General features: G+C 41.0%; 26 protein-coding genes across 51 annotated transcripts; 16 read left to right on the top strand and 10 right to left on the bottom strand.

The window, feature by feature from the left end:
- Positions 1–1,621: 1,621 nt before the first annotated feature.
- rsad1 (radical S-adenosyl methionine domain containing 1) lies at positions 1,622–6,364 on the bottom strand. The gene is made up of 9 exons (XM_079367279.1): positions 5,912–6,364; positions 5,523–5,656; positions 5,244–5,448; positions 4,799–5,164; positions 3,146–3,209; positions 2,919–3,066; positions 2,519–2,573; positions 2,206–2,309; positions 1,622–1,971 (listed from the first exon to the last, which is right to left on the bottom strand). The coding sequence occupies exons 1-9, from the start codon at positions 6,041–6,043 to the stop codon at positions 1,824–1,826; spliced, it is 1,356 nt and encodes a 451-aa protein (XP_079223405.1). The 5' UTR covers positions 6,044–6,364; the 3' UTR covers positions 1,622–1,823.
- A 1,324-nt stretch (positions 6,365–7,688) lies between these two features.
- On the top strand, positions 7,689–9,706 carry LOC306837813 (GTPase IMAP family member 4). Its single transcript, XM_079365626.1, has 2 exons — positions 7,689–7,829; positions 8,554–9,706. Exons 1-2 carry the CDS (start codon positions 7,811–7,813, stop codon positions 9,561–9,563), a joined length of 1,029 nt encoding a protein of 342 aa, XP_079221752.1. The 5' UTR covers positions 7,689–7,810; the 3' UTR covers positions 9,564–9,706.
- A 2,020-nt stretch (positions 9,707–11,726) lies between these two features.
- Positions 11,727–15,922, top strand: btr02 (bloodthirsty-related gene family, member 2). The gene is made up of 7 exons (XM_079366383.1): positions 11,727–12,061; positions 12,159–12,236; positions 12,313–12,561; positions 12,647–12,794; positions 12,935–12,961; positions 13,671–14,945; positions 15,721–15,922. Exons 1-6 carry the CDS (start codon positions 11,792–11,794, stop codon positions 14,213–14,215), a joined length of 1,317 nt encoding a protein of 438 aa, XP_079222509.1. The 5' UTR covers positions 11,727–11,791; the 3' UTR covers positions 14,216–14,945; positions 15,721–15,922.
- On the top strand, positions 15,918–16,565 carry cldnk (claudin k; the record flags this gene model as incomplete). Its single annotated transcript, XM_079365446.1, has 1 exon — positions 15,918–16,565. One exon carries the CDS (start codon positions 15,918–15,920, stop codon positions 16,563–16,565), a length of 648 nt encoding a protein of 215 aa, XP_079221572.1.
- A 2,284-nt stretch (positions 16,566–18,849) lies between these two features.
- hgs (hepatocyte growth factor-regulated tyrosine kinase substrate) lies at positions 18,850–28,497 on the top strand. 8 transcript variants are annotated; one of them, XM_079366227.1, is made up of 20 exons: positions 18,850–19,053; positions 20,484–20,568; positions 20,701–20,776; positions 20,933–21,025; positions 22,047–22,170; positions 22,332–22,384; positions 22,605–22,673; positions 22,825–22,949; positions 24,032–24,149; positions 24,323–24,421; positions 24,544–24,639; positions 24,725–24,763; positions 24,869–25,033; positions 25,575–25,785; positions 25,864–26,036; positions 26,126–26,266; positions 26,412–26,589; positions 26,734–26,870; positions 26,952–27,134; positions 27,254–28,497. In XM_079366227.1, exons 1-20 carry the CDS (start codon positions 19,017–19,019, stop codon positions 27,350–27,352), a joined length of 2,301 nt encoding a protein of 766 aa, XP_079222353.1. In that variant the 5' UTR covers positions 18,850–19,016; the 3' UTR covers positions 27,353–28,497. The 8 variants fall into 8 exon arrangements, with proteins under 8 accessions (XP_079222353.1, XP_079222359.1, XP_079222355.1 ...); XM_079366233.1 differs by having other exon boundaries at positions 18,851–19,053; positions 24,059–24,143; XM_079366229.1 differs by having other exon boundaries at positions 18,851–19,053; positions 24,032–24,143; positions 25,572–25,785.
- Positions 28,498–28,602: 105 nt separating this feature from the next.
- LOC306838198 (methyltransferase-like 26 B) lies at positions 28,603–34,551 on the bottom strand. 3 transcript variants are annotated; one of them, XM_079366235.1, is made up of 8 exons: positions 34,200–34,551; positions 30,170–30,314; positions 29,892–30,073; positions 29,522–29,684; positions 29,339–29,398; positions 29,182–29,249; positions 28,982–29,060; positions 28,603–28,907 (listed from the first exon to the last, which is right to left on the bottom strand). In XM_079366235.1, exons 2-8 carry the CDS (start codon positions 30,206–30,208, stop codon positions 28,860–28,862), a joined length of 639 nt encoding a protein of 212 aa, XP_079222361.1. In that variant the 5' UTR covers positions 30,209–30,314; positions 34,200–34,551; the 3' UTR covers positions 28,603–28,859. The 3 variants fall into 3 exon arrangements, with proteins under 3 accessions (XP_079222361.1, XP_079222360.1, XP_079222362.1); XM_079366234.1 differs by lacking the exon at positions 34,200–34,551 and adding an exon at positions 33,289–33,379; XM_079366236.1 differs by lacking the exons at positions 30,170–30,314; positions 34,200–34,551 and having other exon boundaries at positions 29,892–30,126.
- Positions 31,113–33,931, top strand: mrpl12 (mitochondrial ribosomal protein L12). The gene is made up of 5 exons (XM_079366238.1): positions 31,113–31,344; positions 32,011–32,209; positions 32,319–32,387; positions 32,499–32,636; positions 33,328–33,931. Exons 1-5 carry the CDS (start codon positions 31,286–31,288, stop codon positions 33,442–33,444), a joined length of 582 nt encoding a protein of 193 aa, XP_079222364.1. The 5' UTR covers positions 31,113–31,285; the 3' UTR covers positions 33,445–33,931.
- Positions 34,552–36,002: 1,451 nt separating the features above from the next.
- Positions 36,003–41,501, top strand: slc25a10a (solute carrier family 25 member 10a). Its single transcript, XM_079366939.1, has 11 exons — positions 36,003–36,540; positions 37,810–37,929; positions 38,026–38,140; positions 38,232–38,280; positions 38,788–38,829; positions 38,956–38,999; positions 39,373–39,443; positions 39,518–39,610; positions 39,720–39,797; positions 39,944–40,000; positions 40,154–41,501. Exons 1-11 carry the CDS (start codon positions 36,451–36,453, stop codon positions 40,253–40,255), a joined length of 861 nt encoding a protein of 286 aa, XP_079223065.1. The 5' UTR covers positions 36,003–36,450; the 3' UTR covers positions 40,256–41,501.
- A 24,511-nt stretch (positions 41,502–66,012) lies between these two features.
- On the bottom strand, positions 66,013–106,287 carry gcgra (glucagon receptor a). Of its 2 annotated transcripts, XM_079365685.1 has the most exons (15): positions 105,958–106,287; positions 84,907–84,986; positions 76,998–77,139; positions 76,424–76,520; positions 75,086–75,193; positions 74,883–74,977; positions 74,627–74,721; positions 73,817–74,009; positions 72,600–72,759; positions 72,354–72,414; positions 71,662–71,731; positions 70,277–70,365; positions 70,032–70,176; positions 68,953–68,994; positions 66,013–68,866 (listed from the first exon to the last, which is right to left on the bottom strand). In XM_079365685.1, exons 3-15 carry the CDS (start codon positions 77,049–77,051, stop codon positions 68,510–68,512), a joined length of 1,566 nt encoding a protein of 521 aa, XP_079221811.1. In that variant the 5' UTR covers positions 77,052–77,139; positions 84,907–84,986; positions 105,958–106,287; the 3' UTR covers positions 66,013–68,509. The 2 variants fall into 2 exon arrangements, with proteins under 2 accessions (XP_079221811.1, XP_079221810.1); XM_079365684.1 differs by lacking the exon at positions 84,907–84,986.
- An 11,044-nt stretch (positions 106,288–117,331) lies between these two features.
- On the top strand, positions 117,332–118,300 carry LOC306837702 (G-protein coupled receptor 183-like; the record flags this gene model as incomplete). The annotated part of the gene is made up of 1 exon (XM_079365445.1): positions 117,332–118,300. The coding sequence occupies one exon, from the start codon at positions 117,332–117,334 to the stop codon at positions 118,298–118,300; it is 969 nt and encodes a 322-aa protein (XP_079221571.1).
- Positions 118,301–118,533: 233 nt separating this feature from the next.
- LOC306838478 (zinc-binding protein A33) lies at positions 118,534–121,990 on the bottom strand. Its single transcript, XM_079366681.1, has 6 exons — positions 121,406–121,990; positions 121,062–121,157; positions 120,733–120,963; positions 120,629–120,651; positions 120,429–120,547; positions 118,534–120,311 (listed from the first exon to the last, which is right to left on the bottom strand). The coding sequence occupies exons 1-6, from the start codon at positions 121,796–121,798 to the stop codon at positions 119,767–119,769; spliced, it is 1,407 nt and encodes a 468-aa protein (XP_079222807.1). The 5' UTR covers positions 121,799–121,990; the 3' UTR covers positions 118,534–119,766.
- A 2,278-nt stretch (positions 121,991–124,268) lies between these two features.
- tubb4bl (tubulin, beta 4B class IVb-like) lies at positions 124,269–127,124 on the top strand. Of its 2 annotated transcripts, XM_079367174.1 has the most exons (4): positions 124,273–124,497; positions 125,375–125,483; positions 125,580–125,690; positions 125,778–127,124. In XM_079367174.1, the coding sequence occupies exons 1-4, from the start codon at positions 124,441–124,443 to the stop codon at positions 126,833–126,835; spliced, it is 1,335 nt and encodes a 444-aa protein (XP_079223300.1). In that variant the 5' UTR covers positions 124,273–124,440; the 3' UTR covers positions 126,836–127,124. The 2 variants fall into 2 exon arrangements, with proteins under 2 accessions (XP_079223299.1, XP_079223300.1); XM_079367173.1 differs by having other exon boundaries at positions 124,269–124,497; positions 125,375–125,690.
- A 2,191-nt stretch (positions 127,125–129,315) lies between these two features.
- crb3a (crumbs homolog 3a) lies at positions 129,316–133,774 on the bottom strand. Of its 3 annotated transcripts, none has more exons than XM_079366634.1 (5): positions 133,491–133,774; positions 133,192–133,321; positions 132,694–132,901; positions 130,428–130,474; positions 129,316–130,338 (listed from the first exon to the last, which is right to left on the bottom strand). In XM_079366634.1, exons 3-5 carry the CDS (start codon positions 132,866–132,868, stop codon positions 130,129–130,131), a joined length of 432 nt encoding a protein of 143 aa, XP_079222760.1. In that variant the 5' UTR covers positions 132,869–132,901; positions 133,192–133,321; positions 133,491–133,774; the 3' UTR covers positions 129,316–130,128. The 3 variants fall into 3 exon arrangements, with proteins under 3 accessions (XP_079222760.1, XP_079222761.1, XP_079222759.1); XM_079366635.1 differs by having other exon boundaries at positions 133,192–133,211; XM_079366633.1 differs by having other exon boundaries at positions 133,192–133,592; positions 133,659–133,774.
- A 1,047-nt stretch (positions 133,775–134,821) lies between these two features.
- On the top strand, positions 134,822–139,632 carry asf1ba (anti-silencing function 1Ba histone chaperone). Its single transcript, XM_079366632.1, has 4 exons — positions 134,822–135,237; positions 135,944–136,059; positions 137,720–137,896; positions 138,818–139,632. The coding sequence occupies exons 1-4, from the start codon at positions 135,129–135,131 to the stop codon at positions 139,007–139,009; spliced, it is 594 nt and encodes a 197-aa protein (XP_079222758.1). The 5' UTR covers positions 134,822–135,128; the 3' UTR covers positions 139,010–139,632.
- Positions 139,633–140,236: 604 nt separating this feature from the next.
- Positions 140,237–158,705, top strand: prkacaa (protein kinase, cAMP-dependent, catalytic, alpha-a). 3 transcript variants are annotated; one of them, XM_079366629.1, is made up of 10 exons: positions 140,237–141,070; positions 150,932–150,993; positions 151,299–151,427; positions 151,911–152,009; positions 152,099–152,181; positions 152,266–152,392; positions 152,480–152,575; positions 152,648–152,770; positions 154,079–154,243; positions 155,529–158,705. In XM_079366629.1, the coding sequence occupies exons 1-10, from the start codon at positions 141,025–141,027 to the stop codon at positions 155,652–155,654; spliced, it is 1,056 nt and encodes a 351-aa protein (XP_079222755.1). In that variant the 5' UTR covers positions 140,237–141,024; the 3' UTR covers positions 155,655–158,705. The 3 variants fall into 3 exon arrangements, with proteins under 3 accessions (XP_079222755.1, XP_079222756.1, XP_079222757.1); XM_079366630.1 differs by lacking the exon at positions 140,237–141,070 and adding an exon at positions 142,529–143,199; XM_079366631.1 differs by lacking the exon at positions 140,237–141,070 and adding an exon at positions 147,056–147,239.
- Positions 158,706–159,525: 820 nt separating this feature from the next.
- On the top strand, positions 159,526–167,870 carry samd1a (sterile alpha motif domain containing 1a). 2 transcript variants are annotated; one of them, XM_079365934.1, is made up of 7 exons: positions 159,526–160,289; positions 162,731–163,085; positions 163,396–163,535; positions 163,641–163,701; positions 165,781–165,865; positions 166,214–166,328; positions 166,531–167,870. In XM_079365934.1, exons 1-7 carry the CDS (start codon positions 159,927–159,929, stop codon positions 166,675–166,677), a joined length of 1,266 nt encoding a protein of 421 aa, XP_079222060.1. In that variant the 5' UTR covers positions 159,526–159,926; the 3' UTR covers positions 166,678–167,870. The 2 variants fall into 2 exon arrangements, with proteins under 2 accessions (XP_079222060.1, XP_079222059.1); XM_079365933.1 differs by having other exon boundaries at positions 163,393–163,535.
- Positions 167,871–168,708: 838 nt separating this feature from the next.
- On the bottom strand, positions 168,709–175,054 carry tecra (trans-2,3-enoyl-CoA reductase a). 2 transcript variants are annotated; one of them, XM_079365936.1, is made up of 12 exons: positions 174,725–175,054; positions 174,232–174,594; positions 173,588–173,639; positions 173,452–173,496; positions 173,238–173,341; positions 171,402–171,517; positions 171,075–171,180; positions 170,907–170,979; positions 170,769–170,812; positions 170,618–170,675; positions 170,403–170,491; positions 168,709–169,208 (listed from the first exon to the last, which is right to left on the bottom strand). In XM_079365936.1, exons 2-12 carry the CDS (start codon positions 174,397–174,399, stop codon positions 169,035–169,037), a joined length of 1,029 nt encoding a protein of 342 aa, XP_079222062.1. In that variant the 5' UTR covers positions 174,400–174,594; positions 174,725–175,054; the 3' UTR covers positions 168,709–169,034. The 2 variants fall into 2 exon arrangements, with proteins under 2 accessions (XP_079222062.1, XP_079222061.1); XM_079365935.1 differs by having other exon boundaries at positions 174,232–174,577.
- A 903-nt stretch (positions 175,055–175,957) lies between these two features.
- dnajb1a (DnaJ heat shock protein family (Hsp40) member B1a) lies at positions 175,958–179,896 on the top strand. The gene is made up of 3 exons (XM_079365830.1): positions 175,958–176,668; positions 177,414–178,003; positions 178,106–179,896. The coding sequence occupies exons 1-3, from the start codon at positions 176,458–176,460 to the stop codon at positions 178,334–178,336; spliced, it is 1,032 nt and encodes a 343-aa protein (XP_079221956.1). The 5' UTR covers positions 175,958–176,457; the 3' UTR covers positions 178,337–179,896.
- A 2,255-nt stretch (positions 179,897–182,151) lies between these two features.
- gipc1 (GIPC PDZ domain containing family, member 1) lies at positions 182,152–186,002 on the top strand. The gene is made up of 6 exons (XM_079365683.1): positions 182,152–182,710; positions 182,826–183,011; positions 183,161–183,341; positions 184,033–184,145; positions 184,227–184,308; positions 184,416–186,002. Exons 1-6 carry the CDS (start codon positions 182,411–182,413, stop codon positions 184,565–184,567), a joined length of 1,014 nt encoding a protein of 337 aa, XP_079221809.1. The 5' UTR covers positions 182,152–182,410; the 3' UTR covers positions 184,568–186,002.
- A 703-nt stretch (positions 186,003–186,705) lies between these two features.
- LOC306837773 (E3 ubiquitin-protein ligase TRIM35-like) lies at positions 186,706–190,097 on the top strand. The gene is made up of 6 exons (XM_079365567.1): positions 186,706–187,397; positions 187,615–187,710; positions 188,803–189,033; positions 189,113–189,135; positions 189,226–189,344; positions 189,494–190,097. Exons 1-6 carry the CDS (start codon positions 186,867–186,869, stop codon positions 190,051–190,053), a joined length of 1,560 nt encoding a protein of 519 aa, XP_079221693.1. The 5' UTR covers positions 186,706–186,866; the 3' UTR covers positions 190,054–190,097.
- A 67-nt stretch (positions 190,098–190,164) lies between these two features.
- On the bottom strand, positions 190,165–192,246 carry LOC306837782 (C-signal-like). The gene is made up of 6 exons (XM_079365583.1): positions 191,935–192,246; positions 191,755–191,809; positions 191,430–191,617; positions 191,165–191,326; positions 190,944–191,054; positions 190,165–190,344 (listed from the first exon to the last, which is right to left on the bottom strand). The coding sequence occupies exons 1-6, from the start codon at positions 192,076–192,078 to the stop codon at positions 190,231–190,233; spliced, it is 774 nt and encodes a 257-aa protein (XP_079221709.1). The 5' UTR covers positions 192,079–192,246; the 3' UTR covers positions 190,165–190,230.
- Positions 192,247–194,135: 1,889 nt separating this feature from the next.
- On the bottom strand, positions 194,136–233,101 carry kcnt2b (potassium sodium-activated channel subfamily T member 2b). Of its 3 annotated transcripts, XM_079365553.1 has the most exons (31): positions 231,721–233,101; positions 231,418–231,609; positions 220,323–220,402; positions 219,484–219,586; positions 219,138–219,200; positions 218,272–218,320; positions 217,745–217,804; positions 216,961–217,035; positions 216,707–216,790; positions 215,846–215,940; positions 215,197–215,377; positions 211,100–211,264; positions 209,907–210,043; positions 209,088–209,151; positions 207,337–207,445; positions 203,735–203,843; positions 203,546–203,602; positions 202,427–202,579; positions 202,094–202,347; positions 201,240–201,564; positions 201,035–201,140; positions 200,771–200,943; positions 200,224–200,295; positions 199,932–200,066; positions 199,720–199,831; positions 198,863–198,964; positions 198,080–198,163; positions 197,872–198,000; positions 196,432–196,777; positions 194,390–194,474; positions 194,136–194,284 (listed from the first exon to the last, which is right to left on the bottom strand). In XM_079365553.1, exons 2-31 carry the CDS (start codon positions 231,504–231,506, stop codon positions 194,167–194,169), a joined length of 3,714 nt encoding a protein of 1,237 aa, XP_079221679.1. In that variant the 5' UTR covers positions 231,507–231,609; positions 231,721–233,101; the 3' UTR covers positions 194,136–194,166. The 3 variants fall into 3 exon arrangements, with proteins under 3 accessions (XP_079221679.1, XP_079221680.1, XP_079221681.1); XM_079365554.1 differs by having other exon boundaries at positions 198,863–198,961; positions 231,418–233,101; XM_079365555.1 differs by lacking the exon at positions 217,745–217,804 and having other exon boundaries at positions 231,418–233,101.
- Positions 233,102–233,206: 105 nt separating this feature from the next.
- qtrt1 (queuine tRNA-ribosyltransferase 1) lies at positions 233,207–237,537 on the bottom strand. Of its 2 annotated transcripts, none has more exons than XM_079365578.1 (9): positions 237,163–237,537; positions 237,011–237,079; positions 236,751–236,889; positions 236,452–236,646; positions 235,673–235,811; positions 235,507–235,582; positions 235,306–235,415; positions 234,987–235,071; positions 233,207–233,841 (listed from the first exon to the last, which is right to left on the bottom strand). In XM_079365578.1, the coding sequence occupies exons 1-9, from the start codon at positions 237,439–237,441 to the stop codon at positions 233,689–233,691; spliced, it is 1,245 nt and encodes a 414-aa protein (XP_079221704.1). In that variant the 5' UTR covers positions 237,442–237,537; the 3' UTR covers positions 233,207–233,688. The 2 variants fall into 2 exon arrangements, with proteins under 2 accessions (XP_079221704.1, XP_079221705.1); XM_079365579.1 differs by having other exon boundaries at positions 233,705–233,841; positions 234,987–235,037.
- A 92-nt stretch (positions 237,538–237,629) lies between these two features.
- On the top strand, positions 237,630–265,859 carry dnm2a (dynamin 2a). Of its 6 annotated transcripts, none has more exons than XM_079365561.1 (21): positions 237,630–238,121; positions 244,315–244,388; positions 244,483–244,632; positions 245,510–245,713; positions 246,026–246,124; positions 246,199–246,359; positions 246,457–246,599; positions 247,597–247,732; positions 247,865–247,938; positions 249,412–249,550; positions 250,723–250,809; positions 252,069–252,139; positions 254,130–254,181; positions 255,241–255,252; positions 257,343–257,453; positions 259,230–259,339; positions 259,460–259,571; positions 259,753–259,917; positions 260,505–260,728; positions 260,911–261,174; positions 261,498–263,952. In XM_079365561.1, the coding sequence occupies exons 1-21, from the start codon at positions 237,961–237,963 to the stop codon at positions 261,568–261,570; spliced, it is 2,622 nt and encodes an 873-aa protein (XP_079221687.1). In that variant the 5' UTR covers positions 237,630–237,960; the 3' UTR covers positions 261,571–263,952. The 6 variants fall into 6 exon arrangements, with proteins under 6 accessions (XP_079221687.1, XP_079221688.1, XP_079221686.1 ...); XM_079365559.1 differs by lacking the exons at positions 249,412–249,550; positions 261,498–263,952 and adding exons at positions 248,525–248,663; positions 265,109–265,859 and having other exon boundaries at positions 237,632–238,121; positions 247,865–247,932; XM_079365557.1 differs by lacking the exon at positions 249,412–249,550 and adding an exon at positions 248,525–248,663 and having other exon boundaries at positions 237,633–238,121; positions 247,865–247,932.
- Positions 265,860–266,054: 195 nt separating this feature from the next.
- tmed1a (transmembrane p24 trafficking protein 1a) lies at positions 266,055–268,957 on the bottom strand (the record flags this gene model as incomplete). Its single annotated transcript, XM_079365585.1, has 4 exons — positions 266,055–266,491; positions 266,631–266,817; positions 267,020–267,117; positions 268,751–268,957. The coding sequence occupies 4 exons, from the start codon at positions 268,955–268,957 to the stop codon at positions 266,273–266,275; spliced, it is 711 nt and encodes a 236-aa protein (XP_079221711.1). The 3' UTR covers positions 266,055–266,272.
- A 134-nt stretch (positions 268,958–269,091) lies between these two features.
- On the top strand, positions 269,092–273,702 carry tnfsf14 (TNF superfamily member 14). Its single transcript, XM_079365586.1, has 5 exons — positions 269,092–269,159; positions 269,931–270,142; positions 272,088–272,121; positions 272,217–272,264; positions 272,468–273,702. The coding sequence occupies exons 2-5, from the start codon at positions 269,951–269,953 to the stop codon at positions 272,887–272,889; spliced, it is 696 nt and encodes a 231-aa protein (XP_079221712.1). The 5' UTR covers positions 269,092–269,159; positions 269,931–269,950; the 3' UTR covers positions 272,890–273,702.
- The last annotated feature ends 4,717 nt before the right edge of the window (positions 273,703–278,419 follow it).

The following is a 278,419-nucleotide window of genomic DNA, read 5'->3' as shown; positions in this document are numbered from 1 at the left end:
TGGTTTGTGATGAGAAATGTTTGATGGGGGGAAAAAGACCCAGTTGTTCTGACAATTGAAAGCAACAGAAAAAATCATTTTCAAATATTAAGTGCTTTAAAGTAAAACATGGCCTTCGACTTTCTCTGCTAAACGTCATTCTTGAATCCTGCATTGATGTTTGCCTCTTGACGTCAATATAAATGCATACAGCGGAAAATAAAATCAGACAAAAGCAGCTGAAGCTGGCAGTGCTGCAGAGAACTCATTAAAAGGTTTGATTATTTCTACAGGAGAAAGTAAGCTTTTCTCTCCAGCCTTAGGCCTTTCAGCAAGTCGTGATCACTGCATTAAACAACAAAGAATGGATCAAACCAGCCTCATTGAAAAAGAATATCCCATATTTTCAGCTATAAGGGCAATGCAGGCCTTAATTCTAAGTGACTTCTGTATCAATCACTTTTGAGATGATTGTATGAACATAACATTTTGAAATGCATGAAATAAACTTAACAAAACAAACATTTGTAGCCAACCTAACAGCAATGTGTGAGAGGGGAATGAACATAACAATTAGCACTTCACACTTCTAGTGTCCATGACGACAGGGATTTGGGTCATTTAAGCACTCTGTACAAATACAAATACAATTTTAACAAAAATGGAAATCTACATCCTGTGCTTTGAAAGCCAAAGTATACTAAACTGACAAGTGACACCATCAGAGTTATGTATAAAATGTATAACTTGTTCTGTAGTTTTTGGAGAATAGTTTTGCAAAACTACATTTTAGGATCCATTCAAACGTTCACGGTGCAGAGGTTGACTGTTGCTGGATATCTATGACTCGTATATTCAAAATTACAAAGTTCTAAGACAGCTATTTGGTTTTAGTTCAGTTTGGTAGTGACTTTCCTTTAAAAGATGTGAAACATTACATCCTGATTACACACTAGAGCATAGTTCTTTTCTTTAACTTTGAGTTATTCTTCGCTTTACTTTCATGCGTTTTGAATAGCATGCTATTTGATAAACCCCAGAGCTGTGTCATTTATCGGTCAATACTGCCTCATCACTTCATAATTGCTCCAAGAAGAATTCAAAGAAAACACCAAAAATATTGCAAACATCTGTAACCATGCAAAACCAAATATCTACCTCCAATTGAGAACCAATTAGTTTGTCAAGGTGCAAATGAATGGAAGGTTCCAGTCAAACATTTTCTTTGATGGGAGAAATAAAGAGTCCAGGGTGAGTCAGCCAGCAGCTCATTATTCATTTCAATAGTACTCTATCTACAGTGTGCTTAATGGTGTGAAAAGACGGTGCAGTTATTGAGTGATGTGATTTTCATGAAGTGTGAAACTCTATGAAACGCTTTACTCGTGAGGATAAGGCTAAAGGGCATCTGTTAGTCAGTGTGATGGACGCTGGGACTGCGAAAATATGGAGTGATGTGAACATTCATCTTCTCAGCACGTGATTTTACGAACACAGCAAGAACTCACGTGTGTCCCAAACACACGCACACACACGACAAGGAACTAGCATCAGGTCAGACCATTTAGTGCTTTTTTAAAAACTTAAATCAGAAATGAATGTTAGGGTACAAAACGGAGTGAGTATGATGTGTTTCACCCGGTTTGATTATGTATTATTTTATTATCATTAGCTAAGTAAGACTGCATGGGGAAAATATTACATTATAAATCTTGTTTTTCAAGTAAGGCTGAAGTCGTGTCAAAAAGATGAAGTCCATAATATCCATTTGTTGTGAAAGCTATGAACATGTCAAGTCGGTCTGAAACATAAGTGAGCAGTCTCTGAAGTTCTGTTCTTCGCTGTCATCTTGAGTTGGAGGTCTTCTCTGTTTGTTCATCAGCATGGTGTTCCCTTCGAAACCTCGAACTGATTCCTCGTTCCAGCTCTACCAGTAAAGCCGGCAGCATGCTGTCCAGTAAAGCCAGTCCATCCCAGGAGCAGCGCAGACCTCTGACAAGGAAGAAAGAAGACAACGAATGAGATAAATACTACTTTTAGTTGTACTTCAAGGAAATGTTTAAGCATACGCCTGGTTCCTGAATGTGAATTTTCAGCCTTTTTCATGTCAGAAATGACTAAAAGATTAAGTTTTACAGAAACTGTCTCGCATATGAGCTATTTAATACAACACATGAGAATTGCCTAAAACAACAACACTTTAACAAAGCAATACTCAAAAGTCACCTCTCATCAAGAACAAGTTTCCCACTCTGTAGAAATTCCTGGACTTCAACAGATGTACCGAAGACTTCATACAGTCCCAGTTCATGGCTGAACAGCTCCCAGTGCTGTTAATAAAGGATCACAAACAACAGAAGGGAATGGATATGCATATGTAAACGTGCAGATGTGTAGATATCTATTAGCTGTCTGGTTTGTGTGTGTTATGTGAATATGCACAGAATATATTGTATATATCTGCATCATGGATGTGTGTGAACAACAATAAAAGAATTGTGAATTTAAAAGTGTTTCATGAAAAATGTGCGAGCTTCACCTTGTGATCGATGCCCTCAGTCATTCTCATTCCCATCACCAACACCTCCTCCAAACTACAGGAATGAAAAAAAAAACAATCATTATCAGTCGCACCAGAGCTTCAGTCTGACCAACATTTGATCATAAGAAGGACATGACTTGAGTGAGTATGTTAAGATTCTGATAATAGCCTTTAACGAGGACAGAAGGCGTGACAGAACAAGCACATGTACAGCGACCACGAACACAACGTTTCTCTCACTGTGTTTTGTTACTCTGCAGATTGGCTGACGCACAATTGCTAGATTTCACATGGACACCAGATTGTCTGGAAACAGCAGCTGCCCCCTCGTGTGTATTTGTCGCAAATTCACCCGTTACAAAGCACACCACTGCGGCCGATATGTGCAAGAGCTCACAGTTCAAGATGGCTGAGTCGAATCCGCCTACGTGTCCCATGTCCCCTCTGCTGGACTTCACGCATCCACACGTCAGGCTCCAGAGTCTGGGTCCTGGCCTCGCGAGTGACACCTCCCTCCCCAGGAACAACAAACCGCCCATGGGCTCCTGCCACAAACACATCAATGAACCACATTTCCCACAAGTACACTTTTAATGACTCGCATTTATCATCATATCAGATCACCTGGGCCAACACCGACGTACTGTCTTCCCTTCCAGTAGCTCATGTTGTGATGACTCACTGCGTTCTATGGAAGACAATGTTAAAGCATTATGGTGGTGTCGTGATCGCGCCACTTGGACGTGCTCCTAGGGGCCATATGGTGCAAAACAGAGCAGACATCCGCCATTTTTCTGTCTTCTTGTCAAAGAAAAGTTACCAAGAAAACAAAGCAGAGAAGCTGAGTGTTAGTCAGAAGTATCACTCGGAGTTATAAATAGCAACAAGCACTTCTGTTCTGTAACCAATCTTTGCAATATCAAAGCATTCTCTTGGAAGGCTGCACTCCAGCAGAAGTGCTTCAAACTAAGATATAATGAGATTTATTGAGATGAAGGGTGTCTGGAATGAGCAGCGTCGTAGATCTAAATTTGGACAGTGAGCTGTCTCTATGAAGTGCTGGTAACTCAGGAAGCACATGATCAAGTCATATCGAATGAATCACATGTTTAAATTCTTTCACAATAAAAGTCAAGTGATGACTAGAAGTAACCCAGAACTTTAAATCAGTTTTGTTGTATCACATGGATTATCATAGTATGATCTTTTCATTGGATTTAATCATCCTATATTTAGTGTTATGTTGTTGAAACATGTATATGTCAATGATATGCACAGAGGCTAAAGCCAGGATGAGAGGTGACGAGAGGTGTGCAACACGTCAGTTTCATGCTCCTTTAAGTGCATCGTCCCAATAAGACGAAGTAAATCACAAACCAACACTGCAATGTTTCGCATGGTGAGCCATAATAACATGTAAAAGAACAGAGATCTTCAACAACAACAGCAAGCAATAAGATTCAGCACCATATTGAGGATATGTTGTATTACGGTAACAATCTCAACACAGAAAACAAAAGAATGATTGAAGCTTGTGTCGAAGTAAACGAAATTGGTCTTGTTCTCAAGATCACTCGATCAGAATCAAAAGCATTTTTCCTCGACTTGTCTCGGTCTCAGACTGGGCGCACGACAGATTTCAAATCAAGAATGGTCACGACCACCACTGATAGGCTATTTTTCCACGTTATTACTATGATTAGAAGGAAAACGCCCCTTAATTCGTTCCCAGTGTCACGGTTTAAGGAAGTGACTCTCCCTGCACACTGGAGGATAATCTTTTTCACTGGTTTTTTATGATCCTTCAGCTTGACTCGGTCTCGACTCCTAAATGTCTTGGGTTTTGACTCAGTCTCGTTCTAGCACTACGTGTTTTATGAACCACATGCAAAATGAATGAGCTTCTCATCAGCGTCATTTTTACCGATAAATAAGTGTTAGCATGCTCCCAGAACAAATAACACAGAAAGAAACAAACAGTATAAGTCAATTAGATAAAATGATAGCAGTGTTTGCCAGGAGTAACAGGATTGAACTGAGTCCATGTGATTATTTGAACAGGTGGGTGTATCAACATTATGACCAAAGTACTGCTTCTGAATTATCTTCCTTCTATTTGATTGTGTTCTATATTAAGCTGTTTCCTGACTGTGTTTTTTTTCCAGCGTTGTAGTGCTTCCTGGCCTCGTGTTGGCCTCAAAGGAATGACTGTACTGTATCCAGCTGAGCAGCACAATCAGTGAGGTGTGTGTTATGTTCCTGCTGAGGAGGACCTACATGTCTTGCGAAGTTTGACACCTCGTACTGCAGGAAACCATGCTGATGGAGAGTACTTCTGGCACACTGGTACATCTCTGCTGTCACGTCATCAGCCGGTAAGGTCATGTCTCCTCGTTGTACCTGTTTGAACAGCTGGGTGCCTCTTTCCAAAGTCAGCTGGTACAGAGACACGTGGTCATCGCACACTTTCAGCAGCTCAGACAACTCCATTTCCCAGGATTCAACTGTCTGTTTGGGCCGTCCGAACATGACATCTACAGACACCCTCCCTGGGCACATCCTCCTGGCCTCTTCAATGGTTTGCAAAGCGTGATGTGAACTGTGGTCCCTTCCCAGAATTTTTAAATCCTCATCCTGCAAAGACTGAAGGATTGACCATGTTAAGACGTTATGGCTGATATTCCAGTCTAAGCAATGCATTTTCTACAGATTATATACTCACCTGGACACCAATGGAGAAACGGTTCACTCCTGCATGGCAAAAGTCCTCTAACTTTGACATTCCCACAGGAGTAGGGTTGACCTCAAGAGTGACCTCAGCCTTGTCTGAGAGCTTTGCTTGCTTGGAAACAGTGTTGAGGATTGCAGAGATGGTTGAAGGGTGAGCCAGGCTTGGAGTCCCTCCACCAAAAAATACTGACGTAATACTGCACGAAGAAATCAAAAGTTAAGGGGTGGGCGGAAACGAAGGTGATTGTATGTGGTTAACATATCACCTCACCATGACGCCTGACAGAGCTGCAGCAGTGTTGCAGTCTCTCTCTGAAGGCATTCAGTCATTATAGTGTCCTTATTCTCTCTGGGTATGTACTTGTTAAAGTTGCAGTAGGAACATCTCTTGAGACAATAAGGCCACTGTGAAAGAAAGAAAGAAAGAAAGAAAGAAAGAAAGAAAGAAAGAAAGAAAGAAAGAAAGAAAGAAAGAAAGAAAGAAAGAAAGAAACTCGTTAACTGAGTGCATGGATATACTTTTACATCTTTATTGACAATTTTAACTTATACAAAATATTAGTACAAACTCTTAAAAAGATGATCAAACAACAGTAAAATATACAGAACAAGTCATTTTACTTTCAAATCTGTCCATTAAAGTGAACGAGGCCCACTCACGTGCACGTAAAGTGACGTCTGCTCGGTGAGATCTGCACGGCCTGTCCGGTCACATTGAGTTATTTCTCCGGCTGAAGTGTCAGAGAAGCAGCGCACACCGGGAGAGAGGGCACGAAATGTGCGTCTGATCATTCTTGTAGCAGCTGTATGCTGTTACTGTATGTGTTACTGTATTGTCCACTCGTAACTCACTCCATCATCATCCATGGCGCGTAGTTTCCATGACAACAATATAAGGTCATAACATTTCTCAATCGAGAATAAATTATACAAGTAGAGGATATAAAATGAAATCATTAACTGAACTTTGTGGGTAAACTGTTGAGCATTTCAACTAAAACAGTGGGTAGACCGATTCAATATAAGCTCAAAGTAGATGTTCCCATACGACGTCTGTACTGTTTACAGTTTTAAAATGACTTCCTGGTAGCCGTGACGTCACGTTAACCAGGAATTGCGTAAACTTTTTTTTTTCAAAAACTTTATTGCGTAAACGTGATTTCCTTTTGTGTGCTCCGTAGTGTGACCACACCGAGGCGCTGTTTTACTAAGAATTTGTACAGTACAGTTGCCTAATCAGAATTGTCCATTGTGACCGTGTGCATAAATGTATTACTGTATAGTTAATTTCAGCTTCTTCTTCTTCTTCTTTTTTTTTTACTGTAGACACATCTTTAAAAGGTAGTCTTTAAAATTGTGAGTGAATAAATTAGTTCATGTGAACTTTACGCTTTTCCCTTTGTGACATTGCATTAATCTATAATTCTGTATTATCATTACAAAGAACAGGGAATACACAAGTTTGAGGTCTTGGTGTAAATGTGGTCTTAGTAGTGAAGTGGCAAACCTAAAATGGTTTCATAAAGTGTTCACACATCACACAGGCCTAAAAAAAGCTGTGTGGGAAGGAGGTACTTTTGAATCATAAAACATGTGGTTTAGTTACTGTGGGCAGTGTAAGACTCATTCTCTTAAACAGAGACTTCTATATTAATAATAAACCTATAGTCAAGGCTATCATGCATTTGTTTTTAAGCGCACCAACCAACTTGATTATTTATGTGAAGTAGTGTTAATGTTTTAAAGGGAATTGGTATGCAGTGTTCATGATGTTCTGTTTGCCTAAAGTTGAGTTGAATATGTTCTGATCTTTGTAAACACTGTTGTCTTTGTTGTTGAAGTGACCATGAATACACCAGTCTTTATTTGGAATATTTCTTTGTGCTGTACAAACACAGGATCAAACTCATTTAATGAGCTATTGATTTCCCTGGTCGCAGGAAAAAAACTGATGGGCTGATGGGTAATCTTAGGTCACCTTTACATACCAACTGTTTGTTAATAATAAGAAAAAACCCCCACAAATAAAACATGGATGTTTTAACACTCTTATTTAAATTATGTAGCTAATAAACAAAGCTCAAATAATGCTTGTCATAATGACTTGTGATCAGCTATAAATGCTGCAGTTCTTTTGTAACCACGATTGTTATACAAATGTTGTTTATCTGTGTATATAATCAAGAAAAGAAACTCTGTGGCTGACAGTTGGAAACATTATGTTTCTATTCTATTATCCTGTCATCATTCACAGTAATAGTAGTAGTTATTAAGTTATATTATTAAATAGTGTCCCATAATTGTGAATGTGCTCTTGAATTAGCGTCAAACCCTCAGGACATTTTCCACTTAATATTAAATCTGTTACCTAATTACCAAATCAACAGAGAGAGAGGCAGAGAGAGAGAGAGAGAGAGAGAGAGAGAGAGAGAGAGAGAGAGGGGTGTTTTTATTACATAATTACAGAGGTTGCACTGCTGCATTCGGTCCTCTGAAGCTTAAAAACTTCTTCATAGTCTTTCTAAATAAAAGACTGAATCTGTGCAGTAAATCTGGCAAATGGATAAGAGGAAGAAAGGTAAGCTCACGCTTTTATTTTATTATGACATGGATTTAACTTTCCTGCCGTACTTTAACTCAAGCTAAAAAGATCAGTTGTCTCATTTCAGTCAACAGACCATGTAGCAGCATTTAAAATTAAAAGAGATCCTACATTAGTTTGTTGAGTTTTGGGTAGCCATACACATATCTGAAAGAAAATTGTCAACAAATAATTGATCGATGTTCAATTTGGGACACACTTAAACAAGGTCATTTGTTAACTGATCCTCTGACTATTTATCCAATGTCATCACTTAGTCAAATCTTAACACATTCCCATCAGCCTCCGCTTCACTGTCTATGTTCATTTGCACGTGTTGTTGTATACCAACATAGGTAAAAATGATATTAAACATGGTAAGCGTTTAACCTGTGTATCATCAGAATATTAATGTCATTGTGAACATGTTAGCGTTTAGCTCAAAGCAGAGCCTCACATAGCCAAACAGCTTAGACAACGGAAAAGATAACAAGTATGAGTGTACAATGTACACATTGTACTTAAACAATGTAGGGATGTGTTCCCTTTTGGCATCTGCAGTTATTCACATTTCATTTCATGACCTATAACATATACATTTGATGCACTTAAAAGGTATAGACAATTTCTCTGCAGAAGATTCACAAAACATGTCTCATAATAACAACAAATCTTTGTGCAGTTCTGTCTTATTCAAACTGAACTCTTTGGTTTTTCACAGGGTCTTCCACAGAATTAAGGCTTATGATTGTTGGTAGCAGTGGGCCTTCACAGTTCCTACTAACCAATGCAATTCTTGGAAGGGAAGAATTTCCGAAGGATACCACTAGCATTTCTGACAGCAGGAAGAATATTGGCGAGCTGGCTGGCCGGCGAGTGGCTGTGGTTAACGCACCAAACATCTATGACAAGGATATATCTCGACCTAAGAGGAAGAGGGAGCTGAGAAGGTCGAAATGCCTGTGTATCCCTGGTCCACATGCATTTCTTGTTGCCTTTGACATAGAGAATATCTCCCTGAATGACATTGAAGCTCCCAAACTGCTGAGGAAGCGCTTTGGAAGACACTGTCTGAGGCACTGCATGGTCCTCCTCGCCTATGATGGAAATCTGGAGGGTGCTGCCCTGGAGAAAAGGGTACAGAAGACTGACTGGTACCTGAGAGAGCTGGTAGAGAAGTATAACGGGCGCTTTCAGGTTTTCAGCAAGAACTGGAGGGATCGTAGCCGTGACAGGGAGCTCCTGCAGAAGATTGAGCGGATGGTGGCCTCTTTGGGAGGGGGCTTCTTCTCCAGCAGAACCTTCCAGAAGGCAGAGGACTTTGTGAATAAGGAGGAGAAGAGGCTCAGGAAGAAGAGGTCAGCGGAGATAGAAAAGGCATGGACTGAGCTGGGGAAGAATATTGACGAGGACAAGGATGTCTTCACCAGCAATGTTGGCGCAGATATCAGAGCCAAGGCAGAGATGAACAATGGTTGGCTCAGAACTTCCCTGGCAAGAGGACTGGGGATGGGATTTGTAGTCGGGGCTATCATGGGTGCTCTGTTTGGGTGCATCGAGGGGCCAGGTGGGATGGTTTTTTATGGGATCATAGGTGGTGCGGTGGGCGGATCAGCAGGAGGGACGGCCCATGTAGCTATTAAACATATGGAGGACAGGGCGGCCCTTCCTGCCAGACTCAACTTTAACTCAATCTTTATCAATCGCTTCTTTGCTGCTCCTCGACCTTGACTTATGACCTTTAATTAGGTATATATAAAAAAACCTAAACACCATGTGGTCTTTTAACAGTAGCTTATATAGCTTGTGCAAATTTAGATAATAACCCTTTCAGTTGAACAAATGTGTTCTTATCTGAGCAGCTTAAGGAAAGCACCAATGATCAACAACAGCAAGTGTGATGCCTGCATTAAACCTATTTGTATATTCATTAAACATTACTGTGGTTTATGACAGCATGTGTGAGAGTTTCTTGTTACATAAGCACTAATCATTTTATACCACCCCAGTGCTTTCTGGTATCTCGCTTTTGGTTTGTTTGAGTAGAGCTCAGATAACATTTAGGGTGGAGTCTCAGCTGAGAGTGCTATTGTCAAAAGCACTGCCCCCTTTTTAAGACAACACACACACACACACATCAACGCACCTGTTGGGTTTCCACCATTTGTAGAGTCTATGTATTTATTATCTGAAGCTCTGAGAAGAAGCAGCACAGACTGTTAGACAAGATCAACTGTGAAATAGGCCGTCTTTTGTCAACTGGGAGAGGTAAGAAGAACACACCTGACTTATTTGATCTTTCTCCTTTCTGACTACACAGACAGAAATCTGGCCTGTTAATCATTAATGAACATGGTGCATAATCCAAGTGTTTCTTACATGAATGTCAGAGTACTAAGAGGACTAAACTCAAAATAACATGAAAAAACAAACCAATGATTTAGCTCCTGTTGCCTGATGATAGAGCTAAGTATTTGGTTGCTACCTGTTTGACTGCATACTTGACATTGCATCTTTCACTTAGCTGCTGCTGCTGTGTTTGCTAATGGGGCCTGATCACAAAGACATGTAAACCTCAAATATCTGCAACAAAGACCTAAGAAGTAAGAACACACATTGTGAAAGACTTCAATCAAAGGGTAACACTTTTCTGTGGTGATCTATCATCACCTGAACAACTGTTCTATAGAGAGAGAAAAAAAAAAAAGAATCACAGATCCGGTCCTTTGTGTGTTATTGCATAATACAAGAGGAATGTCTTTCTGCTCAAGCACATGCCGTCCCTGAAAGTCAAGGTGCTGCATAACTCAGCTCAAAGTATTTGCTTCTCAGAAAGCAAGTTCAAGTACTTTTCATTCATAAAGGATAATGGATACATTTATTGAAAAACAACAGCAATAGTATTGTTTTGTTACAAGAGGTTTCGAAAAGGAGTCGAAAAGGTGTCCTTACTCGATATTATCGACCTTTTCAGGTCAGGTGCTGATGGCAGCTTGATTATTGGAGTTTAAATTAAAGGGAACCTTTGCACATCCATTTTATAAAACAGGTGTTTAGGAGAGCAATGTGTCCAACAAAAACCTGAAGGTAAATTTCTGCACACTGTCTAACTTACAAACAGGGACAGTGTTTGTCTGATCGAAACATTGCCAATAAATGTTAGTTTGCAAGTTAGACAGTGTGAAGGAGTTTACATTTAAGCTCCACAGTAAGGACAATTCTCCTCTCTTTTTTTTCTTTCCTGCTCTATAAATCATCCTGACTTCTCAGAAATAGTTCCTTTGACTCTTTAGAGACATCCGACCCCAGAAGCCTTTATAGACTTCAAAAGTCTCTTTGACTACAAATGCTAAAACTATTTTCTTTAAAAAAAAAACACTCTGTCTGGATTTAGATTATTATAAATTGATGTTGCCCAAATTCCTTAAGACAGGCATGAATAAAGCGTCTGACCCGACCCACATTCTTCTCTCTGAGTTTCAGCTCCTACTCTATGGGAGAAGATTTAGGGTCCCACAGACCTGACTGAACCCCTATTAACAGTCGTTTGTGCAAATGCCCATTAATATTCTGAATAGCATTTAATGTAGGCTGTATGTATTATGTCAATATGTCACTGCTGCAGGAAGGTTTATGTATGTGGAATTGTTGTGTGTTGTGTATAATCCCTATGTGAGTACTTTTTAAAAATCTTATTGGATTGCAGGACAGAGTCCAAAACACATTCACCTTTGGGGACAATAAAGTATATCTTATCTTCATCTATTCAGTTACTATATGAAACCATGTATAAGATGTTGAGACATGAAACAATCCTCTGTTTTTTAGGCACTTGAGTCGTGATTCGGTTTCTGTGTATCTCATTAACAATTCAAACTTTCGCTGGCATGCGAGCTTTAGAGGTCTTTGAATTAAAAAGAAACATTTACACACTTTGCTGACATCATGTTTTACAGAACATGGCCTCTACGATTGGCCTCCTCCCTGAGAAGCACTTCTTGTGCCCTCTGTGTAAAGACATCTTCAGCAACCCTGTAACCACCCCCTGTGGACACAGCTTCTGTCTGTCCTGTCTCAGCAATTACTGGTCGCGACACCAGTCCCGATACTGCCCCCTCTGTAAAAGAGTGTTTGCTGACAGGCCTGACCTCAGTGTTAACCGCATTCTGGCAGACGTCTCAGACAACTACAAGAAGACTCGACCAGAGGAGCCACCTGAAGAGGAAATGGTACTTTAATGCATAACATGTCACTTATTTTACATGAGATGTGATCTGATGATTGACTAATCTTGCATGTTTGTGTGCACTTACGTCACTGATGCAGGTTTTAGACATTGGGCAAATGATTCAAGAAAGGCTGCAGAAGATAGAGCGGTTAACATATTCCCTTCAGCTCCAAAAGGTGCGTTGTAAACCTTTGTTTTTTTTATTCACATATGTAAAATCTTTAATGTTGATGCAGTTTAATGTCCAATCAGAACTCTTACCTCAGAGAGGTGCGAGAGAGCCAGAAGGTCTTCTCTGCTCTCGTAAATGCGATGGAGAAGAGTCACAAAGCCCTCGTTACAGCCATAGAGGAGAAGCAGACGGAGGAGGAGAAGAGAGTAGAGACACTGGTGGAGGAGCTGAAACAGGAGATCCAGGAGCTGAGGAAGCAGACCCCTGAAACTGACCCTCAGATTACTGAAAACAGTAACCAAAGTGAAGATATAAAGGAAGTTACTGTGGTGAGCATATTTTCCTTCTGCAGATCCAATTATGATAATAAGAGAGCCCTGATGTTAATCAGATTTCTTTGTTTGCATGCTGTAGAGCATCGTTTCCAACCTTAGCCCCTCTGAAATGAAGGACTGGTCCAAGATTACCATAGAAACTGACCCTTGTGTTGGGGTCACAAGACGAGCTTTGTCAGACGTGATGTTATTGATAAAGCTGGAGGTGAACAGGCTCTCCAAATCTGGTGAGAAATAAGATTTACTTTATATGTATAAATATTTAAATATATATAATAAATATATACACATTTATTTAAATGCTACTTTCATCTTATAAAACGAAAATAATGTCATTAATTTAAATGTCTGTTTTGTTCTTTGACAGAACTCAAGAGGATAGAGAAATACACAGGTACGTCTTTGTCTTGTTTTTTTTACGCTGATCGAATTCAGAATTCTCACAGTAGAAAATTCCATCATTCATTTTTTTCATCACTACCGTTCAATCTATCAATATACACTTTTTTTTTATTAAGAGCAACATGGCGTAATGTTACACTTACACTGTTTTTTTTGTCATTGAAAAAAATAATAAACAAGTGGTTGACATTGTGAAACGTTTGTTATGTGGTTTGGTTTTAGGCAGCAAATCACCAGGTTGGATTTTGAAATAAGTTGTGGTTTCAGATACAAAATATTGTAGTTCAAGGCCAAATAAAATAGCAAACATGATGTAGGGTTACATTCATAGTGACATATCTAACACTGAACTAACTCTAGACCTGTTACTCCGACTCAGGTTTCTACAGACATTCAATGTTGTGTTTGTGTAATTATGGGTAATTAGATCTCACCAATAGACGATAAATTATCAAACTCATTAGGTCATACAAAGAGCAAAACTCCCACTAAATATATCAACACAGAGTGTTTTACTGTTTGAAGATGTGTCTGATACTGTTGAGGAGGCTCTTGCATTTCTTCAAACTGAATTATAAGTTTTAACCCCCTTGCTACTTGACATTGACGTTACAAGTCATGTTACTTGCCGTGTTACAGTTGTACAGGTATCCCAGCTGTTTGATCCATTTTTTAAAACCTTTCTCCTCCCTCTTTCTCAGTGGATGTCAATCTGAGTGCAAAGACAGCCCACCCCTCCCTCTCTGTCTCAGATGGCAGAAAACAGGTGAGACAAACGGACAAGCTTCAGGAGGTTTCAGATCACCCAAAGCGGTTTGACCGTGTTGCAAACGTGCTGGCAAAAGAAAGCTTCAGCAGTGGGAAGAGCTACTGGGAGGTGGAGGTCGGGGAGAAGACTGAGTGGAGCCTGGGTGTGGTCAGACAGTCAATCAACAGGAAAGGCAAGTTTACTGTCTGCCCTGCAAATGGTTTCTGGACTTTAAGCCTGAAGCCTGGTGGCCAGTACATCGCCAACACATCTCCTGTCACCACGGTGGCTCTGGAGCAGAGACCCAAGACTGTGGCCGTGTTTCTGGACTACAGCGTGGGCCGTGTGTCCTTCTTCTGTGTAGAATCTGGAGTCCATATTCACACCTTTACTGATACATTCACTGACAGGCTTCATCCTTTCTTCAGTCCTGGTCGCCTGCATGGCACCAAAAACGCTGCGCCCCTTACAATCTGTTCAAGTTTCTGCAGCATCTAAACACCATACAAAATATGTGATTTATATCTGTAAAGAATTATTGAAGTTGTTGTCTTTTAGTTATCTCATCAGTTAAAAATATAGCATGTAAAATATCGTTGTATAGTTACAAATCCAAACAGAAAACACAATGACCCTCATTTTCCCTGTCAGAACAGTGAACAAGGGGTTGCATAAGGACTGACTCCCTACTTGAAAACTTCAATAAAAGCCATAAACAGATTGAAAAGGCAAGACGAGGGTAGAAGAAAAGGGAAAGCTCTCATAAATGAACAAGTGAGTCAAAGTCGAAAAAGAGAAGAAAATGGCTGCCTGGGTTGGATGGATATGAGGGTGCTGCAAGGGCTGGGACAGAGGTTGACGAGGAGCAGCGAGAGAGGGCACAGCAAGACAGCAGGGCATTGTGCTCGTACACCAGGCACTGGGAGACACATTCAAACACATTCACTCATTCACACACTGACGCCGCCGTGCACACAAGCGCATGCTTCTGCCCACTGCCGCTCAGACTTGCGCTGGCATCTCAGAGGGCAGCCCCATCTTCAGTCCAGTCCTGGGTGTCGAAGCTGATCCACACTCTCTCGGCTTCAGTTCACCTGACCTCTGAGATACAGCTTCCCCTCCTGAGGACTGCAGTCAATTCTCAGGGCCGTCACCCACAGCCACCAGGTATCCCATTAGATCTACAGAAGTAGAGGAGCTGTGGACCAAGAGGAGTACGTCATTTGTGGTAAATATACCTTACTCTTTTTATCACTCCAAAAATAACTAACTGATGAATTCAATCACAATTGTACCACAATTTGAATATCCCTATTGCTTTGTTTGCAATAACTTACTTTGAAAGACGGCCGAATCGTTATTGGCACTAATTGTGAGGCACAGATTTTTTCAGAAGGATCTGGAAACAAATAATTTATGATAGCAAATTCACGTAATATACTTTGTTGCAGTGCAAACATGCCTGTCGGAATCACGACTCTAGATTCTTCATTTGATACTGATCTGACTTACATGTTAAATACGAAATGCTTCCTTTATATCTGATCTAGTCTCAGTCACGAAAGACCCCCCTGGATGTGTTTGATCCGGATAACTGTTATAAAATGTGGATTCTGAGAGCCAGGATACATAGATGACATATAGGTCCTCCTGGCCCACTCTACAAGTCTTCATGAAAGATGCTTGTGTTCAGTCTCCTCATGTTTTTCTGAGATAATCCACTCACCCAGCAAGGCGTAGCAAGACACCCACAGCTGTGTCAAAGACGGCTATTCTCTGCGGTTCTGACTGGAATCCACTAAACATGGGCCTCTTATCCTGTCTCAAAACAGTTACGATAAACAAATGCTTTAGTAGTCGTTCATGCTTTATTCATGTGTATAATATGTTGCGAGTAGTAATGACTTATAATTATTTTTGTATCTGTGTTTTGTATAGCATGATGTGTGCTGAATAAAACACATAACTTAATTTGCTCTCCGTTTGTTGTTTCTATATTTCAGGATACCTTCCCTTGTCTTATCAAGTTGAGCTAAACGACTGTCCAAAGACTGAAGATCCAGCAGTGGAACACAATATTTCCAGAACTTTGGACTGTCACATTTCTTCGTGGGACAAGAAGTGGGCCCCCTGCAGTCGAGAAAGACTGAAATAAAACCAAGGCAAATTCTGACATCTGATTCAAACAACACTTTTCACCATGGCAACGACAGGTATGCAGTTGCTGGGCCTAATCATGTCCATTTTGGGCTGGGTGAGCGGGCTGATAGTCTGTCTTATCCCCCTGTGGCGAGTCACTGCCTTCATCGGTAACAACATAGTGACGGCTCAGATCATTTGGGAAGGCCTGTGGATGAATTGCATCGTGCAGAGCACAGGTCAGATCCAGTGTAAGGTGTATGACAGCTTGCTGGCTCTACCCAGCGACATGCAGGCTGCCCGAGGCCTCACGGTGCTCTCCATCCTGATGTGTGGCCTTGCTCTGTCTCTGGGGGTCGTAGGAGTCAAATGCACCAAGTGCATCGGTGTAAACAGCCTAAAGGCCCGTGTTGCTCGAATCTCTGGCGCCATTTTTGCCATAGCAGGGTTCCTCTACCTTGTGCCCATCTGCTGGACGGCCCACTCCATCATCAGGGATTTCTACGATCCACACGTGGCAGCCCCACACAAGCGTGAGCTCGGCCCTGCTCTTTACATCGGCTGGGGGGCATCGGCCCTGCTCCTTATAGGGGGATCTCTGCTCTATGCTGGGTCGAGTCCCCCAGGGATGCCTGGCTCTCCAACCTTCAGCAGTGGAGAAAGTAGTCCTCGCAGAGCCCCTGCCTCACAGGTCAAAGGTTACGTTTAAGTTCCCAAAATGTCTGAATGCCTTTAAGTCCCCAAAATACAGCCCTGATATATCTTGTCTGATTTTGCTTCCTGTAATTATTTTATATTTAATGTTATTCCAATATGTTTTTTTTTCTCTGAAAAGCTGCAGGAGGCTGTTTGGTGAAAACTGAACTCATTTCATTATTTCATACCCGATATCCTTCCGTAACCTTTTTCTCTTTGTCTGTCACTGTAAGCTACAATAAAATGTCCTCAAAATGTCCTCTTTTGAGAGAAACCTTGTGTGTTTACATTTTTATTATAACAGAGAATTTAAAAAAAAAAACAATAGACTGTGGACCCCATAGGCCTCGTAGATTTTCAAAGATCTTTGTTTTCTCATTTATGTAAATACTACTGGAGGGTTCAGCTGAGCAGAGAAGAACAATGGAACAATGGGGATGTGTGTACATTTGGTTGTGGTGCCATATTGTTGAGAATTGTGTGCGTGTATATGCATGTGTGTGTGTGTGTGTGTGTGTGTGTGTGTGTGTGTGTGTGTGTGTGAGTCTATGTGTGTCCTCCATTTCTTTTCTGTCATGTCTTTATCCCAATCTTGGTTATTCAAGACCGATAACAAAGAAAAATACGTAAATGTTCTTTCACAACATAACAATTCTGACGTTCCTTCAACTGACTAAAATCAGCAAACTGTTTGCACAAGTAATCTCTCAGCGACTGTTTGTCAGGATCAGAATGAAATCTCTTCACCCATTACCTTATCTTGCATATTATTCCTAATGAATTGTTATTAACAACCAAAGTGGGCGCATTTGTGATGCATCGTGTGTGCGTATGCCTCTCTGACAGTGTCTCTGTGAATATGCGTGTAATGTGGGTTGTTACAATCCACAGTAGGAAAAGCATCATCTTTGTTCATGACACATTTTTTTCAGATCCTTCAGAGTCTGTGCTCTCTTAATCTAAATCAAATGATCATCCACAGAGAAATGAAATCAATTTTAGTGGATTAAAGAAAATAAAAGCCCATTAGTTTGGTTCTGAATTCATTTTGTTCAAGCTAAACGCCTCTAACTAGATTTCCATAACAGAAATGATACCCTATTTTTTCTTCCATCTGCTGTAAACTGACTTCAACTGTATAGCCACAGTTGTAAAATGATATAGGGCTCTGCCAGTTTTTCTCCCATTCTGTCCGTGACAGCAAAGGACAGAGAAACACAATGCCACTATATAGAGCATAACAGCACCAAAGCAACAATGGCTAGCAGTGTTCCAAGTGCCAGGTAGTGACTCATACATGACCTAAGTAGGCCTATATCAATGTTGGTGGTGTAATGCTATGAATACAGTAAGATAGCCTGTGCTGTAGGATTGTATTGGAGAAAAAATAAAGGAGACAACTGCACTATTAACATTTTGAATAATGAGGTCCGTGTCTAAAAATAGGTGTATATGTACCACACAGTTTAACAGTGATACATATTAGAAGTGCACTAATGAATAATTCAGAAGGCATTCATGATAAGGTGCCACCCACAGGGCCCAACAAAACAACACTCAGGATTTAATGACACTTCAATGATGTCTTAAACATCGTCACTCTGCTGTCAGCTCACCTATAGGATCCTTTTTAAAGTCCCAGATATAGAGTCTGTACAAAGGGGTCTCTTTATAAATACAAGATACAGTGTGTCTTGGATTCATCAGTTTGTGAAGTTCCTAGAAATAGGGAGGAGATATACTGTATATCATTTTGTTTGTGAGGGATTAAGATTCTATCGTGGAAATGAACAGTATTTTGGGGTTAAAATGAAATTATGGTTCATATAATATTTTAGGTAAGGACAGTTTTATGATTAGGTCATGTATGCATGTTTTACATAATTTACCTACCTACCAAAAATAAATTAATATAGCCTATTTAAAATTCTGGGAAGCCTGTGATGAAGAAGTAGTCAAATCTGTACTGTAGTGTTGCCAGAGTTTAACAGTACAAATGCATACTTGCTGATGCAGCAATAGAGGATAACCTGCAGTCAGAAAAGACAAGGATTTACAGGAACATAAATTGCATCTTACATGCCAAAGCTGGTCAAAGACAATTACATTTCGAAGTAGGCCTTGTTGCACAATATAAAACAGTAAGGTTGGCTTAACTGACCAGGTGAGACACGCATTGCAACTGATGTAGCAAAAACATTACATCTAAATCTATTGATATAATAACATTTCCAGTATACTCCGTTCAGTCTATGTTGCTTGTATGACTACGTCTCGGACGCTAGAGGGGGTAAATACCCGTATTATTGTTGCTTTTAGGGCGGAAGTGGGAAGTAGGAAGAGCCGTACAGCTGTGCTCCGTGGCTATCGGAGAAGCTAACAGGCTAACCTTAGCGGTGAAAATATCAGTGCCCGTGGACTAAAGAAGACAACTCGAGAGCCACTTTGAGACTTTCGATCCATAATGGGTAAAGGTGGAGGTACATTTGAAAGGCTTCTGGGTAAGTCATCGGCACATTTGTTCCATTGACACTTTATTGGTTAAATAGGAGTCAAAGTGCGTTGTTTTTCAGCGTATTGTTTTGGGGCTGTGGCTTTCAGGCCAGCTAGCTGTATGTGTTGCTGCTTTTGTTTCGAGGCCTATATTTTTAAATTAAATACGACAAATTGTTTAAGGAGCTAATACTAAATTGTTTGATCGGTATTATTACTCTATGTTATTGAAGAAATGTCACCGAGTTGTTGTTGGTGTCTCTTGGTGCAATCAGCTAAACTAGGCAGCCTTTAGCTTGATAACAGCTCCACACATTAGATCATTTATGAACATTAACTAGTAATACATGATAACAATAAAAATGTCACCGTTAATACTGAGTTATGCCTGGATCTAAACACATTATTTATGAGGTACTAACGACTTTGGGTGTTGTCATAAGTTGTTTTCTTTTGGTCATCAACATGTTGATCAGCTGGCTGAGACAGGTTTAAAGCGACCAGCTGTTCGTGACTTTCTATAGATGGACTGACTTTGATATTATATCTTTTTAATAATTAAGTAAAGTAGTGGTAAGGCCATTAGCTTAGTTGGTTTTACCCAATGGAAGATAAATTCATCTGTCATAGCTTTCGATGTAGCTGCTTGTAGGTGTTTTCATGAGTCATGCTCAAATTGAAATGTGTAGTTAAGCAGCCAAACAAACACCTCCCATCACGTCATGTTTTACTCATTAATTTAAATATAAAGAGGCCTCTCTGCATCTGACCAGGTTCAGCAGTGCAGGCTGTTTTAGGAAAGCACAGTCCTGGTTTAGTTACCATCACTAGAAGTTGAACCAGGGTTCAACTCACATTATTTGCATGAAATGCTTTTTGCATTCACAAAACTGCACACAGCAGGGTAACAAAGTTTGGTTTATTTGGATATAATTCCATTATAACTTTTTATTAGGATTGTGTTATTTTCATATATCTAGTTATTACTGTGTAACTATTCTCAAAGAGAAATATTAATAACTGTCTGACATCAGGCCAACACAATCTTAAGAAACGTGATCCTGTGTGAATGTCATTAGTTTTTGTTTAGTTATTATTGATTTTGGTGTAACTGTGGTACACTTCAACAAGGCCAAGAGTTGCATTAAGAAAAAAAGATGGATTAAACACGCTCTGAAAAAGTTTTTGAAAAAGACATGCATTTTACCGAAGTTCAGATTGAATACAAGACTGTTTGACCATCTTTAGTTTGACCTGCTGAGCTGTCAACTGGGCGTAGATATGCTTTCATCATAGTTTTGTTAAAGCATGTAATATGTCTCAGACTGTAATAAGGCCAGGAGGAGGCCTGTTTGTAAGAGATAATGTTTGACAGATATTAGACAATCCTTACACAACACTGCATGTTTGACGCTTTAACCATCTATTCTCATTGCAGATAAAGCCACCAGTCAGCTGCTGCTGGAGACTGACTGGGAATCCATTCTGCAGATCTGTGATCTCATTCGACAGGGAGACGCACAGTGAGTGACTCTCCTCTCTAGTACTCGCACCCCGTCCTGTTCAAGTTGGAGATAGTTCATCACATCTGCTTTTCCCATGACAAAGAGTTGTTGCCTCGACTTTCTGTTGAGAAACGTGTATTGTCCTTGCAGGGCGAAATATGCTATCGGGGCCATAAAGAAGAAGCTTAATGACAAAAACCCGCATGTGGCTCTTTATGCACTTGAGGTAAGACGAGCGTACAGTCACAGTTCTCCGCTTGTGCACTTGAACATGTTGAAGTTGAACTAAATGAGCTTGCTTTACTGTCTTTTTGTTGTGTTGTTGCGGTCTTGTGCTGGTGAAGTTTGCCATAATGAATAACATGTGGCCCCCACTCTTCAGGTGCTGGAGTCAGTGGTGAAGAACTGTGGCCAGACGGTCCACGATGAAGTGGCGTGTAAACAAACGATGGAGGAACTAAAGGATCTTCTGAAGGTTACTTTCGTTCTGTTCGTACTCGAGCCTCGTACTGCTGATCTGTTCGACTCCAAACATTTTTGTTCTGCGTTGCACACGAAGGATTTTCTCTGAATCCTGTTTGTCTGAATGACACTCAAAACATTCCTTTGAGCTTAAAATAAAACGATTCAACATCATTATGATAGTACACCACATCCCCTCTCGTCGCCCTAAATACCTGTTCTTGAACTCTGAACGGTATGTAACTTGTGGAACACATTACGGCACAGCTGTCTGACAGAAAGCCCTGAAGGAGAGTAGCTCCTGTTACAGGTCTAATCTTGGTACCCTGAACACAGAATTCAAGAGACAAAAGGAACGGGACGGAGGAAGTGGTCCTTAGAGAAATCAACAGCTTTTGCTGCTATTCCTGACTGGTTACATATTCAGATGCCTTTTTGTAATTGGCTGCAGTTCCAAACACAAGGATGATCAATTAAAGCTGTAAAAAAAAAAAAAGAAGACATTTAAGATGCTGTGATGATCAATTATTTAGCTCCTTTGGTTCCTAAGAAGACTGAAAGGAGAAACATTTTGGATACAGTTATTAGACTTTGTTCAGACCTAATAATTATTTGGATTATGTTTTGAAAGGGTCGAAGGCTGATCACCTTCCCTCCCTCCTTTACTTCATGTAATAATGCTCACTGCTGCCAGGAAGCTGTCTGCATTACACCACCAGCTAGCAACATTTGATTGGATCCTTGTTGTATCACGTGACATGAGCTCCTGCAGCCGTCAGCCCATGCCGTCTTCAACTTCCTGATGATGTCATAACCTTGTGACAGGATTTTTTTTTTTTTTTTTTCCCTCTCCCCCAGAACAACACAAGGGACTTCCCACTTCAGTTCATGTTTTCAAACACAAATCCTGCTGTATTCATTTAGTGTTAGGTGCACAACTAATGTGCCCAGTAAGAAGGAGATTATAAGAACCTGAAAGTGGCCTGTGGTGTGGAGAGCAGTGTTATTTGACTCTGTGGTTCTTTTACCACCAGAAACAGACGGAACCAAACGTCAGAAACAAGATTCTGTACCTGATCCAGGCCTGGGCTCATGCCTTCAGAAACGAACCCAAGTACAAGGTGGTCCAGGACACTTACCAGATCATGAAAGTGGAAGGTAAGTGGACAAAGGTGCCGACTGTATATGACCTTAGTTATCCTTTAAGGCAGGCTGAGGACCTGTACATTATTATCACACACAACGCTGTCTAAGCTGTGAAATATATGAGAGAAATGTCAGGTTTATGTGTTGAACTGATCCAAGCTCTTTTCTTATAGGTCATGTATTCCCTGAGTTCAAGGAGAGTGATGCGATGTTTGCAGCTGAGAGGGTGAGATAGTTTGTTTTCTTCTTTGAATGAGCTTTATCGAGTCAGATACCATACCATACCTGATGATGTGCCGCAGTGTCATTTGGTGCTGGTAACACCTCTAAACTACTGAGACCAAAAAAAAAAAGAAAAAAAGAAACTGCACTCCAAGATCCTTGCGACTTTTCCTGTGTCACCACTGTATCTGTAGTAATAGGTCTTTTGTGCCTCCCGCTTTAAGGCTCCAGACTGGGTCGATGCAGAGGAGTGCCACCGGTGCAGAGTCCAGTTTGGGGTTATGACAAGAAAGGTAGGCCGTGCCTCCTTGAAACTAGGGCACTTGGAGATTTGACGTCTTCCTTGATTCAGTTACAGAAGTGTTTGTTTGTGGATGTGTGTTCAGAGCGCAAGAAGCTGACGTCGACGTGTTGGCATTGATTTATTTTATTTTTCTCTTCCAGCACCACTGTCGAGCCTGTGGACAGATTTTCTGTGGAAAGTGTTCTTCGAAGTACTCCACTATTCCCAAGTTTGGCATAGAGAAGGAAGTGCGTGTGTGTGAGCCCTGCTTTGAGCTGCTTAACAAGTGAGTCCTGGGACCTGAACTACTGGGAGTTTCTGTTCATTTCAGTTTGAAATACTGAGGCGTGGATGAACTGCTGAATGTCAGTGGGCGGCTATTGTAGAGGACTCTCTTCTGAAAGTCAAGATGTTAACTTTGTGGTTGAGCCTTGATGTGCTTTTGTTTTGGATTGTTTTCGTCCTGCGTGTTCAGTCCCACCCTCTGTTACCTCGCCGTGAGCACGCCTTTAAAAAGTCCTCATTGCTTTGGCTAACATTGTTGCATGCTTGTGACATCGCTTGGCGTGAAAACAGTTATCGTGGCGGCTTGAGAGTGTTAAATGTGAGTTGATATCCGTGACTCGTTCCTATCAAAATTCCAGATTGTAGATTTATTATAGAAAAAAGGGAAAAACAAAAGGTCCAGAGAAAATGATGATTAGGGATAACGATGATGATTATGGTGAGAATGACAAGATGACGGTCAACAGAAAATATTTCCAACCTCACTCATCCCCTTTGTCTAGCCTCCTGCCACCCCAAATGCACAGGTAAAAATAATGTAAACCACACCTCTGCTCATTACTGGAAATAATATTAAACCCACATAAGGAGCAACACATAACGACTAAAGTAAAAACACACATTATGGTACCTACAACAGTCATTTCTGATCCTGCTTTTTTCATCCGTGTTTGTCGGTTAGTTATCACAATAACAAAGAAATGAAGTTTCTTTTGAAAATATTACAGCTATAGAGCCATTTATGGTCTTTTTCCGTTTTGATTTAGTTGGTGCATTAGACTGAACTCTCTAAAGTATCTCACACACGAGATGACTGTGAAGATATGAAAATGTATAATTTTTAGCTTTTTAAAAAAAACAATCTAACTCTGAACTATGCTGCATAATTTCAGTGTTTGACATTTAAAACATTTCAAAGAGAACAAGAATTCATATTATTGTGCTAACGACCTCAAAGGGTTTTGCAGCATTGGCAGCCTCTTCTTGTGTTGTTCTGTATTTGGAGAAATCTTGGTGTTTCAAACAGCATTCTCTCCTGATTTACAAGGTTGTTTTCCCTCCCTGATCCCTTTTCCTCACCAGCCACCCCTCCCTTTCTCCTCCACTCAGGAAAGCTGAAGGAAAAGCCCCCGCCGCAGGCCCCGCTGAGCTCCCTCCTGAGTACCTGACCAGCCCGCTGTCCCAACAGTCCCAGGTGACTGTAAGCAACTATAATTTAACAAACTAAATGGTTTAGTGAAGGGTCAACCTCTCCATGTTTAAAACCTCCCCAGAAGATAAGACTGACTATGTCATCCAAACATTGATGGGTTTTGATTGTTCTCCCCTTATTCCTGCTTTCTGGATGTTTCCGTTTGTCTGCTCTCGCTTTAGATGCCGCCGAAGAGAGATGAGGCGGCGCTGCAGGAGGAGGAGGAGCTGCAGCTGGCCATCGCCCTCTCCCAAAGTGAGGCGGAGGAGAAAGAGCGGATGGTAGGTCGCCCTGCTCATATTCAGAATAGTTTTTCACAGCCTGATTTTTTTTTTTTTTTTTTTTGTTTTGTTTTGTTTTTGTTTTGAGAATCCGATAACATGACTCGTATTTATACCCACAGAGGCACAAAAACTCGTACGCCATGTATCCCAAAGCTGATCCCACCCCAGTGACTTCCTCCGCACCACCAGTCAGCACCCTTTACACTCCCCCTGTGGTAAGGCGTCCTGTCTCATTTAAAGGTCAGCTTGTTACTGCCCACACTATTAAACGTTATGTATAAGTTTTTTTTTTTTTTCCAGAACTCTTCTGCCCCGTCAGCTGAAGATGTAGACCCTGAGGTACAGTTGGGATCCTTCTCTTCTTTCAGTCCTTGCTTATTATAAAATAAAATAAAGCGTCTTACATCCTGCTGTCGCTAATGGCCGTTTGTCACACTGTTCCAGCTGGCACGGTACCTGAACAGAACGTACTGGGAGAAGAAACAGGAAGAGGCTCGCAAGAGTCCGACCCCCTCTGCCCCTGCCCCCGTGCCACTGGCTGAGTCCCTTCCACCGATCAGCCAGCCCGTAGAGAGCCATGTGCCCGCCCAGCCCGTCAACATAGTGGAGGTATGTCGAAAAAGTGTGCTAGTGTATTTTACAGTGGTCCAGTTTATCATCTGCAGAGGTCTCCTACTCCCCGAAACAAACAAACTGGTTCAAATGAGTCTCTCTTAGCCGTTCTTCTGAGGACGCTCTGTGAGCGAAGCTGCTGTGACTTTGTTAAATATGTTAAGTCTGTCTTTTAGGGTTTTTTTCTTCGTGAGCATTCATCCATCACAGCGTTATTAGAAAATGATCGACTAAGGTCTTCTGTTATAGTTCTTTAATCTTTGAAGCTCTCCTGCCAGCTTAGCTGTCGCTTAAATGCTACATTGGGTTAAATGATGTTTTAACAAAATATGTTAATATCTCAGAATGAAGTTATAACAAATTTTTCTAAATGTGTCTTAAAGGTCTCATAGAGGCTTATATAGCAGTAAAAAAGGTTGTGTTGGATTAAAATCAGTAAATTCTACGTCAGGTAAGTCCTGTTTTAGTTTTGTATGTCAGGGTGAAATCAGACCTCGACTAACTTTCGGCCCCCTTTTTTGTTTCCCTCTTTCAGCAGCAGTACCAGAACGGGGAGTCGGAGGAGAACCATGAGCAGTTTCTGAAGGCTCTGCAGAATGCTGTCACCACCTTCCTGAACCGCATGAAGAGCAACCACATGCGTGGGCGCAGCATCACCAATGACAGCGCCGTGCTCTCACTCTTTCAGTCCATTAACAACATGCATCCACAGCTGTTGGACATCCTCAACCAGCTCGATGAGAAGCGGCGTGAGTGTTGGCCCTTAAAGAGTTTGTGCTTACCCATGTGTAAATGTCACCCTGACTTGTGTTTTATGTTTGTGGCAGTGTACTACGAGGGGCTGCAGGACAAGCTCGCCCAGGTGCGCGATGCTCGGGCCGCTCTTAACGCCCTTCGGGACGAGCACAGAGAGAAGCTGCGTCGTGCCGCGGAGGAAGCAGAGCGACAGAGGCACATCCAGCTGGCTCAGAAACTGGGGATCATGAGGCAGAAGAAGCAGGTAACAGAAAGATGCTCCGTGCTTATAACCCAGATGTGTATACACATTGCGTTTTACCGTGCTGACAGGTGTTTGTCTTTGAACTGTAGGAGTACTTGGAAATGCAAAGACAGCTGGCCATCCAGCGCCTCCAGGAGCAGGAGAAGGAGAGGCAGATGCGTCTCGAGCAGCAGAAGCACACAATCCAGATGAGAGCTCAACTTCCTGCTTTCTCCCTACCTTATGCTCAGGTATGCTAGCTGTGCGCAAGACTGGTTCTAGAAGCATATCGCCATGTCTAAAAGTGAATAATAAACTAGTGATTCAGTGTATCCCACTCCTCATTACTCTTTAGGAATATATAATTGTGTATATGTTTATGTGCTGTTCACACAGATGCAGTCTTTGCCCCCAAATGTAGCTGGAGGGGTGGTGTACCAGCCTGGTGCTCCACCCAGCTACCCAGGCACCTTTAGTCCAGCTGGGTCTGTGGAAGGGTCACCTATGCACAACATCTATATGAACCAGCAGGGTCAGACTGCACCACCACAGTACCAGGCCATGCCTCCCACAGGTCAGGAGCTCGAAAAACAGCTTTAAAAAAAAACAAAAAAAAAACCTTGGATGTGTTTTGAGTCACAGAAGTTACAATGTTCACAATTTACAAAAAAAATGCAATACTCAAGTGTATGTGACTGATGGTCTTTTCATCCTCCAGATCCCAATATGGTCAATGCGTACATGTACCAGGCTGCAGGCACTAATGGGCAGCCTGCTCCTCCTCCTGGTCAGGCCCCGCCTAATACCAGTCCCCCTTACTCCAATTATCAGCCCACACCCACACAAGGCTACCAGGTTCGAGCTGACTCCCATTTCTTACCACAATTTTCTTAAGGATGCTGATAAACATACCAACTGTTTCCACTTTTTGTGCAGAATGTGGTCTCTCAGGCCCAGAGTATGCCCCCCATGACCCAGGCTGCCCCCACGAACGGAATGGGCTACATGGGCTACCAGCCGTACAGCATGCAGAACATGATCTCAGCATTGCCGGGTCAGGATCCCAATATGCCTCCCCAGCAGCCATATATGCCAGGCCAGCAGCCCATGTACCAACAGGTCAGTCATTAACAACGATTTACACAGCACTCCCCTCCCCCCCAAAAAAAACAAAAACAAAATGAGCTTTAAACTTAAAATCTTCCTGTTTAACTTTCCTTTTTTTTTTTTTTGCTCAGATGGCTCCCCCTGGTGGTCAACAGCCGCAGCAGCAACAGCAGCAAGCGCCTCAGGCTGTGCCGGGCAGTGCAGAGGCACAGCTCATCTCCTTCGACTGAGAGCGCACACACTGCAGGCTCTGACACTACACCCTTTCTCCTCCTTTGGTCTTTCCCCTCACCCTCTGGACTTTGAGGATGCCCTCTGAAAACAAACACACACACACACACACACACCTGCACCTTCCACATGACTGTGATGTTGTGACAATGTAAATATTGTGATGATGTTGCAGAACTGTCTCTCCTTGCACCCCCCCCCCTCGCTGAAGTACGTGTAAGCAGGGGATGAAAGTGCAAGAGAGGGAGAGGGCACCAAAAGCCAGACCCCCTCCCCCCTCCTCTCCTTCCAGCTCATATGTATGTAGTATTTCCTTATTAAATGAGTAACCCAAGATCAGAATTAGTCAGTGGTAATACAGTTATAAAAGAATAAGAAAATATGATAATAATTGAGAAAAAGACAACGCATAACCATCCTTGGGCTCATATTTTTGTAAAGCAGAAGTTGCATGTTCAATTTTAATTATTATCTGGAGTGGAAGTAGAGAGACATCTGTGTGTGATGTGTGAGGATGCAGGCTGTGACGAAAGAGGGATGTTTAGGTAGAGAGAGAGAGAGAGAGAGAGAGAGAGCACAGCCGAAGGCCTGAGTCACGTACATCTTCAACGTTCACAGCTCGCCATTCCAGGTGTAGTTCTTCTGTTCCATCTCTTCTCATGCACACACGCTTTCTCATCCTTTATGGTTTTTTCTAATTCGTTGGTTGTGCACTGCTCAGATTATCTTAGAGTAGACACTTGGACGGCAAAACACAGTGCAGAGATTGCACACTGTGGGAGGAGAGTTAGGAAGTTAGCTGGACATTTGTTTTTTTCCTCACTAAGTAGTTGAATAAACCTTAAATATGTACCAGAACATAGTAAAATCATTGGAACATAACCTGTTATTAACTACAAGTGTTTTCCAGGCTCTCCTTCCCGTGTGCATTTGGTTGTAACTGTCGAAGATGAGAATATCCTTGTGTTAAGTACACATGGTTTTTATTGGAGCGAACAAGACACGCAGCATGTTTCACGCAAACATTCAGTGACTTCTGTAACTCTTCATCATCCATGTGTGAACTTGTTTCTTTTATCACCGATATGTCTGACTTCAAGTTGATTTTAAAATTATATTTAATAAATATCTGGTTCTTATTGTCCACTTGCTTCATTTACTCTTTTTTTTTATTGAATCGACAACGATTTCTTGAACAGTTTTCATTGATTTTTAAATACAGGACTCAACAAAAGAAGGGTGAATGCAATTTGACACACATGCTACACAAACACAGGCTGAAATACACACACATGATCCTACAGACATGCACTAATGGAGAGATGGCTGTCCATGCCCAGGAAGTGAACTGACACCTCTCCAGCTACCAGACCAGTGTCTATATTTGGTGAGCACCGGACTGGAACTGGCGACCCTCTGGGTTAATAAAGGCCAATACGTCACGTTTATAAATGAAAATGAAAGGTTTTTTGACACATCTTCAAAACTATAATATGTATGGCTTCTTTAAAGTTTTCTAAATATGAGGCATTTGAAATAATCTTCCATTTCAACCTGTGAAAGAAGAAAAGACGTGTAAGTCCTCTATTGTTGTAATTAAGATGTCAATGCTACACTGTGTGACTCACAATTCTCTCCATACGCATCCCGTTCCCGTAGGCCATCTGTCTCAGCACATCGATGTCTGGAAGACCCCACTCTGGATTCCTGCATCAGACATTTCATACCCCTCTTTACTGACACTGTAACAGCAGAGCCTCAACTGAAATCTATTACAGTCATGATGTTCTCTCTGTATGATACATTAGAAAGGCAAAACTCGTCTCACATCTTTCGAAGCTCTTCATCCAGCTGTTCATTACAACTTGGTGTGATTGTTCCATTAATAGCATACGCCTGGGGCATGTTTAAGAGAAGAAGAAGTCTATGTTTAAATCCTTTTTTTTTTTTTTAACTCTGAAATAAACAAAGCTGCCAGTACGTACCCCGTATGTTATCAAAAGACCATTCTGCCTCAGGATCTGTCCTGCTCCGGTGAAAACACCCTGGTGGAGTTATGTTTTAGAGAAAGTGTATGAAACAAAAACCAACACATTTACACCTTTTGGAATAAACAGTGAAACTATTGCAGTATCGATACATTTTTTTCATAGATAAGCAGGCCCAACCTGGGCTGTTTTGAAGGAGCTGTACTGCATTAAGTTAATGGCAACCACTACGTCACAGGAGCTGCGAGGAAGGCCGGCCCATTTCTCCCAAGGTTCACTGGCATCCAGGTGAACGGGCTGCAGCACAGTCTTCACATGGGTTGCAGTAATGTATGCTTTAATGCTGTAAGAAAACATTTAGTTGGTTCATTAAGCATTTTTCAATATCATTCACTCACTGCTATTTCATATCCACCACACACATACGGTATATACACCTTACTTTCACCATTGTAGAACCCACTCATTTTGATTTTTAATAAGTTGTTATGACTGATATATTATTCCGATTAACTATTCTATTTATTTATTATTATTTTTTAAGACAAACCTGTCTCGACACTCTTCTTTGATGTCTGATGGTTGCCAGGTAACAAAAGGCATCTTCTGGGCAAAGCGTATGACGTGCTGTCCTGTTCCAGAGCCCAGCTCCAAGGCAAACAGCTGCCTGTGGGACTGATCCTCCAGCACATCTTCAAGCACTGAACACAAACCCTCCCAGTTCCTCTCTGCCTGAGGAGACAGCAGCATGGTCTGGAGGAAAGAAAAAAGAGTACAATGACTTACAATCTTGTCATGTTGTGTGGCCAGTCTGTGCAGTAATCTCACCTTCACTTGTGATGGTTGGACAGCAACAAGTAGGTGCATAACATATTGGAAGTGGTGGATGACTACAACAGCAGATGGTTGCGCAGATTACTTGGTTAAGAGGATTCCCTCTGTGCTCCTCCCCAGTGTTCAGCTCTGGTTCCATCTAGGCAGGTGAACAAACAAGAATAGAAAACAAAGTGAATGGAACCAAACTCTGTTAATGTAACACACTGGTGCCTGGATGATATATAGCAGCTATTCATTCATTAGGTTATTTAATATTTTTACTAATGTGCTATTTAAGTAGAAAAAATTCTAATTTAATCACCCTGACTTGAACAACTATTGAACAACACACAATTAAAAACCCTGTAAATAATAACATCGTTTTTTGCATAACACAAAATATTGACAGTAAAAAGATGCATAATAATGACGGTATAACGAGTCAATACAAATAAATGTGATAAAATATACAATGTTTGAAAATTCATAAAAAGTATAAAATTTTTCTGAAAATGGTTACTAAAACTATACAACTGTTTATTCTTTTTTTTGGTGATGTAATAGTCTGATACAATCAACAACAGTTACAACATAATTTTGTTGCGATATCGTAGGCTTACTTGTGAATTTATTGCCCTCTTGTGGCCAAAGTGGAGAGCTGCAAATACATGATTTATTTATTTTTGCAAACACAAGCTGGGTTTTCAGTGTCGAAAGGGAATGGGGGGAAATCGCAGACTGTAAAATCCACCAAAAGATAATAATTGTAAAACGGGCAGACAATTTAGTTCATTACATCAGTTCCATGTAATGAAATTAATGAAAGATACAATTAATAACTGTTAAGCTCTTTGATAACTGCATCTGTTTGCCCTGCTGTTTTTAATTTATATTGATAAAAAATAAACTTGTAGAACGTTTTTTGTTGCGCGCATTTCGTCGTCATATGTATTTTGTCCCACATTGGCTCCCGTAGCTCTACAAACAGTTCACGCGTTGCCTTGTGGGTAGGTCAGAAGCCGAGAGGACGCCATGTGCTTTTGATACGGGAGAGCTGAAAGGGGACTTGGCTGTCATAAACTGAGACTATATTTTAGGGGGACACCTGGATAAAACGCTCCAGCAAGCATGTACTGCAGCAGCCTCTGCCTCCGGACCGCGCTGCGGGCGGCAGCGACCACGCGCCGGTACGTAACGACGGCACGAGCTGCATCACATAACACCGGGCAGCGCTAACATAACGGGATATCGAGGGGGGTTTGAGTGCCCGCTTCGTCAAGGACAGACAGGAGACCGGGCACTGTTTAAGGGGGATGTTGTCTCTATATCCTTATTTAAATAAAAAAGGTTGCACATATCTGACAGGAGCTTCATTCATGTTTATTAGCTGAGCTAACGTTAGCCACCTCCTATACTTTATCTTGCAGTAATTCAGCCTTAACTGTCTTTAATTTAATCTCATGACTGTTTGAGCCCTGCGATATACACATTTCAGTCTCAGGTTGAGATTGGACTACAGTTGTAGGAGATGTTTGCCTTTCCCTGTACAGAGCAGTTATGCAGTTATGTTCATGTCAGCCAAGGTCGAATTAGTAGTTCTGAATATTCAGGTTGTTGCAGCTTCAGGATCCGGAAGCTCAATCGCCATATAAGAACTCTGTGTTAAATTAAGGGGAACATTATGAATTATAGTCTGATAGAATTCAAACGAAACCTCAATAAGTTAGACACAGTGAAGGTCTTAGTGACAGCTGTAGTGTCTACAACATTAATCCCACACGTTGTTCCCAGCCTGGTGTTTGGGTAGTCCTTACTATATGTGTCTGTATTTATTTGGTTCATCTATTTTCTAGGCAACATCTTCAGCGGCAGACACCAGCCCTGTGTGCTTTACGACACCTGAAGAGCAGTCCAGCCACACACTCAGAAGCCATCGCCACCCCTCAGCTGGACGGAGCGCCCAAACAGTATTCTCCTAAAATCCAACAGCTCGTCAGTGACATCTCTGGCCTCACTTTGTTAGAGGTGTCGGATCTCAATGAGCTCCTCAAGGTTCGTGCCAAACTGCTGGAAAGCTGAATTTGAACCACAGTATGCCATGTTAGAAAGAGACTTGTGATCAATCAGCTTATCCTGTTTCTTTTTTTGTTTTTTTCTGCAGAAAACTCTAAACATTCAGGATGTTGGGATGATGCCAATGGCGGCAGCAGGTGCACCTGCAGCGGCACAGGTGATCTTAGCACAGGGGGCACAACAACACTGCTTTAACACCGGGTCTATATGTTTATCACTGCAAGTTTTGCTAATCATCTATTCTCTTTCTGTGTGTTTGTGAAACCAGGCCACGGAAGAGGAGGATGTACCCGTCAAGAAAGAGAAGACTCACTTCATCGTAAAACTGACAGAGTTGAAAGCTGCTGAAAAAGTTAAACTTATCAAGGAAGTGAAGAACTGCATCCAAGGCCTAAACCTGGTTCAGGTAAGTCTCGGCCGTGCTGAGTGTTTGGTCACGATTTACACTGAGGACTAGAGTTCACTAATGAACAGCCATTGTGGGTAATCATACAAGAAATTAAGAAAAGAATGAAGACGGGAGGAAAGATGTGGGATTATAAAATAGATTTAACAATACTGACTATTCAAAGATCTGCTTAGAAATATGAATGTAGCTTTAAAGAGATGGAAATATTAAGTGTTAGACCGCTGTCCTTCAGGGGCTTCTTTGGTGTTTTTCCAACCGGAAATGTCCAGGTCCAAACATTTCTTAATTTTTCCCATATGCAACATCCCTCTTAGATATATAAACTACTGGGCAGTCTCCCTCGCTCTCTGCTCTTTGAGTGTGTGTTGTGATTTGTGTCCGAATGCTGTGCAGGTGATCAGAGAAAGAGATGTCCATTGTTTTGTTTCTCCTTAGATTCAAAGATGGAGGTGCGATGTCACCTGTGACATCTGAACCTGTAATCATATTAGTAGCTGATTGCTACCAATGTTTTTTTAATGTAAACGTGTAGACAAGAGCAGTACTTTATTTAAGAACTGACATACTGTGTCTGGAGGCTGGTAAAGATGACTATGTAGTTCTGTTTCCTTATAAACTTGTGTTTGGACCATTTCTGTACCAGTCCTACCTCACTCAATGAATATGTCTCTGTCCTTCATAAAACCAGGCCAAGAAACTAGTGGAGTCCCTTCCCCAGGAAATCCGAGCCAATGTGTCCAAAGAAGAGGCGGAGAAACTCAAAGCAGCTCTGGAGGCAGCAGGCGGCACCGTGGTGTTGGAGTAGCTCTGAGCCCCGCAGGTTCTCCACTGTTTTGCTGCTCCTGCACTTCATTCTTCATTCTATTATTTTCTCTCTTTTTTTTTACATGGCAAAGCAGAGGATCATGGGAAACAAAGAAATGCCTTCTGACATTCATACTGTCTTCTAACAGTGTCAGGCGGGGCGGCACAACTCAGACTGAACTTTCCAGGCATGCAGCCTGCACAACAGTGGCCGCCCCAGTGTTTGCTCGCCCGTTTGTCAGCTCACGGTTCTGTCTGATTTTGGTGAAGCAAAGGAGCTACAGAAACACTGGCCTGGGTGCTACATACGTCTGTTGGTCATTCTGTATGTGTATGTTAAACTTTTCAAAGAGTGGAAGATTATGCTTCAGGGTGTCATTCCCTGTGTTATAAAACACCAGATACTGTAGTTCAGGGGATGGCAGGGCTGAGTCCTTGTGTTGCTCATAGACTTGTTAATAATGTGATTAAAAATGAAACATCCATAACTTTGCCTGCTTTTGTGTGTTTTTGTGATTATAACTTGTTTTGAAGAAGAGTACTATTAAAACAATGATAAATAGTCTTCAGCTTGTGGATCGCTTTTCTAGTCTTCTCATTGCTCAAAGCGCTTTACACTGCAGGTCACACTTCAGCCAATAACGCATAGATGGAAGAGGTTGCTATGTAAAATGCCCATCAAAAGTAGCTAATCCTGTTCACACACATCACTATGCTGCTGAAGAAGCAGCAGAGATTTGGGATTAAATGTCTTACCTAAGGATGCATTGGAGATGTGGCTGCAGGAGCTGGAGATCGAACCCCCTGTTAGAGGCGACCAACTGAGCCGCAGATGCCACAAAACTATTGAAACCAACAGTAGACTGCATCCTGTTATTCTGCTGCTGACCACTAGAGGTCCTAAGACCTGTTATCGCCAGCGCTTTTTGAAACATCAGGTTTCTATACCTACTTGTGTCCTAATAATGCAGAAATAATTTGGGCATGAGCTAAAAAGTTGAAGGTGTCCCAGAAGATAAAGTATATTCCATTTGTAGACCAACGCTTTATGCTTTAAACCAACTCTTTCTCAAGCTTGACTGTAGTACTCTGTAAAAAATGACTGACAAGTTGCTAGGCAACATAATACAGAAAGATACTGAGAGTCCTGATGTTCCAAATTTTAACCGATAGCTGATTTCTAGTGATTGCTTCGATAAATCTTATTTTTTAATGAAGAAAGAAATTTCCATTCACTATCCAGAGGAAACTGTAACACCAATAGTAAAAGAAAACTAATACTCAGATTAATTTGGACAATAAAAGCAAGAGAAAACTCAACATGAAAATGTAAAACAAATAAGTAAATTCAAATTTCATTTACCTCAAAAAATATATATAATTTTTCTTTTGCCAAAAATGCGTTTGTTTTTGCTTTAGAACAACATGTAAATTAGGCTCTCTTCGCCTTAAGTGAAGAGGTAATAATTTACACTGAACAAACACTAGAGGGAGTCTTAAGCCCTACGAAAGCCCCCTACTGAAGCCCTAAGTGAAAAGGTAAAAACACATTTATTCTGTTAAAGAATATGAGATGTCATGACAGTGTCCAGGTCCCTGAAACGTATGCAGCTAAATGAAATTCAACAATCAGTCAATGTATAATGTCCAGCTGTGCTTTTAGAGCTGTGACAGATCCAGATGTCTGGTCTGAGAAAAAAGGTCTCCTGTCTATTGAAACTTTTCAAGAAATCAGGGAAGAGAAAGAACAGAGACAGGTGAGGATGAAGTACAGGAGGAAGTGTAACACTTTTTTGACTATAAAGAGTATAACTGTTTCATTATCTCACAGTTTCCCCCCCAATGGAAAAACTTAGTGGAGTCCTAAATGTGTTAAAAAAGAGAACCTTGCTGTGTTAGCAATGATGGGTACCATCTGATTTGTAGTGTTGAGACAGTGACTTGTATCGCTGCGGGAAGGCAGCACTTAAATCAAATCCAATCACTCAAGTTTCATGGGGATAAAAATAACAGACAGACACATCGAAATGAAAGTAAAACTAGATTCAGCTTAGAAACAGCCTCAGCAGGTGAAAAGAGACTACATTATGGATTGTGTGGCCGGATAAAGTAATTGCAATAAAAATTAATTTTAAAATTAATCATTATAACCAATTTCTGTACTATGTTGTCTGCCTATGACGCAGGACAGATCCCTCATTTAGGACTACCCCTTTGCCGTGTCTGCATGTGTTGGATCCTGCAGCAGAGAGGGTTAGCTCTCCTGTCTTACTCTTGCTCTCTGCTGACTTGGAGTGGGTGTCCAGTTACTGTTTCTGTCATTTGTCATTGCCCTCCCACCCCTTCCAAAACTCTCTCTGAGTCAGCAAACACAGAGCAGTGCCAGGCTGCCCATTCATACGGCTGCTGCACCGCTCATTAAAAACCATGTCATGCTGTAGAACCAAAAAGACGACTAGTAATGAGAACCGCACAGAAAACATAAACTCTTATTAAACATAACTCTTATTAAAACAGCTGCTGAATGTTCCATTCTGTAGCTGTTCACCCTTTGAATACATAAGAAGGCAGTGTCTATTCTTGACAAGTATGTGTTTGAACTTCATGATCTTTGAGGTGTGCAGGTGGAATCTTTGGATGCATACAGCATTCATAAAACTACAGCAGTAGTCAAGCTGACTTAGCCTACTATTTTTACATCGGTCACGTACGCTTCTGCTCTCAAACCAGCTGTACTCCTGTTCTTGGCACAGAACGATGGAGTTGCTACGAAGGCTCTGCAACTAGTTTAGCCACATGTTAATCCAAAATGTCCAGCTTTACATTACAACATTCACATTAAAGACAGTGTACTTTTTTAGGCTATAGTGCATTTTGAAATGAACAGCTTCAAACCATGGCAAGAAGTGAAACAGGGAGATGGATGAAGACAGCACTAAGTTGTTCGAGCAACCCTTGACAAACAGACACCTTGGCTTTTTCTTTTGGACTTTGTTTCACTGACAACATGCAGGAGAACCGCATTTCTCGCTGGTATTTTGGTGGAATCTCCTCAAGTGCGGCCGCCTGTTTAACACACCCTCTGGATCTGATTAAGGTAAATGATGAAGACAATTTGGTTTTAATTCAAGACTACTGAAGCACGTTTTTCTTTTTCTAAAAAAAAAATCTGTCTGGAGTGTTTTTTATGCATGTGTTGTTGAAAATGTTAATGACATTTTATTCTTTCATTGCCTTTCCTTTTCTTGTTGACACTCACTTTGGTAATAGCTTGCTCTTGTGTAACCTTGATTATAGAAGTCAATAGGCTTGTTTTGATTCTTTAAAGTGCATGTAATGATGATAGAAACATCTTCATGTTGGTTTTGTATTTCCTACAGCTATTATCCAGCTACTGAATTGATATTCTTCAATTTCACACTCTAATGTTTTTGGTAATATTTAGAACAGTCTGTTTCCATTACCGGTTGACTTTAAAGGGCTATGTGAATTATTATAAATTGTATTGTTTTGATATTTTATGAGATTGTGCGTTTATGAATAAGTAAAACCTTCATCATTTTACTCTTTTGACTGTAACAGTCTGTGAGCTTGAGGTGTTAAATACTCTCAAGTGACCTTCTTCCCTTCACCTCCTAGCATTCACCAACACTCCAAGTCCAACAATAACAAAAGTTAGATCTAATACAGCTGTGCGGCTTAAAAGGAATGTGCAGTATCTGAGGAAATCTAGGGTTATTTAGAATTGACCTTTCATTTCAGTCATTATGGGATAAGGCAGCTTTTGATGTGGTTTTGTTAGCTAACATTAGCTTGCTAACCTAGCATAATGAAACTCCCCAACAAAATGTCAATGCAGTGGCCTACTCATTGTTTTGGCACCTCTTTTAAAGGTCTCATATTATCCTCCTTTAAACAAGTTTGAATAAGTATTAAATCTCCCTGTCTGTGGAGTTTCTTGATAGAAATCCAATCTGATCCTGTTTTTAATGTGTTTTAATTTGTTTTGTTTTTCCCCCCTTTGTGATGTCAAAAGGGAATGTTTCCAAACAGCCAGTTTGAGCATACACTTTCTGAAAGTGGAGCAGGCAAAATACAGAGAGGATGGACTTTTCTTATAATTTGGGGGTTTGTAGACGTGCTAAATAACCATGTTAAAGTGTATTTCACGTTACCTTGAAGTGTTTTTAATGTGTTTTCTTAATCTTTGAAGAGATTGTGTTATTGGCAAAACCTGCTGGAGAAGGAAGAGAAAATGCTTTAGATGTTTAACTTGTCTACCTTTGCACATGTTCAGGTGGTTGCTGCTATCATCTAAAGTGTGAGTGACCTCCCTTCCTTACTGCCTTCATGTGGTCTTTTGTAGGTGCACTTACAGACGCAGCAGGAGGTGAGGCTGAGGATGATTGGAATGACTGTGAACGTGGTGAGGAGGGAAGGTATTCTGGGTCTTTACAGTGGCCTCAGCGCGTCACTCTGCCGGCAGGTGGATATTTTCAAACACATCACATGTTGAATGAACTGACTGTTCATCTCCCTGCTGATCTGCCCAACATTGACTGTTTTTTTCTTATTCTTGCAGATGACATATTCTTTGGTAAGATTTGGCATTTATGAGACTGTCAGAGACCAGATAAACAGAGAGAAGAAAGCTCTCATGCCTTTCTACCAGAAAATCCTGCTGGGTGCCTTTGGGGGTAAATGCATCATTACAAATCTTAACAGTTTTGAAATATAAGACTATTGTAAATGATATTAGCTTAGCTTTTTAAACACTTTCTTCACCAGGGTTTGTAGGAGGTTTTATTGGGACACCAGCTGACCTGGTAAACGTCAGGTGAGTTGAGTAAAAACATCAATCAACATGGTTTTTACTTTCACCCAACTCATTTGTAGCCTACATCAAATGATTAAATATACCCTTCTAAGACATTAATACCTTGCTTTGAAAATCTAGTTTTTTTAGAATATTTTTTTATGGTGAATTAGTAACGCATACAAGGAATTTGACTTGGTGTATTGGTGCAAAACAATAGACAAAGCAAAAGAGCAAAACCAGTGAGAAGCTATGAAACAGCAGTGTAATATAAAAATATATGATAGTATATAAACACAACATGTGCAAAAGGTACAATTAAGATATTTACAGTTATGCAGACATGAGCCTGATTTACAGTATAAATCATTGACATTACACATTTCCAAACAGTGTGCAGCGAAATCATAACGCCATTGCACCATTCAAGTTTAAAAGAAAAGTTCTTCCTGTACTCCATAGCATATGAAGGCCACTCGTCATGACAGTTGATTGGCTCTGATCTATTTGAATCTTTCCTCCATACAGAATGCAGAATGATGTCAAGTTACCTGTACAGCTCAGAAGGAAGTAAGTTCATATTGAACATGGACATAAACCCAGAACTAATCTTTTACATTTCATCAAAATTGACTATTTTTATCCTTGTTGCACACAAATCAACACATAGTGAGATGTTTCTTTTTCTCCTACCAGTTATGTGCATGCACTTGATGGACTCCTGCGTGTTTTCAAGGAAGGTAAGACCCTTAAACTTTACATTACTGTGCAAGTTTTTTTATTGCATACTTTATGTTGCCCGATACAGGAAAAGTGTCATGGACGACTTGAAAAAGGCCTTGAAGTTGCATAGACGGCTCAATATGTCACATGTACAAAAGAAAACCAGTTACAAAAAACATTCAACATTACAGCAGATGCTGGGACTTCATCCGCCGTCACATGTTGTACTTTTTACATTTTGTTCTGCCTCCTGAGTCCCCCGCTGTGAGCTCAATATCAAAGGTTTAATGTAAATAAATATATGCTCAGATAGCACCCCATGACAGCCCTACTTTATATGCAAACCTTTTCTCCCTCATGTTCCTTTGCTCTCCTTTGTCATTGTTTAAGAGGGACTGAGAAAATTGTTCTCTGGTGCAACTTTGGCCTCTTCTAGAGGTGCTCTGGTCTCTGTTGGACAGGTAATGACATCTGCGTTTTACAACTATTCAATCAGTATGCTGCTGCACTATTTAATGTATTTCTCTCCCTGCAGCTGTCCTGTTATGACCAGTCAAAGCAGTTGTTTCTGGCTACTGGTTACCTGACTGACAACATCCTAACTCACTTCCTGGCCAGTGTGTTTGCAGTGAGTCACTCACCTGTGACTTTTTATTTGATATTACCAGATTGTTCAATATAAGATATGTATATAATATAAGTTTGTTCTTGTTGGGTTTTTTTTACCTTTCTGTAAGGGTGGATGTGCCACCATCCTGTGCCAGCCACTAGATGTTGTTAAAACCAGAGTGATGAACTCCAAACAGAAACATGAGGTAATCTGTGTACAGCACACGCTGTCTGTGAGCTCTTATTGGTTGAGGTTACTTGGGGAAATTTCCCTGACATGAATGTTTTATTCATTTACTGTGCAGAATTACACAGCTTGATGAGTAGTTGTTTTTGTATCTTATCGTTGCAGGGCGTGTTGTACTGTCTGACAGAGACAGCAAAGCTTGGCCCCAAGGCATTTTACAAGGTAGAGGACATTCACTGTAATAATAACAAAAAAGGTTCAAACTTTGACTCTGCTCCCTCTGGTTATTAACTGTTTATATATTTATTGTGCAAAAGCTTTTCTATTTATAACTTATTTGGACCTGCTGAAATAATAATGTGATGTTTTTACCAGGGACTTGTTCCTGCGGGGATCCGTCTCATCCCTCACACAGTCTTCACCTACTTATTCCTGGAACAACTGAGGCAGCGTTTCGGTGTCGTGGTTATTGCCTGACAGCGTTGTGATGAAAGATGCTGCTTGGTGTTGGACATCATCTCTTTTCTGATTTACTCTCTCAAAGTCAGCTGAGATGAGGTCACACACCAATGTTAATCTGAAGAATGTTCTTTACATGTACATTGCAAAGCACAGATATGTCACTGCACTGAACCGAAATGTGACGTGTTTTCTGCTCCTTCAACAGCATTACACTCACAGACTGTAATTAACCTGAATAATTAGGTTTTGTTAATGTAGTTGTCAAATCTCTTGTTGGTCCCATTACCCAAGATGAACTGTAAAACTAAACATAAATTAACTTTTCTAATGTTTTTTTAAATAAATCTTCTTTAAATAAAGCTTCTTTCTACATTTTGGAAAATATATCTGGATTTGTATGTGTCATTTATAATCATAATTATAATAAAAAAGTACTATAAAATAGATTAGATTCATGGTTAAAGGATCAGTGCATAGGATTTGGTGCCACCCAGAGTTAAGTTTGCAGAATGCAGTTCCTGTCCTTCATGTGTGTAGGAGAACCAATACAGTGGAAACTAAGACCGAGGCCACAAGTACTGTAGGTGAGTATTTCTTGAAAATTGAGGTCTTCCGTGAATGTCACGCATACGTAAACTGTGTTTTAGATCACTAAAAACTCACCTTTTGGAAAACTCCTTCCACTGTCAAGATTTGTAGAAACTTTGTTTAATGTGTAGACATTGAAAACTACGTTGTGGTATTCATAGAAAAGGACATGCTTCCGGTGTAGACTTTACTTATAGTAATATGTATTTCTGTCTAATCAATAGAGTTACATAAATCCTACACAAGTGGTCTTCAATATATTGACACTGAACCTGTCTCACTCAGTGTTAATATGTACGGTGTATTGTAATGATACAATGCAGGTGTTTATGTTGGAGAGTCTTGTGGGGGAAAATTGCAGAAACAACTAAAAACACTACGGAAAAATGCTGACAAGAAAGAAAAGTTTTGATTATTAAAAATGGTCTTCATTATTTTTGTTATTCTTTTATTAAGATCTAGTCTCGGCTGTGTATATTCAGCTGCCTGCCATGTCTTCTCTTTCTCTTGAACAGAACTGAAAAGTTCAGCATGTACTAAACTTCACAATGGCTCCCAATTAGGATCACTTAAATAAATTGAACTATGACTATGCTTTTATAAGAACCATCAGTGGCACATTTTTAACTGAATTTCTGAGAAAATAAAAGATGTGAGTCTCTGCTCAGACGCAGCATGTGGTTTTGTAACTGGCCATTATTATTTCATTTTGTTCCAGGAATTTGTGTTTAAAGTAAAACAGGCACACACAATCCATCAAGTAGCATAGCGCAGGAAGAGGCAACAATCAGAAGATCAGAGGACCACAGGTCCCTCTTTGACTATTAGCACGTCTTCCAGATCCTGCTTCAGATCTCCTCTCATGGAGGAGTAACCAGGACCATTTCCTCTCTCTCTCTCTCTCTCTCTCTCTCTCTCCCTCTCTCTCTCTCTGTCTCTCTATCTCTGCCAGCTCATAGTCCTTGGAGACATAGAACATAGCACAATGATTCACAGCCATTCAGCCACAAATAAAAGCTACACAGACTTCAATTCTCTGACCTAGGCGGCCATCACAGTGATCATTATGGCTCGATCCTCTTTTAGCTGCACTGGGACTTGCATCTCACAAATGACCCATTTAAACAACTATGTTTGTTTTAGACCCTAAAAATGAGCGATAAATAATCACAGTAATATTTTGAAATAGTTCAAAAACAATTTTGATTTTGTGTTATAGGAATCTTTCAGACATTTGAATCTTTTTTATAGCAGGATGGTAGACCTTTCAAAAACACAGTTCCAACTAAACAGAAACAAATATACAAGAAATCCCTCTGTCCATGTTTAGCCCTTTTACCGTACAGGGGGACTTTAAAGTACATATTAAGAAATTATTAAATGTCATTTTATAAACAGGACCACCTCTCTCACAAATTCAATCACCTGTGTCTCATCAGATCTTTAATCTGCAACTCCCTAAAAATATAATACCTATATGAGCCTGCCTTACACCTCCAGTTTGTCTCAGTTTTGAAGACCCTGAAAATGTTCCTCTGGGTTGTTTCAATGCCTGTTTTTCATTGGATGCTTACAGTGCTCACTCTTTGGTTTGGAACAGAAGCAGAGTCGTAGGAATGAGCGATGGCTTCACATTATGGAAAAGTCTGTGGGATGGAGAGGGGAAGCCAGGCTTTCCTCTCGAGGTCTGACTGTGATTCCGAGCTTGCGTGCCTCCTCGTTCTCTCTCTGCTCTGGTCTCTGGCCCTTTTGCAGCTGACCAGAACAGAGATTTTTGGCAGTAATAGGAGTTGAAGCAAAGTGGGTGAATGTTACAAAGACATTTAGGACTGAGGTTTCGTGAATGGTGGACCAGAGCATCAGCTTCACTTGAGTATTTTGTTCAAAGCCAAGGAAGCAAAATGTTCCATCCAACTGCTCATCTGTTTTATACAAACCGGATCACAGCTTGTGTCCTATTGTATTCACAAATTTAAATACCATTTGGAAAACTGGGAATTGGTCCAAATCACAAAAACAAGAAGTTGATTTGTGTGGCCCATTGTTGTCTGAATTTATCTTTGTTCTCTTTACCGATCAAAATGCATTTTAATTGAGCCAAGCTAATGAGCTATTTCAATCTCACAGCAAAATTATGCTGATAACAATGAGGGTTTTTTGGCAGCATAAACAAAGTTTTCATCTTACGGACAACATTTACAATGCAACCACTTAAATAAACAAGTGTATTTGTCTGATTCCTCTTGAAGAATATCTTATTGAACTTAAAGTGAGCCATGTTTACTTTGCAGGTCAGGCAAAAAAGTAGCTTTGCATTGCTTATAAAAAGTAGAAACAACTGTTAATTCTTGTACATGTTATATTTACTTTATCTTGATTTTTTTACAGTTTGGACTGCTATTTGAAAGCATATAAAATATTTTTGTTATTTCGAAAGAACACTAGCTGCTAGGCCATCCAGCCTCTTTAGAAAGTTCAAAGACAACTTCTAAATCCAAAATAAGAAAATCTGCAATAACGGAGGTATTCTTTGCATACAAATGGTTAAAGTCTGTTACCCTGTCAGAGAAAGTTAATTGTTTTCTTTTGAGTTCCTATTGTTCTGTACTGCAGAAAGTGAAGTCACAAAACAAAAATCATTATTGACCTGTGGATTTGTCACAATGCTTTATAACACAAGCGGATGTGGTTAAGCTGTTAGAGGACAAGAGGAATCATATTGCTTACAAACCTGATAAAGTCTAGACACTGAGTCAGTGACACTGAACCCTGTTACCTTCTGTTGTCTTGTTAAAGAGACATCACTTCTACAACAACAGAGAGGGAAAAGAGCATCAAAACCTAAGCAGGTCCTTATGATGTAATCCACTTGTTTCATCCCAAAGTTTACGAGAGATCATTTTGAAGTTAGTGTTAAACAACAAAAGTCCCTCATGCAGATCTGCAGCATCTCTGACGGTAGCCTAGAGATTACATCATGCTTTTTAGATTCCTTCCCTATTACATAAAGATTCACATTAGAGCTCAAACAAATCACATTAATATCTTGAACAGCAGAAAGCATGACCCAGAATCAGGACACTCTGCATGGCTGGATTGCATTGTTACACATGTTCTTACACATTCATTACTTGCAGAGTTCTGAGGCTGGCGTCAAGCTTGTATTGCTGCAACATCAACCTGACAGCTGCTTAAAGAGGAAACGTTGTGCTTTTAACCCATCACTTTTAATCCCAGCTAATTAATCAGCCTTTATTAGAAAGAATGGTGTAAAAAAAACAACACACAATTTGGTGTTCAACTGAGGCTATATGATTCACTGATGGAGCGTGATCTCATTATTCTAATTGTTGAATTTGAAGGCTGCCAACTTGCTTCCAATGACTGCTTACTTAAAAGAGAGTCATGGAACATTTTGTGCTTTGGCAGAGCCATCTTCTTTTGTGGTCAAAGTGTGGTCGGAGCAGTTTACTCCTCCAGCAGGAGATGTTGTTTACCGCACCACGCAAAACACATCAGTGTTGTGATCCAGAAAACTTTTGTGTAAAATATTTTTTAGCTAAGAGGTTACCATGGGCTGGATGGAATTGTTCTCCTCTTCCCCCTCCTGAATACTCATGTCTGTCTCTTTAGCATTTCATTATAGGTCCATTTATTGTTGAAAGTACAGCAAAGAGTGTCATTCTTTCATCACTCAATAACAATGTACGAGTGCATTTCATTATTCAGTTTATATCATTGAGTGTGAGGATTCAACAAAAGCATAGCTCACGTTTTTTGAAGTGGGGTTAAATGAGGACCTTATTTAAGGTCACAGTGGTCAGAAATGGCCCTGTATTTCAATAGCTGAGAACACATCAGTGACAATAAAAAACAAACTGTATGAAACATGAACATCACCTTTTGGTTCTTGAAAAAACAAAACAATTTAAATCCCCATTGACACTGGTGGCCAAATGGGAAATGCTATCTTAAACAAAAATTCAATCAATCTAGCCACAGACAAAAAGTTAGCGCTAAAACAAACAACTACAAACACATCTGCTTACGTCATCTTGGTTACGTCCATAAATATCCAAAAGTATGGCTAACGCTTAGCCTTCACATAATCCAGACAAATGTAATAAAAAAGTGCAACCCTATAGTTTTTTAAGCAATAAAGAAAGGAGCAAATAATCAAAATGGTTTATGTACCAGGCTATAAACTGTGAAAATTACTATTTTCATATGAAACTTCATGAAGACTCGTTGGCTTTTTTAGCCAACCTTAAGTGGACATGGGAGGAACTGCAGTTGTTGGCACTTCCACATTGGCTTCAGGAATTGCTGTTTTTTCTGACACAAAAACTCACATTAGCTTTGCACTTCTGTGGAAAGTGTTTGAGCCAAAGCAGGGAAAAAAGTCCCACCTGAAAAAAAGGTTGAAATTGACACTGTTTTTTAATAGTTTCACTTTAACGTCAGGTAACCCTTTCTTAGTGAAATTGGCAAAAAGTACAGACTACTGAAATACATCACTGATAAACAGAAAAAAACAGAGATAAAATAAAGTGCTATAAATCTAAATGGCTTTCATTACAGTCTTTCTGTCTCTCTTAAAGAGAACCTGTGTGAGACATGTCAGTGAAATATAAACAAACACAGCAGTGTTCCTCTTCACTTAGACTGTGTGTTGATACAAGCCCGACATTTATTCTAGATACACATCTAAAATCGAGTCACATGTAAAAGTCACCTTTGACTGACTCAGTTAATAGTTTTGCGTGAATGTGCCTGGGGATAGTTATTTTTCCATTAAACCATAAGAACAGTCAAATATTGCTTTGTGACCACATTATAAAACAATCGCTTTCATTTCCTTATCTTTGATGTTTTACCCCTGTGGCCAAATAGACTTGATTTGAAATAAACTGTTGATTTAACCATCTATGCATATTTCAGATGATGGAAATAACACTTGACGTTGTAGCTTTTTCTTTACTAACCAGAGGCGTATCCTCTATCAAACAGCGGAAGAACACAGTTAGTGATTTTTATTGTTTTGCTCCCATCATGGCCTCTGATATGGAAGCAAACCTGAAGACGGCGGATGCAGGTCATTAGCAGAAGTCTGTGGACTGAACATTTACAGCTAACACTGTGACAGGTCAATAGGTCTCAGCACTTTGACATACTGAGCGGTAAAGGTAATGTAAAGTGAAGGCTTATTTCAGAGCAGTTCTGCATCCGTTATAGTTTGACTTGTTTAAATTCAGAAGGTATTCAGTGGAAAATAACAAAGTCTAAAGGGTAACACTTTAAGGTTTTATTTTTTAACTTGAGTATTTTATGTGATTTTGGTATCATAGGCAGAATAAAATGTCTATAACCTGTAATGCCAGGGATCAAATGCTCGATAATTTTAAATGTTATGGTACATTTAAATGTTGAAACTCAGTTGCAAATAATGATTATACTGTATATTTGTATACGGTAATTACATTTCCCCCCTTCGTGGCCATCCAGGGGGCTGTAGCCCACAGGTTGGGAATCACTGTCATAAACATGACTAAAGTAAAGATGCCTCATTAAGTCCAAATTATCCAATTATTTTGTCCCAAGCATCTGAGTGCCTCTTACGTTTATCTTCTTTTCCACTCTGCCTACCCTAAATATGTTTATTTCATTTTAACTACCACCTTAGTGTATGTTTGGCGCATGATGTTTTTGAACTGCTTAACTCAGTGTTTGTTTTACAATTCAGCACCAGGGTCTAGTGTTTGAATCTGGTAGTTTAACTAATGAGGCACACTTTGTGTTGCACCCAGATGTTGCCAAAAAAGGTGAAGGAATGTGGTGTACTCTATATGCTCCTGTTTCCTAACTGTGGGCTCTTGATGACAGTCGTTCAGACAGAAGAAGAGCTGGAACAGAGGAGATGATTGCCTTTGTAGCTGAACATCAGCCATTCTCGTCTCTGGGGTTATTTGCATTTTATGAACAGTCATTCTCGGAGGACACTCTCAGGGGAGAGAACAGGAACAGGAAAATGATCCAGAGAAATGACTCTTGAGAGATAGGACAGGGACTGAATGGGAACATTTCCTGTGCTTATCAGGTACAGCTAGTGGAAGTGATTATTGCTGACTCACAGGCTCTTGGCTAAAAAGGAGGATATTTTAGATGGAGTAAACTACAGTATTATGACCTCACCATGGCTCTGTCCACATGCAGAGTCTAACACAATTTCAGAGCCGAGATGAAATAAAAATAATTTAAAAAATTCATTTTCCTCAACAATGGACAAAAAAGGTACTTAAAATCAGTAATTGATTAACTGAGATTTATTCTCTCAAAACACATTAAAAAAAAGTAGGCAACACTTAAGCTTACTCGGCTGTCCAATCGATAAAGGCCAAAAACAAAAGGAAAAGAACAGAGTAAAAATGTAAAGGAAGACTGAACAAAAGCCTGTTTGTTGCACGCTTACATTTATGAGGGTGAATTGTATCCCCAACATGACTGCTGCATATTGTGACGTTTACACAGTGCTATCCTATTTGGTATCCTTGAGATTAAAACAACATAACTGCAGTAGTATTTATTTGGCACATGGGTATAGAGTTTGATCCCAGGCTCCCCCTGTCTGTATGTTAAAGTAATGTTGCATGAGATAGCCAACATTAGCTTCCTAAGGCAGAAACTATAGTGAGCGAATGCGTTTGGACATTCAGCTGCTTTGCATTGCGTTAAATAAGTGTGCAAAGGGATGAACGCTAACTTGTGCTGACTAAAGTATGCCAACAGCTCGATATGGATGGCTGTACATTATTGTACAGTCATTCATGATGCCCAGAGAAGGAATTCTTCTGACTTTAGTGATTCCTGTATTATTTCATGTGGTTGAAAACAGTCATTGTTTTGTAGAAAATATGTTGATGAGTATGAGGTTTTTTTTGTTTTTCAATTGATCTGTGTTTTTTTTCCTCTTTATTTCAGGCCAATTTATTTGGAATGTAACCATTTTTATATTTGCCTCCACCTAATTAATTGTTTGTGATTTGAATGCTTATCGATTAAAAATCTATCACTAGATGAAAATACAGTTTTTAATGACCACCTGCAAAATGAAAGTTGCAACTATCAGAAAATATGGGGCTTTTTAGCTAAAGTTAGCATAATGACAGGATGGTGAAAAGGATAGTTATTGTAACTGTGAAATAGGTTAGCTGCCACGAACAGAGGGAGAAACACAGGGAGGAGGACCCAAGTGCAGAAAACCAAACCAAATTTATTAAACAAAAGACAAAACAAAAACTTACTTAGTTAAAAAATCCAAAACGTCCAAAAGAGCATCAAGAAGAAACAAGATAATCCACAGGAGCAGGGAGACAAACCACATACCACACCAACAGACTACAAAAAAAACAATGAACCACAGAGAGTAACAAAGACAGAGAGTAAATAGACATGAGGTAATTAGACACAGGTGAGACTAATGACACAGGTGAGGACAATCAGGGCAATCACACAGGCGGGAAACACAAGGAACAAAGAACACAAGACCAGAACACTTGAGGACAAGTAAAAAGTAAAACCCAACACTGACAACACCACCTAAATCAGATATTACAAAATAAAACAGGAAACACTAAAGACTAGACTTAAAACACAACACAGGAAAAAAAAACTTACAGGCAACATAGGAGGACACAGGGAAATGCACTAATGACTAAAGTAAACACAAGACTATGAAACAGCACAGAACGGAAACAATCAACACAGGAGGGAAACCAGAGAGGCAGAGAACAGAAGGCTACACAGTAAACATGAAAACACTGAAGATCAAACACAACTAAAATCTCAGGAAACACTAAAGACTGAACTAAGAAACATTAAAGTAAAACAGGCAACAATAATAAAGACAACATAGAAGGATACGAGGAAGCACAGTAACACGGAAAAACACTAGGGAATAAATAAAACCGAACTGAAATATAACCTAAACGAAACCAAACCATGACATTAGCATGTTCAGATTGTAATTAGAATGTCATTTTGTGTATGTTTTATTTTCTGCAACAAAAAAGGTGCTTGGTTGAAGCCTTAAAAGCCATGGCAGTGGCTTGTAGACCTAGCTTTACAGACATGCTTACCTCCAATATCTGACACACAGAACTTTGAACTTTTCTGATTAAATCCAAGATAATATCATGGTATTCCAAACTGTGCAATAACAAACTGAGGAAAAGTCTTCCAGCTAAGCCAACTTTCCAGTTTTCATTATATGTTACCAAATGCTATTTAGTGTGCACGTCAATGTGTGTATCGACGTACACATGTACTCATTAGGCACTTTGATGAAAGCTTCTTTCCAATCATACTGCTTGACTTTCAGGGACTCTAAAAAAGCACATCAACTCCCTCCTAATCATCCAGCTGCCCTCCCTGTGCTGCCGTTTTCATCAGTGTCTCCTGTGTGTCAGTGTTGTTTTTTAATGGGCACTAGGCAGAAGAACTTAACTGTCGACCTTAACCAGATCAGAAGATTAATTACACCTTTGCAGCACTTTTCTCACCTCCACAATTCTCCAGAAACAGTTTGCATGCATGGCATGGAATGAAAACAAAGTGAACACATGCATAATCAAATGGCTTCTAGCTGACAGGGCAATCACCTCGTCAGGGGTAATGCTGGTGCCATGACACGGTCGGCAGAATTAAAGCTGGAGACAGGAGGGAAAAGCAGCCCAGAGAAAACATTGCCGGATCATCCTTTTCACCTCATAAAGTGAGAGAGCTTTAAAGCGTTTGGGTAAACATTGCAGAATGCACTGGATGACCTTTACATAATGAAATGCAGATGAGGAAGCTTGAAATATTTTTCAGATTTTCCACGAAAAACCAAAAAGGTAAATTAACATGCTCTTCGGAATTTGGCAGTTTAGTTTTTGTAGCATGTGGAAATACTGATTAAGAGAGCTTTGTAATTATGTCCTGTGTACATTGACTTTAATTGTTTTCAAGTGGTCCATGTGTAAACATGATGAGTGGTCTGAGAGCCAGGGGAGACTCTACAAACTGGCAAATATTCAAACTGATGGAAAGAAAAAGCTTTAGCCTAGTAAAAAAAAAATAGTAAGAAACATAATATTTTATTCATTTAAAGTTGTATTTAGATTTTTTAAAATATATTTCTGCATGAATAGATTGACTTTCAGTCTCCCTACAATTAAAGGAGCAATGTGTAACTCTTCCACTTACAGCATCTAAAATGGATATTCTAAATTCAAAACATTGCTTAAAAAGCTGTCTCCCCTGGCCCTCTCCTCCCTAGAGTAGATTAACATGTAGGCTGTCATGTCGAGGGACAAAAAAGCTTCAGTGTTTAGCCAGCTCTGCATCTGTCTTCAAACCTTTCTGTCTTCTAACCTCTCTTAATTTTTTAAAAAGCATCTAAAATATTTATCCTTGTTTTACCAAGTTTCTGCTTGTGAGCTTTAAAAAAAAGCTGAGGCTTTTTAGGTCAAATAGAATCAGTTTGGCGGCTGGCCCCTCTAATATATCTTTTTCACTAGTTTTTGATAACTGCATTTGAGGACTCAACACCATAAATGTGTATATCTATATCTTTCTCTATTGATCGAACATAGATCTATATTGGCCAATACGTATATCTAAACCCAAAAATCCCATATCTGGGATCTCTCTCTACTTAAAACTGTCGACCTTCATAACAAATAAAGACCATTCAGGACCTGTATCGAAACTTAGAGGAGGACATTGGCACTGTCGTCAGAGAGGCCTGCACCTGAATACTTAATGTCAGATGAGATAATAAGGTCATTTTATGATTTGATTTCATAGATATATTTGGCTCCTTTAAGTTTGATAAATATTTATATAAAAGCATTTGAAAGGATATTTAAAATGTAAGAAGCATGAGCAACAAATGCAGACAGTTCACTTAATGCTCTGACTAAACTGTATTTATCATTAAGAATCTTTTGGAGCACATTTCAATAACTAAACATGAAAGGAGTCCTGTTTCTTCTCCTCTGCCCTTCTTTTTTTTTTCCAACGTTTTTTGATTCGGTCACAAGTGACCACAGTGAACCAGGGCTGCCCTGTGGCCCCAGGCATCTTTGTCCCTGCAAATGATGTTACACAGCTCTAAATGAGGAAGTGCTCTTTATACGACTGACTCTAATATAAACTGACTCATAGCTGAGCACGCAGGATCAGGCCTTTAGGTCACAATGTTACACCTGAATATGAGACACATCCGGTGTGTGGCTTGAACATTGTGGTTTTGCATGTTATGTGTGTATTTGTCTGTTTATGCATTTATGATGTGTTTTTTGTAAAGTCGTCTCCAAGAAACTTACTGAAAACAGGTTTGTTTTAGTTGGGATTTTTTTTTCATAAATTGGAAAGTTTTGAAGCCAAATCAATTCTGCAGTTTACATATACTAGTTTTCCTATAACATCTCTTTATATTACTTCCTCATATCAACATACATGAAATGTTATTATAGTCTATCAGATTAGTATTTTTGCAATTCGAGTTATGTGGAGGAACTCACTGGGCTTTTGTTATGAAATGAATTTCTGCTCTTTAATACAAAAGAAAGGTCAGCATTCTCAGGCTTGAAACTTGAAGCTCTCTTCTGTTGTAGAATTTCCTGAAGGAGGAGGCTGTCATGTGTCCTTTTACTCATTGACTCTCACAGAACTCTGGATGTGAGATTGGGCTTCGTGTTTGATGTCTTGTGTTTGATGTCTTGTGTATTGTCTTACTGTATCTCAACCCTCAATCTGTCATAAAGTTCTGAACGATTGATGAATCAGCACCATACACTGTCTTTCCTTTATCGTAATCTGACAGATATAAAGCCGAAATTGATCTTCTAACCATGATGGTTAGAAGATCAATTTCGGCTTTATATCTGAACAACCTCAAACCTCAAAGAAGAATAAATCTAAATCACAGTTTGTCCAATTTTAAAAGAGAATCTATGTAGCTGAAATCATGATGGCACCCAGGTAGACGTATGCTAGGTTTTTGTATCTACAAAACATGCCCCAATGCAAGAATGCTTAAAAAGGGAGAACAGTTTCATTAAATTCTCAACATACATTTTAAAGGGAACACACTTATGACATTTCCCGGCAGTAATATTAGAAAATGAATCTGTCATTCTCATATGGTCTTAATCACTCCTTCTTTTAGATTAATACTGTTTAAGGTCTTAATCAGATAATAATTTTAGAAATGTAGATCACTGAGTGCTGTACATACTCCCCGAATATGATCAATATGATTTTGGATAACCAAGAATAGGCTACTCTAATCAGTATAATTACACTCCTATTTACACTTCCACACAGGGAGGAACAGTCATGCTTTGCGGTCAGGAGGGCACAGATGGCCGGTAGACGACAGATGTAAAAGTTGTGGATTGGCAGAGTCTGACCTGAGCGTGGCATTCCTCTTCTCCTCTCACTGGACGTGTTTGATCAGCTGCAGGACATTATCCTGCTCTCCCTTTTCCACTCCACGGTTCTTGGACCGCTGAATTCCACTCAATCTGCAGTGAGGTGTGAAACACACCGTTTCCTGCGCTAGCTCGAGCGGAATCATTACAACCTGTTCTCCAAAGATAACTAACATGCCTATTTCGTCTTCCTCTCTCTTCTCCCTTCTTATCCCCATCACACTCCAACTATAGCACACCTCAAGCTGGCACAGAATTATTTCAAAAATCAGTTTTCAATCAGATTTAGCCAGCTTTAGTTCACTCCTTGTTTTGATTTGACACACGTGCATCACCTTTATCACCATCCAAGCTCTTACCCGCCTCTTGACGAAGTGGCGACCGATGATCTTGAAAAATAAAGCCAATGCAAATTCCTGCAGTTCCGCCAGGCCTACTGGAACACCGGAAACCACAACCGAACCACAAATTAAAACAAGAAATTAACATGTTAACAACGTGGCACAAAAAGTGAAATAGGTCTGATTAGTTATTGTCCTGTGCACACAATGAACTGTTTTAATTTCATGAACAGTTTGTGTTATCGATACTTTGGCATGTAGCTGTTGATTGTTTTCCCCACGATATTTCCTTTACATCAGAGATATGACTCTGGGTCTCCTTTATGAGATTTCTTGAGGTCATATGTAATATTTAGGTGAAATTCAGGGATGTTTTTATCTTTTTGTTTACCTATAAATCAGAAATCCCCATATTGCACTAATGAAAAAAGAGTTGCATACAGTGACCAAGCGTATTTAACTTTGTTACATTTAAAGGTTTTAAAAACATTTGTCTGACTTAGATTCAGTCAGATTGAACATACACTTAACCCCCCCTTTTCATTATTTTGCAGCTTTTCTCTCTTGCATTTGTTTCCTGGTTTGTTTGCTTTAGTCTCTGCATGTTAAGGCTTGCAGTGAGTTTGTTACTGATGTAGCATCTTTATTTCCATTAGCTGCATGTTTCTGTTTCACATTTGTTTTGGATTAATGTGTGTGTTGAGGGAAATTTCATCTTTTCTTTTCGAATTCCAAACATACACAATCCCACACATCGTTCTTATTTGCTCATTATTAAACAATTTATTTGAACTGCAATACAGTTTTATTATGCTTTAGTGAATTGTCTAAATTGAAATAAAGTAATAATGATAGCTCAGAAGAGGAGAGGGGCGATGGGTGGCCATCAGTTTCTCAGAGTGTCAATAATGGTTCCCACAGATAAGCTTTTAGTATAATTATAGTAGATAGTGTTAATGTTCATTTGGGATCATTGAGCATTTATTAACAGCAAGACTCCAAAAAGCCTTTTAAAGAGTCATTAGACTATCAAAGATTGGTAAAGCTACTGAGCTAACTGCTCCTGTTAAGCAGTTTAAAATCACAACTGTTACTAAAGCCTTGTTCACACTTGCTCAAAACTCCTTGAGAGCTGATGTGAGAATGCAGCACGATGTAGAGAGAGAGAGAAATTCACTTTGACAACCATAGACGATAGACTGTCAGCACACAAACACTGTCGTCTCCGTTCATGTAATAAAATGGTTGGCTTATGTTTTCTGTACTCCTGCATGTTCCTATTCGCCTTCTTGTTGATATTTTGATTCTGTCAAACTACATAGACTTAAAGCAAATATTCTCATTAAAGCACTTATAGCGGACTCTGTTGCTTTGTCCGCCACTTCCACTGTCATCTTTTTTCGTCGTGTGTTTTGCCTCAGGAGACCCCTTGATTTAAAGAGTGGGTGACGAGAAACATTCAAAGTCTTTCAAATAATTTCATTCTTCCTAAAGCATGTGCTTAAATTTACCTCATAAAGTCACGGGTGTTCAGATATGACTCTCATGAATAATCATTGAGAGGAGAGGGTTTAGCCAACAGTCATATTTTATGACGCTTCCTTAAAAGCATTTGCAGAGAGTTACCAGGATGAGAGTTATGCAGACCTTATTTGGTTATGCATCACCCCCAGTCCTTTGACTTATTCTTTATAAAAGACATATCATTTTTATAATTTATTGCGTTCACTTGCTGTTTCATGGTACAACTTTATGTGCAAGTTGTGAGCTGCGCGAATATCCGCTGGCTCCTTTTTTATGCTTGAGGGTTTTTGTCTTGTTTTGTTCTGAATTTACAGTTGTTAGAGGCTTGGTTTCTGAAGCTCATTCTATTATATTTAAATGTATTCTGCAAGGCAAAGTAGGCTATATTATCCTGAGGGAAACTAGGATATACTGATAGTGTGCATGTGTGTGTGTGTGTGCGTGTGCGTGTGTGTGTGTGTGCGTGCGTGTGTGTGTGTGTGTGTGTGTGTGTGTGTGTGTGTGTGTGTGTGTGTGTGAGAGAGAGAGAGAGAGAGACTCTTAGATCTATCTGTGATGCTCCATCGCCTCTTAACAGAGCAGATTGGAAACACTTAACCTCTGGGCACAATATTAATGTCATACATTTATATGGATGGAGGTATCCAATGATAACCCAGTGAGTGGACGAAGAGATAGTGTCTTGATTTTGTCTGGAATCAAGTAGTCTGACAGTGTCATATCTTAATGTTTCCATTATGTTGGCCATGGTTCACATGTCCCTAACACTGTCTGGTGAGGAAAGCTGCTGTCACTGCAGGAATCTCCTTAGAGCTGACACAAACTCTAGTTAATGAACATTTAATCAAATCCTACATTAAGCAATTATTCAGCCTGCTATGATTCATTTCTAATACGATTAGACTTCGGACCACTTGTCTTCTAGACAAATAAGCTTTAAAATGGAGGAAGTACTGAACTGAAGGAGTTTAACCACTCTGAATGGAGAAGGACTTTCTTATTGCCATGAGATATATATATAGTTATGTGATGTTTTAGTGTGTTTTATGTGCTTTTATTATTTTTTTGTGCTCTCTTGTAAATGTTTTGTTTGTATAGTGTGTTATGCTGTCAGGCGCAAGGCAAATTTCCCTAGGGGTAATAAAAGTTTTCATTCATTTATTCATACATATTCCTTTTTATCTTGATTTGACCCTTTTAGGTAGGGTCAAATCAATTATGTTTATATGAACCAGTTTGCTTTCCCACTGCCATCACTGCAACACCTCAACGCAACTCAACTTTTTTTATATAGCACTTTACACACAACACAGTTGATCCAAAGTCAATATATAGACAAAGAACAGCACAGATAAAAACATAAAACAAAGCATCCCAACACTTGATGGTCAGCCGTTACCCTGAAAGGGCTTGTTATGACTCGGCACAAAGGTTAAGTACCCAGACTCTGGACCCAGAGGAACAATTTAACAGTAATTTCATTGTGAAATAAGAAATAATTGTGCAAAAGGAGCAAGGGGGAGTGAATCCAGGCATACCAGGTGCCGAGTGACGAGGTGAAGTAGAGCGATGGGGCTCCAAGGAAACAAAAGGGTATTTATAGTTGAAGCTACACCCAGCCAGCAAGTCAACATATTATGCTGATGATATAGTACGTTCATTACGTGATATAATTCAATCAATATCTTACAGATTAGTCCTTTAAATGCTTGTATTATTTAGCTACTATTTGCTTACTAGCTTGGCATATCAACCTGGTGGTTGTATTATTTACACTGGTCTACCCCAACAGCATATAAGTTAGACATAACACTGTGTGTGTTCTCTAGAGTGGAGCCTTAACAGAGATAAAAAGTACTTTGCTTGTCTTCCTTTAAAGTAATCGTCTCAACCATTATTTTGACACTATCTTAGAGAAATAATGAACAGTACAGACACAAGCCATTAGTGCCTCATGATAAATTGACTTTTTTTGATTTGGGTTCATTGGATGGTCCAGTACAAATAAAGATACGATAAATTCTTTAAATAAGCAGACATGATGCCTGATCATGAATGAAGGTTTGCTATTGTGCTTGATGTTTCAGTCACCATATTAGCTTATATGATAGTGTAATGGCGAGTCTGAAGTAACAAATGACAATCTGTCAGTGGAGATGTAGTGTGCTTTTGTCTTTTATTGCCAAGTTGCCTCACAGTTGTCTGCCAAAGATTGATGAACTCCATGAAGCCAACTCAACCCTCTTGTAAGTTCAATGGCACGATGAGAACTATGAGCCAAAAGAAGTGGTTAGAATAATCACATCACAATATAACTTTTTTCTGATAATACATTTTTGACCTTTACCAGCAGAAATAATGACATTCCAATCAAACTCTCTTTAAATCATTGCAGATGTTTAATCCATGAGAATATACCTACATTATATACAATACATGTCATTTTACAGCAACAAAAAGAAAAATCAAAACCATCAGTTTGGTCTGGTTCTTGTTCATCATTCCTTCTCGATCTTGTGATTGAAAACCAATAAGCAGTGCAGATCCACACTCCCTTTTTTTTTGAATATTTGTACAGAAAACAGCCAAGTTATTACGAAGGAAATGACACACAACACCTCTTCATGGGCAGACTTAAACTGGAGCGTTCACACGGTGAGATAAGGTAGAGTTCACCTTTATTCATCTGAGGGATCTGCAGGAGGATCACTGATACACTGATGTGTGGTCTCAGATAGTAATCTTTCTTATTCTTCAGATTATGGTCCAATGCATAAATGGCTTGTAGAAGACACCAGAGGCAGACCACTAAGGATTCTCACCAGAGGATATGGCTTCATGGTGAGTAGCAATATCTTTTTCTGTAATCAGGTCTTTTTCTTGATGGATTACAAAGGGAATGTATTAAACCATGACTACTTTTGTTTTCCATTTTCTAAACCACCACTACTGAATTCCCTCTTTGGATATAACATCTGAACCAAGTGTCTGTATGAAGAAGGTTGCATCTTTAATACAAGAAATATAAACTGGCTCAAGGAGGCCAGGCAGCCGTCTCCTGCTGCAAATGCTCTCTCTTCACTGACAACATTTTTTTTTGGAAAAATGGTTGTGCTCCGAAAAAAAAACAGGATTGGATAATTGTGCATTAGTTTAATGTAGGGCTTCTTTTTTCTTGACAACAACCTTATTTCAATATTTGATCCTGTCCAATAATCCTGTAGGATTACTGTTGAAGGAGTGAACCTGGCTGCCTTTACTTCACTGGACGTCTCTTCAATGTACACCAGAAGCTTCTAGCACAACTGCCTGATGGTGATGCAGCCTCTTAGTCACTGCTTAAAGGTCTAGCTACGCACTACAAGGCGAGCTATAAATCACTTGTCACATGTTCTCGCTGACTCTTTAGTCAGAGTATCAATTAGGTCATGAGCAAGATGCTATTTTTGATCCTCCAGGCAAGGAAGGGATCTACTGATCTGAGACTTCTATAAAAAGGTCACAGTCTGGTCAAAGAGTCCCATTTAGAAGGTCATACAGATGTCAAGCGGCTTCCTCTTCCGCTCACGTGGCTCATCGATTCCGTTCGGCAAGAAAATCCATTCTAATCATGCTGTTTTACTCAATTCTGGGGTTTGATCCTACCTTTTGTGCTTCCACACTCAATACAAAGCTTTACACGATGTAATCAGGGGAATAAAGACATGAGGGATTAAACTCCAATAAGTTAGATATAGTTGAATTAAATTGCCCACATTGACAGTGATGAAACTTTTAGAGGGTTTTAAACCAGGAACGCTCCATCACTAGCAGGTTTTTTAAGCACCTGTGTAGCCCAGCGTGCAGCTTAGCAAACACTGCCTTCGAAATACAGCCTGAGTTCTCACCACACTTTGACCTGTGGATAAGATGAAAGTCATGTCAATGGAACTTGATTGAAGTACACTTAGTCCCTTCAAAGCTTTTGAGAATTATCGCTGCAGTGAAACTCTGAAATGGAAATGTAATAAGTGGAAGAATATGGAAAAAAATTGAAACAGTTCACTTCAGTTTTAAATTGTCATTTTTATTGTCAAACTACAGTTATTTTTAATAGAAATATTTGTGGATTTTGTGTTTCCTGCTGCTTCTTTTATCCTCATCCTTTCTGCTTTGCAATGACATTTTTGACAAGCTTGAAAGGCATGAAGGTTTCTCTAAAAGAAACACATAATGGACTGAACTTTTTCCGAGTATTTGATTCATTCTTGACAAGAACCTTCAGCTTTGAAAAATGAGTTGTCTTTGACAGTCTGGTACATTGGCTTTTTGGAAAGTTTGAGTGTTTTATGATTTATTTATTTTTTTCTGTCTATGTGTGGGCTAGCATTCAAGAAGCAGAAGAGGGTTTTCTGGTACAACTTCACCAAAGGAGTGAAAGGCTTGAAGGGTTCAAAAAGCTTACTTGTAGTAAGAAGATAAAACCTTTTTGACCTCTTGTGTGGGCTGGCATGACAGGCAAGAAGTAACATCCTAGCTTTGTTGTTAGTTATGTTAGTGTTTGTTTGTTAGCACTAACATATTCTCACCACCGAATAGTCAAACACTGACTTGTAGGTTCATTTAATGATTTATATTTTATATAGAGACACAGTTGCAGTGTTAAGGCTGTAACACGTCAGTCACCATGAGGGGTTGGGGAATAATCTCAGGGCAGTATGTAACTCTGTCCTGACTCATAATCTCACAATAGTGGGAGGTTATTTCAGTGCTGTTTAGAAGTGGGTTGGCATAAACATCACTAAAACCTTTCTGATTGATTTGCTCACAATTTCCAACTGAGTGTAAATAGTTCAGTTAGGAGAGACATATTATTTTCAGAATGCCTTTGGCTATAAGTGTACCAAATTTCATGCTTTTATCACAAAGTGCACAATTCCCTCATATTTTTTTAGCTAAGCCACTCCACTAACAAGAGAATTAAGAGATTAGTTATTTATGATGAATAACATTGAAATGTGACTTGACAGAAATACTTTGGCACTTGGGCACGATGGGCACAATGATGGTGGTGAATGTGATGATGAGATAAGATGGGTGAAGAATTGACGGAGGATGATTCTGCAAAGACGAGCAGTGATGGGGAGGTGGAGGGGCGAACAAAACCCCAGGATGAAGGATCTAAGGCAGGATAATAATCCTATGTAAAAGGAGAGCAGAATGATGATAGGCTAAAAATGAGGAAGGAACACCATGTAATTGTCATGGTTTGGTTTTGTTTATGTTTTATTTCAGAGTTTTGACGTCTGTTTCTCTTGTGTGTTTCTTAGTTCAGTTCAACACTAAAGTGTTTCCTGTTTTAATTTTTAGTTCTGGTCCTCAGTGTTGTCTTGTTTCCTGCCTCTCTGTGTTTTCCCTCCTGTCTTGATTACCCTGATTAGTCTCACCTGTCTCATTAGTCTCACCTGTGTCTGATTACCCCATGTCTATTTAGTCTCTGGTTTTTCCCCTCTGTATTAGATCATTCGCTTCTGCAGTCTGCTGGTATAATATTAGTTAGAGTTCCTTGTCAGTGTTTCCAGTATTTCCTTGTGGGTCCCTGTTGGTCTTTATAGACTTTGTTTTTTTTTAAATTAAGTTTTTTAATATAAATATATATGTATATATGTTTAAATATATCATCTTTTGTTTGTTCCTGCAATCGGGTCCTCCTCATTTGTTTTTCAACCCTTGTTGTGACAGTAATTGGTTGGATGAGTACCGCTGATTACCCAATGACAGCTCAAGAATGACAGCAGAAACATCAGTGAGCATGCAAAAAGGGAAGAAGGAGAGAAAGACTGGATTGTGAAGGCAATAGACTGACTGAACTTCTGCAAGAGCTTCATTTGGTGCTTAGTTTTTCCAACCCAGCCTGAATGTCTATTGTTCTATTAGGAAGCCGATTGGTATTATCCAAAGGATTACTTTAGAGTCAGTAACAAAGTTCATGTGGCTTGCAAACAACATTCATATTGATTGTATGGAGACCCATAAGTGATGTTTGAGCAGCATTATGTTTGTATAAGAAGATTTTTTTCAAAATGTGCTTTGATACTGGCATTCGACTGAGGCTCCGACGAATGAACCGTCAAGTACTCGACTGGGGTCACCCTTACTTGTAACTGGATCAGCCCACAAAAGCTGACAAACACCGAACAGAAGAGTCAGCACAGATGGTGTTTTCTGCCTCGGTCCAATATAAAATGTTCCTGCCCAAGAACACCTGGCGTGGAGACCTCAAGACTGAAATAAAAAATAGCAGAACAACATGGAAAAGAATCTCCGGACAGAAAACTCTGGCAGACAGTGGTCAATGGCTTATGTTCCATAAAAGAGCGATGGGTATAAGTATGAAACCTCAGGGATTTTGACAACTCAGAGATCTTGGAATGAAGAGGTAATGATGGGATTCAAACAGTCATTGAAAAGGATCAGCAGTCTTTACAGAGTAGTGTCACTGAAGTGAAGTGGTAAGAGTCTTCAAAGGAAACTACAAACTTGGCCAGATGATATTGGCTGCTGTCCTTCCCCAGAGAAACCACAAAGAGCTGTTTGGTTTCTGAAAGTCCTGGGATGTTTGCCATATGCCGTAATTGCTCATTTCCTTCCGGCAAGGATTTTTAATTCTGAGTAAAACAAACAATAGTAGACATAAATATGCATTATTGAAATGTGATGGAACTATGGGCTGCATTGTGGGGGTTATATCAAGCATTTTATCAAGTGGTTTCCACAAGTGTGAGGAATTACCCACAGGCATTCGATGGAGTATGGTACAAGTAATAATACATAGCACGCAGCGTTTGGTTAGATTACTATAATTTAACCACATAGGAATCATAAGAAAAAAAAAAGTATTAAAATAAAAGACAATCCATAATTATTTTTAATACACGAGGTAGGAAGCAACTATGCTGCTAATGTATGTTTGAATGGGAAGTTTGATAATGGCAAAAAGAAAAAAGTGTTCTGAAAGAAAAGAAAATCCTTAAATTCAGTTTACAGTTAAAGACAGGAACAACTAAAGCCCAGTTTAAAAACCAATGGTCCGGTATTGATCAGTATATTGGAATGGTTTGGTTGGATAAAGCCGGATCCTGTTTCCACAGCCGACTGTGCAATATTTGATAGGCGGTGTGTAAGCCGGATGCTGATGGTCAGCTACGTAATAGTGTCACATCCTAGCAGCTATTAGCTAACAGCTTCCCTGCTAATAAATTCTCCAAGCTGATGACTTCTAGCAGTTTTAATTTACATGCAGAAAATTGAAGAGTGATGGAATAATATCTTAAAGTCCCAAATTTGAGACCTATACAGGTGGATGCTGGTGCGGTGGTTAGGTCAGAACTGGCAATGAGAGAGCACAGGAAAAGACCTGAAATCAGCTTAATTAGACCACTAATTGGAAGGAGGTGTCAGGTGATTGTGGACAATGATGCATGTTAAGTATGAAGATGGGCAAAGAAGTTTGACTATTTCTATAGCTTGTATTGTTTGTAATCACTGCCACAGGGTGTTGGTTTCAGACAAATTGATAGACTATACAGTGCCAAAACAGTCTTTTTTTTACATTTCCACTGCCATGATTAGGAGAAATAATATGATAAAATGATATATCTATATATGATCAATTTGACTGATAAATGAAAGCATGATGATGTTTTTAATTTAAAAGCACAAGTTACACATGTTAAGAACATAATCAGAAACTGTGGGATGGGTTACTGTCCTTTCTGATGTCACAAAGGAAAAATCTTTTGAGCCTCTTTGAGCACACATTTGAAGCAGGCAAAAGACAGAGAGGAATTTTAACTGTGGAGATGGACCAATGACACACACAAAAAACATGGAAAAGTGTATTTTGCACAATGTTTGACTTTTAACATTTATGTCAATAGCACTTTTGGGCTTTTGCAGACAGACCCAAGTGGACACTGCAGTTTCTTGCACATTCGTATTGGCTCCATTTTTCAACACTGGGGGATGCTGCTTGGATGAGACGTATCACTTTGTTCATATGGGGCAAAAAATTGACACAAACCACAGTTCAAACCATCCTTCTTAATGTTCATAAACAGTAGGAGATGTCTGGACACATACTGAATACATTCTAACTAATCAAAATAAATGTTGTTTTTGTCTAAGTGGAATTATTTTCCTCATCATCCTTGGAACGCCTTATCATATTCTTATGTCATGGACCAGAAAGTAGACAGAGACACTCTTACTCAGAATTAGATCTGATGTCACCATCACAAGCTGTTAAATCTGTCATGTCATTCATCATTTATGGATGAAATAATTGGTCCAACTCTGCCTGGCGTTCGACTTACAATTGAAGAGAATTAGTGTCTTACATAATAGCAGGATGAAAGCAATTGAAGAAGTTCTTTTTAGTCCATTCAAAATTGCTTTTCTTTGAATGTCAGACCTTTGCTTTTTGAGGTTATTACAAAAGCATTTACAGCTTTATGTGTGTAAATTATAACAGATGTCCTTTTTATCCTTTTGCCTCTGGAAATTAAAATAATGATAAAGAAAGCCTGGAAGTTGTGAATTACCACAGGACTTGAAAAGACTGATGATTTTGAGGTTAGTATTTCATGGCCTTTTAGGCCCATCAAAATTTAAAAAAGAGGCTTATTTCCTTTCTGGCATGGGGTAGTTTGATACAGCTCTCTTGTCTGTAAAGACTATTTGCCAATAGCTATAAGAATAAAAAGTATAAACAGCTAGCCCTGCTTTGTCAAAAATGAACAATATCTGTCTTCAAGCTTCCCTTTCAAAATTCATATCACTTCAATCACTCTAAAAAATTAATGTAAGTACTCAAGCCTGTAATTTAATATTTATCAGACTGGTGAAATTCACTCTGCTAAACTGCCGATGCTCAAATCCTCACATTGAGATATGTGTTTTATCAACTTGATCTTTTTGATGAAGAGGAATGAATTGCACTTTTATTTGATTTTATTTGCTTGCTTGTGACCATACCATGCGGGGCTGTTCATTCAGACTATTGGGCCGCAATGAGAGTTGGTAAGCTGAGATGGTCTTCCTCATATTACACGGGGATGTAACTTCAGTTGACCAGGTTGTCTCGACCCAGAGTGTGTGAACCCAAGGGACTCTGTTGTGCTCGAGAGAGAGAGAGTTGATAATGCAGCTAATGAGCTCTAACAACCTGACCTGTGACGCTCATACACTAACGACATAATGAACCCCCCACCCCCCTCTTTGTTTGCTTGTCATCTCTCCTCCGTTCTACGACCTGTGTGAAACAGGATAACCTATGCCTCACTCTAGCTGGGAAACAGCAGGAAATGCTATTCAATGAGTTATGCTATGTGCTTTTTATCTGAAATGGTTTCGTGCAAGAATAATATATAATGTGACATTTTGTCATTTGAAATTGGGACAGATATGCATTCACCCAATGTCATGCTTGGTTGCAACGTTTGCTCCACCAGTGTCACAGCCAATTATAAAGAGGAAATTGAGTTTTGCCTATAACTTGAAATAGACCAAACCTTATTTGTTTTCAAGAATTATTTGCCTAGAAACACATATATAAATACTGCACATCCCCCACTGTACAGAGGTCAACATTTTTGATTACCCATCCCTTTTCATTTCATGAAGGACAACATTTATTCACAATAAGGTACGTAAAGTAGTTGGCCTGACAGAGTGGTGTGTTGTAGCTGTTTGTCAGAAAGCTGAAACCCGTTCCAGATCTTAGGTTGTTGTTAAGTTGACGGAACATTAGGGTGAACATTTTAGACACAACGATGGGACTCTAAAGCCCCCTGCAGTGACAGATGAGTGAGGCCACTCTGGGTTCGTCTATCAATATTTACAGTCTATGGTCTCGTCCTCTTCCCAGTTTCGATCCACTTAACCAATCATTACACTTGCGGGTCTAAAGGTGGTTGTGGTTCATTCATCAACAATCAATATGGTTGCATGTTTTGAATGTGAATCATGTTTATATAAAATAAACTGGTAGATATTTAATTGTTAATGATTTTATGCAAATAGCTTTGTATTTGGTTGAGCTTTGTGCTGAAATCAGCCTCACAGCCTCCTATAATGTCATGCTTTTTTCCCTCCAGTTGTAGTGTTAAGAAATAGCTTGTCCAACACCCATTGATAATGCCAGACAAAAAAAGAGAGAGATATAAAAACATCATCAAATGGTGGCCCCTGTCAACAGATGTTCTTACTATGTTCAGAGAGGAGGCAGCTCAATTTGCACCTAAAACACTGTCAAATTTCTTTGTTTACAATGTACAATGTGGCCTCTATAATTTACAACAGCACATAGGAGAAAAAAGTGCCAGAGATCTTTTTTTCACATTAAAGGAACACACAAAGACAGTAAGAATGACAGAAGAAGATGACAATACAGGGAGAGCAACAGGAAAGACACAGTGCTCATAGCGATTCCCTTCTTGAGCACAGTCATTGTCTCCATCAGAACAGCATGATATCTTATGGGTATTGCCTCTATGCTCTATGCATCACATCTGTAAAAGTAAGGCTTGCCTGTTTAAATTAAACAGTTCTTGTGACTGTACTGCATTATCCAATAGGGCAAATCCTCCTCAAACAAACATGATATTTGGAAGTATTCATTGCCTTTTAAGACCTCCAGAAGAAACTGCAGCACTGATATTAAACCCATGTGAGGTATAATAAAGAAAGAATTTTAGATCACTAATGTAATCTCTTGTGATTTTATCAATTGCTGAAGCACATCAGTTCACCTACAGTGTTGATTAATAAAATAATATGTGTGTGCATTTCCATCAGACATATATAATTGAAGTAGTTTTGTGATATCTGATGTAGATTGATAAATATTCATTCATGAATGTACACCTACATTCCACATTGCCACACTAAGGATAGTGATGTCATGAGAGCTACACGTTTGCCCTAAAAGCCTGTCAGAGACATAAGAAGAGAGAATAATTGTGGCTTAGCTATCGCACATAAGTCGGTCGTCCAGTCGAGGGTCATGCGGCCAAACTTGGTTTGACATTAAAATTAATTTTAAAAAAAAACAAGAACAACAAATAACAGTTTCAAAAGCTTAAAGTACAAAATACAAAAAAGAGAAAAGTTAGAACCCTTGACTTGACGAGCAAAGCTCGCAATCATGGACTCAAACATGATTTTGAGAAAGTTTGCGTGTGTCCATTAACTGTGCTCGCGCTGTCTGTGCTCATGACATTAGTTTCAGAGGGCTTCTCAGAGGTTTTTCATGTTGCTAGGTTACTGGGCTTGATATTTGCTTTTATTAAATACAATATCATAAGAGAACATGAAAATGTAAAGGAATTGTTTCGGTATTAGCAGAAGCTCTATAGCCCTGAAAACCCCTGCAGAGAGATACATGCATATCTGGTCCTAATATTGTTGACACAGCTCATATCAGAGGTCTAACCTTTTATTCTTTCTGATTGGTCAACAAGGGACAGGTGATATTGATGAACACAGCTGAACTTTCTTCAACTGAGAGTGCTGAGTGCAGCCATACATAAAAGCTGTCACTGGGTGTTTTCCCACTCCAGGCAATGAAAACATTGAAATGTATTGTTTTCTTAAAATGTATTGCCAGCACACACAAAAAAAAACTCAGCCTTAGGGAACACAGGCCTTTATAGAAACACAGCCCTCAGTTATTCTGACATCAGAAAAATGTCAGGGGAGGCAGACTGTGTTCAAGCTGTGATGAAGAATACTGGCACCTTTGGGATACTGGTTTTATGTGTTCTTTTCTTTTTCATCACACAAAAGACGCAACAAATAAAAGCCCCGTTTCACTTACATTTCAATTTATTCTTTCACCATTTAGACAAAGTTTGATATGCAGACACAATATATGATGAACTACACCTGAACACAGTTTTTTACTGTTTGGTTCCTTATAGCAAACATACTGTACATGAGCACTTTTAAGAGGAACTGAAAAAGGAATATACTGGTTTGGGCCTCTTAGAGAATACATTCAGACAGAACCACTTTGGTCCAGAGAGGGCAGTGACCCAAGCTGCTGGCTTCAAAAAACAAACATGAATGGGCTTATGATCACAGCTTCAAAAATATGATTTTTTTTTTTTTTAATGAAATTAGCAATAGACTTTTATCACATATTTTACTCAATACCATTTCACTATGTCAGTCTCTTAATATTTATCCATCTCTGTAGAACAAAAAAAACACTTCTGACCTCTGAAAAACAGAAAAAGCAGTGTGTGCATCATGCTTCCTGCACAATTCTAAGTATTGATGTCTACCTGCTCTACTACAATCTTCAGCGGTTGATGATTGATAATAGCCCCAGCCTGCAATTTCTCAACACCAGCAGCACCTGGCTGAAGTGTCGAGCTATTATCTGAATGGAAAACGCTGTTTTGCTCTTACTGAGCTCTGCAATACAAAATAGAACACAGGCAGTAGCACTGGCTTCCATTGTTAACCACAGAGCTGCATTTACCTTATTCATTACATTGCCTTGCCATCGGGGAATGTCACGTGGTGCAAAACTATATATGCAAAAGCAAGACTGAGTCTGTGCTCTGTGTGAAACCAGTTGTACTTCATTATATCAACCCATCTGGATGCAGCAATGAGTCATCTCACTGTAACATGTCTATTTATCTGGAATACTGAAAATATACACATTCATACCCACCTGAAAAATACCTGTACAGACATGCCTTAAAATATCTTGACGGCAATTAACTAAATCATCCGTTCAAACAAATACTGTACATACACATACACAGTTTCTACCAATTATAAATTAACATTTTGCAAAAAGTCATACATACACAGTTGTTGATTCAGTTCTGGCAAACTCGATTAATGTAGGAGGCTTCTTCTTTTAAGCATTATCCAAAGCAAATGTACCAATAATTCAGCTTTCATTGTCACTAATGCTTAGTAAATGTTTTGTTCTGCATTTAGGGTTCAAGGATTTGTTCTCAGTGTCCACTCTACAGCCCCGGCACACACACAATATGGCAGCATATTACACATGTAGAGTAACATGGAGTTAGTACAGTCTCCCTGACGTCTTGCTGCAAGAAGCCTCTGCAAATGATTTGCAGGTTGAGCTTCATAAATCCAGCAGTCTGCATGCATGGCAACATATGTATATGTGTTTATCATGTCCAATCACCTTTGTGCCAGAGATGTTATTTTGACTCAAAGTGTTGGATTCCTTCCATGTTGGTGGATTTACATTTCATGTCTATATACTGTGTATTTTTATTCTCTTCTTGATTTGAGTGCAAGGTTTCTCCTATGAGCACCAATGGTTGAGTGCACTACTGCGTGGAAGTTCATATATTATGCCAATAAATGTGAGACGGAGGATGTCTGAGTGGCAGGGGGAAGAGAAAACACATTTTATGGCACAGGATTGCATGTAATCCCTTGGAAAAAAAAACAAAACAAACATCTGGCGCATTTCAGTGTAGCCCTAAGCAGTATCCAAGATTGTTTATTTTTTTTTGTATTGACATTTTAAAACACCCTCTTTTCGTAAGTCAAGGGCTAATCATTTTTAGCTTATTCATAGTTCACCCCAAACAGTCTGTTGATGTCTTTTAATCATCTACACAGTATGTATGCCAGGAATGTCCAGATGGGAACAGCTGCCAATTTCCAAATGAGCCCTGGATGGGGCTGTTTGAACACCAATGTTTTCTTCTTTTCCAAAAAGTCAGACAAGAAATAATTTACAGAAATCCAAGCACAGCTCCTTACCAGGTTGTTTTTTGTGTCACTTATTTGGTCTTTTTTTTTTTTTGTACACAGTTCAATGTCCAATTTGCCTTTCAACTCCAGTACCACAAAACACACATTTGCTACACAACATCGATTAAAGCAGAGGCTCAAGCAAGGACCCTGTGTGTTTTTTTTTGTTTCTGTCGCTATTTGAGGTTTCAGGGTTTTCTCTCATTATTGTACACATCTTATCTACCTCAAGATGCTGTTGTTGCACTGTCCAACATGCAGCAGAGTTTTTCCACTGTCAATCAAACACCTACAAAAATCAATTTACAAGGCTCACATTGCTCGAGACACATCAGCGTGGGCGTTCGCTGTATCATTCTCAGTTTGCAGGCTTTGAAGGGGGCTGAGTGTCTCACAGTGGCACTGATCTCTGAGGCAAAGGCCGCTCTGACAGATGACTCTCTGACAGCCCATCTCTTAACAGCCACCCAGGGCAGTGTGTCAGAGCTGGACGAGAGCTCAAGGCCCTCCAACTTTTTCCATCAAGTTATGGTTCCCAGCTCATTTCAGAGATCGCTCTCCACGTTCTCTCTCTGAGCCTCGTAGCCCTGCACCTTGTCTGTAATGCTGATGTCCTCCTCTAAGGTGGAGTTACTGATGGTTCCCTCGCTCCCGCACTTCCCTTCTCTCTTGCTATCCATCATACCGTTGTGGCACCCAGCAACAAGCATAAGCGTCTCCTCCGGGCTGCAGACGGGAGCAGAGCTCTTGGCGATGTCTGGGAGCTGAGTCAGTCTGGAAACGTGGTTCAACAGGCTGGCTGTCTTGGTGTTGGGTGTATTGCTGTAGGTGTGGCGGTATTCCTCCTCAATGTTCCTCCCTAGCTTCCAGCGCTTCCACTTCTTCAGGATCTCAGACTGTACCTGAGGAGAGGCAAAGATCAATGTTAATATTTGAGATAGATGAGGGATGATGAATGTGTGTTTGTGGTTCACACAGGAAGACTCACTTCTTTGTTGACAAAGCAGTACAAGATAGCCACCAAAAGACCCTGTGGAGAAAATCGACATTGAGACAGTCCTCTACATTACCTCAATGTTGTAGATACAATATTCTCACATAAATGTCATCTTAAATACCCAACATTAAAAGCCATAAACTCTGATGTCTGCATGTTTTCTCTTCCTCCGGAGTTTCTATTGTTCTCTTCTCTTTCTTTATCAAGACAACCCCATGGTTGTTGAACATTAACACATTATCCATGTTCCCATAACTTAAAGGTCATTGTCATTATGTCACAGTGTGATACTGCCAGTTAGCAGCTCAGTGCACTTATTAATGTGAATCTTACTGACACTCATATGAGTAAAGTAGCCTACTTCTTTGTTGGCTGCAAAACTGAAAGTAAAGGAAGAAAAATTGCAAAACAAATGTCACATCTGAGATGATCTGCAGTAGGAAAAAAAAGCTTCAAAAAGATTGTATACCTGCATTAACATCAAACATGCTGCCGTAAAGCAAACCATGCAAATCCAGTTTAAAGCAGACGTGCTCTCGGACTTTAGGGGTGAAACAGTTTGCTTACTAACACACGATAGACTGACAATGCACTGAATGTTTTGCTTGGATGTGAAACTAGCATAGTTTGACCACCAAAAGTAATATTGACTTAAGTAGAGATGTAAAGCTGAGTCCATTATGGACTCTGCAGACCTTGGTTTAAAGAGCTGAATGTGAGTTATTTTGGGGAAGCCCCCGGGAGGCCCGGATCTGCAGGACTATCTGAGCCCTGTCATGAACAAGTACATGTGAACATGTGCTCAGAGCGGGCCAGCTAAAGGTAACGCTTACTTTGTGACGAATTGAGGCTCTGGATGCAGCTAAACTTAGCAGTGTTTAACTGAGCATGCCTACTCTGGTGTTGGCTGTGAACATGCATGATGTTGATGGTTAGAACTCAAATTAGCATGGGAGCTGAGGTTGGAGTATAAATTCCTTCTGTAGTATTTTTTAATGTTTTTTTTTCTTTTTCATTTACTTAATAAAATAACAAATGCCTTTTATCAAGTTCATTTTCCAGACTCTGACCTGGAAGGAGGAGAAGAAGAGGTCAATGAAGAGTTTGGTGAGACGCAGACCAATGGTTGCCTTGGTGGACTCATCTGTCACAAAGATGAAGACCACCTGATGGATACCCAACAAAGGGATCAGGGTTAGAGTTGACTTAGCCAACCTGAGATCCAGAGACACAAGAGGAAGAGAGAAAAAAACTCTGGATTAATACATGTAATAAAGTAAAAAAAAAAAAAAATTACTTTGAGGTTTGAACTCACCGAAATTTGTAATCTGTGTATCTCATTTGATGTGCCCGAAGTTTTGACACAAGAATTTTGATGATATGGATAAAGATAAGGAAGTTGATCTGTGAAAAACAAAGACACTGCAAGTAAGAGTCAGTCAAGACAAAATTATTTTTCTGATTTATTAAAAGTGACATGTAAATAGACCAGTATTTGGTAAATCTGCACAAAAGTTGTAGAAGTCCGCAAAATCCTTTAACATGAGATTAGAGAACAAATCACAGCTGTTTTCTTTGTGATTCGAGAGAAGTGACCCTTTGACCCTTTTTTATACACATGGAAACAATTTTTTTCTCATAAGAGATACATTTTTCAGGCAGTGAGCATTTGAAGAAACGATGGGTGTTTTTTTAATGAAATGATGTAACGTTGTATCTACAAGTTACCAGTACTTTACAAGAGCTGTATTAGCCAGTCATTTTGTGAACTTGAATGGGGCTTTTAAAACAGCTGAATGCAGCATTGTAAACACGTTACAGATAAAATCTCTGAATACACGCGCTACAATTTGAACAATATCTATATACTGACTGTGAGGGCAAGAACATGTTTTCTTGCACGTGCAGTCAGACAAACACAAGCATGCATGTAGTGTTTATTTGTGAGTTCAGTTTTCTGCTCTACTGTGCAGCCTGAATATGGTGGGATCAGGATAAAGAAGGAAACATGGAAATGGGAACTAGCAGGCCTGTCCCTGCAATGACTCAAAGACAGGAATTCCTGTGAGATACAGGCCACTTAGCAGCACGATTAATGCATGGAAAATGCCGGGATGTCTGTTACTAGCCTGACACTAGGGCCATGACAAATTGCACGTACATGTATATAAGAAATGGCCCTTTCTGCGCCCACCCACAATAAAAGCAGAAAGCCTCCATAGGGTTGGCTTTTGCTTTTATCTAGAAACCTCTGATTGTCAAGATATTGCCTTCATATTAGGCCTGGAGCACAGACAGCCTTTTATACGTCATGAGTAAATGAACTGTTATTAATGTGGAAGATTTTCTTTGAGTAAAAGTGAGAAAATGTTGCATAGAGATGTAGGAGTTATAATTGGCTATTTATTCTTAATGGCACAAACGAGTAAAAACTAAAATGAAAGCCGGAATTGAAATTGTTCAGATACAGAAAATCATGATGATAACATAACTAGATTTACTGCTGTGCATTTGCAAGTCTCAGCCAAACAGTTTATGTGGTTTAACTGCAACCTATTTCTGTATCATAAGATATCACATTCACATGACTGTGAACAAATAGAAACATAAAGCCTGTCGTCTTATCTGTAAAAAAAAATAAAAAGATAAATTTAAAAAAATGGAGAAGCAATGAAATGAGATGGAGGATAGGGAAATTACCACCACTGCCAGTAGTATTGGGGAACGGATGATCCACCAATAGTTCATGTTTATATTTTGCTCCCAGCACCTGAAAAAGAAAAGCAGTGTTGTAAAATAAAATAAACCAAACACCTCACATGCTTTTTGAACTCGCCCTGTAAATCAGTGTTACAGTGTTTTACAATTTTGGCTAAGGAAGAAAACTTTCCTCTCCTTGGAGAGACTGACGGCCAAACTGAACCTCCAGAGCCACGACCCACTAAAAACTTAACATAACACCATCTGTGGGCAGTTTAGAGAGTCTGGTTTTGAAAATCCCCCCCCCCCAATTTGCTGATTTGGTGTATTTCTGATTTAGAGACTGCAAGATCAAGTGTGGCTGTTGAGAATTTAACTGAACATATAAAGGGGCTGCACACAGCTGTTGTTCTGACATTAGTTTCTGTGGGTCCTGTAAATGGCAACAATACAGCCATCTCTTTGTTTAGTAATGATGTGTTAAAATCACAATGAGCTGCTGTGTAACAACATCCACACACTTCATAAAAAGACAGACAGACAACTTTTTTTTTTTTTTTTAATTGGAAGTGCTGTTCTGATTATTGAAACCAAACAGCTGAGCTAAAATGTAATATGTTTGTTTGTCAGAGGCAACAGTAACAGGATTTAAGTAATTAGCAACAGAGAGTGAGTGTGCTGCCAGAACTTACTCTTGGTTTTCATAAAGGTATTTGACTACAACCCAGGGCACAAGGAATATTAACGGGGCACCTGTGAAGAAACAAGAGCAGTCTGATTACAAAAAAAGTCATTTTGTACACAAGCGTATAACAGCCTTTTACAGCTATCAGCTCAGATAATTTCCTATATCGCAGGCAAATCATACAGTGCGTAATAACCTTAACTTGTAAACATGCAGAAATACACCCTAACAGACACCTAACAGGCTAGCTCACCCCATCCGATGCACAGGTAGATTTTGAAGTAGTTTCTCTCTGTAAACACGGTGATGACCAGGAGGTTATGGAGGTAGATGCCTTCCACCAGCAGCCAGTAACTGTTGGCCATGATGCTGTACTGCATCATCACCACGGCCATGCGACAGCTGATCGTCGTCTGCAACATAGCAGTCACATTTGTCAAGCTGCCTTGTGTCAAAGATTAATTAGATATGAGTAATGAGGGGAGCAGCAGATGGGAGCTCCTGATTCAGGCATTGTACAACAGAAGCAAACTTCAATCCCATTCTTCGCCAGCTGTGACCCCAAACACAAACAGAAGCCCTCTAACACATCAAACCATGTGGTTGACCCTCACCCCTTTCAGATGATTCATCACTACAGTGATGTCTGTGGCTAGCATTACCCTTTCACGGTTTTAGAATGATTTACTTTGCAAAAAGCATTTCTGCCAAACAGAACCTTGACCTTCTCTGATGACGACATTAATAATATAAGAACACAAAGGGCAACATCAGAAAAAGGGTTAAATGTTAGATATCAGCTTTAAAAATTAAAATCTCTCCAGAGGAAAAAATGTGACATTATGTTACATAACAACGACTTAATTCATAATTGATTAAAAAAACAAGTCAACACATGGATTATTTAAGCCAGAGTAATGCAGTTATAGATGCACAGGGGTGCAGTGGTTAGCAGCAAGAAAGTTCCTGATTCATTGTCTGACAGGAGTTTGTAAGCCCTGTCTCTATATGTCAGCACATCCAAACATCTGCTCATCACCATCATTAGATTCAATGAATTTGTGCTGCTCTGTTTATCATAAACCATAAACTAATCATGAATATTGGTGGGAAGTTTTTCTCTGTTTAAATGTAAAATGTTCAATATGTGCAGATGTTAATACTCTAAGTATGAATAACCCTTAATTTTGTCTGAATTATTTTATTACATATAAATATGTACATCAGAAAGTAGGAGATCACGATACAGAATAACTTCCCTGAGTACCCCACAACATGTCTGACGTCTTCTGACACCTTTAGAAATCTGTCATTTTGTTCAAGGTAACAGAAATATAATTTGGACACACCATCATTTCCCATTCAGAATAACTTAAGACCAGCACCATATATCAGTAAAATAGGGCCCTGATGATTTGAGACCACTACAAAACACCACCCGTCTTTCCTTGTTCTTAGAGCATGACTGACCTCATTGTTGAACAGCAGCTCCACTGGGGGCATAGATGCCTCGGGGAAGCCCTGCTCCTGGTCTCTGCTGCTGAGGTCATGCGATGTGATGTTGGCTTCCAACAGAGCATCTTTGATGAGGATAGACAGAGCTCGCAGGATGAAGGAGGCAAACAGATTCATGTGGATGTTGTTCCTCATGCAATGCAGCTTCCTGATGAATGAGAAAGCAATAACAGTGACTGTGATCATTCAATGTTAAAGTGCATGTGCAAGAACGCTTTATAAGCAATTGTGTGAGATTTTTTTTTTTTTTTTTTGAGACCAGAAGCAGAATCCTCTCTGAAGCAGACCAATTCAAATGTTATTTAATACATTTTCACAAATGTCCAAGTGTCAATAGGCTAATTAACAGGGTCAGATTGTGGTCTGAACTATTTCATGGCTGGCAACAGTTGCCAGGCAACTAGTAAAGACTAACGGAAGTAACTGCTTAGCGCCTTGATACAAGAGAGAGACCATTAATGTTGCTTGAAGTTTCTGTTTGTCAGACTTTGATAGAGTGAGCTTTGTTCCATCTTTGAGCTGAGGTGAGATAGAAGATAAGAGAGGATATTGTTGCCTGCAGCTCTACATTAAACTGCCTGTTACAAGAAAGGTGTCAACCCTTTTCTTTCTGTCGCTTCAACAAATGAGCTTATTTTATACCAACTTTGTAAATACCCTCACACACATTGATGTGTAATTCAGAATTTAATGTTGTCGTGCACTCCAGTTATTGTGTTTTGCTAAATTTAGCTTGGAAAGGATTCAACTGAAAATTCTCTTTACCTGAAGAATATGAGAATGCCAAGAGCCAACACCAAAGCCACCAGTGATAAGGAGTAGCCCACTGTGTACATGATCCGGATATGGCCATAGTACTGCTGCAATGGCAAACACAAAAATAGACCTCTGAGTCTCCTTCGTTGTAATCAGTCATTTTATGTGTGCCTTTTAAATATGACAAAACATTGGTATATTCCGTATAATTTAATGGACTTGTCTGATGTTTAACAGAAGGAAGGAAAAGAGACATATGTCTTACCAGACTTGGATCATTGGAGTCACACTCGCTTGTATTCTTCGTAGTAACCCAGTGGCCGTCTTCATCACACTCCTGATACACTCTGCCGTGCTTAACTACACAAACACACACGAGTACAGACAGATGTCGTTCTCTGCAGGCTATTTAAACTCTACACTTACACACACCTGCCACACAGACTGCATCTAGCACACATCTATTACCTTTATTGTGCCATGGCAGATACCACGGACACGACACACTGACAGTAGTGTTGGGGAGTCCATCAGGCCAACACGCATAGTTGTCAAAAGTCCTGTTGCACACAAGGCCTGAAAATACACACATGAAATATGGGTACGATTTTTCCACATAATCTCTGCCCTTATATGTTTATGTCTATGGCCTGGAGTAGTTCAAGTCATGGACTATAATAACGTGACTTTGAAGTGATGGATGCAGGAAGGTCCTTATGTCATCTGTTCACATCGTGGCTTTTCATCTCGACTTCAGAGTAAAGTCCGTTATAGATGACCTTCTGCTCATGCCAAACATTTCATCGTGAGGACAGAGGATGTAAACAGTGCTGTTTTCCATGAACTGTACAGGTGGAATTTCGACATATGAACACATCTGTTCCATCACGTCAACACCTGCTAATCTACTGGTACATTCACAAAAAGGCTGTATGAGTGCTGCAAAGTGGTGTGATTTGTTTGCAGGATAGGAAGCAGCTTTTATAAGTTAGAGCATCAGAATTCTCTGACGGTAATTCAAACGAAGCCAGACTATAATGCAACTGAAGTGCCACGTGTGTCATGTAGTTAAACACTCTGTCAGTGGAGCCAATTTTCTTTCTCAGTGTGAGCAAAAGCAGAGTGTTCGGGAAAGCAAATCGAAGAACACCAGGGAGCTGCTAACCTGGGGATTGTACAGTATTTGAAGCAGGGAGTGGAAATTGCTGCCCAACATACTCTGGTGACAATACTTTATTACATTTATTACATCGGTTGTTCCTATCCTTTTTTCCTTGGGGGTCTCCCTTATTGTATCAAAATAGAAACGCCCACTGGGGCCCTGGGTGGGCTCAAAAAACATTGCCATCAATTTAAGTGTTTTGATGATAAATGTCTTTACTCTGCATATAAGTGAAAAGTATTGTTTTTTATTTCATCCCAACGACGTAGCCCTGCACATACCTGTGTATTAAAGGACCTTTAATAAACTATCCAGTATGTGTGTCACCACACTTTCCAAAACCTCAGAGCAGACAAAACCTTGTGCTCCTGCTGAGATCTTTGTGAGTGCACTCAATGTTTCATAATATTTTATTGGTTTTACTGCATGCAACTTTACAGATCAGGTTTATTCTCTCTCTATTCTCTTTATTAGGTTTATTTTATTTTATTTTTTGAGCAAGAAGCAGTCAGTTTTCGTCTCTTACAAACCCAATGCCTATGCAACACAGAATCAACTGGATGTATGAATGGTGACAAATCCCAGTGTCTAAAAAGTTAGCACAGACTATAACACTGAACAGTACATCATCATTTGCAGCTCACCGGTGGTTGGTGGGTCTCGACTGTTGTTGTGATCACACTCCTCCATGTACAGTGTCCAACTCTCCTTTAGCTTATCCAGAGTAGCAGTGGGAGACACCTAAAGACACAGTGGAACAATTAAGAAGAATATGCAAGAATAAATGTTTACTTTACATAATCTACACAGACAACTTTGGCTTTATTAACAGTATTGGTTGTTGTATGTTTCTCTTAAACTGATCTTTCCATCAGCTGTAAACAACCTGTCCCCCAGATCAGGATGTAATCCATCATTAAGACATTGTTTCACTGTCTTATGTGTTGACTGTAACAGGGAGTTTTGTACATTCTACTTGTTAAGACAAGCAACACCGGTGTCATTAAAAAAAGGGACACACTGGCTTGTTAGAGACAGCAGAGTTAACAAGATAACACCCACCCCTGCACTGTAAAGGTCAGAGGGGAGTTTAACGGCTTGCATGGTAGCCGTTTGCCTCTTGGTAAAGGTTTGTAATTTTGTCCAAGTGCTTGCTTGTGTGATTTTGTGTGTTGTACAGGAGGTGTGTGTTTGTGTGTACGTGCTCTCTGGACCCACCTGGATGCTGCAGGAGAAAATCAGCATTGCCAAAAGGAAGAACAGCCGTGACATCCCTTATTCCTGCTTGGAGCGGATACTGCAGGACAGGGAAGGGTTTTCACCTCATACGGGGGGGGCTTATCTACACTCGCCACACTGCCTGGATGACACAGAGACACACAATCGGTCAAAGCTCATTGCAAACACTACTCGACTCAACTTGGCTCAACTTGGCTGTGCAAAACAAAAGCGATCAAAACAGGAAAAAGGCAGGGTTAAACCTATCACAATACAATCATTCAAAGATGTAAAAGCATGTAGACATACTATGAAGAACATTTCAGTGTTTCTTGACTCTGAAATAGACTGAGTGAAGGATATCACAGAATAAACTTCTTAAAGCTAAAAAAGACGCTATTAACTGAATGATGCAAAGGTATCCACAACTAGACTACTCTTTATAGAACATTAAACACAGGACCAAAAAGATCCAGGAAAAGCTATTTAGTACCATCTGTGATACACCTGCAGCTTGGTACAGCTGCACTCACTCGGTGAGTCACAGTTGGCTGCTGTCCTTCTTCATCTTCTTTAGTCGGCGTTTCAGTGTTCGTTTTTGCCTGAGGTTACTCACCTGTATACCGACGGACGCCACAAACTTCCCCAAGAGATTAGGACGAAGCCGGAGAGCGGAACGAAATCTGAAACGTTTCTGCAAAAAACACCTTGACCATGGAAACATTTTTGGCTAAAACGTTTCAAATTCCATTCTGTTCTAGTCTCGTGGCGGGGAAAGACGCTGTGCTCATGTTGATGTGTACTGAATTTCTTTTGGGGTTACAACATTGGCTCTGGAGATAAGAGTATAATGTTTCATGACTGATGAACGAGGTTAAATGTATGTGCTTAAAAATCCATTCCTCCACCTTTGAAACAAAAGTGTTCTTAAGTCTGCTTTAACTGAACATGTCAACAAAGTTAGGGTTGAACAAGCAGCCATTAGTCACAAAGTAAAGAGCCGCCCTATATATAATGAAGCAGACTTCCAGATAATATCTAAAGCCATATTTTCTAAATGGCCTGTGCAGTGTAATGACCACAGGATGCAGTGAGCATTAGCTATAGTACAGACTGATTGCCCCGGGCGCCTCAGGGATCAAAGCTCCTCTTGTCTAGTCTGACATCAGGTCAGGACTGGTTCAGCTGAGATCACAGCTCTGACTGGTTCCCTTTAACACCATCCGACATATTGAAGCCACAAATCTGTTATTGTTTATAGAAACATTTGCGGCTTAAAACAAAGAAGGAAAGATCCCTGGTATGTCTTTCTTAGACACTGGCTTTGATTCAAATCCGTCACAGCTAAATAGTAAATTAAAAGCACATGTTCACCTTTTAAATCTGGTGCTATACACTAAAGAGATGAACCAAAATAACAGCTAATCTCTGTCAGTCACACCTTACTCTAAATTGAAAGCTTTGCAATACCAAACATCGGCACTCTAAATGTGACTAATATGTGTACGTTCTTACCAAAGAAAGTAACCAGGCTTCATTCTGTGGGCGCATAATGTGTAAGCATGTGTCCGATGGTGGAGAGGCTGAAATACATGTGGGTGAGCACATGTTCCTTCTTGCAGCATGTGTGACAGTTTTACAAGGGTTTCCCTCTTCTCTCCCTTTCCCACAAACACATCAAGAGTCTCATTTCCCCACACGTCAGCCCGCCTGCATCACTTTTTGCAACTATGCACATTAAACGTGCAATGATTAACCAGGCTGAGTGGTCAGTGTAGTCCTGTAGGTAAGATTATGAAAAAGAAAAGGAGAGAGAGACGTAGAGAGGGTACACCAAAGTTTGAGAGAATGATAGAAAAAAAAGGAGGGTCTTCACTCTTTTTAGCCCCTGGTCCCATTTTTAAGTAGTTTGTACAGTATGCATTATTTACTTTTTATAAGATAGTTTCTGACTTGCAAAATAGTCACAATAGGACACTGTGGTGTTAAAGGTAGATTGAAACAGACATTGATGATTTGTTAAACTGAAAAATGTCACTGCTTTTGAAAAATTACCCATTTGAAATTTGAAGCCAACAACAGGTTTTAAAAAAGTTGGGACAGAAAAACATAACAGTAGAATAGAAATGTTTAACAAAACACCGGGTTCAAATTTCAGCAGTAACAGGCAACAGGTTAGTAACACGATTTTAAAAAGAGCATCCCTGGGGCGCATGGATAGCCGAGCAGTTATGTTGCACGCCTCATGTGCTGTGGTCATCGTCGCAGCAGGCGTGCGTTTCAATCTGACCTCGACCCTTTGCTGCGTGTCATCCCCCGCTCTCTCCTCCAAACATTCCCTTTCTCTTGTCAGCTGTCCTACCCGATAAAAGCAAAAGTGGCCCACAAATGTATCTTTTAAAGAAGAGCATCCAAGACACACATCCAGCTTGTTATTAATGCAGTGTTCTGAAGCCAGCATCAGTAGTGGCATGGGGGGCATTTATACACATTTGTTCAACACTAAACCTCACAGGAATTGAACATACGCTGCCAAATTGAAGACTTGTTTTTCAGAGAAGGCCTCACTTATTTTAGCAGGACAATGCTAGTATTGAAAGGCATATCTGTTTTTTTTTTAAAACAATCAAATTTCACAACTTTTTAAATGTTGTCCTTTTGCCACTTCTATTTTAATATTGGGATTCAATGTTTCAGAAATCACCACATCCTGTTTTTACATTTACATTTTGCACAGCATTTCGCACTGAAATATGAAATAAGGTGACAAACCAACAAAGTCCCCTACTTTCCTCCCCCTGGGGAATAAAAACTATTTTTTAACCATTTCAAATTTGACCAATTAACATCATTCTCACATTGCAAATCTGCAGCTTTGCGCTCTGACTCATGTTTTATCTACATACATATTATGAGATATAACCTCAACAAATGCCCCAAAGCCGAACACAAAATTTCCCTGAATGAGCATTCTTTACAGCTCATAAAAAGACGTAGAGGATTTGTAAAGATTCATCCCGAGGAAAGTCATTTTGTGGGTCACTCATGCTTTTTTGATGCACATTTGTCAAATCCAATGTGTCTGCTTGGATGCTGTGAAGGCAGGGTGATGGGAATCACAGCAGCCATTTAGCGGGAGCTGGAGTGGAACTAACAGCCTAGAAGGTGTGATGCTAATTAGGCTTGTAAACTCTGTTGTTATCATATGCTGCTTAAACTACAGCCAGCTCCAGATCAAATCAAAGTCTGCTGGAACGTGTTGTTTAGCCCCGCTAGCTGTCAGTGCCTGGGAAAAAAGTCACGCTCTTATCGCTTCTGTTGCACATCGGATTTAAGCCACAGCTGAGAGTCAAACAGTCAGAGGCAGAGAGACCTCTCAAGGTATGTGCGCCTGTTTCATTTAATGTTTGTCACCCTGAAATAGCCACAATCTGCTTCGGGATGTGACGTAATGCTTGTTTTTTCTCCCCCTTGTTGATGTGCCGCCTTGGATTTAAGCAGACGCAATTAAACTGAAATACAAAAAGGTCATCAATCCCTTTCAATAAAGCGATACACAGCCATTTGTCATAATAAAAACTGGTGATTAATTTGTATTTGTGTGAGATATACACAGAGAATTGTAAGTGAATGGCGGGGGTTCCCTGAATGTGGCAAAAAAAACAAAAACAAACATGAAAACTGTCCTGTGTTCGAGTGCATGTTGGATGGCTCAACACAATGGCCCTAACAATCACTGTTGTTTGTTCAAGAGTACTTACCTTTTATTCGATTACACTGTCTAACAAATAAAATCACAAAAGCGGAGTGTGCGTGTATGAATGCAGGCGGCGAGGATACAAAACAAACCTCTTGGAAAAACACAATGACGGTCCGGTTCAGAGAATGACCCCGAGCAACAATCTATCATGCAGCTTTACAAATGCAGAAACTCACGGCATTACTCGTCGAATAAAACATTGCTCTCCATTGCTAAAGCATGTTTGTCTTTCTTAGCAATGAAGTGATTGGATTAGAGATAGGGGTCATACAGCTTTGTTTGGAAAATATACGTCAAAGATATCTGCCAAGCTAGATGATCATTAATGCAAATACGCAGCTACAACTTTATGTACTCTTCATTCTTCCATTGCTTAGATTTAACAAACCAAAAATGCTCGTACCTTAGGGCTGCAGATGTTAGGCTGAGCATGACAGTGCTGGATGAATTCCATCTGATAATAGGGTAAAGCAAAGGGCCAGGGGGGGATAGAGCATCATGCTGCGACACACTCTTTGACTTGTCTGCTGCAATGAAGATGGAGATAGCACACTCATCTGTCATTGAGCAAAGGATCCATCAACATCGGCTATTTCACTTCTCTATAGGGATTTCTGCATGATAGCTGAGGGACTTGAGGATTTTTTTTTGTTCTGTGTAAGTTCTGCAACTGTTCAAATAAGTGTGTGTGTCTCATGTATAAAGACTGATAGCAGCTTCCTTCTGTATCGTCGAAACACAAGAGTCTGTGCAGATTGAGATTAGTCCCATTGAAAGTCAGTAGGCTGGAGAATGTATTCAGATGTAATCAGATCATAAATAATTAGATAATAATAGACCTTATCTGATGACCATACTTTACCTCGAGCTGGCCTATTAAGGCAGAGACGCCCGGTGGTTGTACTTATTATTTGAGTAAAAAACATAAGAGGGATTCATTCAGTTGACTTACAGGTATAATATGTGACGTTCTGAGTATAATCATACTAAATGTAATTATAATGTAATGAATTCCAAAAAAAGACATTGTTTTCAATTCCCCCCCCCCCCCCCCCACCCCCCACCCCCCCCCCACACACACACACACACACACACAACAATTGGCCGAGGCAATAGTACTAAAGGAGTACCAACAGTCTTTCCTGACCAAAGAAAAGACTTTCTTTGACCTAAAGACAAACATATAACAACCGAATCAACTTTGAGATACAAAATGACTTGAAATGTGTTCATGCAATGCCTGTTTCAAATTGTACTAATTAGCATTAGTCTCACATCACAGAATCTTGTTTGTGGAGGGGGGGAGCTGAGGGATGAAGGAAGCGTTTCCGAAGAGAGCATTGTTTTGATCCTTTAATCTGCTCAGTCCTCAGGGTGTGACTGGGGAGGATGGATGTGCCAAACAAAAGGCTGACACCCAGTACAATGGGTTCTGTCCCGTTTTAGACCAGCAAAGTTTAGTTATGTTACATTTTCATTAAGATGATGCTTCAGTCCAATGATTTTGTTGTAAAGGGGATTCGGGAGCCCTTGATAGAGTGGAAGATGAGAAAGAGAAAGGACTTTTTTGTGTGTACATTGATGCAACATATTTTGGATGTATTTGCTTCAAGAAGAGTGGGAGGCAAAATGTGCAAACAGAACGAGAAGCAGCAACACTCTGCAACGTAACTCATCAAGTGAGAAGCTGTGAGTGCTCAGTTCACACAACTCTGCTCAATCAGACACGACATGGCTCTGCACTCCGATGCTTGCACGATTAGCTCTGGGATAGCTAATTCTGGTGTTTAAATTCTCACACAGAGCTCCTGAGAAATGAAGTGAATTTATTAATTGGCACAAAACTGCAAAAAGCACAATTATGTCTTTTCCATCAAGTCTTCTTTTTTCCAGGATGTGAATGTGAGGGAAAACATTCCTACTTGAGGTAAGTTTTATTTACACTCTTCCCTCCTCAACAGTAAAATAACCATGCAGATCGAGGCCTAATTTGGTCAGTTCTGTCTGTGTTTAGTTGTCAGGTGTGTTGGATTGGTTAGGGGATATGACATGCAGTGCTCTGCAAACCGTTTGCTGCCTGTTGGCATTTCTCTGCTGACTGGTGTTTGGAAAAAGTGTCAAGAAAGACCCAGGCTTTGCTCACCCTTTGGCTCCCACCCTTACCTCTACGTGTTACCTTTTCCTCGGCTCAGTGAACATGATCGTTTTGACAAACCGAGTTGCCAAAGCTTCCCTTTTTTCCACCCTGCCAAAATATTCCATAAAAAAGCTTCAGCTGCTTTGACATGAATGAACTGAATTGAGGTGTGTTTAAAAAACATGAATGGCACATTGTACTACATTGAATAAACAATTCAAACGGTGTCAGAAAGCAACACATCACTTTGTTTAAGGGTCCACACTTGAATATGCAAATAGAGAAAAAGGAGTACTCTGTAGGGAAATAGCAAAACACAGCAGAAGTGTTTGTATGTTCATAACCTCCTCTCGCCATTTCAAATATATAAAAACATGAAGTATTTACAACCTCCATATGTGAACGCATGTCCCCTCACACTATTATGTATCTTATATAAAGCATTGACGGATATCTATATATCACAAAAGGACTGAATACAACCATAATGTGTGTGGGAATAGCAACATGATCAACTTTAGACTACAGCTTTATATTTTTAGTGCCCAAATTTGTCAAGATGTACAGTAGTAACCTTTGTTCGGTTTGCATTTGCATTTTCTAGTTCTACCTTTTTAACACCTTTCACCTTGTAACACCTTGTATCCTCAACTGCATTATGTTGGTGTCCAAGTTTTACACAAGTGAAAACAGCTGAAGATTCACACGTGCACACACTCAGACATGTACGTGCACACACACACAACGCTGTTCCGTCTTGTGTCTCTGATGTGAAATATTGCCGCTGTCCCCCCCTGATTAAGACTCTGTTACTACCCATCATGAAAATATTTGAAAGTATAAATAAACCTCTTCAACTGAAGTTCACAATAGAACCCCCAGCAACAAATGTGTACAGGGGAGAGAGACTCTACACACTATGGAAGAACAGATAGTGAGCGTTTAAATGAAGTGAAATTGTCCACTTATCTATTGCTCTCTCGGACTGAGAAAAATGATAATTCAACCAAACGATTCCTGAGGATGGAATGAGTTTGAACTTGACCTTTGACCAACATTATCAAGTTCTCGCTTCATCATCATAATAAGACAGGAATAACAGCCAGTAAATTATTTTTTATAACAGTAGGATGTGAAGGTGAATGTTGACCTTTCGTCCTCTCTTTTAGACATTACAGCTACTATGAGGACTTTTAGCTGGTTATGAAAGAGACTTAAATTAATACTGATGTCACTATATGACCAACAAAAGCAAAAGAGACTGTAGACAACAAAATAGACTATTTGTAGATTGAATCTTTGTTGTGCCAAAATGACTACTCTTGAGGGATTCAGATTTCTGCAGCTGTGTTATGTCCCTGCACTGCTCAAAATGTTTGTCACTGACCCTGTTACAATGTGTGAGAGGAGAGTGCGACCCATCTGTGTTACATCTCCAGTGACCTGCAATGGACGCTCAAAGCCTTTTTTTTTTGTGAGCTGATTATTTGTGTGTTTTGAAAAACGTTCATATTTCCTATTCAGAGGAGAAGTGGGTGGGAAACAATGACCGCACCATTGTGTAACATTTAAGATGTACCTGTATTGTGTGGGTGTGAGTGTATGGGCCTTTTATGTTTTGTAACGTACATGTGAATGTGTGTGGGAAGTGTTCGGCAGGTCTTTCATGAGGTGAGCAGGACCTGCGATCTGTTTGGCAACAACGGCCCTACAGGGAGACTTTGATTTGATTCCATCTTCACCCTCCTACACGATGTGAAACTTTTTTTGTCAAAACTGATTGTTAAGTCATCCAGATATTCTGACAGATGTTAGCGATATTCCAACAAACACATAACATCTATTTAAAAAGAAAATAGGTTAGAGGATACATCCCCTGTTATTGGAAAAGAAAAAAAGACTTTACATGTTTTTCAATTTGTCAGTGTTAGAGCGTCTTGTCGGTGTTAGTGTGCACACCTCATGTATGGAGCTATAGTCCTCTAAGCAGGCGGCCTGGGTTCAAATCTGACTTGTGGCTCTCTTCCCGCATGTCATTCTCCACTCTCTCTCTCTCTCTCCCCAATTTCTGTCTCCATCCACTCTCCTGTCTCTAAATAAAACACAAAAAACAACCCTTACAAAAAAAAGTACAACATTTTACAAAAGGAAAACATCATCTCTCCCATGCATACCTTTGTATCCACAGTTAAACTGACTCTTATCTAACGAGAATTTAAAGAATTTGTCCCAAATATTTTAACACCGCACTTTGTCATACATCGAGCGGAATGTCTGCGAGTCATAAGAAGGGCAAAATATTCAGGTCTTTACATTTAACGTCACCTGCTATCTGCAGTATTTTCAGTGAAAAGAGCTGATTCTTTATCCTGTTCACAAAGCCATCCGATTCCTCCTGGGAATTGTGTTTGTTGGTACAACTAAGACTTTGTTAGGATTCCAATAACACCAAGCAAACTTCTGTGTAAGAGAGAATGATATACAAATGATCACGCACCAGCCAGCGAATCTTGCTTGCTGATAATACAAACTGTTTTCAAGAGTATTGCAGACTCTTAGATAGATCAGAATTAAACATGATGTTGATACAACAGTAATACTGGCAGCCATAGCCACACTGGCCGAGCTGGCACAGAGAGGCAGGGAAATTGAAATCTCTGTGTATTTTTACACTAGCTGTTGTTGTGCTAACCAACCTGCTCCATTATAGAGTCCATGTTCAATTTAAATCTGAGCAGGCATGAAGCCGACCCACGCACAAGCCTCAGCCGCTAACATGATTGGTCACACTCATCAAAACATGTGTGCAGTCTGTACAACGCATGTCGGGAATACTTCTCCAAACAATCAGAGACAGAACCATAAGAATGCGTGTAATGAGAATGGAATTGGTGCAATATTTTAGGTATTTAAACTTTACTTTTAAAATGTTATACAACTTGTCTTTTTTTTTTTACGCTATCCTAACTGTGAAGCTTCATGTATCGCACATCTTACTGCACTGAGTTTATTTGACAGTAGCAGTTTTGTGACCAAGAAAATAAAAGGGATTGTGGCCAACACAGATTATTCTATCATTTCTTAATCTGATTATCATGTTGTCAGAGCGCAGTTTAAGCCAAGACTTCACTAACACACCCGGGCAGCTGTGCCTCAGTTAGTAGACTCGGCCGTCTCTCAACTGAAAAATCAGTTGTTTGATCCCCAGCACCTGTAGCCACATGTCCAATGTGTCCTTGGGCAAGACCCCAACTCCCTCCCACTGCTGTGGCGGTGTATGACTGTGCGAGAATGGGGTTAGTTACTTTTGAAGGTCAAAATGTTTGTCTTGCCTGTGTCGCTGATTACTGAACCACAACAAGAGTTATCACAGCTCTGTAAATGTTAATACAGAAAGTACAGTGCCTCATTAAGAAAAGTGCACTCTGTATACATTTTGACTTAACTAAACACAGAAGAACAAAAGCAAATGTGTAAGTGGAAAAAAATGTGCGCATGGACGAGTTGTGTTTACGTACAGAAATATCAAATACTTAAGGATTAAACTAGCAACAAACGCTTCCTGGACCATCTGCAACATTTACAATTCTGCTTTAACTTCAATCTACTAACTTACATTGTGTGTTCCCCGAAGCTCTTTGCACATGCTGTTCTGTGCATGTGTAAGAAGTGTTTGATGACTAAAGATCAAGTCTCCTCCTGCAGTCATTACAGAAATGTACCACTCACATGTTAACCAAGCTGTTTCTGTGCAATGCCAATTATCTCCTCTGACTGACACCTCCGACTAAAATAATCCTTCAGAGACAAAGTCAGAAATAACCATCTGCAAAAGTCCCCACAGGAGCTTTCAGTACATAATGTCAAATATCCTTCAAAATATAAAGCTAATAATGTTAACTCTTCTTCATGAGTATTTTCACTGATGACACTTATTGTACATTATCACACTATAACTATACTAGAAGTAGAACTTTTATGTCGTACACAAACAAAGTGTCTCTTTAATGCTCGATCCTTTCAATCACAACAACAGCGACAGACATTGTTTGACATCATTAGAGTTGTCTTTGTTGTTAAAAATTGATTTCATTTTTTTCTTATTGAAACAACCCAAATGTTTCTTACGCTACATTAAACAGTTCCTCTAACTCTTTGGGAGCAAAGTTGAAAACATGTGGGATAATGCAAGTGCAAACGGCAAGAAACGTTGGCCTGTAGGCTATTTTAATGATGAAATGTTACTTATCACACCTTAAAGAAATATTTAGATTGTGTAGTCCTGTTTCTAATCAGTGCAACCAGGGAACCAATCACCGGAACCCTCACTGAATCCATTTGATCATCACAAAAAGGGAATGTAATCTCAATCCGTTCAGCTCCAAACAGCTCTAAAGCTGCCAAATGACTTCATCAGGACATGATCAAATACAAACCAACAAGTTCAAACTGTACTGCTACGAACAAAACAGCATGAAAGCACAAAATAGTAAATCATTTAGAGTTGTCTCCTGGGACAAAAACTGTTTCACCACAGTAATAATCTTTTAGTGACATTCACACCGATTGCCTGAGATTTGGTGTAAACAAGCGAGCAGGGAGCAGGGCCAACACAGCAAATCCACCTGTCAGCACTTGCAAGGAAGCATGACAAGTCGAACGAAGATTCAGCTGCGAATACACAAAACAGTCCTCACACTATGACATTTACTGAAAGCATTATGCCAAAAGAGTACAGTTTGTGGTGTCAACAATTTCTTATGTAAAAGTGGCTCAACAAATGTCAAATCAATATTCCCAATAGATTATTGATTCAGTGATGCTTCATTATTCCAATGCGGAGAAATAGGAATAAAACCATAATGTTAAAAATTCTCGTCTGCCTTTTAATTCAAATATCACAGTCAAGGGCTTTCCTATGATGCTCTGAAAATAAACCACATCCCTGAGTCCTAACACGGGCTCGAGTTATGGGAGGAAAGCAGCTGTTTAACAAAACACTATTATCTGAACAAGACCACATGATAACACAGCCTAATTGGGTCCAATGGAGACAAAATCTGAAAACAAAGCACATACTGGACCATAAATCACAGCACAATCTGTACTCTTGTATTACCATACCTGGATTATAGTTATTATAGCCTACCTCAAAGGATAGTACATTATGTGGGGTAAAGCACAAACACACCATTTTTAAAACCACATGCACTGAAATGTGTAGGGCTAGTACAATTTTAAAAGGTGATAATCACGACCAAAGCAAAGAATAATTCAATTCTGTGCAACATTCAAAAAGAATGTTTTGCGACGAGGACGGGGGTTTAATTAAAGAAGAAACGTTCACAAAGCTAAGAGGAGTGTCTATTTCAGGGTATTTGGTAGACGAGTGGAATGGATCAAAACAAAGCACAAAAATAAATCAATAAAAACAAAATTGCAGGAATAGGGAAGAGGAAGGGCTATACATTTTTATTTTGTATTTTGTTGCTAATAAACTGGGGATACTTGTTTGTATATTTGTATACGGTGAATATAAATATTATAACATTAATAGAAGAAAAGGCAGTAGGGATTTATAAGGATCACTTTAATCCACTCCTTTTGGACACTTTTATTTTTGTTTTTCGCATCTTATTTTGAGCATTCAAAATAAGCATACAGAGATTGCAGAGAGACAAATTAAACTGAAATGTCCCTGCACGCTGGTTTTAAATTGCAACATTAACACAAATCAAACCAAATAAAAAAAATGAGACAAAATCTCAAAGCAGCAAAGATTATTGCTTTCAATATTCCTGAAGACACTGGACAATAGCGGTAACTTAAGAAATGAGACTCCAAAATACAACAGACAAGAGATGAGAGAGAAAGAATTTAAAGTAACTTACTTGGTTTGTTTTTGCTGTAGACAAAAATGTTGCCAAATTGCATGCAAAAAAAAACATGCATATGAGGGAACTCCAACTGGACTGCTGTTCAATTAAAAAAAAAGGCCTGAGTGATCCCTGCACCTCGTCTCCCCGGCTCTCCATCAACACTGCTCTATTGTATGTTGAGCTTTTACAGATGAGGGTAGCTACTGTTTATGTGCACTAATCCCCCTGAGCTTCTCTTCACTGCTCTGTCACCCCACCATCAGCCTGAAACTGATCAAACACTTAAAGGAGGGGGCTGTCATTTACTGTGTTCTGCACAGATTCTGGACGCTACTAATAGATTAATTGAGTCCCTTAGATTTAACTAGGCAGCTAAACCTAAAGAAAGGAGAAAAATATATTATTGATCATGGAGAAGGTGCATGGGAAGAGTTTACACAGTTTTCTTAACGGCTGCTTGGTAGAAATGTGCTGGAAGAACATTTGCAAAGTACTTATTAAGCCTAACTCTGGTATGTTTTTTTTTTTTTCAGTAGGTGGGCTTTAGTAGCGCTGAGCACACTAAAAAGACCCCAGGTCAAATGAAATGTAAAGACATCCAGAGATGATGACTCAAAATGTTTCTTTAAATAGAGATAGTATTTGTTTCAGTGTCTTCAGAATGACCCTGAAATCCTCTGAGGAAACCATAACAAACAGAAAGCGCCTCAGTCTGGAAAGTAAATCATCTGTGCCAACAGATAAAAGGATATTAATATCAAATACCGAGATGAACAAGAAACTCTCTTATTGATTATGATGAAAGACAGACAGTCCAAAATAATTCTATCTTGATTGACTCAAGAACTACTGATGTGCTCGAACACTTTCTTAACAAAAGTTAGATTCAGTAAAAATATAGAAATATGTATTTTTTTTATTTCAAATGTTTCACTGATGGACTTATGATGTCTTTTAATATGAAAAAAAGAAGATACACTTCCCCTGCGAGGGGAAATTCAATTCTCTGTTGTTGAGAATGCTACATGGGCTGAAATACACACGTACACACAGGATCCTGGGGGCATGCACTGATAAAGCGACGGCAGAGTGGGGGGGCTGCACACAGCGAGCACTCCTGAGCTGATGCCTTACTCAAGGAAACTTCAGCAGGGCTCAGGAAACGAAGCTACCAATGTCCAGATTTGGTCTGCACCGGGACTTGAACCGGCGACACTCTGAGGCACTAAATCCCCAATAGTCCAGAGAGTTTACAGCCAACAGTAAAGGAAGAGGTTAACATGAGCAAAACCTTAATCAATTTAAATTTATATAACTTAATCAACATTAATATTTCAGCCATGAAGTAATACAACAGGTTATTACTTTTGGTACATTTTGTTCCGAAAACATGCTTTACTTGAATAACATTACTCTTAATACCTATAAATGATGGCAGTCCATTCAGGTAAATTATATGTACATTGTTATTATATGAAACCCTAATCTTAATATAATTTATGATACAATCTTTAATTCTTTCAATTTGCTGATTTAAAGCCTTATCTTTTAATGTATTGTGATTTACAGTAAGTTAACATTTGCCCTGGTGGTCACAGTCTTCCCTTCAGGCTTCTGCAGTGATACAGAGACTGAATATCAGGCATTTTGTGGCTCAGATCAAGTTAATGATAAATTAACTCATCATCTGCTCATATAAAGAAGCTCAAGAAGTTTACTGCTGGGAATCTTACTGCATCATTTGTTGGTATTCTGTGGGGACTCTCCCACTGTCAAACATCATAAATGGAGGTAATTTGTCTCGATTTCACTGGGCTCCAACAGCCCCCCCCCCCCCTTTTACTGTATCGCTCGTATTCCTCATCTGTGTTATCTCACTCCATTTCCCCCCCTTAGCATCTCTATCATCCATAATCTAAATGAACTCAATGCCTCAGTCGCCAGAGAAAGCAAAGCGACTTATCTGCCGCTCCATCGTCTCAGTTATACAAACACATTATGCTCGCTCATTCTCTATTGCTTAGCCCACTTATAAAAACTTTTGGAAGATTGGTGTACTTACAGACTTTGTTTGGAAGATGTTTTCCTCAAGTGCTTTACAATTAATCACAATTTATCTGTTTTCCAGATGTGTCTCATGTGCATTTTTCTTTTTCTAGAAAGCACTGTTACTGTAGGTGACTCCATCTGCTTGTTAGCATCAAGTAAGCCAATGTGCCTCAGTGCAGTCTATTTTATTCTGATGTCTATGCTGCAACAGAGTGATTCATGGAAAGCAGCTTGGCTAATGCTTTAGTTGTTCGGAGCCGCAGGAGTAAAACACAGTAAGCCTCAAGTGACATTTATTCTCACATGATGTGCTTTGGGTTCACTTGGTGCAACTGACCCCACTTATGAATGAATTAACTGCAAAAGTGTTCAGGTCACAGCAACAACCGACATCTAGTACAAACACACACTGTGCTCAGGCTGAGATGCAGCAAAAACCAGAACACAGAGCCGATCCATGGACTGTTGTCAAACTCTTTGTGCGTGGTTCATTTCAGTCATTTAAGGCAGCCAGGCAGACACTCTTATCATTTCCCATGTCCTTAAATCAGTGGTGTGGTTTATAGAGCGTAAAGCAACATATCCTGCCTCTCATCACTGAGGAGGAGCGACATGCACTGAGAAGCGTCAACATCTTCAGTCATTCATGAGTGCGTTGCACGGTAAACAAGATATGAGCATGTCACGTCGCAGCGAGCTGCAGGGAGAGCGAGGGGAGAACAGTGGCTCGTTAGCAGAAGATGAGTTAAGGACAATAATGTGAGGAATAAATGCAAAGCCTCCACTCATACATTTTAACTCAGAGCTCTTTGCTCACGTCGATCACTTGTGCAGTCTGAACAACGGGCAGCAAGATACATTTATTCTTTATTTATTCATTCATTTAATTACGGTATACTTCAAATTTACTCTTCTGTGTGTTAATGTTTCCTAGTGTTGATTGTTTCCGAGTGTAATGTTATTGTGTTTACTTGTTTAGTCTTTAGTGTTTCCAATTCTATTTTGTGATGTCTTCTCCCTGTGCCTTTCTGTGTTTTCTTACATTCTTCAGGTCGCTGTGTTTCTTCAGTGCTCTATGTTTAACTTTCTAACGTTCTCAGTATTGTTTCCTGCCTCTCTGTGTTTCCCTCCTGTCTTGATTAACCTGATTAGTCTCACCTGTCTCATTAGTCTCACCTGTGTCTGATTACCCCATCCCTCTGCTCCTGTGCATTGCTTTGTTTTTCCCCTCATGGCTCTTTTGGACATTTTTGGATCTATTATTTCAGTAAGTTCGTTTTTTTGCAGTTGGTTTAAATCAATCTTGTGTTGCTGCAATTGGGTACTACTCTTTTGTTTTTCAACCCGTGTCTGTGACAAGTTTAGGGTTCATTGACACTCATTTGGACAGTGAGGTCATGCTAAGGTCAGCACAGTAGCACCATAGGAGAAAGAACATTGCACGCAGTGAACACATACAGACTGACGATCATTAAGGCGTACGCTTTCCATTTTTGTCTGCTCGGGTTGAACGACCTGAAAATAGTGACAAGTTTTAACCAAGAATAGTAATTCTAATTCCAGGAAGCACAAATCTTAACAACACACTTCTACTAGACCAGTTGTCAAAGGGCTCGGCTCTGCAAACACCGGAGACCACGGATGCAGCGCTGAGCCGATGAGGAGCCACTCCATCCGAACACACACCACTTGATTTTACATCACCGCCAGCTCCACTATCTGTGGGCCAGGATTAAACAGACTGATAGCATGCTACTGAATGTTGTCGATGACAAACTTCCCATAACTGTTGAGTTTATTGCCTTCTGAGGTCTGAATAAATATTTCAGAAGTAGGCAAAGCAAACTGCTTTAAAATTCTTCTATTTGATGTTTCACTTTTCTTCTTCTACATCTTAAAGCACAGTTAAAATATTTGCATCTTCAGACAGTAAGTATGATGTAATACAGTAGTGTCAGAGCTGCAGTAATTTCAGCCTGCAAAACACGGCTGTCAGATGGTCCTGTAATGCATTCAGCAAACAGAGAGTAGTTAAGCAGTAAAGTAGATGAACTGACAATTATGTACACACACACACACACACACACACACACACACACACACACACACACACACACACACACACACACACACACACACACACACACACACACCTGTTTATGCATCCTTCTGAGGACCACAGGCGGTCTGCAAACACACAATTTGTATTAAATGTCTTGACTTGGGCTTTTACCCATAAGACATCACTGCACACAAAAAATAGCCAATAAATAAATAAATAGAAAAACTCAGGCTCAAATTGACTCTGATAACAAGAGACAGGCTCACACAGAAAAACTTTAAGCACATATGACATACCAGTATGACTGTAGATTGATCTACTACAGCCTCCTGGGGATAAGTCACACATAGGGAAATGGTGTACAACTAGTGGTGGGATTTAAAAAACAAAAACACCTTTTTAAAGGACTAAATAAGTGTTGGTCTTCCTCTGGCTCAGAGTCTGCAGATAAGATCTGTTATGCTGATAGCTGAGAGCCTGATAGAGAGTTGTTGAATGAATGTTGTGGGAAACTCTTCAGCTCTTACAAGACCCTCAGCAGTTCAACACGTTTGAGGAGGGAGTGAAAAATGCTTATCAGGAGCAGTGTGCTTGTTTGTAATGAATATTGAATGTGTTTAAAACAGTGAACCTCAGGGGAGGGTGGAGAACAGAAAAAGACAATGTTTTACAGGAGAGCACTAAGGACCAGGATACAGACAAGTGACAAGCGCAGAAAAAAGAAAAACTGCTGCATAATGCAACTATTCTCAGAATAAAATGAAATTTCAATGACTGTATCTGAATCTAATACAATTTCAACCTCCCTCAATTTTTTATCAAAAATGGAGTCAAAAATATGCCCTATGTGACAAATGATAGCATATTTGTGTATTAGGTAACAGCATTAAGGTAACATCACTGAGACTTTTTCAATGTTAAACACGGTCTATGATGCAAACAACAGGCCTTTCCATCAGCGCAACTGTACTCAATTTAAACATGTTAAAATTTACTGGTAAAATGATAAAATGCTAAATAAACTGGTCAACACTGTAATAATGGTACCCACAAAGCACAAGCATTTTAGCAAGTACATTTTGTCGCTGTTGTATGTTGACTTTTGCATATTCCTCAAAGACGATCGCTGTGCCTCAGTGCTGTCTCACAGAGAAACTATAGTCTGGCTGTATAATTGCAGCCAACGCAAAACTGCTTGTTGGATCGACACATATCTTCCCCCACGCCTTACCGGTGTCGGTTTAGTGAAATACTATGTACAATGTAGTACTATATTTTCTGTGACACGTTTCTGTACAGAGGGTTTTTTAAGTCACCCAAAGTTCCTGACTGAGGTTGAACTGTGTTCTTCTGACAGCCCACCCCCCCCTTTGTTTGAGCTGATAGTGATTAATATCCATGCCTTTGTTTCATCAAGCCTTGATTACTGTAATTCTCTTTTCACATGTCTTAAAATCACATCAGTGAACCACCTACAAGTGGTCAAAAATGCTCCCACTCAGCTGTCATCAAGATCTCCTGAAAGGTCTAAAGTTACTCCAGTCCTTGGACATGTCTTTGCACTGGCTTTCCAGAATCCAATTCAAATTTCTTGTGATCGTGTATAGAGCATGGCCAAGTACCTGCTTGAAGTAATTTCAAAGCAATACAACACCCCCAGGACTGGCAGCTCTTCTGATCAGGACATTTGTGAAAAGCAGTGGAGTGGAGACCCATTTGTTGAGACTTGCCTTTGTTTGAACCGCCTGTCTGTTATGAATTAATTATCTGTATTTCATCTTACTTATTAATCTTTTATTTTGAAGCACTTTGTGTGCGTGCGTGCGTGCGTGCGTGCGTGCGTGCGTGCGTGCGTGCGTACGTGCGTGCGTGTGTGTGTGTGATAATGATTCAGATGGAGGTCAATGCCTCTGGCTTGTGTACACAGTATTTTGAGGGCCACATCCGGCTCCTCTGGTCAAAAACAAACTGACATCAGCAGTCTCTTCAGTGACGCAGGAGGACTTGCTGTTTTCCAACTCCTCAACAATCACCAACACTAAGAACTGAGGAGAAAGACTTCATTCACTGAACGGTAGCAGACATAAAGGCAGCTCTGAAAGATATTACTGTGACACCGACTACAGTTTAAATCCAATATTTCCAACCCTCTCTCCAAACCGTTTACTTGTTGTAGCACAAACACTGAGAAGCATTGCCGCAGGGTTGACTCCTGAAATCCTTTGAAAACATTTTACATTTAACAAAAATTCTGTTTTGCTCTCCAAGTTTTTACATTTTTCACACATAGTTACACAGTAAAAAGTGTTTGATGAGATGGAGCTGTCACTCATTTACAAGTTTTAGAAGTAACTTAACAGTATTGTGAATGTGAGCTTCAGAATAAGCCATTTGCACTCACTCTGGTATATACTGTTTACTGCAATCACCTCGGAATAATTATCTTGTGTCGAAATTCACATATGTTCTTATTAAAACCATACAACACTCATGTCTGACAAAGCTAATAGAAACATAAGCCAATTCCAAAGTAGAACCTATGCGATGAAGACTGTATCGTACATGAGTTAAACTAACGGCCAATGTTCATCATTTTGTAGGGAATATTGTGGGTATCCTAATCCCAAATGTAATTTTGGATTTATTGCTCAGGTCTATAAATAGATGTTTCAAAGCTCCACTGCATAAAAAAACCTCTAACAACATTGTGTCATAGTCCTTTTCATGGGCCATAGGTGAATGTGTTTTTTCAGCTTCATACATTTTCACACAGTTGTGACTAAACCGCTCTACTCAGCATGAACTGTGCAGCAAAATAACAATATTTGATGCCTTTCGATTCTGACACTTTCATGTGTAAGCAGCATTGGTCAACGATGAGCCCTTTATTCAAAAGATGTATTTGTGTGCCACAGTCTGGTTTAAGAATTGGAAACAAATTGTGTTATAGCTGTCTCTTTACACACTTACAGCAAACTACAGAGATCTGATTCTTTACATTATTTTTAATGCCAATGCAAGAACATTTTTATCCGTCCATTTGGTCCTAAAAAGTTCTTTGTGTAAGGCCAGGGCACTGTATGTTTCAAATATGTTGTGAAATGTCAGCTCACAGTGTATGCCACTGAATTATTTATGACACATAACCAAAGCTCACGATGTGCTCGCACTGCGGGTTCTGATTGTCAAGCGCGATTTGAGTGCTCATGCTGCAAGAGTTTAATTGGGACAAAGCATTGACAACTGTCAGTAAAGTTCAGATCTCCATGTATTTCAGATGTCTTATAATCAAAAATAAATACCCTCAACAACCCTCTAAAACACACACACACACACACACACACACACACACACACACACACACACACACACACACACACACACACACACACACACACTCATTCATATCTTTAGTGAAATGAGGGGAAAGACACATTGAACGTATCTGCTGAAGTCACAGTGCCTTTTAATGCTCTCTGCTTGTTTAGCTGCAATCAGAAAAACAGCCCTAAAGTTGAGGAAACAGCTTTTCCTCCACTCATCGTTTGAGTGTATGCAGTTATGTGACTCAAATATTAAACATGACAGAAAATCATTCTACCAGGGGGATACAGCAGACTGGGCAGTGACTGGCTGCCGTGTTCAACTACTGCTCGTCTAATGTTGTAAAAAAAAATAAAAAATAAAAAATTGGGCCCACTTCAAAACAAGTTGTGATTTGGAAATCAGGTCAAAATCACAGTGTTTTCCATGCTTCCGGCGAATCTCGGGGAAGCATTTAAATAAAGAAAAAAACACAACTGGGGGGAAAAAAAAGTTTCCAGTTGAGCAGAAGATAAGGTGGCTGATGTATGTGCTCTGTACTGTGATAATAGGCCTTGTTGGGGAGCAAAAGGGAGCTTCACTTGGCCTTTGACCCACACACATTGTGATGCAGGTTGGGTATTTTTAGTGCCTCACCAATATGGATCTGAACAAACAGAAAATGGCTCAATAACCTTACCCCCTCGAGGGTTTACAAAGCAGTTCAGAGAAAAGCAAAACCTTGTTGTGAGCTTTTATATTTCAAACCCTTTGCTCATATTGATTTTCTTGCGATAGATGTTTTTGTTCCTGTCTCCATGCTGAATGAAAATGTCTCTGAAGTGCACTGAAGAAGAATGTACTTCCCACAGGACAAACAGGTTACCCCCACCACCTGAGCGAGATGCAAGTTAACACCGCTGCCACCTTTTAAGCTAGCAAGTCTGATCCCCATCTTGAACCCTGAACGGTCACATGCACGTGGCCCCTGTTCAGTCAACACTGGAGCGTGTAGGTTGGTCATTACTGTGTAATCATATAAGCCAGTTTCAGCCTGATTGTGTGATTTATCCTTGAGCAAAGACAGCAGCGGTGTGTTTCCATCATCACAACCCACTAACGTCTCCAAGCCATACATGACTAATCTGTGTGATCAGAGATAATTCAAGTCATGACCTCCTGAGCATGGGGTTACATTCCTCAATCAATCTGCAACACATAAGCTCCTCCTGAATTTAAATGGCAGGTTGATTTTCTGCACTGCCTTTTTTCTAAAACATTAAGAACTAACATATGGAAGGGAGCACTAAATCCTTATTTGTCATAGAGTGTAAGCTCTCCGCTCTCTCTCACATGCACTGTTCATTTTATATGATAAGAGTGTTAATGGACATTGCTGTATAGGGTGCTGCATAGCCTAGTGGGTATAATAAAAACGTTTTTTTCCCCTCTTTCTTAAGCCGACTGCTCCCAAAAAAAAAAAAAGAGCCAAAAATAACTTAAAAACAAAAGTGTCTTTTGATATCAAGAAATTCTTGCCTGGCAACTGAAGCCATGTCTGTTTGTATGGGGCTGTTAAACATTTAAAGCTTTTAATTTTGAAAATCACGTTAGGCTTTTATTCTTATTGTTTATACCAGCCTAAGCTAAGAGTAGTTTGAAATCAACTGTGCTTTTATTTTGAAATACATAAAGTAAGGACCTCGAAGATCAAACTTTGAACTTACTGTAAAAACCGGAAAACTGAACTTGTTGTGGACCAAAAGCTAAATGAAAACTGGGATGATAAAAAAAGTTCAGTGTTCGATGTCATAATGTGGATATTACTTTGGACTCATCAGCTGAGCTGTATGAGTTTGTGAAATGAGACATTGAGAGAGGCAGCAGTGTCATTCTCTTCCATCACGGTGCAAAATAGCATACAATTAATGACAATTTAAGAAAAGTGTATATATTAATATTAGAGCTTAATTAATCACGATTATAGTTATACTGACAGCCCCACTGTTATGCCCTTAAATGCAATGGATCTAAATGTGTCTCACTGTAGATCTTGCCAGTTTTTTTACCTCATCATAAAATGTGTTTTGCGCCAGATCTGCCAAAGCCTTAGGTATAATCAAAAACAGACACTGTTGGGAGTGTCTGTAGCAGCTGTGATTTAAAGAGTCGAGTATCAAGATGCCCTCTGTTTCCATAACACGTGAACTTTTCATCGAATCCTCCTCTATGTCGTGCACTTTGCATTCTTTCCATTTCTGCCTTTTTTTTTTCCGTACACATCATCATCATAAAATCACATTTCCTTTAACGAAAATGAATGAAAGATGCCTACTGTATGTCGTAATGTCTAAAACATTACTGTGCTCTCTTCTTTTTAAAGAACGTGTTATTTCAAAGACATCCGACTTCCACAGCGTATTGTTAATGGCATCAAATTTTACAACAAGGATGTATTGATTATAACTAATGGATACATTCTTTTCTTGTAGGCTGAACAACACCTGCTTCAACAATCAGACTGTCAACTTCTACGACCTTCAAATACTCCCTGTGGGACTTTCTTTACATTATTAATTGAATAAAAGGAAGTGTTTGAAGTGTTTCATTGTCTAGTTTATCCAGGGGCGGAGGGGGAAGTGATGGTGAATCTTCATGCTGTGAGGCTTAAGGAGCCGAGCTCTAACAGAAACAGGCATGATATGGCAATGGGGTTTTTTTTGTTGTTGTTTTTTCAGAACTCTACATCTGTAGTTCTGCTGTATTTGCTTTATTTGAAGAGTTTGCTTATGCTTACATGCTGTTGTGTTTTCTAAATGAAAACTAAATCTTATTGAAACAGATTCCCCCCCCCCCCCCCCCCCCCCCCAAAAAAAAAAAAAGAAAAAAAAGAAAAACGTTTAGACACTCATTGTGGACACAATTCGAAGCTCAAAGGCTGATTCCTTTTGAGCAGCCCTGCAGAAACAATTGAGCCTGTCCACCATGAGGGCACGTACAGCTCTTTCAGCCAGTCAGAGTGATTAATCTTGTCGTTTTCCTGCAGAGCAGGCAACATCAAAACATTGTCTGGATTTGTTCACAAGGGCAGGAAGGTAAGCTGTTGGCAGCCACCCAGTTAGTGATGGAATGTGCTTCAGTTTTTATTAGATTCGCATCCTCAGAGGAGAGCATGGTCAAAAGAGAACAGGCGCTTCTCAGAGACCAGAGAGCCACATCGGGAAACCACTCAGGTGTGCCAAGGGGGAAATAGTTTATGTCCTAACGATGCAAAAAATACAAAACATATATGTTGTCTTATTTTTGATGCATCTTTTAAAGAAGTGTTTGTCCAATGCCCTAGCTATGGGCTATACATTTGGATCAGTATAATCCACTACATCAGTCAATGAAATGATTGATTCCATGATTTATTAGAATTAAAAATAATGTTTTACTTGAAGTCAATTCTTCATAGAAACATTGGTCTACACAGCAAGCTGCTGTTTTCTTTTTGTTTTTTTGGGGGGTTTTTTCAAACCTGGGATTATTATTGGTGCCACTTCAAAAAACTCATTTGAGATCATCTTTCAAACTCTGTCAGTTAAAAACAGCCGTGTGGTGGAGAATAAAATGTGAAATTAGTGAGAGTAGGCAAAAGGTGATTGTTTCACTGATGTTTACAGGAAGAAAAAAACACAATAGTAACAACAATGTGTACAGTATGCAAAGCTTCAGTTTCTAACACTCTTTTTACCATTAAAGATCAGTAAAATAAGACAGGTGTTCAATAATATGTATTTTTTGTTTGTGTTTACCAAAATTAAATTCTCAGTAATTACTGATACAATGTTTAACCTATCTCAATAATAACACGGAAGGAGCAAATGTTGTCAGAACATTAAAAAAAAAAAAAAAAACAACCATTGACATCCCGAACATTGAGAAACTGTAGCAGCTTTCTGATGCTCATGGAAGTGTTATCTGGTACACACAGTGTATAAAACAAATCAGTAACAGGATTTTCCTTTGTAGGAAAACAGATTATTTTGAAGAGGTTTCATTAAACTTGACATTGCTTTGGCACACTGTTAGGTGTACTTGGGAAGATTTCATTTACTCTAGCGTTATCCATTTAACATGGCACGTGCCTGAGAGTAGGAGGACAAAATACACCAAGAAATTGTGTCTCGAAGCAACATGGGAGTCGATGTCTATCGAATTAGCAGTAGATATTTCCTGCCACTTCGAGGGGGGGGATTTTATCAGGTCCTTTCAAATGTGTGGTGTAAACTGTGGATCTGTACGATCAGTACGTGTGTCTAAGTGACCAAAAGAAAAAGAGTGCATGCAGGTTCTGCTACCTGTGCATACACAATATTAACTAAATGTAACTGGACTCTCCAAAATGGGTTTAAATATACAGTAGTTTTGTCTTTTAATCTCCTCAAGTTGGAATTAGGTTTTTGTTTACTCATATGCCTTTGAATACATACATATAATAAAAGTGTGTGTGTGTGTGTGTGTGTGTGTTTAGAGACACGGTGTTACGAGCAGGATAGCATATATGGCTAAGTGGAGCCTAGAGGCGATATCTGGATGGACCCTCACAATCCAGAGTGACAGTTCTTTGTAGTGGATGCTATTCTTAGCCCTCCTGGCTCCCTTGTGGGGGTTCTTTTGAATTGGAGCATGTAGAGCTTTACAGGACGTCAGTGGTCACTTGATGGGTGCTGACACCTATTCTCCCCCTCACACCTGTCTGAAGCACTGGCACAGGCTGTCCAGCAACACGGGATCTATTATCTTTCTCCTCCGGTTTGTCTGCTTTGTTTGCTCTGTAAGTACAGCCCGATAGACTGTTTCTATCTCTGCCTCTTCGTGCATTCTTCTCTTTCAATCTCTTTCGCCAAAGGAATACAGAAAGAAAAGAAGTGAGCAAATCATGAAAAAAGCTAAAGCCATTGTGTTCCTCTCTTCTTATCTTCTGTCTCTCACTTGTTCTCTTGCGCTCATCTTGTTAGATGACTCATAATCAGGAAACAAAAAAAAAACAGAGATAACGCAACACTGTCTCTCCTCCTCTCTCATGCTTCAAGTCTTTCTTTTGTTCACCTCTTTTTAACCTCAATCCCACAGAGTGTCAATTATGTTCTTTTATCATCATCAACCAAAAGCCTTAGTTTAGATAAAAGCACATCTTCTCCCTTTCCACGGGCTAATGCTATGACAGGCTTTCCTCAGAACAAACAGCAAAAAGGCCAAAACAGTTGGAGTCAAATACAATGCGTCTAACAACAGCAAGTAAAAAGTGAAGAAGTATTTTGTGTAACATACACACGCACATACACATGTGCACGCACACTCAAACACGCGCACACAATCGCATCACTAATTAATCATAACTAATAAGGCTGCTGTCATCATGGTGTTTTCAGATTGCTTGTCAGTTGGTGCATGCACACTGGACTTGGGGAATCGGGTCAGTGCTTTGCTCTCACTGAGTGTGTATAGTTTTATGACCAACATTTTAGACATGCCAGAAATTCATCTGACCATTTGGCGGCAGATTCGGGCTAAATCGGCCATCCTGCACTTAATGAATAGAACATGCGAAAATTGGCCCAAATTCTAAATTAGTTTTAGGATTAAAAAATCCAGCCTTAAACGGGCTGAAGCTAAATTGTACACTCATTTTTAGCTACATTCAGGGAAACAGGGTGTGGCTTAAATTACAAGTCTTAACTAGGTCAACCAGGTTGACCCATTCATCAACCACTATCACAACCTCAAACACATGTTTTGTCTCCCTTTGTACCTGACTTTCTGTTAGATCTTCTGGATGTTGTGAGCAATTATTCTTAATGTTTAATATTGCTAGCAAAGGGTTTTACCATTGTGCGTATTTGAAAGCTTAAGTTCGAGGCAACCCTATTTAAATGCATAAGGTACCATAACGGTTGGGTAAACCGCCTGTAATTCAAAACCTGAAAGATAATGTGACATCCATCTCTTTTTTGGTGTATTGTACTCATTGAAAGTCTCTAAATATTTCTCCAGCAGCCACACAGACAGAAAGTTACATGTTTACAGATATATGGGGTGGCAGTAGCTAAGACTTGGGTTGGGAACAGGACGGTAGCCGGTTCAAGTCGCAGTGTGGACCAAGCCTGGAAATTGTTCTGGCAGCTAGAGAGGTGCTTTCATTTTTAGTTCTTAAACACTGTCGAGGTGCCTTTGTGCAAGGCACCCCCACCATCACCAGCACAAGAGTGCCCCTCCCCCCACCCCACACTCTAGCATCTATACATAGGTGCATGTCCATAGGATCCTGTGTGTGCATGCTGCAAAACAGAATTTATCATTGAAATTCCCCTCGGGGGATTAATAAAGTAAATCTTTTTCATATTATTATTCTTCTGGCAGCTTGATTATCCAAAACTTGACTTAGTATGTTGTAGATCAAAGACGTACAGGAAAAGCAAATGTTGTGAATTAGGAGAGCCATAAAGTGTTGTGCAGCCAGCGCTGTGATTCATGACTGTTTAGTTTGGATGCATGGCTGAGAGAGGCTTCAAAAGACATCACCATCTTTTTATTTTGTAGAATACTTCGGACTTTTGAAAGTTATGTGCTTATTTCATATTTGGCCTGACCGCTAAAAGCACTTAGCGTTACATGTCACAGTCATCTTGGCAAATAGACACACAACATAGATGGCAGACGCAAGATGCAAAGTGCCAAACAGCCCACCAGCACTGATCTTTTCTCACTTACACAAACATTTATAGAGCAATGACTTTGCCTTCAGGAGCAATTTCGGGTTCAGCGTCTTATCCAAGGACTTTTTAGCATGTTTACTGCAGCAGCTGGGATCTACATAATTTATCAATCAAAAGTTAAAAGATGACACGCTTTACTTTTCAACCATGTGCCCTATAGGGAGTGTATTGAAAGAGCAAGAGAAGGGTCTTTTTGCCATTTGTAATAAACAATTGCTTACTTTGCAGTAACATAAATATTTCCTTTGAAGCTGAAAGGTTTCCTGAATCTGGAATCATGTTATACCTGATGTACAAACTTAGCCAGTTGCACAAGTTTAACCTACATTATCTAAGTCTGGCATGGTGTCTGAAGAGGTCAAACAGGCCAAAAACATAGTTGGGTTACATCTTGAGGTCCAGCTTCCACTCACCATCACAATGATTGAAAAAATGATTGCTTGTTTATGTTGTCACAACAGGAAAAAAAAAAAATCAATATCACAAGTGGGACTGTTTCGCTTGACTCCACATCACTGCCTTTAAAGATGATTCAATTGTCTTGATGATTGAACAATAATGTGCTATCCAATGTTGTTCTTTCCGATTTTAAAACAAATTTAAAGACCAAGTCTTGGAAAAAATCTTGAGGGCTTAGTGGATCACTAAATGGTGCGTAAAGACTGTTGAGACAGCTCCTTGCCCTGTCAGCATGTACGACATACAGTATTTACTACAAGTGAACTATAACAGCCTGGTATTACTCAACTCAGACTTACTGTTCATACAACTACTATATAAGCACACAAAACTGCTTTGAGATTAGAGGCTCGTCTGACCCAGCACAAATCTTCAGCTCAGCATAAACTCTCACAGGTGGTTTATACTGTGATTATAGATTTAAAGAAGGAAGTTTAAATAAGAACTTTTGAGTTGCTTTAAGTTTATTTACATACAGGAACCACCCAACTTTCCACAGCCTGAGTGCTGTAGCCATAAACACACTACAGACCAATTGTGGTTACATCATGATACTAATATTGCTTTGCTCAGAGCACGGCAACACACAGACGGGGAGTACAGTATTTTGAGTATAAATGCATGTTTTCTCACATGTTCTATGAGATTTAAAGAAAAGCTCCAAAGCTGATGAAGCTGTAAAACTGTGGAAAAGCCCTTCTTTGCAGGCCTCGGAAAGCTTTAGCTGAACGGTCTCATATGGCGTACAGCACTGACATACTCTGGAGGGAGGGAAAAAAAGATCAGAAAGTACTCTCTGCTGTCAGTTATAGCCCCACAAGCCCGGATCTCCGACTGAGCCATTTAACCTGGAAGCAATGTACAATGTGCATGTGCTGCATGCATATGAGGAGGGTCAAATATTCACATAACCTTTTTAAAAATGCAACAACAAAGCCATTATTATCTTTTTTGTTATTTTATCAACAGACATAAAGGAAATTGTTCACCCTGCTGATTATAAGAGCACTTAAAAAGCACAAGATTGCTTTATGCATCACAACATTGCACTGATGTCTATTTTGTATGCATTGAAGCACCTGAGCCATCTTCTAATGCTTGCAAATTACCATCCATGTGCAACATACGGCCAAGCATCCCTCATTCAAGTGGTGTGCACCTGTAGGCACTACAAGGCTTATGCAGCTGCTTCATGAAAAAGCCATGTTTTTTCTGTCACCAGCAGATGTGTTGTGGTGGTAATGAATATGTTTGTTTAGTTATGTAAGAAGTGTTTTAACATTCATCATATCAAGTAAAAGCACAAGGGACTAAAGGCCCACATGTTGTTCTCTTATAACGTGATGCTGCCCAAGTGAGTCTAATTAGGATCACAATCAGTACAGGACAATAATCTCATCTAATGTTTGTGTTTACTGTTGATGTGTGTGCACACAAACGCTTGTGTCTTAATTCTTTACAATGGGCAACACAGGACGCTCACAGTTCATGTTGTCCTTTAATTCATAGACGTGAATAAATTAACATTTCATTTCTTGATTAATAATTGTTTGAAGGTTTGAACATACACAGTACACAGTCTGCATGGCCTCAGGTGTTTAAAGCTTTATTGTTTCCATGTTCTGTAATAGAAACGCTTCCTTTGCAGGAACTCATTTAGTTAATAAGATCATGTTTGTTGCTGTTCCAGAAACCTCAATTAATTTCCGGATGAGTTTTGTTTATCTTTGGAAGGTGGATTTATTCTTAAAGCTCGGACAGGAGTTCAGCTTGACTGCTGAATATCTGAAGAGTAGGCTACACTACAGAGCTAAATTAGAAATTACACAAAGTGGATAGAATGAAACAGCAAACACAACATTTTACAGAACCAACATCACTGTTTAGTTAATCTCTAAATATTTTGTGTTGCATTTGCTGAACATATTGCAAGTGCTGCCTTATGACCACAATGCAGCCTGATTTGTTGTTATAGAATTATTTTAATATGTCGTCAATTGGTTTACAAACAGCCATATGTGTTCTGAATATTTCACTTTTGCAACATCATCCGATCTCCTTATTTAACTGAATAACTGCTGTGAACAGAGTAGGTCACATTTACCTTGACATCCACTTAGACGTAAACACACTTGTGAGTTTGTTAGACTGGGCAGCAGACCAAGTGCAGATAAAGGACGGTAAGGTTAACACTATATTTGAACAGGAGTGATAAGAGATAGTAAGTACCCTACATTTGCTTGAATTCAGAAAAAAAATTATCTTTAAAACCCAAGAAATATCACAAGTCTAAATGCTGGTGACAGTATCGGAAAAAGCTATGAAAAATAATAAAATAAGAAGGCTATAGCCTATATTCAAAAACGAAAAAAAATTAAAGTCGAAAAATTATGGAAAACTGTGTAGTGTTCTTTTGAAATTAACCTCAGTAAGTGATGTGTTTTATTTTGTTTACTTTCCTGAGTAAATCATGTCATTTCAGTTCACGGGATAGCTCCATGTGGACATTTCAACTGAATAAAATAGGCAATAAAAATAAGAATAATTTACCGGTGACAGCCCGGGATTCCGCTTGCTTCTCTAAACCGTCCTCCACTTCTGCTCATCTTCTGAGCAGCATCTGGTCGATTTTATTTCCTGTCAATTCAAGTGGCTCCGTCCGTAATCCAACTTTCACAATGAAATAACCATCAGCTTCGTTTGGCTTCTCAAGTCCTCTGTTCTCTCAGCAACAACTAAACGGGGAAAGGATTTTGAATTTCAGTTTAAATGTAAAGACAAAGACGAAATGTAAAGTACTGTGAGGTGTACAGAAGGTTTTTGATCTGTCGTAGTAGTTGGCTGACTGAGCGCGAGACACTCCGCTGCTAATTTGCGCTCCTTGTACCCATGTGACGTCATAGACAGAGGGGTATCCAGCCCATACACGGGGTGTGTGTGGGAGTGTGTATGCAAGCCTAATTTGACTTGCAGGATTTTCTCTATCACGGTTTGTTAGATGAATACAACCAAATAGCTGAATGTATTTTATAGCACTTATTGGTCTCTGCTTTTATTGCTGCCACAGCCTAATTAGCATAACATTTATTTATTGATTGATTGAAATCAAAGTTTTTACATTGCAAATACGGCCTATGGTTATTTGTTGTCTATCTAGGCAACCACAAGCAGCCAGATAACTTAGCATAGTATCTCAAATCCCAGGTAGGTTATGTAGAAAACTGAACAATGTAAACCTCTCTGTACATATAGAGGTTGTGAAAAAAAACCGAAATAGTTGAGGAGATATTGGTAGTTTTATTTTGTTTTATTCCTTTGAGCAAATAAGGTGTTTTCCCTTTTCAAGACTATGAGGAAAAAAAGAGTGTAGCCATTCATCGTCCAATCCAACTCCCTGCAATATGGTGAGTTAGTTCTGAATAAAAAGTCAAACTTCATAGAATGTGCCCTTGTGTTTATATGTTAGCATGTGAAACATCCACAACAGTGGGCGTCCCTCAAATTTCCTATTTTTTAAAGTTTGGATTGACTTTGCGCTGCCCCTTCAGAACACCTCATCTTAATGAGCTTTCAGTTGACATTTCACAAAGCTGTTTTGTGTTTTTTCTCCGAGATGAGGCCCCTTCATATTCTATACTGAGCAGAACTAATGCATTTATGAAAGGGACTTGGTGCAGTGATAGTTCTTTACTGAAAATGAGAGTTAACTTTGATATTATCCTCGCTGAAATAGAAACAATGCTGGAAATAAAAAAATAAATAATAAAAAAATACCTTCAGATGCATATGTAATTTATGTTGTAAGCAGAACATAGATCATGGAAGACTTGTGGATTGTGTCGTGGCATTAGGTCAGATTGATAGTGTTCTTAAAGGATTAGACTCAGTGAGAGCTACTATGCATGGAATGATGTCAGAGTACCCTGAATTAATGGGGAAATGTGAGTTTTCCCAACAAAGGCATAAAGAATGGTCTGGGTAATATCTTTGACCCCATACCTGCAACAATTACTGAAGCATTGAATCAGATTGCATATCATGCTGTGACCAAAAAACAGGAAATTAGGTTTAGGTAGGTGTTCTGAACAAAACACTCGTACTCTTGGAGAAAACACATATTATTGTCAACATGAACTTTCCCCCCAAACAGAGTTTAATGACCTTCTGCATGAGTCAATAAGCCCTGCAAGGTCGAAGCAATGATCTACCAACAGAATGCACCTTCAAAGAATGATGTTAAACACAGTTTCCTTCTGTGAATAAATAATTTAAGCTTTTATCAATCATATGTTTCGATTCACATTGCAAAGGAAAACAGTAGTGCTATCAGATGTGTCCAAGTTTTTTATTCTTTTATTCTTTTTCAACTTCAAACATGTTGCTTTAGTGATCAATAACTCTTTCATCTTTTTTCACTGTAAATTCACAGTGGCAACAGACAGTCGCCAGAAGAAAGGCCTTCACCTGCACATTAAATCAGCCTTACCAGCTTGTGATGAAGATGCCCAGCTTCGGACAGCAAGATAGAGACCGATCAGCTTCTGTATCTTCTGTACTCTTAGAACAAAAGATGTGCAAAAAAAAAAAAATGCTTGACTGAGCTGACGTTAAAAGTCACTCAATCTCTCTGAGGTGAGTGTCTCACAAGGTACAACAATAGCATTAATCAGACAGGCTTCACCGCCTCAAAATGCTTTTAAATCAGGTGGAAATAATGAAAAGTTCACTCAAGGGATGGATGTGCATTATTCCCCTTTTTATCCCCCGAGAGGTAATTTATAACAGCATCTAGATAAGCGCACATAAGAAACGAATCCATCCAGCTTATCATTTATTTTATCATCTTGATTTGTAGCTTGTTGTAGAGGAAGTCAACAAGCAGTAAAGAATGAAAGAGGAAATACCAACGAGAATAAAATGCCTCTATTTAACTGAAACCCTGAGGGCTCAGTGGTCTCTTTATATATGCAAGTGGATTCTTGCTGTTAATGGGAAAAGCCACACAGTGGCAACAGTAAAAGTGTGTGGCTGCGTGTGTTTGAGGCAGGAGGACCTAGACCTTCCAACAGAGGGAGTCATTGCTACAATGCCAACACAGTGAGACACAAACATATTAGACAGCTACAAAAAGATTAATTATTATGACAATTGAACTCTATTTTTAAATTAAATCAAAGGCACAAATAGATATGGTACTAATCTCCCTTCACTTTCTCTTCTGTTCCTGCAGGCTGAAATCTGCACTTAACTGTCCACATTACAACACATGCATCTGCCAGCAACTGCAGAGGGTTAATATTTGAAGAGAGATTACTCCTTCTGCATAAGGTAATGTAAACACTGGATGTATAGTTAAGATTCAGTTGGTGTTTTGTGGTTTGGAGCCTTTTTTAAATAACAAAAACCAAACTATATATCCCAGATATCAGAGCAGGTTTTTACTCGGCTGCAACAACAGTTTGAGTCACATAAAAAACTCAAGTGTCATTCAGTCCTAACACACAACTACCCTGTCCTACTGTTGTATTAAGAGAAGGTAAAAATAACGTGAATTGTTGTCAAGGCATCTGTTTACATGATATCAAACAGCTTTTGTAAGTCTTACCGGCGGGACACAACGCTGAAGAGATTAACTTGTGTTCTGATGAGGTTGAAGATCTCTGCTCCACATTGTTTACAGTGTAGGGAACAGTCAGCACCAAGGTGGAAAAAGGTCTTAAAAAGCAAGCTGGCATTGGAAATAAACAGGCCAGAATGGCGTATAATAGAAGTGTGTGTTGTGTGTTTAGGCCCACGGGGGTTTGTCCTCTTCTCCCACAGAGTATAAAGTTTGTTTCCAGAGTCTTTGTCTGGCTATTTAACTGGCATTTGGCAGGATTGCATACTCCAAGCAAGACAATGAGATCAGTGCACTGTGGCATCCCGAAGCTCCTTCATGGTACTGAACCTGATTGGAAGCTTTTGAAATAATGGGTTGCTTTTGTTCTTTACATACAGTAAAGCATTGGGCCTACATTCTTGTTCATTCAGGGCAGATATGAAGTCTATGCATGGGGGTCAAATGAAGTGACAATAGATGTCATCCTACAGAATATTTCATGCCTCCTCCCTCATTATCATCCATTCATGTAGTTAAGGATCACAATAAGAGAGCATCAATAAGGCCTTTGTCAGAGTTTCAACAAAATAGGCTCCAATTAGTTCAGAGACATTCATATTTCTAGGAGCTAATCTAAACTCTTTGAATTAAAATGTTTTTTTGCATCCACATCTGTAAATCTTTCTCAAGTTAATTTTGCTTTTTGAGATTACAACTTTTCCCTTGATGGATCTAGGATTATGTGTACTGTTTTAAAGGGTTTGAAAAACATTTTTGTAACTTCGAATCTGTATAAAAGTTTGTCTCTTTCACCCTTAAAAACTTCCATAAGAGTCCATCGTGGAAGAACATCTGTAATGGCATCGGGTCAATGATGTGTGACGCAATGGAAAAGCACACATTCTTTCCCAAACAACCTGGGGTGACATATGAACATCCAATGAGTGTGTTTCCATTCATGCCTTTGAGTGTGTTCATAAGATGGCCTGGGTGTTCTGCAGCCAGATCCCCGTCATCAGCAGAAGTAGTGTCAGAGTGTTCAGAGGAGAGAATTTAGATGTACAGTCATGCTGAAAGACTATCAGCTCTGTTCTCACTCGAAAGTACCTCTGACAGCCAGCATGACTCCCTGGGGTGAGTCTGTGACATGGACCTGTGTTGGAGGCACCTCTTATACCAACTCTCTTTCTATAGTAAACCTATAGGAAGCCTGACTGAATGCAGGCTGGGTTGATGCACCGAGAATAACTTCTTTAAAAACAGAGTGGCTGCAGTGCTACATTAGAAGGTGCAAACCTGGTTTCTAAAGCTACAGAAGAAATGTTCGTCCTTTATGGATGGAAAGATGTGTTCAACAGAGGAACTCAAAATAATTACTGTGAGCTGAGAGCAGTAGCAGGTGTTTATTTCTGTGGTCTCCAGAAGCACAATGGAGCCCAGCAGTCCATGACCCAAAGTTTAAAAATAACCATTTGCTGGGTGGCCTTATCAGACTATTCACACAACTACTGACCAACATAGATACACCTTTACTGTCCCTGTGCCCTAAAGTTTCAAACTTAAAGCCATTCAGCAGCATCGTTAAGGTGTTTTGTTCTGGTGGAACTGGTGGATCAAAAAATCCATCTAAAATGCTTAAAAAACATGTCAAGATTTAATTCTAGCTCATCATCAAAGGGGTCTTTCTGTTTTTGTAATAGTAAATAATTTTACATTTTGGGCTCAGTGGAATTTTGCCTGGATGCTAAAATGGCTCTATAATTACAGAGGTGATTTAAAGTCTCAGATGCACTCTTTTGTGTTTTGGACAGCTTGCCACTCCCTCCATGTTGGTACTCCTCAAACAATCAAGTCATTCTGCAAAGAGTTGCAAACAGCTATTGTGAATCCTGACATCGCTGTGAAATAAAAACAAAGAAATGGCCAGTAAGTAGTGGAAATACTTTGTCAGCATAATTTTGCTGCTGCGAAATATAATATCCAACAATTAAAAACAGAAGAACAGCATTTTCAACACATCCAATAAATGCTGTATTGACTCAAGTCATGATCATCTACTCTGTAATTAGATGAATCACTCAACCAGACACAGCTTAGCCACTCTTTCATATAACAGGCTCAGCCTGAAAGGGGTCGCTGAGAATTCAATTATGAAATAGAAGATAATGATACACACCAATGGATGTTGGATATTGTTCATATGAACAGATTAACACTGTCCTTCAATATATACTTTGAGTTAAAGGAGTCTGTGTCTCAAGAGCACTGTGAGTCAAGACATCTGGACCAGTCTGCTCTCCATTATTCATTTTATATTCATGTAATTATTGCTGCCCCTAAATTCTCCAAATAACATTTGACGACAACATGATCCTAATAGAGGCTTGTCTTTTTAAGTGACTTTAAAACCAAAACTCTGCTTGTCTTTGTTTCTCCAACATGAATCAATGAACTGGATTAACCTGTCATTATCACAAATCCGCATTATTTATTTTACCCATCATCAAATTAGGCCCTCATTCTGTCTCACAGCTGTTAATGTGTTTTGAAAACTGAAAACAAAAACTTGAATCACATCCTGTTGTCTGATTTTATAATTAATCCCATTTAGAAAAGTAATTGCTAATGGAAATTAAATGAAACTCTGGAGTGTTTGTTTGTAAGTAAGCTGCCCGAAGATGAAACAGTCATGATTATGGTGCTGACTGCATGTTGAGTGGAATAATTGTGATGATAGGGGTGAAGCTGGTGGGATGCCCATTCTTTTTATTTTGGCTACAGGCCACGCAGCTTATTTGCATACATCAAAAACCCAGTGGCTGCACACCACATGCAAACGCCTATTTATCATCTAGAGTGCTGCACAGGCAGTTAGAAGTGGCATTCATAGTGCTACATATATACTGAGAAAATCAGTTTGAGGTATTCATGTCGGAAGCTTTTAGTACACCCTTATGAAATCTAAAAAAAAAATTAAAAAGATTAAAAAGTGAAAAACCTTAAAGGGGACATATTAGGAAAAATCACCTTTGACAGTGTTTTTGAACTCTTATTTGGGTAACCTGAGTGTCTATCAACCCATAAAATTTGAAATAAATCCATCCAGTCCTTTTCCTGTGGTCTGTATAAGCCTCCAATTCCAGCCTAAAGCAAAACTTTAGAGCAGGTCTGTCATTTTTATTGTGGCTCCCGAAGGAGTGGTTGGACAACACTAGGGGGCGCTCATTGCATTTAAAGACATAACAACGAAGCGTTCTGGAACTAGTTTAAACAGGGTCACAAACTTCTTCTGGTGATTGATTCATGTTATATTTTGACCAAAGCACAGCAAAGATGTTTCATTTAGACCACAGGGGACTGTTTGAATAGGTGGAGAAGGGTTATAATATGTCCCCTTTAAAAAAAGATCTTAAGCTGCCCAGAGATTGATTTTAAAGAATTGTGTAGGAAAGGTTGTGTTCCCTTTCTCTATTTCTATTCTTTCTTTTTGTTCTTTTTCTTTTGTGCAGCAGGCTTTGTGATTGATTGCAGTTTTTCCAGGGTGTGATTTTCGGAAACTTTCAGCTACTTGCAGATCCAACTTGCAATCTCCTGGCTGACGTGATACACAATGGTTTCTGTTCCTGCAATCCAGCAGTTCCATTTCATCCTTCACATCCATTACAGTGAACAAAAACAAAAAAAAGTAAATACATTTCTACTTTTTTCTGTGATCAAATATCCCAAAATCTTTTGTACCCATGTTGATTAAAAAACTGAATAATGTGGTAGCATCATAGGCTGCTTTGATGTTTTCTTTCATTTTTTGTATTTCATGCAAATCTTGTTCAATATGGGTAATGTGCAATATATGTTGTGTTTTCTGTACTGGTACATGCTTTTACATGTAGATTCAGTATTTATTTTGTTCTTATTTATTGATTTCACTGTTGAAGCTTAATGTCTGCAGCACCTTCAGTTGAGGACACGTTTCAATAATCATTACAAAAAAGTTTATCATATTGTACCATTCAGTATTGTTCAGTTATTGCAGGGGTTCAAAACATTGACATACAAAGGTTATTAATTTCTATCAGGATGCTGACATGTGTTTGAGTTAAAGATTTTACGAGCATGTTTTCGACACAGTGTCGATGACTCATGTCAAATGTATCTTCATGGTATCTTATTCTATGGAATGGAAGGAAATATTTACCTATCTGGTGCCACATTTTGTATACGACCTGCTGCATTATACAACAATATATTTGATTTAAGACATTTGAAACAGGAAATGTAAGGAAGCAGGAGAGATGTCTTCACAGCATGATTTTAACCATGTGTTTATGTAAGCGGTGACTCATCTTTGTTACTATTTTATGAACCATGAGAGGACCAGAATAATGTCCTGCAGTTCACTGTTTTAAACAAATGGATTTTGATTTCTTCCTTTGAAATATCATTGTAGAATAGATTTGTCTATGATTAGATTTACACTTTAATTATTTTGGTTCTCTATAAAGACGTTCTTCACTGAATGTGTAATTGTATGTCTTTAACTCTGACTTTGTAGTTGTAGCTTCCTAATTTTCCTTTGCGACACTGTCACTGTTGGTGATGAAAGAAGATGATGTTGAGTGTTATTTGGATTTCAAAGAGAAAGGGGTAGATACACATAATAAGCAGATTAAATCAGAAAGTACCTCTAATGTCTCATTTTGGATATGCATAATGTCTCTTTTACTTGTGCCCGCAAAAATCTGTTATCGAAAGATAACATTAAGAACACATCAGGGTGGTCAACAGGTGCAGGGCCTTGTCAAAGGCTGTAACAAAATCAATAATTCAGAAGCGCTGCAAATTCAAAAGCAGATGAAACTCCAAAACAAATGAAACGGCTAAAAAAAACGTTGCAAATGAAAAAAGAATGATGCAAAAAGCCAAAACAAGCATTAAATTTCCACATTGATTGTTCATGCAGTTAAGGCATTAATGCAATAAAAGGGACACAAATAGTACCATAAATCAGAGATGTTTAATGTGTAAGACAGAGCTTTGAGAAATCATGAAAAATCTTTATTTGATCAAAGAAAGACAACCTGACCAATCTCAGACTGCCCGAAGAAATTTAGCATTATGTAGCCTAAATATGATGTTATTTCCTATCTAAGTGAAATCCTGCTCTCCTCACTGAGATATCTGGAAGGAAGCATAGACCACTACTGCCCCTAGAGACCACATAGAGTAAAAGCAACCAATTTAGACCACATTCTCTTCACCTGTTTTGTCCAGTCATTTTTATAGTCATATGAAAATTAATCAGGTGGCTTTTTTTGTGTTTCCATGGGAACAGGAAATTGGCATATAGTCACCCAAGCAGGGCCTCAAATTTATTTAAGGACCCTGTAAAATAATCTAAATACATCCTGACACAGACTCTCACAGAGGCTTCACACCATTCAAACTGTGTACTGCACTTCAGTTTGAATCTACCAGCTCTGCCCAGGCTGTGTGATTTCAAATAAAGGGCAAGTGTGCTTTTGACCAAATAAGACGTTACTGACTCTTTTTTTTTCTGCACCTGTGTGTTCATCTTCTCCCCCGTAACAGGACGGAAAGGATGAAGTAAGTGATGATGACACATATCGCTCCAGGAAACCCACAGCATCATAGCCAGACCGGCCTCATGATGCTCCCTGAATCCACCTGTCAAGCCCAGTCTGAAGACCCAGGAGACAAGGGAGAGAGAGAGGGCCGTACTCGTTTTTTATAACATCTGGCACACTATTACAGGAGTGGAAGACATAAACATCTCCCTTAAGTTAAAAGAAATATATAGTAACATAGAAATACTCTACAATAAGTAAAGGTCATGTATTAGAAACAGCATGAACACAGAAGTAGGAAATGTGCTCTGAACCAACAATGAAAAAAGGAAAGCAGCTGGTGTTACTATAACATTGTTAGTAGTGATGCATCCATCTGTAAGAAGTGTTTAAAGGTTGAAGTTGGTGCACAGTGAGCCAGTTTAAACTGTGTTTACATACACAAATTGTGATATTAGTTTAAGAGTCAGAAGTCTGAAAAAAGAGGATTAAAATGGGGAAAGATGGTGGAACCGACTTGTATTAATTGTAACTTATTGCATTTAGTTTCTTTCAGTTTTGTCCTTTGAAGAGTTAGGATTAATTTAATTAATTGAAAACCTCCTTATGTTGTGAAGTTGTTGGGTTTTTTTGTTTCAAAATGGCTAAGAAGTCATTGGTGTCGAGCACTTGGAGGGCATTACAATAACAAAGCCACAATTTAGAGAGTCTTTATTCCCTCAGGACATCGAAATACAGCATGAGATCCTCCCCTCCAGCCTTAAATGCAGGACATGCTGTAGAACTTATAAAGGACTCCTGCCACAAAACACACCAGTGTATGATACACACTGCATCACACATACGACGAAGAAGAATATTTCACACCGGTGAGTGAAAAAAATATTTCCTTTTGTAAATTGGTCTAAATCTAAGCTGCATTTATGCATTACCATTATTACCATAAAAAATACATGCATCTTGCCTACCTTTATGTCCACCTAAAGAGGAGGTCAACTTCTTTATCACAACTAATTTGGGATGAATAAGTGTGTATGAGTGGAATTTAAGTGGGCTCCCACTCACCTATTATTCAATACAATTTCAAAACGAAGGATTATTTGACTGGAAAACTCTTACACCCTCACATCTGGGCAAATGAATGGATGCATGGGTACATGTTCTGTGTTAATGTGTAGTCTTCTTCATGAAATTTTAAATCTTGTAGAGGTTCTATCTTTAGTAAGAACTGTGCTTTTATTTTGAAAATAAAAAAAAATTAAAAGCAAAGAGACAGTAAGTTCTTATTTTTAAGTGACTGCTAAACGATTCAACATATATCAACAGCAGTTCAATATCAACAGTTTTACATTTTCAGAGCTACACATTTAGAAGTTGATCAACAATGTTTAAGTGGTTACAATTCCAAATATTGAATTACAATTTGTGCAGACTTTTTAAAGACACAAGCTTCTAAATTAATGAGGAATAAAACATACAAAACAGTTGGTTGACACATGCCCCTTCCTGTAGCAGCTTTGCTTTGACATGTTTTTAGATTGCATGTAAAAGATTTTAATTGTACTTCAGGGTATTAAGAAACTAAATAAATGCTTCAAAATGCTGTTAAAAATTCTGTTTTGTATTTGTCTTTTTCAGTAGATTAGCCTGCGGAAGATTACGATTGATTAAATCTGCCATCTCCAGAGACAAGCATCTTGTCAAAGGGCTTCACTCCTCCGTCAGTGTGATTAGCCCCTTAGGAACGTGTGTGTGGCCCCAGGTAGAGGCAGCAGCACAGAGAGGTGAGGAACAGCCTCCACTGAGGGAGCAAAGAGGAGAAAGGTCCACCATTAAACCAGAATAGGTCCCTTGATGGCTGTACGAGGAACAGTCACAGCCTCTGGCTCCAATAGTCCATTCAGTGCAGGGAGGGAGGAATGGGAGCGCAGCTGTACTGCATGTAAAGACTCAATATTTCAAAGAGCTTGTGTGAATCAGCCTGAGTCAGAACTGCTGAAAATAGTCCTTCATCCAAGAACAAAACCAGGGCTTGAACGGCAAAAAAAAAAAAAAAAAGACATCTCTAATTGTATCCTTTAAGTCTGATTTGAGTTTACTTTAATAAAAATCGAAATTCAAACTTTTTAGGCAACCATCCTCTTTGGTTAGAATTTGCTTAATAGGTTGGTACATACAAGAAACAGGCTTTCAATATGAACCAGGATACACACATTTCTGTCCTACATATCATTCAAATGTCTACATGCAAAATGCAAACCTTGAACCTTTGAATTTGGATACTCCTGCCCTTTTATTCTGTTCTGAAGGGGTGGGGCTTTTAGTAAGAGTCCCTTAAGTGGGTTAGACCTCCCTGCATACAGGGACTCACATTCCCGGTAGACGTGCGCACAGATGCAATAACAAGAAACAGCCTGAGGAAAAGCCCTGAAGGTGTTTGCTACATGTTTTTGCTCTGCAGGTTCTGTGTTCACTTTGCTCTGCAGCTGTAGTTTAGCCCAACTGAGAATAAACATCACAGGATCACAAGGATTCCCAATGAGCACTTGACATGGCCTATAGGTAGTGCTACTCGTTTGTGTATTTAAAAACAAGAACAATTCCTATTGAGACCTCAGAAAATGTATATTAATTGTCTTTTTTTTGGTGAGCAGCTGTTAAAGTAGATTATAAATCTAAACACTGATGATTCTTATACCTTCCCCTCAGAGTTTTTTTTTTTTTTTGCATTTGCAGAATCATGGAGAGAAATGCATCCATACCACTCAACTCTACCTCTATCCCAACTCAGTTCCCCATCAATGTAACTGCTGACATCAACGCCACAGTAAAGCCCTTCAGTGTGTTTGACGGCTGCGATCATCAAGTGGAGGCCATCCTCTTCGACCTAACTCTTCAATGTATCAACGTAGTTGTCGGAATCCCTGCAAACATACTTGTCATTGCAATCCTCATCCACAACCGCAAAGATCCCTCCACCTCAGACATGTACCTGGGCTGTCTGGCCTTCATGGATGCCTACTTCGGTCTTGTGCCCCCTATCAGCTTCCTTAACCTTTACCACTTGCAGAGCAAGGAGGTTTGGTCTGCGATTAAATTCTCCTACGGTGTGAAAGACACCAGTGGGCCGTTGTTTCTTTCCTGTATCTGCCTAGATCGATTTATAGCTGTGATCTTTCCAATCAAGTTTGGGCAGCTTAAACACATAAAGTACAGGATGAGCCTCTCCATTCTGGTCCTCTGCCTAACTTTTGCTTACTCAGCAGCCAAAACTGTTGGAGGCCTCCCCAACTTTGAGAAAGTGTTCACCGGTGAGATCCTGGCAGCGTTTAGCTGGATGGTTATGTGTAATATAAGCATCCTGTGGGCACTGAAGAAGTCTCGTGGTGCAGGAAAAGATGAGATGCACCCCATGAAGAAAAAGGCCTTCAAGATGGTGCTCTCCATCCTTTGTATCATCGTGTTTAACTACCTACCACCAGTAGGGCTGTTTCCCTTTGAAGACTACTACACCCCAGATGTGTTTCGCTGCTATGTACAGCCTGTGGGCTTCGCTTTCCTCAACATCAGTAGCACCATCCAGCCTCTTGTCTATCTGTCTCGTCTGGAAAAGGTGCCTTTTCTCCCAGACACCTGTGTGAAGAAGTGGTGCCCCTGCTTCTGTGCAGAGAAACACAAAACCCCACCAGCTCCAAACCAACAGCGTTAGCTTTAGGAAGATATAACACATATTTAACCTTGTAGCTTACATATTTTTATTGATAATGGTTAAGTTGCTGCAAGATAAAGAACTGTGATTGCAATTCAATGCTTTGTTTTTTCTCTGACTGATCTAATTTCTATTCTATCTATTTGTCAAATACTTGTTTTTGGTGAAAAGATTATTATGTTAAGTAACAGGAAGCAATCTTAAAACTGTGAATCAAGAATGAGTCAAAAGCGGAAAATCAACATTTTAATTTCAATTTGGCATAGACTGATCATGTTCTTCATTGATTTTAACCAGATGAGGTCGAAGTGTTAAAAGTAGTCCTCCCTGTAATAAAATACTTCATTATAATTGTTTGACTTTGGCGCCATCATGTGTACGAACAGCTATATTGACAGAAAGGTATTGGCCAAACCCTATTAACCACTCAAACGTAGCCTTGCTAATTAACCATACCTGCCACTAATGGAGGAATAAGACAATCAGAGCACTGTGGTCAAAGGAAGAACTCCACATGCTGGGAAATATATGGTTTGTTTTTTAGCAAATACTAAGATGTCAAGGAAAGCTACGGCAATTGTATGTATCCCCAAATCGTATTTGCCCATACTGGCTTTACAATCTGCACAGCCAATCACCACCCTCTATCTGTAGACCCCATGTAGAAAACTAATGCAGCTTACATGGTTAGAAACGAAAAGGTAAGTCGAAAAGAGGGACACCTCTGGCCTCTCTCTGAAAGCTTATGTTTCGACAGATTAAACAATAAAATATTATAATGTGCTGTATATTATTGAGTTTTATATATATTAGAAAGCAGCTCTTTATCCCTGTGAGCAGGTTTGTTATTTTCACTGTAAATGCTATGTTAGCCAACCAGCTCCTGGTAGTAACTTATTATACAGACATGAAGCAGTCGAAATCTTAGCATTTTAAACCAAAAACGCACAACTATATTTTGCAAAATGTCTGTCTGTTCCTTACAGTAAAGGTCATGAGAGGAAATACGTTCATTTGGATTTTAGCAACCTCTATGGACAAAGTGCTATCTGTTAGACTTTGCTGATTTGTCCTGTATTATGTTGGTAATTGTTATCAAAGAAAATGTAATTCATCTGTCTTTTACAGTCAAAAATATCTCTCAGATTCATTGCAATCACTTCACCTGAGAAATTAACATCACCTACCCCATGGTGCTGGTTTCAGACACTATAAATAACTTCATAGACATAATCTCTCTAGTCACTGATGGTCTAGTTTGCTTGGTGGGTCATTCAGAGGCATCAGTATTAATTTTAGTCTATTTGATAACCAATAATTTTAAAACTCCTGCTTCAAAGTTTTTGAAGCATCAAAATAGTTAAGACTTCTTTGCATCCTCATGTGGGAGGCTTTAACACTAATAAAGCCAACCAGTAAATAATTATTTATTGGATTGAAACAAAACTGAGACCCTCCTTTCTCAATTATTGAATCATTAATCGACTTGTGATGAGTACCTTTTCTGGCATTATTCTCAGTGGGTGGCTGCTCTGTGTGTAAAAATATGGAAGTAAAGGTTCTTTGAATGTTGTTGTAAATTCATAAATGAGCTTGTCATCAGCAGGGTCGGAAAAATATACTGTCCCTTTGTTGTAATCCAGCTGTACTTTGACTTGTTTGGGTGGTTTTGGAACTTTAAGTGGAGTTGGGGGCGAGGTCATTGCCCTAAGCTCTCCATCCCGGAAGCACAAGGTCCAGAAGCCGTTCTCGGGCCGAGCTGAGACCTCAGTGTTCCTGGGTACGGACAAAGAGGCCACGCCCAGGAGCCAGTCCTGATTACTTCCTGTTTCCACGACCCAGTGGTGGCTTCCTGAACCCAGCGCAGCCATGCCTACCACTTCAGCGCTGATGTGGAAGCGCTCTGGGTTATCAGGGCAACAGCTGGCCCGCTTTGAGTATTGAAGGGAAGTGAGGTCGTCAGACAGGATGAGGCAGGGGTGTGCTGTGTTTGGGTCCAAAGTCACTGGGACTGAAAGAGGAAATGAGCCATACAAAAGGACTAAATTATTCAACAGGGTTTGGGTCATAACATTCTGCACCTTTTGCCTTTAAGTCTAAAGGAAATTAACATTATGTATATACTCACTATAGTCTATTTGGTTCAGTAATGTGTTCCAGATTCTGTACTTGAGGTTGTCAACATGCTTGGTCACATCAATCAGTATCCCAGATATGCTGTCTGAACCAAGCGCGACACTTTTCCCTCTGTGATGACAACAGAAACCTCACACTGAGATAAAACATTAAATCAAAACGGAGTGTAACCACATCACTCCGCTGACTTACCTTTCATGAATGTCTTTGAAATTCTGGGAGAAGGAAACATTCAAAGTGGGTCATTTGAGGGGAATAATGATTTTAAACTTGACATTTAAAGAATTGTGACACACCTTCAAAAAGACCATATCCTCTTCTTTCAGCTGCTCCTGTATGGTTGAGATGATCTCTGTGAGGTTTGACACTTCTTCTGACAGTTCTTTCATCTTATCCTTCAATCCTGCCAGCCTCTCCTCCTCTTCTTTTTTCACAGCTGCTACCCTGGCAGACTCCTCCTGGTGGAGCGCTTGATGGAGCTGCTCGAACTGGCTCTTTATCAAACTCTGCGTTTTCAGAGCTTGGGTCTAAGAATTCACAATTCATGATTTAATTGCACTTTTACACTATATTTGAACCGATCTTTTTTATATCCTTAACTTTCTGTCATTGTATCACAGGTTACCTTAATGTACTTGAATGTGTCTGCAGAGGTCTTGTGGATTCTTTTGAGGCTGTCCAGCTTGTCTTGAAAGCTCTTGAGGGATACGGAAAGTTCATCCTGTAAATAAAGCAGACCTTAGAAATCAGATATCTAAAAGGTATGATGTTGCAGTATATAACTAGCACTTTGATTTGTTTTTAGCTCAGACAGCTAAAAGGTAACAATCAGGACAGACTTGTGGGACTACATTCTACCTTTAGGTGTTACCTTAAATACTTAAGGATGACAAAAACAGTAGAGTCAGTTTATTCGGGTTGATGTTGCAATGTAGGCAAGGAACACATTGATGTGTTTTTTTCCCCTACCTTGCAGTCCAGTGCTGCCTCCTCGATGGGCGAACAGTCATGGCTCTTGTGCAGTTTAGAAGAGTGACATACCACACAGATGGGCTGTTTGTCAACCATACAGAATAATTTTAACTTCTCCCCGTGTAGACCACAGTTTGTGTTGTCTTCCTCCACTACCGAGCTCTGCCTCCTGACCTCTAAAAGAGCTTCGCACACATTCTTCAGAGCCAAGTTAGTAGGAGCACTGGACTTAGAGGCTTTTTTTCTGCACACTGGACACTCACGTAAGCCGGTGTCCCAGCAGCGCCTCAGGCAGCTCCTACAGAAGCTGTGACTACATGCCAACAAAACAGGATCCGTGAAGATGTCACAGCAAATTGGACATGTAAGATCCTCCTCCGGGAATGACATTCTTTTCAAATACAATTACGTAAATCCACAGTTTAAAAGTGCATAAATCCTAGACTTCAAGTCCTTAATGAGTCCTCCGTCACAACATCATTTGACTTGCTGGGTGAAACTCATCTCCTGTAAGCGACAGGGCGCACCAACTGCTTTCTATTGTCCTTGATGTGAAGTAGCCAACGCTCTTCTTGGTTTTCCTGCATGACTTTAGAGGGAGTAACTTAAATCATTCAGCGGGGTGAAACAACACTGTATGTAGCAGCGCTGGGAAACAGGAAATAGAGCCCTATTGGCCAGTCGTTGGAAAGCTTTAAAAAAACAAACTGATTGGTAACTTGCTGCATGTTTGGAATGTCATCTTTCTGGATATACATGAGTAATTAAGTGCTGACACTTGTGTTAATAATTCAAGGATGCACACAATCACACTTTGTTGTTAATTCAGTGTAAGTCAAAGAAACTCCCTATGACCTTATACTCCAGTGAAAAATGTGAATTTAGTTTTGTGGTTGAATCACTCATGTTCCCCTGTTTGGTGTCTATTATTGACCGAAACTATAACCAGCTCAGAGTAAGACATACGTTTACTTAAGCACTATTATTATAAACTAACCAGCAACTGACTTTTTAAAGTTCAGAAAAAAACATGTGAATGTACTGCCTTTAAGACTATGTGAAAATGTTTGTCTTTTGTTACGCATCTTCCTCCTGTACATGTTATTGCAGAACAGGACTGTGTATTGACAACTCACACAACATACATGCTGACAACCACTTCCTCAGGTATATATTTTCTCTTTGCTAACCAAAGACTGGAATGTAAAATATGTGTTAGCCAAAAATAGATTCAGCACAGTGAACATTTCATCTGCAGCCTGAGTTTAAAGATTTCGTTTTTGTTTTTTAAACATGAAGGTGGGAGGCAGGTGAATATTCCAAGTTTTAAAAAGAATACAATCTGGAATGTGTCCCAGATTCTGAAACCCAACAATGTAAAGGGAGTGTTTAACATTAAGCTAAGAGGTAGAGAATATTCAGCATACCGGTAGCTTTTCAGTCTGTTAAACTCATTTTAATTTAGGAAACCAACAAGGGAAATTAAAGGAAAGTTTTGCTTTTTCTTGAATGTGTCTTAAGACATAAACTGAGTGCTCAGTATGAAGAATGGTTTTGCTGATATTTTTTCCTCAGCAGGTCATACAGGGCAGGGAGTGTGCCCTCTTCATCTGCACACCTTTTGGAAGGCGAAAACATTTTCAAGACCCCCACATACACATCTACAAGTATGGATAAACAGTCATTGCAAACACGAAAAGTGGAAACTCTAGTGTGACGACAAACAAGCCATGCACGTTTAAAGAACAAGCATCTTAAAGTGATGCTGTAACATGAAATTTCTGAATGTGTGACTTCTGGTGTAGATTTATGTCCAGTCTCATGTTTACCTCAAAGTCTGCTTATAAAAATTGCCATGCTTTTCTATCAGTGAAAAATGGTGTTCATTGTTTTTGTTAAGCCTGGTTAGACCACCCTGTCATAACTCCTGGCCGCCCCTAGGGGTCCCATGTTCCCCTTTCAGTTACTTAAAACGTACCATCATTAAAAATATATTTGTTTAATTTGCCGCCGAATTGGAATAATTAGAGAAACACTATTTAGGCCTACAATGAAAAAAGGACACAGTCACATATAATAGAGGACAGTCAACCTCTAAACTTCCAAAACAGTTGAAATGAATGAAAATAATGTTAGTATAATATTAATTCCTTTTGTTTTCACTGGATAGCCTGTTTTATTGAACCTGACTGGGGTAAAAAAATAATAATAATAAAATAAAAAACAACCCTAAAAGCACAAGGAATTCTATTAGAAATAATTGACTTGATGGTGATTAGCTAATTGTCAAAAAATATGACCAATGATACTTTTCCCAACTCTCTGCTGCTTTTCATGGTTTTATTTGTCTAATATATCAGTGTTCTCATGTCATTTCTACTAGGCCTAGTTTAAAACATATATATCAGCCTTTTAGCCTCAGTGTGTTTTTCAAATGCTTGTCCAACAAGAAGAACTGCAGACATTCTTCATACTGTATAATGGGCCTTTGGTAATAAGAAGTAGCCTATCAAATATTATCCAAGCTCCTGTTGTTGGATTTTAGCTTTTATGTTACATGTGTGCCTGGCCTTTAAAGATATGACTGTTTGATGATGTTGTGTATTTGACCTGAGAAAAATGAACTCGGTGTGCCCTGCAGTGTGCAACACTAAAAACTGCAAAGTGACGACCTTGACACCAAGATGTGTAGCCAGGCCTCAAACACTCGCTACTTTGTGTGTGGATGTGGGTGTTTGGAGGGGTTGTGTGTGTACACTCTGTCCGTGAGAATAATGAGAATATTATCGACAAGTGATGTAGCTCCTCCTCGCACCCTATCCGCCATCTCCACGGATCACGGACCCTCCCTCTCTCCTCCGCTCTTTGGTTACCATGGAAATGACGTCAAGTTGCGCCACCGATTTCAGCCCTCCACAGTAGGCGGTGAAATAAATCCCAGTCACTCGACGCAGGAAACCAACCATCCTGTGAGCCGTTGCTGCTGTGATTTTCGTCTCCTGCTCCTCCATCCTCGTCTACATTCGCTCAAAATGCGCGAGATTGTGCATTTGCAAGCCGGTCAGTGCGGAAACCAGATCGGAGCCAAGGTAATTTTAAGTTTTATCTCTGCTCGGTTTTGATTTGTGCAGGAGGCTCATGCAAGGGTGCTTCATGGCTGAGGGGAGCCGTCTAATCCACCTTCAAATCATTCTCTAGAATAAACCCACCCAGAGCGATGTAGCCTACAGTCTTGTTTGAAGCGTCGCCGTAAAATGAATTAAAATCATGTAAAACGTTCAATGTTGAAACACATACGATTCTCTCATTGACATTCTTAGAAGGGCGTTATTTGGGCACAGTATCCATGCAGCCCTTGATTAATTAATACGACCGTAAAGCATAATAAGCTTATGATTTGATAAGCTTTTGAGTTTTCTGAATTTGCAAAAAGTGCTGCAAACGATTATGGGTTGCAATAATGTAACCATTGTAGACTGTATATCAGCTTCCCCTCCCCCTCCACATTTTGACCCATTTTTACATATAATTCTTTATAAGCCAGAAGCTTTCGAAAATGTCGATTTCCCAAACAGTCTTTATGTTTTTTTTTATTTTAACATCGCCAAATTACATTTTATCCTCAGTCCTTTTGTCCTTTTAAAGTAAAGGGTGTGCTGGTTAGATTTACAGATAATTACTTATCAGATTATAGCCATCTGCTGGATTCCTCCTGAGACTGTCCGCATTTTAGACTACTAGATTGCACGTTTAACTGGCATTTCAGAATTAAACATTCTCAAAGCTCATTATTATTTAACTATTTGCCTACTTTAAAGAGCCTTGATTTACTTAAGGCTCTTGGTACCACAACTTTATTTATATTAAATCAACTTTAACATATATATATTTAGTACCTTTGACCTCAGGCTAAATTAACATCTGCCTCTCTCTCCTCTCCTTCCACGCCTTTTTTTTTCTTCTTAGTTCTGGGAGGTGATCAGTGATGAGCACGGCATTGATCCCACTGGTAGCTACCATGGAGACAGCGATCTGCAGTTAGACAGGATCAGCGTCTATTACAATGAGGCCTCCGGTAAATTCTCCTGCTATAAAAACGTTCTCCATAAGCCTATGTGTCTGGTAAATTGGACAAAAAAATCCAATCTTGCTCTATTTGAACTGCTTTCAGGGGGAAAGTATGTGCCCCGAGCCATCTTGGTGGATCTGGAGCCTGGGACGATGGACTCAGTCAGATCTGGCCCCTTTGGGCAGATCTTCAGGCCTGACAACTTTGTCTTTGGTAAGATATGTCAATTTAGTAACAAGGATGAACTCATAATATTTTATCAGAAGGGATTTCAGTGAATTGTTGTACTCCTGATTTCAGGTCAGAGCGGAGCAGGAAACAACTGGGCCAAGGGCCACTACACTGAGGGAGCTGAGCTTGTGGACTCCGTCATGGATGTAGTGAGGAAAGAAGCGGAGAGCTGCGATTGCCTCCAAGGCTTCCAGCTCACCCACTCCCTGGGTGGTGGCACTGGATCTGGCATGGGCACCCTGCTCATCAGCAAGATCCGCGAGGAGTACCCCGACCGCATCATGAACACCTTCAGCGTGGTGCCCTCTCCCAAGGTGTCAGACACGGTGGTGGAGCCCTACAATGCTACTCTCTCTGTCCACCAGCTGGTAGAAAACACCGATGAGACCTACTGCATTGACAATGAAGCTCTCTATGACATCTGCTTCCGCACACTTAAACTCACCACCCCAACCTATGGAGATCTCAACCACTTGGTGTCCGCTACCATGAGCGGGGTGACCACTTGCCTGCGTTTCCCCGGCCAGCTCAATGCTGACCTCCGTAAACTAGCTGTCAACATGGTGCCATTCCCCCGTCTGCACTTCTTCATGCCAGGTTTCGCCCCCCTCACCAGCAGGGGGAGCCAGCAGTATCGCGCACTCTCTGTCCCTGAGCTCACCCAGCAGATGTTCGACGCCAAGAACATGATGGCCGCCTGCGACCCACGTCACGGACGCTACCTCACCGTGGCTGCAGTGTTCCGCGGCCGCATGTCCATGAAGGAGGTGGATGAGCAGATGTTGAACGTGCAGAACAAGAACAGCAGCTACTTCGTGGAATGGATCCCAAACAACGTGAAGACCGCCGTCTGTGACATTCCACCCCGTGGCCTCAAAATGGCTGCCACTTTTATCGGCAACAGCACAGCCATCCAGGAGCTGTTCAAGCGCATCTCTGAGCAGTTCACCGCCATGTTCCGCCGTAAGGCTTTCCTCCACTGGTACACCGGCGAGGGTATGGATGAGATGGAGTTCACAGAGGCCGAAAGCAACATGAACGACCTGGTGTCTGAGTACCAGCAGTACCAGGACGCCACCGCTGAGGAAGGTGAGTTTGAAGAGGAAGGAGAGGAGGAGGTCGCCTAAAACCAGTTTCATATCAACACTCCCCCAAGTCCATCCTTTTTATCGCTCTCCATCACGAATCGAATGGTTCCCTTGCACTCTGGAAAACTGTTATCACCTAGATCACTGTTACTCTAGTGTTAGACTTTGGTGTTGATACTAGTGAAGGTTGGCTTTTCGTATGTTGTGAATGCATTGAATTATTTCACCCTTTACATCTGTCCATTGATTGCCTTGCAAAATTCAAAAGCAAGTGATTTTAACTGTGAAGCCTTGAAATTAAAGGATGATTAAAACCTTATCAAAAGACCAGTTTGACTGCGTTTGAGTTATTTATTGTCTGCTCTGTCCTACACAGTGCTGTCAGTGAAAGTATTTCTCAACATGAAAGCGTTCTCTGAGGGGCTCACAATAAGATTCATGGGGCTTGTTTTTTAAACGATTTGTGTAATACTCATCAGTAGTAGCTTTAAAACCTCTTACTTTTGCATTGATGCAAAATGTTGTACTGAGGGATAAAACAAGCCCAACAAAGTTAACAATCTTGTCGGTTTATGACCTTAAAGTCCACTTGACTCCAACATTTGGATTCAACATGGAGGCAGGATTCATCCTAAAAGCATATTCTCTGAAGTTCGAATACAAACTCCACCAGTGGAAAGTCTCACAGTCAGATGACCGAATGTAATGTGAGTGGAACAATGAACAGTAGAAACAATTAATCTTTGTGAAACTAATCCAGCTCCCGTGATTTAGAAGGAAGACATTTTTTCAGCAGTTTTCATACATAATTCCTGTGAAAATTTCAGTCTGGGATGTTTCCTACAAGGCCTGCCTGTTCTGTGCTCAGCTGAACTGTAGATAAGCTTCCCTTATCAGAGGGATGTCTCGCTGAATAAAACGTATTTACCTCCATAAGTCATGGCAAGTAACGGGAAGCCTAGTATTAACAGAACGTGGGACAAACTAAACACTATTTTGTAAATCCTGCATTAATCCGTTTTCTTACTTGGAATGGTGTTTTTTTTTTTTTTTGCACTTCACTCAACTGATTAGCAGATCGCCACTTTTATACTGTATGTTGGGACACTCCTCTCTCTGGCAACAACCATTGTAAAAGGCAACACTTATCTAGACAACACTATGAATACAAGTGAGCTAAGAGCAGAATCTCTTCAGTTTATCTTTCTGTTATCATGAGGAAAGGGAGCTCATTCCTTGGGCCATAGCTCATTCATCACAAGACAGCCAAAAGTCGTTTCCTGGTATTACTCGTGTTCAGAGTTACATGTCAGTGTGCATGGACTGTGTATTGATCTCAAGTGAGTGCAGCTGAAATCCCAGATCGAGAAGCTCCCATAAGATATGTTCATCCAAAAAAAGTGACTGACTTTAATAGTTCTTTCCATTCTTAAAACGAAGGTGGGCTCAGATTATCAGACTGTAAACCAAGTTAACAGTTAACCAAGATGGCGGCGCGGGCACACGCAGCGGCTCCTCTCTCTCCCTGCAAATCACCCTCTGCCCTCAGTTCTCTACCCTCCTTCACCCCTCTGCCCCCTCTGCCCTCCATCCCCCCCCTTTCATCCTGCCACAGTCTGCCCCTACAGGTCCTGGCATCACCCCCCTCCACCTCCACCCCCCGCGTGCTCCACTAATTCACGCACCCTAAAACTCTGCACAGCCGTTATTGTATTGTTTATTGTATTGTTTATGCTATTTGCACTATTTGCACACTACCTCACTTTTTAACTTTGTAACTTAATCTGCACTCTGTTTATATTGTTAATACTGTAATTTATCTACATTCTACCTCATAGTAATTTATCCATATACTACCTCATAGTGGAACACTCACAAGTGCCCTTGTCTGTCTATTGTCTGTTGTTCGTTATCTGTTGTCCAAATGTCTTTAGTTAAGTTATTTGTTGTATAGTATTGCTAGTTTTTTTAGTGCTCTTTTTATACACTGCAGGTTTGCACTGGGGGTTAGGGGGGGATTGCAATTTCATCTGTGCTGTATGTTTAACATGGAGCATATTTGACAATAAAGAACCTTGAACCTTGAACCTTGAAACACAAAATTTCCCCTTGCAGGATCCATAAAGTCAATCTTAATCTTACATATCTTTTCTTTCTACTATCGTGATGCTTTTGATGTCTTGTGCAAAGCACTTTGAATTGCCTTGTTGTTGAAATTTGCTATATAAATATACTTGCCTTGCCTTACATGTTCACTTTGAATCATGTCGGCCATCTTTTCTCTAAAGTTCTACAAAATGTCAGACGGAATTTCTTTCCTTGCTATAGAAACTCACAATGGCTGCTGAGTTATCAGGTGTGGCCTGGTTGCAGCAGCTATGCATTTACACTCGGATTTACAGGGATCCTAATCCATCTTACTCTTTGTCATGCTTTGAATGACTGTACATATTCTGGCGTTGTGGTTTAATCTTGTTTGACTAGGATTGCACATAACACTACAAACAATGACAACAGGATGATTTAGTCAGGGATACATTTACATCGTCAATGCTTTGCAAAGTTTAACCATTCAAGTAGTTTACAAACTCTTTGCATTTATTTAACAAAGGCATAAATAAACATTGTCAAATACAATATCCGTTTGATTATGATGCATGTTGCTTGTTTGAATTGGGTTTGTTACATAGGAAATCGTGAGTGTAAACTATTTATCAAATACAACTTTCTTTTACAAAATGATTTTGCTCTTTGATGAGACTCTCATTGTCAGACTTCAAACACTTTCAATGTAGAATCAGAAGCACTTGAGGACTCAGGTTAGTTAAATAAACGACAGCTTGAGGTAAAAGATCAGCATAAATGATGGAGGTGACAGTGTTTCATAAAAGACTCAATCAAATCAGGTCAAAGTACATGCTTGAATATATATTAAGACATCATTATCAAGTGAAATATTCTGGAAACTCAGATCATTGACGGTGACAAAAATACTAAATCTTGCGTTTCATTTGTAAAGCAGAAATGTTCAAAACCTTCTTTGAAATGTCATTTTGTCTTGAAATCCGCGAGGTCTATTGTGCAGGTGTGTTTCTTCATAGTGTCACACAGGAACAATCTGTTACTTGATGACTTGAAAGTGGTCAAATGAATGCATCATGGTCGTGTGAACACTTGGCAACCTGTCCTTTCTTAAATCCCGGGGGGGGAATTTGTCTTTCCTTTAAACGCTCACAGAAAGAGCATCGTCACACTCACGCTTGACACTGTGAGACAAACTCTTCACAGCAAGTGTCCTTACAGAAGTTTGTGCAAACATAACGCACAGAGTCTCATATGAGTCGTTCCTCTTTTGGTAACTTTAATGCATCTGGTGCCGCGGCGCTGCATGAACCAGATTGTTCCTCAGCGCTGGGTCTGTATGTCCCTTCAGTCTGTCTCTTCTTTTTCACCACGCAGAAGAGCCAGGCCAGAACCGCCAGCACTATGGCCAGAACTCCCAGGGTGACCGTGGGGGCCACAATAGCAGCAATGTTAGGTCCCTGCACAAAAAAAAACCACAAGACAGTGATCCTTGTGTTGGTAGAGGATATTGTGTGGTTAAATGGTATTTATGAAATGTTTCACTCACTGCAGTATTATTAGAACGGGTTTCACTCGCAAGATCGGTGTAATTTCCTGTGAAAATAAAAGCATGTCAGGAACACTGAGGAAACAGCAAACCTTTCAGGTGAATAGTTGCTGAGTTCCTGTTTATATGTACTACACACAGTTGGCTACTGGACACTAACTTGAACTAATTGGCTGTCCATTAAAGCCAGAGTATACAGTGCGTTTTGGAAGAATTATTGCTAAATTTGTTGAAATCACCCACGCATACTCATTTGAGTCTTAAACATACTAAAGCTGCTCATTAAAGACCGGCAGAAAGAATTAGCTAAACTCAGTTAGCAATTAACCATCCTGTGCTCACAAGCCTCCATCAGTCAGTAATAAAGCTCATGTGTGTTTGTGTGTTTTTAAATGGGTTTTTTTTTATGTCCACATGTTTTTAAGGGAGCAATTCAATTCAATGAGCTTTATTAGCATGGAAAACATACATTAGCATTGCTAAAGCTTAATAACAAATACAACACAAAATTACGTACAATATAAGAATAAACAAAAATTTAACATTTAACAAACAAAGCGGTTCAGGTGTACCTTGTTTTTTGTTTTTTTTCCCAAACACAAGACAGAAAAATTAAATAAACAATTATATTTCAAACTTGCTCTTACTGGTAAAGAAGCTGCTTATCCAAACGTTAACTATTCAGTGAACTAAAGACATTGCATTACTTGACCTGGCTGTGTCACCTCACTAAAAAATGTGAACACTTGTTATATGTAATAACACATGAGCCTGTTATGTTACCTCTCTACCTGCCTTTAAACATGTGCAGCACATAAACCCACCTTTAAATATGTTGTTACACCCTTTGGTTAACAGAAAGTTCACACAAGTAAGATACAATGTGTGAATAGAGATTTTTGGGGGGGGTTAGGGTAAGATAGCGTTAGAGTAAAATAATCAAGCTTGTTTAACCACGACATTTGCAACAGTGACTGAGGGTAGCTGATAGCTAGCTTGTGTGTCATCTGACTGCATGAAAATGGCGTGAGAGCGTATTGAAAGCACACCTGCTGAAGGAGAAAGCAGTGCTTGCTTGCACAAAAATCCTTTGTCTTAGTTATTGTGATAAATTCAGATCTTTGTGATGTGTGTATTTTGAAAGCTCATATTGTGATAAAGATAAAACTGTGATGTTATTGTGCAGTCCTAATGCACAGACACTGAACAAACAATGCACACAGATTAATGCAGATACAGGTCTTTAAATCTTAATGTGTAATAGTGCAAAACGCTTGAACACTTTGTTAATTCAGATGTGACTGCCAGTCTCTGCTTGTGACAAATGTCCAAAAGATGGTTTTGTTGTCATGATCTATATTCAACTTGCTCAAAAGATGTGTTTAGCTCAGTGAATAAATGGAGGTAGCTTGAAATCTACTATGGCCATTCAAACATTAAATACCTGCAGCAGTAACGTTTTTTTTTTTTACTATAGCTGATGTAACAGCAGAAACTGCTTTCACCCAAGCGCACACTTTCAAAGCATAAAAAACTCAAAAATGCAGAGTACCAGATATCCAGCCAGTCTTGTGCTGCTTCAACACATTTTATCCATGACCGACCATGTGATTACTCGGGGACATCACGAAACTACAAAGTAACTACTTGACCAGGAGAGGGAAAGAGGAGGAGGAGCTCAGGAATGTAGAGCGTACTTCACTAGTACAGTCATCTGAATCAAATAACGAGCTTAAAAAATGAAAGCCCATAAATATGAGGGGTAAAAACAGATTAGTTGTGAAATTGTTTGGATAAAAGGCGTTAAATTTGATTTTAAAAAAATCTCTTAAAAATAAGATTTCGTTACAGGAATTGTATCTCTCTGATACTGTCTTCTGACTGAGTCAATCATTCACAAGGGTAAACAGTAACCGTTGCAAGGACATAAGTTCAACTTGATAACAGGAAGCATGGGTTACTGACGGGGCGGCCATGCTCAAATGAGCATATATACATGTATATATGGCATTATAGTTGACAGAATTTGAATCCCTGTTTCTCATATAACAGAATGTGTTTCTGCGCTCACTGTCTAGATTTTATTTTCTAGGCTGACAAGCTGGTGCATGTTTCAGAATAGCTTTGGCATGTTCCCTATGTTGTTGTTGTTTGTTTTTTTTACGCTATCATTGCAGGATTCTATGCTGCATTTGTGTGTGTAGGTGCGGTTAGATGTTTTGCTTGTGAGGGAGTGTGGAAGATAAAGGGATGGTTACTGACTCACCCCATACAGGATTATTGCTCAGCACCAGCAGTAAAACACTCCCAACCACAACTCCTCCAGGTAGGGCCATCACGTCCAGACTGGCCGCCATCTCGTCCTGGGACCAGCGAGGCCAAGTGATGGCAGACTGGTACTTGTGGGCTTCAGCTCGGCTCCATTTCATTAGGTGCAACATTCACTGTATGGATTTATATCCCTCCTAAATCAGCTGAAGAGAAATTGTCACAAATATTTAGACAATTGTTTTAAGATTTGACAGACTTAAGGACTTATTTAATCTGAGGCTGAGCCAGGAATCCCTGCCACCTTGCAAAACACTGAGTCACAATCAGCCTGATGTTGAATCACCATTTAACCAGCTCAAACCACAGAAAAATAATAACCTTTAAATAAAATAGCAGTATGCATTAAAAAAAACAAAGGCTTCCAAGTTCAGTCCTCAGTGTTCTAGTAAAAAAAAAGCTTGTCAAAAAGAAAGAAGAAATTATGTTATGTTACCTTTAATACCCTTGATGAGGCTGTTTTCAGGTGATCGAAGCAAAAGGGGGAAACATCAGGTTGATCCCTTGCACATGCAACACAGTGCTTCCGCAACGAGTGGTTTAGTCCAGGTGAAAGACAGGTAACACTAAAAAGACAACAGCGATTTACGTGCTACCTAGAAGTACAAGACTGCCATCTTTGTCGACACCAACAGTTGGAGTTTTTAGGCTGCATGTAAAACAGTTTTTTTTCTCTCGCTCTCTCTCGTCTGCTCTTCAAATGGCCCTCGGTCACGTGGTTCAGTTTCGTATTACCTGCGCGCAGTTATCCACCTGCTGCAGAGCGAACAGACACTCCTTTGTCGAAGAGAGACGCGGTTTACTGAAGCACAGCAGAGCAGATTTCTCCTGATTCCCCTGAAAAAAAGACTTCTTAAAAAGACTGTATCATACCTAAACATTCACTATTCTAATCTGAGTCACTTCTTGCCTGTTTACACCCCTCAGTTGTTTTAAACTGAACTTTTTTTTTAACTGCTTCGGGTACCAGGTTGCTCTCACTTGCTGTAGTTTAATGTCTGACTGCACTCTCTGCCAAGCACTTACCTAGCAACCTGTCTGTGTAGGCCGCATGAAATAGCGCCTCCCTCAGGGTTCAGGTTGCCCAACATGAGAAAGGATATCAACATTCCTGAGATATTTGAAGGATGAATTCGGCGGCCAACTGGTCCAATGGACTCTAATCCTCACATAATCTCTCCCTCTCAGACTCAGAGGGGCAAAGAAAATGTGGCTGCTTTGTACCTAATCTGTGGTGCTCAGATAGTTTTCATTTGGACTGTGTGTGAGAGCAGAGATTATTTTTTTTAAGCAGAGGTACTATGGAAAATTGCTTCTAAAATACAGCAGTGAATTTCTTGAGCATGAGAAGAGACAGGCGCTCATGTCAACCGCTAAATATTTACTTGCTTACTGTTTCAGTAATGAAATAATCAGGAATCATTCATGAAGGTTAATGTATTACATTTTTGTTTTGATTTGCATAACATACGTTTTAATCGAAATCCTGTAATACAACTGAAGATGGAAAGTTATTACATACAATTTGGAAGACAGGTTTAATTCAATCCCTTCAATTGACATATTTTATAATCATCATTCTAATCAATTATTAACATTGTTGTTCCCTGGTCTCTGAAATGTTTAAAAAAACTTCTATAAATCATTTGACCGTTGGCCTATAATTTGCATTAGGGTGTCATCACATTTACAATGACAGTCATACAGGGTGTTAATGTGGAATTGTTGTGATGGCATTTGGCCGAATGTTTATCCTAAAATGTGCCTATTTTTTCGTCTCCTAATGGGAAAAAAAAGTCAAATGCAGGCTATGTAATTGTTTCACCAGGTTTATGTTAAGCAGTTGGCTTTGGAACAGCATCAACGTACCTGTAACATGTTATTTCAGCGGGGAAGGGCTCACCTCACGTTGTTAAATAGTCTCCAACTTAATTCAAAAATGCAGTCAGGCCTTTTAAAATTATTTTTCTTGCAGTTTTTTTTTATTGCGCATACTTTTCAAATGTATCCACTAGGGGGCATTAACAGCACTTTGCTTTTACCTTGATGAAGGTTCATGATAACAGTCAAGCACCACTCGCTTGCCATACGCGTGGTGGAGTCTGGGTAGCACAGTGAAAGCGGCGGGAGAGCAGTGCATACATCCTATAATTTAATAAATGCCATCAATGCGGATTTTTTAAGCGAGTAATTTGCATGCAGTCTCAACATTAAGGCGCACTTTCGAATCGGATTAGGTCACCCAGTAGATGAAAGTGTTGACCCTGTTACAGTCTGTGTCACTGTTTGTGTTGCTTTGGAGGATTCCCCGGGAAATTAGTTTGAACGTTTTGTTTTCGGCTAACCCCTTTCTTTCTAGCACTTGAGCAAACAATGGCGAAGGTTCAGGTGTTAAATGTGGCTGTCCTAGATAACCCCAGTCCCTTTGGAAACCCTTTTCAGTTTGAAATAACGTTTGAGTGCATGGAGGACCTGCCAGAAGGTGAGTACAATCTCAAATAAAGCCGCGATTGTTGTGTATCTCTGACCAAAGCATTAGCATCGTGCCTGCTCGCGTACCCAAAGTGTGCTAACCGCTAACGGCTTGCTAGCATCACATTAGCTCACTTTAGTTAAAAAAACAATAGTCGTCAAATGTTTAAATGTTATGGAAAATGAAAATTTACTAAACGTGTCTCTCGATAACACATCTTGAAAGTAGTCATTTAAAGTAATGCTCGTGCAACTGTATACTGTCACAGACGATTTTAATCTTAATAACATGACGTGTTGTCAAGGCAACAGTCTGTGGATTATGCTGATGTTTTCGCGCTCCTTATGTTTACCTAAATGAAAAGTTGCATCAAAGAAGTCTAAATGTATCCAAGACGGATGATAGTTGTTGATATAGTTTGGAAGGAAACCGCACAAATAAAGAAATATGTTAATGCTAGCCTCATTGTTCTGCTCAGAAATGTAACTGAATTTAGACAGAGCTGCATCATATCAAGAATTTCCGGAAGGTACATGTAGTATCATCAAAGTATAAATGCACGAGTAAAAAAGAAAACGTTAACATGTTGTAAACAAACGATTTGTATATCTGTTCATCGATCAAAATGATCAAATGAAATTCACAGCACAACATGAACAGCTTTTCATTTGACCTTCAAGAATAATTAGATTTTTCTTTGTGGTTTTATTTCTAGACCTTGAATGGAAGATCATCTATGTCGGCTCAGCAGAGAGTGAAGAGTATGACCAGGTCCTCGACTCAGTCTTGGTTGGTCCAGTACCTGCTGGGAGACACATGTTTGTGTTTCAGGTGAGTACAAAGTAACCAGAACAATTCTTAAAGTCACTCAAAAAACAGCTTTTGTTTATTGATCACTTTTGAAGGTGCTCTTCTTATTTGGATAATTGTTTGCTTTCTATCCATGGAGCTGTTTGGAAATTTGAAATGACAGAAACGTGTACATCTTTCAAACAATCTTTTGAGCTTATTTAAAATGTATCATTATCTGTGTGACTGCTTATATGTGGCTAGAAGTTGTAGAAACATTTTTTAACCAGTGTGAAGATTGAATCAACCTTTAGCAGATATGTTATCCTTCTATAAGATAATGTTCTACCTTGTCAATGTCCCAGTTGATGTTTTCATGAAATATCAACAGAGATGCACACATTGATCAACCACCGTGGTGCTGGATCAAAAACACAAAAAGAGGACAAGATATAAACCAGATCTGCACCCAACATAGCTGACGTTCATCATTTTCTAATCTGCTACAAATATATGAAACATTATTTAAGTAGCAGACTATTACAAGGCTAATTCAGAATGGACATTTTTCTGAAGAACACAAATGTCCATAACACACGCAGTTAAAGGGCCTGTACACAGAAAATATATATGCATTCAGATATATAACTACCAGTGCAAAAACATGTACCACAATAGATAGGAATAGTGTTAAATATAGCTTTGTTCACCACACATGCAAACACACAGAGGTTAAGTGATGAAGTTAAGTTATGAATTCGACAGATGGAATGTGACAATTATTAATTGACTAGGTTTGCTTTTGGCATTAGAGAAGGCTGAGTTGTTATGATCAGGAGATCAGCTTCAGTCTGTTGAGACTTTACTGGATCCTGAACGGCCTGTTCTGACATAATGAATTGGTGGATGTAAACACGTTTTAAGAGTTGAAATGCCTCACAGATTTAAAAAAAAAAAAAGGAGTAAAAAATTTCATGATGACGTCACGGCTGTTATGCTTCATCGATCAGCGGATTTGCCAAGATAAGTTGTTTATTAACCTAATATTTGCAAGAACACTGTAAAACATGACTAGAGGCTGTAAGGAGGATTAGGGAGAGAGTTCCCGGCGTGATGACGTGTAACGTCTGCAACAACCACTGTAGTTTCAGTTAGCTACTCGTTAGCAACCGCCGTTTAAAGTTCGCGTAAAAACTTTAAAATTCACAAGTGGGGTCTTAGTTAACGTAGTTTATCTTGTCTAACAAAACATCAACATCTCTTCATCTTATGTTAACCACAGACCTTATTTCAGGCGTCTAAACACAAACCCATTCAAAATCCCCATTGACTTTTAGAGTTAGGAACCCATGGCGCTAAAATGCTAACTCACTTCCTGGTTTTAGGACTCAAAACTACACCAGTCTATCGGAGCGCTCATATCGGAGATTTTAGATGTAGTCCGATAGAATCCGTCATTTGTTTTCTGGCTGATATCAGACCGATTTTCTGGACACCCCTAGTTTTCATTTATGTACGTAATTTAATTGATGTTCTTTATATCAAAGCCACTGATCCAGTGATGATATGGTCACTTGTTGAATCGGTCATGTCATATATCACATACCTGGTGCCAGGAATCCTTTTTGAGAAGTAAAGAGTTAAACCTCCTGATGTGAATGTTTTAGATATATACTTCATGTGTGCTGTTTCTTTTTCACAGGCCGACGCCCCGAACACTGGACTGATACCTGAAAGTGATGCTGTTGGTGTAACCGTGGTGCTGATTACCTGCACATACCGTGGTCAGGAGTTCATTCGTATTGGCTACTATGTAAACAATGAATACACCGACCCAGAGCTTCGTGAAAATCCACCCATCAAGCCAGACTACACACAGGTCAGACTAAAGACAGAAAGACTTTATTGAGCACAAACTGGAGAGTTATATACATATTCAAAGTGGATTTCTTCATATTCTTTGTTGCTTACATGACTGCTTTACCCGGGTTTGAAATGGTATTCTCAGAAACAACATTACATGAACTAGAACATCAATGTTTTTTTTTGTTTTTTGTTTGTTTTTAATTTAAGGGAATTTTGCTCTGATATTTTAACCAAGCACACCCTGGTAGCTCCGCAGGTCATGTGTGTTTCCTCTGACCATGGCAGCGTCCTTTCTGCAGTGGCTGTGTGTTTAAGTCTTGGCCCTTTTCTGCACAGGGAACTCTGTCTTCCCTGCATTTCTTAAATCTCTACAGATTTCACTACCCAATAAAGGCCAAAATGAAAAGAAACAAAAATCCTGTCATTTTAAATGAATGGAAGAAAAACACCTTTTCACAATGATATCCTTTGAGGAACACATTTATTTAATAAATAGTGCAAAAAGCCATCAAGCTGTCTTTTCCACAGATACTGTTTGAGAATTGCAGCTTTGTTTGTGGAGACTGCACTTTGGAACAGTAACTGCTAAAATAATCCTTAAACATTCCTTCGGTTATATAACTAGTCAAAATGTTCTAGTATGGATTCAACTTAGGAACTTCAGTTAGAAGCCCAAACGTGTTGCATAAAGATAAAGCACATTTAAAGCAGGCTAGCTTTAGGATAAAACTCACAGATGCAGAAATTATTCAAATGTATTTAACATTATTCATTATTGGTTGAATACGATTGTATACCTTTGTACCATTCTTATCTACAGGGTTCAAGTTTACGTACCCTCAGTCTGGATACCTGATAAAGTCAATGATAATAAAGGGCAGTGCACACAAAGTTTTGACCTTTTTTTTTTTTTTTTCTCAACTTTCTTTTTCAGCTCCAGCGAAATATTCTGGCATCAAACCCCCGTGTTACGAGATTCCATATAAACTGGGAAGGCTGCGCAGAGAGAATGGAAGACTGTGAAAATGTGGATCCCAGTTCAAACTCCATGCTCCCTCCATCCTGTCTCCCAGGCAAGGCCCCACCCCTGGGGCTACTACCAGATAACTCTATGGACTGCTTATAGAGAAGAACCCCACCCTGAAGGTGATAACTCAAAGCACCAGACATTACTTTTGATGAATGCCTGTGGACATTCTAGTGTGGAAGTACAGACAGACATCTTCGCCTTACAGCTTGCCTTTGATATTGGAAGCTTCTCAAAAACAAAACTCGGGCTTCAGATGACAGTTTTCTCCAAGGAAGATTATGAACATCTCACTGGTATTATCAACACTTGCAGATGTGGAGTTCCTTGCCATAATGTTACATGCCACATTGAGGTAGTTGAACTATTTTAAAAAGGAAACCTGTGAGAAAATGGGACAGCTTCATAGAAACATAACAAATTGCTGATTTGTGATTCACCTCTCTTTCATCTATTGGAGCAGAAAACACCTATTTAAGAAGATTTCAGCCATGACGTAATAGGCAAACCAACGTCAATTTGTTGCTGTACAGGAATTTAATAATCCACCATTATGTGTTCTAATTCTTGTTGCACTTAAACCTTCTCCACAAAGATTTTAGAGCTTTGTTGGGCTTTGTATAGGCTATGTTATTTCACCTGTCATTTTTTCTTTCACCTGTTTTGTTTTTTGTTGTTTTTCATTTTTGTGTTCTAATAAAAAACATTGTTATGTATCAGTGTATGGATCTGTCTATATCTATATATGGGTTAGAACTATGTTACTCTTCATTACTTGGCTAAGTTTCTTTACTTTTCTCATCTTAGACTATAGACTGCAAAATTTAAATTATTACATAAATTATTTTCAATGTGCCTTAATGTGAATGTCAATACCAGAAAATGTTTCATTTTAAGATTTAACACAACGGAGATTAATATCTGTAACGCAGCTATACGTATGAGTATCCTAATATGTTTTCACAATTGACTAAAAATAGCCTGTGTTAACGTCACGACCAATCACACGTCGGTATACTCTGTGGCTAGGGTACTGAACTGTATTTGAAATTATTGCTCCTCCTATAGAGATAAAGGTTGGTGTTTTCAAGATGTGCCTGGGTTTTTTTAGGCCTAAATTAAATGTAATCAATGTAATGCAAACTAATAAAGATTAGGAGAACAAAAGAAGAAAACACAGTGACAGTTTTGGGCGTATTTGATTATAGCCGTCTGAGGGCCGGAACGAAACCATATAACTGACGAATCGCATCAATGCAATTATTGGATGTAGTGACGCCTAGCCAATCAACACGGGAGTTATGACTTCTGTCGTCTAAAAGTCCGTGTATGTAGCCAATCAGACGCAGTAAGAGGCGGGACTCATTCGATGGATGACTGGAGTTTCCCCTGCGGTCTGAAGATTAATGGAAGGGGTCTGTTGATCTTAGGAATCGGCTATCAGATGGTCGGCCCCAGGAATCCATTGCGCTTGACGCCTGATTTGTAAGCGAATGGCGAGAGAGCCAGTTGAATAAACAGACAGGTTAACCGACAGATCACTTTTGTTATCCAGGTCTCACTTTAAAAAAGGGCCTGTCTACACGGAGATAGCACCTGGTTTGCTCAGGCCAGGATACGACTTCGAGGGACGCTAGAAGCTAAGAGTAGCCTGCTCGTGTAATTGACGGAAAACATCTCTGAACGATCTGTTTAATGTTCCGGATTGGATTTTGCATTTTGGATTTACCGAGTCGTCTCTGGAATTGAAGCAAAACTCGAGTGACATCTTTATTTGCCGATGCTCGCTTCAAAAAAATTTTGACGAGCTAACGCTGCAAAGCTAACATCTACCGACCAATCCCTGCTAGATTTAGCTATCGTGCTAGTCTGGCTAAGCGTCAGTGTAAAGCTGCATACTTGGAGATCTCCGCCCGCTTGGTTCGAGGGACACTCTAAGATAAGATAGAGGAGTACATGTGTTTAGACTTATTGGTCGATAATGATAGCTGTTAGCTAGTGGGCAGCTGTCAGCTTCATTGAGCTCAGCGGTGTGTTAGCGGTGTAGCATCACTCAGCGACTTGTGAAGGAAGACTTAGCCCGAGCTCAGGGACTCGACCATCAGCCTGCCATCATGGGCAACACGCCCACCGCAAAGAAGGGCAATGAGATGGAAAGCGGTGAGTACCCTTTATGTCGTATTTGCTTGTCATTCCTCCTGTCCTTGGATCATTTATTCTTTTATTTGTTTTGGCAGCGAAAATAAAATAACAAGATAACACCTGTGAAAGGCATCAAGGCCCAGAGAAGCTCCTCACTTACACTATGATACAAATCTGCAAACGTGTTATTCTAATAGGAACAAGTGAAGCAAATGTCAAACTTCATGCAACTTTGCATGGGTCTACATGAAAGTTATTGTTAAAAGTAAAAAAAGTACAAGTTCAGCTATGCTGTTACACCCACTTCATCCAAGTTAATCAGCTGTGGATGTTATTCCTTTTTTTATCTCTTTGATTCTGTGGAGAAGCTCGTGATTAAAAGCCCCGGGTTATATCTAGAGGTACAAGTTAAAAAGGCAACAAGTAACCTTTATACAACAGTCATAGAGCTCTTCTTAGGGTCACGTGTTCACATGCTTTCCCCCTCCCTCCAATCATGTAATAATAATAATAATAGGCTACAATAGCATTGCCCAACAACACTAATGACAAGTTTGTCTTTTGCACTTTCTTGTGAAATGTGTCCGTATGTGCTTCTCTGTGCATAGAAACACAATGCAGAGAAAGTCGTGGGTAATGGGTTTTTGCGTCAGCACTTAGTTGAGTCTTAATGTAATGAGGACCAGGCCATTGAGTCTCTCAGATTGTGTTCGACTGTGCATGAGGGGAAGGGAGACGGCAGTTATCAGAGGAAGGCAAAAACGCCACCAGGATGGGGGTCATATGATGCATGAGAGGGATTCTCTCCAGGCAGAAACTTGGGAGTAGAGGAGTCTCTTGAACACCATGTGATGAGTAGCAGCTAGAACAAGGGCACTTGTATGTGTCACTAAGTGTGTGTATGTGTGCATGTTGCAGAGAGGAAGAAGTGTTGAATCTCCCAAAAATGTTATAACTCCAAATTGTGTCGACATTAGATTTTAAAGCGAAAACATTGAATAAAAAGAGTACAGTTTACAAGAATAACCTCACAAAACATCTCAGTTATCCACTTTTGTAAAATGTTTAGTAGGCCTTCATCCTATTTACTTCCTAACTTAGCCCAGATGTTGAGGGTTTGTTTTCCTTCACTGAGGCTGATCTCTGGCCTTAAAGAGGGCCTTGGCAGACACACTTTATGTTTTAATCCATGAGTCTATAAATAACCCTTGAGAGTGCAAAGTCTGAACAGGTATCTGCAAAATGAGTGTCAGCTCCTTGTTGCTGGTGGAGAGTATGTGTGAAGAATTGCACTCTAGTCCCTCTGTAACATTAGCCCAGCAGTGCTAACTAACCCTTGTAACAAGACCCATGACTTTCAGGTGTGATAGCTCAGCACCTCGCCACTTAACAAGGATTGTAAATGAAGGTATTGGTAGGTAAAAAGCAGAGACAGAGGAGGCCTTACTGGTGGGAGAATTTTTTTTTTTACATGCCATGCTTCACATCCTTATCAAGTTGATCACAGAGGGTTCCACCCTGATCCCCAGAGACAGGTGCAGATCAGGGGCTCAGAGCCCACACGCTCGAGTGTTATTTTCCACAGACCAGCTCGAGCTTTAGGACAACACTGAAGTCTGTTTTGATTTCTGCGGCAAAAAGGAAATAGATTGTTGAGAGCTCATTTGGGTACAGAGCGTGTGTGTGTGTTTCCCCTGAACTTTCCAGGCCGGAGAAGACAAACAGAGTCGCTCAACTGTTATACAAAGTTCATTTCTGGCCAAAAGGAGGAAGCAGGGCGGACAGACAGACAGAGGGACACTGTGGAAGTTAAGGAGCGCGGAAGGTCCAGCCCAGGCTCCGCACAGTTGGTCATCACATCTACGGCTCTTTAAAAAAAAAAAAAACAGGATAACTTCAATTTTTTCCCCCTAAATGAATTGTGATCAAACGTTGTGGATATAATTTTTGTTCTGACGGCCTGGATCTTGTGCAGTTTGGAGACTCGGCGCTGGCTGTCGGCTGGCTCCTCCTGTCTGGTATAATGTCTGTTATCCACAGACTCGCAGGAAGGCTGTTTCAACGCGCCGGACCCTGCCTAGGGGACACGGGCAGTGAAGAAGGCCGACATGAACCTCCACAGGAGGAGCTAGAGGCTTGCTGCCGGAGTGAGTTTTCACTTCAAGCTGGAGCAAATCTCAGGGATGAAGTCAAGTCCAGGTTATGTCCCTTTGGCGTAGCTAGTCAAACTCTTGTCTTTACAGATAGTCAATCTGTATTTGATTTTTTTTATTTGATTTTTTTTAATGAAGTTGATGTTCATATCATGGGGTTAAACATATGTCCTTGATACAAGTCTACACAGAGCAGCCTGTTGTTTCTCTCTGGTCTCTTGCCTACAGTTAAACTAGCCACAGTTGAAAAGAAGACTTTTCTCAGTTACTGTAGAAGTGTCTGTAGGTGAGATATTCCTCTCAGGCTTATTCTGTTGAGCAGTGTAATGATGAACCTTTTCCAAACACGGACGCTTTGTTTTCTTAGAAAGTTCCTTCTCACTGGGAGGCGTTTTGTAAGTGTGAATGTCGGATAGTTTGGAAGTGTTTTCCTGCACTTTACACACTTCTGAAAACATCCGAGAAAGAGCGTGCTTACAGCCAGTTATGACATAACTAAGGGATTGTTTTTTTATGGGATGTATAATGAGGTGGCACCCTGTCAAAGTGCAACTCCCTTTCTTTCTATTAATATCTCTGTGGGTCATGTTCATGTCCTGCCTCTGCTCTGCCTGCGGCGGCTTTGTGTAACAGGGCCAGCTGTAGGTTTGGCTGGTTCATCACTTCCTGTCTACAGTTAGAGGGGCTTTGTTAAAAGTCTGCACTGATTAGAAGGGGACCTCTCTGTTGAAATGCCTATCATTAACCTCAGGTAGGCTTACACCGCTGGACTGACAAGTTTGCGAGCTGACCATGGAGCGATCCGTAGCTAGGATTGGGCAGCAAGCAAGTAGGGAAGCATCCCGTCACGCTGCAGAAACCATGGAGGCCCATTCACAACTCCACCTAATCAATCTAACACTGAAAGTAAAAACAATCTGACTGTGTGTGTGTGTGTGTGTGTGTGTGTGTGTGTGTGTGTGTGTGTGTGTGTGTGTGTGTGTGTGTGTGTGTGTGTGTGTGTGTGTGTGTGTGTGTGTGTGTGTGTGTGTGTGTGTGTGTGTGTGTGTGTGTGTGTGTGTGTGTGTGTGTGTGTACCTGAGGCCCTGATGCAGAATGGTATCACATAGTAATGGCTGACGGGGTTTGCACAAATCGTGTTGATAAATTAGCATTGTCGAAAATGACTGCCACTGTTCAGTCGCCCTTTCATGTTTCCGTTCGTTGTCACTGAAATACCAACAGTTCAGATCGTGACCTGCGTTAAGGCTTTTACAGGCTTTGACTTTTAACTCGGTGTAGCGCAGGCTGTCGGTTCGATTCCCAGTGTGTACAAACGACAAGACTGAAGTGAGCTGAGTAAACTGAAGGCAGTTTATTTTGTGGACATCAGGCTAAGTTAAGAAGTGAAACCACAAGTTGTCGTGTCACAATTCTGGGCATAAAGTTAAAAGTCTTGTGTGACCTCTGCCGAGTCCCGCCTCTAAATGTGTATCAGGTCATTTATTAGCTTACAAGCTTGAAAACCTTAATGGCTTTTGACCTTACCATCAATTTTTAATGACATCAATTACTTTCCAGTTGGTTACTTATCATGATTTTTTTTTCCATTTAAGGGATCAATGCTATAAATGTGTAATATTATATTATAATTATATTATTATAATTATATCTATCTCTACAGATTCCATAGAACTATGAAAGCTAGCAGGAGATAGATCGGGTTATTTCTCTCTCCAAATATCAATATTGGGGGGGGGGGGTGATGGTGATTTAGCATTGTGTCCTCTTTTTGTTTCTTTTATTCTATTCAGGGACATGTTTCCACTCTGATGCATTCATTTGAAAACGTGGACTTCAGGCTCTTGTGTTTCTGATCTATTTCAGCCCTGCAGAATTGAACAGTAGCTTCACACAAGTGTTCACAGGGCTATCGCGGGCAGCTGACTGACATGGCTTGAAGCAGCATGCATGGAAATAAATGATTGTACTGTTCCAGATATTTCATGAACAGCCGAGGTCGTGACCTCGCTGACATCATCGCCTCCCTCCGTTTCATAACGTTTCATTCACACAACAGGTGAGCTGCGAGTGGAGAGGTTACTACTGATCCCGGACCTGACGTAATGGAAACATGACCCGTCGGTGGGTCATGTGGGTTTATTACCTCCTATCTAAACCTTGGGCCACTGTTGTTCTTGCTGCTGCTGCTGTGTGTCGTGTGCAGCAGAGTTGAGAGCAGCTCAGAAGGAAAAGTTATCTAGCCCAGGGTCACATTTTCTTTTAACAAATCATAACCATGATAAATCTTTGGCAGCGTGTAATTTGTACAAAACTGCAAATATCATCCACAAACAGTTTGATTTTCGTTTTGATACACAATCCAAGTCTTTGTCAGAAGATGCCACTCGGACGTTTCCATTTCTTAAAGGCTCTGTGATTTTAAACAGAGTCTGCATGCCAGGTTGGTGATTAAATACACTGAACCGTATGCCGGAGGGAGAAGGCGACGGTGTCATCTTGAAACAGCACATCACTAATCAACTCAACATCCAACAATCAAATGGGCAAACAGACGGAGGCATGCACATAAAACTCTCCTCTCCGTACGCGTCTCCATAGAGAGGAAACCAAAGTGTGACCATCAACACGCTTCTGCTCCAGGATTGGTCCGTAATCCAACCAACCAATCAATTCTTACCGTGGGTTGTAAAGTAACTTCCAATTGATGGGTTTTGTTTGCAACTTCATGCTCACCAGTCAGAAAAAAAAATCCACAGCCAGTAGTGAGCTGTTGACTACCATCGGTTTCTCTAATCTCACCTTAAACGAGAGGGGGAAAAAAACAAAAAAAAACCACCTTCCAGTGTACCTGCAGCTCTTTTTTCTCTCTCTCTCCCTGACTGACGTCCTGCCCACCACATGGGGATGCCTGCTCTCTGAACGAGGCCCTGTACAGACTGGGACCTGATTTGGTCGCGCTTCACAGCTAAATGTCGGCCAGCTCGCCCTAGTATAACCCCTCTGTGGTTGCGTCAGAGTGGGCCAGTGAGGCCCAGGGGAGAGAGAGATGTATGATTGATTTTTTTTTTTTTTTTAGGAGGATCGATTCAGCACTGGCTCTACATAGACTCTCTGGTGCATTTGGGCAGAGGGAAATACTTTTTTTTTTTTTTTTTCCTGTGGTGTGCTGCGTTCCTGCTCCACTTGTCTCTTCTGAGAAACAAACACTTTTTTTTTTTTGGAAACACCAGGATCAACTGAACGTTATCACACATGTGACATCTGATTGGTTTAACTGATTAGTTTCATCTTGATGCGTGTGCCTCATCTCAAGGGTGCTCATTCAGCCCCTAGTTTTCCATAGAACCTCCTCTCGGGGTTGGATAAATATACCAGCTAGTGTTTTATGCCACTCCCCCTGGTGATCATGCCCCTGTTTTGATCAATATTTAGCCTCTATGTGCGCGCTCGTGTGTGTGTGTGTGTGTGTGTGTGTTTGTGTGTCTGTTGGTGTGTATAGTGTTTGACATGGGAGGGAGCAGCAGAGAGTACTCTGTGCACAGAATAAATATTGATACAAACCAAAGCAAGGGTCCAATTGATCTGTGAGTGTAAGTGGAACATCGCCGCTCTCCATGCTAAATTTGACCACACACTGCATGTGGACGCTCCCTTCCTCTTGTGCCGCCGTACAAGTCGCACTGAAGGCCGGAAGGATTGAAGACCAGACTTTGAAGACTTTTTTTTTTTTTTTTTTAAATTTGTGCAAGGACAGTCGTCTCTCTCTCTCTCTCTCTCTCTCTCCGTGGATGAGCGGGGCTCCTGATCCGACCAGAGCGCTCTCAGAAGGGGGGGTGGAAAGGTCATGACTCAGTGACTGCGAGGAAAGAGGCCGAGGAAGACGAACCGGGGAGACTTTGCAGGGCTGATGTGTGACAGGAAGAGCTCCAGAAAGCATGCAGGGAAGAGGGAGTCATCCTCGCGCTCAAGTGAATCAGGGTCGCGCTCCGCAGATGGTGCAGCACCAGAGGTTCCCATAGTCATCCCAGATGGTAAGAAGTCTGTCCTCATAGAGCTGTTGACCCGCGCTCGTCCAGCGAAAAAGCCTCCTAAATCTATCAGCAAAGTAAAGAATTTGCTCCTGACACAACCAATAAGCTCGTGCTAAATCAAGGGCCCACATATGTCTGTCACGCACCGCCCAGTTATGAAAGGACTCGCTCCATTTTTGACGCTCTTGTTGCCCGGTTGTGGGAGTTGAGCAACATTTACACTGGAAATGTGTTCTCCTCGTCGACCGCTCCGATTCCCGCTGCATTCTGTGGGAGCAGCAGCAGCAGCAGCACTCTTGACATGTTTATGCGAACTTTGCCTTCTCCCGCCCTACTCTTGGACCCTGTGCTCCCTGGAGAACGAGCAGGAAATCACGTTAGCAGGATCAGGATTTAGCTTTTTGTTGTCATTGTCGTGCGCTCGTGTTTGAGAGGGTTTTTTTTTTTTTTTTTTTTTCTCTTCTTTGGTTTAAACATCAATGTACAACAGATCATTAAGTCACTATGTGATGTCAGTATCGACAGCTGACTGCCTATTATTGAAACTTAGCTGAAGGCATTAATAACCCAGATAGATATTCCACATTATCCTGAAAAGCTCAACAGGAGTCCAGCTGTTTTCCAGCTGTTAACCAATCAGTGTCAGTCTTTTATGGGTGGATTATTATGATTCCTAAATCAGTCCCGTCTGAATTTATACAACATTTTGTCAGAGATCAGATGAGTAGGTTTCATTCTACTGAAGTTTCATTTCTTTAGATCTACTGGAGTGATATTTAAAAATAATTCTACTGGCCCTTTTTTCTGTTTTTAACCCGCACGCCCAGGCTGATGGTTAGAAAGGCTGCGCTCCCTTCATCTGCCAGGTCAGCTAGTGTCCTAAAGAGCGAGTACAGAGATGCTGAGAAGGAATGAGGAAGGACTGGTTATCAACATGTTCCCACACAGCTCTCTAATTAGCCCCATAAAGGTGAGGGCAAGTAAGATGCAGCCGCCGCACCTGACACAATGTGTGCCGAGCTGTCAGATCCTGGCCACAGGCATGCCTGTTTGTCCTCTCGCATGTTTGTGTACAAGTCGTAAACTGAGACCACGGCGCAGGTTTGCTCTGAATGTAATGCAGTGTCAAACTCCACAGAAATATGTGGATGTACTTATACTACATTGGTCTCGATCCCTTCGACTTCTAAACAGAGACAAGACGGTGTCAAAGTCGATAATTAAATTAGGAATTAAATTAGGAAGAGAATTGCCTGGGGGGGAAAAAAATGAGGCTGTGGCTCCGTGGGTAGATTTGTCATCGTCTCTCAAACCGGAAGGTCAAAGGTTCGATCCCCAGCTTTTGCGAGCTACATGTCCGATGTGTCTTTGGGCAAGACACTTAACCCCAAATTGCTCCCCCTGCAGGTCGCTGCTCCTGTGGTCGACCGCTCGGTGCGCGAATGACCCCACAGGGATGAATAGAGTTTCAAAGAAAAAAAAATTTGTTTTTGAAATGAAAAACCAATTTGGGAAGTCTCTGAAAGAGGTCGCTCAGTGTGCTACGTCGACCTTGGCTGTAATGCACTTGCACGGGGTTGTGTTGAGCTGTATGGACACTGTGTTTGAACAGCAATAACAAAGTCCTTTCACATGTTGTCCATAGCCTCTACTAGACGATTCATCCAGCAGGATTTTTCTCCATCAGCTGATATCAGGCGTTTAAAGTTACCTCAAAGGGATACGTTGTTATAACTGTATGCTGTATATATATTTTTTACATTACGTAATGTAGAAAACGATGGGTGGAGTAATTTAAAAAATATTTTCAACGCATGGTCAGCCAGCTGATTGTAGCACATGAAGAAGAGCTGATCCACATCAGAGCAGTTTTAGTGGAGCACTCTTCTGTTTACCTTCAGTGCACGGGTCACATAATAAAAGTTTATTTAATCACTTTAATAGCTGCCATGTACTGTCAGAATAAGTTGTTTTTATTTATTTTTTTCTTAAATGAAGAATTTTACTTTTTGATCCAGTAGATGTCGCCCTTGAGCATCAGCGCTAACCCCCAAAACAAACGGTCAATCCGCTCTCCTCCAGCGGCACACCGCCAACCCCGCTCCACTCGCGTTCACACAACCAAGTTAACGAATAAGAAGGCACCATGATTAAGCACCGTTAAGTGAAAGCAGCGGACGAAACTGTCTTTGGCTGGAGCTGCGATTAGCTGTGTCCTGCTAATGTTAGCTCGTAGCTTCATAGTGCACATTAATTGATACGGAATGACCGGGACCTACAGACATGTACTTAAGATCCAGATAAGCAGTGAGTCGGCTATGTTAGTCTTCTCTTCTCCAGTCCTTTACTCAAACAGATTTATACTCACTGTGCACTTTGTACCCGCCCATGTCAACATGTCAACACGGCCTGACCACAGAGCAGCGTTGGTGTACCTGAGTTCTGCTCTGTGTACGTGTCGGTAAAAACAAGAAGGCGATCGATTGATGTCAAGGCTCTGTGTTCTTCAAAACGCGCGTCGGGTGTGGAGCGTGTTGATTGGTCAAAGAAATGGCTGCTCGCAGTGTCGTTTGGTGGTCCTCGGCAGTGCCCAAGAAGCAGAAAAGAAAGACACACAAGCTGCTCAGTTAGTGCTAACCCCAGCATGGTGCTAGCATCGAGAGGAATACATAGCTGCTGATGAGATGAAATCCACTCCAGCTCTCTGAACAGAGCTTTGAGTGTGATGGTGGAAAATACCTTTTTTTTTTCTGTCGAAGTATTCCATTCTACTCTTTTTCAGTCGCGTCCGTCTTACGCCTTCTGGAGAGTCTGAGGTTAAGTAACAGGCGTCTCTTTGCCGCTCTCTAACAGACACGTGACCTGGGACTCATCCGGGGGGGGGAAACTGTCAGTGTATGCTCGATGTCTCTCTTCTTCAGCATGGAAACCCCGTATCTTCTTCAAACTGCTATCGGTCGCCTCAGTCAGAGCCTGCACTTCCCAGCTGTGTTTAAACTCCTCTCTTTAAACGATGTAGACGGCTGTATCTTTGCCTCATGAGTGACTTGACTACTTCTTTGCTAAATAATTAGCAGTGAATTTGTTTGACACGTTCTTTTGTCGGCACTAATTGATGTATCTTTCGTACGGAAGCTGAGTCAGCGGCCGGTCAGGCTTACTGTTGTATAATTGTCACAACGCAGCTTCATCAGGCGACAGATCCTCCTCTTCATCATTTTTTCATGTCAAAGCGATTCCGTCGGCCTGTGAGGAGATCGTCTGGGGGTTCAGAGACGGGGGGGCAAATGATCAGCTAATCAATAAGCAGGCAGTTTGATGGGACGAAGCTTGAATCCATTCATTTGAGTTTGCTTCTACTGGAGGAAAACGTCTGTATATAGATCCATCAAAAGGAGCTTTATTCACGGTTTACACATTCTTTCCACATGTTACTTGGAATGCATCTCCCCGTCGAAGAAGGTAAAAACACTCCCAAGTTGACGAGATGAAAACACACTGACGCCAGGGTGTCGAAATAATCCGGTTCATTTGATTGAGAATGTCGTGCTCTTCTCTGGGTCTTGATGTTAGGATGGTGAGCTGTTTTACAAAGTCATTCAAATCTGGACTTGTTCTCTTTTCTTTTCTCTCTCTCTCTTTTTTTTAAACAGATGAATCTTATTTATTGAGCATTGTGTTTCTTATTACAGTGAAGGAGTTTCTTGCAAAAGCCAAAGAAGATTTCCTGAAGAAATGGGAGAATCCAGCACAGGTGAGCGGGAAACACAATCACTCCTTTTTTTTATCCTTTAGTTTCTATAAAGCCACTTCTTTGTCTTCCATGTGCTTGTTCACCCCAACAGGCAGATTAATAGAAGATCATGTTATTCATTTTAAAGGGTTAGTGCACCCTCTGCTGGACCGCTGTGATATGTTTGTTTACTGTACATTTCTCCATGTTATGTAGACTCATTAAATGTCTAACTTTAATTTAAACGAGCTTGATTTAAAAACGTCTCTGTGGGTCGTTGGGATTAATAAAGCGCTAACATGTTGCTGCTTATTCTCCCCCAACAGCAAACCGCGGCGTTGGATCACTTTGAGCGTCTGAAGACCTTGGGCACCGGCTCGTTTGGTCGAGTCATGCTGGTCAAACACAAAGAATCGGGCCAGCATTTTGCCATGAAAATACTTGACAAGCAGAAGGTATAGTAGTGCGAGGCAGGATGTCTTCACGCAGACACTCATGAGGGGAAATGCTCGACTTTGGGGCTGCAGCTCGTATTTCTAAGTCTCCTGCGTTTAAGTTGTAACTTTAAAAAAAAGCAAGCAGGCAGGATTCTATAGCTTCTGGTTCAGGAGTTGGATACAAAGGAGAGATTGATCGAACCTCCTGATCATATAATTAGAAAAGTCCTCCTCAGTTTAAAGCCACCGTTATCTCTGATCAGTGACGCATGTGACCGTGACAGAATCCAGCATGTTGAGCAGCAGAACAAGTGCATCCTCTGTTACTGAACCGATCTTAAAGATAGATAGATAGATAGATAGATACTTTATTGATCCCGAGGGAAATTCAAGTTTGAGGCACAAAGATCATCTTGTTGTAGAAGTTCAAACACCCCTGTACTGCCCTGCTCTCCTACAAGAAGAAATCTAACCTTTTTTTTTTCCCACGCACCGCCTCAGGTCGTGAAGCTGAAGCAGATAGAACACACGCTGAACGAGAAACGCATCCTGCAAGCCGTCAGCTTCCCTTTCCTGGTGCGACTGGAGCACTCTTTTAAGGTATGCAGCAGGAAGTCATGGGTGCATCTCTGAATCTCTTCTACCTTGTTTTTGCACGTCATAGTAAGACTCTTGTCATCCCTCTTCAGGACAACAGTAATCTATATATGATAATGGAGTACGTGCCCGGCGGCGAAATGTTTTCACACTTAAGGAGAATCGGCAGATTCAGGTAAGTTGGCTCGAAGGAAGCCCCTCCATGTTTCCACGCATCCTCCTGGGTTGACTGTAAACATAACGTTGTGCATTTCGGCAGTGAACCACACGCCCGCTTCTACGCAGCCCAGATTGTACTGACATTTGAATACCTTCACTCTCTGGATCTCATCTACCGGGATCTCAAACCGGAGAACCTGCTCATTGACCAGCAAGGTTACATTCAGGTAGGGCTTTCTGTAGCCATCGACGGTCACTGAGTTTGAATTTGTCACCGGGAGCGCGTGCTCAGAGCTGTAGTCTTTGTCCGACAGGTAACAGATTTTGGATTTGCAAAACGGGTGAAGGGTCGAACCTGGACGCTTTGCGGGACCCCTGAGTACCTGGCGCCAGAGATCATCCTCAGTAAGGTAGGCGGTCTCAGGCAACGACTTCTGTAAAACCTTTATGTTTAAGTAAGCAACTGTCTTTGTTTGTTCCAGGGTTACAATAAAGCGGTGGACTGGTGGGCTCTGGGAGTTCTCATCTACGAGATGGCTGCTGGTTACCCCCCCTTCTTTGCAGACCAGCCGATTCAGATTTACGAGAAGATTGTATCAGGAAAGGTGAGATGAGCCTTCGTGACTAAAGCGTTTTTTTTTTTTTTCTCCAAACTTTAAAGGACAGTAAAAGTCTCGACCTCACACCTGTGCTGCCTTCAGGTGTGTCAGGAGTTTACCAGTGTATGGTGATGTCACAGTACATTTCCACAGTGTTTAAGCTAGTGATGAGATTTTTTCGCTCCCTAATATGTGGGCTCTCTGTGAGATATGTTGTCAATAATGACTTCATACCAACCTCTCACCTCTTCAACCTCACAGTAAGTCGGTGTATGGAGGGGTGACTGGCTCTGATTTTGCCCTTGGTCTTATCATTAAAGGGAGAGTGTGCCTTAGCTGCAGTCATTTCATGACGTGACACAGAGCTAAACATCATTTTCTCTCGAAGCTAGAAGGTCATTTTACATTTGACTGATGAATTGTTTATAGGGTACACTTTTGGAAGACTAGATGTATTTAAGAAGGATTATCACTTTTACAATATCGTTGTTTTTTGTTGTTGTTTTGGGTTTTTTCTTCTGATGAATGAGGTTTGAATGTTAGTTTAAGGTCCAATCAAATTTCAGGAATTTCTATCAGATTGAACTGAAGTCAAACCTGAGCCACTGGTGGATCATCTTCATTTGCCCGCTTTGTTCCATGCAGGCAAATATTCCCCTGTAGTTTCTGACAGGTTGATGATGTTGAGGAGCAAAACAAAAGCACAAACGTGCACACACTGGTCAAACTATTGCAGAACCACTAGTTCATCCAGTTAGTGTTTTATTCTCGAAGTACGGTCCAGGGTAACGGCTTGAAGCCGAGAATAACTTTCTCTAACCCGGCACATGAACCTCTGAGTAAAGTCACACATCTAGAGGTCATTCATAAAGTAAATTCCAGCAGGTCATTGATCATTTTTTCCACTGTAGTTTTCAGGCTGACAATTTTCCCAGATTCAGTTTGTGTTCATTAAGCGTTGACACTAAACAAGTGTCCTCCTCAGTGACTTTGAACATTGCATCATTTAAAAATCAGGCCCAGCTTTAGCATCTGCCAAATGGCCATAACGTTTGGCTTTCATGCATGGGCCGTTTATCAGCTGTGGTGGGGAAAAGCAAAAAAACAAGACTAAATTGCCTTGCTGATCAGAGCGATTAAAGTCTTGGAACAGTTCAAACAAGCAGATGTGTCCAATCCAAAATCAACAGTAGTGTGCACAGTGTTGACCGTGCCGCTTCGAAATCACTCGTAGGACCGCTCTGATTTGTCGCCGTCGACCACCGTCTTTCAGTTCGGTTCAAAAACTCACCTGTGCCGTTTCACTGTTCGCAGGTTCGCTTTCCCTCCCACTTCAGCTCAGACCTGAAGGATCTGTTGAGAAATTTGCTGCAGGTGGACCTGACCAAGCGCTTCGGCAACCTCAGGAATGGAGTAAATGATATCAAGGGCCACAAGTGGTTTGCCACCACTGACTGGATCGCCATCTACCAGAGGAAGGTGAGAGACGTCGACTGCACGCACTACCAATACACACACAGGAAAATCAAAATCAGACGGGCAGATGAAAGTTAATACTGATAGAGGTAAATGGACTCAAAGCGATGCTGGTTGGCAGGAGTTTTCTTCAGTGTGTGTTCTTAGTTTAGAGGGATTTCACGCCTTCTGTGCTTCAGCTGCACAGATGATATTCTGTAGGAGGCGAACGACAACCTCTGGTTGTTGATAAAAGAAGCAGATGAAGAAGGACAAAATCCTGCTGTTTGTCGAGTGTCCACTTGAGGCTGGCTGCAGAAGCACCACAAGTGACGAGCAGTTGTTTTTTTTGTTGTTTTTTTTAATAAACGCAGCGGCTTTGTTTGCCTAAACGTTAAGTGTTGTTTACAAAAAAGGCGTGTTAGCTGACCTGATTGACAGGTGGGCGTGGCGTTAACCGTTTTTCAAGAAACGCCTCAGCTCCAGCTCGCAGCCTGTTGTTGGGTTGAGACAGTGTTTTCGGCATCAAAAGGCCCCCCCCCCTGCAGTCACACATGAATGACATCACTCAGGCTTCATCCATACAGTCGATGGCACAAACATGTGTCTCCCTCCTCTTTTAACACCAAATCTGATGGATTCCTCGGGACTACAGCATAACAGCATGAATCTGTAGTAGAGACGAGTCCTCCTTTATTCAATTATAGGTACGGATAGAACACTATGTTTTGGTCCACATTAACTTAGCTTCATAAACATTTGGCTTCTTAAAGTGCACACATTAATAAAAAAAAAAGGAACATGATGAGCTCGCCCTATCTGTGGTCTCATCAGGGGAAAACGCTGCATAAAGAGGGAAAGTGTAACTGTTGAGAACACAGGCTTTAAACAACATGCCATGAGGAAAAATGCCAATTTAATTCTTATTTTACGAGTTTATTCAAAGAGAATAAACGGTCTCTGTATACACATGAAACAATTAAGTTTGGGGTCCATGCAGTTGTGGAAAGTCAATCTGGGAGATTGTGTAATTCCATCAGTTCGCTTGAGGGGAAAGTGAACGCCGGCACATGTTCACAAATTAGAGCCCGCAATATGACCTCATTAATAATCTTAACATGTTTTCAAAGAATTCCAACATCTGTTTCTTACTCCATTTGAATTACTTTGAATCCACCCTGTTCAAATTGAAATGAATGTAAATGTTTTTAAGTGTCTCATGTGGAGCTTATGCAACAGTTGTCTTTTAGTGCCGTCTATAAGACCAGTCTGCGTCATTCAGGTGATGTGGTTGCCCTGTGTGTTCCAGGTGGAAGCTCCCTTTATTCCTAAGTGCAAAGGCCCTGGTGACACGAGCAACTTCGACGACTACGAGGAAGAGGAAATCCGAGTCTCCTTCACGGAGAAATGTGCAAAGGAGTTTGCCGAGTTCTAGATTCCAACCATGAGTAGCGAAGAGATGGAGAGAGACAGGTATTTAGAAAGTCAAAAGGGGGTCAAAAGGAAGGAAGCGCCAGGGTGGACTGCTAACTTGCTTATTTGTAATGACGACAACAATGTAAAATCCCCCAAAAGGAAAGGTAGGCAAAGTGCAGAAAGATCCAACAGAACCAGCAGTGTTGCCTTTTTCTGATTGTTTCTCAACTGTTACCTTTTCATTTTATTTACCCCCCCTCTTGTGTTTGTGGCAGAGGCTCAAGGAGAACAGGCAAAGGTTGTGGCTGTCCAGCTATACTTGTATCTTTTCTGAGTGTAATGATGACATGTTTTCAGTCTTCGCAGGTTGAGGCATTGATTTTTTTGGATTTTTTTTTTTTTAAGGTACTGAATCTGCTAGGCTTTTTTTTTTTTTTTTAAATGGACCATCTCTACAAGCTTCTCAAAGAGTGATCGTTGTAACCTGTCATCCTGGTTCCCCCTCCATCTCTCTCTATCCTGAATCTGTCCAAGCAATACCAAGTCCAACAGATGTGCCTATCATAATGCCAACTGGTTGGAAAACTGTGTCGAAAGCATTGGCGCAGTGGCATCTGCCCTCGTGCCCATTTGGTTTAAAGCTTGAACACACTTTGCGCCTACCTTTGTCTGCTCAGTGTGGCATGATTGCTGGGTAGATGACGTGCTCGCTGCTCGCAGTGGAAGCAGCGGCGACCTCTTTGATCAGAGTGAATAGAATTTATCAGAGTACACTTCGTCTCGGCCTTACTCCCATGTGAGGACCTGTGAGAAACTGTCAACCTGAGGTCTGCATTGAAGTCTGTCTCTCTCTTAGCTGAATTTATTAGAGCATTTTAAGAATCCTATCGGTGATCATTTTGTCCTTTTTATGTCGATCTCTGTGCTTGTGTGTTACTTAGTGCTCAAGGGTGGGTTTAAACAGCTGTGATTCAGCAGCAACTAACATTGTGGTCGCACTCCTGTCTATTGTTTATTTAAATCATAGTGCATTTAAAATAGATTTCTCTATCTTTACTTATATGTGTATCTTTGTACATAAATAGATATATAAATAATGATAGAGAATATGAATTATCCGTCTTTTTCTCTTTTTTCAACTGTGTCTCATAGCTGTGAAACTGAATTAAGATTTCATAAATAAATAAAGAATTATGATATCTGCCAAATTTGCAAACTGAGAGCATTGCAACGTTTTCTGTATGTAACTATGATGGTGGTGGATTTTAATACACACAACAACAAAAAAAGTAGCAAAAACGTCTCGACGAAATGTGCATGTTATTTTTGTACAATATCACTTCTTCTAAAAGAACGGCGGCAGAGCGTTATGCAGAATTTGGCGCTGAGGTCCATGACATCATGGATCGAATGCTTATCTGTCGAGATGGACGCTCGGCTGCTCTATTTTGAAGATGGAACGAGACCCAGTGACACGTGTCTGAGCGTTCTCCTGGGCTGTGGTCAATATTCAGTAGTAACTACGGTAACAGTTTGCTGATAATATTCACTGAACGTGTGCTTCTCACATTAATCATTTCTAATTCTTTTTTTTCTTTTTTCTTTTTAATACCCCCTCCTCCTCATCTCTTGTACATATATATATATATATAACACCTTCAGATACATTTGCAGTCCAATTAAATTTGAGAAGTGTGAGATTGAGGTTTTTTTTTTTTTTTTTTTTTTTTAGCTTTGTAACAAATTAAAGAAAAGAGAGCTATCTTAAAGCTGCCCCCCCCCCTTTTTTGCCAAGTTTATTTCTGTGAATGCAAGACAATCGCAGACCAAATCTTATTGCTGGTTTGTTGACTGAACACATTATTTTGGTTTGAAGGATGTTCACCCCCCCTCCTCCATAAGCCCCTATAGGTGCTAGTATTTCTCCATCTCACTGAAAAGCTTCTGTGAATTGTTCAATGTGCATCGATCTAATTGTCATAGTCTTGTAACATGACATTTTTGAGAATGTTTTTTGACTCCAAGTGGTTTTTGGTAGGCTTGAGTCATCATTTTTGCCGTCTCTTAATGTAACTGAGATCAAATGCAGGATCACTTTTTGAATGTCTTGAATTGTCTGATGGAAATATTTCAAAGCTGTTTGGGAAAACATGAAGTGTGTTTTGTATTTTACATGTTTCTCCGGTGAGCCTGTTTTGTTATTTTTTTCTTGCATGTGGTAAAGCAACCCTAAGAGCAAGACATCTCTGGGAGCTGAGACATGTTTGAGAATGCGTCGTTTCCACAGCAGAGTCTCATCTCCGTGTAAACCTTTTTGTTTTTGTTAGAGCATCACATTGAAACAGTGCAGTGGATCAACAAGCAACTTCTCAAGCCTTTTGCAAATAGTGAAGCACATGCCACACCCCTTCAGATCTCTTAGATTGTTGATTCATGCTCGTTATTTAAAACTGTTAAGACACAATGTAATGCTTTCTAAAGAGCACATGTAATTTATGTTTTGACACAGGACTAGAGTCCTACATAGAGTTGGTGTCATAGAAGGCAACACCACTTGATCCACTTCAGACACTGAAGCCATTGGAACGATTTTGGGTTTTGTTCACATTTTGTTTCCCTGACAAAAACGTAATTTTTATTTTGTCCTGAAATTTCCCCCCCATCAGCCTAACGGCATCAACTGCTTTGTGCTAATGAGTTTTTCTTCCCTGGGTTTGCCTTCTACTTTCATCAAGTTTCAGCGCACTCACTCAAACGTAACACTTTTTACATCCAAGATGTTTTGCGTTCATATTTTCTAATTGTATTTTCAAGAAAAAAAGAAGCAAAAAAGCAAAAACAGAACGTTAATCTTTTTTTCCTCATGACCTGGGTACAGTGATTGTGTAGTCTATTGTACCTTTTGGGAAACAATACTGTATATCCTTGCCTTTGACAGTCTTAACTATCTTACCCTCTGGAGAACTTGACAGATACCCTTAGAACACAATGGATATGTTAAAAAAAATATACATAAAGTAATATTTTGCAAAATGTATCATTCCAATAAACTTTTACTTGTTAAGACTAACATGTTTGTGTTGTATCTAAGCTGTCTCTTCACCCTGCACACTATGACATGATCTGAATGAAGGAATATGAATTTACAGTCAAACAGGTGGCTGAGTCAGAGGAACATTATTTTGGAAAGGGGAGGGCTGTTTCTGCATTTTTAGTTGCTGTTCAGTCACTGTGAATGCTTTAAATGGCTGGCAAGTGTAATTCAATAACACAGTGTTGTGTTCATCTTGTCATAGTGCAGGATCAATTACCAGCCAGCTTACAGCACATGTGACACAGAGGTGTCTGGGACCTATACAGAGCATTCCAGATGTTTGCCAAGCAATACAGGTAAAGGAGCTGCTAATGAAAGAATCCATCAAAGAATACAGAGTTATCAAGTAATTCATGGAGAGATAATCGGACATTAAAAAACTAAAAAATGGTGGTGAGTTTGTATGCCTCATGTACAGAGTCTATCCTGGAAGCGGGCAGCCCAGGTTTTAATCTGACCTGTGGCTCCTTTCCTGCATGTCATTCCCAACTCTCTCTTTCGAGGACACAAACTGTCCTATTACAATAAAGACAAAAATACACCTCAAAAATAAGAAAATGAATATATGCCATCAAGAGAATAAACATCTGTAGCATGTCCATTTAAAATACATTTTTAATAAATCATTGCTGTTTTGAAAAAAGCAGACTTGATAAGTTATTTGAAAGTAGCCTTTATATTGATGTACATTAATTAAATTTATTTCCTCTTGTATTTTACTTAATTATTTTCATAATCAGATTTTCTGGTAGGGTAGCTTGTGGAGCCCAACATTCATAGCTCCGCCTCTGTGCCAAGCTTGATGACAAGGAGAAAATTGCCCTCATGTGATCAAGCTTCATTTACCATCAAAGGCTGAACGTCAACAGTTGTCAGTGTCACACTTTAACTCGTGAAATAAAGCGCCACCTTCTGCACCCATTGTGGCGCACTTTAGGACGCTGTGCGCGCTCTGGGCTTCCAGGACTGCAAATTCCACCTTAAAAAACCCCTCGAGTGAAACTTTTCGCCATAACTCCGTCGGTCCACCTTAAGCGCAAACGCACTCGCAGGAGGCGTACTGCGAGGTTTCCGCTTCTCAGTTGGGCTTGAACCGCGACTCACGAAAAAAACACACACGGTGTGTAACGTTAAAGGTTGACGCACTAAGGTAAGGGGGGAAAAAAAGAAAGAAGAAATCAAAATCGAGCAACAAATATGTCTGAGTCAAAGTACCGTGAGTGGATACTGGACACCATCGACTCGCTGCGGTCTCGTAAAGCCCGGCCGGACTTGGAGAGGATTTGCCGAATGGTCCGGAGACGACACGGGTCCGAGCCCGACCGAACCTGCGCAGAACTGGAGAAACTGATACAGGAACAAACGGTTCTAAAAGTTAACTACAAGGGCTCTATATCGTACAGAAACGCAGCCAAGGTTCAGCGCAGGAGCAGGAAAAAAGACGATGCAACGTTAAGCACGGCTGCGAGACGGAGCACGGTGGAAGAAGCCAGTCATTCTGACCTGAGCAACGGGGACAGCGCGTTTGGTCCTGTAGACCAGGACGACGAGGATTTGGAGGTTTGTTTTTTTAAGAGGAGGCAAAGAACGAGCTCACACCTCATTGTCATAGCAGCTCGTCAAATTAACAGGTGGAGGTAAAAGCTGGGCACGAATATAACTATTAGTCTTTTTGTGTGTACACGGGGAGTGGTGAGGGGAGTGATTTGCAAGTGCACCCAAAACTGCCGCAGACGGGGAGCGGCGGTTGGACCACGCTCGAGCGCTATCGAGGTGGAGACGGGGGAAAAAAACGGAAGGTGCGCGTGTAGTCAGAGTATGGCATATTTTGTACATGGCGCGCTTTAAAGCACTTCAAACCGAGGATTTACACACACAGAAGTGGATGACTGTAAAAGTTGTACTATCCGCAACAACCCGAGCCACCATTATCAGCTGCAGAAAGCGCTTTTCAAGCCTGAAACTCGGCATTGAGCGAAGGGGAGAAAGAGGAGGAGGGGGGACTCCGCAAAGTTAGCAAGACGTCAGTAGAGCTCGGCTGGAAGTCTGACAAGTATCCCTTCAAAATAAAAGCTGTCAAACATCTCCTTCCCACGTTTGCTTTTATTCTGAAAGCTGCAACTGGAAATACACGTTATGTTTTCTCGCGAGCTTTTAAATGTGGGAGTGGATGAAGGGGGGGGAAAAAGTCTCAAACACCGCGGATAGGAGCCTGATGGGGGACTCTGGGACATTATGGGGTTGTTGATTTGTTTTTTTTTTCCCATGGCAAAAAGCGAAGACGACCTCCCCGGGCAATATGAGCCACGCATCCTAATGTGTAAACCCATGACGAGATTGCACCGCATCCTTCTGACTTTCTGCAATGCTCGTCACTATGTCTGGTCCTGTTTTAAAAAAGGCAGTTAACTCCATTATTATCGACCCAAAGTACTCCCAGTTAAGGTTTATGTGGCTGATGCGTCTATTTAGTCAAGTAAATGGCGATTGCCGACGCAGTGCATAAAGTCGAGCCCCCCGATCCATTATCGGACGGGCAGCCACGCTCGGTCACGTCTCCTGCTTGGTTTCGTCTGTTGTTGTGGCCTCTCCCGTCCCATACAGCAATTACATCACTTCTTTGTGTCGGGAAACTGCTTGTTGACATTTTATTGAGGATAGCTGCATTTCTGCCATGTGTTTGAGGCTTGGAGAAGGTAACACGGCGACACATGAACTCACGAAAAGCCACCGCAAAGTGATCTTCCGGCGCTAGCTGGATGCTCCATCCGATTTGGGTTAAGCTGAGATCAAATTCACTTTGTTCGGTGAAATGCGTGAATGTCACCAAAAAAACGACCAGTCTCCTCTACTTCAAACAGACTGATTGTCGGGGCTTGCTGTTAAGGCTTAACCCGAATGCGAGGGTCAAATGCAGTGGCGTGTCCGATAACGGACTCATTGTGCGTTACTCTTAATGTTTGGTTCCCCAGTAGCTACATCACTGACCCGACACAAAGTCAAAGTAGTGGAGCAATCGAGGTGACTGCAGCTCGGACTGCTGCGTGGATTTGATGCGTGGAGTCAAAGCTCGGCCCCGTGAGGCGCTCCGTGTAAAGAGCACGGACACAATGGCGAGCTTTTTTACAGCGGCGCACAACTCCATGCGCACTTTGAAGGAAATTTGAGCAAAAAAAAGCGAAAACGCCTCCCATCGGCCCCTTTCTGTGCTCTCCGTGTGTAAGAATGAATCAATAAGGCCTGTAAAGATCGGGACGCACCGGGCACATAATGATCAGTCGGCGTGGAAACCCTGCTGGATGGATATCCTCTGGGGGACATTGTGTTTTCTTGTGTCTTGGTTAAACTTATGTGAAATGCAATGCGATGGATCCTCTTTTTCACAGGAGCGGGGCGGGCTTTAGTGCGCTCTTGTGCTCTCGACTGCTGGGTCTTGGACACGCAGTCGCACACAAGGGTTTTTTTTTTTTTTTTTTTTTTAACTCGGGGAGCCATCGACTTAAAAACCCCCAGCGTAAGGAATGCGTATATTTTTCCAAAAGTATTTGCATACAGCCTGCTCAAAAGACCCGAGTATTAAATTGTGTGAAAGCTACCTTTTTTTTCCGAGAGAGGAGCTCACACAGTCTGTCGTGGAGTGAACACTGCACCGCGAAAACGGGACGAAAGCCTTCAAAGGCAATAATTTACCAACCACAGCGGTCAAATTGCGACATCTGTGTGAGTGGTGTGCGTGTGACACATTCCGCCTACAATTAGTGCTCAGTCATGTCAACAACCACCAGTGCAAGGTTTGTAGTTAGAATCAAATAATGAACTTAAATAAAAAAAATTCTTCCGCTGAATTAAAGGTGTCTTATCGACTGAAGCTTGTTGTTCTGTTCTCATGAAACTATAAGCCAATATTATGGTATGACAAATGTAGGTTTGTTTAATTCTTCACCAAATAAAGAAATCTTATCATACAAATACAAGTAATAATGCCAGATTCTGTTTTGCAGGCAGACACTTCTATGGCAATGGATACAGACAGTAATGCTGATGAGGAGGGGGCTGATGAGAGCCGGGACGGTCAGGATCAACCCTCTCCTGGCCGCACGTACGAAGATGCCTCTGTGCGCTGTTCCGCTGTGCGAGCTGTCTCTGCGCCTTGCTCCCCCTCTGGCACCCGGCCTGGCTCCGGCCCCGGCTGCAGCCCTGGCTTGGGTCTGGACTGTGTCACTTTCCAGAAGGTTGGTGAGAGGCCCAGCTCCTTGCCCCCCTCCAGCCCCAGGGCCCTCACACACAATGAATGGGCCTATCATTCTGCTGTCTGCCCAGCGGAGCGCCAGCACCCAGGAATGCAGAGAGACAAAGGTATTCACCCTGCTAGACACAGTCCAATATGGAGCCCTGAAATATTGTTGAATCTTCAAGCTCTATGTTTACCTTTCAATGGGGATGAAGCAGTGATGGGAGCTGGGTGGTAGGATGACTGACACAGAAATGCTTTATTTAATGACCACTTGTGGAGAAAATAACACATTTTGCTTGGTAATTGCACCAAAGTTTGGAAAGTCTGCCTTAAAAATGATGAAATAGTGATTCTTGAGAAGAAATGGCCAATGTTTTTTTGCTATATGCTGCAGCCCTGATCGAATGTTCACGGTTCACTCTGTTTTAGCAGCAGCCACAAAGCCAGCTGTCCTGTCTGTAACTAGCAGCTCCATTGCTTTAAAGAACAATGTGAAGAAGGAAGAAGGAGGCAAGGCAGAGGACAGTGGCCTTTCAGCTGATCAGTTGGTACCAGACTATGCAGCAGGGCTGGTAATTGTCCTCAATTGTCATTCTTTAGTGTCAAACACCATCACCTGTCTTCTGCTTTTTGTCTTCTGTTTTACACCTGACATCTTGGTTTTTTTTGGCCAACAGGACGAGACAAAGAATGTATCTGATGGAAGACCACAGCCGCTGTCATCACCATCTGACAACTGTGAGTAGAAAAGTGTCTCATTGTTTGTTTTAAAGCTGCTGTGAGGCTGGATGCTGCTTTGCTGCTAATGAATTGATCATTGATTTTGTTTTTGTTTTTTGAAGGACAAGTGTAGGTGACTTATCTAATTGTTTATTTTGACATGGACAGTGCACAGCCAATAAGCTGTACCAGAGTTAGCCATGAGCTAATTAACATCTGTTATCTCTGGGCAGGAGACAGACTCAACACTTCTGTTAAGAGTGACAGCTTATGTTCAAACTACCATACATACTATTTTGCTTCAGGGCAAGATTTTAAGAATTCTTCACAAACTTCTGCTGCTGTTTTGCATCCAGCTGGTGCTCCTTCAACTGTTAACTTCACTGAAAACATGCTGCGCCTTTTGAATGAACAGCATTTGTAGAAGTGGAAATGTAGAGATTTGATTGGTTGAGAAGTTGATGCATCATGATTTCTTGTCAAGAAAAATTGCCACATTCCCTGGTAAAGAGAAAGATGCAGCTGACTAGATGCCGGCGACCGTCTCAGAGAGCCGTGATTCTGTTCTCGTCAGAGTTTTCAGTGTGAGGTTTTCGTTTATCATAAAACACAGTTTTCTGTTTTTTCAGTGGATTGCCTTCTGGGTTTTTCGTCATTGAAACAGAATATGACCTCCAGGTTTTTAACACAAGACGAGTGGTTATAGATTTCCCTCTTCATATTGAGAGAGAAAGAGGCCTCTAAGCAATTATTCTCCCGTGGAATGGAATAAACAATGCTCTGTATAGCTCTAGTGCTGGGCCCAGGAATGCTTTCACTTTAAGGGGACATATTATGAAAATCCACCTTTAACAGTGTTAAAATATACATATATTTTGAAAACCAGAGTGTCTATCGACCAACAAAATTGAAAATAAATCCATCCAGTCCTTTGTTTGTGGTCTGCTTACGTCTTACCACACAGAGAAAAACGCTCCATTTCCAATTTGCTCTCCTTGTGACATCACAGTGGGATTCTGGTTAAAAAAAAACCAAAAAAAAAACCCTCCTCTCCCCTTGTATCTCCTCCCTAAGACTAGAGCTTTTTGTGCAGGTCTGCCATTTTTCTTCTCACTGCAGAGGAGTAATGTCCACCGGACCACTCAGGAGGGTCTCATTGCATTTAAAGACACACACACCAAAACAGAGCGTTCTGAGAGAGCTGGTTTCTACAGGGTCACAAACCTCCTCTGGTGCTTGATTCTTGTTATATTTGGACCAAAGCACAGCACAGATGTTTCATTTAGATCACAGGGGGCTGTTTGAAAAGGGGTAAAAGAGGTATAATAGGACCTCTTTAAGGGAGCAGTTTCCGTCGAATAAATCTGCAATTCTCTTCTCTGGCATGTGTCACATGTATATAAAGGCAGCCCTGGCAGCAGCATCCTGCTACTGTGTGGTGAAGGGTGCTGTATCAACACTGTGCCCTGACTGTACTGAACCGTGAACAGACTCTAATAGAAAACATACTGCACTGTGACTGGAGAGAACACGGGCTCTTCTGCCAGTAGCAAGCAAAAAGCATCACCTCGATTTAATCATCAATCTGTTGAAATGCGTTCAACATCAAACCACCAAATGTAAAGGAAACGGAAAAGTGTCTTTATATTTAATTATTCACATTGAGGCAACCATTGCTCTCGTATGAATCCCCATCTTCTCTCTGTCACTGTCATTCACTTGAACTGAGCACACCTTTCACGGCCCATGTTTATGTATGATAACAAAGTTGAAGCACTTCATTGTTTTTCTTCTGAGTCCAAAATGAGGAAACGCAGTAGCTGTTTGTTGCATATGTATATGACAAGGAACAAGAGGTATGTAAGTGTTGGTCTGAAATAAAAAAAAAGGCATTGTTGGCCACTTTTGTGTTCTTTCTTTTGAGGTTTCTATCAAAGTCACTTTAATATAAACCAGTGTAATAAACTCTGCATGGGGTTAAGTGATCATTCAAGAGATGTCATTTTATCCAGAGTATCTCCTCTCTATCGAGTCAGTGCTGTAAGAGTTGCAGTTGAAGGGCATTTGTGATAATAGAGCTTCTGTTTGTGTTCACAGATACGTTGAAGAATAAGGTGGATACTTCCTCCTTCACAGCAGACGCCGGAGACGGGCTTCTGAACGGGGGTAAAGGTGACGCAGTGTGAGTATTCTGTTATTAACTAAGTCATTTAATATTCCTACTCAGATGAAATTGAGCAAATTATTAAGACCATGCCCCCTCCCTTTTTTTTCTTTAAAGGCAAGGTTGGTCATTTATCCAGCATACAATATTTGTCATATTTGTTCAAACAGTCTTTACACCCCGACAGCAAGAAATAAATCACCTGTTCTGAAAAAGATGAATCCCCAAGGAGATGTGGCTTCTCAAATCTTGCTAGTTTTCCAGAATTACCAACCCTGCCTTTAATATAAATGTCTTAATGTTTGAGTTATTGTCTGGAATAGGAGTTTGACGTCTCTGAATTGTCGTCGTCTAATCTTCCTCCAGCTCGGTGAAGAAGGAGAAGGTTAGCCAGAACTTGTTGCAGTGGACTGTGGCAGATGTGGCCAGTTACTTCACAGCTGCAGGCTTTCCAGAGCAGGCTGTGGCTTTCCGATCACAGGTCAGTGCAGCAGCACACAACTACCACAGAGGGCGCCGTTTGCTCACAGTAAACCACGCATATGCCTTCAATAAACACAGATATTATATCAACAGTCCCTCTTAAAATATCGAGTGCCTGCCTATTTAAAAATGACTGAAGTCTTCTGAAAACGAATGGTAGACACTTAATGAGCAGAACATTTCCTCTCTATCCCCCAAAGGAAATTGATGGGAAGTCCCTTCTCCTAATGCAGCGCAGCGACGTGTTGACTGGCTTGTCCATCCGACTGGGCCCTGCGCTGAAAATCTACGAGCGCCACGTCAAGGTGCTGCAGAGGACCCACTTTCTGGAATGTGAAGACCTCTGAAGGGAGGACTCATAATAGAGACAGAAAGACAGACGATGCTGCAAATGACCCCAACTTGCATGCTTCTCCCCCTCCTCTCTGGATCCTACCACTCGCCTTCATATACAGACTATGTAGAAGGCGTGTGGAGGGGGAAGGCTGCGGTGGAATTAACTTTTCACTGTGAGAATGACCAGATACTGAAAGACACTCATCCTACCTCTCATTACGGTCTTTGGTATTCAAATGGTTTTCATTTCACCCATTGCATTGTCAAAGACAGCAATGTTCTTAGTGTGTTGTAAAACGGAGGACCAATGACTTCTCCGCAAGTGCAAGCCGTTGATAAGGAAGCTTTTGAACGGGGGCCGAGCCTTGCACAACTTGGACCATCAATGGGGGCTTACATTCCCACAAAGACGTGAATGCATACAGCGGGGAGCAAACTGTTGCAGACGTTTTGGACCCATAAGAAAATGTTGGTTCACGTTGGCTCAATAGTTCCTTCATGCATTCTTGTTTTGTCGATTACGGTACCATCTATTTGTCCAGATAGTCTTTACAATTCACACAGATAAACATTAAGTGCTTTTGTCTTTTCTCAAGTGAGAGTTGGATTACATGTTTTCAAAGTGCTGGTGTCTGACTGACTGCAAAGCTGCATCAAGAGTCCCCAGGACTTTGATATTCCTGACTTTTCCTGTCACCAAGAAGCTGCTGATGTTGGATGTCTTCAATGTCTCTGAGATGTAAGCAATATTATCTAATACTACCTGCTGAAAAGGCAATATGATTAATTTCCCGCCTCTTTAAAGAAATATCTGATTTGCATTTGACTTTGGTCCAACTTAGTACATTTTAGGGATCATCTGCAGAAAGACGTGAGCAGGACTGCAGCCGAATGGAATTTACGTTCATACACAAGCAAAATCAATGAATACACTTTGGGAACAGTTCATATAAAAGTGGTTTGTCTGGTTTTTAATTTGAATACAGCTGCTCAGTGCGTGTTTACAGAGCAGATACCTTGATCATATGCAATATTTGATGTTATCCATGTCTAAGTCCTATGTTTATTTGAGTGTTGATGTTAGTCTTGAATTGGAACATTCCATGATGTAGTTTACATCTCTAATGTGTCTCTTTTCATTTTTATCTGTAACATTATAGAACTTCTTCCAGAGTCACAAATAAAGCCTGTGTCTCCCTGTTCACTTACTTGTTTATTTAAGTCACAGTTATAGCAGTAATGTGCATCTCCGATAGTTGTTTCAGTGGGTCAGCGTCACCTTGAGAAGGTGTTAAAGGACGACAAAGTGATGGCCCACGAGTGTCACGTTTAAATACTGTAGAAAAAAAAAAAGTCTACAACAACCAAACTGTGCGCTTTGAGATAAAAAAAAAGAAAAAAAGAAAAACAAAATCCTGACCTACGGTCGTGTCTCCTCAATAAATATGACTGCGAGATTATTTAAGGCGTTCAAAATTTCCAAGTATTTAAAAAAACAAAATGGAATCAAAGTTCCGCATTTAAGCCAGAGGGTTAGTGTATGCAGAGCTCAGACAATAGCTCCTTATCCAATTTTGGAAGCACCATCAGTTTTTGTCTGCACGACTCTTAAGGTAAGTACAAAAACAATGAGTGGGAAATGAATCCTCAATTCTCAAAAAAAGTAATACAAGATACACAATATACTGATGGTAAATTCATGACTCATACAATTTCTCAAGCGTAATTGCCTTGTGGGTTTTTTTTTTGTTTTTTTTTCAGTTATTTTGTTGTACAAGTCTAGGCATGCTTTCTGTGATGTTGTTCTTAAATGTATCATTTCCTAAAACTGCACCACAAAAACCCTTCACCCACTTAAGAATAGGTGTCAAATGCTGGAATCTGTATACAATTTGCGACCCAGAGGCCAAACCTTTTCAGCTCCAGGCTGCACACTAGTTCAACAATGCAGGTTAGCCTTAGTGTGAACCATCAGGTGTAGTGTGCCAACACTGAAAATAATGGTATATTCAAAAACTAAACAACACTCTTCATCAAACCTGTTAACAAAAGTACCAAGTTTACTCTCCCTCCTCTTGCTCTTTAAAATCACACAACATAAAATTAAGACTTTGTTGCATTCCTCTCTGAAGGCTTCATTGCCTGAAACAGACGTGCATTCACTCGACTCTCTCAGTAACTGTCACCCCGTGTTATAGAGTGACGTGACAAAATGTTACATAGAGATCATATGACCAAAATCCATCCGTGCAGTTTACCTTAGCGCACACTTTTCTGACATCCAGAACATGGAGAGGCCCTTAAAAAAAGACACGATCAGCGACAGGGCTGAATGTGTGTAACAACTGTTGTTTTACTGTGCCAGGCTCTACAGAATGAAGGGGAGGATGGAGGAGCGCAGGGTGGGATAATCTCTGAACTCCTTCAAGTAGCTGCGGTGTTTGCCTTTGGCCCACACAGTCATCTGGATGAAGGCCACGAGAGTGAAGAAAGCCACAGGCACACACTGGGTCATCACTGTGAAGCCGATCCAGGAGCCCAGCTGTGAACAATAAGTTTACGCGAACACACACACACACACACACACACACACATACACACACACACACACACACACACACACACACACACACACACACACACACACACACACACACACACACACACAGGCCATTGAGATCATAGTACGTCTGCAGAACATATCCAGTAGATGGCAGTAATAATTCATCTAATGCGAGGAAGAAGCAGAGGAACAGGAGTATCACTTTCTTTAGTCATCTGGACAAAAACACACAGCAGTTACCTTCAGTAGTTTTTTAAAGGTAAATTTGGGGGCTTTTATGCCTTTCTAAAGAGACAGGACTCTGTATAGAATCAGAAATCGGGGTGAGAAAGACTGGGGAATGACATGCAGGAAAGGAGCCGCAGGTCACAATCAATATTATATTTGATTTCAATATGAGACTTCATTGTTTCTCATTGTATATATTAATGCAATGTATCAATTTACTATGAAGTATTTTGCAACAATAAAATTAGCCGACATTTATACTTTAAAGTAAATGAATTTATAAACTTTGAGAAAATGTTGGCTCTTGGGTGTTTGTTTTTTTGTAATCATTTTGCCACGAAGAAGTGAAAGACACGCCACAGTAATATCAGAGTTGATCTATTGGCACAATACTAAAGTGGGCGGGATTATTGGACAAAATAGCCGATTTTATTTGTGCAACAGTCTCAGTTTGTAGATTTGCTTTTTATTATGAGAGTCACTGCTCTAACTCGCCTTTCTGCTTGGGATGTAATGCAGGGATGACTTTTAGAAGACTAACAGGTAGGGAGCTCCTGTCTTTATCGGACTATGTAAAACTGTTTACACCAGTCTTGTAAAAGCTTCAGAGAAACTTTGGAAGACATGTTTGCACAGATTCAGCATTGAAAAAGTTGCACCCTCTCACTTTAACAAGGGATTTCTAAAAGTCTGTTATGAGGACTGAACACTGTTCATGTTTCATAATGGATAAAAGAATCATGTGGGCAGCTATACAACAAATGGTAGCTTTAAATTTTACTCAACTTGCATGCACACTGCTTTATGAATGGTTTAATGAACATGTGCTGACAGATCTGTCTTTCATGACTGAGCGGTCTTCGGAGCCCAAACATTTTTCAAACATAACTTTATATTGGTTTCTTAAAGACAGACAAAGCTGCCAGGATTATTTGTTCTGCTTACCTCGTACGTGTAGTTTGGACAAGACACGAGCCAAAAAATCCAAGTAAAGGGATTCTTAGTTGGGTAGGGAATCCTCTTGGATTTTGAACCTGCGTGAACACACACACACACACACACACACACACACACACACACACACACATACACACACACACATTATTAAAATTATTTAAAAATGCTTATCTACATAATGTGTGTTCTATATAAATGCTCACCTGGTAGTTTGAGGTTACGAAGAGCCACATGTATGGAAAAATTCCCTACTTGACAGAACTGCAGAAATAAAGCCACCCGAAGATGAATGAATACATATAATATATTTAGTTTAAAGAAAACAAACTACTTCAAATGATCGGGGGAACTTACCAAGAAAAGGTACAGCCCTGTATTCACTTGCTGCTGCCCGTAATCTGTCGAAGAGTCACAGAAAAAAAAATGGATAAGGAAGTGGAGGTGAACTTTGACAGATGAGTTAAAGGGAGAACTGCACTGCTGAGCACTTACAGGCTGTAGTGTAGAGAGGGTGGTTGATGTAATACGCCATCCAGGCTGCAGTGGTCCAGTAATAGCCACAGTTCTGCAATAGATGGAGAGACTATAATAAGTCAAACAGTCAAAATATGGTATAAAATGACCAACCCATTGAAAGGCCAAATGATGCAGCTCACTCACCTTAAATATGTTTCTGAGAGGCATGGTCCCATGGGAGATACGATGAACAAAAAGTGTCTCCAGGACCCTCTTGATGTAATGGAAGGAGTGACACATACACGCCAAGCTGCAGGAGAACAACAGAAACTCACATATTAAGCTGGGTTTCATAAATTGCCCCCGCTGCAGTCAATTTACACTTGGCCCTGCTTCAATGTCTACAGTGGAATACACTTAAGGAATGTTTTTCATGCTTAGTGTGAGTATGTTTTATATCTGGGGCTCGCTCTCTTGGCTCTCTGCAGCATCATGGAAATAAATCATGTAAAACGTGAGGCTGATACTAACTGTACAACCCAGTGCTTGCTGCTGGTGAAGTCATATTTTGGAGAGTAAATGAAGGGAAGGCGGAAGTAGAACATTAAGTAGATGATCAGCGGGCCAACACACTCTGACAGGAACACCTGAAATGAGCGCAGAACACAAACGTGATTTAAACGCATTTTTTTCTTCATTTGACGTCAGAAGCGGGAGAACAAATGCAACACTGTGAAAACACGAGCACAGAACACAGCAGTCATGACGGAGTACATGAAAATAGTTACAGATCAATGTAGTGAATAACTCCTTCTCTCATAACAATGTAGTCATCTTTAAGATGGAAGATGTTCACCCTGTTAGGTCGACACTCCTCCATCTTCCAAAGGGAAAACGTGCAACTGACACCAGACTGGCTCTCCGTCCACGCGCCTCAACACTCACAACAATTTAGTGTAACAATAATAGTATTCAACATGTGCCCATGAAGAGAATAGGACCCTTAGGCAGCTTGTAATACTAGCTTTCCACAGATGATATGAGCAAGTGAAGCAGCACAGCTGACAGTGAAATGGACCCCTGAATCAGCACCTCCTTTAGAGGCCTGGCTACTGCTGGTAGTATGTGCTGGGGCACCTCATGCCCCTCCGCCCTCAGTGACATCAGTCTGAAGACTGGCAATGCTGGCGGGTTGGGCCAGAGTTGGTAAGGACAGGGAATGTACAGAGCGACAAGTGTGAGTAAAGAGGCAAAGTGAGAGGCTATTGGTCAGAGGGGATAAACACCTTTGAGAGAAATGAGGTCATGAGATTATATGTCCTAGGACAAAGGACAGGCGGTGCAGGAGGTGAGAGAAAAATGGACCACAGCAAATCACCTCTGTCTGACACTTCTGACACTTCGGGTTGATATTTATATTCTTTTCTTGGGTATGACACTTTCTGTATGTATCCAAAGTACGGGAGATTGAAAGACAATTCCAGAAGTTTTACTTGATTAGGTTGATTAAGTACAAATCCTTTGTTATCATAAAAGCGGGCCTAATTTTGTTCCCTGACTATCAACATATGAAACACTCTATTCATGATCAATATGTTTTGTTTGTTTTTACAGCTGAATGATACTCAAAAGGAACAAGAACAGGGCATGTGAATTTGATTTTTTTTAATTAAAATATTGATTTTGGGGCCTAGTGGTATGGAGGCAAGAGACCTCAAGGCTGGTGACCCGGGTTCAAGTCTGACCTGTGGGTCCTTTCCTGTACGTCATTTCCCACCCCCCCCTCCCCAACTCTCTCTCTTCTTTAACAAAAGGCAAAAAGCCCCCAAATAAATCCTAAAGCCCAGGAGGCCTCGTCCCTGCAGCAGAAGCCAGGCGCTCAAGTAGACAGAGCTTCCCCAAACTACAGCAAAGTGATCGGGGACTACTACCAGCCAACGGGCCCTCAGCGAAAAGGACGTGTGGACAACAGGAATACTTACAAAGGAGGAATCATTCCTGCATCTTCATTTGTAACATAAGAATAATAAAAGCATTTTATCTGCTCTTTTGTAATATTAAAAAACAAAGGGTAACGTCTACCTGCTTTTTGTAAAGCGTCTTGAGATAATATTTGTTATTAATTTGTGCTATACAAATTAAAAAAAGAGTTATTTTGAGGATGAAATATTGTGGAAGGGTTCACTCAACAAATATTTAAAGGTCAAATTTAACTACCGGTCTCAAACATTAGATAGTCTGTATCGCTTCACAAAAGAAAAGTTGGACATTGACATGTAGTAAAGTGTACTTTGGATAATACTTTCAGTAATCTAAGTAGCATGTATGACTTCATTATGTTCTGTGTCTGTGCACATGTTGACTCACCGTTCCCCATGTGAGCTGGGGTCCGAGGTCACTGAAGTAAAAATGGGCTGTGGTTCCCACAGGAAGCGTCTGCAGTACTTCCTCATCCCTGAGACACTTGGCCTCTGTAAAACAATCCAGTTCAAAACAATCAGCCAAGATGAGATAAGAAGAAATTTTTTTTTTAAAAGTCATCATAACACCTGTCAGTCAAAACAAAATCAAGCCCACGTACTTGGATCCAATCGCAGGGATTGTCTGGCTGGATACCACTTTGGATCTGATGAGACAGAGAAGAACTTAAACTCTTTGAAAACATATGAGCGGATTTTCAGAAAGAAAATGTGGCGTCATTTGTGAAACTCACTCACATGATTTTTGGAATAAAGCTTTAATATCCAAAACAGTGGCAGTCGGCTCCACCTGCAATCAAGGTAAATGCCACGGTTAAGGTAAAAGATAGGAGCATCATTACAGTGCAGGCTGCCACACTGACATCTCTTTTTACTCGGGACATTTTTAAGTCTTCTGGAAGTCATCAGACTTGGATTTTGTTCACTACACTTGCTCACACAATCATGTGCGTCTGCCTGCCAGTTGGCCCCGTGCAGCACTGGCATGTACTCGAGCTGGAATAGAAAATTCCTGCCAGATGAAAAGGGAATTCTAACTTCCTAACAGCAACCTTCGTTCAGAGGTAACAGGTAACAGCTGCACTATGAAGTGAACAATTCTCTGTAAATAAATTGTCCATGTCGATGACCCTGAAATTTTAACTGACTTCACTGCAACTAGGTCATTTGTCGAGCTACTTTTAGAACAGACGTAAGACATGTAAAGCGTCAAACTTTCAAATCACTGCGATGGGAGGTGATAAACTGCAGTAATTCATATCCTCTATGGCATGCTACCAATTCTAGACACTCTTTTCTTGAACTGTCAGTCTTTTCAAAATCATTATGGTCAATATAAAAGGTGAGTGTAATCAGAAACCTTCAATCATCATGACACTCACCTTGTCCAATAGCAGCAGTTTCTCTTTAGTCTTTAGGTCCACAATCTCCACCTCAAAATAAACAATCCTTTTGGCCTTTTTGGGAGGTTTTGGCTTTGGCCTTGGTGCGGACTTCTTCTCAGCCTCTGATCCATTCACACTCTTTGCCTCTAAGGCGAGTACATCCATGATAATGTTTGATCCCAAACCTCAGTACCCTAGTGAAATAATCTGGGATATGTCCAGTGACTCTGGTCGTCCTCTGCTGGTATGGAAAGCAACCCCCTGCTCACCCTCTACACAACTGTCAGTCCAACTCAAGCGTGTCGTCTCCCGTGTCTTGGGGACTCTGCGAATAGCCCTCCACCTCCAGGAGAAGAGTGACTGAAATAAGTTAGATCATAAACACTTTTTCCCCCCTGGTGGAGTATGTGTGTGAGAGAAGGAGGAAATAAAGGAAAGAGAAGTGGAAGGAGTGTATGCCTTAGAAATATAAAGTGGACATCCTTCTTACCTGAGTGGAAGCCTCTTCATGATCCACAGCCCCCCTTCATGCAACAAAACGCACTGAAGACGAAACCGGAGAGCACCAAGACATAATCCACAGTGCGCCATTTGCAAGGCTAAATATAAGTTGCCTGATTTGCTCTGCACCAGCTTGGTAACCTTGGGCAGCTACATGCAAGCCCTGCAGTGACAAATGCCTATATGCTCTCATTAGACCTACGAGATAAACACATCTCATGTATGCTCTGCTTCTAGCTTTGTTTCACAAGCTCCACTAAAAGCCTGATCCATGGGATGAAAGACCTTCACATGCCAACACAAACCCCCCTCCTCCTGACCTTAAGTGTTGCTGGTATATTTTTTCTGCTGACCTCCATTAAATGACAACCATGTTTATCTCAGGGCCTGCGTTTTCAAGGAACAGAGTTTTTTGGGTTTTTCAAAAAAAAAAAAAAAGGTTTGCAGTGGGAGAAGGGTGGAAAAAATAAAATGCTGATTGGGAGAAGATCAAAGATGCCTTTCATCACACAGGGTCAACAAATCATCACACATAGCCAACTGCATATCAGTGTGCTGTGGTCTATTTATAACCGGAAGGAGCTGTCCAAGCCAGCAGCACATAGTGTTATTACTGTTTGATTCGAAGATCAGTTTTGCGTCTTGTATTTGAAAATAAATCTTGCAACATAATACTTTTTTTTTTTTAAATATAATTTGTGGAAAAACAAAACAAAAACAAAACTAGATTATAGACACTGGCCTGGCTGTGGTTCTTTTTGAAAGGTGGTAACATATGACATGAGAGGAATCCTGTAACATGGTACTCCATGGATCACTCATCTCAAAGTGTCCTGGTTAGAGGAACAGTCATTTTTGACAGTACTGAACTGATGTAGCCTCAGTACCACTACCACCTCCCTTAAAAGAAATCACAAAATCAGAGGTGAGAAAATTATACATTTAAGCCGCAGCTGCACACATCATAATTTGAAATTGTGGGGTGAATTTTAAACATCAAATTCATAAAGGTCACGAAGTAAAAAAAAAAAAAACGTGAATTCAAATTTTTTTTTTAATTCATAAAAAACGAGAAAAAAACATATATGTAATAAGTATCGCATGGAAATAAATCCTACTGTATGCAAACATTACCTATGGACAGCAAATGCACCAAGAAGGGAAAGACCGCGCATGCGTACTATCTAAATGTTACGAATAAGGCTGATGACCTTACTATAATGTATATACTGTGTTATAAAAGTCCCATTAAGTGATTCAATGAATTAAAAAAAAAAGTGAATTGTATGTAGTTTATTTTCTTTTACACACAGATACCGTCACCTCTTGATATCTGCGTTGGCTCAAGCGAAACCGGAAGTTGCCGACAGTGAACTCTCTTGGCTTGATAATATGATGACGAATGACCCACATCAGCAGCTCCAGCTTCTTCCAGAAGTTTCCTTGCAGGGTTTTCAGCTCGGCGGCAAAGACACACAGACGCCCATGTATGACCGTGATGTCCATTGGTGTGTGGTTTAAGTGAAGTTATACTATTTGTCGTCGTCGATTGGAATAGTAGCACGTTGTCATCTTGTCCGGGACGGTCCAGCTTACCTTAGCTGGCTAGCGGTGAACCTGGCCCGGTCAGCGGGCATGCTGGACGTGTAGTTAAATCCTGAAGCGTCTCTGCAATGAAAATGTCGTTTATGAAGTTTTAGAGGGGCTTGACCGGTCATTGTTATGGGTAAGGATTACTACAAAGTGCTCGGAATAGCAAGAGGTGCGTCCGAAGATGAGATAAAAAAGGCGTACAGAAAACAGGCCCTACGTTACCATCCGGACAAAAACAAGTCTCCTGGAGCAGAGGATAAATTCAAGGAGATAGCTGAAGCCTACGATGTCCTCAGCGATGCCAAGAAAAAGGACATTTATGATCGCTTTGGAGAAGAAGGTAAAGGCACTCCTGCCCTCTCTTACCTCTTTACCTTTTTTGTTTAAGTTTTGGAAAAAAACTTTCATACAGCTGAGGATGTTTCTGAAATATTGAGCAAGCATAGAGTTTATCTCCCCGACTCTGTTAGATTATTCTGAGTTGATAAATCTAATTCCGTTTCTTTCAGTGGCTAGACAATAAAGGTGTGTGCGCGCGCGCGCGCGTGCGTGAGTGAGAGAGATGGATGGAGAACTTGCTAGAAACTACGAGGTCTTATCTGTCCCGTCAGCCTGTCCATGAAATGTAAATTCAGATCAAACTAAAAATGCTCATTTTTGTCTCCGTGTGTCTGAAAGGTGTCAGTTTGCATTAATAACACGGTGCATGGACACAGACAGGAGTGTGTGTCCTTAAAAAGTCAAAGTTGTATATAATTTGCAAAGCAGACAGACTTGAGTGTTGTATTTCTCACTACATGTATTCAGGCTTACAGTAGGTTAATGTGTGGTAGAGTAAACGGGTGACATTATTTTAAGGCTTTTTATTTTTTTAAAATTAAATCAAATTTGTACTAAAGAGTAATAATGCATTTGGGTTAAACACAGAGCTTCAGTCGTTGTTTGTTTTCGTGATCTGTCCGACTGAATCAGGATTTTTAAAGGTTTGTGATTTGATTTATTCATAGATTAGATTTTGTAATAACCAACAACTGGCCCTTAGTAATCTCGACCCTTGAATAAGTTAAATGCTTTATTCTTCTCAGGACTGAAGGGCTCTTCTGGCGGCGGCGGTGGCGGAGGAGGATCAAGCGGCCACAACTACAACTACACCTTCCATGGAGACCCTCACGCAATGTTCGCCGAGTTCTTCGGCGGCCGCAGCCCTTTCGATCACTTCTTCCCTCATAACGGAGAGGATGAAATGGACATCAACGACCCTTTCGCACCATTTGGCATGGGACGAATGGGCGGCATGGGCGGCTTTCCCAGACCCTTCAAACATCACCCGGGAGGCCCTCACAGAGCGCAGGAGAAAAAAAAGGACCCGCCTGTCGTTCACGAGCTGAAAGTGAGCCTTGAGGAGGTTTTCTCAGGATGCACCAAGAAGATGAAGATCTCCCGAAAGAGAATGAACCCGGACGGCTGCACCATTCGAAGCGAAGACAAGATTTTAACCGTCGACATCAAGCGCGGCTGGAAGGAGGGAACAAAAATCACTTTTCCCAAGGAGGGGGATGAAACTCCAACCAACATTCCTGCAGATGTGGTGTTTGTAGTCAAAGATAAACCCCACCCGGTGTTTAAAAGAGAGGGCTCGGATATCATTTATCCTGCAAAGATATCCCTCAGAGATGTAAGTAATCGATGAAGTTAGAAACTTTGAATATTAAAACTCGCTATTAGTGACGTCTGATTCACTTTTTCCACCCACCATCATCTCTCTGCTTCCTTGCAGGCGTTGTGTGGATGTACGGTCAACGCCCCGACGCTGGACGGCCGGACCATCACTGTGACCTCCAGAGACGTTGTCAAACCTGGAACCAAAAAGCGCATCGCTGGAGAAGGGCTCCCTCTTTCCAAGTGCCCAGAGAGGAGAGGAGACATGATCCTGGACTTCACCGTGAAATTTCCCGACAGACTCGGCCAGAACACACGAGAAGCACTCAAGCAGGTCCTCCCGCCGTGACGTGAAGCGAGGACGGCGTGCTCTGAAACAGATGTGACAAGATAACATTTCCAGTGATGCTCTTCTTGTGCGTTTGAAGCCTGCACGGCTCAGACTCAGGGAAGATTTGATTCCAGCTTCCTGAACACCAGATCCATATTACTTCCTGATATCTGGTCAGTTTAATGACTGAAAGAGAAGAGCTGACTTTGCTTTGTTTGATTCGTCGAGGTCGAGTAACAGTATTAAAGTACATCTAAGACAGTGGTGACGCACCAAGCACGAGTTATATAGCAGAAAGCTGAGTGTTTTTGTTTTTTAGTTAAACTGCAAGTTTTCATATAGCTAGTGAGTAGTATATTAGTGTGGGTGCTTTGAGGTCGAACACAGCCAGCTTAGGAACAATACCTCAGGTGCAGTGGTGCAGACTTTGACGCAGCAACAAGCACGTTTTGTTGACTGATGTAAGTGAAGCTTCAGTACAGGGAGGTGATAGTGTTGTGTTGTTAAATGAGGATGATCTGATGATGAGCATGCTTACAGACACTGACTTAAGTGGATCACTTATGGAGATGTAAACTTTAAAAAAAATAAAAAAAAACATCTGCAGAAGACGCATAACGTGATGGTGATCGACAGGACTTTGTACTGGAAGCATTCCTGATTTTATTTCTTTTTGTTTGTGTTAAGTTTGTTTTTGTAAGTTCCTCCAATCATATCAGAGCTAGCTTTGGTTGCATGTAGGAAAGAAGAAAGAGTACAGAGGTGAAACACGTTGGCAAAAGTGCAATCTCCGAAACAGTCTTTAGCCCTTTTTCAGACACACACACACAAAAGTCATATTAAGCTCAGCTGTCCCGTTTTTGAACATTCATATTCATTCTGCGATGGTGTGATACAGGGCTCATCCACAGGAATGAGTCGTAAACTTTTAGTTTGGTACACTCGATCACAGCAGGCCCATGATTCAAATTACATAACTGTATGCACCAAACTCTAAATAATGAGGGCCTACAAAGAAGGATTAAACACGTTTTAAATTTAAGAAACGGCTCTGCCCAGTTGATCTGAGTTTAGGGATACAGATTGTTATCAGGAGGGGAAGTCTGTTGTTTTGTTTTTAAATGTTGGCGTGTTAAACTGGCAGTGCAGAGCCTATCCCATGTGAGAAATGTTTGCACGAAGAGGGGCTGTGCCAAATAGTTGTCCCTATGTAATTGTATGTGTGGAGAGCATGTTTATTCCTGTCTCGTGTGACTGAATCACCATGAAAACATGTCGTCTTTGTAAGCTAAGTCACATTCAGAAGGTTGTGTCTGGTGTTTGAGTTTCTCTGTCTGTCTCATATTTAAATCTCAAGCCAGTGAGTTTGTCTTTTTTTTTAAATGTTTTGAACCTTGGCTCATCAGTGAAGCAGGCTTAAGTGTGAAAATATCTGCTCATCCCTCACAGCATTCTGCTCCAAGATGTCCGTCACCTGGACGTTTAGTTTGACGTTTCGGAGGAGACTCTTAAAAACGTCACGACTCAACCTGTGTGTGTGTGTGTGTGTGTGTGTGTGTGTGTGTGTGTGTGTGTGTGTGTGTGTGTGTGTGTGTGTGTGTGTGTGTGTGTGTGTGTGTGTGTGTGTGTGTGTGTGTGTGTGTGTGTGTGTGTGTGTGTGTGTGTGTGTGTGTGTGTGTGTGTGTGTGTGTGTGTGTGTGTGTGTGTGTGTGTGTGTGTGTGTGTGTCACAATGTCATGACAGTGTCAACTTGCTCCTGCTGGAGTTTTAAGTTCCACTTTACACAAACATGTGATTCACATGAATGTAGAGATGTGTAATCTCAGTTATATGTTGTTTTTTTTTGTTTGTTTTTTTAAAGGATGCTAGCTGGTTTTTCCTCATTAAGGGAAATGTGTTAGCATCCATGTGAGTTACCTCTTAGAGTTTGAAAACACATCATTTTTAATTACAAATCTTTTATGGATTCATAATGTGAGGACATTTTTAACGGCTCTTTCCTGTGCTGTGTGGATTTGCATTTGAACATTAAAAAAAACATCTGGCTGTTTAATGAATTCTCTCCTTCATGTCGGTTACTGAGAACATTTGATCACTTCAGACGTCTTCCTCAAGATCTGCTTTAAAAAGTACTTTAACACATTTTGATGTGAAGTAGTCGATCTTGTCTTAGCAAATTATTATTTCACAAAGGAAATAAAAGTACTTATTTTATATTAAACTTTTCATTTTTCTATCAAGTTGGAACTAAAATAACTCACTACATTGGTCAGTTGTTTTTTTACACTGTTAAAAACAAAGTTGCTACACTTACTTAAATTATTAGAAACTAAAGGGCAGTAAAGAAAACTTATTTTATTTTTTATTTTAAGGAAAGAAGCATTTCATGTTTCACACTTTGTAGTGGTCCAATAGTTCCCCAGTTGTGTCATCAATATATAAAAATAAAGTATATCATATTTTTTAAATTGTTATCTGTATGATGTAAATGCACTGGCGAGTTCCTATCTTGTGTTCTTTTGCATTTCCACGTTCATACAGCCCCACTATTATTCATTGTACTAATGTTTAGGTTATTTAATTCATTTTCAAAGTCAAAGCATTTTGTTTTAACCCACACACTTTCAACACTTTGATTTTTTCCCCCCTCATAAATAGATCATAGTGTAACAACATATTATTATTTTCTGAAAAGCGAAGCTTAAAATACATTTGGCATGTGCACGCATTATTAATAAAAAATTACTGGACAAGTCTCTGAGCCAAACTCTTCACTTTTTACGCCATCTAGTGGCCATAGAGAAACTAATCTGATGCTCGTCAAGACGGAACAAATAAACTATTTCACTTCCGGTTAACACCTTCAAACTAAAACTTTTTCATTCCCGTCAAAGTAATTGCGCACAACGGCGACCAGATAACACATGTGCACCCCGAGAAACACCCTTTAATTATCCTTTTAATTTGAAAAAAGGGCATCCATTTAAAGACGCGCTCTCACGAAAATAACGTTACACAAAAACGGATAATCTATGTACTATCCTCCTTGCCTTGTTTTTTTTCTGTCGCAACAAAACACAGACACATTCCTCGTATAAGTACATGTTGTTGGCAATAAAAACCGATTTTGATTATTTTGTCCTGTTACAAAGCACAAAATATAGTTAGTACAAGCATTGTTTCACCGGCAAGTGCGATTTACGAGGGGACTTGAACGCGTCATAGTTCCTCCCCTGCTGGGCTCGCTGAAAGCTAAAATCTCTCAGCCACATACCGACACTCACAAACTCTTTGAGCCTCACAACCAGCCCCTCACAGCCCGTGAATCTGCAAGGTGCAGAGGAAAACAGATACTGGACTTCCTCTTCAAGTGTTATTTGTCTCTGACAACTCACATCAGCGGCGTTTAGTAGGCTAAGCTAACAGACAGAGCTAACCTCTGCTCCTCTCTCTCCGGTAAGAATGACTGGCCTGCCATGTTTACTCTTTTCTTTTTTACATTTAAGCTAGCGAGCTGAACTCAGCTGTTCAAGTCACACATATTTAAAAGTCTTACTGTCCTGCTCTGATCAGGGTTGACAGTCACGTCTGTTACACAGCGGTGTAGCTACATGCTAACTTGCTAGCTGCCTGAGATTTGTCATTGTGTCTCTTGTTATATTTGATACAAATAAAAAATGAGCTGTCTTAACTGTCCAAGCTTAAGGAGACAGGAAAGGGTGTACTGGCCATTGTGTTTTTTTTTAAATGGTACCAACATTTATTGATCCTTTGTTTAAAGAAGATATGATGGTATTTAAAAAGGAGTCAGGCATTTTCCCTGCTTGGTGAAATGTGTTTTTGTCTCTGTTCTATAGCTGAAGACAAACCTGCTGGGCTTGACAGATCTGCCTATGTGAGCTGCTCTGATGTGTGGACTTGCATCTTACAGCTCCTGGTCGGTCTGGAGGACCTCACACTCTCGTAAACATCGAACAGACCTGCAGCTGATTTAGCTGATCAGGTGTATGCTGGCCTGGAGTGAAGTGTGACCCCCTCCCCCCCCAAAGAAACCTCCTCGCCTCTCCCGTCCTCGCTTCCTCCTGCAGCACTATGCCTCTGGGTTTGGGAAGAAGGAAGAAGGCCTCTCCGTTAGTGGAGAACGAGGAAGCCGAGCCGATCCGCGCAGGTCTCAATGTGCCGGGTATAGATGGTCTCGATGGAGGCGTCATCGGGCTGGGAGAAGGTGCCACCTCTGAAGGTCTGCCTCCTCCACCCAGCAGCATGCGACCTCGTCTCATCTTCCACACTCAGCTCGCTCACGGCAGCCCCACAGGCCGCATCGAGGGCTTCAGTAATGTGAGGGAGCTTTACGCCAAGATTGGAGAGGCCTTTGGGATACCACCATCCGAGGTGAGTGCTTTGCAGCATGTGATGAGCGTGAGCTTCCACGCAGGGCGGCTCAAGTTTGCAAGAGGAGAAAACATTGATGTCGATCTCATGTATTTCTGTTATTTGTCTTGCACAGGTCATGTTTTGCACTTTGAACACTCACAAGGTGGACATGGATAAACTACTGGGAGGTCAGATCGGTCTTGAAGACTTTATTTTCGCCCACATTAAAGGACAACGAAAGGAAATCGAGGTGTACAAAGGAGAGGATGCATTAGGGTTGACGATCACTGATAATGGAGCTGGCTATGCTTTCATCAAGGTGAGGAATGTCGAAATAGCCGATAATATAGATTTTTTTTTTTTTTTAATGAAGGATCCGGGAAGTGCATGACCTCGGTCTATTATTGGGGGATCATTGTGCAGATCAAATGTTTGTCTGAGTAGTTATTTGAGTTGTGTTGCCTTCAGAGAATCCGAGAGGGAAGCGTCATCCACCAGATCCAGGTCATCAACGTGGGCGACATGATCGAATCGATCAACGGCCATCGCCTGATTGGATGTCGACACTACGAGGTGGCCAAGATGCTGAAGGAGCTGCCTAAAGGAAAGGAGTTCACCATCAAGCTAACGGAGCCTCTCAAGGCGTTTGGTAGGTGTGGGAGGAAAGGAAAAAGCAAAGACAGGATGCCTCACTGATCACAGATGTGGTGTGACAGGAAAACAAACCGACAGGTGTCGATCTTTGTCTTGACTGGGGCCTGTGATGCCGTGAAGCACTGCGGCCTGTCAGTTCTCATGTGAGCAGCAGTTCTCACATTAACAAGCTCCTCTGCCTTTAGTTTCACGAGAGCTGGTTTTGATCAGTAAGTCTGTCTTTTGGCTGCATGTTTGTGGACACTTTTTGTCTTTTTTTTCTGACACATGCATCTCATTTGAAGGGAGATTATCATTTGTTTTGCCAATTTGATCAGTTTCCTGAACCTTGAATCTAAAACATGTTCAAACCAGCAAATGGTCAATGGACGGTACATCCCAACTCTACGAGTCACATTGACTCTTTACACCCACTGATGGCAGAGGCTGTTTTGCAATGTGTCCATCAGTATTAACAAACACACCGCTGGCTCTGCCACATGGAGCCATGAAGGGGTCGGTGCTTTACCTTGCTTTGATGTACAGCCTACAGGAGCTGGAATCAGATCCACCAACCACCCAGTACTTGGCCGACTCTTCCGCTGAGCCACCGTGATGACGTTCATCATTTTAAATCTGCACAATCAAAGGGTTCGACCTGACACTGAAGTCGTTTGTTTGTGATCTCTTTGAATCCTCGTGTGCAGATATGATCAGCCAGAGGTCTGGAGGGTCCAGGTCAGCATCTGGGGTTCAGCTGGGGACCGGCAGAGGAACCCTGCGGCTACGCTCTAAAGGTCCCGCGACCGTGGAGGAACTGGTGCGTGCGGGTTTTTAAATAATGAGCCTCTGTATCTGTGAGACGGCATTAATTGTGTATCTTTTACTTCTCGTACCGCAGCCGTCGGCGTTTGAGGAAAAGGCCATCGAGAAGGTGGATGACCTGCTGGAGAGCTACATGGGCATCAGGGACAGCGAGCTGGGTATGATCGTGTTCTCTCTTCATGTGTCAGGAGCGGTTTGTGTCGCTGCGTTGTTTTGTTGATCTGTAACCTCTCTCTCTCTCTCTCTCTCTCTCTCTCTCTCTCAGCGGCGACCATGGTGGAGCTGGGAAAAGACAAAAAGAACCCAGATGAGTTCGCCGAGGCTTTAGATGAAACCCTGGGAGACTTCGCCTTCCCAGACGAATTTGTCTTCGACGTCTGGGGCGCCATCGGGGACGCCAAAGTCGGGAGGGTTTAACCACAAACACTAACAGCGATGAACAACCTGTGTGTGTGTTTGTGTGTGTGTGTGTGTGTGACACCCTACAGCGTCCAGCACGACTACTACACAACACTACCGTCATGACTTTGTTTTTGTTCCAGTGTATACTCCTACTGTTTTAATTTAGAGAGCACTCTGTCGGGAGACTCCGCCCACCCAAAGAGGAGGACGGCGGGGAACAGGAGAAGAAGCGTCTGTGAAGTGCTTTTATTCGTCTTCCAGAAACTACGAGCACGCTGATGAGCACTTCCCTTCTCGACCGCGTCACATGACCCTGCATGTCATTGTTGTAGTTGCTGGCGATGGAAACGAGAACAGCACACGTCTTTAACACGGGAGAAATTAAAGACAACGGCTAACACCGAGTAGATCTTTGACACTTAGCAAAAGAAAATGTGATTTTTTTTATTTTTTATTCCTGAACATTGCACCGTGTTGCACTGAGCTGTAGACGGAGCAGAGATGACACTGTATCTGACCTCGGTGAGCGACGCAGCCATTGTTACGCCTCCCTCATGCTGAACCACTCGCTCCATGTTACTGTTCAAGAGGAGTTTTACAAGCATGTGCTGTTTAATCTGTGTCTTCTTAATGAACTCTGCTGGTTTGATCTTGTTTTTATTTTGGTTAACGGTGAAGTGTAGCCCGCTGACTTAAAGAGCAGCAGTGTTTGTTGTTAACACACTCCGTGCTGTCATCAAGTCAACTGCAGCACATTTCTCTCTTTGTTTGTTGTTACAAGAAATCAGAGTTAACGTCCTTTTTTTTCTTTTCTTTTTCGAGGGTCATTGTGTGAGAACGAGAAGCTGATTGGTCTCTATGTTTGTGGAGTATCTTCACTCATGTTCTTTGTTTTGTTTTGTTTTTATAGCTGGTGTTTTTATATGAAGTGATGTGACGTCTATTTGCCTGTGTAACGGATGTTTTGATGCATTACAGAAGACAGTATTAAAGAAGAGAAAGTCACAAGATGGACCCAGTCGTGTAAAAAAAAAATAATGAAAAGGGAGTGTGTTAAGAACAAAACGCCTTCATTCCTTCTCATTTTATGCATTTTAAACAAGTTTTTTTGTAATAAGTTTGCATTCAGGGTGCACGATGCTGAAAGTGTCATGTCGACAGGAGCAGAGTGAAACCAAACTCCTTGCAGCACGACGACTTGAGACGGAGAAAAAGTCTGGTCAGTGTAGGCAAACACGTCTTAAACAAAAACCTTTTGGTGTTAACCTTTTTAAATATATCCAAATGTATGAAGCTATTTTGTAGTTTATTTGTCCGAGTCGCTGAATCTCTCGGTGAGTTATGTCATGAAGCTGATGCTAGAACACTAACACTGAGAACAACACGCTCTTTTAATGGCTTTGTATTACACTGTTATCATTGTCCAATTATAATGCAATAATAACAAACACTTGGTCGTTTCTCCTTCTGTTTGGTCTTTCCTAATTAGAAATGTGTTCTTTGGTCTATAAAATTTCAGAACAAAGTGGAAAACAGCATGTTTGTTCGAACTATACACTTAATCTTTTACCATAGGTAAAGAAAGAAACTAAACAAGGGCCAGTTGTCAAAGATGTTATTGCAATTTTTTATGTATTTCCTTAAGACATGATTGAGTTAATCGTCAGTATACTTAAGGAATAGTTTAAATTGATCACTTTATGTTCAAGTCTGCTCAGAGGAAATGTGTTTACATATTCAGACATCATTTCGTAAAACTGATTCTGCTGCTACAAAAAGACAAGCAACGTGTGTGTTTGTGTTTCTTCTCACTCCATGTGTCCTCCTGAAATATGCATGACATTTAACTAGAAATCCGTGTGAGTGTCAGCAGGTTGGTGTAACAAGATCACCTTTAGTAAACTTGATCGTGTTGGTGAAGCTCAGCGAGGTCACCTCCAGGCCTCAATCAGGGAACGTTGGTCCAAGTTGAACACTGAATGTTCTGCAGTTTTTTTTTTAATCAGACCTGCTCAGAGCACACCTGCTTTTTCTTAAAAAAAAAAAAAAAAAGTACAGCTTGACTTTAAACTCTGGGATGGGCTGTGCTGGTGTGGGGGCCGATGAGGGGTGGTGACATGTCCTTTATTTACTAGAAAGAAAGTGAACCTGTTCTTCAAGTCCCTGTTGATCTATAACCCTGGTTGTTCATATAAGCCGAGATTACTCAGTGGACTCAGCGAGAGCCTGAGACCGAGCTTTTTCTTTACAGTGCACTCTCAGCTGCAAACCAAACCAGCTTTATCACAAGCCCCGCTGTAAACAGGAACCTGCCATGGCGCTGCGTCCTCGAGCTTCCTCTCAGCCTGGAATACTTTCCTTCTTTCAAAGTCCCAAAGTGGCCGCGTCCCTTCGACCGCGGGCCACGTCCTCGCGCTCCGGCTCCGTGCTGGAAGAGGAGCTGTCTTGTTCCGTCTGCTGTGAGATTTTCAAGGACCCCGTGGTGCTCAAGTGCAGCCACAGCTTCTGTCGGGCTTGTCTGCAGCAGTTTTGGAACAAGAAGAAGGCCAGGCGTGAGTGTCCCATCTGCAGGAGGAAGTGCTCCCTGACTGAGCCAACGGTCAGCCTGGCTCTGAAGAATGTGGCCGACACCTTCCTCAAGGAGCAGGAGCGCAGGACGGGCACAGTGGGGACAGGAGCGGGGGAGCAGCCGGAGATGATTGAGGAGCAGTGCATCACACATGGGGAAGTCGTCAAGCTGTTCTGTCTGGATGACTTTGAAGTCCTGTGCTGTGTGTGTCACACCTCCAAGAAGCATCAGGGACACCGAGTGTGTCCTTTGGAAGAGGGAGCTCAGGACCTCAAGGTAGTGTATTATTGTCACCTGCAGTTCAACTTTGTGATAATTAGTGGAAAAGCACTGACAGGAATTGCCACCTATTTTCTTATTTTAATTTTGCACAGTTTCAGTTAAAGTCTATTTCTCATTTCCCTTCTCCGTAGTCATACAAAACTTCCTGTTAATTAATTAAATAGTGAGTGACACTTTTCTGACATTTCTTATACCGTCCGTCACCTTTTAGGCAGAGATGAAGACAGAGCTGACCCCCCTGAAGAAACACCTACGCTGCCTCTATGAAGCCAAGGAGGAGTGTGATGGCACAACTGTGCACATGAAGGTATCAACAAACACAGAGATCCACGAAACACTAGAAGACCAGCGTGACCTGTGATGTGACTGTGACTGAAGTTGATCCGCAGGCTGTTAGTGTGTAAACATGTCAGCCAAGGTGTTCAAAAAGCCGCTTCGAACATTCTGAACCCAGGTCGAGTTGTTGTTTTTTTAACCAGGGGAGTCAGAGCTACATTTTTTTGTGATTGACACATCCAAATTAGCAGCATCTTTGACTCTTCTAGATTCTTTTTTCTTTAAATTCTGGATTCTCATCTGAACTCAGAACTAGATAATATCTCAAATAAAAAGAAGAATTTGAGACATATCAAAAGCAGTTCCAAAACAGAAGATTAAGAAAAGTTTGGAGACACCAAACCTTTAGTAATGAGGGGATTTCAGTGTCATAAAAAATACCTTTTTTTTTAAATTAGGCTACATTGCAGATTACCTTTATGATGTGCTCACATGAATTTAATTTACAGATTATAAAAAAATATGCCAATCAGTTACATTAACTGAAAAAGAGGCGTAGGATACAATCTAATGTGATGTATTACAACGCCATGCTCTACAATGAATTTACTTTGCAAAATGTAACCAAATATATATTTTATTCTGTAATGGCCACCACAAAAGAGATGTACAAACAATACACTGCGATTCATTAGGATACAATACGATACACTTCTGTCTTCTCGTTGGAGAATTTTTCTTGGGCTACACTGTATTTATTTTGTTCTTTACCGTATTACTATTAAATATATATGTATGTATATGTATATTCATATATATATATATATATTTATTACAAAACAAAACAACAAAAACCAATCCACAGGTTAACAGAGAAGCACATACCAATGACAACCACAAACAACATATATTGTTCATTACCTATATGTGCATGTTCAGATCTGTTAACATAATTACGTGAAAAACAATAACAACTATTGCCAAACATTAGACAGCAGACTCAAATGTGTCGCAAGCAGAGCAGCACCGTCCGAAATAAGGTGACCTGAATGAGATGAGCTGGCTTCTACAACAAACTACAACTCAGCTCACGAACGGTGCTGCTTTTCACTGTCTCCTTTAGAATCAGACTCAGGCCACAGAAAAGCAGATCAAAGAGGAGTTTGAGCAGCTGCGGGAGTTCCTGCAGCAGGAGGAGGCCGCTCGACTGGCCGCGCTGAAGAAAGAGGATGAGGAGAAGAAAGAGCTGGTGAAGAGGAAGTCAGACAGCATCACCAGCAGTATACTCACCTTCTCTCACGCTATCATCGCCGCTGAGAATGAAATTGCTTCCAGTGATGCTCTCTTCCTCAAGGTAAGGACACTATTTATATAATATTTTATGCCCTGAATTTCATGTAAGCAGTTTGTTATAACGTCTATTTTCATTACAGAATTATGCCAACATAAAGAAAAGGTAAGAATTGTCTCTTCTTCATCATCTCTTTACGTCACACTCAGCTCACTGTGTGTTTAACATTGTTTGATTATTCTTTGTTTTTCCCAGACTACAGATCCCGCAGAATGATCCAGAAAAATTGTCAGGAGCTCTTATAAATGTGGCCAAGCATGTCAGCTCCCTCAAATACCATGTGTGGGAAAAGATGGTGGAAATAATTCAGTACAGTAAGTCTCTGTAGGACTTCTCATGAACTGAAATATCAAACTTTTTTTTTGTTATTTTGGACCATGTGTAGCTTTGTACCTGCCTTAACTGTGCCTTTAATTTTGGGAGAACATTAACGGAAACATCAAATTACTGCTTGTTTTCTCAGCACCCATCACCCTGGACCCCAACACCGCCTACTCCTGGTTGTCCCTCTCCACAGACTTGACCAGCGTGGCCAACAGCGGGTCGCTCAAGAAGCTCCCAGACAATCCTGAGCGTTTCGGTCACTTTGTGTTTGTGCTGGGTTCGGAGGGCTTTACTTCCGGCCGTCACGCCTGGGAGGTCGATGTGGGTCACAAGGCTGACTGGATGCTCGGGGTGGTGAAGGAGTCCATCGACAGGAAAGGCCGTATCTCCGGCTGCCCCGAGGGCGGATTCTGGATGATATCCCACTATGAGGGTGAATATTCGGCCATGACGAGGCCCACCACCACCCTGCATCCAGCGGGTGAGCTGACCCGAATCAGGGTGCAGCTGGACTACGACTCGGGAGAGGTGGCCTTCTCCAACCCTATCAGCATGACACCCATCTACACCTTCAACGACTTCTTCACTGAGAAGATGTACCCCTTCTTCTGTCCTGGTGCCAACATCAATGGAAATAACCCCAACCCCCTTAAGATCTGCCCTGCCAACGTGGCTGTGTGGAACAGTGCAACGTGGTGATCTGAAACCTCCGTACCGAAGACATGACTTGAAATGTGTCATATTATACCCAAATATAAACAAGATCATTCAGGCAGAACATGCCAGTGGAAATGAGCACAGTACAGTTAATCGACGGATGATGTCACTTTATTTCACTTGGGTTCATGAAGTGGTTCCCTGCAACTTCTTTGAAAGCTACCAGGGCAAAGTCTGGCCTTTGTAATCCAGGAAGGCTGCGTTTTGCTTCTCAGTCAGTGAAGCCAGCACACGGAGCATACCGTCAACACTCTCTTGGGCATCAATCTCCCCCTGGTGGTTGGAAAAACACTGAGTAAACTTAAGGGCACCACATAGTAGTTCTTCTTTTGTCAAACCCAGATGCAGATGCTACAGCTGCATTCATACAAAAACTGACATCAACTATTCAAATATGCCTTTTTTTTTTCTTCCTGAAAGTTGTGTTCACTGAGACGACACGTCGTTTAAGTGAAATAAAAGATGTGCTTTATCTGCTTGGCTCGGGCCAGCCTCACACTGTATATGATCAATAACTGGATACTTGAAATGCAACCTGCGCAAACTTTCATGATATTGGAACTTCATAATTTGGCTTCATGGTGTCTGTAATAAATGTGTACCAACTTGAAAATGAGCCTTTTACAAAATATAGCAACAAAGTTCTAGAAGCTTGCCATATAAATAAAGTGTGCATTATAAAAAGATCTGCAGTTTTGTCTTTGCTCTCTTCAGAGGCTGCCTGATCGCTGAATTAGCACAGCATGTTCGATGTGAAATCATGAAGTTTGAGTTTAACTTCTAAACAACGTAAACTCACATTCAGAGTCGCATTGTTTCTATCATGAGGCTAAACCGGGCAGGTCAGACAAAAACAACAACTGCTGACTTACATCCTCTCCACCCATGTCGGTGCGCACCCAGCCAGGGTGCAGCAAAGAAAACAGAATCCCATCGTTCTTCAGCTCCTCTGCAGCGCAAGCCGTCAGCATGTTCAGGCCTGCCTGAGACGACAACAGCAGAATAACAGTGTCACCATGCCAACAGTTCTGTTTGATACATTTTAGGTGTAACTTTCAGTAGCACTTGAAAACAATGGCAGGTTGTCACTTACCTTACTGACACGATAAGAGAGGACAGAACCGAAGGAATATGTCGCTTTTACCATTTCCACCGAACCTATTATGGAACTAATGTTTACAACAGCTGCTTTGCTGCAAGACATCCCTGGTATCTTACTGGCCTTTGCTGCATCACGAAGGAGCGGCAGGAACTCCTACAGATAAACACCAGCAAGGTAGTCAGCAGGCAGATAAGACAAAGTTTCAACAAACTACTTAGTTGGAAAAAAATCTGCGTTTGATGCATGATGGAGTTACTTTGATCATGTTCATAGGCCCAACGACATTGGTGTTGAAGACGCTCTTCATGTCCTCTGGTGTGCAGTCATGCAGGCTGACTTTGTTCAGAATCCCAGCGTTGTTAATGAGCAGGTTGAGACCCTCCTTCCCCACCACGGAGCCCACCTGCTCGACACTCTTTTTTATGCTACATAGATCACCGACATCTGACGGAGAGAGAAAGACAATGAAGCATCAGTGCAACTCAATAGTACCCAGTCAGATAGATATTAACAACCCTGGCCCCATAGAGGCAAAGCCAGGCTGTGTCTTAACATAGGAATCAGAGTATAAGAACATGTACCCATTCCAACGATATGGATGATGTTAGGATACTTCTTTGCCAACGTTTGCAGGGCCTGTAACCACACAGGGAGGACCAGATGGGTATTCAGAAGAAGCAAAGGATCACATAATACCATTTTTCAACCCAGCCATATGACTCACTAGATCGTTGTGGTTTGTGGTCAGATTAGCTTCTCACCTCACTCCTGGGTCCATCTGGGTCTCTGCAACAGGCAAACAGCTTCCCCACCGGTATGGGGCCCCCAAGCAGTTGCTTCACCATCTCCAGGCCTAGGCCCCTGTTGGCTCCTGTTACAAGTGCGCTGACTGTGTTAGCTGCCATGTTCTGTCTCAGCCTGCACACATCTCTGCTTAAGCTCTTATAGCCTGTCGGCCTTCTGTTCAGCGGAATGTCAGCGGACTGGCCACACCCGCAATCTTTTTTTTTTTTTTATCTCTTCCTGGGTTGTTATATAATACCCCTTTTCTTCTAGATTAGCTTGTGACCCAATGGTAAAATTGAGCAAGTCACTGTGACATGCACAACATAACGATGAGGCGGATCAAGGGAACTTCAGTTATGGCCTGAGGACAACAATGCAAAGCAGCAACAAAGGGCTCCCTGTCGAGTCAGATGAGTTCTTTTAAAAACGTGCTCTCGATTATTTACACACAGAACTGACCCAACAGCATGTGGATGACCAATGAAGTTATATGAATGCATAAACTGATGAAACATTTGTTTTCAGTACTGTTCTGTTCTATAATAGTTTGAACATTACAGTAGATAAGTTGGGGCCACTCAGTGTCACTGTTGACATTCTTAAACAGATATAGCACAGGAATGTGGGCTTGGTGGTCAAAACAAAAGACAATGAAGTGATTCATCAAGACGGAGAAAAAAAAAGACCCTGTCGAGCAGTTTTACAAAAGGCTAACAGGATTAATGTCATGAGAAAATCTTCAGAAGGCCCGCAAAAATTGAAGCAATAAAGCAATGGCAAACTATAATGATCGATTTTAATATGTACATATTTCCATCTGTTATAGTTGCACTAAAGCTACAGCAGTGGTGTTAGCAGAGATGCTCGTTAGCATTCCCACAACATGGCCGCACCATTTCTGTAAGAAATGGCACCTTCAGAATATCTGACGAGAAAAAAATACAGATTGCAAACCCTTCATAATCAAACAGCATCAACTTTTGCCCAAACAAGTTATTAACTCTTTTATATCAGAATAAAATGTCGTGTTTTTAAAAAAATATCTGACAAGCTATGAAATGAGAAGACTATTCTGAAGAAAAATAACAAACACAATTATTCAAATCTACTGGAACATTGTTTTCTTATTGTCAGAGAAATGTGATTTTTGGTTTGACAGAATTTCAAATTTGACTAAAGATGATAATTCTTAAGTGATAACCCGAAACAATGGATGTTTAGCACAGTGTGCAATACATTCAGATGTTATGTTTCATCATAAAGCTTAAATGAACTTCACACTGCCTCTAAAAATGTATCATTAAAAGCTTTTCTAAGGACGTTTTGTTGCAGGAGTTTTGTACTGGATGGCAGCATATACTGTATTGATATTTTAGTCAATCCCCTACATCTCCAACATGCATGTTAGCAAAAGTGAGCCGGCAAAAGAGAGCGGGACTTTTGTCAAACAAACTGAGGAAAAGGTTTGTTATCAGAGAAATCCCAGAACTGAAGACGATAAAGACTTCAGACTGTGATGTAACAGAATGCCCTGTACTCATGGTTTGTCCTCGCAGTCTACCTACAGTATGTCCAATAGTGAGACCGGTGCTCTTTGGATTCCTCCACGGCTGGTGAGTGTGAAACATGTGAGAGAAATGTGACAGATGAGTGTTTGACAGTGAAACCAACTAAGAAAGGCTTTATGTAGAATAAGAACAGGGCCTTAAATACAGTGAACAGCGTTGAGACAAAACCCCACCAAAAACACAGAGAAGGACACAAAAATAACATCAGTCAACCTTCGTTTGGCAGCAGATTTCTTTGGCTGTCCGGATGACAACTGGCAGTGTCTTGCTCCTGATCCATAAGCACACATACACACACTCACACAACCATACACACTGCACATACATGATGCAGTACATAACATGCACAAACACAGATATAAATACGTACGGTTCTTCATTAAATGCACTTCTGTGTCCGCAGCTCTCCACTTTGTAAATAGGAAGGTGCATAAATAAAACATTCCCAGCGTTATAGAAAAGGTCCATGCATGTCCGTCTCTGAATTCACAGAGACTGAATGTGGAGAAAACATGAGGCCCATGAGCCATAATGGCTGCTTCCCTTTCCATTTCCTCATGAGCTTTCCCCCTTTTCATGAGTGTTTTGTTGTTTGTCCTCTGTCAGTGTTTTGTCAGTATATTTGTCTTTTTTAGTCTCTCACAGGTGGGTGCTGTCTGGCGTGTCGAACCTGTGGCTCTCTGACAGTCCAGCGCCACACTTCCGGCTGCTACCTTGATTTGGCACCAAAGAGAGAGGGTCTGGTCTGATCAAGTACCTGCATTTAAGATGAAGACAGGCGGAGAGAGAAGCAGAAGAAAAACGTCTCTCACAATGATTCCTTCTCAGTGCTTTCAGTGATGTTTAGTGGTTGAGTACTCACACAACATCATGCAACTCCAGTCTGGTGTCGGGAGAAGGGTTGATCAGGATATAAGACAGTCTGTTCCCTTGGTCTGTCATCCCATCTGACACAGGAAGAACAGAGGTGAGTAAGGCAGGAAATAAAAATAGGAGCAGGATGTACAGCAGGCTGTGCAGCATCCGTGCACACAGAGTGAACAGGGCTGACATTACTCTGAGTCAAAGGACAGGAAGACGACTTTAGATTAAATTAATAGAAACGTTGTAATGCCTTGAATGTAAATGGACTGTCAAAATACTTTTGCAGGGTGTGATGGAAATGTTGTACTTCATGAAGAGAGATGTAAACTGAACTCATTGTTATCACTTGCTTCTCTGTGAATGCTTCCTTTAAGTGCAGGATGGCATTTATTAGTATCTCTATCAGAGTGATAACACACTCACAGAGAGGGATGAATACCATGCTTTTCACTCAGACATGGAGTCTTCACTTTGTAACAGACCTGCATGTTGTTCTGAGAAGGCTCCTTTTGTACAAGTTCAAAACCTTGTTTGAACAATGAGCTGACTCCGATCGCCTTCCTTCAGTTCTAAATTATTGCAGGATTATTTTAACACAGGGTTGTCATCAAGCATGTCAAGGTTCATCGTTTAGATTTAAGGCAATTTTTTTTTTACCAGTTTACATCTTATTATTGAATGTTTATCATGTTCATTTGGATTTGGTAACAAGTCTTTCTCCCTGGCCCATCTTTCCCCTTTCCCGCCATATCCCCAGATTGAAAAGGATTGTATCCTTTCTTGAAGATTGGAGAATGTATCTTTGAAGAGTAAAACCCTCTTTTCACTTATGTGGCCCCCCCAATCTAAAGCTAAAGTCTCCTAAGAGGGCTTAGTGGTGGGGAAACAATCGATTCCAAGATGCATGGCGATGCTTTGTTGAAAGATTCTACGTCGATGCAGGAAAGTCCATCATCGATTATCAGCGACATGGACTGGCCCACTTCCGGTTCCGGGGTTAATGCCACGCAGATGCAAGCGTAGTGTTTATTCGAGATCAAAAATGGGAGCTGCAGCCGTGAAACAATTTTTGAGTATTATGTTTGTTGCAAAGAGGGAAGCTGTTTGTGCGATTTACTTGTTGCAAAGATTTTGAATAAAAGGCTTTAAATTCACCTGATTGTTTGTTTTGATGGGTAAAAATGAACCATGTATATAGACCAAAATTGAGAAGCATTGAAATTGGATTATGAGGGGACTGACGATTCCCTCCCCAACTGTGGCTCCTTCTTCATGGCATTCCCCACTCTCTCTCTCCCCATTTCCTTCACATCCACTGTCTTGTTTAGATAAAGAAAAAGTCCCCCCCCCCAAAAAAAAACAAAAACAAAAAAACCCCAAAAACAACCACAAACACTTCTCACATGTGTTCATATGAGTTTTACGGTAGTCTCTTCTGCCTCTTCTCTTTGTGGGTTAAAGGTTGCAAAGTAATACGTTTGGCCTTCAGTGTCAATACCAGCAGAGGGTGCTGTTGATTTCTTTCTCATTTTTCTATTGGCGCCCCAAATCATTGAGTATCCTGCAGTAGAAAAGAGTGGAATCTCCATCTAAGCGATCTAGTTGATTCACAGTATGTCTAAAACTCCAACACAGCATTATTATGAACTGAAACAGCATGCTCCCATCAGCACTGCAGGAAAGAGAGAACTACAAAAAAGAAATAGATTCATTCTAGTGTCTAAGTTGTGTGCATTCAATTAGAAGCTGCCTGAAAATGAGAATCTCGACAGTTTTAGTTTAGTGCATCAACATAAAGCTCAACACGGAACTATTATGGCCCATCATCTGTTCTTTAATGGTTCACTTCAGACTGCATTGAAGAGACAAAAGACTATTGGCATCTACATTTCGGTCATGCTAGATATCAATATCTTCCATGAAAACAAGAGTGTGGTCATCAAGGTTATCAGGCACTGTAAATGTTCTAAGTTTCAAACCACTGGTGAACACTAGCACTATTACTTAAAAAAGTTGAGGGCTTTTATGATTAAGACTTACTGAATCCAGTTGGAGAAAGGCCCAAGTGTTTCATCCTGGTTCGCACCAGAGCGTTGAGTTCTTGCCTCTCCGACCGTCTGAACAGGGTCAGTCTTTGCTGGGTGATCCTCTCTGCCGCACTGCCCGGACCGCCCTTTGCTGCATTAGAGCCCCGACCCCCCTTCCTGCTCAGCCGACGTGCCCACTGCATGCTCTTCCTCCTGAGCAGCGGGTGGTCTGAGGAGTGCGACGAGGTGGAGATGGGCTCAGAGGAGGTGGAGTTACGATGTGCACCGGACCGGGACAACAGCGGTTCCCTGGGCTCCCTGGTGTCCTCGTAGTCTTCCACTGTGATGGATACCTGGGACTGTAACATGAACACATTGTCATAATATGACAAATTAGCATGAAATAAGCTCAGTGGATGATTATGAGATATAACTTTGAGATATGACTACTTGTGATTATCGTTGACAAGATTTGTGCGTTTGCCTGTTTTTCATCTTTTGTTTGCTTGCTGTTGTTTGTCTTTGAAATGAAGATGTAATTTGTGAATTTGTAGTGTATGTCCAATGCTGAAAATCATGTGATATTCTACTCCTGGCTTTCTTGACAAAATAAACAAAGTTTTCCTGTAAAAAAATGTTCTTACTGCATTTTATCTTGCACCAAATTTAATTTCTCACTATATGTTTTTTGTTGTTGTAATTTGTACATGATAGAACTAGAATCTGAGCATGTTTATAGTGATTGAGAAATTTAAGGAGACACACTTTAAAGGATGTCATGGGGGTTTTGTGCGATAATCTCCAGCACTTATTGCTGATGTCCTCTATGACTCTTGGGTGTGTCATTGCTGTCTTTTAGTATAGTTAGTGACCCTGAAGATCTACAGGCTAATTTCAGGGTCTTTTTCTTCCCTTGTGTCCCAAACTAGATAAAAAAAACTACACTATTTAAAACATCCCAGAATCTAAGAAGAGAGGATGTTTTTTCAAGAGGACTATTTAGTTATCCGGCTCACCTAGCAGTATTTATTCAAGCTGTTGAAAGCTCATGGAGGGACGTTAAAGTCCACATGTAATGAAATTACATATTTTACATTTTTAACTGTGGTTTAAAGGTTGTTTTTTTAATCCCCAAACCAACAAATAAACATTTGCAGGAAAACATCTTTTCTTTTCATCCCTTTTCTTTTTTGGTTTTAGACTTTAGAATTAAAAGACTAACTTTACAGTTCTGTTAGGCAAGAGACTACTTAATATTTAATTTAATAAACCCTTTCACCACCTTTTATATGTAAAGCTCACCTTGGCTAAGGGTTGACAGAAATAAGGAGTTTTTTGTTTGTTTGAAGTAATTCTGGAAGCTTGGGGGGCAAAAGCATGGCTTTAGAGTCTAAGCTTGTTTATTTGGATATCTTGCCTATTGTTCCAGCTATTCCAGAAGCCTCTAACTGACCTCAGAGACTGGAAGCTTATGCGCCTCTGTCCTGTAGATGCCAATAGGAATGTCTCCACTGGAGGAGCAGAGTTTCTGATAGAGCCTGCCGTATGTACGGATCCACAGGTCATCCTCTGTAATTTTCATCTGGAAAACAAACACAGTTGTCACCTCCCTTCACAGGTCAAATTGACTGACCTGAAGCTGTTTTTGTTTTGCTACTTACAGCACAGAGAAAACCGGAGCCAGGCATTGAGTCTAAACCCAGCAGAAGTCTTGCGATGGAGATCATGTAGTCCTTCACAAACGACTGAAAAGAGAGCACAGCAAACACATAAACGAAACAGAAATTGATCACAGGAGATGGATTTTAACAGAATGAGAACAGGATTTTGTTGCTGGCTCGGACCATAGACTGTATATTGAGATGGACACAGAAACAGCCGCCTGGGAGTGAAGCCAAAATATTTAAAGCTTCAATCATAAACGCCACCTCAAACTAAAAGATCCATACGCATGTCAGATACATTTTTCTCCAATATTATTATCACACCATCATGTGTTCAAGTCTTCATTTGTCTGAGAAGTGTATTTATTTTCCATACTTATTTGATGCTATAAAGCAGTATACATGATTATTTGATAAAAGTATGGTCACTGATTTTAAAGTGTCTTGAGAAAACATTTGTTATGAATTGGTGCCGTGCAAATAAAGATATATTGATTGATGATTGACAGCTCTGCTGATGAATGTGATGCAGCCATGTGTGCAGCAGATTAGCAGAAAGAGAAAACGTAACTAAAGACATTGAACTTCCATAGTTGTGAGCATCTGCTGAAAGTCTGTTTTCTTTTCTTTCTTTCAGCAGATCCCTACTCGTTGCAAATTGACAATATGTCAGCACTTCAGGGGAATATTCTGGCTTCATCGTGTTCAGCAGGAGGAGGCTTGCTGTCCTTTTGTATATAGAGTTTATGGTTTGGACTGAAAAGATTCTGATGAATATACCTGATAGAGGAGAGTGTCCAGCATGCTGACACTAAACACCTTCCCGGCAGCAAAGGGCAGGCGGAACATGAAGACCAAGTTGGACCCCTTCTCCCTTTCCTTCTGCAGACCAAACACACACGCAGAAATATGCACACAGACACACACACACACACACACACACACACGCACATACATTTTCCCCCAAATTACACTGATCTTTGTTATCATGAGAGTAAGGGATACACAATATGACCTGCAGACCCGAAGACCCTCAAGTATACTGTACAAGCACCCAGTGCAGCGTGCACTGGCATGTTAGGCATGGCTAAATATGTTTTTTTCTCAGTCTTTCATTCATTCTCACAAACTATTCTCATTTGTTTTAGGAGAATTATTTTAACTAGAGAATCTCAAGGAAACTCACGGTAGGCATTGTGCATACAAAGAAAGGCTTGAAATTCCCAATAGCTCCTTCCAGCTGTGAGGCAACTGGTATAATTTCCATAAACTGCCATCTTATAATAATGCCGTTCACTTTTCTGATTTCTTGATAAATGCTACTGATGCCCAAAAGGAAAATTCATCAGCTGCAACACAGGGGGCAACATTTACATAATAATTTATATCAAAAAGACAAGCAGGAGTTCATTGAAAAGAATGGGAAATTTTAAATCATTTATAATAGTTCACTTACAGCAGCTGTGACAGAGGAACTATTAGCAGAGACTTATTGAGTATGTTTCTAGATTTACTGAGAATACTAATTAAAGGGGGCTGTGTTGCATGCTCACTGTGCTGTCATTATGACCTCTTAAATCCGGGTTAAAGGAAACGAAGACAAAGAAAGAGGGCGTTTGGAGCTACGAAGCTTTTACCTTTTCCAGTTTGGACAGAGCTAGAGAGTAGTGGTCTTTGACTTTGAACTGCATAAAGCGCATGTTGGCTGGGTGAGTGAGCTCCGTGATGATACTTAGAGCTGGAAACAGTCTGGAAGGAAGAAGCGAAGGAGAGAAAATAATCAGTGAAATCCAAACACCCACTGGAAGGTAGAGTGTGAGATTGCAGAGCAAGCTTGGGCGAAGCAGACCTGAAGAGGGTCTGGACATTGACAATGGTCTTCGCATCAGCCATGTAATCCTCCTCTGCAATCATGGAGCTCTCCTTGTCAACAACAACCATGGTGTCAGCAAAAGTCACTCCACATCTCAACAGACTGTCTAGACTGAGGAGAGAGGAACAGAGAAGAATAAATCAGTGTTAAAAAGGTATACATGAAAATATAAACTAAGTCATCTCAGAGGTGCAAAGAAAGAGTAAATAAAATATATGAACAAGTGATAGAAATGATACAAACAGCCGGGGGCTTTGGTCTGTCTTACTTGTCAATTGAGCCCACTGTGTAGAAGACCATGGGGAACCAACAGATTGCCTCCAGGAAGTCCACTTCTGGTCTAAACCAATCAAAACACAAACAGACTTTAGGTTCACACAAGTAGAGATGTATATGTGACATGATGAAACGTTCCCACAGAGACAGAGCCCTCGAACTCAGCCTGAGAAATACAACGCTGGCAAACTGCCTGAAGGAAAAGCTGAAAATAACCACACAACACCGGAGTGACTCAGCATTTTATTGCCTTTTTATTGGATTCTACTCTCAGCTGGATGACTGCTTTTGTGTACAAGCCACAAAACACGACACCGGACTGTGGGGCACATTGTCCTGAAATCATTTCACAAATCATGTTTACAGTGTCTCTAAAAAGCCTTTTTTCCCTCCTCTGCTGTCTATGGAGGGACCAAATTTGACCTTTCTCTGCAACCTTGATTTGTAGCCTAGCTTTAATGCTCACTGCACCAATACAGACCCCCATGTGACACAGCTGAAACAACACATCACCCCTGTTAACATAGACATTTCCTTACATGCTCTCCAGCAGCAGCACAATTGGATTAAGCTCCTTCCTGGGTCGGTAGTAAGCCCGCAGAGGCACAATAAAGTTGTACAGACCATTCCCTGCACTCTCCGCAGATACAATGATTAATTTGTTTTTGAAGCCATAGGAGCGGGCATCCTCAAAAAGGGTGTGGTGACATGCCTAGGAGGGAGAAAGTGAGGCCATTTGAGATAACTGCAAGGAAGCATGTGACATAAAGAGAGAGAAAAAAAAAACACTTTAAATCTCATACCTTGTCCATGCGCAGGCAGCAGAAAGGCATCTTTTCTTGAAGAAGGTGGCAAAGCGTAGGTGAGCTGCCTATATATGGCGAGTTGAGCGGGTATCCCTTCACCCACCTGTAGCACAATCCCACAGTTACCTCTGAACATTTAAACTTCGACATTGTCATAAAAAAAAAAGAAAAAATCCCTTTAAAACAACATCTCCAATCTTACTCGGAGTGTCGGCCCCACCAGTGGGCGCTCTCATCCCTGTCACTCTCCTCTTTTCCCTCTTCTCCCCCCTCATCCTCTGACTGGTCCCCGAGCAGGTCAAAAGCTGGGTTGTTGACGCCGTCCACCAGCTCCAGGACAGGGGCGATGCTGTGCCTCCTCTCCTCTGCTGTCTCTCCCATCAAAGGCAGGGCCAAAGTGTTCGCCCCACTCATCTCTGTCCGCGAGCTGCTTCTGCTTCTTTTCCCGCTGTTCAGCCCGATGCTTCCTGCATCCTGGACTTCTGGGCTGCTGTCACTGGAGTCCTGCAGGTCAATGGCCACTGTGCCTGAAACATACACAAACAGCCATAGTAACTGGTAGAGATCAGATTAAAGGTTCAAACACTACATGTGATGTTTAGCCAAATGCAGGTGTATGCAGTGCTGCATGGATGTGGAAAAAAACAGGTCCCTCTGGTTCAGTGTGGGGATCGAAAATTAGAGGTTTCTGAAGAGGTAACTATATTTTATGTGTTTTACATAGTGTACAGAAAACATTGAAAACCTGTGGGCTGGACAGTTTCCCTGTTGTCCACCAGGTGGTGTGTTTGTAGAACCAGAGCGTCTGATATTTCAGTTGCTCTTACCGAGTGTGTGACTTATTATAAGACAGATAATAATCCTTTGAGAAAACTATGAATATTTTTTTATCATTTAGCTATGTTTTAAATGTGAGAACTGCGTAATTCTTAGCAGCTGAGACTGAGCTGCTGCAATGTTAATGACAGCTCAGCATGTTTGACCAACATTAAATCAACAGACGAAGGTCAGTCTGTAAATGTTACACTCTCGTTTTGCTGTGCCCGTTAGACTGACCCATGCTGGCGATGATACTGTGGACTGGCAGGCGGGTCAGTCCGTGGTAAATGGTTTGTTGTACACCCCTTGTATTTCCTCCTGCGCCGCCCCAAGATTGCTCCCTCTGGCCCCTGACAAATGCTGAGTTCTCCTCTTTGGAGATGTTGATGTAAAAGCATGTGTCAGAGGCCCCCATTATGTGGCAGGGACCAGGGTTCAGTAGGATGTTGGTGGTGTCCAATCTGCGAACTCCGATCAAACATACTCCATACCTGCAGGCACAGAGACAAGGTCAGCTGTGCAGGTTGGTGCGTTGGGTCATTTCTTGGTTTTTAAATCCTTCTGACTTACTTTTTGTGTGCATGAAAGGAGGCAAAGGTGAAACTTTTGCCCTGGTATTCCCCAAAGAATTTACTTTCCTCCAGGCGGATGTGATGCACCTCATTGCCTGAGCAGCGGCGGTAGGTTCGGTGCCATTGGTCGGCTGAACATGCGCCACCCTCCCTGCGACCGGAAAAAAAAAAAGATTGATTGCCCGTGTGGGCAGCTAACTCTGACCTTTTAAACTTTTAACAAAGCATCCAACTCAGTGCCAGGAGCACATCAGAAGCTTTTCCACCTAAGGTTGTAGAGATCTCACATATCTGTCAGAGCTGCTGGTCAATAATTTAATCAGCACATGAATGTACGCAAGGACACTTGGCTTGAAGGATCAATAGGTCCCAGATGGACATGTTTACACTGTTAAGTAGACAACATTTTCCTCAGGGGGATGTGACTTAAGACGAGGAGGCTTAAGAGGTGATACCAAAACGCAGGGGTGTGGAGGCTGTGTGAATGTGGGTGGCCTGCGACAAAGGCTACATTATATAAGAAAGTGTTATAGCAAATTTGCAGTTCACTGAAACAGAGTGCAAAAGCATGTGAGGGGGACTCATCTAGTCATGTAGCGTGGTCACAGGCGGTAAACCAAATGAAATCAACTCCAGATATAGAAGTGTACTCATGAAACAAGCTGTGTTAAAACTGTTGCTCTTGTCAGACGCAAGCAGCGGGGTATTTCTCAAACACGAAAAACACATACTTCACAAAACCTTGAGCTCTTTTATCCAAAGCCTTTAATCAGTCTGAAAACAGACCTTTTGTTCTACCTTTGACTTTAAACAAAAACTAGAGGGATAGCGATATTTTTTTGTGTCAACACCCTGTTGTTTAATGTAAGGATCAGACAGAAGCCTTATTACCAGGTATGATCAAAACCCAATAATGTAGAACTGATAACAAACAGGCACTCAAACCAGCAAGTGAGAGAAACTAAATAACAGTCAGGTTAGCTATCAATATGTTTCCCATGCAAGCTATTGTTGAGATTATGCAGTTGACAAACAATTGAACTTTACAGGGAATTTAAACGTTGAGCACAAATGTGCTAGAGAACATGTGGCTGTGAATAGTTGGGATACAACCTACCTGTTGAGGGCTTGAAAGGCTCCTACACGTTGCTTGAAGGCCTCCTGAGGCGCAGTTCTGGAAGAAAAAAAAAAGTAATATTGACAGTACAAGAAGCAGCTTATTGTTATTCACTATATTGTCTGACTTTTCCCACTGAGAAGAATTAAAAAGAGAGAAAGGAATATAGGACGAGAAGGCTGAACTCACTGTCCCCTGGAGGAGTGGATCAATAGAGTGATGAGTGTCGAGGTACCAGGACACACACAGTTCAGAGCCAGCATGGCGTACTTAAACTCCTCTTCACACACCACATGATCTGCAGAAACAGAAACAAGAGGGACACGGTGACCAAGGTCACACATTACCTCAGCAAAACGCCACAACACCCATTCACACTTTGTTCCATACAATCTGAAACACGGAGAACCAGGAGTCCCACAGGGGGTTCAAACGTGCTGAGGACTCTCCTGGCCTTGGTCAGTTTGTGTGGGTGAGCGACAGACAAGGTAGAAGATGTCATCCCATTTATCCGGCTGTTACATACCTAAAGGGTTGAGGATGTCAGATGAATTACACCCTTGAAAAGGTTTATTTAACCAAAGTAATCCCGCTTACACGCAACTTCCCCAGCCTCATTTAGGTACAAGTAGAGGGAACCATCCTTCTATGCATGTTAGCATGACACCCTTAATCTCTGATATATGTTAGACGATATGAAGAAACCGTATTCAGTTTCCATGTGATACTGGTTTGATTCTCTAATCAAGTTCACTTCAAAACACACAGACACAGCCTGTAATGATATCGTGGTGGACTACTGCGAGCTTGCCTCAGCATCTGAAGGAAAGCACAAATACTCAGATATTCCAGTCTGTGAACCGTTAGAGACACGACTTTCTGCTGATAATATATTCTACATATAAAGACTGCTGTTGATGTTTTCTCTGTCATGCATGATTCATAATGCATGATTCATTCAACTATTAGACTGTATTCATGTATCTACAGCTCACTGATAGAAGACACAAGCAGACAAACAATCAAATATGTCCCTGTTTTAGTTGGGAAAACATCTAAATGTCGCTGGATGTTTGTCTCACACAAATGAGTCAAACAGGAACAGCAAACAGCCGTGTCAGAAATCCTCCATCATCCTCTTGCTTCTGCTTCACACGCTCCCTGTTTACTCCCCTGGGCTCAATTTGATGTCACTGCTTTGGCCCACTGCTCAGTTTTTGGGGGATTGTGGATAGACCTGGCAAAAAGCAAGTGCAGCACGCCTTATTAAACAACATTCACTCACAGTATCAAACACTTAAAGCAGCCCTGCTGTCTGAGACGCCAAGCACATCAAAGAGCCTCCTCTTTAAAAGGAAAATCCAATACAGGGATTCTTGTTTGTAGTTAGCCAATCAATAAATCAGACTCAGTGAGCATCCTTTTCTCCTGCTGTATAATCGTGATTGCATTATCTTCAGTGATGAGCACGCAGGCTTATAAGGGCTGCCTTGTTTACCTACAATGTTCAATCTTAAAAGCCCAACATAGCTCTCTATTCGGCAATAATTGGCGACAAACGCCAGAGCCTGACATGATCTAAAAGACTCAAACAGCTGCCACACTGACAAACAGGAGGCCAGTGTAATGAAACACTTTTTTATGACAAGTCAGTTGTGTTTGTGCCGTTAAATGAGCAAGTGAGAGACACAACAATTAAAAAAGCTGATTTCTGGATCTTGTGTTGAAGTAGCAATGTTCCTTTTGGCTCAGATCGGCACATCATTATGCAGCTCACACGTAAACGCAGAGTAGTCTCTTGCTATTCAGCCTGTGAATTTCTTTGAAGCGGAAGAGTTTATAGAGCTATGGGCATCCAAAGCCAGCAGAGGAAGAGACAAAAAAAAACACATTTGTGATGCTTCTGCAGATCAGCAGTGTTCATTTACTGTTCCATACAAATTCCACTTCCTGCATCGCTCTCTTATATCATGAACTCTAAAAGGCACGAACCCAGAAGTCATACACAACATTATGTCTTTTCTCCCCAATATCCAACTTCCAAGGGTGCTCTTGAACCTCTCTTCACCACTGTGATGCCTTCACTTCCCAACTTCTTCTTCAATCACCATTCACCACAGCACTCCATCCTGCCCCTTTGTCCTTCAGGTGCCTGGACCCAGATCAGGAGAGAAAACCCATTACTGACCTAGAAACATATACTCAGTACACTGACATACACAACTACAAACTCTGTGCCTCATTCAGTCACCCTCTCTCAGGAAATCAGTGTTTTGTGACGTGTCTTGGCTGCATGTTGTTTTCTATCACAGACTTTTTCAGGTGTGATCAAGGGTCTGTGTGCCGGCACATGAACCCTCTGCAGGAGTGCAATTACAACCTGACCACAGGTCCACCGGTTGAGTTAATCAAATCAGTAGGCTATTATTTTTTGATCATCATAGTGCAGCTACAATGAGTGGAGACCAGTGGGGGTGATTGGCTAAAGTTAAAAATATATAAAACTGGGGAGAAATAATGAATCGACACTCTGTTCCATATTCCGTCCAGTTACTCGGCATCATGCCGACAGATCTTTCCTAATGAACGCTGAGCTGTTATGAAGCTATTCCTGCAGATCAAATTAAATTGTGTATCCCTTGCTCATTAATTCCTCCCACACTAGCACTTAGTGCGTGTATTCTAAGTTGTGTCAAAACATGGCGTTTGTACTTACAGTAAAGCCTGTGACTGCATGCTGATGATAGTGTGCACCCATGGTGACTTCAGCATTAGAGTGCAGTCAGAAGTCAGCTGATTACGAACAAACTCACAGAACCGTATCATATAAAAAAAAAAAAAAAGACTGCAGAGGATGTTTTCACATGCCCGACAGTCATTGTCAAATAACTCTTCGGAACATTTCACATGCATGTTACAGCTGGGGGACTCATTGCACAGGAAGCGAGTTTCACATCAGAGAGTCTCCCCATAATCATATAACAGGACAGACGTTATTATGGATGTACATGAATTCTTCTCAATGCCCAAATGCTTTAGTGCTCAAAGTCTGGCTTTGGCGGCGAGGTGTTTAAACAGCACCACAGGGCTAAAGGATTGCCTGCGGGGAGAGCTTGTCTGCCAAGTTAGCGTAAGAACAGAACTCATCAAAAGAAGGGGATTTTCTTAGCCTAGGTAGCAAAGTAAAAAATTAATCATTGATAGAGACAGCTGGGAAGAGGGCGGCGAGCTAGAATTGAGTTTGACATTCTCAAGGGCTGTAGGCAGAAAGATGTGAGAGAGACAGAGAGAGAGAGAGAGAGAGAGAGAGCGAGAGAGAGAGTCAATCACTCTGGATGATTGACTGGCATTAAGCAGAAGAAGAAGAGAGACTCTCAAAAAGGCAAAGTAGAAATTCGCAGTAAACCCTCAATGGGCTTACATCCAAGCTGAGCCAATCTGTCCAGCACTTCCTCCTGAGCTGGAGGGCCAGAGAGCTGTGTTGCTGCAAAGACACTCTGGTACAGGAGACAATTTTCAGGCTCACAAATCAAGCTGACAAACTCAAGGTGCAGTGCAAACAGGACAGCTCAGTTTCCTACGTCATCCCAATGCAACAATTTAACAGCGTTAGGAAATAGACAAACCAAGCAAACTGGATTGCTTTGCCTAGGTGTCATCTCATTATCTCTTGCATCCTGATGTGGTTACAACAATCAGTAGGTGCATCAAGAGCAGGACAGACGCACACACTCCTTCTGCTGTCACCTGAAATCACAGTCAGAGCATTTGATTGACAAATCACGGCCCACCTGCAAATTTGACGTGAAACTTGTTTTCTGGCTTGAGGATTTGGACATACAGCGGGCAATTTGGAGCGAAGTCTTTCACCGCCCAGGCGCGCAGGATGGTCTGATGATCCTGAGAAAATTGGAGAGGATAGATGGAGTGAAAATAGGGGAGATGGAGTGGAAAGGTGCAACAGGCAAGAGAATGAGAGATAGAAACCTATCATTAGCAGCATCAGATTGTAGCTCTTCTCTAATAATCCTCTTAAACAATTGAGTGCACAGAAGAATCGAATGGGCCTCACAACATTCAAGAGCAATGCAATTCTGACTTAGTATGGTAGCAGTATTCAACACTGCTAACATAGGAAGGCTATGGGGCTTTGTTTACAATATAGTATTTGTAATGACTGTTTTGTAAAATTGACATTTCCTGGTTAGAACTCAACATAGCTGAGGTTGATGGGAACATTGAGCGTTGTGCAGGTATGTTGTCACAAACCTTTTTATAGAAGTTGATTTTTTTTTAACCTGATGATGGTAATATATGAAACCTTAAGTGATCATCAAAACAGTTGACAATTTATACTACTTTATACCTTCTTGTTAATCCATTCAGAACTCATTTAACTGAAGATCTAAATTGTTCATGTCATGGAGTCAACTAGGTCAAATGGTTTTATGATGAATTTATTTTATAAGCGTTTTACATTATGATCCCTCAACGTCTTGATTTCATTTGAGTCAGGTCAAAAGTGGCAGACTGAACTTATCTGCCTGACATCCCCATTCACAGAACCGTGTCACTGGCATGAGATAACATGCAGGTTTGAACTAATCCATCTTTATTTGCATAGCTCCAATTCATAACAAATGATATCTCAGGAACACTTTGCTGGTTTAGACTGTACTCTCTGTCATGTGGACAGACCTCCTCTTTACTCCATTTAGATATACAGATGATCTAGTCAAACATTTAATCTCTTTAATGGGAAACACAATGGAAAAAGATATTAATCTAAGGATGACAATGAATGTGAATACTTATATTTAGGAAGCTGGAACTGTCCACCTTTGCTGAAAATGTTTTGAAAAAAAAAATGAAAAAAAAAAGCTGACGTTGAAAATAGTTGTTAATGGTTTTCTTTTATTGTCAACTAAAAACCCTTTCAAGTAAAACTTTTGGTTACCTTATTACCCTTATTCACTTGTGAAACAAGTGATTTTGTGGAGTCATGGCTTCTTCTAATTTCTACATTTTATGTAATTAGGTTGTTTTGGTGTTAAATGCTAAGAAAATCAATAGATAATAAAAACACATTTCTTCTCATCTGTTTTGACTCTTTTAAACTCCATGTTATTCAGTGTTTGAGTCATGTCTACACAATGTCATGCCATTCATTGCAAACTGTTATGAATGGGATCCTTTGTTTTACATGTATGCCTATAGTTTCTCTTTTCTTTTACCCGCAGCTTCAGCAGCTCTGACAGCTTTTACTGTCGAGTGAAAAATTATAAAAATACCCAACCCTAAAGAAACAAGCACAAACGTTCAGCCAGTGCATCCAGCTAAATCCGACAGTTTCCAGTGAACGTTGCTTTGATTAATTTTTAAGGCATGATGTTCTTAAAAAAAATGCAGTTTCATTCAGAATATATGCACGTTTTTTTGAGGAAAAAAATGAATTCACAATCTAGCGAGAAGTCATAATTAGAATCTTTTGTAGTGTGAGGAGTGATGGTGGCACAGGGAAGCAGTGAGGTGGAGAACATACAGCAGCAATGCGATCCACTTCAAACCGGTTACTGAGGATAAAGCAGGCCTCAGCATCGTCCATCCTGCAGGTGGTTAGTAGAAGATGTGGCCATCGGAGTGAGAAATATAGATGAGAGAAAGAGAGAGAGAAAATCAGCAGTGAGGAGAGAAGACACAAGAAGAGGGTGTTGTCATGTTATTGAGGGAAAGGACAAAGGAGAAAAAAGCAGGACAATAGAACAACAGACAAACACGTGTCTTTCAAGCCCACTCCCTTCTTCGTATGAGATAGTAGGAGGCAAGGAGGCAAGGAGATTAAACATACAGCAATTTGCTCCTTTTTTCCTGATGACAGAACAAGCCTGAGGTGCTGTAGCTGCATTATCAAAAGCCAGAGGGCAAACAGTAAGAAGTACCAGTCAAATATTAATTAAAGCAAGGCTGTAGGAGTTTTATTTGTTCATTATTACGGCTCCTACATTGGTTTCATCAGAGCCCATTGTTCTATATTCCAGGCTCCATTTCTACTCAATTATTCTGTGATGGTAATTATTCTAATGGATGGATAAAATGGTAGCTAAAAGGTTTGATTGGTTGTAATATTGATTGGTGAAATAAAATAATGGATAGATGGATGGCTGGATCAAAAGATGGATAACTGGATTAATTGACTTATGAATTAATGAACTGATAACTGTCTCAATTCATGTATATTTACTGATGTGTTGATTCATGTCAGGATGATGGATTACTGCTGTATTGATTGCTTGATAAATAGATAGATAGATCGATTTGACACTTGATCGATGTTTTTATTTTGTTGTTGTTTTTGACTCACTTGGCCCTCATCAGGTCTTGGTCTTTGAGGGCTGAACCCTGCAGGTAGATGACTCTCTGAGCCCACAGTGGCACATGAAGGACCCTCCTAACCTGAACATCCATCTCTGCCGGGCACAGGATCACAACATAGTAGTCCTACAAACACACAAACAGAAACATAATTTTATTTTTGCTTGAAGAGGGCTCAACACGAAATAGAACGGCATGGTGTTGGTCTGTTTGGTAGTATCACTTTTTATGCAAACAGCGACAAATACATTTCTTCAGAATTTGCTATTTACTTTTGATTTATGACCTGTCTTCAAGAAGTGGGTGATGAATAATAACACCTATCTAACGGCAGCTGTCTCTTGAGTGTGCCTCACTGGGGATAATAGCAAGTTGCTACATGTCAAAGATCCTGATGAACAATGAATGACAACACTAATCCCTCAGGTGTCTTATTTTGTTTCTGTCTGTGTCTATTTATGCAACTTAGTGAACTGGAACCAACGTTGAGCTCAGTGCACTGTTGGTGAACAATCTGGCTCCAATCGTGCAGATGATTTAGAAACACCAGAGAGGAGAGCTGAAGCGGCTGTGGATGGTTGGTTAGGCTCACCATGTTTGGGGCGTTCATCCTTTTCTGTAGCTGCAGAATTATTACATTTGGTTATGTTGAAACATCCTTAGCTAACTAAAAGCCCTTTAAACCACAAAAAAACACTATATTTTCCTGCTTGTAAAAACGCATGAGACACATTCATATTGCCTAGATTTTTATTCAAAAAAGTGTAACTGAGTGTGTAGGTTGATTCTGGAGCTTTGTAATATTGTTGGATTAAAGTTTTTCGTTATAACGTACAAGCTGAAAGTATCTCAATGTCCAAAAAAATCTGCTTTAATTTTGACGTCTTTACTAAGATTTCAGGATACTCCCTAACACACACACATATACACACGCACGCACGCACGCACGCACGCACACACACACGCACACGCACACACACACACACACACACACACACACACACACACACACACACACACACACACACACACACACACACACACACACACACACACACTAATACTGAAGAAAGCCTCCACCCTCAGACAAACACACACATCTGCTCTAACATGGATAAGACAGCCCCAAGACCCAAGACTCCCCAAAAACACTTAGTCCTAATTAAAAGCATTCGGAAAGACCTGCAGTCTGGGGTGTGCGAAGAACTCATTGAGGAAGTCCATGAGGAGGTCGATCTTAAGACAGCTGACACACAGCACCACGTGTTTCTCCGTCTGCGCTCTGTAGCGACTGTAGTTCCCCCCGGACTTCTGCCGCTCCATCCACAGAAAGGCCAGCTGCTCGAACTGCATTCAGGATGACATCCATCACATTCAACAGATGGAAATTGGATTAAGTTAGCTGGAGTACAGGGAAAAGCCAGGTGGTATATGAAAAGAAATGATGCCTTGTACTGTCTCGTGTTTCCTTCTGATTAGGGAAAGTGTTCAGGCGTTTTTTGGAAAGTGGAGATTTGTATCAGGATGGTGGCCGCAAAGAACATGATATAGCAAAGGCCCCTGCAGAGTGGAAGACAAATCTAATTTTGTAAATAAAGACATGAATGGAAGAGTCATCGAATTTAGGAAACTCAGCACATAAATTATTTTAAATGTACTCATATCACAGATTACTTCTAAAAAAAATTATACTAATCAATGTAGAAATCATCAAATAATCACATCCTAAAAAAACAGACCCTAAAAGATTATTTTTGCATTAACCCTTGAAGGGCACTCATTGAAAATTTTGAAATTCAAAAATTCAACCTCAAAGTGTTATTGGGGGACATAACAGAACTTTATTTCTGTTAAAAAAAATAAAAAATGTTTAGTTTAATTTATAAAAATAAACATTGATGAAGTTACAATATTTGGTTCAAATGCCACAATAACAGGATCAGTGATGTAGGGAGATGTCTTCTGATTGGCTGAGTGAGGATCACATCCTTCTCGACCTTACTGAGGTGCAAAAGGGTGGCCATATGTAATGTGTACTGAAATTACCAAAAATAGTCACTTGCCCGATAAAGGGTTACAGAAATCAAAACAAGTTTTAAAAGGTACAAATATTTGTTTGCTGTCATTTAAAGCACATTAAAGCCAACCTTCCTGTTTCATCAACCTTTATTCTTTGGTGGATTAATGAGATATACTGTATGGGTGTCTTGATCAAATGTTTCCACTCATTGGACACCATGTTTCACTGTGCCTTTAGATGGTCTAATTGGTTGTAGATGCCTTCCTCATCACAGTGACTACACAGAATCTGATTGACCATGCTTGAAGGTGCGTAGCTATATACACTGGCTAAGTCTTATTTTTAAAGCTCTCTTTGACTTATTTATGTTCAGAACTTCAAAGAATCCGGAGCCACTATGCTCCTTATGCAGGGAACTTTCTCCAGAATGAAATGAAACTGGCAGATCTCATTTCACTTGAAGCCTTTGGCTCTATCTGAAAAAACAACAAACGCGAGATCATTGGACAGTGTCTGTATTTTTGAATTGTAATTCTGATCAAAACCTCTGCAATTTATCTGTTTGTTTTCTGCTCGGAACTGACTGTTTGTAACCTTTTTCTTAATTGTGTAATATAATTATGATGCTTGCTGTTGCCCTCAAGGCCAGGCCCCCCTGTAAAAGAGATTTTAATTTCAATGGGCTAATTAGCTGGTTAAATAAAATAAAATAAAAAAACTGACACAATCAGTAATCAAGTAACAATCAAGTAACAGCATTACCACTCTTATGTTAATATTGGTTATATAGCTTGGCATTAAAACAGTAGCCTGGTTCAGTACTCACTGAAAATAACTTCCATGAAGTGCTTTTAAAACTGATGAATAAACCTGTGATATACAATCTGTCATCTGAAAAAAAGATACAGTTTTTTACCCAATTCCAAGTTTTGAAGGTTGAGAAAACCTTACATACAAAAAAGGCTCAATCTATGTTTAACAGATAGTTTTTTTCATAATATGAAATAAGTATTATATTATATTACTTATATACATGTAATAATGAAATACAGATGTGTTCTTGGGCAAAACACTTGACCCACAGTTTCTCCTGCTGCTTTTGTCGCCGCCTTGTGAATGTGTATGAATGGGATTATTCAATACTGTTGGACACTAGCAGCCTCTGCCATCAGGTTGTAAATGGGTGTTATAGGTAGGTGCGACCTGTGGTGTAACAGCACTTTGAGTAGTCAGAAGACTAGAACAGCGCTATACAAGCTCAAATCCATTTACCATTCAGCAACGAGAGGTACAGAGGAAAGATAAACATGTTTCTATCTTAGTCACATCAACACAGTCTAATAGACAATTCATTTCTTCTGCTCATTTTATCTGTTACCATATGTCATCCATTTTAAGCAGAGTTAATGTTAGCTGGTTAAAGTTGAGTAATGAGATCAAACATAAATCCATGCAACAAGTCCCCTATAGCCTGGTATTGCTGCACGTTTTGACACATAAAGGCAGCTCTCGACTCGAGGCCCCTCTTCATTTAATCAAGGAGAAAAAGCAGGAAGACACGATGAACTAAAACATCTGTTCAAGAAAGACAGAATAATGCTCAAATGTGCACAGTCCATGAAGCAAGTTTGCACGCTGCTTTTGAAAGCAAAATGAAATTAGTGATTTATCTCTTTTTTTTGGTGACACCCCTTATTTTGTCACAGTTATACTTTCTTTTTGCTGCAAATATAAAATGTTTAGTCTTTCCCATTTGTGTTTCAAAATAGTTACAATTCCATCTCATATTGACGACAGTACCAAATAAAAGCAGGGTAATTTTCTAGACTGAAGCTAATAAAAGACTACACTATTTATAGAAGTTTTTACAGTGTATATTAAGATATGTGATAAAGACAGTAGCTGAATCCAGATGTACTTTTGGCTCTCCTTTGCAAAGATGCTCACAGCAGGACTCAAAGTCAGACAGATGGACACTCTCGTACATTCAGATAGGGTGGGGGTGGTGATTTGGTGCAAAGTGTGTTTTTAAATGTCAAGGGGTATTTAAGGATGAAAGATGGGGAGAGAGAGGGGGAGGATGGTGAGACACAAATGTCTGCGATGCTGAGGTCACCCGTTTTTTGTTTTTTTTGAGTCAGCTGGTGCAATCTTCAGCAAAATTATGCTTACGTGTGTGTCTCTCGCATTACTTTGAAGGTTCTGATAAAAAAAACAACATTTGTGATATTTTTTCCTGATAGATATAAACAAAACAGAACAGAGAAAAGGTGTTTCGTGGCTAATTAACATACATTTGATAGCACGCCAACAGCCACTGCCTGAGAAAAGCTTTCAAAGGTGTCTAGCATCAACACTTTCAAAATCTTATTTAAAAAAAAAAACATGAATATAAGTAAAACAAATGATTTGTGAATCGTTTAACAGTAATGTGTGAGTGTGATTTTTTTTGTTGCCCTAGAGAGAACCTCCTCTGCCTGCAGGGGCGGAACACACTGAGGAAACTCCTGCATTTAGCACTTTCACATCTTTTGGGAGACACACAGGTACCAGCCACCGAAGGGATAATGTGTTTGCATAGATATGAAGAACAACCATCACGACGTGATGCAGCGAGCAATGAAAAAAGTGTTTATGATACTCCTTGAATGTGTGTGTGTACCGGTATATAGTTCCTGAGGTTCCCTCCTGAGGAGCAGCACAATGACACAAGAGGAATTTGGGGAACCAAGAAAGTCAGAAAGACTCTCTCTCTCTCTCTTTAATATCACTAAAAATATGGTTTCAAATCTATGTAGGATGCAATGAGTCACCACATCAGTATAAGCAAGAGGAGAAATATACAGATGATTAGAGTGAACAGAGAAAAACACTGTAATGAGTTGATCAAACAGAACAAATTGGCTTCTTTCTGTTGTGTGGCTTTGTACCATCTGTTTATTTAATTAATCATATCATGAAGTTTTGTCATTTTAAAGGCACATCAGTGATGTATTTGTTGAACCTTTGTTTATAAAAGAAGGGAGCCATGAAGAGCTCTGTCGGTTGCCCACGTATATATATTGAAAATACAATTTGACCCATTTGAGATGAGTGTACGCCTTTGGAGTTCCCCCAGTCGTCACATCATTGAGGGTTTTGTATCACTTTGAAACTAACTTTATTTTTTAACTTTACAATGCAGTTCAACTTTCCTTGTACTTATGTGTCTTTTTGTCGCCGTGTAATTGTATTAGAAGTCGTTATGTTTGTTTCTTACCTGGATTGGAAGAACAATGAGCGCCACAAAGATCATGATGACCACCAACAGCTGCGAAGGCCAGATTTGGGGGGTGACGTCTCCAAAGCCCACAGTTGAGAAAGTGACCACGCAGAAGTAGAGTGAGTCAAACAGGGTTAGGTTGTTACCCGCTCGTTCCAGGTGTTGGATACCACAGATGCTGATGTGAGAAAAAGCAAGTAAACAAGACTTCACACGATGGTAGGGGTGTCTGTGAGAGCTATCTAAATTCATAGCTGTATTTTATCCCTCTTCGTGAGATTATCATGTTGTTTAAGGGATGGATGAGTCAAAAGGCAACCCTGGAATGGTCAGAGAGATTATTTCAGGCTGCGTGGAGGATCCTTGTGATTAGCACAGGCTTTCACACCAGATATGCAGCAATCTGACACATCCTCCACTGCACTCAAGCAATCGCCAGTTGTCATTTCAGAGCACTATCTCACTCACACAGTTACCAATTACTTCTCTGCTCTCTGTCTTCCCCTCTCTCCTCCCTGGGAACATTTTTTTTCGTTCTTCTGTGTGGCTGTGACAGCTTTCCCTTCCTGTCTATTTCCCATTTAATATCTCTTTTCCCCAGTTTCCAATTCTTCTATTCAGTTCAGTCAGCAGTGAGGGTACCCACCATGTAAACATGAGACAGACCAGCGTGCTGATGAGTATGACCACCTGGTTAAACATGGCTGAGTGCGTCCGCTGGATTGCCCGATGCAGATCATTCTGCAGAGAGATTGACAGGTATGGAACAGCAACAGAGAAAGTGCTGCACTGTTAAAGTGTAAAATGAAGATTCAATGACGTGGAGTATTTATAGATAAATAGCAGATGAAGATGGTTTATACAAAAAATGTAGAAAGCCTAGTAAAATGTCATAGGACAGAAGAAGGCAGGGAATCTGAAAGCTTTGCTGCCAATCTTGATTTGCAGGTTTAAATGTGTTGCTGTTGATTTACCCTTCATGGCAGATAATCCTGTTGAGCTGAAATGGCAGGGTAAGAGAGGGGGAATCGCATGCCTCCGGCAACTGGCGGTCCGGAGGCCACATGCGGACCCCGTCAGCCCTCAATGTCACCCTCAGGTCAATTTTTACACATCAATTAATTGGAAACGTAAAGAAAACATGACAAAATCTGAAATTTGCAACTATAACCGGGAGATAAAACTCATTTGTTCTTTTAGAAAGGACCATTGTTGGTGGTCTTAACTAGTTATTAATTTAAAATTAGGAGTTTGACAAATTGCACTGGAGTGTAAAGTATAAATCCTGGCATCATAGATGCTGATAAAGGCTGTGTATTCCTTCCTTTGGTGGAATTATAAATTCACTAAAGAGTATCCTGCAATTTGGCCCTCTGGCTGTGAGACTTAAACGAGACTCAATGTGGCCCTTGCAGTGACCGAAATTGCCCAACACTGGAACAACACAACAAAGATGGTGAGATGGAGGTGATAAAATAATTGCATACGGAGATAGAGTATCACTCACTATCATGTTCTCCAAAGCATGTTTGGCCAGCCAGCAATTGAGAAATACAGGGATGAAGAGATTTCTGAAGGAGGGCAGAATCACCTGTCAAAGAGAGAAAGATTTAGTCTGCTTGGCTTTTTTTTTTATTTGGTCTCTCACTTAAATCCTTTCTGAAGAAGCCATTAAATGTGTGGTGTGCATTCAAGTAGGAATGACAGGATGGTGGGGCTTGAGTGCTTTCGGTGCTCTGCAATGCATATCCTTCCACTTACAGTGATCATGAAAGGAATGGCGCTGATCATTTCCAGAATGAAGGGGACACGTAAGACTTGCTCCCAAACGTTGCCCTGGAAACAAAAAAACACACACAGGGGTCAGGAAACTCCATTGCCATGGTGACCTTTGGGATAACATAAAAGGCCGATAGCTGAAAGTAGCAGGAGACACATTTTCCGATATAAGAGATCTGTATCTGTAGGGATGATACGACTCCCTTGTGGCCTATTAGAGAAGAAGGAAGAAGCATTACTCAGTTTCCTCTTAGCTTCGCCGCTCAATGAAGATGGCTACCATAGCCATTTTATGTGTCTGCCACCTGCATATGTCTGACCTCACTAGTGTAGGTGGATAGGCAGAGGCTATGTCCACAGGAATCAGTCAGCTCTAAATGCTAAGTCCTCAAGCCTCCAGAGTAATCTGCAGAGGGAGCCCTTTATGGGCTTATAGAGTCGGGTACATCAAAGGCAGGGCAACCTATTCATGGATCAGCCTCCCACAACAGCAACACAGGGGCCTCCCCTGAAGTATTTGTGATGTGCTCATAACAGGACAGAGCTGATGAACACCCAAACCCCGCTGAGATGTTTTCCAAATAAAAGAACAAAGGGGCAGTTTTAGGGGAGAAGGGAAACTTCCGTTTAGTTCGAATGAACACACAGAGGTGAGCAAAGTGGACAAACACCACCCTCAAGCAAATCACAAGCATGGACGTCACACATGCACACGCCACACATGTTGACATCATAGTGCCGCTGGGGGCAATGATGAGTGACTCACCTTGTAGCTGAGATACACGAGCAACATAGTTTCTGAAAAGCTGATGAAAGCCACAAGCACCTGCAAAAGAAACGAAGAGAGAGAGAGAGAGAGAGAGAGAGAGAGAGAGAGAGAGAGTAATAGAGAAAATGAGAGATGCAGACACAGAGGGAGAGGAGACACACACAGAGGAGTGAAGACAGTCGGAGAGCTTAAAGAAATTAGGAGCTGCAGAGATGGAAGAGTGAAGCGTGGGTGGTATCAGAAGGCGTGCTGGTGATTGAGCTTGAAAGAGAACAGGTTTAACTGAAGCAAGAGGCTGTCTGGTGTCTGACTCTGTACATTAATGTGTGTGTATCATCACTGTCAGTGTAAATACTCGTGCCAGGGAGATGGATTTTGAGGTTCTGAAATGATGTGACATAACTGAACTAATGAAAGGAATTCACAAACTCTGACATGCAGCTGTGTGCGAGTGCATTCATGTGTGCAGATATGGTTGTGAAAACAAACTCTGTTAACACAAAGAGAGTACCGATCTATCTGACCTGCAGTGCCCACAGCGGTAGAGGTCTATCCACCCAGATGATCAGTTTCCTACAGCGTGAACAGAGCAGACAGCAGAGGACAGAGATGTGGTCAAATATTACATTGCAATTTGCTAAATATGTCGACCTACATGGCAAAGACAATTATCCCAGTCTATGTCACAATATTAAATGAAACGATGCTCTTTACAAAAAAATTAAAAAATAAAGTTAACAGCTGCCAAAGTGTATACTGTAGTAGGAGTGTTATTTTCACACAATTAAATGGAAATTTACAGACTTAATTTGAGGAAAAAGGCTTTTTTTTCTCTCTCTCTCTCTCTTCAAAGACACCCTAAGGGCTTATCATGGCTGCTTGCCTGCCTGTGCTCTGATTTGCTCCTCGGGTCTGATGCCTGGAGCAGAAGGCAGCCTATCCCCTTCCAGAGCTCACTCTGTCAGGCTCCTTATTGATAGCCATAGCTTAGCTAGTGTCACCAGCCACCATTAGATCAATAGGTCCCTGAACAGGAGACTCAGCATCGCCTCAGGTCCAGATATACTTCCTAGTTCCTCTCCCTTCTTTGCTGGTGTATATATTACGTGCTTTATCTCCACTAGATCGCTGTTGATTAGGCTGCACAGGCACTTCGTACATATTATGTTGACAGGTAATCCATGCAGTTGGATCGTGACGAATGTATGTGGATCTGAAATGCTCGATATCAGCAGGGTGAATTGCATCACTTAAAGGAAGTTGCATTGATTGGGTTGCACAATGTGTCTGTCCAGTTGGGCAGTGTTCGGCATGCTATTCCTCAAGGTGGTGCAGGTTCACTGCCCTTTCCTGCAGGGGAAAAAAAAAGACACACACATAGCCTACTTACCAGTCAAACTCACTCAAGGGGCGGGATGATGTGTTTTGTCGGGTGCAATTCACTCCACTCACACTGCCGGGGGGGGGGAAAAAAAGATACGATGAGAGCGACTTCTTGCCAAGCATCACTCTCTAAATCTGGACTGACCCTCAGCTCAGGCCAAATATCAGTTATTTCTCATGATTATATCTCCACCCCACTCTGTGCACAAAGCCTCATCCCCGGCTGGATACTCTTACACTCACACCGTTATCTCATCTATTGACCTGTTGCTCTCGTTTCTGCTATCAGGCCTGCACAGTCACAGAGGCTTTAGTTAGCCCCATTAAGATCATGTTATCAACATCTCCCTCACCAGTCGTGTCTCTCCTCTCGCGGGTTGTCCAACAAGACCCTGACGATGTAGAGAAGGCAGCTCAGCACTTTCAGAGCAAAGTTAAACATTCGCACTCGCAGGCCTGCAACACATAAGGAAGCAATCGATGCAAATGGACAACAGAAGCTGAGTTTCTAAATACACCATTTCACCGTTCAAATGTTTATACTATTTTTCAAGTATGAGTTAATAAAACATTTGAAAATTAAAGAATAATAAATAAGAAAAATCCCAAATGACTACCAAGAAATTCACAAGGACACCAATAATCAGATAATGTCATCTAATGTTAGATTGGGAATGTTTTACTTTAAATAATAGGACAACAATGCAATATTTTACCTTGTCTGCCAAAAAGCAATTATATGAGTTGCAAACTTTAATTTATATTACAATTACAGTGTGCTATTATAAGCAGCGATTAAATAAAAAAATAATTTAGGCTTTAATTATTTGTGTTTATGAAATCTAAAAAATACAAGACAGATCTGACTCATGCACACGATTTAAAGCTCAGCTTCAATAACATGTTTTATTTTATAACTTTATGCATGCATCAGAAATAAACAAAGAGAACGATATCGATGAGTCGACAACTGATCAAAAATGGCTGCACAGCTATGAAAGTCACAAAACATGGACAAGAACAACCAGTGGTGATGAAACACAGGGCAAGAATGGCACACACTAAAACGAAGCAAGACTCATCAATCAGAAAACAAGGAGAACGGAAGTGGGACGAAAACAGGCAGCAGACAGGAAATTCCCCCAGATCATCACAAGCACAGACAATGTGATCCCAAACAAAGGCAACTCACTGGATCTTTGGTTTTTGATGAAGAACAGCTTGAGGCGCTCCTTGAAAGTATTCTCATTCACATAGAACTCTACCTGCACCCTAAGAGAGGGATGGAAAAACAGGCACAGACAACAAGAGATGAAGAAATACGCAGGAGTGCAAGAGAAAAAATAAGAGGAAGAGAAGGCGCTGCAGGTGATTGAAGAGATGTAATACTTCTTTCTGCAGTCAGGGGAGAGAATTGAGGACACAAGTGGAGGCCTGGTAGATTAAAGGGAAACGAGGAAGAGGAGGCACAAGAAGTTGGACGAATTGGAGGTAACAAAAAAAAGAGTGATAATGATTTTTCGAATCATGAAAAGTATGGAAATAATGTACTAAATCTGGCTGCATTAAAGACTAATGGGTTTTTTTGAGGAAATGGTGATCATGCTTGTCCTCCTGCCCATAGGCAGACAGCTGCAGTCAGTCTCGTTATCTCCACTGATTAAATATAGAGCAACAAATTACTTCCCTCTGATGTTTCTGCAGAACATGGGAGGCCATAATTACCGCTCTTTCTGCCTTTCTATTCTGGCAGCCTCCCGTTAGAGGGACACACACACCAACACATACGCAGTTACTGTACAAACACAGGCCTAAAATACAGGCCTTCATTGCGGCCATCAGGGTTATTAGACAATTCACACGCCCATCTGACATGGAGCCACATGGAGAGACATGATGAAAATGACAAAGAAACCCTCTTCAGACACCCCTTACATGTGTACAGATGGCCAGACGGGCGAGGGGTGACTGTATTTCCTGTCTGACCACCTCAGGGGAGAATTCGCAGTAGCTCTCCTTTCATCCTATGGAGGGAAAAGTGGATGACTCAGGTCGTGGATGAAAACGCCGGGCCTCGCTCGCCGGTGGTCTCCTCACAACACACAGACTGATGAAAGAGAGGCAGAACACTGCAATCTATTCTCCTGTCTGCATGCAGAGAAGTGTGCGTGTGTATGGATGTTTGTCTTAGTGGGGGGTGGGGGGGGGGAGCATCTTCCCAGGGTTCCAGAGTGACGCTTTACCAGCACCCCACATGGTCAGACACACACAGATACACATCAAAAACCTACGCCACACTTTCCCAGCAACATTTGGGGGATGGGGGGTAAGTTTCCTTTTTGTTGCTATAGCAACATGGGATTCGTTGTCTTCCCCCTCCTTCCCTCATGAGCAGATGTGAGCAAACACATACTTGTGAAGTGTGTTCAGCCACTGAAGCCGATAGCTCGCTCCCGCTTGTTGACGGCTCCCTTCGCACAGAACAGCCTGCTTACAATACGGCTTTTGCAAGCATGATGGAAAACAGAAGAACATGCAGATACACACAGAGCTCCCAGAGCACACAAAAGCACAAGGGTGTGCGACTGCAAGATTGGATTAGAAAATGATTTTGGAGGAATTACTAAAGAGAATGGGCACCTGACTAGACTGGAGGAAAAGCAAATAAAGATGTTGTGTGTCTGTGTAGGTGTGTGTGTGTGTGTGTACGTGTGTGTTTGTGTGTACATGTGTGGCGAGTTGCACTTAATTAATCGACCCTATGACTGCATGAGTAATTTCACACACAAAGTCACTTCCTCGATAGCACTAAGTAAAGAGAACCATATTGACCAGTTTCCATAGAAATACTAATCTCCATGAAGCATAATCAGAGTTTGTAAGCACAACAAAATAAATGCAAAAGCATTATGTTATTATTATTTTATATAAAAAAGCCAACTGTGTTTTTCAGAGAGTTTTTTTTTTTAGAAAGTATAATCAAAGTTGGAGGGATAATTATTGGTTGAAGACTTTAAAGTAATCAACATTTACTGCAAAAAGTTACCCCAACGTTGCATAACATTTAGCCATCTGTGAGTAAAGTATTGAAACATTTTTAGGCAGGTAAACTATAAATCTTTACAACCAGGCCACCCATGACAAGTCTGATAGCATCAAAGGATTCACTCAGAAACAACCCTCGGACTTCCATCTCAGATCACATCAGAAACCCAAGTATACTAATTTTTCCATGTTGCATATACACTACTTCTATTCACACGTCTCTCTCTAAAATAACAGTGTGAACCACAATTTCCCCCTCTGGGATTAATAAAGTATATAAAAAATAAATTAAAATTAAATTAAATGAGGCTAAAATACCAAGTACTTGAACAAAACAATAGAATATAAGAGGCAATTACCAACATGTAGAATATATATATATTTTTTTAATTCAAATATAAAGAATAATAAAAAACACAATGTACAAAGGGTACATGAAAGAAAATAAATATAAAGTCCAGTGAGCGTTAATGTAACGCATAAGAAAAAGTTTCAGTCTTGACATTAATGTGATGTTTTCTGACTGTGCAGCTGATGGGAGTGAACAAGCAGAAGAACGCTTGTGTTGAAGGGCCTTCAAGTACAGTAACATGAATTGCCACTTGAGTCTGGCTCCATATGTGAAATGGCTCTGCAGCAGAAATAAACATGTTTATGGCACAAAAAGATTTTGCTTAGAGCGCCGATAGCTTAGTGGTTATTTTGCGCGCTCCATGTTCAGAGGTCACAGTCATCGTCGAAGCAGCCGTGGTTTCAAGTCCAATCTCGGCTCTTTGCTGCATGCCACCCCCCACTGTCTCCTCTAGACATTTACTGTCACTCTTCGGCCGTCCTATTGAATAAAGGCAAAAGGCCACCCCCAAAAAACTTTAAAAAGGTGACGGTTTCCAAACTTTGACAATCTATGATGACTGTACAGATAGTAAAAAAAATTTAAACTGAACTGCTTCATTTATTTAAGGTCTTAAAGTTACGAGAAATTAATTTGATGACAGATGGATGCAGCTAGCTGCCACTTAGGCTAGTTCAAGTCACTGAATTTTATCCATTGAGGATCAATCACTTTTAGCCCCCAAAATGCAATATCATGGCAATGTACCTTTTCTTATACAATCTACGTGTCTTTTTAAGAGCTGCTCAGTGGCAAGTTTTTGCATTATCATCCTCTTTACAAACCAACATTTTGTTTGCTTTTTCACCATGACACGTTCACAACCAAATCCATCTGGCACTGCACCCCTGACTCACAATGAAATTGTTTTTCTATCCTTGGCAAGATCTCCAGTTTATAATTGCCTTTTTTTTTTATTATGCAACAAAACTAAAGTTGACATATGTTCCTAAATTCAACACTTTGTGTGTAGAAACTGCCACAAAGAAGGATTATTTAGACGTACTTTTGCCTTTCCAACAAAGAATAAAAAGTAAAGAGGAAATATAGGCCTATAAAGAGTAGAGCTGTTGGACAGATTGAGCGTCTGGATCTTTAATCTAAGAGGAGGATGGGGGAGAAAAACACATTAAACTCATAAAGAGCGTTCTTTCAAAACAAACGACACATCACGACAGCGCCTTGAGGGTCGATAGCATATCAGCCCCTGAAGGCTCTCCAAAATTTACAGTGAAAATAAATGATAAGATTATTGTTGACAGAAAACTGCTTTGGGACTCTGGTGCATAGAAAATGTGTAGCTGGATTAAAGAACAACCCTTTCAGAGTGACGTGCAAAATTCACAACAGGAGAAGAACCCACAAGAGGTGACATCTCTTTCTCTCTGATTGACTCCTTATTTGAAATATATAGGCTACAATCATTCAGAGTCGAGCAAACAAAAGGATCACATGGGCTTTTATAAAGCATTCTACAGCAGCTTTAACAGCTGGAAATAATGCAACAAGAATACAAGGGGGCATGGCATAACATTTCAAACCTGAGCCTGGGGACATAATTTGCGTGTCCGCTTTGAGAGTTGAAGTGTGACAGAGAGAGTGAAAGAGAGAGAGCAGACAAAAATACAGACAGTTAAAAACACCCAGACAGACGGACAGAAAGACAGAGGGGGACATGCGGAGGAGGATCTTTGCGAGAGATAGAGAGAGAGAGAGAGAGAGAGAGAGAGAGAGAGAGAGAGAGAGAGAGAGAGAGAGAGAGAGAGAGAGATGAACATTGTTCTCACACTGCTTCCACCCATGCCTGTGCTCCATAATGACACAGCACTGGCCATCTAATGACACAGTGGAAGAGACTAAAGAAACCCAAATCTATATGTGCACAAGAGTACAGCATCGGCTCATCACAACCTCCACACACGACTCAGAAATCGTCGGCATACCAGGGTGTAGAGAAAAAAAAATCAAGGTAAACAAGTGGAAAATTCAACACAGTATGCCTTGCGGATAGGATCGATGCTACCGAGGGAAATTCTGTTAGAATTACAACCAGGAAAAATGTCAATCCTTAATTTGATCATGCATTTGTTAATAAATACATTTAAAAATGTATACTATTATATGCTGTGGTGTATACTATTATATGCTGTGGGAGAACTCAATGCCCACAAGTGTTTAGAAAAATCAATCACACATACAGAAACAAATTCAGACAGAGGTCAGGCTGCCTCTTGCAACGTGGACCAATGAGGACAAAAACTCAACTGATGTTTAGTTCATAAATCTTTAGACACAAGGATGAGCATATGATACAGTATGAACGGAAATATAATAAACAGGCAGTGGGAGCGTTCTTTTAATAAGGAGCTAATTATTACTATACTATTCATTGAAAGTAGCTATTCTATAGGGAGAAATAAGGATGACCATAAAACATTGATGTATGGAGTATTCTCTGAGAAAAGAGGTCACTGCTTAGAGAATGAAAAAAATAAAATGGAAAAAATCTGAAAAACATTCACAACAATAATATACACGGACCACAAATGAGGACAGGAGAATTCAATAGGATAACAAGAGGCAAGTAAATTGCACACCACCACGGGGCCGCTCTAACAGCTCTTAACAGAGGCAAGGTGTATTCTACTTCATCCGAACAGCGGTCGACAGGACAGTTTGTCCATGACCCAGATACACAACAGCCACACACATTAGAAGGTGTTAATGGCAGGTGGAGAAGAGAGAAGGAAAAACATGAATGCAAAATTAGAATATGTGAACACACTCCTTCTTCAGAGAGATCTATCTCAGGTGTGAAAAGGCAAATTTCTCTTTTAAGAACTGACAATACACAAATACACGCTGACTGGAGAGTCGGAGGAAACGAATGTCAATTATTTTGTGATACCTCTCAATGCTGCTGTGAAATTGATTCTTGCACTTCAATGAAACAAGTGGGTACTTCCATAATAACTTAATGATGACTAAGACCTTTGAAGAGTCCACTCTTTGCCGATCTTTTCATCGGTGTAAACGCCAAGCAGTCAATGCAAAGACCAATTAACTCTGCAGAGTGGTGTGATATGTATACATGTGTCTCCTCTAGTGATCTCTCCACACCCCACGAGCTTCAGCAAAGCAGAGCGAGAGAGAGAAGACAGTCATCATGTATGAGAGATGTGTAATGTACCCCACAGTATAATGGCAGTAAGTAAGTGTGCACTGCAGCCTGTACTCAGAGCCATTTCCTGAAACATCCATGAGTTCTCATGGATTCAAACTTTCCATACATCATCGGCGGAAATGCCTCAACCATTTCTCCCCCCTTGCTTCCTGATGTAAACCAGGGTTGCCTCATCCTTTCCTGAAACCCATAATTCACTTTTTATAGCTTCTGAGAGGATCTGTCGACACGTTCCCTTTGTTAACCTGATAGAAGAACAGAACATAACTGTTTTTCAGCTCCTGATCCTCACAAAAAAAAAACACACTTAATGGATCCATGATTAGCCTACAACGCCCTCCCCTCCATCCTTTCCTCGAGCGTGAAACAAAATATGGCTTTGATGCACAACTCTATCAAAAACCATCCGATTATATTCTATCCGTCCCTTCAGATTTAATTAGCCTCAGATGTGCACAGACGTTAGCAACTGATCAAATCTGGAGATATCAATCTGTTTCAAAGCCGTCTTCAATGCCATGTCCGTCGATACAGGAGTGAAACATGAGAGGAGTCATCTCATCGGCCCCTCCTGCTGCTTGTGGGGCTGCATGGAGCTGAAAACCCTGCCGTGTATTAGGCTAACACAGTTTGGGATATAGAGGATTGTGATCCTCAACAACAGCATGGCACAGCAGCCCCCCTGCCCACACTCTGATAACATGAGGCCTTTCAGCCACATTGAACACTGCTCGAACCCAGAAGTGTTCAGACACATGCTAGTCAGCCCCATGGCTGTGTTAGTATCCACAGTAGGAAGGCTTTTAAGTGTTGACAGTGTGTATGTGTCCGAAGGCTGAATAGGAAATTCAATATATAGTTAAGTGATGAATGTGATGATGTCTAGGAAACACAATCAGAATCTATTATCTCTACAGCTTTGGGCTATTAACAAAAGTGAAAATGAAAACTTCAACACACCCAATATATGTCTGTACCTTTTACTGTACATATAATCTATATAATCTACACCTAGCCAGAGGATGCAGGAGTTGCCTGGGTAAGACACAAGGAATCAAATAAGTGTCATAAAAATAAATGAAATAAGCTCAGATTGTTAGAGCAAGCTGAGATGTTTCTCACTTTGCCTTCAGGTTATGTCTTCTCTCTACACGACCATTTTATAACGAGAGCAGGCAACTCATGTTCAACTCGCACTTTGTGCACAATATTCTTTTCAGCAGGATCATACTCAGACTAAATAGTACGTCCATCCTCCCATCATGCCCCTTCATTTGTTCTTTACAATCTCATTTTCACTTCAGGCCCTCTGGTAGCCTTTCCCCTTTGCCTATGTTAATTAGCATGTTAGCTTTTAAAGGTTTTTTTTTTCTCACTTTTGTCATTTATCTTCATTAGCCCTCCTCACGACAGGTTTCCAGGAACTCTGCAGAGTCCGGGTTAATTGCCACTGGCAACTATGTATTTCAAAGGCAAATTCACTGTACCTGTTTACCAGACACATCTTGCGACTGTGAGGTTGGCACACTCCCCCATCACCACTTTTCTCTCACCAAGCCTCGAAGCTGATAAGGTCACCTTTATTTCTTAAAGGGATACTTCACCCATTTGCATGAAGCTTTGTATCATTAGAAACATGGTAGTAGTGTTGAATGGTCGCGAATCCAGCCCTCATTTTGCCCTGAGAAGAGAAAAATATGTTTTTCTGTGCCTGGAAGTTTTCTTCATGTGATGCAATATGACGCTTTTTGCATCACATGAAGAAAACTTTCAAGCAAAGAAAAACACATTTTTCTTGTCTCAGGGCAAAATGATTGAGGATTGAGGATGAGGATTCACGACCATTCAACACTACTACCATGTTTCTAATGATACACAGCTTCATGTAAATGGGTCAAGTATCCCTTTTAATTACAGACCATCTGTATTGCTAAGAACCTCCCTTCATTCCTTTAGCTCTGCAGACATGATACATAATAAATCAACAGTGAGGTATCTGCTTTTCTAAAGTGTCTTATGGATGATGTGATTGAAACTTCCAGAAACTCTGCAAGGCTCCTTTAAGGACTTCAGAATCAGCATGCACCTTTAAAGTGAAGTTTCAACAAATCTGGTATGAATATTGACAATATTGATGGATCATGCTCTACACGGGCCGAAAAAGATTAAGGCTTGACAGGAGGAATTAAGGGGGAAGCTAAGGGAGTGGGAGTATTGGTGGAAACAATAGTGAAGAGTAGACTCAGACAAAGATTGAGTGAGGGAAAATGTGGAGGCGACAGCCAATAAAAGATTGTTCTAAGGACAAAAGGCAGTCATTTGTATGATAATCCTGGACTCTGAGGGAAGCTTCCGCTGGGGCTTTCTATTGTGGAGCAGTGGAGACTTTTTTGTACTTCATTTCACTTCTAACACATTTAACTTACAAACGGAGTGGAGCTTTGATTTGTTTGTTTTTTAAAGGCTGGTTGGAGAATACTCTGAATGAAGGGACTACCTGCTCTGCAATGCGTGGACATGGTAATTGCTGTCTCTGAAGCCAGAAAAGGCTATATTAAGAGATTTATTCAAGGTTAAAACTTCATATGTCAATACTCTGCTAATAATGAAGAAGATCATGGGATTTAAAAAACAAAAGAGAATAAAAAAAAAAAGACAGTTTCACACCTTTTACAGGCTGTGAATTACAGAAAGTCAAAGATGGCTGCTCATATCAACAGCTATCGAAGGATCTCATCTACAACAGGGCTCATTATCACATTTACTTCAGACAACAACCGTGGCTCCAGTAATAAGGTATTTCCTCGGAACAGAAGCCTCTGACTCACTGCATGAAAATATGAATGTATAGCTATTATAGAATATATAGACATAATGATGTCCGATCAGAGACTCACTAAAAACATCTTTAATTGGGACTTTTTATTGTCACCACTGGGCAAAGGAGTTAAAATCTGTATTTTATTACAATAATACGTCATTTATCTTATCTATCTATTCTCTGTATACTCTATATTCAAGAGAGAAAATGTTTCTTATGTGCAGAGATAAATAGTCTGTGGATTTATGGTGTAAACCAAAACTACAAACTTACTTTCTCAGTGAAGAGCCCTCCAAACAGTTGCCTGCCTTGCATGCTGACATGCAGCACCTCTTTGTGCAACTCTGTAGTGTTGTGAATTGGAAATAAATAACGTATGCGGTTGTAAACAAACTTTCAGCTGTACATTTTAACATTTTAATTCTAACTGGGAATTTAGTTTTCTGTTGAACGGGGAAGGCCGAGACAAATTTAATCTCTGTCTTTTGCAATTTATCAAAACATAGATAGCCAGTGGTTGTCACAGAAAAAAAATCTCATATGTTTGCAGTTTTAATTCTTTTTTTCCAGAACTTGATGCAAAACAGGGCAGTTGAAATGAAGTTTAAAACATTTATGATTGTCTGCTTCTTGACTGGGAAACTCACTTTCAACCACAGCACCCCTTAACACGGGTCAACACAATACAAACATCACAGTGGAAAGAAAGAGGCTCTTCAGATAATACAACAATCGAGAAGGTCGGCGATCCCTCGGTGGGGAAATAAATGTTTAAATCAATTCCCATCTTTAAACAGCTGGGCTGAAAATTGCCTCACCTGAGAGGCTTTCAACAGCTACAGCAAAAATGTATTCCACCGAGATACAGGAGAGCTCTTGAACATGGGGAAAAGCACGATACTGGAGCCACTTCAATCAAAAGTAACATGTCGAAAGAGGCCACATATGGACAAATGCACATAGACAACAAGAGGGATGCAAGCTGAGAGGAGAGGAGAGGAGAGGATATGAGAGGAGAGGAGAGGAGAGGGAGAAGGCCCACAGAAGGTGAAAAAAAGGCATAATGGGGCTCAGTGAAGTTTTTCGCAGAGCAAAGTGCGATCATATGTGACAGGGAGATACGTTATGCATGCACATATTGACATTTGGATAAGCGAGTGTTTTGTTTTTGTTCTTGGTTGTAAGCAATCTGTGCAGATTCTTTGGGACAATGCTTAGGAACCAGTTCTCTTTCATTAAAAGACCATGGCAGACAAAGGGTTTAATTCCCACATAATTAAGCCCTCTGTCTATCATTCAAATCTTTTCCTTTTTTGTCTAATCAGTCCATTTATTATTCTCTGGGCACAGAAATAAACACATTCACCCTTCACTTGCATCCTTCCTCTTTCAGAATGTCAAGATGCATCCATGAGATACAGAGGACAAAATGTCTTTGCTAGATTAATGCTCTTTATTCGGATTTTAGACAGATAGTGTACACTAGACATTCCTGCTCAGTGCTAGGACAAAATCAAAGCAACACATTCGCAGCCCCCACAAGTTATATTTGAGTCTCAGTGCTTGCTGGAGCCCCTTTAAGTGATCGACAGCAGCATATCCCTGAAATCACTCATTGAATGTCATGTTAAGAGAGTATCAGAGCAGATTCATGATCTTGTTTATCTTTCACCAGCCTCTTAACCAATGGGTTAAAACAGACCACATTCAAACCATACACATTTCATTTCTGCAGGTTTTTAGTCACTCATCAACGTTTTTGTCAATTACTTTTGTGTTTTTCCATTGCCTCTTTGAGAAGATAAGGTGTCAGGGCTATAAAGGACTCATTTTGTTACTTCCCAGAAAGATGCAGCAACCCTCTGTCACTGAATCCCCTTTAGTCAGGTGACTGTGGCCAGACTGTGTCTTGGTTACGTGACATTAGTCCTTGGGCAATAACTGACAGATTGCAGAGGGCCAGAAGAGCACCACAAGAGTCAGCAAGCCAACTCTGGACTGTGTAAAAATGACATCCCTGAGAATTCAGATACAATATAATGGTATAGAATTCAATACAATCACATGAAATGTAGATATGCATAAGTCATTTCTATCAATATGAAGACTTCTACTGTTTTTTTATTTTAAATGAAAGTTACCCCAAGTATCACATAGGAAAAATTAAGTCAGGTCTACCAAGATTTTTGATCCCCATTTTCACCTGGCAACTAAAGACACCATGCGTGAAATAGAGGTTAAAGTTTTCTATTAGCAGCACAGGACGGCATAATGAAACAGCCCGATTAAGCTATGCATACCATACAGCACAATAAATCTATTACCCTGCAAATGGAGTGTGGGCAAAGGTTAATTGCCAGAGCACACACTTGAAATTTCCTGTTCAGGTGGCAAAAGGTTCTTTATAAATTAGAGGAATTATGTCACAGATAGGAAATTCAAACATCCATCTTCCTTGCGCTTTCCTTGTATCCTCTCTGGGTTATTTTATGAAAATAAATTCAGGGCATATTTCAGACTTCTTTGAAATGTTTGAAATAACGTCTCAATGAAATGTTTTGAAATAAAATCTCGTAGGTTCTACTGTGTAGCTTCTGGTACTTCTGTAGTATTAGCACAAAGGGCAGAGTAAACCTGTTGCGGCATCCATAGCAACGAATGCAAAGCTGGCAGTAAAATACTCCAACACCTTCATGCACTTGGATCAACAAGATCACAGAGAGACAGTGCAACGCAGAATAAATAAGTAGCCTACTTTTAAGACGAGGTGAAATTATGCTCTCGTGGCGCACAGTTGCGCATCGGATTCAGTGCGCCGTGCGTAAACGATGCAGCTGCACCCTTACCTGTCGTCGGTCTGCCAGTCCCCGAGCAACAGGTCTCGGAACCGGTACCGTGGGGGCAGCGGGAGCACCTCCTTCTCCAATTCGACCATGCTTCTCCCCTCAGAACCACGAGATAGAGAAAGATTTCACTGATAAAGGTACCTCCACGCAGAGAAAGTGGACCTCCCAAAACCAGCTCCGCTCCTCTTCCTTCTGCTATTTACAACGTAGATAAAAAACGAAAACATTGATACACCTCATTGCATCGTCTTCGACCTCCCTCCAGAACAGAAAAAAGCAACTTATTTTCCTTGGCACACGCACAATACAGCTCTAGTTTCCTTCGCGCAGAGGCAACAGGTCGAGGATGTTCATCCTTCGGTGCGTCGGGGAGGCTCCACTTTTCCTGTGACTGCTGGGAAGCAACTGGTTGTCTCTCTCAACACCAGCATCATCCCTGCCTGTGCTACGCATGGACGCACTGGCTGCCAATATGTCACCAACGGATGGGGACTACAGTAGTCTACTCCTCATAGGAATAACTACAGAATACTAAACAACATTACATTACAAACAACTATAATTTACATTAAGAGCCCAACGGAACCACGGCGAATCAGGGGCACAATGAAATTCTTTATAAACCTGAATGAACGAGATATTACACATAGCCTACACACAAGACCTTATCTGCACGCAGCGGAGTCGTGAGTCTAAACGAGACTTATATTTTTTGAATGGAGAGCTGGTTCTGTACTATTCACTCTCATTTAGTATAAGATTTTAGAGCCTGCTAAGGAGGAACATGTTGGGAATGATCTTTGCTGAAAAGGACACGAGAACACGTCCAATTTATTTAGAGCATGCTTGCCAACTGAGTTCTGAAAGCTGTTATCTCACCAAGCACACTAAATATAACCAAACAACACAGTCAACGCTGAAGTTATGCCAGAAAATAAAACAACCTTTCCTTGAGAGAATGTAGAAGCGACAATTCTGTAATAGTTTAAAAGACAACACACAGTCATCAAGTGGTTTAAAAACGTAAAATGTCCTCTAAATGTGGGCTACATAAAATAAAAACAAAATGTCCCCATGAACCTAATATTATGATGGCATAAATCCTCCTATTAATGTTTTAGTTACTTTAACAGAATTATTTTAGTGTTGATGCACCTGTAAACAGCTCTTACTGTGCAGCTAACAATGACTTTCAATAGCAAGCTGCCACTCATATGTCACAGGTTAAATCCTGCATTGCCCGTGGTTAGAACAAAAGCATAATGAAATACAACTGTGGTGCTTAAGAGGACTGTTGACTCAAAGCCTCAGACAGACAACAGGTGTTATGCAAATTGCCTCACAAAATATTCATATTAATCACCCACAACTGATCCTTGATAAAGCTGCAGCACCTCTGTAAGCTCCAAACAAAACCCGGGAGCAGAGGGTCAACAAGGATAACTGTTCGCTGAACTGATGACGAAACGAAAATAATAACAATAACACTAATGATTTGCGTTTCTATTATAGAAGTGGGCTGAATTTGAATTATTTTAATATGTTTTGTATCTACCTATGTTTCACCTCTTGTACCTAATCTGTGCGTAATTGTTGTCTTTGCATTGGATACTTCACCTACAAAGAGACTGAACTATGGTTTAAAGTCATACAGCCTCCAGTTCTACTCAGACTGGGGTTTTGTGTATTTTGCCCTCTTGTGGTTCAACACTACACAAACACCTAATCAGCACTGAGCTGATCCATTCATTTCCTAAACCAGCTGACTGGTGAACAACATGATTCAATATAGGTTAAAACGCCAGCATACAAATACATTTATTATTCGTGTGCCTTCCGGGTGAAAATAATTCTCTGATGCCCTGAGGCACAACATGTTACAAAGAGGTGGTCAGGAAGGGAAAACATTTCATTTCCAGTGGGTGGTCCAAGCAGGGTAGCCATGGTAACAACAAAAAGTGTCTGAGCATATCAGAGGAGACAGTTCATGTGATTTAAACCTCATTTGAACCCCATCCAGTCTCACATTATTATAATGTGTTCTGGGAGGCCATTCTGCACAGGGTGGGCAAAGCAGGGTGATGCAAAAGGCGATCCGGCTCCATAGTTTAAAAGACATTCTCCTCGTAGACAACAAAAGTGGAAACGTATTCACAAAATGTAAACAAATAGTATAAAATGATTGTACATTTAAAAAAAGGCTGTTTAAAAGTATGAAATCTTCCAGTCTGTGACATGAGCTCCACTAAGAGTAGACATGCCTTCCTGGCTCTATTCCAAAGTAATGTTGACGGAGGCGAGAGCATCCACAGCCCAGCTGGGGTACTGGTCACGAGAGGGAAACATCCGCTTCATGAAAGCCCGTATAAACTCAGGGAAACGACCCTCCACAATGCTCTGTCTCACAGAGCGCATCAGGGTGAGCTGCAAAGAGAAATGTTTGGGAGTGTGGAGATCACAATATTTACAGTGTACAGTAAAAGTGTTTACACACCATTTTTGACCATCATCAGGTTTAACATGTTAATGTTTCACACCATTTAAATACTCATGGTTTTTCGTTATGGATCAAATGGGGTAGACTAAAAACCAAAGCTCCATGCTAATGTGGCTAAATGGGACAAGACATGATTAAACTAATATGTTGAATATTTAGAAATGATCTGTCTAACTTTGTTAACAACAACATAATGGTAAAGGACACATCTGTCACAAACTGAGCCTGTTGTTGTTTTGATAATGCCAAAGTGGCAAAGCAAGAATTTAGATGGTTTAGTGCTTTATGTCACATTAACACCACCAGCGTCCCCGTTAATGCACAGCCTGCTCTGACCTTTACCTCAGGGCCAAGGAAGTGTGGACAACAAGAGAGGGAGCATCCTTCCTGCATCTTGTTTCTTTCCCCCTGTTTAACCTAACAATGAGTAAGACATTTAACCCGCTCTTTTGTACTACTAAATAAAGATGTCTCGAGAAAATGTCTGTCATGAATTGAACACAAATAATGATTGATTTGTTAGAGTTGCCTTTTATTTTTGAGCAATTTGCCTGTGAAATAAGAACTTCACATGCGACTCGGGTTTATATGTTTATGTGGCAATACTGAAGAGAAATGTAATAAACTGCTCCTATAATATTAATAAGGAAGACAGATCGAATAATATTGTAAAAATTCAAAGCCTTTAGAATTAAAGGTAAACCCCCCCCAAAAAACCCTGAATTTATTTCATCTCTATTTACCTTCGGTTTTACAAAGGTTAGCTGTGCTGACTGTATATCTTGAGTTTTTAGGGCCCGCCTTAGTGTGCCACCTGAAGCGTTCTACCTGGCTTTGTCTCAGTTTACGTAGTTCTGGCTGGAATGTCAGTTTCACACAGGTTTGTTCAGGATAGACTCCTTTTTTTTTTTTTTAAACAACAGTGAAAGTTAAAAGGAATGCTTAGAGAGACTCCTATAACCTGTTATTCTGCTCCAAATACTTTAGAAAATCACTTTCAATGAATATATTCTGTTGAGCACTTTAGTGTTTTTGTTCATGTAAACTGAAGCTTGACATTTCTAAAACTGACCTGGTAGGCGATGTTGTGGATGGTGATGTGATGCATTGCGGCTGTGTCACTCTTAAAAAGAGCATGAAGGTAAGCCCGACTGTGTCTGGAACAGAGAAGCGTAATATTACGGACAACCTTTCACAGTGGTAGAGTTTTGCAATTAAGTAGAAAATGTGCACATTACACATTGAAAAATATCTAAATCACATTGATTTTTTTTATGCAGCATGCCCCTTTGTTAAATCACAAATACGTTTGCAAGGCAAAAACATTTATATTGGTTCTTCTTGGAAACTACAATGACCTCCAGGCAGACTGATTTTTTTTCTGGATTTACCTCTTACAGGTGGGACACTGGCAGTCTGGGTCTATTGGCCCCAGGTCCTTTGCATACTGCTTTTGTTTTACCTGGAGAGATCCCCAAGGCACCAAGGCAGAGCCAAACCTCTGATTGACAAAAAAAAATCATGTTCAGAGAAACAAAGTTATCAGACACTGCATAAAATGTAATCAGGTGTGTGAGGTTAAAGGAGCTTACTGCAGTGCGGGTAGGAAATACGCAGTCAAACATATCACATCCTAGAGCTACACACACCACCAAGTCCACAGCATACCTGCAGCACATGAGGAAAACCCTGATGTTCATTCGTCAATTCTAAGACCAGAGAGTTCTCATCAAACATTGGCCTGTGGGGAAAACATACCCCACACCCATGAGGTAGCGAGGCTTTTCACGTGGCAGGTGGTCAGTGCTCAGCGTCACCATCCGCCAGAAGTCATCTTTCTCCTCTCCTCCACTCAGGCCGCCGATCGCAAAACCAGGAACATCCCGCTTAGTCATCTCTACAGAGAGAGGATGAGATACTTGAAAAGTCCTTATCACTGTTAAACATTTGAAAACTGATTTTAAAATGCATGTACTTTATCTTTGGAAGTGAATGCGTTGTATTTCTGCACTCCTCATTTGGCTGGGCCATTTTGATAAACCCTATAAAATCAAGATTGTCTAAACTTTCTCTGCCGCTTCCCTCGTGCTCCCGTAGTCCACATACTCCCCCCCTTGTTTAACTCCTCCTGATTGGCACAAGTATTTTACTGAAGTTGCTCCGACTCATCTGTACACTTTATTAATCCTTGAAGGGAAATCCAAGTCCAGCTGAAGTTTCTTTTTATTGATAAAAACCAAAACTTGTTCTTCATCGTTTTATTTAAGAAAATAATCGACTAAAACTGTAAATCAAGTGTCTCTGTGATTTTATTTGGAGGCCAGTTGTCCAGCCCTTGATTTGTCACATTTGGACACTTTAAAATCAAGTTTTCGAGGAAGCAAACCTCCACATCATCTGGAAGTTTCACATATAATTCCTCATTTTACTGTTCAGTAAAATCACTCTTTGATACATTTAAGGGCACACGTGACATTTACAAGGTGCTGAAATGACAGTAACAAAGGAACCAGACAAAAGTAGGATGTTGTTTTTACCATCTAGACAGGCTTTACGCAGCTCTGCATTTAGTCCCCCCTGGATGATGGCAAACAGATTCTGTTTGTCTGGATTTTTATTGGCAGCTATGCAACGGTCCAGCCAGCGAATTGATCTGTGCATAGCTTCCTCCACCCGCGGTCCTGTCACAGTACTGCTGACCACATCATCCAGCTGCATCATAATGTCGGACCCTGAAAGGTTAACACAGAGAGGCTGCTTTTTAGTCACAATTTAGGTTCAAGCTCAGCATCTTTGTATCTTAATTCTGATTCAAAGTATTTTACTGTATTCTGACCCAGACTGTTCTGAATGCTGATGGATTTCTCAGGGCTTAAGAGGATCTCTTTGCCATCGTAGGGGGACTTAAACTTTACCCCTTGCTCAGTGACTTCCGAGAGTTCAACAAGAGACACCATCTGAAACCCCCCGCTGTCCTGTAGAGGAACCGCAAGTGTCAAAAAAAACTTGACACTAACCTGTTAAAATCATGTGAATACAAAGTACCACCCAATGCATTCAACTCCAGGGTAGCCTAGTATATTAATTCATACTCACAGTTAAAAGATTTCTCTTCCAGTTCATAAACCCATGCAAGCCACTTGCTTTCTCGATTAAATCAGGTCCCTTTGGGGCAGAATTGGAAAGAAGAAAAGTTATCCTGCATTCTAACTTTAATCAATCAATCAAACTTTTTTGGCATGGCCTACCGGTCTCATTCCTAGATGGTAAGTGTTTCCAAGACATATCTGACATCCCAGACCCTCCAGCTGATCCACAGTGATCCCCTTCATGGTGCCCTGGGTACCGACAGGCATGAAAACAGGGGTGCTGACGGCACAGTGTGGCAGTATTAAGTCACAAGCTCTTGCTTTAGTTACTGGACATTCAGCAACTATTCGCAGAGAGAGGGGAGACACTGCACACACAGCTTTCTGTAAGGACATGCTGTTTTCTGAATGAGCCTCGCACTCTGTGGTGGCAGCCATGTTACCGTCAACATGTGACGTGAATGAGTAAAGAAAACTGATAATCAGATTGACCAATCAGAGACGAGAAATTGGCTCAGTGTTAAAAACACGCCTTTTTAGATAGCCAACCAGATTATGAGGTGTATTGATAGTCAGCTGGAGGAGCCTATTAGAAACCCTGCTTCTTGTCGAGAAGAGGCGGGTCTTTTTTTGACCGGTTTCGATCGGATGTCGTCTACCCGGACCGGATGGTGTTCTCGTAGAGGAAGTTTTGTTTTGCGAGTTTTCCGTCCGATACGGCTGACTGAGTGTTTAGCTAAAGCTCTGGAGAGACACACGAAATGCTAGTAGTGTGAATTTAACAAGGGGAAACCACACAAGTGTTCACGGAGAGCATATAAGCAGGAGGTGTTGAACGCGGCGGAAGTCAACACTTCAGAGAGCAACCTGCTGCTAAGCTAACACAGTTAGCGCGGCGGCTAGCGTTAGCGTCTGGTTGGCGTTGTGTTGAAGGGGGCTCTCTGAGCTAACGAAGCCATGGGGAACCGGGGCATGGAAGACCTGATTCCCCTGATCAACAAGCTTCAAGACGCTTTCAGCTCCATCGGCCAAAGTTGCAATTTAGACCTTCCTCAGATCGCTGTGGTTGGAGGACAGAGTGCTGGGAAAAGCTCAGTCTTGGAAAATTTTGTTGGCAGGTAAGTGCTTGTCATTAGTTCAGACTGTTATTATTTTGATTATTATAATTGCATTTAAAATGCCCCTCCTCTAGCTTAACTAACAGTTGTTGTGGTTATTAGTTATATGCCGTTGCACGGATCCTTTAAGTGTGCTGCAGGTTCAAAAACCCGACGTCACACGCCCTTTTACGTGGCGTAAACAGTGAGCTGTTTGTGTGCACTCTAAACTGGAAACACATTTCTGTTGTAACTTGTTTACATCTTGGCTCTATTAACATGGATCAGCTCATGGCTGCTCCTGTAAAGTGCTTTATTTCAGCTCCTTCTTTTAGTTTTTCCTCCAGCTCTGCACCTGACCGAAGCTCTGCAAGGGAACTCCTTCCTCTGGTTTTATTTACATCTCCATGTCACTCCCAAAAAAAGTTATTCCATGATATGCATTTGACTGTAACTATTTATGGTCGATCACTGACAGATGTTGATGTGTACTTCAGTTAAGCATTTATACTCTTTCAGATGTGGGACTGAAAACCTGTTATTTGATCGACCAGCAGAGTCAAACAACAGATGAACAGTGAGCTGTCCTTTGACTATTTGAAGCGGGATGTGCCAAAGAGCCTTTTATGATTGATCCCTTCTTTCTTAAAACCATTTAAAGAACCGTACATCACTTCCTGTACAGCTTTAGAATTTGGGGAAATGAGGGTTTTAATGTCTCAAGTCTTCATGTTATGTCGTGTTAAGGTCAAGCAGAAGTTCCCCTCAACAGGCCGATCCTGTCTTCCCACACTAGTAGTGATAAGAAAACAAAACAAGCCTGCTCCAAAGCAGCTTGTTTAACAGGTTTCCTACTCATAGAGCTGTGTGTGTGTGTGCGTGCGTGCGCGTTTGTGTAACCCAACCCATAGTGGTATCGCACAATCACACATGCAGACAGACAAGCCAGCAGAGAAGTGGAAGTACAGTGTTTGTGAAGAAGGCACGCAGACAGGCCTTTGATTTGGAAAAAAAAACACGAGGAAGAGCATGTCGTAACAGCTCAGCAGACTACTGATGAACGCACGTTAATGTGGATCAGGACTTTACACTGTGAGAAAACAGTTTGACACATGCATAGCGTTTGACTTGCCAAGGTGATCTCGTTTTATTGCGTGTGCAGGTCTTCTCCTTTTGTGCTAAAACACGCCCAGTTTCTTAAAAGTCACACAAGCACTTTGCACACTAACGCAGAGGCATTCACACTTGTACATGCTCATCCTGTTATGAAGTGTGTGTGTGTGTGTGTGTTCATTCTTTTTATCAGAACAATAGACATTCAGTGAGCTGCTCTGTTGTTTGCTGCCACTGTGCAGGTGAAGTTATCTCTACAGGACATTAGCAGTAAATATAAACACTCAGTGCAACATGTAAGCTTCATGTTTTGTATTAAATTGCATTGTCCCTGACTTCCTGTTAAAGACAAATAAAGTTAATTCGGTACAGGTCAAATCCCACTCAACTGTTGACTCTTGGGAGGCGCCTTATATCTCCATAGCAACAGGCATGTTCATGTTGGTGACTCATTGTTTAACTAAGGGCTTCTTTGAGCCCAGGAGCAGATCGATATTTTAAACCAGATCCTTGATTTTTTTTTTCTTTCTTTTTTTAGTGAACACTAATCCAAAACGATTTCCCTGTGTGCAAACTTAGAATCAGTACTGTCACCACCACTCTTCAGCCCTCATTGGGTTTTCTTTGGTGAGGTCTATGTTGTGTGTGTGAAAGGCTGGCGTCACTCCCGAGTTCCCCCCCCAGGCATGAAAATGAAAACCTTGTTCCCTTTTTTACGCCGCCCTGACAATAGAAATAGAGTCGGCCTGCGCCTTGAAAGACACATTTCAGACTTGAGTCTCTCTGCGCTCCTGTGTGAAGCCACAGCTGATGTCGCGATCTGATACGGATGAAACGGGGATTTCACATGTCCCGCCAGTCTCTTCATCTGGCACATAATGAGTTATCTCCGTATCGTTGTTTGGGTTTGCTCAGTTTCTTATTTGCATTTCCTGGTTTCTACATGAATATCAGTGCACTCTCTGTCTCTGTATTTATCCCAGTCCTGGTTTGTTTCGTCCTTTTTTTCCCCATTAAACTTTGTCACCAGAGACCAGATTACATTGGCTGGCTGGTCTGCATATTTCCTGCACTGAAGCTAATTGAATCACTCTGTCTCACCAGCCTCATGTTTCTCTTGTCTATTCAATTGGCTGTGTGTGTTTGTGAGTATGTTGTCGACTTGGTTAAATACAACCTATTGCAGGACCTCACTTGTTGCCGTTCTTCCATTATTGGCTGCGTTGCGAGATCTTTGTCCCGCCAGCCGGGAGCGAGGAGTTCATATCTAGTTCTGCAAGCTGGCCTGGGTGGAGTTAGTTATCAAATTTGTGGCAAGTAGTCGACAATGATAGCAGGAGCTTTTTCAAGTGTTAAAACAGAGGCGACAAGGGGAAGTATAGAAGAATACTTTATTGGGCGTTACGTCCGCTGCACCACGTATTTAAAGACTTTTACTGTTGGTGCTAAACGAAATTCTTCCATCTCTCTTTGTAGCAGTGAAGCCTACTTATGGGTCGACGTGCGTTAGAACAGAAACGGCTGCCAGTCTGGAACGAGACGAACACATCCCCGTGAAGGAAAAGTCGACGGCCAACTGCAGAGTAAAGAGATTCTCCTCTAAGCTGTTGGATTCTGGCGGTGTTTGAAAAAGGATTTTCTCCCCCGATTGATGCCTCTTGGTACCCACGCTGACAGATTGCAGTGCGGGAACGCGGGTAGCCATAATTCTATGTTTATTTGCCACACCAAAGGCCCTTGGGAGGGGGTCCCACCACAAACCACAAACACAACTTTTGTCGACTATTCCCTTCCCTTCAGAGCTCTCTGGTACCTCAAACACGTTGCTTTCCGCGTTGGAAGACGAGTCCCCCCCCCCCCCGCCCAGGCCTCTTGTCTGCGGAGGAAGAGGAGGATCAGCTGTGGGATCCGGCTCCTCCTGAAAGAGGCAGGGGCCAAGCAGGCGGGTGGGGGTTGAGTTGGCTCTCCTCTTCTCTGCCCTACTCTCCCTCGCTTTTGCTTTCTCTCCGTACAGTTAGAGGGAGGGAGGAGGCTCACAGACTGATGCTCTTTGCTCGGCCATTCATAATGCATGAAACGATACACAATCTGCTCGGCCTCGTCTATCATTTACAGCGCATCAATAATAAATCCTCGCCTCTTGCTTCTTCTTTCAATATGCCACTGCTGTTTATCGGACTCTGCTGATTGAGACTGAACGGTTCAATCCTGCACCGGTGATGGAGCCTCTTCGGATAGAGCAGAATATGATTTATTTACAGAAAGTGCTTTTATTTATTGCGCTGAACTCTTGCCAGTAGCCACTTGTTGAGCCAGTGAGCCGGCACGTGATTGGTGAGAATCCTTGGTGATAACTGCAGAGGTGGAGGTGTCTGAGCAGTTTTCTAGTTTTGACTTTTTTTTTTTCAAACATGGCCGCCTTTTCCCAAACGTGACTTTAGCTTTCCCCCTTCCCTCACACCTATACAGTAGCTTTTATCCTCCACCCTCTGTTCCTCATCCGGACGTTTCCATACCGTGGCCTGCTGCGTGCTTCACATTATGTGCATGACACAGCAACAGTGCTGACCCACAGACCTGTTGTTTTTTTGCTGATGTAAGGAACTTCCTGAACATTCCGACTGTCTGAACACAGGACTACAGTGTGGGAGTAGCAGGCTCTAGTAGTTGTAGGACGGCTCGTCTCTGTTCTTCTGGTTGATGCATTTCTTCCAGTCTGAAGTCAGCACGCAGGCGGGGCTCCGCCATATGTCCAACTCAGCCTAAGCCCAATAGGTTTAGAAGTATGAAAGTAAAGGAGCATGTCGATTAGCGACATGCTCAGTGTCTGCCATGATTTTTTATTTTTTTCCAGGAGTGAGGCTGGTGATCGTCACCAGATGTAGGATGTTTGCAGAGCAGCTTCTGAATGGGGGGAGAGGAGGGAAGAAGAAGAAGAAGAAGAGAAGACTGGGGCGGGTGGGAGAGTCCCGTCTAAAGGAGGGGCTGACTCAGCGACTTTTACTGTGTGGTTAAAAATTCCTCAGGCACCCTGTCACCTTCAGAGGAGCAGTTTCTGATTGGTTCTTGCCGGCCTGTGTCTTAACAATGCTCCGTTGCACCAAAAAGCATTTGATGTTGTTTGTTTGCCGTGCGCTTCCTGCTTGTGTCATGCCTCATATTGTGTAATTAAGTAGCATATTGCGAGGTTATCGTAGCAAGACACTGGATGTTATGGTGACAGTATCTGTTGTATTGACACAGCCAAAGCTTGCTCAAACACTGTGGCCAGCTGAAGGGCTCGGCCTGTGCTTCAAACAGACAATAAATGAAATGAATGGTCTCATGCCGTTTTTTTTACATCCCAATAAACTGCTTATGGAAATGAATGCATCAGATCAGTACATTGAATGATTTACTTCAGCTTAGTGTTTTTTTTTTGGGGGGGGGGCCTGTTTGGAGATTTTCTCACTATGGCTTTCAGGTGTTTGGAAGTAAGCTCTATAACTACAGGGCACGGTGGAAGGCCGAGCTACCAAGCCCTTCCAGAGGTGACAGCTCTCCGACATTTAAAGGTACAGACACCAGAAACGGCCTGTTTGAGCAGGGCTGTAAAGAGGATCAGAGTGGAAGAGGCTTCACAGACCCGTTCTGGGGGGGCCTCATTTAAACGTATTCAAAGAGAGTGTAATATGTGACCATGGAGTCAAACGGTCCTGTGTGAAATGCTCCAGGATCAAGCAGAGACGATTGTGTAAAAGCAACAATGTGTAACGTCTGCACCTTTTTAAATATTAGTCTCAAAGGTCGACACATTTCGACGCCTTTGGGAGCAGCTCGAGGTCACCTTGCGAGATAAGCGTACTGCTTTAAAGCACTAAGTCACTCTCAGTCGTTCAGTTTAGACATGAGTCATCTCATCAGAGTCTTTAATGCAGCTCTGTCCTCAAAGGCTGATTAATCTGCAGCCCGACTGAGAGGCAACACTTAATTGTTTTAGAATAACGTGGGCTTGTGAGGAGTCATAACAATCACACAGACGGAAAGTGTGGCTTTCATTTTTCGCGATCGTGTAGATGAGCACACGTTCATGTGTGAGCTGTCCTCTCCATTGAGCCCCGTGTGATTCTCATGAGTTTACAGAGGAAGGTGTTCATACCTGCTCACTCGATCTGTGTAGACTGAAGACCTGTGTTTTTATCCTCAGATGTCTGTGCTGTGCTAAGCTGCTCCTGCTGAACACACACCCTATGTCCTGATTTCACAATAAAAGCATTGTCAAGGACACGGGCATTTGTTTTATTATGAAGAACTGGTGGGAAATAAAAAGTGATTGTCATCAAAATAAGATGTAGTTTCTCCTCAGATGTTTATCTTCGTTGGTCTCGTAGAGTTTCGCAGCTTTCTCCTTTCTTCCAAATCCTTCAATCCATCATGAATGAAAGGCCAAGGAGAGAAGGAGAGAAGGGGGGAGATTCAGGAAGGGTAGACACCACATTTACAGAACTACAACACACACATCCTGTGAGGTGTGGGTTGGTTTGTTTGGAGGGTGGCTTTTAGAGTCAAATCACCACGTGCACTCAGAGTTGCAGTTGTTCCATTATTCAGTGTTCAATCAGGGCAGAATTTGAGTTAAGGGATGAGATAACATCACTTCTAACGTTTAATATTAGTATTTCTGCTCCTAGTCGGTTTTCCCATTCGAGGTTTAGTTTAAAACAATCAGATGAAAGAGAACAATTACAAAGATTGATCCGTGACTGGAGTGTTATTGTTCTCCAGACTCCGTGTGCAGTAACAGCAGAGTGGGTGTTCACGAACGTCTCCCCGAAGCTTTAATGATGAGATAAAATGACTGTGTCACATTTGATTTGTCGCGAGACGAGTTGGAGGCGTGAAATTCCCCCGTGTCTATCAATCTGGCAGACGCCGCGCTGCACAGAAAACGGACGTTTAGTGTGATGAATCATTAAACATTCGTTCTTTCTTTCTGTCTTAAACCGCCCTGCTTGAACCCCAGATGCCCCCTCAAAGCTTTTTCTGTTTTTATTTTACTATTACACTCAACAATTCTGTTTTTTTTTAATCCTCAACATGTTTGTTTTTCTCTCTCTCTCAGGGACTTTCTTCCACGTGGATCAGGCATTGTTACCCGCAGACCTCTCATTTTGCAGCTCGTCAACAATAAAGCAGGTGAGTTTCCACTTCCTGTTCACTTCCTGCTGTTTGTAACCTCTGATATCTCATCTCTTTTGTCTTTCTCACATTATTCCGCCCCTCTGTGTAGAACATGCTGAATTCCTGCACTGCAAAGGGAAGAAGTTTGTGGACTTCGACGAAGTGCGGGCCGAGATTGAGGCTGAGACGGACAGGATAACGGGCTCCAACAAAGGAATCTCCCCCATCCCAATCAACCTGAGGGTCTACTCCCCGAACGGTAAAGACTCGCACGTCTCGTCATTTTCCATTTCCCATTGAAATAAATGGAAAAAATAAGAACTACTCATGGGCAGCCAGCCCGGGTATCGTCTGTGTGCGGGAAACACACACGCTTTACTAACTCCTTTAATCGAACATCAGTGATTGGCTGTCACAGACGTGTTTATTCTTTGTGAGAGCCGTCACGGGGAAATCCTGCAGCCGAAGTATATCTGACATTCTCATGTTCTTGTTATCTCTCTCACTAGATATGACACTTTTAAAGCACAAATTCTCAGCAGGTGTCCCAGAGTTAAAAAATAGGGATGGCAATTTACATTTACTCGATTACTCAAATTACCTAATGAGCGAGTACTCGAGTACCCGCAGATTTATTATTTTATTTTTATACTGTAAAAAAAAAAGAAGCTTGTGTCTGACACAGACCTCCCGGACTGGACTTGTAGACTTTCTGCCTGTAGCATGACATAAACATCCAATATTTAAAGATAAACATAAATAAATCGCCAACAACTGAAAGCACGAAGGCATAAAAAAAACCCACAGCTTCCATGCTGTGTCTACAGACGTGCGTTTTCCTTTTCTGAGAAAATGCTTTTTAGTAAACAAACATATATTTACTCTCTGATTCCTTCACTGCCTGGGTATCTGTATGAAGGTAATGATGTGTTGAATGACACTGTATATGTACACCACTGTGTTAAAAAGTCATAAAAATAATGAACACATACCCGGAATAGATGAGGAAATTTTGTCTGGATATTTTCGCTCTTGTCGTCGAACACTTCCTCAGGAAATTCCTCACTCAGGAAACCAAACGTAAACATTTTTTTTCTCCCTTTTACATTTCTCATCCTCATTTCTTCTGCCCTCAGTGCTGAACTTGACCCTGATCGACCTCCCGGGGATGACTAAGGTTGCCGTCGGAGATCAGCCCGTAGACATCGAGCACCAGATCAGGGACATGCTTATGCAGTTCATCACCAAGGAGAGCTGCCTGATCCTGGCCGTCACCCCGGCTAACAGCGATCTGGCCAACTCAGACGCTCTCAAGATCGCCAAGGAGGTGGACCCGCAGGGTGAGCATGTGGCTCCTCGAGCAGAGGTTAAAAAGCAGCTCGAAAAAGGTCGATGAATGCACTGCGATGAAACAGGAAAATCACTTTCAAAACTGCATCTTATGTCCATGACATCTGATTTTGCAATTCATTCATTACCATTTGTCAGAGTTCATGTTTATTTCCCAGCTGCCCTGTGGCCAGTGTCTTTTTTATGCGGTTTTAAGGAAAGTGTATGTTCTGATATTATTATTCAGATAGGATAACACCATTAGTTATGTGAGGTAAAAGTAGTTTTGAATTAAAACAGTTGCACACTTTCACTTTGTGCAGGTATGAGAACTATTGGAGTTCTAACAAAACTGGACCTGATGGACGAAGGGACGGACGCAAAGGACATCCTGGAAAATAAACTTTTGCCACTTCGCAGAGGTGAGAATTTACACACGCACAGCATTACAGGCTGTTTTTGGTCTGAGAGTGACACTCTGTGCCGGTGTGTGCAGGCTACATCGGTGTGGTGAACCGCAGTCAGAAAGACATCGACGGGAGGAAGGACATCCGCGCTGCACTGGCTGCAGAGAGAAAGTTCTTCCTGTCCCACCCTGCCTACAGACACATCGCAGAGCGTATGGGCACACCCCACCTACAAAAGTTACTCAACCAGGTCTGGTCATTCTGGATAAACATAGTAAAATATGACCTCCTGTCCACCATCGCATTGATCCTCTGAAATGAACGGAACTTTCTCTCCTCCGTCTTAGCAATTAACCAACCACATCCGGGACACCCTGCCCGGTCTGCGCAGTAAGCTGCAGAGTCAGCTCCTCTCCCTGGAGAAAGAGGTGGAGGAGTACAAGAACTTCCGCCCGGATGATCCGACACGCAAGACCAAGGCCTTGTTGCAGTGAGTGTGCATGAAGGTTTCCCCCCCATCCCGTCTTTCTTCCTGCATCTTATCCCAGCTCCCCCTATCCCATTTCCAAGCTCAGCACAGTTTAGCACATGACTGTTCCGTCAACAGCCCGTGTCTGCTGAAGATTTCTGCCTGTTTTTTTTCTTACCACGCTATGACAAGTTAAGTTAAGGTCCTTGTAATAAAGTAATAAGTAAGTTCTTTCACCTGCTTTTTGTAAACATCATGATGAGCACGGTCTTTTTACCTGCTCTTTTGTAATGTTAACAGACAGAGGAAGGTCCTTTACCTGCTTTGTGTAAAGTGTCTTAAGATAACACTTGTTGTCAATTGATGCTAAACAAATAAAGATTGAGATTTAAGATTGATATGATACATTTCATTTCAACCTGCCATTCAGACTTTACAACAGCTTGGTTAATGGAAAGCCTAATGATGAAAACAATGGGGCCTGTTTGAATCAAAGCAAGCCACTAACTGTAACATACAGATATTTTTTATTTAGGTGTGAAGAGCTGCACACGTCTTACATTTGAAAGTGAAGAGTGCTATTATGCACAGCCTCATTATTGCAGCGAGTGGCCATCACGTATCCAACAAAATCCTGACTTTGTTACCTTGTGTTGCAGCACCTTTTCCTTCTTTGCTGTTTTATATTCAGTTCATTCGCAGCTGCAAAACCATTTACATCTGAGTCCCACTTCATCAGTCCAAACACACAACAATCTCTTTTCTTTCATTCAGCGCACGTCTGCGTCAGGATCTGACTGCACAAAACGTTGACGTCTCCCAAATGTTGTAATGAACCTGCCGATGACAGGCGTGCCTAACGTGTCGATAGTGTTTACTTCAGATCCCTGATTATTACCGCTGTACACTCACATACCTGTAGCACGCACAGATGAAACGCATTCGTCCACACGACGTGCTCCTGCTGTGGATACCAGAAGATTATTCTCACTGTCTGCTTGATTTTTGTGCCCATCAGAATGGTGCAGCAGTTCGGTGTGGACTTTGAGAAGTGCATCGAGGGCTCAGGGGACCAAGTGGACACCAACGAACTGTCAGGAGGCGCCAAAATCAACCGCATCTTCCACGAACGCTTCCCATTCGAGCTGGTCAAGGTGAGTGTGCCACGGAGAGAATGTGCAGTATGTTTAACATTTGTGTTCATGTGAGATTCTTTGTCTTTACGGGAGCACTGTCCCATTTTTTTATCTCTTTTTTTTCCCACCCCCTTCCATTTTGTCTCACAGATCGTGTTTGACGAAAAGGAGCTACGGCGAGAAATCAGTCACGCAATCAAGAACGTCCACGGTGTCAGGCAAGTGTGGAGCTGTGACCAAAAAACAAGAAAAGCACAACGAGACCTTCTCACAGAGCACCGAGAGAGATCAATAGACTGTAGAAGTCTGCTTTTGTCTCAACTATTGTTTCACTTTTCTCAAATCATCGAGCCTGTTCTTTGTTCTACGACTAAACTTTGAACAATCGAGTCCCGCGAACAACAGAGTAAAAAAAAAAAATCCATTTCAAAGACGGGTATTCAGATAAGTGTTTTTGTTGTGTATTTCCTCTTTTCTACTTCTCCTCACCGTTCCTCCATTCCTCGTATCTCCTCCCTGCATCATCACCCATCTTTGTCGTCTGTGTTAACAATGCCATGTTTATCTCCTCTGTTAAACCTCACCAGTGGTTTTGTTTTAAATGACATTTACAACTGGCCTCCCTTCGTCTTGTAGCCCCGTTTTCGCTGTCACTTTATTTGAAGTGTTTGTTTATGACCGGAGACCACCTCAGCCACCTATTTGTCTTACGTGCACCTCATCGTCTCTTTTCATCTGTTATTAGCCTATGTGTGTGTTAACCGTCCCATCTGTCTGCGGCTGTGCCTCTGTCTCTCTGTGCATCCTCAGAACGGGGCTGTTCACTCCAGACCTGGCGTTTGAGGCCATCGTGAAAAAGCAGATCGTTAAGCTGAAAACGCCCTGTCTCAAATGTATCGATCTGGTCATTCAGGAGCTCATCAACACAGTCAGGCAGTGCTCCAACAAGGTATTGCGGGTGTCCGGCATCTCCCGACCCAGCCAAGGCATGGGGGCAAGGGGCAACCATGGGTGTAGCAGAGGGTACGCTGACACAGAGTGTTAGCCAGCAGATTCCTCAAAGTATCTGGAAAAATCTCAACTGGTCAGTTTAGTTGTAGTATTTAAAAAAAAAAAAAAAAAAAAAGGCTCTGTTCAGTTTGCCCTCAGCCGAGCCCAGCCCTGTTAGCCCTGTGTGCGGGCAGTGCTGTCGTGTTGTGGAGTGTTGTGACGGTGGACGTGTCGCCGTAGATACACGAGATGTTTCAATGACTGTCTGAGCATCTCTGGTTTCTCCTGGACAAGCTGCAGGTCTCACAGCTCAGTACTTACAGCCGGTCAGAAAAGAAGTGTTGCTAAAATTAGAATTTGATCAGGTTGGAGGTGACTTTCACGTTGACTCCTTTTTTTTATTTTTTTAATTGACTTACTGTAAGAGAAACTGGCTTGTCAGGGAAGAAGCTGTGACAAACCTGTGGCTTGTCCGTTACACTGTTTGATTTGTCTGTCAACAACTAGAAATGACTAACTGAACAAAGTCTTTCTTTCTTTCTTTCTTTCTTTCTTTCTTTCTTTCTTTCTTTCTTTCTTTCTTTCTTTCTTTCTTTCTTTCTTTCTTTCTTTCTTTCCTTTTCTTTTCTTTTTCTATCTCCCCCCCTCCCGTCTCTTCCTCTCTTTGTCCCCAACACAAAATGCAATCTGGCCCCATGACCGTTCAGGACGGGGCTCTTCACCCCTGACCTGGCTTTCGAGGCGATAGTCAAAAAGCAGATCCTCAAACTCAAAGAACCCAGCCTCAAATGCGTGGACCTTGTGGTGTCCGAGCTCACCGCACTCGTCATGAAGTGTGCCGTTAAGGTAACCAGAGACACAAGCGCTCGGGCGATGGCATGAAAAGAGAAGGGATTGCCTTTCTTTTTTTTCTCTAAATGCCTACCACTGTCATCCAGTTAAATGGTCACCAAGTGAAAATCCCTTTCCATCCCATTACATTACCGTTGTCAGTGCTCAGATATGTGTATTGTCCCATCACTGCTCCCCTCTCACTACAGAAACTCCATACACTTCAGTTTGAGCAGTGACGTTAAATTGTAAGCCCAATTTGAAATGTCCACCAGCCCGCACCAGTCTGCTGTTGATTTTAGCATCCTCTCATTTAAGGATTTAATTTGCACTCCCTCCCTCTCTCCCCGCCCCTCTTCCTCTGGCATTCTTGGCCCGGCTACGCTCCCCTGCCGACCCGCCCATGGCGAACTGTCAACTTGCTATCTACTGAGCTCGGTGGAAAGCAGGTGATGTCACCGGGAGGAAGGATAGGAATAATCAGAGGGCTCTTTGCACCTTGCACCTTGCACCTTGAATGGAGTGTTTCCATAGCAACAGTGCTCCACCGCCATCTTGTGGAAAGAGGACGGCCTTGCACTCATTAAAATCAGCTGACAGGCGCTCTGAAATCTAGCCATCCTCATCCTCCGCCTTGCAGGTTTACCTCTGCCTCAGCGCATCCTGTCACCCCCCCCCCCCCCCCCCCCCCCCCCCCCCCCCCCACACACACACACACACACACATATTCAGTCTTCACTAATCGAGTCCGAGATGACGCTCTTGAAATGTCGTGGAAATATTAGAAATGGCAAAATTTGTTTACAACATGAAATGTGTCTGGTGATACTTTAATTTCGCCTTGCAGGACTGAGGAAAGTGCAAGCTCACATTACTACCCCATTAGTTCGGCATTGATGAGGTCATCTCTGGCTGATAGTAATGACCACTTTGCAGAACAGACAGTCATGTCGAGTTTAATGTCTGAACGTGTGTGAGTGTCCTTTTGGTTGTTTGGATCCACGTGGCACTAAAATGTCACTTGACTATCTCTTTCCGTTTGCTTTGTCCTTCACTTACTCTCACTTTTCAATCCTGTTTCTCTCTGATTCTTATTGGTAAGTCTCACTAAGACGAGCTCACATGTCAGTGTGTGATTGTGGGTGTCTCCATTCAGTGCTGCAGTAGTGCATTCTGTTGCTTTTCAGCTCAATTCCTACCCCAGACTGAGAGAGGAGACTGAGAGGATCGTGACCTCCCATGTCAGAGAAAGAGAAGGGAAGACCAAGGACCAGGTGAGTCGCTCTAGTTTCAATTCAACAGACCAGAGCTTTTTAAGCAAGTAAGCTATGTACATTGTTGATGTTTATTATTGGCCATTTTTAGACTGTTCCTTAACTAAACTCAGCCGTCACACGGCCGTAAGATCTACCCAGTAAGCTGTAAAATGCTTAGTTTAACTTTGGTTACACGTTACTGCTTAGTCAATACAAAAATGAGTCATAATGTATTGTCTTTAAAGGGGACATATTTTATCCCTATTTTTCACTTATTCAAACCGTTCCCTGTGATCTGAATAAAACACCTCTTGCTGTGCTTTGCTCAAAATACAACATGAATCAAGCACCAGAGAAGGTTTGTGACCTTGTAGAAACGAGCTCTCTCAGAACGCTCCGTTTTGGTGTGTGTCTCTTTAAATGCAATGAGCCCCCCCAGAGTTTTCCCAGTAGACATTACTCCTCTGTATTTAGAATAAAAATGGTGTACCAAGTTTTGCTCTAGGCGGGAGGTGGAGGCAATGGTTGGAGATACCAGGAGAGAGGATCTTTTTTTTTTTTTTACTAGAATCCCACTGTGATGTCACAAGGAAAGCAAATTTGAAAGCATCTTTCTCCGTGTTGTAAGACTGATGCAGACCACTAACAAAGGACTGGATTGATTTATTTCAGATGTTGTGGGTCTACAGACACTCAGGTTACCCAAATAAATGTTCCAAGACACTGTCAAAGTGGATTTTTTGTAATATGTCCCCTTTAAACCTTTTTGAGGACGGATCATCCGCATAAAGGTTTTGAAAACTCAGCACTTCAAAGGAATTTGAGAATAAGAATGAAAATACATTTTACAAACTTAACAGCTTGCCCTGCTCAGTCACTGATGAACAAATGTTTGTTCGGACTTATTACTTCATTGAGGCATGATGGTCTTATACACGTTATATCTTTACTATATCAATGCTAAGTATAACAATGCATCATGGTAGAGAAGCAGCCATAGTGGGATTTATTCATCTTGTTTGAGTTCCTCAGGAGTCTGGAAAACCCTTTTATTTTTTTATTCAAAGATTGAATAAAAAATGATTAGATTCGAACATGTAACACAATCCTTCCTCTGAACCCCAACACATCTACATCGATAATATCGCTGTGATATACAGTGTGGCTAAAGCTATGCATACATTTAGAAGGAGATGTTTTTGTTCAGTGAGCTCTCTGTATGTCGTGTTAAATTGAGATCTCTCCGTTCTAATCATGATTTTCCGCCTCTCATTCAGGTTCTGCTGCTGATTGACATTGAACTGTCCTACATCAACACCAACCATGAGGACTTCATAGGCTTTGCTAAGTACGCACCCCTCCCCTCTCAAACCTGTCCTAGCCTTAGCGGGTAACCCTCGTCTCACCTCAGGCATTATGACTGCGATTAACTCCTTGCTGCATGTTGTGAGGGGGAACACTTGCGATTCTGTTCGGTCTCTGCAGTTCTCAGCCATTCGTGCACATGAAACCGAGCTGTCGTCTGAGATGTTCGACAGAATCGCTGCCACTGAATCGGAGTGTTTCCTTTAATGACATGCTGTGAGCAGTGGTGCGTCAGTGTGATGTAGCATGCCAATTAGTGATCCAGCCACTTCAGAACAAGCGTGTCCCTTTTTAGGGGACGTGGATTCCACAGGGATCGAGGTTGTACTAGTTGCCCCCCTCTCCCCCCTGCTTGCCACATCCCACCCTCCCTCTCCAAACCAAGTCATTCAAGTGTGTTTAATTGCTTGACAAATGAACTTTCTGTCTGCTGTTGGCTGTCTGAACGTCAGTATGAAGCCTGCAGCGACAGACCGAGCCATTTGAATGTTTTACTGCTATTAACTCTGACTGCACTGAACTGATTTGCACACCTCAGGCCTCTTGTAGTCTTTTTTTTTTTTGTCGTGCATCTGCTTGAGGATCAGAGGTCATGGTTGAATTCACATGGTCCCTGGTGTAGCACTCACAGTAACATGTAGTCGAGTGGGGCTGCCCTCCTCTGTGTGGGTCGTGCTGTTGAACCATTAACAAGACAAGCCCCCATTTGTGTGTGTGTGTGTGTGTGTGTGTGTGTGTGTGTGAAGGTTTATTGCCTAGCCACAGCATGGCCAGTAGATTGCTGTAATGCGTTGGAAGTCAGCGGGGCCTGTTTAACGGTTCTCATGACGTCACTTTCAGTCTTGACTACAGAAGGCTGGATGATGGTAGCTCCCCGCCGGGGTACAGCAACAACAGGTGGGCTAAAAGAAAGGATGTAGGATTGTGTGTATGGTATGTGTGTGAGAGTTCGACACTTTTATGTCCAAATTCCTCAAAAAAACCCACGTCCATCTTCAGGTATGTGCACAGCAGTCTAATAGTTTAAACAACACCTTTTCTCAGTCAGGAGTTATAGCAATGACGGAAGTCCTTAGCGGGAAGTGAAGACAATGTTCTGGTGATCTTTTTTATTAATTTGTTTTTATTTTTTGTCTGTTTTGATTGTTGCGTGTGTTCAGAGTTAGACAGGAAGGTCAGGGCTTTAATGCCCAGCTCCTGCAGCCACATGTTGAAGTGTCATTGGACGAGACACTATAAACCTTGGTTTGCTTCTGAGTGGCCTAGCCAGCAGTGTGCATGCACATTAATGGGACCAGTGAAAACAGACGGGCACTTAAAGTAGCAGCCTCGGCCATCAGTGTGTGAAGGGGTGAAATGTGACTAGAATCTTTTTTTCTTTTTTGGATGGACTTGTGAGATGTTCAGTATATGAAGGGACTTTAGCTCATTTTCTGCTGTTATGTAACTGCAGATTTGAAAAGAAAAGTCTTGAGTAGGGCCGGGAGTCTTTGGGAGACTCACGGCTGGATTAGATTTTTATTCTTGGCGTCACGATTCGATTCAGAATCTATTTCCGATTCAAAACGATCCATGGATTCAAAGTCTGTTTTTGACTTGGCACATACTTCAGTATCTACTCTAGTCATCTGTGAGACTGGCTGAACTTCTCGCTGCTTCTTTTTCATTCTACTGAATTAAAGAGCTAGCCTGCGCACTTAGCAGGGAGTGACTGATTGGCCCAAGAAACAAACGTAATTTTTGGATGTTACAAATCTATTGAAAGTTTGTCATCGCCTGATACATACAGAACCGGATCACTGGATTATTTTTCTCGCTCGCCAGAAGGCTTTAAAACATAATTACAGGAAATGAATGGAGAGTCAGGGAGCATTCGTCACACCACATTTTGTTTTAAGTGTGTTTATTTGGAATAGTTTCAGAGTGACATTCTCCACATTAACTCTTTCTTGTCCATCTTTGTGTAACGACAGCGCTCAACAGAGGAACACAGCTGCAAACAAGAAGAGGGCCATACCCAACCAGGTAGGAAATCTTCCAGATCTCCCCCGACTGATACCTCCCATCACAAGACAACCTGAATAAATACCTCCCTCCCTCCCCTTAGCCATGATTTATCCAAGAGCCTTTAATCTAGATCTACATGTTCCTGTTAGAAATACCCGACACTGTACTTCATTATAACTACTCTTCCCCACTTGTCATCATCAACTCCCTGATCTTTGTCCATGATGTTATAAAGCGGGTCCTCTTTCTGTCCGACTGATGTTTCGTCACGTTTGCTGGATGTCATTTGTGTTTTTCAGAGTCTTTAAAAAAAAAAAAAAAAAAGGATTTATGAGGATACAGGTGCTGATCTGGATGTAAAGATCACAGATTGAGTGAAGGGGGGGGGGGGTGCATTAGTGAACCCAAAGAAGACCCTGCTTCCCCCACCTTTTCTGAAACACCACTTTATTTCCATGGCTATTATTAATTGCCGTCTGCATGTAACCCAGGCATGTTGTTCCACCGACAACGCAACAAACGCTCCCATCGTTTTTGTTGATTGACTTGTTGCTCCCCCCCCATTAACACACCAGCATTTTGATGTTTTGTAATTCAGAATGTGCATGGGACTGGCAGCTATCAACTGAGCACCGAATATGACATAACCAAGTGTTGATGTTCTTGAAGTAATTCTAATTGCATGTAACTCTCTTGCTCTGTCTCTCTCTCTCTCTCTCTCTCTCTCTCTCTCTCTCTCTCTCTCTCTCTCTCTCTCTCTCTCTCTCTCTCTCTCTCTCTCTCTCCTGACTGTCTTCCTCTGTCCTCTTCTGGTTGCCTCATGATTCTTGCTCTCTTTTTTCCCCCCCCTGCTGCTCCCTTGGACTCTTCCATTCTCACTTGTCACCTTTTGAATTCTCTCCTCTTTCTCTCCTTCTGACTCTCCCTTTTGATACCTTCCTTCCCTTCTCCTTCCTCTGACCTTCGCTCACCTCTGCTTGCTTGCCTTCTCATTTCTTTTGGCCTTGATTTTTTTTTTTATACTGTCCCCCTCCTTCCCTTTGCTTTAATTTTCCCCTACCCTTCTTATTACCGCAGGGTGAGATTCTGGTAAGTACCCCACAGATTTAAACCACGCCCTGCCAGGGGGCAGCAGGGGTAAGACCGCATAGAAGAACTGAGGCCATCACATACAGGTCAGCCTTTATGATTAGGGTGGAGGAGACAAAGGAGCTGTGAGATAACGGGAGTTAATACTTGTCACCACATGAAGTTGTTTTACCCCTCTGCAGCTTGGCGGACTCGAAGAGGTCCATGAGGAAAAGGTAGAGTCTCACGGCTGATATAATGGATCATTGTAGCTTTAGCACACAGTTACCAGTAATTTGGAACTGTCTCTCGAGTTAAACACAGCGCATCTAATTTGGTCTCAAGACTGTAATTGTCTTTTAATTGTGCACATCTGGGTCGCTACTAACATTTTACCCTTTGTCCACTGAAACCATTTTCTGAGATGTTTTCACCCCCCCCCCCCCCACACACACACACACACACACACACACTTTATGAGACAGTGCGGTATAAAGTGCCACAAAGAGAGACTTGGGGAATCTTCCACCACTGACTGTGGACGCCATCAGTTCTCGTGTCTTCAGGTTCTTACCTCTGCTGCCGCCTCAGCACAGTGGACTCAAAAGTTTGCCTTGTGAGAATCGTCCTCAACGCCACCGGGGGCCATAAAAGAGGGAGGGAGGGGGGAGCGAGGAAATCAGTAACACACAGTAGAGTACTTTTATTTTATTTTTTTCCGATTTTTCCTTTTTTATTTGTCTTTTCATTCATCTCGATTCAAACGACTAACCGACTGTCGTGATATTTGTCTGTTGTGATTCCTTTAATGTCTTCTGTACTAAAAAGAAGTCTCTAAGTGGTTCTTCTTGATTCAGAACCAATCTAAAGGTCACAGCTTTGGGACGTGTTTTAATGATGAAATCAAAAATGTACGCCAACTTTGTTTTTAACACTTCATACATTTTAAAATTGGCATGTAATCACTTTTGTTTCTTGGAATCTTTTTTTTTTTTTTTTTTAATCACAAATATACCGGTAATCATACATCTTTACTAACTCATCTGCACCACGTACACTGACTACTTTAAAGTCATATAGAAAACTAAAGGTGCTCATATCTCATATCTGTTTCCTCTGTACGGAGGTGAACTTGGTCACCCTCTTTAGCACAGTGTGTCATGACCTCCTCTCCCATGTTTGTGCTTTTTTGACTCATGGAAGCTTTTTAATTTTTCATCGTTGTCATAACTCACTCTGGTCCCCCAATGGATGGAGAGGGAGTTTTAAAGCAGACCTGAAGCCTTGATCACTCCGAGCTTTACTTATTATAGGAGCACACCTTTTACATACAGTGAAGCCCCCCACACCCTTAACTTCTTCCTATATGGAGAGACATTACAGCTTAAAAGGCTCCTCAATAAAACGCACCGTTTATACTCGGCTCGGTCTCGCGTGTCCGCTCCCTCTCCATCTTAAAATATGACGTTTGCTGTTTAGATTTCAGCCCCTTCATGTTTCTCTCCTGAGTTTTTAACCTTTTTCATCGCAACTTATTTCTCGCCCTACTCACTTCTCCCCCTCTTTATATCGAATGAAGTGTGTCCACACTGCTCTGTGTGTCCCCTACCAACTTAACTCCACTAACCCTGCTTTATGTTTTTTTTTAACACCCAGCACATAGGTTAGCTTTTACTGACCCACTGACACTAACATACCACCGCCGACCTACGATCCCTGACTCTGTATTGAAGGTAGCTCGGTCTGGACACCATCTGGACCGCTTTGTTGCTTTGAGGGTTTCTAGTCTGCTGACTGAAAACATCACACACGTATCCATACAGCACACAGTGTTCTGTGCTGACTGTGTATTTCTAGAAAACACAAGAACCAAAACTGAATGTGAAGGTAAAAAGACAAACCTATTTTCAGTTATGGAGCAGGTAAGGACTTCAGATTTTATTAGTGTCAATGACATCCCGGTATGATTGTGGAAACATGAGTGCAACCTTCGTGTCACCAGTGAATAAGCCTGATTGATGAAGATGTTTTCCTCCATCCTCCTGGTACCCCCCTCCCTTCTTCTCTCCCTACCACCCTTCCTTTTTTTTGCTGCTTCTTCACCTGCACAGGTGATCCGAAAAGGCTGGTTAACCATCAACATCAGCATCATGAAGGGAGGCTCCAAAGAGTACTGGTTTGTCTTGACTGCGGAGAACCTGTCCTGGTACAAAGATGAGGAGGTGAGAGGACTTTCTGTTCCCGTGCTGTGTGTGTGTTTTTTCTTTTTTTTCTAACCCTGGACACACAGCGATGCAGCGATCTGAGAGGATGCAGCGTGGCTTTAGACTTCATCAGCCCTCTGCGTTTTGGATGTGTAGCTGTCCCAGCCCAGCCTAACCAATGTGCAGACTACTGTTCAACTGTAGCCTGATGAACAGGTAGTCTGAACACTGGGCAGGCGGGGGAGGTGAGGAGGACTCTGATGGGGGGAAAGACCATGAGGTCACTTCAGCTCCAGGTCGCTGACCTAGGAGAGGAGGACAAAGGACACAGAAAGCAAACATTACCTCTCTGGAATGATTTCACACATTAGAAATAGAAATTGTCGCTTTATCCAGACCCATACTGCTTAGATATTATAATCTTAAAATGTGTAATCGTTTTAACATGAGAATCAAATCTTTTTAAAGTTTTGATTTCCACCATCTCAAGTCAAATAAACGGACACGGTTCAGCTGCTGCAGCGAAATAAGCCCAAGTGTGTGAACCACCAGGGAACTCTACACTTCACTGATATCATAGACCTTTCCAAAAGTTGAAATACAAAAACGTGTCAGTGTACTGATAGTTGCAGTTTGAATATTTAAAAAAAAAAAAAAGTGCTTCGACAGCTTTTTTTAATCACTCACCAAATGATCTTCTTCCAAAAGGCTGCAGTTGTGTCCGCTCTCCGTGCGGCTATAAAAGAAAAAGACCCCTTCAAAGATACTTCCACAAAACACGGCTAAAAGACCAACTGTAGTGCCACACAGCCTCAGTCCCTCCAAGCGACAGCCGCGAACGAGCCGTTTGGTATCGATCGCCTTGTGCGAAAAAGCAAAAGAAACAGAAAGAGAGCGTGAGAGGGAGGACGGTGGAGGCAAACTGACGTGGCAGGCGGGCTGAAATGTTCCAGCCGGGATCTGACTTTGGAATTTGCAGGAAATCGTACTGGGTTACGGGGGCCGGAGGGGGGTTGGGGGGGGGGTGTGCATGTGTGTAGACGCTGGACCATGAATGCATCAGGTTTTTAAAGAGCAAATGTTGAGGGTGATATCTGTATCATATGATATGTTCCTTCATGTTTTGTTTTTTTTGTGTTTGTTTGTCTCTGCACGTGCAGAAGTATTGCAACCTTAGTGTGTGTGTGTGTTTAAGTGTGTGTGTGTGTGTGTGTGTGTGTGTGTGTGTGTGTGTGTGTGTGTGTGTGTGTGGTGGGGGCTGGGGGATTGTGTGGAGCTGAGGGTGATGTAACTGTTGGGCCCGCGCCACTCTCTGTGTTAGTGCAGACATAAATGCTTCCAGATGTCTCTGCTGAAAGCTGGCACCCCCCCCCCCCCCCCCCCACACACACACACACACACACACACACCCACACCCCAAAGAACTCCTTCATGCTCCTCCTTCTCCTCCTGCTTCTCCTCAGCACACATTTCTCCGTCTCACCAGCCTGCTGGTGGTCCACACGGAGATTAGGCATTCCATCATATCTGCTCAATAGCGGAGAAGTGTTAGCGCTGCTGTCCTTTTTTTTTTTTTTTTTTTTTTTTTTTTTTTTTTTTTTTTATAAATCTTGGTATTAAAAAATATAAAATGCTCCATTATGACTGTTTCTGTGTCTGACTTTTATTTCATTTCATTTATTTGAAGTACATTGCTCAACAACATTTCTGTAAATGTGCCGGTGTTAGTCCGGGCAGGCTCATTTTTAACTGTCGTCAGTTCTGCTACATTTCCACGTTTCTGTCTCATTACAGGAGAAGGAAAAGAAGTACATGCTCCCGCTGGATAACCTGAAGATCAGAGATGTTGAAAAAGGATTCATGTCCACAAAGCACATCTTTGCAATCTTCAACACAGAACAGAGGTCAGCGTTGTGGCCTTCAGCCAAGTCGTGTGAAATGATTCGTACTGTACTAATGTTCTTTGTGTGTATGCTTGTCCTTGGGTTCTGTTAAACAAGCATCTTTGTTCACCTTTTCTATAGGAATGTGTACAAGGATCTTCGCCAAGTAGAGCTGGCTTGTGATTCCCAAGAGGATGTGGACAGCTGGAAAGCCTCATTCCTAAGGGCAGGCGTTTATCCAGAGAAGGACCAGGTATGTGTGTGGGACTTAAATAGTGATTCCAATCAGCCTTCTTATTTCCACACTTGTCTTAATTAATACAAACAATCTTCATTTTTCTCTTAGGATCAATAAAGTATCTAAATACTACTAAAACGTCATGAATGTCTTAGAAAATATTTGTTCTTCCTCTTTGTTTGTTGGACATCGACAGGTGGATAATGAAGACGCTGCCCCTGCAGACACGTTCTCCATGGACCCTCAGCTGGAGCGGCAGGTGGAAACCATCCGCAACCTGGTCGACTCATACATCGGCATCATCAACAAATCCACCAGAGACCTCGTGCCCAAGACCATCATGCATCTCATGATCAACAGTGTAAGTCCAACAGATGACAGACGCACTCCAGGAACAAACAAAAGAGTGTGTGCACACTCCAACACAGACCCCAAACAAAAGGTCATCTTAGTCTCTGGCCTTCGAGTTCCTGAGAGGAGTTTAAAAGGGATCATGAAACAGACTGAATCTGTACCTGCGCACGCCTCTCAGTCTTTATTCTATGTAGTGTTTTACACACACTTAAACACACACCCACAAACTCACACACTTAAAACACACACGCACACACACACTTACACACACAAACACACTCTCTCTCACACACACACACACACACTCACACACTTAAACACACTTACACACACAAACACACTCTCTCACACACACACTTACACACTTAAACACACTCACACACTCAAACACACTTAAACACACAGTCATTGTGCAGGGAGCTGCACCTTCACTTGGGTGTTTGATACTGAAGTTTGGGATCAAAAGGCTTCAGTGTAAAGATATATTTTTAAACCCGTAGATCATTTCACTTTTGGCCTCTGGTGCTACTACCTGCGTCTCCACGTGTTTAATGTAAACAAAGCCGTTGTTGGATGACTCCTCACTTCCCTCAGGCGAAGGATTTCATCCACTCAGAGCTGCTGGCCTACCTCTACTCGTCCGGAGACCAGAACAGCCTGATGGAGGAGTCAGCCGACCAGGCCCAGCGAAGAGACGAAATGCTGCGCATGTACCACGCGCTCAAGGAGGCGCTGCACATCATCGGTGACATCAGTACAAGCACCATCTCCACCCCAGTGCCCCCACCTGTCAACGACACCTGGATGCAAGAGGCCAGGTGAGAGAAGGTTCCAGATAAGCTTCAAGTCTTACAGCTGGGAAATACAGAATCGAGTGGCCCCTCCTGTTTCCTCGAATCTTTGGATTATCAAAAACAATTATTGCATCTCTCCTACACAGGGAGCTTAATGACATCTTTGATGTGATTGTTAAGATGTCAGTTTTTCATTCTCCTCTCAGCCCAACCCCTCAGCACAGGCCGACTCCTGCTTCTGCCCCGCCCCCCAGCCGTCCACCTGCTGTTCGGGGCCCAACACCGGGGCCGCCTCTCAACCCTTCCCCTGCCTTCGGGGTCCCTCTAAACCCGTCTCCTGCATTTGGTGCCCCACCTATCCCCTCTCGACCAGGCCCAGCCGTGAACGCCTACAACAGTGGCCACGATCCCTTCAGCGCACCCCCACAGATCCCCTCCAGGCCCGCCCGAGTCCCACCCGGTGTGCCCAGGTAAGACTTTCCTCTAATCACACCGTGATTTGAATCGCTCTCTTACAGATTTTTTTGCATCTCCAGCGTTTTGCACCAACATGACTTCATCAATGTCTCTTTAAGTATCACAGGCATCGTTGGTCATTTCTCATCCCATCTCTGCGTTGAATATTCTTTGTGGTTCGACTTCATTCCCCGCTCACTCTCACTCCGATCCTTCCTCCCTAACCTTCACCTTTTTTTTTTTTCCCCTCTCTCTCTGTCGGGTTGTGTTGGTTTCTCTACTGTCTCTATGTGAGCAAGTCTCACTCCTTGTTCTGTATCTTTTCTCCCCGTTGCAGCCGAAGACCCCCTGGCGCTCCTTCTCACCGGCCCACCATTATCCGCCCTGCTGAGCCCTCCCTGCTAGACTAGACCCGTGGCCCAGTCCACCTAATTGTGTGTTTTTGTGTGTGGTTTTTTTTTTTTTCTATCTGCACTCTTAAAAGGCCGGAGGTGGGGGCTGGAGGGGGGGGATCAGACTTATGTTGTGCATTGTCCAGCCGCATTAATACGTCTCTTTTAAGCAATGTAACAAGCTGCGCACACCGTCTCTGTCCGTGCACGTGAACGAGAGGAACGCCTTAACACCTCGACTGTAACGTTCGGTTGCCGTGGAAATGTTTCATGACACGAAACGCAGCCGATTACGATTAGCTTCCATCAGGTAGCAGCTGATGTATCACATTCAGTTGGAGCCCTTTTCTCATAGAACCAGCTGCTTTCTATCTTCTGACAAGCATACAGACATCCCATTCAATAACTTATTAACAGTTACAGGCTTTCCTTCCTCTCCCCTCCCCACCGAACTTTTGTCTTTGGTCCAGAAGCCCACGTCGAATCTGTGTGTGATTCACACGCCTCACGTGACGCCAGTGTTTTACTGGCTCTTCGTTTCCTAACTGATTTCACACGGAGAAAAAAAAAAAAGAAGGTAATAATCACTGCTGCTGTCTCAGCGGTGTCGGTCGCAGTTTTTTCCCCATTCAGTTATTTTACTCGAGTGACTTTTGTCCGTTTTTAAATAAACTTAATAAACGTAGCTTTGAAAAAAATAAAATAAAATAAAAAAATCGTGATCGCAGAAAGAAAAACAAAGGATGTAGACACACGGGGCGGGGTTTGTGTGACACTGAGAGAGTAGCTTAACCCCCCTTTAAAAAAAAAAAAAAAAAAAGAAATATTCATCCAAGATGAAAAGATGTCGGAACAGATTTACCGTTTCATTTCCAGCACTTCTTACCCACTTTCCTGTCCCCTCCAACAAGCCGGACATTACAGGGATGTTGTAGTCCCTTACCAGAACACTATGCACAGAAACCAGAGAGAGAGAGACTAAAGACTGTGTGCACTTTGTGTGAAGCTTCCTCTCTGCTTATTTTGAGTCGATAAAAGCCTGGAGATGTAATCCCTTTAGTCTCAGATGAACTCCAGCGGGGGCCTTCAGTTGTCAGGTAGAATTCATTCCTGTTGGTTCCTGGATTAGAGCACACAGCCCAGATTCCTTTTCAGAGAAGATCAAACTCAGTAAAGTTTACAGAATAAAGATGGTATTTAGCATTTAGGGGTCGGCACATCTCTCTCTGGGTTCAGTTGATCACTTCTGCTTCCTTGCATTAAAATCACTTTGTATATAGCAGGCCGATTTCCGGGGGAGTTAGCACTTCTGTCTCATTTTAATCGCACGGTTGATGACAGAAACATGCTGCTTCTTCTTCTTCATATAATAATAATAATAAAAATAATCAAAGCCCAATATGTTTGAACCAATAGTGTCCCATTCATAGAAGCTCGAACCCCTGTCATTGCTTTGATTAGCCTTGGATGTAGAGGGGGAGGGACAAGATCGGTTACCTACTGGTGCATTATTTATAATCTGGGCATTTGAATGTTTTTGGTTGCAATTTTATCAGCTGTGTACAACTCCGCTCCCCAGCTTCTCCTAGACTCTTAATGAAGGGTCCTTCTACAGGGCCGAGCTGTCTCAGTGTGTTGTGGGGGCGGGGAATTTTGATAACAATGAGTATATTGGGATTGCTCTTTGAGGGTTAATCGGCCAATTCCAAAACAACTTTAAAAGCAGGGAGCGGCGTTGGGCTAGCATCATGTTCTCTGTTTTGTTTTTGGTTTGATCAGTAGCGGTGGTGAACGGGTGGTGGGGATTGTGGTGTTTGAAGGCACACCCTGTCTAGAGATTTAGTCTGGACTTTTCTTTCCTCTCACCTCAGAGGAGAGAAGCGTAATCAGCCAATCTGACAAGATAAGACACTTCCAAAACAAACCAGAACTGTCCAGATCCAGACTCTCGAGGCAGCGTGTGCTTTTTTTCTCCACCCTGTGTTCTTTTTTTTTTTTTTTTTTCTTTTTACTGTGCAGGTCTGGTTTTCAGTGACAGCGCTCTAGTCGACAAATACAAAGTAGTTCAAGAAGGAAAACTTGTGATTGGCCGAAGTTTATTTAAAATCCCATGTGCCTGTCATGTTAGCCTGTCCCTGTGAAGCCTGGACTGTAAATACCCTGTAATACATGACGCAGTGTCCCTTCCTAATGGATGTACCCTGCTCCTTCTTCTTTCCCTCCCCTGCCTGTATTTGGTAGAAGGGGTTGGAAACCAACCTGCAAAAAAAAAAAAAAAAAACCTTTTCTTTTTGTTTTGCAAACCCTTGTCAAGTGCCTCTGTAGCAATTAATGATCTGAATAAACATCATGAACTGATTTAGGATGGCGACTAAATAAAGAGGTGTTGTGTACAATAAAGGGACTGGCTCTGGTGGTTGGTGTCTCCTTGTGTCCTGTGTGTGAGCCACTTTCTCTCTCCTCTCTCTCTCTCTCTTTAGATCAAATAGCACCCCTCCTGGTTTGCCCCCCCCCCCCCCCCCCCGCCCCAACTTTCCTCCCCCTCTTCATTTAAACCAATGCAGACTGACATCATGTTTCTATGGTAACCTTCTACTTTCTACTGCAGAGTTACATTACTGAAACTGTGGAGACACATTCATTATCACCGAATGTAACACAACAAAACAGAAACGCCACTGCATTATTAATGATTTATAGCCTTTTATTCTTGTAAATGAACGAATGAGAATAAGATTAAAGGTGCACTACGTAGATTTGGAAGTTTAAAATGAAAGTTGAAGATGTGAAACAATTATGCTTTTTTATATATATATATATATATATATATATATACACTACTCAGACAAAAATGTATCCCTGGAACACTGTTTGGAGCTAACAAGATACAAACATTTCACTAATGTGAGCCCCCTCATCATGCTGTAAGTTCTCACGTCGCGTTTTTATCTTCACACTGTTCCACCAACTATATTTTCCTCTGAGGACAGTTTGTGTATAAAGTTGTGAACATATATCAGTCAATATGAACACTTCTCCTACTTTCACATTTCTCTACCAAAACTCCATAGTGCACCTTTAACAATAAAGAACTGAGCCTCGGCCCTTTTAGGTTTTAAAGTTCATGTCTCAGAGTTTCATGGAAGGAGACTGAAACTTGTTTTTTTGAACACTTAAAACACCCTGTACGCTTCAGGGGTAAATGGTCTATTTGAAAGTTGCACATATTTTTTTTCTCCTATTTAGGTGATACATAGTTTATTTTAACCCATAGAATAACCTTGTTTAGAATAATAAATAAGATTCTTAAGAATCTGAAGTCTTCAACAGTGCACGCATCGAAATATAGATTTTGTCTTAAAATGCAATTCTCCTTTAGGTGCTGCCTGAAGGAACCCAGGATGTGTCTTATGTCTTCTAATGACAATGATCTCTCTAAGCCTCAGCTGCTTTATTATGAACGACCCTGGATCCAGTTTAGTGTCGTTACCTTTCACAGAGCATGTCAGAAGGTTAAGATTAAAGAGATTAATGTTGGTTGATTCTTCCTGAACAGGCGCCCGGCTCCCCGTCGAAACCAATGGTGACCTCGACCAGCCCGAAGTGAACATGAAATGACCTCAATCCATGGCAGCAGCAGGACTGCAGGAGAACTACAGATAATCATTTCAGTTCGGGGAGAAAAAAAAAAGCTGCAAAACGTTCACAGACGTGCATGATTCTGTCTGGAAAACCTTCAAACTGCCATTGTTAGTTTTAAGTCAGACTTACGTTATTTATGTTGTCTGATGGATCTATGGCACTAAAATAGTTCACTGTATATAACTAATTTGCACATCTAATTGTGTTCAGTGAGATATTTCCCCTTCCTTGGTTTTTACCTCATTATCTCCCAGATTTAATTATTTATTTACCATTTAGCTTTTAGGGATATTTTGCCAAACAAAGTTACATGTCATAGAAACAGCATGTTTAATTTCTCCTATAGTGCCTTTCCAGTGGTGTAGCATGAATTCATAATGATCTAATGGCAGAAGGTGGCTGAGGACGCTCAGGATTCTTAGGAAGTTTCAACGGTGTCAGATAAAAAGGGAGACGGCGACTAAAATGCACCGTGGATTTTTATCTCCTGCAATTTGTATATTTTTTCCGCCATGAAGTGCAATTGCATGCAAAAATGACAAAGCATTCAAAATGCAGGGGATAACACTCGCAGTCGAAGCTTGTGCTTTCCGTCTGCATGACTCCACTGTTTCTGCCTATTTAACCTCCAGGTGGAGACATTGATCAGGGAGATTGTTTTTTCTTTTTTTTGTGTGTCAACACATGATTTGTTTTCCTTTACAGTAAAGATGTCATGGGTGTATTTTTAAAATCAGTTTAAGACAAACAGTCACAGTAGATTCTTAAAAGGTAGGGTTTCTGATATTTGGTACGTATATGGTTTGTTGTTGGTAAAACGGAAACATGCTTAGGGCCATGAATGTTGATGTAAAATGTAGAATCTGCACTTCAATAAAAGAACATTCCAGTGAGAACAGCTTTGGTTTTCTAGCTTCTGCAAAATGTTTTGCGTGGGCTTTTTTTCTTCTTTTTTTTATTACATATTTAATGTCTGTCTTATAAACGTGAGTTCATATTGCAGAACTTAAGTCAAAAGTCAAGAGGTGTAAGGGTCAAATTTCAAGTGTAAAAAAAAATGAAACTGTTTGGTTTTTAACTATGTGCACACTCGCTTGGTGCCATCAAAGAGGCGTCGCAGGGTGTAGATTTGGGTGACAGCGACTGTGAGTATGACAAGCATGCTGAGGCAGGACCAGAAGGACACTCGCCACAGGTTGTCCTCCAGAAGGTAGCGGTCCCTGGCCTCAAAGGCCCGCAGCATAGCCTGGAGCTGACGGCTCCTCTCCAGGTGTTGGTACACCAAGTCCATGCTCTCCTGGGGGAGGAAGCATAGGGGGAGATGAAAGTCGGCACTTGGATGCATTCACATCAAATGGCATGACACTATTGACCTGCTGTCTGAACGTGGTTCATTACTGCAGCAGAGGAACTGACTCTTTCATTTCCCCTCTCACCCTGATGTCCTCCAGTTTGTAGTCCATCAGACTCTCTGTTCTGACCATGTCTGCCCACTCACTCTGGACTCCACTTGCGATGTTCTGATTATTAATGATCACCTCAAAGAACACCATCTTCTCTGACAGTTTACTGAAGCTGTTGTCAAAACACAACCTGTAGTCTCCATCATCTGTGGGATGCACCCTGCAGGACAACAAAAAGGTGTCAGTCTTTGAAAACAGGTGACCGTTGGTTAACAGAATACACTGTAAGAGTACAACAGAGCACAGTGTGATCACTTTCAAAGGGCAGGAAATTTTTTGTATTTTGGGGGCACACAGTAAAGAGAACAGGGATGGCGCAGATATAAAGGAGGTGAGTGCTGTTAAGCATACAGATGACTAACATGTGAAGGCCATCAGATCTCCTGAAGTCAGAGACCAGCCTGTATCCACTGGGTGATATGATGGTAAAGCCAACATCCAAGCCTGACCCAGCTATCACCTGCACAGAAAGAGGAAAAATTGAGGTCAGTGATGCTGCATCGCGGGGCTCTGAGTCACATTTCCACTATACAGCTTTTCACACCAGACATGATGCGCACACAACTCAATTACAGTCCGGATATCACACTGAGCAACACGCCTGCTCGCTTAGAATACCACAGTGATACCAATTAGGCAGATGTGTTCATGAGCTCTGATAATGATTCAGTGAATTTCTCATTATTTTACTTCTATCACACCAAGCTACCTGTAATGTTCAGCCTGTCATACTTTGGAAACGAACACCCAATTATAAGCATGCTAATGAACACTTGATCTTCAGCTGCTTGTAAAAAGGTAGCAGAGCCATGCTGCAACACTGTTAGCATTGTGAGTCAACTGCTCCAGTGATGATGCCACAGTTAACCTGCCACGCTCTCCCTTCATCCCATAAACACTCACAGAGCTCAGAGATGTGCGACAGCAGGGCAGCCAGGTTTGTCCTCTTTAGCTGCAAGCTGGTATAATAATGACTAATAATAATAGCTACTTAATAATTATGTACTTTTTAAGAGCAAAGTCACAAAGTGCTTTACAAAAGGATAAGAGCATACAGAAAAAGGCAAACGACAACACAAAAAAAGATTAAACAAAATGTTTTATGCTGTTTTTTAAAAGAGTCAACAGAACCCAAAGGCAGAGAATTCCAAGAAGTTGGTGCTAAAACTTGAAAAACACAGTCTCCCTTAGTCCTCAGTCTGGTTTGTGGGACCTAAGACCTAACGGATCTGCTGGGGGTATAAGGCTGTACAAGTTCAGTGATATAGGCCGGTGCCTGTTCATGCAGGGCTTTATAAGTGAGAACAAGAATCTTAAAAGTAATTCTAAAATGAATGGGAAGTCAATGTAAATAAGACACAATCAGTGTGATTTGTGACCGTTTGGAGGAGCCGGTTCATAATCTGGCTGCAGCATTTTGAACCAATTGTAGACGGTTAAGTGACGTTTTGTCAAGAAAGAAAAAAAACGCGAGTGACAGTTATCCAATCATGAAGAAATAAAAGCATGTATCATCATCTTCAGCTGAGCTGGGGGAAGAATGGACTTAGGTTTCGCAATATTTCTAAGCTGGTAAAAAAAAACAAAAAAACAATAACTGCAGTGTAATGCAGTACAAAGGTCAGAGCTATAAAATGTTGAGGAAAACAATAAAAACATGGCCTGTTAAACAAGTGTGTGTTTGAATTTAGACATGATATGTTTGCAGTAGCCAAAAAAACCCCCAAAAACATGGCAACAGGCCGATACATCTTGCTGTTAATGTTTAGGGCAGGTTTTTTCATCATTATGAAGATGCATGTTGGGAACTTTTTTTAACGTGTTCTTGTGTTCCAGAGGTTTCATTGTCATGTTCTTCTTTTTACCCCTTCTGAGGACATGCCTCTATCTATATCAACAGCAGTAGTGGTTTTCTTATCTCTCTGCATTTAGACCAAAGTCCAATGCCTGTTCTCTTGTTTTAGTAAAGTAAGACATTATTCTCAAACTTAAGCAAACTATCCAAATCTTGAAACACAACACTGCACCATTTCACTGTCATTGCATCGGGAATATACAAGAAATATAAAGATGGAGAAGAGAATGATAATTACCTGGTATTCAACTTCCATGCTGCCATTGTTCTCTGTGGTTTGGTAAAAACACTCCGTACTTCCAGCAGGTAATAAAAATGTAAACTGGAAATCTTTGTTTGGCCCCAAACCAAAAGTCAGGCCAACAGTCAGAGTCAAACATGTCAGCAAACAGAGCTCTGCCGGAGCCGCCATCATCTTTCGCTTACAGTGTGCAGTCCACTTCATTCACTTCTATCTACTTTGTTCTATGTTACACATGAACAATGTGTTGCTCTCACAGTATCATTGCTTTCTCCCATAATCCATTAGTCATCAATAGGTTCCTTCTTCCTTCAAAGCTTAGCGAGAGGAGCCACAGTCTGAGTGGAACAGGAGCGGCCTGCAGTCTGGACTGAGGCCACATGCAAATCTAAGGAGAGGTGACAAGGTACAATGCTCATGTGCTGTTTGCTTATTATGAGCCTGATACAGGCGGATGAACGCTTGTACAATAAGTGAAGGTAGTTATTTGGTTTGTAGCAGTTGAAATACATGTATTTGCTACAGTGTCATCATTTTCTTTCTCTTGTTCTCTCTTAGCATTTATAATTCCCTCTAAGAAAAGGCAGCTGTCATGACCTGTGCAGGCCATAAGACTTTAGAACACAAAAAAAAAATGCCTTCATTCCCCCTCACAACTTGGCTGTATCCCTCACAGCAAAGCCTGCAGGGAAACGCTGTTGATGAGAAAGTGATATCATGTTGAGAATTGGAGAGCTGATCAGTTTTGCTGCTGTCAGACGTGTCAAGCCACAGAAAGAGTGCATACAAGGCAGGAAGTGTGAATGAAGATATCTCAACATTGACACTGTAGTAAGGGTTTTTTTTATTTTTAGAAACGCGTTGTTCTTGGTCTCCCACAAAGTGACTGTGATCCTCCACCTTGAGATTTTGTAAATTAATGTGGGTTTCAGTGGCAGCATTGTAACACAAAGGCCTCTGTGATCCCTTTGCTGATGCATCTTAATATTTTTGAGTCTGTTCTCCTTTTGACAACTAGTGAGCTTTCACCGCTTGATCGCCGTAACCACAAGTGAGCCCACCCATTTTGCTACTTTGTCTTTCGCCTCAGTCTCTCCTCTCTCTGTCATTTCTGCAGCCCCTCTCAAGCAACACCTTCTGACAACTACATTTTGAATTCTTTTCTTTTTCTATTAAGAGAGAGACAGTGCTGGAGGTATGAAGTGTAGCTATCCGTCACCCTATGTGGTGGACACCCATGACAACCGGCCTCCATTGCCACCCAGACTGAGCCAGAAGAGACAGCGTCTTGGGGCGGCACAGACCCTCTTGTTCATGCTGGTGAGCCTGGCGTTGTGCGGCATGGTCATCGAAGCCTACTTCATCTACCACTTCCACATTTCTGAACCTGTAAGTATCAGCTTCATCTTCATACACGTTTCATAATTCTGTATTTTTCATCAGCTCTGATTCACACTCAGTCTTCCTTTTTTTTAATTTTGTTGCGTTTCCTTTTAATTACTGAATTACATCTTAAGGCCGTGTTCAGCTTCAACACGGCACTCTCCCTGTCACCTCAAAGACCTTTGATTTGACAGCCTGATTTTGTTTCAAAACTTTGGAGTTCACATTTATTCTTTACATCATTCTACTCAAATTATTACCAAAATTATTGTAATGCACATAGATGTCATTTAAGCTGAATTTGATCAAAAGTATAACAACATACACAAATTGGGAGGTTTAATCAGCAAGCTACATGATGAAAAAATAAAAGCACTACGCAAATGTTAAAATTTCTATTATGAGCTTTATATATTAAATACATGATAGAGAGTAAACATAACAGCAAAGTCATGATTGTTGTATTTACGTAGAGTTAGCACTTGAGTTATAAGTACACATTTAAGCCCCATTTCCCCCGAGCAGTCCAGTTTGCGTCAGTACAGTTTGTATCAGTCTGATGCAGTATTCTGATCTTGCTTGGCTTTCCACATCTAACTGTACCCTTATTTGATAAGCGGAGTGTAAGCCAGATGGAGATGGCATTGTCAGCTGTGTAATAATGTGATATCGTAGCAGCCTAACACAGTGTTGATACATATTAATTAAGTTCAACGAAGAAGAAAAATGGGACACAGTAAATAAAAGGGACCCTTTAGGGTCAGCTCACTACCCTTGGCACCCCAACAGAAGTTGGACGGTATGGATCCCTTATTTTGGTACCATTACCAACTTTTGACTGTGGAAATGCCAATAAATGGGTATCGAATCAAACTGAACAGAACTGAACCGCTTGATAGAAATGGGCTTTAGAAGAATCTCATGCTACATGCCCAAAAGCTGCGCGCTTTGCATCGTTAGAGGCATCAGTAAATGACCTTGTGATAAAAACAATGAAAAACCAAATCAGATCACATGAACAATTGTTTTTTTTCCTGAAACTGCTGATGGTGGGATTATTTTACTATTAAGCGGAAGAAAGCAGGTGGATATGGAGAAGTACACGCTAGTCCATCCCCTTTATGGAGAAATCTTCTGACGTCCTGGAGAGGGGAAACCGGGGTTAATGTGTCCATCATAGTGGTAAAGATGGCCACTCTTTTTTTTCAGTGTGATTCAGTTTCCTGTCCTCTTCGGGTGCTGCAGTCACATGCTTAGAAACGGGGGGGGGGGGGGGGGGGGGGGTTGGCGGGGGTTGGGAGTGGGGGGGGGGGGGGGGGGGGGGGTTGTTAGAGGAGCACAGAATGTACCGTAGAGTGTAGAGTACGCCACGGTAAAGAGGCGATGGAGGAAGTGGTCTATGCTTTGTTGCAAGTGTGAGTTTTTAGATCTGTCCTACTTTAGCTTGCAGTAAGTTAACGTAAAAAGTCTTACATTTGTACAGGAGCCCTTGAGCCAACATTCATTTTGTCATAACATGTCGTCAGTTTAATGTTTTCCATAATTAGAGTTCATTTCTAGTCCTTTACTCGGTGGTCTTAAGCTGGTGTTCCTGTGATATCGGGGTTATTTCCTGATAATCTAAGAGAACGAAAAATTTAAGAATGTAACTGTAATGGGCCAGACCACGACTTGATATGTATCCATCGTCCAAACTTATACAGTGAGGACTATTTGTGGACTTGTTTTGTGCTTCTTTAACTCTGGGGCTCAGCGATAAATAAGTTCACCATGGAAGACACACCTGTAAAGGATCGTTATCACAGGAAAGGGAGTAAGTGAAAAGTATGGACTCGTGTCTGCTCGGGGCTTCTGTAGAACAGGATGGTTAACACAATGTTGTGTTGGAGTGTTTGTTGTTGAGGATGATCTGTTTTATATTTGTTATAACACATTGTGATTCCCATGGCAGGCCACCTCAGGATCGTCCTCCAAGCTCATTGCAGGTAAGTCCAGTCACTTTTTGTGCAGTGCTTTTTTTGTCTTATTCTACCTTCCACCTCAGACTAATGATGACTCACAGATGTTCATTCTCCCCCAGAGAGGCCCAGCGATGTTCTTCCCTCCAAACCTGTCGCACATATGACAGGTAAGATCGCTGTTTAATTTAATTCCATATCCACTGTGTTCAAATATGGATTATTATATCTGATATTGCTTTTATCGAATTTTAGCTTTTGGAGTTTAATGAAAATTCCCCAAGTGTGGAAAGAATCAGGCAATATGAAATGTGGTCTTTATCTTAAATTTCAAAATAATTTGGTTTCATTTCATTCTTGTTTTTCTTCCAAGGTGGAAAGGATGTAGTTCATAAAGACAACATGGTGGCGTGGAGCATGAACCCAGAGCCTCTCCTTTATGAGATGTACTACAAAGACAGATGTCTTGTCATTCAGAAGGAGGGTTATTACCACGTCTACTCCAAGGTTACCTTTTTCAGCAATGAACCATTCCAACACTTAATTCACTGGAAAACCAAACGGTACAAAGGGAGAAGTATTCCCCTCCTCTCCTCCAGGACAAACTCAGAGCTCCCCCACAGCATGGGCAAGAGCAGAGATTGGGCTTTTAACCATGCTCAGATATCCAACAGTTACCTGGGCGGGGTGTTCCACTTCTACGAAGGTGACGCCATTTTTGTTAAAGTGAGCAATTCCTCCCAAATAGTGAGATTCCGATCATTTGAGAACATCTTTGGTGCATTCATGATATAAATATTAAACGAATATAAAAAAACAAAAACAAAAAAAAAACAGATCTTAGAATGTTAAGAAGAAGAAAGGGGGCATCAAATGTCTCAGGAATGAAAGATTCTCTCTGAAATAAAAAAGGGTCAGTTACAGGAAACAGCAGCTGTGAAACATGCTTTCTTAGCTGGCAGGTCAGGACTGCTTGTGGCTTTGATGAGGTGCGGGGAAACTTTGACGTTTTTTTAAAATCAAGTTTGAGGTATGACAATTCACGGCACTTTCACATCAGGGACTTTTTTAAAAACGCTTTCTGTCTACTTACTTTGAATGTCACACAAAATAATCGTACTTTACGCTCTTCTGTCTCTCATCGTATTGTCGAGTATAACATAAAGTTTAATCTGAAAAAATGCACATTCCTTTTAATTCTTGCTGTAAGACATAATCCATATATTTATTTGTTCCTTTAGTAGTAGAACTGACAATTAAACTGCTTAGTGTACTCTATTTATGTACAATGATAATGTATATAAAAAAAAAACATTAAATAAACTGATTTGAAAATCGTGTCTGCTAGTTTTCTCAGGCTGCCATGTAACTGAAGTGAGTTACTGTATGAGTGCACTTCCTGCTGAGTCAGGTGAGGATTGCGATGGAGGCTTTGCAAAGTGGTCGCAGCAAGTTACTTCACCCACACGGTCCACACAACCACACAACATACAGTATTAACCATGAAGTATTATAAGATGACACCAGTTAAATAAACGACCTTGCTTTAAGTTAAAGTGTAATCCTACTTTCGTTTCAATACAATAAAATTGCAACTTTTATTTCTAATTGACTTCTTCTGAATGTATTAACGTCAGTTTTATTGACTTCATTTCTCTGAACAATCTTTTTCTTCTAAGTCCATCCCCATGGTAACACGCTTGCTAGGATGTCTGTTCAAGCAACATTGATCTTCTTACTTGTAACTGTTGTTAATCATTGCTAAATCTTCCCCGTAGAGCATGTGTCTGTTCAGAGAAGCCGCATTGAAAAACACCCACGGACTTGTGTATTTGTAAACTGCGAAGGAAGTGTTGCGGGGAGGGGGGGGGTGATGGCGGGGAGGGGGTGTCAGCAGCAGATTCACTGACTCACTTTCCAACCCCAGACCCTGAGCGCAATGGCTGACAAAAAGAAAAGGTCTGTCACATGACTGTGTGTGTAAACAGGTTAGTGTAGGAAAAGTTGTTCTCACCACTGTAACTTCGTTGCAAAGCACTGTGCTCATGATTGTGAACGTTGGCTCTATGTAATACAGCAACAAATACCTTTTTTCTTCTTTTGTAAAGTGTCTAAAGATAAAGATGTTATGAATTGGGTGCTATACAGATATAGATTGGTTGACTAAAGAGGGAACCTCAAATGTATTTTCCCTCAAGCATGAGTATTGTTCTGATCTGTAAAACACTGATTCAATACTTTGTCACGCATGAGTGAGATGCAATCTTTCCAGCACTGTCAGACCCGTGAGCTGTGTATCAACAAAGGAAGGGAAGCTTTAACAGCTCATAGGACAGTTCAGAATCAAGCTTTTGGTCGAGACAAGTGAGTTGTGTGGGTGAGTGTTCAGAAATCGACTTTGATAACAATGAAGTGACTTATACTTCCAGATATGTAACAACATTTTCCATTGATGATTAAGAACAGGGGTTTTTTAAAAAGGCTGTTTTCCTGCCATGAAGCAACATGAGAAGCGTATAGAGCAATATGTTTCAGTAAAGCAAAACTGAAAGTCAGTCATGAGCATGGCACACAGTCCACAGCGAAATACTGTCACCTTGTGTTGGACTCAATAGCAGATGATAACACTGAAAAAACACACTTCATTCAAACCTTTTCTGTACACATACTTTTGAGTTTTGACATTTTCATTCATGGCATAAATTTTAGTGGCTGGCTTCAAGCTTACTCCACAAAACATGAATTATCAGCCTGCCACTTAAATAGAAAGAAAGCCTTGTAGGAGTGGGTCACTTTTTGACTATGCATCTTAAAACACGTCTAAAAAGCTCAGTGACATTTGGGCTGACAGAAAAACAGGATGAGGCTTTTCACAGAGGCGTCCTCAGACCTTTGTACTTATTCACAACTCTCACACATTGGGAAATGGAAAGCAGGAGTAGGAACATACCCTGGTATGAATGAGACAGAGTGGGTGGTAAGTGTGTGTCTGTGCTCTACATTGGATCTCACTTCAGAGTAATAAGAACTTGCGGTTGTAACAGCTAATAATAAATGGAGTGGCAAATGCTATCATGTTTCTGCAGCAGAGGTTTGGAAAGGAAGATGAAATCTCATTAAAACTGATACAAAATGTGTCATGGTACTAATGACTAATATGTTCCCATGACCTTTTGCTTGTTGTAACCCTATCATTGCTCATTAGCACAGTAGATAGTTTTTTTGTTTGTTTGTTTTTGTTTGCTTTGTCAGAGTCCTTATATACAATTCTTCGACAGCATATTGCAGGGAGGGTCCCACAGCCTCCTACTATTAGTGACTCATTATTGTCAGGGTCCCATTGTTAACTTATGACCTCTCGCTTTCACTTTTTAAGCGGGGTCTTGTAAGTGACTCACTAACAAGAGCACTCATTTGTCATCATCATTTTATTCTGAACCCAAGAAACAAAACAAATATCAAAAGACAATATAGCTTCTATTTATTTCATGTCTATTTGTATAGGGACAAATATGGAACAAGTAAACTGATGCCTCACACTAAAAGTTAGCCTGAAATTAGCCTAAGTTAACTTTCTTAAATGCTAACAGTGGTGTTGTTAAAATGTAAATAAGTTACATGTGTAAAAGCTCCAAAAACTAATGCAATGTTTTAGAAAACCTAGTAAGATGACTGTACACACATCATTAGAGGAACAAGCAGTTCCTCATTTGTTAAAAACAAAGCAAACCAATAGCAAATCACAGACAAAACCAAACGTGTATTTCAACATCTCCTAACATAATGAAACCTTCCAAATATACCACCACAAGTTGTGATTCACGTCTCGTTCTATGTCACACAAGTAGTGAAGGAGATACAGTATGTTGGTTTGTTATTTCTATCGGGCCTTTTCACTTTCCATTAACATTCAGAACATGAAAAAAGAAAACAAAGTGTGGTGCAAGCTTGTTTGAACACGATAAATACATGGATTCCCTTTCTTTACAGAGGAAATGAAAGAATTCCATAAAACCATGTCGAAACAACAACAAAACAACAACAACCCATTTTGGTTCTTTTCTAAGAAAAAAGCATGAACCGACATTTTTGTTGAGTTTCGCCAGTATTAGCTTATTGCAACAATGAATAAAGAAAAGGCACTCATTTCATTGACCCCAGTATAAATAGAAGTATACCACACAAACACATACATTGCCACACAGTGACATACATTCCCTGTTCAATAAATCTTCTTACTGTAGAATAATATATATAAATAAACAAAATAATATAGCATGCACACATATTGTATATTTGAGACCAAACAAATTAGAACATTCCAAAAATACATCAGCAAAAAAGAGTTGTGCAAATAGCATAGAACTGGACTAAAATACCTTTTCTGTGTTTACTCAATAAACACATTTTAAATGTAAGAAACTCAGACAACATCACCAGGAAATTCAAACAATCAATTGAGATCTGTTCACTCTGAATAAGGATTTTATAGACTGCGGGTGTTCTCCCTCTGATCACTGATATCTGAGAAGAACTGAGTGAGAATTTGCATTCAGGGGAGAATCCCCAAATCAACAGTATGTTGACATTTTATTAGATTTGTGCAATTGGGTTTTGAGTTTGACTTGAAAATCTGTACACATAGCACCGGGGGAAAAGAAACTTTGTAGTGATGCTGTCAACTTTAGTCCAATCCTGAGCTGCTATTTATATAGTACCCTGGCATTATCATTTGGGCTCTTGAAGTAATGTGAATTGTGTTTAAATGTCTTTTCAGAATTGAATCTTATATATATATATATATATATATTTATTTATTTTTATCCAGCCTGTGGGTACAAGGATATTCCCTTTGTCTTGACTTCAGCCCTTCGAGCATTTTCTTTGAATTAGGCACCTCTCTTAATGCATGAAGTTGGTTAAGTGGTCATCTTATGATGTAAAGACCAAGGCAGAGGTCTGTTTGGTTACAGGATGCCATCATAACGTCTGAACACACTTCAGGATAAAGAAATATAAATGATATCAAGGTAGGTAAGAAATTCATTTTTGTCGATATCACTGGTTTCCACGTGTATGGTGACCTTATGACTGCCTGAGGACAGTTCTGTTGCCCTGGCGAGGAGGCCTGTGCATGTGTCTTTGTTAATCCGGGCCTGTGCCAGAGTTGTAGGTTCCAGAGACTCATTCATCAACATCATACTGACTGTGATGTATTTAGTGGTTATTTTTTCACAATCCTTCAAAGTCACCTGAAGACTAAGGAAGTAATATCCATCCTTTTCTATGGTTAAGACGTCATCTTGTACTGAGATCAGGCCTTTAATTGGATTCTTTGGTGCCCATCTTATTGTTCTGTTACCTGCGGGTGAAAGGAAAACTGCTATTAGCTGCAATTGTCTTTACTCACAAATAAATTATGTGATAAATTATGTGAGAGATCAACCAAATCTTTGTACACGGCAGGCTGCTCGGGGTTAGTTAAGAAAGGATGTGTGACGTTTTGATCCAAACCAAAACAAACTGCCATTTTTTGCATCACCTCCGCTCTCCTCCAGCGGCACACCTCCGACCCCTTTCCGATCGCATTCACATGAAGGAGTTATTGATTAGAATGCATTATAATTAAGCTCAATTAAGCGCAAGCAGCTTAAAGTGCAATTGCTTGTGTCCTGCATTGTTAGCAGTTAACTCGTAGCTTCATATTGCACCTAAATTGACACTGACTGACCGTGACCTAAAGACACTTATGTGACTGTACAGACGGTGTGACTCACACATCTTACTCATTAGAGTCATGACTTAGAGAGACATTTACATAGGAGATACTTGATTTCTGCTATATTTATATGTAAAATGTAGCATATTCTTTCTTTAGGGCAAAAACCCAGGACTGGTGCAGTTTGCAGACCTGTAAGCTAATATATGGAGCTATCACAACATGGAATAATTGACCAATTATCAGAGCAACTAATGGGGATATGAACAAAAGAATGCATTATTTTCAACTGCATTTAGAGTATTTTTTTATTCTATGTGTCTCTCTATACTTATCACAGCTTATAATTGAAGACCAGACTCACACATTAACTGCCTTAGTCACACATACAAAAGAAATTAGCTACTTCAAATAGGATCTTTTACCTCCTCCAGTGCTCTTGAAGGTGAGCATTTTGCCCTTTCCCAAGCGATGTATAGGCTCTGAAGTACTCTGAAAGAAAGGAATTGAAATATTCATCTCAAACTCACACATATTTTACGTTTGATGTGCTGGCATGGTGACCACAGACACACACACATCAGCTACATGATGGTCACAACTTTG

Source organism: Symphodus melops (assembly GCF_947650265.1).
Source record: "Symphodus melops genome assembly, chromosome: 17".
In the NCBI taxonomy this organism is placed as follows: domain Eukaryota; kingdom Metazoa; phylum Chordata; class Actinopteri; order Labriformes; family Labridae; genus Symphodus; species Symphodus melops.
The sequence above is the reverse complement of the archived record's forward strand: the minus strand, read 5'-3'. Positions and strand labels throughout refer to the sequence as shown.

Bases quoted from the DNA above. Each gene is read 5' to 3' on its own strand.
- rsad1 (XM_079367279.1), bottom strand. From the start codon at position 6,043: ATGATCAGACGCACATTTCGTGCCCTCTCTCCCGGTGTGCGCTGCTTC. The intron at 5,657-5,911 runs GTGAGTGGGCCT...TTTCTTTCACAG, and splicing joins AGACGTCACTTTACGTGCAC to TGGCCTTATTGTCTCAAGAG. The intron at 5,165-5,243 runs GTGAGTATATAA...TCAATCCTTCAG, and splicing joins GTTTCTCCATTGGTGTCCAG to TCTTTGCAGGATGAGGATTT.
- btr02 (XM_079366383.1), top strand. From the start codon at position 11,792: ATGGCCTCTACGATTGGCCTCCTCCCTGAGAAGCACTTCTTGTGCCCT. The intron at 12,237-12,312 runs GTGCGTTGTAAA...ATGTCCAATCAG, and splicing joins ATTCCCTTCAGCTCCAAAAG to AACTCTTACCTCAGAGAGGT. The intron at 12,962-13,670 runs GTACGTCTTTGT...CCTCTTTCTCAG, and splicing joins GAGGATAGAGAAATACACAG to TGGATGTCAATCTGAGTGCA.
- hgs (XM_079366226.1), top strand. From the start codon at position 19,017: ATGGGTAAAGGTGGAGGTACATTTGAAAGGCTTCTGG. The intron at 22,171-22,331 runs GTAAGTGGACAA...CTTTTCTTATAG, and splicing joins CCAGATCATGAAAGTGGAAG to GTCATGTATTCCCTGAGTTC. The intron at 24,764-24,868 runs GTACAGTTGGGA...ACACTGTTCCAG, and splicing joins CTGAAGATGTAGACCCTGAG to CTGGCACGGTACCTGAACAG.
- LOC306838198 (XM_079366235.1), bottom strand. From the start codon at position 30,208: ATGCACCTACTTGTTGCTGTCCAACCATCACAAGTGAAG. The intron at 29,399-29,521 runs GTTGGGCCTGCT...TAACTCCACCAG, and splicing joins GCTCCTTCAAAACAGCCCAG to GGTGTTTTCACCGGAGCAGG. The intron at 29,250-29,338 runs GTACGTACTGGC...AACATGCCCCAG, and splicing joins GTCTTTTGATAACATACGGG to GCGTATGCTATTAATGGAAC.
- mrpl12 (XM_079366238.1), top strand. From the start codon at position 31,286: ATGTACTGCAGCAGCCTCTGCCTCCGGACCGCGCTGCGGGCGGCAGCG. The intron at 31,345-32,010 runs GTACGTAACGAC...TCTATTTTCTAG, and splicing joins GCGGCAGCGACCACGCGCCG to GCAACATCTTCAGCGGCAGA. The intron at 32,637-33,327 runs GTAAGTCTCGGC...TCATAAAACCAG, and splicing joins AAGGCCTAAACCTGGTTCAG to GCCAAGAAACTAGTGGAGTC.
- slc25a10a (XM_079366939.1), top strand. From the start codon at position 36,451: ATGCAGGAGAACCGCATTTCTCGCTGGTATTTTGGTGGAATCTCCTCA. The intron at 36,541-37,809 runs GTAAATGATGAA...GGTCTTTTGTAG, and splicing joins ACCCTCTGGATCTGATTAAG to GTGCACTTACAGACGCAGCA. The intron at 39,798-39,943 runs GTAATCTGTGTA...TTATCGTTGCAG, and splicing joins ACTCCAAACAGAAACATGAG to GGCGTGTTGTACTGTCTGAC.
- gcgra (XM_079365685.1), bottom strand. From the start codon at position 77,051: ATGTCACGGCTGTTCTTCCTTTTGGCAATGCTGATTTTCTCCTGCAGC. The intron at 75,194-76,423 runs GTGAGCTGCAAA...GTGTATTTTCAG, and splicing joins TCGAGACCCACCAACCACCG to GCCTTGTGTGCAACAGGACT. The intron at 70,366-71,661 runs GTAATTTCCCTA...TGTTTTTCACAG, and splicing joins CAATACTACTGGCAGTGGTG to ATCAACTTCCTTATCTTTAT.
- LOC306838478 (XM_079366681.1), bottom strand. From the start codon at position 121,798: ATGTCATTCCCGGAGGAGGATCTTACATGTCCAATTTGCTGTGACATC. The intron at 120,652-120,732 runs GTGTGTCACAAT...TCCTTCTCCCAG, and splicing joins AGGATATGGTCTTTTTGAAG to AATTTCAAAGACATTCATGA. The intron at 120,312-120,428 runs GTGAGTATATAC...TTCCTCTTTCAG, and splicing joins ACTGAACCAAATAGACTATA to TCCCAGTGACTTTGGACCCA.
- tubb4bl (XM_079367173.1), top strand. From the start codon at position 124,441: ATGCGCGAGATTGTGCATTTGCAAGCCGGTCAGTGCGGAAACCAGATC. The intron at 124,498-125,374 runs GTAATTTTAAGT...TTTTCTTCTTAG, and splicing joins GAAACCAGATCGGAGCCAAG to TTCTGGGAGGTGATCAGTGA. The intron at 125,691-125,777 runs GTAAGATATGTC...TCCTGATTTCAG, and splicing joins GCCTGACAACTTTGTCTTTG to GTCAGAGCGGAGCAGGAAAC.
- crb3a (XM_079366634.1), bottom strand. From the start codon at position 132,868: ATGTTGCACCTAATGAAATGGAGCCGAGCTGAAGCCCACAAGTACCAG. The intron at 130,475-132,693 runs GTGAGTCAGTAA...TTATTTTCACAG, and splicing joins GAGCAATAATCCTGTATGGG to GAAATTACACCGATCTTGCG. The intron at 130,339-130,427 runs GTGAGTGAAACA...TTTTTTGTGCAG, and splicing joins CCCGTTCTAATAATACTGCA to GGACCTAACATTGCTGCTAT.
- asf1ba (XM_079366632.1), top strand. From the start codon at position 135,129: ATGGCGAAGGTTCAGGTGTTAAATGTGGCTGTCCTAGATAACCCCAGT. The intron at 135,238-135,943 runs GTGAGTACAATC...TTTTATTTCTAG, and splicing joins CATGGAGGACCTGCCAGAAG to ACCTTGAATGGAAGATCATC. The intron at 136,060-137,719 runs GTGAGTACAAAG...TCTTTTTCACAG, and splicing joins GACACATGTTTGTGTTTCAG to GCCGACGCCCCGAACACTGG.
- prkacaa (XM_079366630.1), top strand. From the start codon at position 143,076: ATGTCTGTTATCCACAGACTCGCAGGAAGGCTGTTTCAACGCGCCGGA. The intron at 152,010-152,098 runs GTATGCAGCAGG...ATCCCTCTTCAG, and splicing joins GACTGGAGCACTCTTTTAAG to GACAACAGTAATCTATATAT. The intron at 154,244-155,528 runs GTGAGAGACGTC...TGTGTGTTCCAG, and splicing joins TCGCCATCTACCAGAGGAAG to GTGGAAGCTCCCTTTATTCC.
- samd1a (XM_079365933.1), top strand. From the start codon at position 159,927: ATGTCTGAGTCAAAGTACCGTGAGTGGATACTGGACACCATCGACTCG. The intron at 163,086-163,392 runs GTATTCACCCTG...ACTCTGTTTTAG, and splicing joins AGGAATGCAGAGAGACAAAG to CAGCAGCCACAAAGCCAGCT. The intron at 163,536-163,640 runs GTAATTGTCCTC...TTTGGCCAACAG, and splicing joins CAGACTATGCAGCAGGGCTG to GACGAGACAAAGAATGTATC.
- tecra (XM_079365936.1), bottom strand. From the start codon at position 174,399: ATGGATGTACTCGCCTTAGAGGCAAAGAGTGTGAATGGATCAGAGGCT. The intron at 170,676-170,768 runs GTAAGTTCCCCC...TTATTTCTGCAG, and splicing joins CAGGGCTGTACCTTTTCTTG to TTCTGTCAAGTAGGGAATTT. The intron at 170,492-170,617 runs GTGAGCATTTAT...GTGTTCACGCAG, and splicing joins TCGTAACCTCAAACTACCAG to GTTCAAAATCCAAGAGGATT.
- dnajb1a (XM_079365830.1), top strand. From the start codon at position 176,458: ATGGGTAAGGATTACTACAAAGTGCTCGGAATAGCAAGAGGTGCGTCC. The intron at 176,669-177,413 runs GTAAAGGCACTC...TATTCTTCTCAG, and splicing joins TGATCGCTTTGGAGAAGAAG to GACTGAAGGGCTCTTCTGGC. The intron at 178,004-178,105 runs GTAAGTAATCGA...GCTTCCTTGCAG, and splicing joins CAAAGATATCCCTCAGAGAT to GCGTTGTGTGGATGTACGGT.
- gipc1 (XM_079365683.1), top strand. From the start codon at position 182,411: ATGCCTCTGGGTTTGGGAAGAAGGAAGAAGGCCTCTCCGTTAGTGGAG. The intron at 182,711-182,825 runs GTGAGTGCTTTG...TGTCTTGCACAG, and splicing joins TTGGGATACCACCATCCGAG to GTCATGTTTTGCACTTTGAA. The intron at 184,146-184,226 runs GTGCGTGCGGGT...CTCGTACCGCAG, and splicing joins CCGCGACCGTGGAGGAACTG to CCGTCGGCGTTTGAGGAAAA.
- LOC306837773 (XM_079365567.1), top strand. From the start codon at position 186,867: ATGGCGCTGCGTCCTCGAGCTTCCTCTCAGCCTGGAATACTTTCCTTC. The intron at 187,398-187,614 runs GTAGTGTATTAT...GTCACCTTTTAG, and splicing joins AGGGAGCTCAGGACCTCAAG to GCAGAGATGAAGACAGAGCT. The intron at 189,136-189,225 runs GTAAGAATTGTC...TGTTTTTCCCAG, and splicing joins TATGCCAACATAAAGAAAAG to ACTACAGATCCCGCAGAATG.
- LOC306837782 (XM_079365583.1), bottom strand. From the start codon at position 192,078: ATGGCAGCTAACACAGTCAGCGCACTTGTAACAGGAGCCAACAGGGGC. The intron at 191,327-191,429 runs GTAACTCCATCA...GTTTATCTGTAG, and splicing joins GGCCTATGAACATGATCAAA to GAGTTCCTGCCGCTCCTTCG. The intron at 191,055-191,164 runs GTAAGTGACAAC...TTGTCGTCTCAG, and splicing joins TCTCTTATCGTGTCAGTAAG to GCAGGCCTGAACATGCTGAC.
- kcnt2b (XM_079365553.1), bottom strand. From the start codon at position 231,506: ATGGTCGAATTGGAGAAGGAGGTGCTCCCGCTGCCCCCACGGTACCGG. The intron at 200,944-201,034 runs GTATGAGATTTA...TCTCCCTCCTAG, and splicing joins GCTGCCTGCGCATGGACAAG to GCATGTCACCACACCCTTTT. The intron at 198,965-199,719 runs GTAAAAGCTTCG...TTTGGTCTGCAG, and splicing joins CTCTGTCCAAACTGGAAAAG to AAGGAAAGGGAGAAGGGGTC.
- qtrt1 (XM_079365578.1), bottom strand. From the start codon at position 237,441: ATGGCTGCCACCACAGAGTGCGAGGCTCATTCAGAAAACAGCATGTCC. The intron at 237,080-237,162 runs GTAGGCCATGCC...TCTGCCCCAAAG, and splicing joins ACCATCTAGGAATGAGACCG to GGACCTGATTTAATCGAGAA. The intron at 236,890-237,010 runs GTGAGTATGAAT...GTTCCTCTACAG, and splicing joins GGAAGAGAAATCTTTTAACT to GACAGCGGGGGGTTTCAGAT.
- dnm2a (XM_079365561.1), top strand. From the start codon at position 237,961: ATGGGGAACCGGGGCATGGAAGACCTGATTCCCCTGATCAACAAGCTT. The intron at 247,733-247,864 runs GTGAGTGTGCCA...TTTGTCTCACAG, and splicing joins TCCCATTCGAGCTGGTCAAG to ATCGTGTTTGACGAAAAGGA. The intron at 249,551-250,722 runs GTAACCAGAGAC...GTTGCTTTTCAG, and splicing joins TCATGAAGTGTGCCGTTAAG to CTCAATTCCTACCCCAGACT.
- tnfsf14 (XM_079365586.1), top strand. From the start codon at position 269,951: ATGAAGTGTAGCTATCCGTCACCCTATGTGGTGGACACCCATGACAAC. The intron at 270,143-272,087 runs GTAAGTATCAGC...TTCCCATGGCAG, and splicing joins ACTTCCACATTTCTGAACCT to GCCACCTCAGGATCGTCCTC. The intron at 272,265-272,467 runs GTAAGATCGCTG...TTTTCTTCCAAG, and splicing joins ACCTGTCGCACATATGACAG to GTGGAAAGGATGTAGTTCAT.